We start from the raw sequence: 288,358 nt of genomic DNA, 5'->3' as shown, positions 1-288,358 counted from the left end.
GAACATAGATAATATGAATAATTTGGCAATCAAATTTGTTTGATAAATTTGCTCAATATTTGGAAAATACATAAACTCGGGAATTTTGTGAAATTTTTAAAGCATATCATCACTGAGACTTGAACTATTGAACTTGCAAATGGATGTGCTCAACGACCGATGAAGTGCAACTTTGAGGCATTTTACCACCATTTTAATTCATGACAAGATTGTCATTCGAAATTTTTCCCTGCCAAGCCAGTGTCTGTTTTCATATTTTCTAAAAATATATATTTCTCTCCCTTTTTACTCAGGTACATGTATCTATATTTGTAGTATTGGATTTTACATAGCAAAAATGGATATTTCCAACATCACAGATTTTTCAAGCAACGTTTTCAAGAAATCAGATGAGGGGATGATTGCAGCACATATGGAAATGAATGGTGACAAAAATTAGTACTGCGGTCCAGACGTGTCATTAAACAACTACTTTTTTCAGCTACTTCCACATGTTCTGATAAAAATATGGGAAGAATGTGCTTTTGATTGAACATGCGCCATATCACAAACTGTGTTTGCATAGATCTCTTGCAGAACAAGATAATCTAGTTGGTTTTGCATCTGTTTCAATACTAAACAATATATTCAAATTTTTAAATTGTATATGCTTTAAATATCTGGTATTCTTTCTGAAACACACAACACTATAAAGTTTAATTGTCTGCATGACATGAACGGAAGTTCATTTTATTTGTACATATACAGCATTTCTCGGTCTATGACGAAATCCTCTCTGGAATGTTGAACATAAATTTTCACCATTCAAAAGATGATACCCATGCAAGTGGAGTTGCTAATAACTTAACGCTATGAATAGTGTACCACCACCAACAACCGAAATTTGATACTGTAAACTTTTTTATCATAATTTTTCACAATTGAAATGATGATATCAATGAAGGTGGACTTGGTGATAACTTTTAGAAAACTGATAATTTGGTATCACCTATGAATATAGTTTGAGAAAATAGTAAACTATTGATTCTGCTTAAAATAATGTGTAAGAAGGCGATTCTAAGAAAATGTCAAATCATATAGCTTACTGAGTTAATTAATTCATGAACTACACTTTACTTTCTGTTAATTTGGAAGAAGAATGGAGTCTTCTTGGGGTAATTTGTTAACCTTTCTTATTTTAACATTTAATATTATGTTCCCTATGATTTGATTTATTACTGTCTAAATAATTGAGTAGTTATAATAAGTTGATGACCACTACAACACAGAGAGAACAGGTAAGTAAAAGTTATTAAACTGAAGACAGGTGAACTAATTAAAAATAAAACCAACAGCTTAAATAGAGATTTATTTATATCTGCAGTGACTATGTTATGTTAGGTATTTAAGGTATAAAATCTTTGAAAAAGTGGAAATCTTTTTTTATATTTGATGCTACAAGTATACCTGTTTTCATTTTTTCTTCCCATTCTTTTCTTTTTTCTTTGGTGTTTCGGGTACTATTTCAACATTGAATAGGTTTATAAAGTAATTATCATCTACAGCTTCCCGTAGTGGCAAAATGTATAAATTTTTCTCTCTCTCTATCTTTTCCAACATTTCCAGCCTTTCCTGCTCTGTTTGTTCTTCCTCTTCAGTCTTGTTTTTTTTCTTATCTGATGCCTTTTTCGTAACAACTTTCTTCTCAGGAACTGGCGGTGGCTTGTATGTTTTTGGCTGATTAAGCTCATATGGTATATTTATGTCCTGCACTGGTGGAGCATCGCAAAAAGTCTTCTTTATGATCTCATACTGAAATGGGTTAGCAAATCTATAAAAAAAATATTAGACAGAGAATCAGAATATTGTTTTTTCAACATTGAAAGAAAGTGTACTGCAATATATTTATATAAAAATAATGCTAACACTTTTTGATGCTTTGCAGATACCAAAGGATCAGAAAAGCAATTTTCTGTAAACATATGTTTTATGAGTTCAAACAGGGCTGATAGCAGAGGTAATTTTATCGACTGTTTAGCCCATATTTTACTCCTTTTCAATTTATTATTATAAGTTCAGGGCATGAATCTGTTTTATAACGGCTGATGTAAATTAGAGATATTTGATTATTGTAATTTATGTGCATAAAAATTGAGGTGTGCCTATGTATACAGTACATTTACTTTTACACCCCACTGCAAAGTATATGGCGGAAGGTTGTTGAATTGTATCATATATTAATGTTTGTTCCTATCACTGATGCAGTATGTGGAGACTCACGGTAGTAAGTTGTTTTGCGAGGTGTCACACACTAATTTTCTTTTTGTAGTCTCTATGGGAGCAGTAGGAAGGAGGCTGAAAAATATATGGAATTTTATAAGGTGGTTTCTGTGAAATTTGTCGTTTCTCTTCGTGTGTCTCCTAGATAAGCTGTTTTAGTATTTCTGTCACTTTTTCTTGGCAGTCAGGCAAGCCTCTGATCAATCACGCTGCCTTTCTTTATACAGGGTGTCCAAGGATGAAGTGTCAAGATTCAGGGATATGACAGAAACGATCATTCGAAGGGAAAAATTTAGTAAACGTGGGCTCTCAAATGCATATCTTAAGAGCTACGAGCATTTCTTCATCTTCGATGCTATGAAACAAATCTCTTCTATTGCAAGCTCTCTGCTTTCCATATTTTTGTGAGGAGGCAGAGTGGGGCAAAACAAGAAAAAAAGTCTAGTAAATATTGGTTCAAAAATGCGCACAGTAAGAACTATGAGATGTTCTTCATAGTAGCGAAGATGAACAAGTAATCTTAGCTCTTAAAGCATGCAATTTAGAGCCCATATTTACTAGACTGTTTTGCTTCGAATAATCTTTCCTGTCATATCCATGCTATTGACCATTCCTCCTGAAACATCCAAGATACACTTCCGTCTTAGACGAGCCTGATATTTTGGCAACATACTTGGGTAGTATCTATAGTATGACATGTACAAGTGTTTTATAGGTAATTTTTTACTAAAACCCATTGGAATTTCCAAATATTTTATGCTCGAAAGCACGATTCACACTAGACGTCACCTGAACAGATTTAGCTGGCAGGGAGCATCACCACCAAATGGTGTGTTTACCGAGAAGCAACACAACAACAAATCTAGCATCATAACATTTAAACACAACGACGTTTATTTGCTAGCGAAATTATACTCCTAAAAATACATCAAACAATATTTATAAGAATATATATAGAGCCTGTTTATCTTATTCACTGTCACATTCAGTTCTTGGTAGAACAATTTCGTATGCAAAGGTTGAAGAAGAGATTAAGTGTATTTTTGTTGTACTAAAATTTGTTTATTTTGAACCGGTTTTCGGCCTGATGTGCTATCGTTAGGAAATAATTGATTAGCGCCCACAAGAGACATTGGTGCCACAACTGACTTTACACAAGCCGGAATCATGAGAAGTGGTAAAGCCGGAAGTTGGCCTGCTACCGACACGGCACTTTGTTCAGGGATAGATAAACTGTTAATATTTTGACTTATAATGTTGCGAGACGTTCAGTGCTTGCTAAACTGTTCCGTTGACATCCAAAAACTGCTGATCTTTCTGTAACGGCGCGTTTTGTTGCTGATTTTATGTTTAAAGATAGCGTGAGAGTGTGAAGACATATAATAAACTTCCTAGACGTAACATATTAGTGAAAAGTGGCGTGTTGTTTATGGTAAAAATGTATTTTTCTTTCATATGCCAGACCAATCCTGTGTCCCAGGACGTGCAAGGAATCGTCGTTACAGTGGCGATAAGAGCTACACTCAGGCAGTCCGGTTCTCAACAGATATGGGGTCGTATGAATAAAACGGAGGATGTACTTTATTCTCGAAATTTCGGAGAATATTCCCAGGTTTGCATGAATAAAGTGAATCGAAGAACATGCTTCACCTGAGAACGTTCTCAGCTTGAGTAAAGCGTTGGGGACAGTTGCTCAACGCGAACATTCTTCAATTTCGTATTAATAAAACTAGAGAAGTTTCTCAGAAGAGTAGAATATTATCCGTTTGTTGAAGTGAGCTCTGTAACGTACTTCGAGATGACTAAGTACTACTAACGCTAAGCTTTACCGAGTTTTTTTTAGTAAAAATGGCAGAATTTATGTCGCTCGGAAGGCAAAAAAGATATACGTATCCCGAAGCAACACTGATGAGAGAAACTGAAGTTTCTACGCATAATAAGGAAAACATTATTTGGCTGTCAGATCGCTGGTTTTCCGAAAATCAAGTAAGAAGAAGGGATGCTCTTTCAAACGAAGCGGAAACGAAAAAAAATTTTGCGCTATTTTGCGGATCTGTGTTTTCAGACTGGTGTAGGCAAAGACTTAGGTATACACCAGACAATTGTGTCACTGACATTTCGGATGTTCTTAGTCATATTACTCAAACAGCATCTTTGTAGATCCGATATCCCGGAAACGTAGTAGAACTAGAAGCCAACAGCGTTGCCACAGTTTTAACAGCGGTTCCTGTCGGATTACCGAAGTTAAGCACTGCGCGTTTGGCCAGCTCTCAGTTGGGGCACCATTCGGGGCTACCGAGTGCTGTTGGCATGCGGGGTGCACTCAGCCCCATGTGAAGCCAATTGAGGAGCTACTTGATTGAGAAGTAGTGGCAGCAGTCACGAAAACTGACAACGGCTGGGAGAGTGGTGTACTCACCACACGTCTCTCTGTATCCGCATCTGGTGATGCCTAAGGGCTGAGGATGTCACGGCGACCGGTCGGTACCGATGGGCCTCCAAGGCCTGTTTTGCCGATGTTTGTTTCTTTTTGTAGGATAACTTAAGTGCGCGTCATTTACGACGGTGGCCGAGTTTAGGTTCGTTCTGCGCATCTAACGACACAAAACATAGTCAGCCAATGAACAGAGAACGACATTGCCAGAGCTCGACTGCAGTGCAGAGCATGGACGAGTGTCTTCAGTTTTAGAAACGTTCAGTCATAGATAAAGTAATTGAACAAAAGTAATGTCTTGATAGCAGACTTTCTTTTATAGAAAGTTTGGAAAAAGCATTCTTTAAACCAATTGCTTCATATTCTATTAATTAATTAAACCAAACAAGCAATAAGCCTCCTAATTCAGGCGATAGCAAGGAAAGGTGTTTGTATCATTCTCACTAACCGCTTTTTCGCAATAAAGAACAGCGGTAATTAATTCATAGTCATACCAACAGTGTTTGTCGGTATTTTGCGTGATATTTTAAAGTCCTCCGGGAAATGCATTGAACGATGAGTTGCGTTAGCGTAATGGTTAAAGTGTGTGGCTGCTAACCGAAGATTTTGAGTTCAAACCTTGTTCAGTGCTTAATATTTTCTTTATTTAAAAACAATATCGAAGTGTCTTACTTCAAGAATTTTATTCGTTTGAATCGTAATTTTCTGAAATTTCTAGTGGCAATTAAAATCGACCACATGGAAAGTATACGCTATGGACTTTTACCTCTGCAAACTCTTCAAAAATTTCGTGCAATGGTTTACTACATATAATGCTGCACAATAACTGTGTTGAACTTCGAAACAAAATTAAGTCATTTATGGGGGGAAGGTACCAGTCAAGAAGATGTGTAAAAATCAGATTTTTGGGCCAAATAGTTTTTATGAAATCGAATGATAAAGTATGTCAAAGCAGTCGAAACACCATGTATCTGTACAGGCGAGCAGTGCAATGATAAAAAATCGCGCACATCGCGGAATGCGGGGAGCACGTCTCTGTAGCAGCGAAAGGGTTAATGAGGGTCTGGTGGCTTTACTTCATAAACTGCGCGCTCCCCCCTAAACGCAAGTTTGCGAACTATACTATACTATGGCGCTGCTTCTCTTGGTGCGTACAACTGGCAAATCTCCCGCGTCTGGGCGGGCATGCGCGAACCGCCAAGATAAAAGAATTGAACTATAGAAACAGGGAAAGTTAAGTGGCAAGCAAGGCCTCAGTTTCCATGTGTTGTCGGGGGCCCTCGATTGCACGCATTCACCAATCATGAAATCTTCTGTTCATAGAGATGACTGTATTAACCCAAAGGGTTTTGCTAGTGTAAAGTGCAGGTGACATGTGACTACAGCGAAATGTTCACTAGGGTCGATCCTTTATGGGCAGGATCTGTACACGATGCTAGGATATCGAGAAACTCCGATGTACGACAGACATTAAGAGAGAACCAGGAGATGATGTGGCATTGGACCGTCGTTAATGACACCATTCTACGATTCACAAAAACCTAATGAAAGGGCCTACAACAGGCTTCAGCACGGCAGAATGAAGCTGTTTTGGAAAATTCAATGGAGGAGTTGATTATTTCAATAAATAACTACAGTGATATGACGCTTGAAGCGTCTGTCATAGCGGCGAGAGTTACGCCAGTGTAGTTTTTCGTTTATCACCGTAGAAATGAAGAACAGATGGTTTCAGCTGCATGTTTGGAGTGCGTAACTTAGAACTACAATTAGCTGCATGACAAAATTACATTGCGCAAATTGTGAAATTTTATCAAAAAAGCCTTATCAGCAACTAATTCCAAATACAGATCATCTCCGGAATTCGGTCTGTATTGCACAAAATAAATATCACTGTTTACAATATAACTGCTGTAATAGCGAGATACGGTTGTTTGTATCGCTTTTGGTCTTTCTCCCAATACAGGTTGATGTATTGAAGATATGTTTCCTCACAGCATAAATTTTTCATTTTTTGCTATGTTAGAAACAAGTAGCCGGATCAGAAAAATCAATAACAGGTTAATTACAAACCTAGCGATCTGTTTCTCGTAACGAAACAACACGGGTGACCATTTAGTACTTGCGTGAGAGGACCCTTGTGCGTCATATTTAACCAAAATTATCACGTGTTAGAAACTTCTGGCAGTGTTCTGGTTTGGAGTAGATGAAAATGTGATAGATTCGCAAGATATCTTTATCATAATGTGTTCGTCTAACTTTAATAACAAAAATGTTTCCCGCATGTCGAAAATTCGGTAACATCGTCAGAAGATGTATTATCATAAACTGTCCGTAAATCGTCTTAATAATGCGTTGCCGCTCATAAAGCTAAAATCTAAACATAGTGTAACTGTTCCTGAACGCATTGAGGCCAGTTGTATATTGGTATATCGAATAGTTTGCCTTTTTGCGCAAGTTGAATGAAATGTAAGATTACGCGTGTATTCTGTGCCGGACGTGGCAAACAACACACACCGAGATGTTTCTCAAGAAAGTGGGGAGGTAATGAGGTATTGAGAAAGAACTCCGTGGTCAGAGAATATGCTTCGCATTTTTTATCCATACAAAGTTGAGAGCTTTCTCATAGAATGTTATTTTGCTCTGTGAATCTTCTACGGAGAATGTTCTCTTTTTATGGTTGCGTACCTCAATCGGCAGAAACGGAACTCTTACTTTGTTGTCCATCTGTCTGTCTCTCCGACTGTTAAAAAGCATTTTTCTCAGGAATGGGTAGGCGTATCAAGTTGAAATTAATGCCCCATACAGAGGTCTACGGTCCCTTGGCAGGGTAAAAATTTGAAGCTTCTAAGCCAATGTAATGAAAAGATACAATTTATGTCACATATTTTGATACAAGCAAACTCACTCATAAAGACCTATAGGATACTTTCCGTCAGCCTGTAATCACGAGATGTCGCAAGAAGCACAGTTCCACACTACAAGCAAAGCAAAAAAATCCAAAAATTGTTTTTGTAGTTACACGAAAAAATATTTTTTGTCATTTGTTATCTGTCTGTTCGTCAGTCTGTTAAGACCAGTTTTCCTCAGGAATGGGTTGACGTATTAAATTGAAATTAATGTCCCATACTAAAGTCTGTAGTCCCTGGGTGGTGTAGTAAGTCAAGACTATCAAAAGGTAAGGTCATTTATGTCATATATTTTGATAGTACGAAGTTCACCTAACAAAACCTATAGGTTGACCTAGAATCATGAAATCTGGCAGGCAGCAAGCTTTCACAGTATAAGTAAAGGAAAAGCTCCGCCAATTGTTAGTCTGTATTTATATCACGAAAAGAACATTTCTTTGTCATATGTTATCACATTGTCGAACAGATCTGAGAAACAGCTGGATAATTTTCAAGCGATTCATGGCCCATTCGAAGCATTTTGTAGAGAACAATAGTGACGGAATATAGTTTTCAAAATTTGCAAGAAGATAAGTAGAGATGCCCACGAGCTCGAGCGAAATTTAGTATAGGTACAATTCCAGAATGTTTCCAATCTCTAGCACATTATTTAAACAAACTAACTAACTCTCAATCTGAGAAAGACCCAATAAAATCTTTACTGACGTGGGTGAAAATGTAGGTACAAATGTAGGCAGCTACAAATTGTGCTATACTGTAATAAACGATTTATGTTTCTACAGGTTATCAGTGGAAAGAATTCCAAAAATTGAAGGCAAAGTAAAGATTGTCAGTTACAAATTTATTGCTAACTTACTCAGTTAAAAGATAAATAAATATACCTATATGCAAATAATCTCATACTTTGTTCTCATAAATCTGATTCTAATTTTTACATATTGGTTTTTCTGGTTAAGGAACTGCGTGACAAGAGAGCATAATTTGAAGTATATACACCAGTTTCAAGAAAACATCACGCAAAACCATATCCGGCCATAAAACTATTAAAACAATTACTTAAGGGAAAGGTGTGTTCACATTGGGCGCTTTTTCTTGGGTCCCTGAATTTTTTATGTTTCCCATGTACCTTCCTCTAAGCAGCTTTTAATTACATTCTGATATGTGTGTGCTTCAAAAGAGTAACGGAAGTACTTTTACTGAAATTTATTCGAGAATGAAAGCTGCCCCGTTGTCTTCTACTACTTTCTGATACTAACCTTGAAACGGTACAGTAGTTTCCGCTCCATAAGCAGCAGGTTTTGCTGCTCGCTCGCACCGGGAAATACAAACAGAGGCGGCTCCACCTCCAGTTTCATTACACGACGCGGCCGGCCGCGGGTGCAACAGAACCCATGCGGGCGGATGGAGAGAAATGTGTCAGGCTTCATATTACGTATTTATATGTGTCGTGTATTATGCATTTCTTGTACGTGAATGTGAATCTGCACAAGAACTTTCCTAATCCTCCTCATACCTTTCCGTAAAGCGTGGCCAAATCTTAGTTCGGAAGTCGTTCTGTAGTATAGTAGTGCCAACCTTACTCCTGGGTAGGGGTTCAGAGAGACAGCACAGGCAGGTAAAAGTCAAAGACTTTCCAGTGTCACAATATTTGGGGTGGAGAGGTTGGTCACGGCCAAGTGGTTCGACCACCCCCTCCACCGGGGCCCAGGAAGACCTCCGGGTGCCCGCCATATTCTGGGAGTAGAGGTGGGCCAAACGGTTATTCTGGAGTAACCGTTATCACAGTTCCAGTTATTCTTTGATAACCGTTATCGTTAACGGTTATTAATAACTGCCAAGTTATTTTTCGCTAGCGAATACCGATAACTCCGACAATTAAATAACGACATAGTTGGAATCCATCAGTTTAGTTATCAGTATAATTGCGAGTAGTGTGAAATAGCAGGAATGTCGTATGAATCGTGTCATAACCTCAGCTTATTAACTCCGGGTACATTTTAGTCGATGTTAGAACGATTATTAGTGTTTCAAATTATATGTTTGTAGGTTATCGGTCGCTATTAGAAATATTATCTTCGCAGCTGCGACAGAAAGTACGCGGAACTTCGCCAAAGCACTGTTTAAGTAAAATGTTAACAACGTGCGTTTTTAAGTATGAAGTAATATGTAAACTGAGTACTGTAGGTTAAATTCGAAGCTTAATTTCTTGTGCTGCTCACATAATAGAATAAAGTGTACAGCCTTGTAATACAACAAAAAATATACGTAATGTGACAGATTCGTTTACTCCTGTGCTGTAAAAGCTAGTCCTATTGGGGAAAGTGTGAGTACGCTAATCCAAGTTTTATGTCAGATTTGCAAACTGCTCGATTTCTCCAGCGACAGCATGTTTATAACATATGAAGACATGCAGATCGAAAAGGTTGACAGTGTTACATTTCTGGGACTACAACTCGATAATAAATTCAGTTGGGAAGGGCATACCACATTTTTTCATTCTATTATTTCATAAGGGAACATATTCTGTGGTAACTCATCAAACGTAGCAAAAGTTTTTCGCATTTAAAAGCGTGTAATGAAAATCGTTTGTGGTATCAATTCAAGAACATCATGTAGGAACCTGTTCAAGGAACTTTGTATTCTAACCACTGCTTCCTAGTATATTTATTCCTTAATGAAATTTGTTACAAGTATTTCCAACCAATAGCTTAATACATAATATCAGTACTAGAAATGGGAACAGCAATCTACATAAAGACCTAAAATTACTTACCTTGGTCCAAAAGGGGTCCAATATTCAGGAACATGCATTTTCAATAAGCTGCCAGCAAGTCAGCAACCATTAAAAACTTGGTTTCAGATAAGGCACGGTTTACAGTGTGTTTGAATGACTATTTGATACATAAGTGTCTGATTCCACCCATCATCAATATGCCGGAAATGTCTATTTTAAGTGTGTCTATGACGTCACTACATACACATGGCAACAAACACGAAGATACATATAAATAATACAATAACATTTCCCACCAAAAATACAATCAAACCAATGGGACAACTGCGGGAAGTTGGGGGTTTTAGGGCGAGGACAAGCTAGTAAAAAAAACACACCATGATCCCAAAACACAAAATGAAGAACAAAAAGAAAAAAAAATACAGCATTCTGCTACACCAACAAAAATCTGCAGGAATCGGACACTTCCCTTGAACAATATAGGTCAACTATAGGTGACCATACCAAAACACCAATACCCACAACTAAAAGTACGAAAATTGGAATCAGACATTTCCCTTGACCTACATAGGTCAACCTCAGATGACGATACTAAAACAACACACACAATTATGAAAATGGGAATCGGTCATTATCCGGTGACCTATATAGGTCCACCACAGCTACTGATGCCAAAAAACCAACACCTACAACTACGAAAAATAAAACCACAATCCCAAAAGTCCACAAATCAATCATCCCTACATAAATTAAATCACATTCAATACTTCATAAATACACAAAACATCACAGCTAGAAAAAAAAAATTATTTACCACCAGCAAATTCCGGCACTGCAACCTAGATCGACAGCCCCCCCCCCCCCCCACACACACACAAAAACCAACTCATAAACACCGTGCCGTAATGACATTCACACACCACAACACCTTTACGTCGAAGCAGACGGGTGGAATCAGACGCTTCCAGTGACCCCTCCTTCTACTCTGTAGATGAATATCGTAACAGAGACTGATAGACCAGCTTAGGTAAAAATTCTGCTATATTTTAGTTTTGACAGCACTTGGTTGCAACAGTCAAGATCGGGTATTCTGTGTACGATAAATTTATTAAAAGTACGTAACTGTGTTTTATTCTGTCAGTGTACCAATTCTGTAAATATTAGCGGTTACTGTGATATATTCACGTATTTTGACAATCTCCTGACAAATGATGAGGATAATAATTATTATAGTCCACTATATTATGTTATACTTTCTGACATGTTATTTGTCATTCGTGATGGCCAGCGGCTATTTCCGTAGCAGTACGAAAATATTTGTTCGCTCCAGTTACTATCCTCTCTGGAAATATCACCTGGAACTACGACCTTTAACTGGAGTCACCGAGTCAGGAACGTCTAGACACACAGTTATTCCGTTACCAGCTTCCAGGTTATCTGTGGTGGTAGCCCGATAACTACCAGAGAACTAGAACTACGAGCCAATAACGATAACTGCCAGAGGAGAATACTGGTCTCTGACAGTTATTTCCATGTTGTTGTTGTTGTTGTGGTCTTCAGTCCTGAGACTGGTTTGATGCAGCTCTCCATGCTACTCTATCCTGTGCAAGCTTTTTCATCTCCCAGTACCAATTACAACCTACATCCTTCTGAATCTGCTTAGTGTATTCATCTCTTGGTCTCCCTCTACGATTTTTACCCTCCACGCTGCCCTCCAACACTAAATTGGTGATCCCTTGATGCCTCAGAACATGTCCTACCAACCGATCCCTTCTTCTGGTCAAGTTGTGCCACAAACTTCTCTTCTCCCCAATCCTATTCAATACTTCCTCATTAGTTATGTGATCTACCCATCTAATCTTCAGCATTCTTCTGTAGCACCACATTTCGAAAGCTTCTATTCTCTTCTTGTCCAAACTATTTATCGTCCATGTTTCACTTCCATACGTGGCTACACTCCATACAAATACTTTCAGAAATGACTTCCTGACACTTAAATCAATACTGGATGATAACAAATTTCTCTTCTTCAGAAACGCTTTCCTTGCCATTGCCAGCCTACATTTTATATCCTCTCTACTTCGACCATCATCAGTTATTTTGCTCCCCAAATAGCAAAACTCCTTTACTACTTTAAGTGCCTCATTTCCTAATCTAATTCCCTCAGCATCACCCGACTTAATTAGACTACATTCCATTATCCTTGTTTTGCTTTTGTTGATGTTCATCTTATATCCTCCTTTCAAGACACTGTCCATTCCATTCAACTGCTCTTCCAAGTCCTTTGCTGTCTCTGACAGAATTACAATGTCATCGGCGAACCTCAAAGTTTTTATTTCTTCTCCATGAATTTTAATACCTACCCCGAATTTTTCTTTTGTTTCCTTTACTGCTTGCTCAATATACAGATTGAACAACATCGGGGAGAGGCTACAACCCTGTCTTACTCCCTTCCCAACCACTGCTTCCCTTTCATGTCCCTCGACTCTTATAACTGCCATCTGGTTTCTGTACAAATTGTAAATAGCCTTTCGCTCCCTGTATTTTACCCCTGCCACCTTCAGAATTTGAAAGAGAGTATTCCAGTCAACATTGTCAAAAGCTTTCTCTAAGTCTACAAATGCTAGAAACGTAGGTTTGCCTTTCCTTAATCTTTCTTCTAAGATAAGTCGTAAGGTCAGTATTGCCTCACGTGTTCCAGTGTTTCTACGGAATCCAAACTGATCTTCCCCGAGGTTGGCTTCTACTAGTTTTTCCATTCGTCTGTAAAGAATTCGTGTTAGTATTTTGCAGCTGTGGCTTATTAAACTGATTGTTCGGTAATTTTCACATCTGTCAACACCTGCTTTCTTTGGGATTGGAATTATTATATTCTTCTTGAAGTCTGAGGGTATTTCGCCTGTTTCATACATCTTGCTCACCAGATGGTAGAGTTTTGTCAGGACTGGCTCTCCCACGGCCGTCAGTAGTTCCAATGGAATATTGTCTACTCCGGGGGCCTTGTTTCGACTCAGGTCTTTCAGTGCTCTGTCAAACTCTTCACGCAGTATCGTATCTCCCATTTCATCTTCATCTACATCCTCTTCCATTTCCATAATATTGTCCTCAAGTACATCGCCCTTGTTATTTCCATAGTCGCTCGAATTCCTTAGTAACTTTCCTTGTACTACCCGTCCAAGCTAAATTAACACGAAAGGCGGTGGCTTAAGGGAACGACCGTACTTGTTAATGCCTGTACTGCAGCTCTTATCAGCCACGGCTCGGACATTAACTTTATTTAATTGTTTATGCTAAAAGTAACGAAGGCCCACGAAATAGTACACAGTTCTTATCAACAGATGGCGCGCAGTCTCACAGTTATTCCCATGGTCTACAGAACGCCTTCCAAATGCGCAGTACGATCTTCGGTCAACAGATGGCGCGAGGCACTGTTGACACTAAACAGTTATTGAAATAACTGCCAGAATCAGAGGAACGGTTATCGCAGTAACCGTTACTTCTCAGTAACCGGTTATTTCTATCAGTTACGTTATTTTTTGCCACCTCTATCTGGGAGTGTTACAGAAGACGGGTAAGTGAGCAGGCGTGCCTTCAGTGCGTCTGTCTCAACGTTCACGCATGAAAGAGAGGTATTTGAATATTTGTACTAATTCTTTTATTTCCAGCTTTGGATTGTGTAGGGAAATGAATGTTCTGGTTTATGGGTTAAATGGCTCTGAGCACTATGCGACTTATCTTCTGAGGTCATCAGTCGCCTAGAACGTATTAAACCTAACTAACCTAAGGACATCACACACATCCATGGCCGAGGCAGGATTCGAACCTGCGACCTAGCGGTCACGTGGTTCCAGACTGAAGCGCCTCGGCCACACCGGCCGGCGTTCTGGTTTAATTCCGTAAATATGACCCCCTGTGTTAATGTATCTGTCCCCAGTTTGCCCATTATCCTTTCACATAGTGGATGTCCCATGTAAAATATTGTGAGACTTTGGTGGTATACATTTGGCCAACGCAATTCCATCTTACCTGTAGAAATGTGCGTGCAGATTAGTATATAATATACCCGAGCTACAAGTTGTAAAATTGTAATATCTGTAAGCTGAAACAATTGCTGCTATCGCTGTAAAGTCGAGTGATCGAGTGATAATGTTTAAAATAAATAGGTAATCAGTTGTCATCAATCTTTAACATACCTTAAAAATCACGAAGAAGTCAAGTTAAAGGAAATCATTTAAAATAAAAGATATAGAATGCAGGGACCCACACATCAGCGTGTGAGCCCTCCAGCCCCTCGCCTAGTATCATACGGAAAGGGCACGCTCTCTAGGTAGCGCTCTCAAGCTCCCCTCCCCAGTTATCCGTTGCGCAATTTTCACTCAGGACTTGACGACATCAACTTTCATCTGGGGTCTCTAGGCAAGGAGGTTGGACGGTAATCTTTCAACCTGTAGCTGTTGTCCGTTGCGTAACTTGAATAATTTTAATTCTTCATTTGGCTTAATCAATATTTTATTTTTAATGAGTTTTGCACTAGCGGTAAATGAGAGGTAGAACGTGAGTAAGCCAACGTCGTTCTGAAGACCTATAGCAATTCACGTTTAGCACCAAGATAGAATTTGACGAAAGACGTCGCAGGCATTAAGAGGTAATCGGAAGTATAATACGGAACACGTGCATTATATCTGGGTGACACAGCTCAAAATTAATGTGAAAAAATCTTCTTACAGAATTATTTTCGTAAAGACTTTATATGAAATGGAGTGACTATCTATGGAGGAAGAAGGAGACTGACTACGAATTAAATAGTATGACTTCATAAACAAAGCTCAATTTACAAAATTTTTTCTTAATTTGGCAAGATGCTCCTGGCATATGAAAAATATAATTTCAAAGGTTCTACACTGGCGGAAAAAATTGCAACACCGAGAAGGGGTTGTGCGACATAAACGAAAGTTGGTAGACGTGTTTCTACATGTCAAAGATGATGTCTATTCAGATTTCGTGCCGCTCGCAAAAGAGAGGCGCTAGTAGCGGCACTATGAGAATGTAACTCAAGTTTACTTTAAATTCACGCTGTAACGATCTTGAGCGTTAGTTACCTTTGAGGTTGGACGTGGTGAGCTATGTTGTATGTATTGTATTCTATGTTAACTGGGGATCTAGAAACGACGGAGAGGCTCCGTCCCCGCCGCAGCCGCAGTGGTCCACAACCCCACGACGACTACCGCAGTCCACTTCACTCCGCCGCCACCCCACACCGAAGCCAAGTTAATTTGCGGTTCAGTCCCCGTGGAACCCCCAGGGAACGTCTCACCCGAGACGAGTGCAACCCCTATGTTTGCGAGTTAGAGACTTGTTTGCGCAGCAATCGTCGACATAGTGTAACTGAGGCGGAATAGGGGGAACCAGCCAACACCGACTCAAAGGAAGGCCTCGGCGCTTGTTGGTGACGTCACGTCAGCTAGGCACGGCGAACGCCAGGTCTGTTGCAGGCAGAAACGCCTGGGCGTGCTTATCACTATAAATCTCTTATTTCTGGACAAAATGTTTTGTATTGTTTTGGATTCTGCACTTTTATTTAGATGAAAGATTTTCTTACTATCGTAAAGCTAAAAATAAAGATCATAGTTCTGTATTACTGAATCCTGTCGAAACAAACGTAGATCAATATGAGAAGATGCTTTGCCCCATTGCTAGCTTCGGAAATTTTACATTCAAGTAACTATATTTACTTGATCCATTTTGCTATCGAAACTTATCCCAACCCCCTTACAACGAACTCTTTTCTTTTATTTATTTTCGTTTGACATCGTCACTGGAAATGTGAACTAATTTACATGTGTAAATGTCCAACTGTTGCCAGTCATTAGATTACAGTCGTTTTCAACGAAAGGAATTCTAAATAGGAAACAAAATAGCTTCATACATCGAAAATACTGCTGAGCTTAAACTTTTTTAAACATGCACATTAGAAAAGATAAATATTTCCCTCTTGCAACTGAGAGGAGAAACTTTATAAGATAAAAAAATTTTATTTGATAAAACAAGTATCTCTCTTTTGCCTCTTCTTCTGTTCCCCACCCTCTCCCCCAACGTGTACAATCGCAAGATATTTCATTAACATTCAGTGCTCCTCACCCCATAGTCAACCAAGATACCTAAAGAAGAGCACCAATATGTTCGCAGTTTTTTGTAAAAACAACCCAGTACAAATGTAACTTCCTCTGATTTACAAATAAGGTAAAGAAGCACAAATTCTGTTGCTGCTTGGCCATGAAGTTGTTTTTGTATGTCAGTCCTTAAAACAGGTGGAAATTTAAGTTCAGGAGTACACTATTTGTTAAGAAGTGTAATGAATTGCACAATTAATTGATTGCAGAAGTCTCTCAGAACAATGCGTATTGGTCAACTACCGCCAACAGTTTCACATTTTCCTGTGTCAGAGAGGGAGACACCACCATTATGAGTATGGCTGCAACAGACCTGGCGTTCGCTGTGCCTAGCTGACGTGACGTCACGAACAATCACCGAGGCCTTCCTTTGAGTCGGTGTTGAACCAGCCCGCATTCGCCGAGGCAGATGGAAAACCGCCTAAAAACCATCCACAGACTGGCCGGTTCACCGGACCTCGACACAAATCCTCCCCGCCCGGAAAGCCGTGCGTTAGACCAGTGGGCTATGTTAGTCAAGAAAACATTTACGGCGGCAAAGACGGCATTATCAATACCTCACTAAGTTTGAACGAGGTCGTGTAATAGGACTACGAGAAATCGGATGTTTGTTCCGTGATGTTGCAGAAATACTTGACAGGAATGTATCCACTGTACATGAATGCTGGCAGCGGTGGTCACGAGAACGTACGGTCACAAGAAGACCGGGCTCCGGACGGCCACGTGGCTCTACCGAGAGGGAGGACCATCGTGTTTGGCATGTGGCTCTGGCGCATCGTACTGCATCTGCAGCAACTGGCATCACAGTGACACAACTAACTGTTACAAATCGGTTACTTCAAGGACAGCTCCGAGACAGACGCCCTGTAGAGTGCATTCCACTGACCCCAAACCACCTCCACTTGCGACTTCAGTGATGTCAAGTGAGAGCTCACTGGAGGGCAGGGTGGAGGTCTGTTGTGTTTTCTGGTGAAAGCTGGAGCTGCCTCGGTGCCAGTGATGGGTGCGTGTTGGTTAGAAGGAGGCCAGTTGAGGTCCTGCAACCAACCTGTCTGCGTGCTAGACACACTGAACCTACACCTCAAGTTATGGTCTGGGATGTGATTTCGTATCACAGCAGGAGCACTCTCGTGGTTATCCCGAGCAACCTGACTGCAAAGTTGTATGTCAGTCTGATGATTCGACCGATTGTGCTGCCACTCATAAACAGCATTCCAAGGTGTGTTTTCCAGCAGAAAACGCTCGCCCACATACCGCTGCTGTAACCCAGCATGCCCTCAGAATGTCGATCTGTTGCTTGGCCTGCCCAATCACCAGATCCGTCTCCAATCGAGCACATATGAGAAATCACCGGAAGCCAAATCCAGCGTCATCCACAAACAGTATCATGTGTTGGTCAACCGAGTGCAACTGGCATGGAACTCCAGCCCGCAAATTGACGTCTGCCATCTACATCTACATCTACATTTATACTCCGTAAGCCACTCAACAGTGTGTGGCGGAGGGCACTTTACGTGCCACTGTCATTACCTCCCTTTCCTGTTCCAGTCGCGTATGGTTCGCGGGAAGAACGACTGCCGGAAAGCCTCCGTGCGCACTCGAATCTCTCTAATTTTACATTCGTGATCTCCTCGGAAGGTATAAGTAGGGGGAAGCAGTATATTCGATACCTCATCCAGAAACGCACCCTCTCGAAACCCGGACAGCAAGCTACACGGCGATGCAGACCGCCTCTCTTGCAGAGTCTGCTACTTGAGTTTGCTAAACACCTCCGAACGCTATCACGCTTACCAGATAACCCTGTGACGAAACGCGCTGCTCTTCTTTGTATCTTCTCTATCTCCTCTGTCAACCCGACCTGGTACGGATCCCACACTGATGAGCAATACTCAAGTATAGGCCGAACGAGGGTTTTGTAAGCCACCACCTTTGTTGATGGACTACATTTTCTAAGGACTATCCCAATGAATCTCAACCTGGCACCCGTCTTACCAACAATTAATTTTATATGATCATTCCACTTCAAATCGTTCCGTACGCGTACTCCCAGATATTTTACAGAAGTAACTGCTACCAGTGTTTGTTCCGCTATCATATAATCATAAAATAAAGGATCCTTCTTTCTATGTATTCGCAACACATTACATTTGTCTATGTTAAGGGTCAGTTGCCACTCCCTGCACCAAGTGCCTATCCGTTGCACATCTTCCTGCATTTCGCTGCAATTTTCTAATGCTCGTGGTTATCCCGAGCAACCTGACTGCAAAGTTGTACGTCAGTCTGATGATTCAACCCAGTGAGCTACCATTCATAAATAGCATTCCTAGGTGTGTTTTCCAGCAGAAAACGCTCGCCCACATACCGCTGTTGTAACCCAGCATGCCCTCAGAATGTCGATCTGTTGCTTGGCCTGCCCAATCACCAGATCCGTCTCCAATCGAGCATATATGAGACATTACCGGAAGACAAATCCAGCGTCATCCACAATCAGTATTAACAGTCCTAATGTTGGTCAACCGAGTGCAACAGGCATGGAACTCCGTCCCACAAACTGATGACTGCCATCTGTGCAACATAATGCATTCACGTTTGCATGGTCGCATTCAACATCCCGGCAGTTACACCGGTTATTACACTCCTGGCCATTAAAATTGCTACACCACGAAGATGACGTGCTACAGACGCGAAATTTAACCGACAGGAAGAAGATGCTGCGATATGCAAATGATTAGCTTTTCAGAGCATTCACACAAGGTTGGCGCTGGTGGCGACACCTACAACGTGCTGACATGAGGAAAGTTTCCAACCGATTTCTCATACACAAACGGCAGTTGACCGGCGTTGCCTGGTGAAACGTTGTTGTGATGCCCCGTGTAAGGAGGAGAAATGCGTACCATCACGTACCCGACTTTGATAAAGGTCGGATTGTAGCCTATCGCGATTGCGGTTTATCGTATCGCGACATTGCTGCTCGTGTTGGTCGAGATCCAATGACTGTTAGCAGAATATGGAATCGGTGGGTTCAGGAGCGTAATACGGAAGGCTGTGCCGGATCCCAATGGTCTCGTATCACTAGCAGTCGAGATGACAGGCATCTTATCCGCATGGCTGTAACGGATCGTGCAGCCACGTCTCGATTCCTGAGTCAACAGATGTGGACGTTTGCAAGACAACAACCATCTGCACGAACAGTTCGACGACGTTTGTGGCAGCATCGACTATCAGCTCGGAGACCATGGCTGCGGTTACCGTTGACGCTGCATCACAGACAGGAGCGCCTGCGATGGTATACTCAACGACGAACCTGGCTGCACAAATGGCAAAACGTCATTTTTTCGGATGAATCCAGGTTCTGTTTACAGCATCGTGATGGTTGCATCCGTGTTTGGCGACATCGCGGTGAACGCACATTGGAAGCGTGTATTCGTCATCGCAGTACTGGCGTATCACCCGGCGTGATGGTATGAGGTGCCATTGGTTACACGTCTCGGTCACCTCTTGTTCGCACTGACGGCACTTTGAAAAGTGGACGTTACATTTCAGATGTGTTACGACCTGTGGCTCTACCCTTCATTCGATCCCTGCGAAACCCTACATTTCCGCAGAATAATGCACGACCGCATGTTGCAGGTCCTGTACGGACCTTTCTGGATACAGAAAATGTTCGACTGCTGCCCTGGCCAGCACACTCTCCAGACCTCTCACCAATTGAAAACGTCTGGTCAATGGTGGGCGAGCAACTGGCTCGTCACAATACGCCAGTCACTACTCTTGATGAACTGTGATATCGTGCTGAAGCTGCATGGGCAGCTGTACCTGTACATGCCATCCAAGCTCTGTTTGAATCAATATCCAGGCGTAACAAGGCCGTTATTACGGCCAGAGGTGGTTGTTCTGGGTACTGATTTCTCAGGATCTATGCACCCAAATTGCGTGAAAATGTAATCACATGTCAGTTCTAGTATAATATATTATCCAATGAATACCCATTTATCATCTGCATTTCTTCTTGGGGTAGCAATTTTAATGGCCAGTAGCGTAAATCACCAGTACTTCACTTTTGCAAAGGTTTCTCTTGCACTTACATTAATCTGTGATTTTACAGTGTTTATATAGACAAATGTATTCTCGAAGTTTCATTACTCTACATTAATTATTTTTTTGGTGTTGCGATTTTTTCCGTCAGTTTATAACTGTTAAATTACTACTTATTCCCATTAAGAATATTATTGTGATGACTGACTGCACCCCAAGACTCGAAGATGATTATACCGACTTATTTAAACGGAAAATGAGACAGCAAAAAATGTAGCAGGGAGACTCACATGTGCCACAATAAGCCAGCTATGCTGTACATTTCGGCCGACTGGTAGCTCCTCGTTGGTCTTGGTGCCATGGATATTCCACGTCTGGGAACCTCTGGCTCATCTTTTGCGGATCCCGCAGGCGACGGGACACCCAGTGCCGTGTATTGGGAATGGCCCTCAGCCGTCACAATTGTGAGGTGCACTTGTGCGTATATCTCGTCTCTTGACAGGTTTCTCTCTTAAACAATTAAAAATCAATTTATGCAGCTGAATGGCAGCTGTAAAATTTAAAGCAGGAGGCACACACAGGTTTATACAAATATTGGAAATTCATTGACCAGCTTTTTCTCTTCATTGTTGTTAGTTACACTTGCGCCATGTTGGTAGGAAGGAGGGGCGGGGGGGGGGGGGGGTGGGGAGAGGGGGCTGTCAACTGTACAAGGATCCATTTCTTTAGCCAGATGGATTTACTGTGGTGTGTGTACTGTAAGACCTTCGGTCCACACACCATCAGATTATTTGACTTGTTGCTCTAACAAAGTAGGCGAGTGTCAGCAATATGTCTCGTGCTCTGATCGTGGCGTGTTTATCTTCTGCCGTTATGTCAGATGATAGAAATGCCACTTGCGCGCTTAGAATAGTAGATTTATGGTGACCAACTTTAAACAGAACTTGATTAATTTTTACACACATTTATTAAAATAATAAAAATCATAGATATTACGTAACTTGATTCTGGATGCTGTTTACAATTGACAATCTGAAGTTCCTTTGGTCTTGGTACGTTAATCTTATTCTCATGTATCTCTGATACTTGACAAAGTGTCTATTCATTTATCTTCATGGCTATGTACAGGAATATGATAATCTTATTAGACGCAGACTGAAACTTGACTACAGACTAATGCAGACTGTCTAATCGGAGGTCTGTACACTCGTTATAATACCTCGCACGTTCATGTATCACTGCGCGAGTGTGATCCACGAGGAGAAAAGGTTCTATGTTAGCAGCGATCTTATTGGCTGCATTACATATTAATACGCGGATCGGCGGAAGCAGAATTTGGTCCATCTCTAAGACAGCGCCATCTCGTAGTGCAGAGACGGACGTGCGCTGCGCCTGCTCTGTTGTGCTTAGCGGGGCGCGCTCTAGTGGGAAAGTTGTGTACGCGCTGACTACGCGGAACTGCGTACTCAACATTTACAAACACAAAATGTATAAAACAATGTGTTTAAAAAGGTAAGATATACATGATGGTCCATTGATAGTGACCGGGCCAAATATCTCACGAAATAAGGGTCAAACGAAAAAACTACAAAGAACGAATCTCGTCTAGCATGAAGGGGGAATCCAGATGGCGCTGTGGTCGGCCCACTAGATGGCACTGCCATTAACAACTGCGTTTTTTGAAATAGGAACCCCCATTTTTTATTACATATTCGTGTAGTACGTAAAGAAATATGAATGTTTTAGTTGCACCACTTTTTTCACTTTGTGATAGATGGCGCTGTAATAGTCATAAACGTATAAGCGTTTGGTATCACGTAACATTTGAAAGTGTTGTTAATAAGAATTCTCTATTTAAACTAGACTGAACTGCATGTGACTGCTTTAGTCTTTAATAAAGCTTGCATCTGACTGCGTATTTAACTGAACTGAACTTTATCTGACTGCATGAAAATATTGTTGGAAAATTAATACTCAGAATACACATCTGACTGCATGAAAGTTAAGTGGTAAAAATAAATGAAAGCCACCAACCTGCATCTGTCTGCGTCTGTGGACTTAGCTCGTGCACTCCTTCCCGTTTAGCCGAAAATAAAACATATATTCAACTCAGCCGTAGTGCAATGGCATAAAATTGTCATTCTAGATAACTTTACTCATATTGGCCCTAATTGTTACTTAATAAAATTCTATCCTGATCTGAATAATTTGCCAACTGTGCAATGGCATATAGACTATTTTACTCTGATAAATGAAATTATTAGCTTTACTCATGGGAACTTTAATGTACCTCTTGGTTCAATGCAAGAACAGGATGCGGAGAACGACATAAGGTGTGAGATGAAACTCTAATTTTATCTAAAATATATTTATTGTTCAAACTTTTAAGGCACATGTGAAACACTAAAAAAAACTTCTATAGCATGGATTTACGAGAAAGCGTCACAAACCGCTTATTGCATCAACTATGGGATTTCTATGTAGCTGTTAGACATTATTTAACCAAAGAAAACCTGTTTTATTAATTATTCTTTCTAGTTTCCCCAGGTATGTGCCGAGTTTCGCTCAATATATAGCTTATTATGTGCGTAGCGCCAATTCTTACTTTGATGCTGTCACGACCCGGCTGCCTCCTCCGACTCGAACACGTCTGCTGTCTCTGCGCATCTCCTCACCACTACTCAAACTTTTACCGCGTGCACCTAGCTCTGTTAGCTGTCAAAGATCTTACTACTCGAAGATGTACTACTCGTCCAACCTTGCGGTTGGGAACTATCAACATTTTTCACTGGCTCTATCCTGATCGAATCTCAGCACATACCTTTCACATTCCGCCAGTGCGGACGGTATTTGCTTCGTGATACATTACCCGTGTTAAAATGGACCGTTTACCAATTGCGGAAAAGGTCGATATCGTTTTGATGTATGGCTATTGTGATCAAAATGCCAAACGGGCGTGTGCTATGCATGCTGCTCGGTATCCTGGACGACATCATCCAAGTGTCCGGACCGTTCGCCGGATAGTTACGTTGTTTACGGAAACAGGAAGTGTTCAGAAACATGTGAAACGTCAACCACGACCTGCAACAAATGATGATGCCCAAGTAGGTGTTTTAGCTGCTGTCGCGGCTAATCCGCACATCAGTAGCAGACAAACTGCACGAGAATCGGGAATCTCAAAAACGTCGGTGTTGAGAATGCTACATCAACATAGAATGCACCCGTACCATATTTCTATGCACCAGGAATTGCATGGCGACGACTTTGAACGTCGTGTACAGTTCTCCCACTGGGCACAAGAGAAATTACGGGACGATGACAGATTTTTTGCACGCGTTCCATTTAGCGACGAAGCGTCATTCACCAACAGTGGTAACGTAAACCGGCGTAATATGCACTATTGGGCAACGGAAAATCCACGATGGTTGCGACAAGTGGAACATCAGCGACGTTGGCGGGTTAATGTATGGTGCGGCATTATGGGAGGAAGGATAATTGGCCCCCATTTTATCGATGGCAATCTAAATGGTGCAATGTATGCTGATTTCCTATGTTATGTTCTACCGCTGTTACTACAAGATGTTTCACTGCACGACAGAATGGCGATGTACTCCCAATATGATGGATGTCCGGCACATAGCTCGCGTGCGGATGAAGCGGTATTGAATAGCATATTTCATGACAGGTGGATTGGTTGTCGAAGCACCACACCATGGCCCGCACGTTCACCGGATCTGACGTCCCCGGATTTCTTTCTGTGGGGAAAATTGAAGGATATTTGCTATCGTGATCCACCGACAACGTCTGACAACATGCGTCAGCGCATTGCCAATGAATGTGCGAACATTACGGAAGGCGAACTACTCGCTGTTGAGAGTATTGTCGTTACACGTATTGCCAAATGCATTGAGGTTGACGGACATCATTTTGAGCATTTATTGGATTAATGTGGTATTTACCGGTAATCACGCTGTAACAGCATGAGTTCTCAGAAATGATAAGTTCACAAAGGTGCATGTATCACATTGGAACAACCGAAATAAAATGTTCAAACGTACCTACATTCCGTATTTTAATTTAAAAAACCTACCTGTTACCGACTGTTCGTCTAAAATTCTGAGGCATATGTTTGTGACTATTACAGCGCCATCTATTACAAAGTGAAAAAAGTGGTCCAACTAAAACATTAATATTTCTTTATGTACTACACGAATATGTAATAAAAATGGGGGTTCCTATTTTTAAAAAACGCTGTTGATATCCGTTTGACCTATCGCAGCGCCATCCAGCGGGCCAACCATAGCGCCATCTGGTTTCCTCTTTCAACCTAGACTAGTTTCGCTCTTTGTAGTTTTTTCTTTTGACGCTTATTTCTTGAGATATTTGGCCCTGTCACGATCAATGGACCACCCTGTATATTCTTCATTTTTTTATATGGAATGTACGTGTAGGAATGGTCATTACTGAGGATGCGGCAGGAACAATTATTTGATGGAAAAAAGACCGCTGAACACGGGATCTAAAATGCATACCTTAAGGGCTATGACCTCTTGCTCAGTAGATGTGTTTCATAGTAGCGAGGTCGAAGAAGTGCTTGTAGCTCTTAAGGTATGCACCTTACAGCCAATATTTACTGGACATTTTTCTTTCGTTTTGGTCCATATTGACACATCTGTAAATATGGAAAGCAAAGATCTTGTAGTAGAAGAGATTTGTATCACAATGTCGAAAATGAAGAAGTGCTCATAGATATTACGTTATGTGTTTTATACCCGATGTTTACTAGTCTTTTTTCGTTTCGAATGATCGTTCCTGTCATACTGTTCCTCCTGGGAGACCCTGAGTACATGAATTTACAATGAAGCATATGTAGGTCAGTATATTTTCTGAACGAATAGGATGTATGGCTTTATATAGGCAGCATCCTGAATACAGAAAAGGGATTTCATTTCCAGAGGCAGATGTAAGCTGTGCAGACAATTTTCTTACGATGAACAGTCAGTGACTGTAATTGATTTTATAACTAAAATTTTATGAATTTTTTCCAGGCTTTTATAATAGTAGTATGTGAAAATTGCTGTACAAAGAGACATACATTGGTCGACAGAAAGTGGTGTATTTGCGATCACGTTTCCTTTTAGCGTTACTAAATAGAGTCAAATTGTTAAAGTACACAGAGATTTCGTATCGCATAGTAGTCAGAGCCCCAACAGACAAAAAGCGTCTGTGTGTTATAAAAAAAAATTAGTAACACTGTCTTATGCAACGCTGGAAAAAATCGGGCGATTTGAGTTCAGTGGAGTATTTGGAGCGCGTACAAGAAACAGTCAACACGAGGAGTAACTGCGTTAACGAAGTGTGTGCGCTCTAAATTCTGCAGCTAACAATCTACCACATTCTCTGCTCGTGGGTGTGATAACTAGGGCTCGGATTTTAATGACAAGTCATAATTTTTTCTGAACTATAAGGTGAATTTTAGAACAATTTATACACAAATCTAAGCATTTTAGTATCGAAAAATGTATTTTGATTGTGCATATAAAGTCATATTTCAACAAATCTTAGTAATAGGTCATATTGCGGCTAACTTTTAATATAATAGGTCATATTTCCATCAACTTTTGCCAAAATGCATATACCATTTTTCTCGTATCTTACGGGACACACGAATAAGAAAATGAATATGTTGCTCACGAGACAATATTTAACGTGTTATTATGAAAGATAAACAGATAAATTGGTACACAGCTTTGTTTCTCAGGGCTGTAGCAGAAAATCGGTGTACCACAACAGTCGTTTCGCGAACATAAAACACTGTTGCGCAGAGTCGACAATACGCTCTCAGAGCCAACAAAGGCGGCTTCTGCTGTAATAATCATCGCAGTCGCACAGGTGTTCCCAGTAACCAGTTTGAATACAGCCGTTGCCTTGTTCAACATGCCTATATCAAAGTGCTCCGACAGCGTGAAGTTGCGAGGCTATGTTCGAGAATTTGGAGAGAAGTTCTTTAGTACTGATGGGAAAATATTATTTTGTAAACTGTGTGAAGTTAAAGTTAGTGCAGAAAAGCGCTTTAATGTGCAACAACACTGTAATACCGCTAAACACAGCAGCTGTGTGAAACGAAGTGCTGAAAATAACAGCAGGCAAACGCTGTTATTTGAACAGACAGGTCAATCGTCAACCGTGCAATCATTCTGCAAGGATTTGTGTGAGATGATGGTGTCCTGCAACAGCCCATTGGAAAAGCTGAAGAATCCACGCTTCAGACGGCTCTTGGAGAAGTGCACAACACATCCAGTTACAGGTGAATCTGCACTGAGAAAGAACTATTTATCCATATGCTACAATGATGTGCTCAACAAAATACGAATTACTATTGCTGAGCAAAAGGTCTGGCTGTCGATAGATGAGACTACGGATATTAGTGGGCGATATATTGCAAATGTTGTTGTTGGTGTTCTAAAAGTTGATGGCCCTGGAGATCTGTTCCTACTAACGTGTGAAGCTCTCGACAGAGTAAACAATTCGACGATTGCTATTTTGTTTGACAACTCTCAGACGTTACTGTGGCCGGATGGTGTGAAAAGTGAGAACGTTTTGCTGCTTGTAGCAGACGGTGCTTCATATATGGCTAAAGCAGCCAAAGGGCTTCAGATTCTCTACCCCAGTATGGTGTACGCCATTTGCCTTGCACGTGCGTTGCACAGAGTTGCCGAAGAGGTGCGATCAAATTGCCCTGACGAGGACAAATTAATTTCCTGTGGTAAGAAAATCTATGTGAAGGCTCTGCTACGGGTGCAGAAACTCAAGGAACAAGCACCTTCAACGCCTCTCCCACCTAAACCTGTTCTTACAAGATGGGTTCTTGGGTTAATGCTGCTGAGTATTACTGCACCAACTACATCGAAATATAGACAATCTTCTGTGAGCTAGATAGCGATGAATCAAGTGCTATCAAAATTGTGAAAGAAGTTTTTACAGATACATTGTCTCGAAACTTGGCACACATCAATGCCAATTTTCAGTGATATCAAAAGCCATCAAACGACTGGAAGCTGTTGGCACTCAGCTATGTGAGGCCCTGAGTATTGTGCAACATGTGCAGTGTGAGTTGGGTCGAGCTCGTTGTCATGTGGCTGACAAAGTGAAAATCAAATTGCAAAGTGTTCTCCAACAGAATCCTGGATATTCTACACTGTGCAAAATTAGTGACTGTCTTTCAGGGAATGCCACAACATTAAAAGATACTGAAACAAAGTTGAACTCCAGTGACCTGGCTGCCTTCAAATACGCTCCAGTGACGTCTTGTGAAGTGGAGAGCAGCTTTTGCAGGTACAAAACTATCCTCCACGGACAGTAGATCTTTGACAATGGAAAACCTGAATATGCACCTTGTGATCCAGTGCAACTTTGCAGATACTGAATATTGACATACGGTATTAAATAATGCGAAACGCTTTAAATACTATGTGGAAATAAAAACATTGTTTTACTGTTTCGATAGATGATCTTTTCACTGTACTTTGTGTTTAGAAAATAAAACATTCAGACATTCAAAAAATTGTTGCAAATTAGGCACAAACCCTACAGAAAGAAATAACTATATTTACAATATTTGGAGAAGTGAATTGTGTATTAATTTATGGTGAATAAAAAATTAAATAAACAAACAAGAATGCTTTAAACAAACTTCTATTAAGTCATATTTTATTTTTTAAGGTCATATTTATGTAAGTTTTGGGTCATAAATGCTTGCACATTTCACTGTCTTTTAGGTAATTAAAATCCAGGCCCTAGTTGTAACATAAGAGTGGCATTCAAAAAGTAGCGCAATACATTTGTTTTTTCTTGAAGCAGGTTGGTTTTGTCCAGGATTCTAATACACCATTTTACTCCACACTCTTTTGGCTGCAAAACCCTATTTTTCTACTTAATCTCCTTGCACTGTGATGGCCTTACATCACTGTGGTGTGCATACTGTCAGACCATCAGTACACACACCATCAGATTATTTGACTTGCCACTCTAACAAAGTAGGCGAGTGTCAGCAATATGTCTCGTGGTCTTATCGTGGCGTGTTTATCTTCTGCCATTAGGTCAGACGATAGAAGTGACACTTGCGCACTTAGAGTAGCAGATTGACGGTAACCAACTTTAAACAGAACTTGATTAATTTTCACACACATTTATTAAAATAATAACAAGCATAAAAATTACTTAGCTTGGTTCTGGATGCTATTTACAATTGACAATCTGAAGTTCCTTTGGTATTGGTACGTTAATCTTATTCTCACATATATCTCTGATACTTGACAAAAGTGTCTATACATTTATCTTCATGGCTATGTACAGGAATATGGTAATCTTATTAGGCACAGACTGAAACTTGACTATCGACTGATACAGACAAATGTAGAACTCGTACAGACTGGTACAGACTAATGCAGACTGGTGCAGACAAATGCAGACTGACTAATCGGAGCTCTGTACACTCGTTATAATACCTCGCGCGTTCATGTATCACTGCGTAAGTGTGATCCGCAAAGAGAAAAGGTTCTACGTTAGCAGCAATCTCATTGGCTGCATTACATATTAATTCGCGGATTGGCGGAAGCAGAATTTGGTCCGTCTCTATGGCAGCACCATCTCGTAGTGCGGAGATGGACGAGCGCTGCACCTGCGCTGCTGTGCTTAGCGGGGCACGCTCTAGTGGGAAAGTTGTGCATGCGCTGACTACGCGGAACTATGTACACAACAATCACTTTACTGAGAGGGCCCATATGCTCGAATGGTACCACTCTACTGGTCGATGATGGAGCCAACCAACGTCTTCTTGCACCAATAACCTCCACAATCAGCCTCGTAATGCTCAAGCAATCTCACAGATGGTCCTTCATTGCTCTTTATGTTCTTCTGGTAGGCGGCTAGTAACCCAGTGGGCACACACCTTTGAGTACCGCAACTGGTGGACGAGTGTGTCAGCACTACCAACAGAGACGTCCAGTTGTGCAGCGAGGTGTTTGTGATCCGTCGATCACCTCGAATGAGAGTGTCCGTACGTTCCAATATTTCAGGTTTCACAGCTACGTGCGGCCGGCTGGCACGCGGAAGATCGGAAAGGTTTGCGCGACCTCGTTGCGATCGTGACAGGCGCGACGTTCAACGACTCGCCCGCTTTTTTCGACTGCAAGGTCTTCGTAGACATTCTGCAAGCGCCTATGAACATCTAGGATTTTCTGATTTTCCTCCAAATGGAACTCAATGGCGGCTCTCTGCTTGGAACGCACCACCGTTACAGACGCCATTTTGAAGGCCACGTATAGCGCTGCCACCTATCGGAACTTCTTGAAAGTATAGGGGCTAAAGCAGGAATACTCCACAATGTCCCACGACAAATTCCGAATTTTTTTAACCTAAAATGGTTAAGAAAAATATTGTGTTGGATTATTTATTCTGTCCCCTTGTAGTCTTTGCAGTTGTAGAGGACGTCGACTCCCCAAGATAATGAGCTTCGTTTTCACTTTCGCGCAGACTTCCACTCTCTGTAACTTTCGTCAGGTGTCTGATGAGACTCACCACGTCTCCTTCATTCCTTGCAGCTAAGTCTTTTGTAATGTTCTCTTGCACTTCTGTTCTGAAACTCAGTAGGAACTCAGGAAGGGAAATAAACACAGCAGACAATTATGGCTCTTAGCACTATGGGACTTAGCATCTGAGGTCATCAGTACAGCAGACAACTACACTACTGGCCATTAAAATTGCTACACCACGAAGATGACGTGCTACAGACGCGAAATTTAACCGACAGGAAGAAGATGCTGCGATATGCAAATGATTAGCTTTTCGGAGCATTCACACAAGGTTGGCGCCGGTGGCGACACCTACAACGTGCTGACACGAAGAAAGTTTCCAACCGATTTCTCATACAAAAACAGCAGTTGACCGGTGTTGCCTGGTGAAACGTTGTTGTGATGCCTCGTGTAAGGAAGAGAAATGCATACCATCACGTTTCCGACTTTGATAAATGTCGGATTGTGACCTATCGCGGTTGCGGTTTATCGTATCGCTACATTGCTGCTTGCGCTGGTCCAGATCCAATGACTGTTAGCACAATATGGAATCGGTGGGTTCAGTAGGGTAATACGGAACGCCGTGCTGGATCCCAACAGCCTCGTACACTAGCAGTCGAGATGACAGGCATCTTATTCGCATGGCTGTAACGGATCGTGCAGCCACGTCTCGATCCCTGAGTCAACAGATGGGGACGTTTACAAGACTACAACCATCTGCACGAACAGTTCGACGACGTTTGCAGCAGCATGGACTATCAGCTCGGAGATCACGGCTGCGGTTACCCTTGACGCTGCATCACAGACAGGAGCGCCTGCGATGGCGTACTCAACGACGAACCTGGGTGCACGAATGGCGAAACGTCATTTTTTCGGATGAATCCAGGTTCTGTTTACAGCATCATGATGGTCGCATTCGTGTTTGGCGACATCACGGTGAACGAACATTGGAAGCGGGTATTCGTCATCGCCACACTGGCGTATCACCCGGCGTGATGGTATGGGGTGCCATCGGTTACACATCTCGGTCACCTCTTGTCCGCACTGACGGCACTTTGAACAGTGGACGTTACATTTCAGATGTTTTAGAACCCGTGGCTCTACCCTTCATTCGATCCATGCGAAACCCTACATTTCAGCAGGATAATGCACGACCGCATGTTGCAGGTCCTGTACGGGCTTTTGTGGATACAGAAAATGTTTGACTGCTGTCATGGCCAGCACATTCTCTAGATCTCTCACCAACTGAAAACGTCTGGTAAATGGTGGCCGAGCAACTGGCTCGTCACAATACCCCAGTCACTACTCTTGATGAACTGTGATATCGTGTTGATGCTGCATGGGCAGCTGTATCTGTACATGCCATCCAAGCTCTGTTTGACTCAGTGCCCAGGCGTATCAAGGCCGCTGTTCTGGGTACTGATTTCTCAGGATCTATGCACCCAAACTGCGTGAAAATGTAATCACATGTCAGTTCTAGTATAATATATTTGTCCAATGAATACCCGTTATCATCTGCATTTGTTCTTGGTGTAGCAATTTTAATGGCCAGTAGTATACCAAAAAATGCAAAAAATCACATTCATTCACCGAATAGTTTCTGTGTAATTGCTTGACAAAGACTGCAGAGTTAACGGATCGCGCGTGACTTTCCACCCGTAAAGGCACTGCTGTGCCTTCACTAGTGGCTAACCAGCGGTCTCTGTGTATGAGCCCACAGGCGCGTGTAGCTGCACTCGACTGCGCAGCGAGTCGGCACGCAGACTAACACTTTTCTTTGTGTTCCAGCACTTACGTACGACTGAGCCTGTGTGATCATTCTGTTTCATATTCCCACAGATTATTATGCTAAGGTATTTGTAAGATTTGACCGATTCCAATTGTGACTCACTGATGTTTTTGTCATAGGGTGTACCATGTTTTTTCGCTCGACCACTTGCATAATTCTAACTGAATTTTGAACAATATAATATTAACTTAAAAACTAAAAACGTGTATTTGTCTAAACTATTTTACCGAATGCAATGAGTAGTTTCTACGTTTTTAGGAAGAACAGCAATTACTAACTGTTGGATGAATATATTTTGTTTCAACTTCGTGTAAGAGACGAATTAAACTATTAATCAACTGAATTTGCAAAATATCTTACATTATTTTATGAATTAAACGCCAACATTGTACCACCAAAGGTGACATGCACTTTTAAAAGGCACAGAAGTGCACTCTTATCGTCGTCCTTGATTGTTATGATGGATGAGATAATGACTACAGTGGCGAAGGAAAGATGAAAGCACAGTTTTTGACTATCGTTTAATAAGTTGAGGAAACAAGGAGGGGCAATGCAGGAGCAGTAGGATGTATGGTAACAAAAAAACCTGAATATAGGATGAAAATTAGCATAAGTAAGTGTGAAATGATGCTTTCAATCAGGAAGAAGGAGGGAGTCGCAACTGGAATAACAATTGGTGGGCAAAGGCTGAGGAAGGTGGACAGTTTCATGTATCTGGGAAGCTCAATTCAGGAGAATGTAAGATATGACTGAGGAATAAATGGGTATGGGAGGCAAGCAGAAGCATTCCGGAAGAGCGAAAGCTAATATCGAACAAGGACGCCGCTCAAAACAGCTAAGGGGTTATATATCTGGCATACTACTTTCACCTTGGCATATGTTGCTCAGGCACGGATAATTAAAAGATGTTAGAGAAGCAATATACAAGCTAGTGAGATGATAATTTTGAGCAATAGTATTGAAATGACAAAGACGGGCGAGTTACGGAATAAGAGGATCAGGAAATTAATGAAGGAGGGAACATTATGGTATCAGATAGAGGAACTAAGGCTTAGATTTTATGGACATGTTAAGCATGTAGCAGAGGATACCCAGAAAGGTATACGAGATGAAAGAGAAGGGAAAGAGAATAAAACGAAGGTCAAAAGCCAGAGGGGTGAAAGGAATGAAGGATGGCATCCGGAACAGAGCAGAAGATTGGGTCATGGCGGACGACAAACCAACTGACAAACCGTCGAATCTCCAGGTGCATCCTCCTGCATCTCGTCTCTTCACCTAAACTCTGTAAGTTAAAATGACAAGTAATGTCATACAATACAGCTACAGAAAATCTGTGCGAAGCTTAAATTATGTACAGTAATATTACACATACTGTGGTATAATGTTGTAAATGAGCTTTATCTATAACGTGTTTTTAAGATACATGAATAATGTGTCACAAATTATATGCAGGTAATTAATAGGCATCATACACAACAAAATGAAATGTATGTACATAGTTGCCACACAACACACAAACATACACACATACACCCACCCACCCACCTGCCCACCTACACACACACACACACACACACACACACACACACACACACACACACACACACAGTTGTAGTTTAATGCAGTCACCAATAATATCGAAAAGTTCTTGATCGATTTACTAAAAAATTTTCACGATACTCTATAATTATTGTTCAGACAGACATAGACTACACATCTTTTTAATGTACTAAAACACTGAAAAGCCAAAAAACTGATACACCTGCCTTATATCGTGTAGGGCCTCCACGAGCACGTAGCAGTGCCGCAGGACGACGTGGCATGGACTCGACTAATATCTGAAATGGTGCTGGAGAGAACTGACACTATGAATCCTGCAGGGCTGTCTTTAAATCCGTAAACGAGGTGCTGCAGATCACTTCTGAACAGCACGTTGCCGGACTTTCCAGATATGTTCAATAATGTTCATGTCTGGGGAGTTTGGTGGCCTGCGGAAACGTTTAAGCTCAGAAGAATGTTCCTGGAGCCACGCTGCAGCAATTCTGGACGTGTGGGGTGTCGCATTGTCCTACTGGAATTGCCCAAGTCCGTCGGAATGCACAATGGACGTGAATGGATGCCGGTGATCAGACATTAAGCTTACGTACGTGTCACCTGTCAGAGTCGTATCTAGTTGCATCAGGAGTCCCATATTGCCGACCGGAGTGGCCGAGTGGTTCTAGGCGCTACAGTCTGGAACCGCGCGACCGCTACGGTCGCAGGTTCGAATCCTGCCTCGGGCATGGATGTGTGTGATGTCCTTCGATTAGTTAGGTTTAAGTAGTTCTAAGTTCTAGGGGACTGACGACCACAGCAGTTAAGCCCCATGGTGCTCAGAGCCATATGAACGATTTGAAGTCCCATATCACTCCAAATGCACACATGAAAGAGCCTCCACCAGTCTGAACAGTTCCCTGCTAACAAGCAGGGTCCATGGATTCATGAGGTTGTCTCCATACCCGTACACGTCCATCCGCTCGATACAATTTGAAACCTCGTCCGACCAGGCAACATGTTTCCAGTCATCAACAGTCCAACATCGGTGTTGACGCGCCCAGGCGCTCGTAAAGCTTTATGTCGTGCAATCTTTAAGGGTATATGAGTGGGCTTCGGCTCCGAAAGCCCATATCGATGATGTTTCGTTGAATGGTTCGCACGCTGGCACTTTTTGATGGCCCAGCATTGAAATCTACAGCAATTTTCGGAAAGGTTGCACTTCCGTCACGTTGAACGATTCTCTTCATTTGTCGTTGGTCCCGTTCTTGCAGGATCTTTTTCCGGCAGCAGCGACGTCGGAGATCTGATGTTTTACTGGATTTCTGATATTCAGGGTATACACTCTTGAAATAATCTTACAGGAAAATGCCCTCTTCATCACTACTTCGGAGATGTAGTGTCCCACCGGTCGACTATAACATCACTAAAATTTCTATAACCTGCCATTGTAGCAAGAGTAACCGGTCTAACAACTGGGCCAAACAATTGTTGCCGAATCGACAAATGGAACTGTCGAGAGGCAGCACGGCTATACTAACTTTTTAAGTCATTTTTCGGCATTTGCGTGATCATGTGCCCTTACAGACAGACGAATATGCAGGGAGGCGGCGAATCGTGCGTTCACCAGATTAGGAGGATGGGGCTATACAGGATGATAGGACGAACCCTAGTACTAGCTTCAGGTGTTACATTACGCTTTACTAACATTCAAGGACATAAGCTATATATATATATATATATATATATATATATATATATATATATATATATATATATATAGGGTGTCCCAGGTATCTTGTCCACCCAAAATATCTCTGGAACAATAACAGCTATTGGAAAACGACTTTCACCGGTATCGATGTGGGGCTGGGGTCCATGAATGTACATATTTGTAAACATTCTAAAACGAAAGCATATGTGTTTTAACACAGGCTCAGGCGTGAACCCCATGCTGCCCGTAATCGCAGCAGGATGGCAGCAGACCGTATTATTCGTTTCGGACCTCTTGATAGGTGTGGAAGTGTGATTACGCATGTCAATTACATCGCGATTACGGGCAGCATGGGGTTCACGCCTGAGCCTCAGGACGTGCGCTAGCAGCGCATGTCGGGTGTTTCAAGCGTCATCTTCGCGCCTTAATATCTCGGGATGTAATGGGAATATTGCGATGCAATCAACGCCATTGTGTATGTGCTTTGTTATGCTATGAATTGCTGAAGAAAAAATACAGGAGGTCCATTTAAAAAAACATAAGTTTGTGTTAAAAAACACATATGCTTTCGTTTTAGAATGTTTCCAAATATGTACATTCATGGGCCCCAGCCCTACATTGATACCGGTAAAAGTCGTTTTCCAATAGCTGTTATTGTTCCAGAGATATTTTGGGTGGACAAGATAGCTGGGACACCCTATATATATATGAGGGTTGTAACTTAAATAGTGGCAACTATTTATTCACAACCGATAGGAAAGAGCTACATGTTTGTACCTGACACTGTCCTTCAAAACAGTCACCAGCTTTGTGTAAAACCCGTTGCCAATGATGTGGAAGGTGTAGTACACAGTTAGCAGAGACAGTTCTGTTAATGGTGTGAATGGGGCGGTCTACTGCCTGTCGAATCTCTGGAGCAGTTCTGAAGCGAATGCTAGGAAGTGGTTCCTTCATCTTCGGAATCTAGTCAAAGTCACAAGGACTTAAATCGGAAGAGTATGGTGGATGGTACATTACTTCCCATTCCCATCGACCGAACAGAGCAGCCACAGCTTGCGCTGTATGCGCCCGCGCATTGTCGTTCAAAAGAATGGGTGGGTTGCGCAGAAAGTGTCGCAGCTTCTTTCGCAAGGCTGGTCGCAAGTGATGCTCCAAAAACGAACAGTGATACTGTGCATTGATGGTTTGCCGAGGAGGAACATAGTGCGTTAGGATAACACCATCACAGTCGTACGCGAAAATCACCGTAAGTGATCATCAGAACAGGATCTGCTAACGGTATATTACGCCTTCCACATCGCTGGCAACGGGCTCTACAAAACGCTGGTGACTACTTCGAAGAACAATAACAGTTGCAAACATGTAACTCTTTTGTATCGGTTGTGAATAAATAGTTGCCATGATTTTAAGTTCCAACCCTCGTTTTTCAAAACAAAAATGCAATGAAGAAAATCCTGTGCTTTGAAAATATGCGGCTTTGTTTTCTTTCTCGCAGTCAGTTTTAACTTAGATATCAGGGCATTTAAACCATTAGACAAATTGTTTCTTCAATGTATATTCTTTTTCCTACACATAATTTTGAACAAAAATTATATGCCTTATAGTTGGCTACGTTGTCTTCTGCGCCACAGTCAGTTTTAAGAGGAGAGAGGAATGACATGTTTTAGGATTATCAAATTATGATCAGTGTGACAGTTCGATTCTAGCGCCAGCAGCCACCACTTTGAATTACCGCCGAGTGGCGCCTCCGGCGACTGCAATGACCGAGAGGGCGCTCCGGGATCTGTGCAGCGTGTGGGCAGAACCTTCTGGAGGGACATGACGAAAACTTCTCGCTGTGATGGAGACGGCTGAAGAAGAGTGGCTGCAGTCTTTGCCCTGGTGATCCGTTGGGATGGTCGAGACACATGGTCGGTCAACTGGAGGTTCCAAGCCTTTGTTGAACCGAGTGGGCGTGATAAGTTTTATGAAGGGGCCCGCAGGAATGCTGTGTACCGTCTTTCACCGAATTATGGACTCTGAGCGACGTTAAACAGCCACATAAAAAAAGATGATGTTGGTCTAGATGGCCGTTTGCAACTGTTAGCCTATGTGGGTTCGTGTGGCTGTCACAGCTTCTAAAGGCCCTTTTATACTCAGACGACTGAATGACTTGGTTGTAGTGAAGTACGTTAGCGGTGTGCATCATGTTTATTGTATTGAGTCCACGTGGTTTTGGATGCACGTGCTTGTCTTGAAAAAAGCTATATTTATTACATTATGTTGAGTGCTGTGTATCCTGTTATTGATTAGATTATTGTTGAAAAGTGTCGTGTTCATTTTGGAAGGAGGGCTGTATGATGTATGGGTAATGTCAGCATGTGAACTATTAGATCACTGTAGTGATGGATTTCTCTGTTGTGGCCGGCCGCGGTGGCCGTGCGGTTCTGGCGCTGCAGTCCGGAACCGCGAGGCTGCTACGGTCGCAGATTCGACTCCTGCCTCGGGCATGGATGTGTGTGATGTCCTTAGGTTGGTTAGGTTTAAGTAGTTCTAAGTTCTAGGGGACTTATGATGTTGAGTCCCATAGTGCTCAGAGCCATTTGAACCATTTTTTCTGTTGTGTAAGGTCAAGTACGGGTATGATATGGTGACACCAGAATTTGAACGGAGACAACTTCGTTGCTGTATGCATCCAACGCTTCAGACCAGGTCCAGCTGCCGTTCTTTCGACGGAATTCCTCGGATGTTGCTGAATAAATCCAGAAACTGTGACAATGTTTTCAAGAGTAACAATGATTGGCTCGAGGCTAAAATTCCTCGCTCTATCATCGGTCATGCTGCCTGTCGGTTCGAAATTGCCGAAGAGCTTGCGAATGGAACATTAAACCACGCTTGCAAACTGTGCCTTGTTTCCGTTCTACTGTGTCTAAGCTGCGGTATTAGAGTACCACAACACACGTTGTTGAATGGAACACATGATTTCAACCTCTTCCTTTGTTACGCTAATCTCCTTTTCCATGTCAGCGGTGGAAATGATCGCTATTTATAATATATATTTATACTATTATCTTTTGTTATTATTTATACATTGAAGAGCCAAAGAAACTGTACACCTGCCTAATACCGTGTAGGGCTCCAGCGAGCACGCAGAAGTGCCGCACCACGATGTGGCTTGGACTCGACTAACGTCTCAAGTAGTGCTGGAGGGCTGTCCATAGTTCCGCAAGAGTACGACAGGGTGGAGATCTCTCCTGAACACAACGTTGCAAAGCATCTCAGATATGCTCAATAATGTTCATGTCTGGTGACTTTGGTGGCCAGTGGGAGTGTTTAAATGCAGAAAAATGTTCCTGGAGCCATTCTGTAGCAATTCTGGACTGGTGGGGTGTCGCGTTGTCCTGCTGGAATTGCTCAGATCTGTCGGAATGCACAATGGACATGAATGGATGCAGGTGATCAGACAGAATGCTTACGTATGTGTCACCTGTCAGAGTCGTATCTAGACGTATCAGGGGTCACATGCGACTCCAGCTAACTGCACACGCCCCACACCATTACAGAGCCTTCATCAGACTGAACAGTCCGCTGCTGACATGCAGGATACATGGATTCATGAGGTTGTCTCCTACCCGTCACGTCTATCCGCTCGATGCAATTTGAAACGAGACTCGTCCGACCAGGCAACATGTTTCCAGTCGTCAACAGTCCAATGTTGGTGTTGACGGGCCCAGGCGAGGCGTAAAGCTTTGTGTCGTGCAGTCATCAAGGGTACAAGAGTGGGCCTTTGGCTCCAAAAGCCCATGTCGATGATGTTTCGTTGAATGGTTCGCACGCTTACAATTGCTGATGGCCCAGCAATGAAATCTGCAGCAATTTGCGGAAGGGTTGCACTTCAATCACGCTGAACGATTCTCTTCAGTCATCGTTGGTCCCGTTCTTGCAGGATCTTTTTACGACCGCAGCGAAGTCGGAGATTTGATGTTTTAGCGGTTTTCTGATATTCACGGTACACGGTACACGGTACACCCACTTCATCGCTACCTCCGAGATGCTGCGTCCCATTGCTCGTGCGGCGACTATAACACCACGTTCAAACTCACTTAAATCTTGATAACCTTCCATAGTAGCAGCGATAACCGATCTAACAACTGCATCAGACACTTCTCTTACATAGGCGTTACCGACCGCAGCACCGTATTCTGCCTGATTACATATCTCTATATTTGAACACGCATGCCTATACCGATTTCTTCGGCGCTTCATTGTAGTCTACAGTATGGCTGCACGTTGTTTCTCAGTATGGACGAGAAGCGCATATGTGACTGAACTGGACGCCCAGCTGACGGAGATAATGCGTATAATCTCTGGGATGCTCAAGACCACAAGATGTCCTGGCTCCCCGTCCTAATAAACGTAGAGCCACTTGCTAATACGCTATTACAGTTAGCTACAAGAGTGTACAGGAAAATCCTAGACAACTCTGAACTCCATGTACATCAAGACATGGTACCTACCAACAGACTTAAATCTAGGTAACGTTTATAGAAGGTAGGCGAAGAACTGAGGACTCTGATTCAAAAAATGGTTCAAATGGCTCTGAGCACTATGGGACTTAACATCTATGGTCATCAGTCCCATAAAAACTTAGAGCTACTTAAACATAACTAACCTAAGGACAGCACACAACACCCAGTCATCACGAGGCAGAGAAAATCCCTGACTCCGCCGGGAATCGAACCCGGGAACCCGCGCGTGGGAAGCGAGAACGCTACCACACGACCACGAGCTGTTGACTGACTCTGATTCAACAGACAGCTTGGAAAGGATCATGGGCTTAAGTGGACATAAGAAACGAAATCTGGTGGATGACCCCAACGAGAACATGGAAGGATTGAAGTTCCAGAGGATATTATGCACAACTTTGAATCGTATCAGAAAGATTGTTCGTAGATGTAAACAAGTGATGAACAAATGGAGCATATTCCACAGTCCTCAACGTGAGTGCCGGGATGTCCAATCAATAGGCCATTTACTGTGTGTGGAATGCATGGCTATGAAGACTTAACTGAAAGATATACGCTGACTCTGACTCTGTCATATAGAGTGCCTAGAAATGTTTTTAACATAGTATAGTATCATAAGAATATTGTACTATGCATTTAATGAGATGATTTCCTTTGTAAATGCCTAACGAGTAAATAAACAAATAAATAAACTATTTATACGGTAAATTTTATAGGCGCTACTTCTCGCGATTACAGCGCCACCACCCGTTAACAGCTTTAGTAATTACAAGTTCGAAACTTTTTTTATTTTCATGTTATTTAAATTGAAATGCAGGTAGTCATTTCTTCGACACCTTGTAGATGAAAGTTTCTGGCGTCTTTTGAATGCACCATCGGCGATGAGGTCACTGAAACAGTCCAGTGCGATTCAAGGTGAGCGACCCCTTAAACTTACCTGAGAGGATTCCAGGTGCCAGAGATTTATCAGAAGATTCCCAAACAAGCGTAATTCACTCGAGAAGGTTACTCTTTTTTCAGAGATACTCTTTTGTCCAGTTAAAGATTCTTTTACAGGGCTCTCAGCAAGTTATATCAACTATAGATATGACAAGTGTCCAGAGAAAAGATGCGTGATTCGTCAACATGTTTGTTCGTCAGCTTGAGAGTTACACAGAAATGATCAACAAGCATTAGCAGGAGACGCTATGAAGTTGGACGTTGCGGTAAATTGTACCGAAAGTGTACAGTGACTTGTGGAATACAAAAGTAATTTAAAAAGGTGATGAAACGTGAGTTGCGCACCAGAGACTGAGAATAAGCAACAGTCAACGGAGTAGTGCCACTCGTAAAAGAGAATATTGGAAAATTCAGCTTCAAGCCAAATAATTGAGTCAACTTTTCTGTGATAGAAATGGTCGTCTTCTCGCAGAATTTTTTCCTCAGTGACACACTACCAGTACTAATGATATTGTGAGATGCCATTAAATCAGGCACGTGCAGTCAAAACAATGGGCAAGGATTTCGGTGCTGGTGGTGGGAGGGAAGGAGGGAGGTTGTTTTCTGTACGAACACTGGACTCTACGCTTCGTCCACACAACCATTTGCAGTCCTTTGCATCAGTCCTTTGTATCGGTAGATTTGGTGCATCTTCTGAATCGTCCTGTTTCGCATTTCACTTTGGAAACAAACGGTAGTCACCCTTGTTTCCATTTTGAAGGTATATTTGCAATGAGAGGTTTTCCAAATGACTATCAGGCTCAAGAAACGGTGATAAAAATGGGTGTGACAGGTGGAGTGCTTCGCAATGTTGTATTCAAAAACTGTTCGACGTCTCTAGAAAATGCAGAGATTTATTCATTTAAGGGCGTAGCAAAGTGGAATTACTGTGAGGTTGCTAGTGATGCAATTACAAGGAAAACGGTGCTGCCTTTCGAGAAATTATGTGCATGTTTTAACAATATCTAATGAAGTTAATAAAGAACAATGTAGTTACAGAACTAGCTTCTCTGACTTTGTGGTAATGAAATGCATTACTTTTTGTCAGTACTCTATGGATAAATTAAGTACATGAATAAAAGTTTGTAAGAATGTTCAGTTTTTCGTTACCTTTAATAGCGCGAAGTATGTTAACAAACCAAGCCACCATACGTTTTTGACCTGACATTGAAAGTTGTAGCTCATCTTGAGCTATTCGAATTGCTTCACCGAGAATGTCAACAAACCAGAAACTGAGCATGTTGTATTGGTAATCGTCGACTCCAAGTGCACTGGCAAGGATTCTGCAAAGAATAATACCGTTAACTTAATTTTGTACACAGCTGTTATCTTTTGTATTGTCTCCAACTTAGTATTCTGTGTTCTACTTTTTTTAATCGAAAGACATGAATCTTAAAAAAAATCCAGTAACATTCTTTACAACTTCTTTTTCTGTCAAATGTCTATTGCATTTGTGGTAACACTTACATCATCCCTGAAACAACGAATTCTGCAAATCATCAACTTAACGAAACGTACTTTACATATACAAGAAACAAAAGTAACTATAGCGTTGAATCTCCTGAAACTGAATAACGATGTCTCCTCCGAAAAAAATCCCCCCTTATGTTCGTTATTACGTTATTTACGAGGGCGTGCTGAAAAGTAATGGCTCCGATTTTTTTGTTCTGATCTCAATATCGGTTGAGGTATTATCTGTCGTGCATATCACTCGGTTGACTTCCTCACGTCACTGACGCAAATTGCAACCCTGTGCTGCTAAAGGACTCCTCATTGTAGCGTATGACATTGCGGTGTATAATATATCGGTGCGTGCTGTAATTGAGTTTTTAACAGCAGAAGAGTTCGTCCACACACGGAGCACCATCTCTCGTTCAGCATGACAATGTCAGACCACACACGAGAACTGCGACATTTGCAACAATCCGACGCGTCGCATTCACTCTCGTCGATCATCCTCCATACAGCCCCATCTGATTTTCATCTTGAAGAACAACTTCGAGAATTTCCCTTTGATAGTGATGAAGCGGTATAAGCAGAGGTGAGGTTGTGGGTCTGTCAACAAAGTCAAACAATCTACAGAGATGGTTTCAACACGCTGCTCTCATTGGGAGAAATGTGTTCGTCGCCAGGGTGACCATGTTGAGAAACCAGTAAGTAGACATGAAGAAGCAATATATTCGATACCTCATCCAGAAACGCATCCTCTCGAAACCCGGACAGCAAGCTACATCGCGATGCAGAGCGCCTCTCTTGCAGAGTCTGCCACTTGAGTTTGCTAAACATCTCTGTAACGCTATCACGCTGACCAAATAACCCTGTGACAAAACGCGCCTCTCTTCTTTGGATCTTCTCTATCTCCTCTGTCAACCCGACCTGGATCCCACACTGATGAGCAATATAGGTCGAACGAGTGTTTTGTAAGCCACCTCCTTTGTTGATGGACTACATTTTCTAAGGACTCTCCCAATGAATCTCAACCTGACACCCGCCTTACCAACAATTAATTTTATATGATCATTCAAATGGTTCAAATGGCTCTGAGCACTATGGGATTAACTTATGAGGTCATCAGTCCCCTAGAACTTAGAACTACTTAAACCTAACTAACCTAGGGACATCACACACATCCATGCCCAAGGCAGGATTCGAACCTGCGACCGTAGCGGTCTCACGGCTCCAGACTGTAGCGCCTAGAACCACTCGGCCACTCAGGCCGGCATGATCATTCCACTTCAAATCGTTCCGTACGCATACTCCCGGATATTTTACAGAAGTAACTGCTACCAGTGTTTGATCCGCTATCATATAATCATACAATAAAGGATCCTTCTTTCTATGTATTCGCAATACATTACATTTGTCTATGTTAAGGGTCAGTTGCCACTCCCTGCACCAAGTGCCTATCTGCTGCAGATCTTCCTGCATTTCGCTGCAATTTTCTAATGCTGCAACTCCTCTGTATACTACAGCATCATCCGCGAAAACCCGCATGGAACTTCCGACACTATCTACTAGGTCATTTATATATATTGTGAAAAGCAATGGTCCCATAACACTCCCCTGTGGCACGCCAGAGGTTACTTTAACGTCTGTAGGCGTCTCTACATTGAGAACAACATGCTGTGTTCTGTTTGCTAAAAACTTTTCAATCTAGCCACATAGCTGGTCTGATATTCCGTAGGCTCTTTCTTTGTTTATCGGGCGACAGTGCGGAACTGTATCGAACGACTTCCGGAAGTCAAGGAAAATGGCGTCTACCTGGGAGCCTGTATCTAATGTTTTCTGGGTCTCATGAACAAATAAAGCGAGTTGGGTCTCACACAATCGCTGTTTCCGGAATCATGGTGATTCCTAGAGAGTAGATTCTGGGTGTCCAGGAATGATATGATACGCGAGCAAAAAACATGTTCTAAAATTATAGGCCTATAGTTTTGCGCATCTGCTCGACGACCCTTCTTGAAAACTGGAACTACCTGTACTCTTTTCCAATCATTTGGAACCTTCCGTTCCTCTAGACTCTTGCGGTACAAGGCTGTTAGAAGGGGGGCAAGTTCTTTGGCGTACTCTGTGTAGAATCGAATTGGTCAGGTCCAGTGGACTTTCCTCTGTTGAGTGATTTCAGTTGCTTTTCTATTCCTTGGACACTTATTTCGATGTCAGCCATTTTTTCGTTTGTGCGAGGATTTAGAGAAGGAACTGCAGTGCGGTCTTCCTCTGTGAAACAGCTTTGGAAAAAGGTGTTTAGTATTTCAGCTTTACGCGTGTCATCCTCTGTTTCAATGGCATTATCATCCCAGAGTGTCTGGATATGCTGTTTCGATCCACTTACTGATTTAACGTAAGACCAGAACTTCCTAGGATTTTCTGTCAGGTCGGTACACAGAATTTTACTTTCGAATTCACTGAACGCTTCACGCATAGCCCTCTTTACGCTAAATTTCACATCGTTTAGCTTCTGTTTATGTGAGAGGTTTTGGCTGCATTTAAATTTGCAGTGAAGCTCTTCTTGCTTTCGCAGTAGTTTCCTAACTTTGTTGTTGAACCACGGAGGGTTTTTCCCATCGCTGACAGTTTTCCTCGGCACGTACCTGTCTAAAACGCATTTTACGATTGCCTGTGAGATTGCGTTATCAGCACCTGACGAGAGTTTGAAAGGGGCTTGATTGTGTGTCTCCATCTGGATGGCTGCTCGAATCGTGCAGTATCTAGATTTGTGAGGCATTTGGATGTGACAGTGGCCTGGAGTTGGACTGCATGGGAATGTGTGGGCAGCCATTCATGTGTCATGGTTCTGGTCAATTAGATCCAATGACTACGAGGAAGGATTGCTGTATTGTACACTAGGCACATCATAATCCCTTCACAACTGTGACTTCATTCTGAGAACAAGTAATGGGCTCCCTGAACGTACTGTCTCTTCCTGCATGATTGGTTACAGACTAGCAGCAGCCAACTAGGGTATTGCCATCTCATGTGTAGGCTCCTGCTAACACTAGAACAGAAATGGCTGCCTTTGGAGTGGTGCCATGAGAGAAGGATTACTGCTGATTGGTATCGCTTTGTTTTCAGCAATGATTCGCAATTTTACACCTGCCGGATGACGATCGTTTGTGAGTATGGCGGCGACCTGGACAGCAGTCGAAATCTTCCAATGATTTTGGGAGGCACTGCAGTGTCACTACTGGAGTCATAATGTGGGATGCCATTGGGTATGACTTCACGTCATGACAGGTAATGATTCAGGGAACTCTGACTGTAGAACAGCATATCACGAACATCATGCGTCGTCACGCATTACCTCTCACGCAACAGTATCGTGGTGCCATTTTGCAACAGGATAATAACCGTCTGCACAAAGCACATGTTCATAAGAATGTCTCCATGAAATTGAGGTACTCCCATGGTGTGCAAGATCCCTGGATCCGTGCCTAATAGAACATGTATGGAAACAGCTGACAATAAACTCTGCTGCAGCACCAGTACCCAGGATATGAAAGACCAGTTACAATAGTTGTAGTTTGCCCCAAAAGAGGATACAAAGGCTTTATGACACCCTTCACAGCCGAGTTCATGCTTGCATTTAGACTAGAGGGGGTGCAACATCATACTGGCAAATAGTCTCTTACTGCCGTGTTCTTTGAACATTTGAGTTTATTTTGTAATAACTAATACACCATCAAATACTCTTACAACCCACGAAGCTACATTTTGTATCGCACTCACTTCTCGAGTAATTCACTCTTTTTTCCTTTTTCAGTGCAATTTCTTTCATCACAGATCATACTGGAATTGCTGAGGTTCTAGATACTGCGAAAGCCCATCAATACGTAGAAATCACTGTACTGGCGAGCCAAACAGATGAAATGTGAAAGAATGAAATTTTCACTCTACAGCGGAGTGTGCGCGGATATGAAACTTCCTGGCAGATTAAAACTGTGTGCCGGACCGAGACTCGAACTCGGGACCTTTGCCTTTCGCGGGCAAGCGCTCTGCCGACTGAGCTACCCAAGCACGACTCACGCACCGTCCTCACAACTTTAATTCTGTCAGTACCTCGTCTCCGCAATATCCTTTCTTCCAGGAGTGCTAGTTATGCAAGGTTCGCAGGAGAGCTTCTGTGAAGTTTGGAAGGTAGGAGACGAGGAATTAAAGGTGTGAGGACAGGGCGTGATTTGTGCTTGGGTAGCTCAGTCGGTAGAGCGCTTGCCCGCAAAAGGCAAAGGTTCCGAGTTCGAGTCTCGGTCCTGCACACAGTTTTAATCTGCCAGGAAGTTTCAGATGAAATGTGGTTTATAGTGAAAACTAATTGTAATATATTGACCTGCTATGCGCCGACTTTGACCTTGAATTAAGGAAGTAGACAGTCTAGAAATGTATATAAACTTTGCAGTTGGGGGGGGGGGGAGCTTGTAAAACTGTTCGCGCCTGTAATAGAATGCTGCACATGCCCACAGGGAGAAAGCAGGCTACTTGTGCAGGAGGGCTCAACACGAGCCGACTTGACCCGGCGCGGAAAATATTCACTTGTTACCTAGCGAGGCAGCACGCAATGCCAGCAGGATGATGGCGGCGACTGAAGCGGTGGCGTAGCTGCCGGTGAGACAGAATGAACAGGACATCCTTTGCCCACTTTCGGCGTGTTGGTTGGCGATGCACTGCACTAAAAGAATCGAGGCGCGCTCTCTGCAGTTTTTCTCAAACGATTTTACAGAAACCATTCGGTAAAAAAATGATTTTCATGTTACTTATAGATTTATGTGTCAGCTTCATGGTGCAATGCCCATTATCTCCTTAATGGTCATATGTGTTGTGACATTGGCATTTACGTAAGATGCTGTGCGAAATTCAAAAAGTGTGCAATGAAAAATAGGGGTTTCAATGATTTTGCATTTGGTGCAAAATGCACTATCTACATCTACATCCATACTCCGCAAGCCACCTGGCGGTGTGTGGCGGGGGGTACTTTGAGTACCTCTATCGGTTCTCCCTTCTATTCCAGTCTCGTATTGTTCGTGGAAAGAAAGATTGTCGGTATGTCTCTGTGTGGGCTCTGATCTCTCTGATTTTATCCTCATGGTCTCTTCGCGAGAGCCGGCCTAGGTGGCCGAGTGGTTCTAGGCGCTACAGTCAGGAACCACGCGACCGCTACGGCGCAGGTCCGAATCCTGCCTCGGGCATGGATGTGTGTGTTGTCCTTAGGTTAGTTAGGTTTAAGTAGTTCTAAGTTCTAGGGGACTGATGACCTCAGAAGTTAAGTCCCATAGTGCTCAGAGACGTTTCTTCGCGAGATATACGTAGGATGGAGCAATATACTGCTTGACTCCTCGGTGAAGGTATGTTCTCGAAACTTCAACAAAAGCCCGTACCGAGCTACTGAGCGTCTCTCTTGCAGTCTTCCACTGGAGTTTATCTATCATCTCCGTAACGCTTTCGCGATTACTAAATAATCCTGTAACGAAGCGCGCTGCTCGCCATTGGATCTTCTCTATCTCTTCTACAGGCCCCATCAGGTACGGATCCCACATTGGTGAGCAGTATTCAAGCAGTGTGCGAACAAGTGTACTGTAACCTACTTCCTTTGTTTTCGGATTGCATTTGCTTAGGACTCTTCCAATGAATCTCAGTCTGGCATCTGCTTTACCGACGATTAATTGTATATGGTCATTCCATTTTAAATCACTCCTAATGCCTACTCCCAGATAATTTATGGAATTAACTGCTTCCAGTTGCTGACCTGCTATATTGTAGCTAAATGATAAAGGATCTTTCTTTCTATGTATTCGCAGTACATTACACGTCTACATTGAGATTCAATTGACATTCCCTGCGCCATGCGTCAATTCGTTGCAGATCCTCCTGCATTTCAGTACAATTTTTCCATTGTTACATCCTCTCGATGTACTACAGTATCATCCGCAAAAAGCCTCATTGAACTTCCGATATTATCAACAAGGTCATTTATGTATATTGTGAATAGCAACGGTCCTACGACACTCCCCTGCGGCACACCTGAAACCACTCTTTCTTCGGAAGACTTCTCCCCATTGAGAATGACATGCTGCGTTCTGTTATCTAGGAACTCTTCAATCCAATCACACAATTGGTCTGATAGTCCATATGCTCTTACTTTGTTCATTAAACGACTGTGGGGAAATGTATCGAACGCCTTTCGGAAGTCAAGAAACACGGCATCTACCTGGGAACCCGTGTCTATGGCCCTCTGAGTCTCGTGGACGAATAGCGCGAGCTGGGTTTCACACGATCGTCTTTTTCGAAACCCATGCTGATTCCTACAGAGTAGACTATATGTTGCTGGGATTGAAAGTCAGCTAAGATTTTAAATTTTTCTTTAGACTTGGGGGTTGGTCTCCTTTAGACATACAAAAACAAAATTTTGGCAAATGATAGAATGCAAAGAGGAGAGTATTTTGTCATATGGTTAACATACATCTAGTATCCCGGTCCGACAATTTGGACGGCCCGCCGGAAGGCATGGACGTAGACGAGAGTCAGTAGGCGGTGCATGTATAACCTGGAAGCTCTGCTGTCGTCGCCATAGCGCAGTGCGTAGGCCTGCCCGCCGCACCAGTCTATCGGCAATCACGGGGGCCCTATAAAGCGGGCAGCAAGGGACTCAGGAGCCAGTCATATTCCGACTGCGCTCATCATGCGTCGTACCCATCGTTGTTCCGTTCCCGATCTTGCTACGTCTAGGCTCTCGATTTGGTTCACTCTTCTGACTTGCCATTCTGTCATATCAGTCCATAGCAGTTAATGTCGTCTCCGTTGTTGTCCATAGCTGTTGTCTCTCTGTGGTTATGGCGACTCACTGTCGACACTCTCGGCCGGCATGCCTGCATCTCCGGGTCGTGTCGGATACCGGTTACTAAAGGGGAGCCGGAGGTGCCTATGCTGCCCATGTTAAGATCACTAAGTTTGAGGAACATTTATGAATAAACTACCAAATAGAAAAATTTGAATTTTTTTTTGCATATAAAGTGGTTTAGTATTGCAGTTATGACAGAGGTATTTTGGAGTATCTTTTCTAGTTTCCTTCCAATTATTTTTTTTCTTAATGACCCAAATTTTTTTTACAAATAATTGCTTTATAATTAAACTAAAATGAAACTACTGAACATATTGCCAAATGGCTGTGTTACAATGTACGTTTGACCACTAGGAGTGCTGTATAAAAATTTCATCTCTCTAGCTTGAGTGGATTTTGAGAAAATGTTCCTTATATTCGAAAAATTCTAATTTACGAGAAATGGCTGTCAAAGTTTCTCACTACATTCCTGCACTATAGGATGGATTATCAGGGTTTTCTTCTTCATCCTCCAAAAGCTTCCTCTTCTGTCTTCTTTTCTGGCCTGTTGTTCTATCATACTTCATATGCCTTTCTCTTCTTTCTGCTCCTCTTATCCTTACTCTGTCAATATTTCTTAGTGCTCTTACAGTGTTCACCCCAGCTGTAAATCCTAATGCCTTCAGAACATCGCACTTCACACTGTTCCCTTGGTTGTAGGTTGCTATTGCATCATAAATGCCGAAGTGCAGTATTTTTAAGCTTACAAACACCCTTTTAGGAATCACTTCCCAAATCAAATTGTTTACGCTCACATTAGGATTCTGCGTCTTTCCGTGTAGACATTTGTGTAACAATTCTGGCTGTGCCAAGTCATGAAAAATTGGTTTTATTGTTCCCTCCTGATTCTTGTACATACTGCATATTACCCGCTTTACACAAGAAGTATAATACTACCAACAACAGGCGCAACACTGAACTAATCCGAAACGGTAAACAGCAAAGAGAAGATGTTCGGCGCTCTCATTCATTGTAGTATCGCAACTTGGTATTAGTGTTAATTTTCTTTACCCTACGTTCGTCCTCTTCTTATATACAGGTTACTAAAACGTGGCATCGTAACCAGAACAAAAGTGTACGACAATATTAAATGGAGCAAGATGTTCGAAATTCTGAGGAAAATAGGAGTAAGCTGTAAGGAAATACGGGTAATATTTGTCACAGAAAACAATGTAGCCAACCCTTGCACACTCGCTGTATGCGTAACATAAGGCGCTGTATGCGTAACAGGCCGAGAAAATCCCAAGCAGTTCGCCAGGAAGTCACGAGAGGGTGTTAGATGCATTCAGCAGCCGCCCATTTCCTCTGCGGGCGTGGGGGAAAATGGTAATAACTCCACTTCTAGGGCGAGTAGAACAATAATTCAAAGTTTACATTAAAGAGGAATGTTCCAATTAATTTTCGGTAGCAAAAAAAAAATCGTAATTTTTTTGATTTGACCACCTCCGGCTCCCCTAAAGTGCGCGTCATTTACGACGGCGGCCGAGTTTAGGTTCGTTCTGCGCATCTGACGTCACAAAAAACAGTCTGCCAATGAACAGAGAACGACGTTGCCAGAGCTCGACTGCAGTGTAGAGCACGGACGAGTGTCTTCAGTTTTAGAAATGTTCAGTGATAAATAAAGTAACTGAACAAAAGCAATGACTTGATAGCAGACTTTCTATAAAAGAAAGTTCGGAAAAAGCATTCTTTACACCAACTGCTTCATATTCTATTAATTAATTAAGCCAAACAAGCAATAAGCCTCGTAATTCAGGCAATAGCAAGGAAATTCATTCTCACCAACCGCTTTTTTGCAATAAAGAACAGCGGTAATTGTTTATTTCCTATTGTACTTCGATGAAACGTGAGTAATTCATAGTGATACCAACAGTGTTTGCCGGTATTTTGCGTGACTTTTTAAAGTACTTTAGGATTCCTCTGGAACACTGAGCTGCGTTAGCGTAACAGTTAAAGTGTTTGGCTGCTAAGCAAAAGGTTTCGAGTTCAAATTTTGTTTGGTGCTTAATATTTTCTTTATTTAAAAACAATATCGAAGTGTCTTACTTCATGAATTTTATTCGTTTGAATCGTAATTTTCTGAAATTTCTAGTGGCAATTAAAATCGACTGTATGGAAAGTATACGCTATGGACTTTTACCTCTGCAAACTCTTCAAAATTTCGTGCAATGGTTTACTACATTTAATGCTGCACAATAACTGCGTTGCACATCGAAACAAAATTAAGTAATTTATGGGGGGAAGGTACCAGTCAAGAAGATGCGTAAAAATCAAATTTTTGGGCCAAATAGTTTTTATGAAATCGAATGATAAAGTATGTCAAAGCAGTCGAAACACCATGTGTCTCCACAGGCGAGCAGTGCAGTGATGACAAAATCGCGCACAGCGCGGAATGCGGGGAGCACGTCTCTGAAGCAGCGAAAGGGTTAATGCGGCCGTGGTGGCTTTACTTCATAAACTGCGCGCTCCCTCCTAAACGTAAGTTTGCGAACTATACTATACTATGGCGCTGCTTCTCTTGGCGCGTGCAACTGGCAACGCAGCAATATCCCGCGTCTGGGCGGGCATGCGCGAGCCGCCAAGATAAAAGAATTGAACTATAGAATTGGCGACGAGGTAAAAGGTTCACAATGCATTATGGACGCGAAACTTGTACAGCTCATGGAACAGCAACATCAACAGCTGCTCCTGCAGCGGCAATTGCAACAGCAGTTCCATCAGTAGTTTCAGTAGCAAAGGGATCTTTTGTGTCAGGAAATTCAGCTGCTGTCAGACTGGCTACAGGTACACGGTTCACCACCCATCCCGACTGTGGTCCCCTTCGCGACAGAGTCCCACTCATCCGCATTTCTGCCCTTTTAACGATACCATGGAGGATTGGGACGCGTACTTGCAGCAGCTGAAACAGCACTTCGCTGCTCTTCAGGCTTCTGGTGTCGCACTCCAACGGTTTTCTTGGGCTTCCCTGGAGACATTTCTCTTACTTAAGAAGTTGGCTCCCCTCTTAAACCCAGTTCCACTCACTTTCAAGGAAATGTGTTCATTGCTGTCGACCTATTATTCACAATGGTTCCAAGTGGTCGCATCGTGTCTGAAGTCCCACCAGTACCACAAGCAAACAGGCCAGTCTTATCGCTCGTGGGTGACACGTTTGCAAGGTCTGAGTCGTTATTGTGATTTTAACTGTGCCACACCATGTTGCAAAACCACATATGCTGACTCCCTGATCCGTGATGTAGTTGTCCAATTGGCTCCCGATCCAGAAGTTAGCACTGCAGCCCTTAAGCTCCACAATCCTTCTTTGGACGTCATACTGAAAACTTCATACTCTTTCGAGATCGCACAGACAGCAAATGAACATCCTATGGCTGCCCCCAGATCGCTGTGGTTCAAACATCACCATAGGGATGGAATTCTCGCAAGCCTTCTGCCAAATTCCGGCGACAGTCCAGACGCGTCGATGCAAACAGTGGCGTCTGCCTTTCTGTTCTGACTGTTTCGTGACGCACCAATGGGCAGGCTGCCCTGATCGTTGGGCACACTGCAGCCGTTGTGGCAAGGATGGACGTCTCCGAACTGTCTGCTGTCAGCCATCAGGTCAGCCTAGCCCCACTCCTAACATGCCTCACTTGACAGTGTGTGAACTTCAGGCCATTGTTCTCTATGGAAATCCTGGCGCCTCCATGTTGATTACTGATCTCACGATTGCTCATCAGCACGTTCGTTTCCAGGCTTACATGGAAGCAACGGTTTCCTTAGTCAATCTCGCGACATACGCTTCTCTGGGTTACTCGGCGTTCCTCCCGTCCTCTCACAAGTTGGTTGCATACGGGGATGCAGCGCCTCATTTTAAAACTAGTGCTTGTACCACACCACCAGTCGTGGTCTAGAAGCCAAACGGTTCCCTCTGGCTTTGTGAAGATCTTAAGTCGACGATCAGTGCCCAAGCTCTGGTGGAAACCTACCCCATACCATGTCAAGAGAACCTCTTCTCCAAGCTTGTTAGAAGTGAATGTTTTTCTAAGATAGATCTTGCTGATGCTTACTTACAGATCCCACTAGATGAGGAATCGCAATGCATGGTTCTCAGCCGGCCGCGGTGGTCTAGTGGTTAAGGCGCTCAGTCCGGAACCACGCGACTGCTACGGTTGCAGGTTCGAATCCTGCCTCGGGCATGGATGTGTGTGATGTCCTTAGGTTAGTTAGGTTTAAGTAGTTCTAAGTTCTAGGGGACTGATGACCACAGATGTTAAGTCCCATAGTGCTCAGAGCCATTTGAACCATGGTTCTCATCAATACGCCTTTTGGCTCATATAAATACAAGAGTTTGCCTTTTGGGATCTCTTTTGCTCCAGTGATATTCCAGAAATACCTGGAACGCTTAACCATGTCTGTCTCAGCTTGTACCAATTATGTTGATGACTTAACTGATACGGATACTACGCGCCAAAAGCATCTGCATAGCCCACATACCTTGTTTATTACACTGCGTGTTGCAGGGCTGAATTGCCGTCTGCACAAATGCCAGTTTTTCCAGGTACAAGAGGACTACCTTAACCACGTGCTTACCAAAGACGGGATCCAGTCCACTGACCATAATATTTCTGCTACTGATTCTCTCCTATGTCCCCAAAACCTCCAGGAGTTGCGGGTTTTATCAGGGAAATTGAATTATTATTCTAAGTTCCTTCAGCAGGAAGCACACATTATGCATCTCCTCAACCATTTGTGGAAGAAAGACATTTCTTTTCAGTGGTCAGCAGCCTATGAGCAGGCCTTCACACATTTGAAGCGGATGTTATGTCCTGCGCCCTGCCTTACCCCCTTTTTCCCATCATGTACCATATGTTAGGCTGAGGATGCCTCTCTATGGCATTGGTGCAGTGCTGGAACACTGTAATGACGACGGTACAGAGCAACCCATCGACTGTGTCTCAAAAACACTGACGTATGCCCAAAGACAATTACTCCCAGATCTGAGAATGAGGCGTTGGCGATCATCTTTGCCATGAAGAAATTCCATGTTTACCTGTTGGGGACCCGGTTTACCTTCGTTGCACACCATAAACCGTTGGTACACTCTGTGGGCCACCGTCTCGACTTCCAGAGTGGACAGCCCAAAGACTCCAGCATTGGTCTCTTTTTCTTAGCTCCTACAATTACACCATCAAGTACAAGCCTACTGTACAACGTGTAAATGCGGATACCCTCTCACGTTTACCCTCAGGAATAGATCCGTCATTTGACCAACTGGAGCTCTCGTGTTTTCACATTGATGAAAAATGACAACACACATTGTGTGGGTTTCCCATTACCACCACTCATGTTGAGGCAGACACACGCTACGACCTTATCTTACAGCGTGTCGTACACTATGTACTCCACGGGGGGGGGGGGGGGGGGGGGGGCAAATACTTTTCGAAGTCGGCTGCTCCCAAGCTCCATGCCTGGGCTCGCCACTCTCATAGTTCGTCTGTTATCTCCAATGAGCTCCTGCTGGATGCAGGGATGGGTGCCCACCATATATCATCCAACTACCTTACACAAACACGTCTTGGGACTTCTCCATTGTGGGCACTGGCGTATGTAAAGGATGAAAGCCCTTGCCAGGCGTCATATCTACCGGCCAGGACTGAACTAGGACTTGGAAACTATAGTGCGCCATTGTTCTGCCATCAGACTCCTCCACCTGAGTTTTTCGCCCCCTGGCCTACTCACTGTCACCCTTGGGGTCACATTCATCTAGATTCTGCTGGCCTGTTGCTTGGCTCAGTGTGGATTATTGTCGTGGACGTTTATTCAAACTATCCCTCTGTAGTCAGCATGGCATCCACCACCACAGTTGACAGGCTTGATGCCCTTCTACAGATTCCTGCCATCAAAGGGATTCTCCTCACCATCATAAATGACAATGGGACCCAGTTCACAGCTACAGCCTTCAAACGGCGTTGCACCACTAATTGCATCAAACACCTATGTAGCCCTCTATTTTACGCTTCCTCCAATGGCGAAGCAGAGCAGATTGTGTACAAATTTAAGCAACAAATGTTGAATGCCATTGGTGCATCTACCATGACAGTGGCACTCATGATGTTCCGAGCACCTAAAGGTCCACCTCTGTTCATGACTGCAACCCAGCACAACCCCTTCATGGTCGACAGCCACGTACCCTCCTCTATCTCCTGGCATCCCAACCCAAGGAACCCCAGACCCGACATGCTGGATGGTACCCTCCTCGATCACCTGTCTGGATACGTTCCTATGGGGCAGAACCCTCATGGATGTCAGCTACAGTAGTGGCCACTCATGGGCGGCGCCTTATGACAGTTGACACCTCGAAAGCTTTCAACCAACTCCATCCCCACCCCCAGCCTTGCCCTCCAGCAGTGGACTGCTCTGAGGTAGCGTCCTCGCTCTCAGACGCCCCTCTGCCTCACGAGGACCATTTGAACTCTAGGGCACCATCGGCAGCTCCCATAGGCATGGGTATGAAGGTCGAGACATCACCACAGCCTCCTTCTGCTCCGCAATCATCACCCTCTCTGCAATTCCCGAGTACAGTGCCTGAAGTCCCACATTCCTTCTCCCAGCTGGTGTTCTCCACTGATGGCACACCACCTGTTCACTTCCCAGAACATCGTCCAGGGCGCTTCTTTCCCTATGCACCTATTTCAGAGAGGGAGGGATCTGGTATCTCGGTCCGATAATTTGGGCCACCCGTCAGAAGGCATGGACGAATTTCGCACAGTGTCTTAAGTAAATGCAAATATCACTATATTAAGGAGATGATGGGCATTTCACCAAGAAGATGACACATAAATCTACACTCCTGGAAATGGAAAAAAGAACACATTGACACCGGTGTGTCAGACCCACCATACTTGCTCCGGACACTGCGAGAGGGCTGTACAAGCAATGATCACACGCACGGCACAGCGGACACACCAGGAACCGCGGTGTTGGCCGTCGAATGGCGCTAGCTGCGCAGCATTTGTGCACCGCCGCCGTCAGTGTCAGCCAGTTTGCCGTGGCATACGGAGCTCCATCGCAGTGTTTAACACTGGTAGCATGCCGCGACAGCGTGGACATGAACCGTATGTGCAGTTGACGGACTTTGAGCGAGGGCGTATAGTGGGCATGCGAGAGGCCGGGTGGACGTACCGCCGAATTGCTCAACACGTGGGGCGTGAGGTCTCCACAGTACATCGATGTTGTCGCCAGTGGTCGGCGGAAGGTGCACGTGCCCGTCGACCTGGGACCGGACCGCAGCGACGCACGGATGCACGCCAAGACCGTAGGATCCTGCGCAGTGCCGTAGGGGACCGCACCGCCACTTCCCAGCAAATTAGGGACACTGTTGCTCCTGGGGTATCGGCGAGGACCATTCGCAACCGTCTCCATGAAGCTGGGCTACGGTCCCGCACACCGTTAGGCCGTCTTCCGCTCACGCCCCAACATCGTGCAGCCCGCCTCCACTGGTGTTGCGACAGGCGTGAATGGAGGGACGAATGGAGACGTGTCGTCTTCAGCGATGAGAGTCGCTTCTGCCTTGGTGCCAATGATGGTCGTATGCGTGTTTGGCGCCGTGCAGGTGAGCGCCACAATCAGGACTGCATACGACCGAGGCACACAGGGCCAACACCCGGCATCATGGTGTGGGGAGCGATCTCCTACACTGGCCGTACACCACTGGTGATCGTCGAGGGGACACTGAATAGTGCACGATACATCCAAACCGTCATCGAACCCATCGTTCTACCATTCCTAGACCGGCAAGGGAACTTGCTGTTCCAACAGGACAATGCACGTCCGCATGTATCCCGTGCCACACAACGTGCTCTACAAGGTGTAAGTCAACTACCCTGGCCAGCAAGATCTCCGGATCTGTCCCCCATTGAGCATGTTTGGGACTGGATGAAGCGTCGTCTCACGCGGTCTGCACGTCCAGCTCGAACGCTGGTCCAACTGAGGCGCCAGGTGGAAATGGCATGGCAAGCCATTCCACAGGACTACATCCAGCATCTCTACGATCGTCTCCATGGGAGAATAGCAGCCTGCATTGCTGCGAAAGGTGGATATACACTGTACTAGTGCCGACATTGTGCATGCTCTGTTGCCTGTGTCTATGTGCCTGTGGTTCTGTCAGTGTGATCATGTGATGTATCTGACCCCAGGAATGTGTCAATAAAGTTTCCCCTTCCTGGGACAATGAATTCACGGTGTTCTTATTTCAATTTCCAGGAGTGTATAAGTAACATGAAATCATTTTTTTACCGATCAGTGTCAGTAAAATCGTTTGAGAAAGATTTCAGGGAGCGCGCGCCGATTCTGTCAGTGCCGACGCGCCGAAAGTGGGCAAAGGATGTCTCGTTCATACCGTATCGCTGGCAGCCGTGTAACCACGCCAGTCGCCGTCGTCACCCTGCGGGCATTATGCGCTGTCTCGTTCGACAACAAGTGGATATTTTCCACGATGTCCCCCGCACAGATAGCCAGCTTTCTTTCTGTGCATTGCTTCTAACGAATACATTGCGATGCTGACCTTTTAAACGAAGGTTTTCCTGGAAGCCAAATATCAGTGTATGCCAGATAAATATGGAAGGCATAAGCCGTAGTAACAGTGAACATCTTGAAAGTTCTAGCAGATGACAAAACTGATATTACAATCCAGGAGACACACACATCAGGCTAGCAGCAAATACATTCCAAAGGCAAAATACCATAATACAAACTTGTCACCTCAATGAAGCCCCCACAATATGGAATCGCTACATGTACTAGAGCTAAAGTGGTAAATGCACTCCCTCTCAGCCCAAGGCATTTTATATTAGTCTGTGAACGTGAAAGAAGTAATATCGGCAATATATACAAGCCTCCGAACAGCAGATGAGCTAAAGACATGCTTCCCACTTTCCCGAACCCCTGTATTTAACTGGAGACTGTAAGTCCCATCATCTGTTTTGGTGTTTCAACGAAAGCGATGAAGGCATAACGTTCAGGCGCCTCTATTGCGCAAAACAAGAGCCCATCTTCCACTCTGCTAGATGAAATGTGGGGTACAACCGGGATCTTACTTTCATATCCGTCACCTCCAGCAGAAACGTCGCTCATAGAGAAGTCCTTCACGAATTACCTTCATCACAGCATAGACCAATATCACATAATAGATACAACTATCCCTTTAACCCACACATTTCCTCCTTTCAGATAGAATTTTAGGAAAGCCAGATGGCAACAATTCGAAACACAATTAGAACATGATATCGGGCATACAGAACCAGAAGTCAATAACTATTCCAGGTTCGCTGCACTAATTATCGGCACAGCAAAGAAATCACATACTCTGTGGTGTTAGAAAATCATACATACCATGTTGGAGAGAAGAATGCAAGGAACTGTACGCCGAATATGAAAGAACAGCAGAACCAGATACTGGCGAACAACTTTTTACTGTGCAACAAAGAACATCCAGATAAAAGGAAACACTTGAGAATTTGATTTTCACACACAGCAACCGATCGGCTTGAAGGTTACTGAGCTGAGAATTTATTCCGAAGGCATCACCCTAATACACAGACCGTATCTTAAATATCTAGAAGCGACGTTAGATCGAAGTTTGTCCTACAAATACCTTCTAGAAAATGTCTCAACTAAAGTAAAAATCAGACCAACCATAATCCAAAAATTAGCAAATTCGTACTGGGGAATCGATGCCAAAAATCTTGAGAACCAGCAGCTTCTCTTTGGTTTACTCTGTTGCTGAGTACTGTGCCCCCTGTTAGGATCAACAGCCACCAGACAAATCTTGTTGACGCCCAGCTCTATCAAGGCATCAGAACAATTCCCACTCAGTGGCTCTCCGTTCTGAGTAACATAGCGACCCCCCAGACCGGGGATCTTGCTGCTCTAAAATGTCAGCTTCATAACTCCTCTAATAAGCCTTCACTGCATACTTACGCTGATTCTGTCCAACTTACCAACGAACATATGGAATTAAGACAGAAATCAAGAAATTCTCCAGTGAGCACAGCGACACAACTTCGAAACTTCACAGTAGACGAGCAGTGGCAAGCAAAATAGAGACAATAAGTCAGAAACTGTATTCTCAAAAAAGAACCGACAGTCAAAGTTGTTAGTTTTGGCCATAGTAGAAGGGTACGGTGCAACTCCAACAGAATCCGCACACCGGACATGAAATATGCAGCAAATCGCTGTTTCAGTGGGGAATGGCCGAAAATCCTTCATGTGGGAAGTGTGAAGCCAAAGAGCAAACAATCTTCCACGTAGCCTAGTGCCAATATACTCGATTTGGAGGGTCGCTGCAAGAAATCCACTGTTTTACGCTTGCAGCCCTGGATTGTCTGAAGAACTGTAGCCAGTGTTTGCGATGTATTTGTATTCGCATTTTACATTGTCTCTACACTTCCTGTTCGTTTATATGGCTGAAAAACTCTAACCCGTGTGTGTGATACATTTGTATTCATTTTCAAATTTTAAACTTTTCTTTATATCCACGTTTTACCATATTCGTACAATTGCTGTTTGTCTATATGTTACCCATGAAGTTATGCTCAATGTTCATACGAAAATAATAATAATAATAATAATAATTGTTATTATTATGGAGCAATCCAGCCCGGCAACCTGCCAAAAATAACTTGATTTCCCAGACGAAAATTGTACATTTGACTGCGTACCGATGAAGCATGATGTTTTTGAAAGAGTGCACGCGGATATGTGTGTTTGTAAATGCGTTGAGGTTGAAAGGCAGCCCCGTAGTAACCTTTTCACTCCTCCTGTATTTGCAGTACGCGACGAGTATCAGCTTGGAATTGAATATGCGTAGTGTTACATAAAAGCTTGTTCATTGACGAGGCCGCCGCCCATAGTTTCGGTAAAGTGAATCGGCGTAATATTCGGATATGGGGTGAGCAGAAACCACATTACGTAATCGAACATGTATGGAGTCGCCTAAGGACAATGTCTTTTGCGTTGTAAGATGTAACAAGATCGCGATCCTTTCTTTTTTGGTGAGTCAATTCAGTCTGGAACCGCGCGACCGCTACGGTTGCAGGTTCGAATCCTGCCTCGGGCATGGATGTGTGTGATGTCCTTAGGTTAGTTAGGTTTAAGTAGTTCTAAGTTCAAGTGGACTGATGAACTCAGACGTTAAGTCCCATAGTGCCCAGAGCCATTTGAACCATTTTGGTGAGTCAACTGTAACTGATATATCGATCCTAACATGCTTGAACATTATCTAATTGGTCTATATATTCTAGTAGAATCTGTACACATCGGGGTGCCAGCTTATCTGCTTGTCTACAGCATGCTGAACCGCATAACTGGTACACATTAGATTTTTAAACATATACTCTTGTACGTAGTGCTATCTCTCTTGTTAAACAGATTAACTATTTGCAGAAAGTTGTCTATGGAGACTATATGATCACCTCGCATCACTGATGGGTACTGAACATTTCTGTGGAACAGGACAGCAATTAGCATTGAAGTCTCACATATGCGAATCCACTCATTCAGGGATAATATCATTTTTTACCACTATGTCAACCTACTACAAAAAGAATTCTCTAAAGCCCAATTCCTCCAAAACTCAAGTGAGTGCATTCCATCTGAACTCGAGGCAGGCAAAGTACAGGCTCAATGTTACCTGGGATGGGACATTACTAGAACACACAGATACTCCCACCTACCTTGGCGTCGTGCTGGACAGAACATTGACATACAAATATCATTGCGAAGAAACACGCAAAAACGTAGAAGCACGAAATTCCCTAATAAGAAAGCTGTCCAATAGCAAATGGCGTGCCAAACCTACCGTCGTCAGAACTTCAGCCCAAGCTTTGTGCTTCTCAACTGCCGAATATGCCTGCCCGGTATGGTGCAGATCCGCCCACGAAAAAAAGTTAGATATTAGCTTGAATGAAACATGCAGGATAGTGACAGGCTGCATGAAACCAACCCCTATAGAAAATCTTCACAGGGCCGCAGGTTTCACAAACCCTGACTCACGTAGGAAAGCCAATGAACACACCGAGAAGCTAAAACAAACCTTTGATGCCCGTCGCTCAATATTTGACCTAGAGAGTGGCCCCAGCAGACTCAAATCCATACGCCGTTTCCTAAGTTGCGTATAGATGAGCCCCCCATTCACTATCCACTAAGAGAGGACCCGCCAAGCGGCGTTTGTGGTGATTGGAAAACCTGGAGAATGCTTAACCGCATCAGAACTGTGGTGGCTCCCGTGAAATCTAATCTCATCAAATGGGGTTTGTTGGACGAAAATGACGACAAATGCGACTGCGGCACTCGACAGGACATGGAACATCTTCTACAATGCCCTGCCTGCCCCCACAGATGCACCCTCGACGATCTATGGCTGGCTAAAGAAGAAGCATTGGACATTGCTCAATGCTGGGCAAACAAATTGTAGTTTCTGGACACGAAAAAGTAAAATAAGTTTACCACTATATCGAGTATTTTTGAAAACAATCAGTTTGCATAGCTCATAATCCGAAACAATATTCCTACAATTAGGCCTTTACTGATGCTACTGTTCAAACTACACTGTCTAGTCCCAGTACTGTGACAACCTGTCAAAAGCCTGAATAATCACCTTTTGCAGTACTGCTCACAGTAAGGCATGCAAGAAGAGAGTCAATGAGGTTCTGTAAGGTACCGACAGAGATGTAGAGTGATACTAACTCCTGTACCATGGCCAACTCCACTATATTTCTCAGATGAGACTCCATATGCGAGCAGCCCAATCGAGATGGTTTAAATCCATGGAATTTGCTAGCCAGAGGGGTATGGTTAACTCAACCTGGTGCTCTTTGAACAATGCTTGTACATTGCAGACGGTGTGATACTTTGCATTGTCCTGCTGGTAGATGCCATTGTGCTCAAGAAAAACAAACTGCATTCAGAAGTGGACATGGTTCCAAAGGTACATATACGCTTGTGCTGATATATTGTGCCTGTTACAATGACCGGATCACCCAGGGATTGTCATGAAAACGTTCTCCAGATCATAATGCTATCTTCTTAAGGAGGGGCGAATGTTGCAGGGTATTTGCTTTCAGTCCAATGGACCATAAAGCGTGATTTGTGGGAAAAGGCCACCTATTGCCACTCAGTGAGCGCCGGTTCCGATACTGGGGTGCAAATTCCAGCGTTAGTCGCCGATGAACAGTTGTCAGCATAGGTGCATGGACCAGGCATCCGCTGCAGAGGCCCATATGCAGCTACATAAACTGAAAAGTCTTTGAGTAGATACTGTTGGTAGGCCATTGGTTCATCTGGATGGTCAGTTGCTCAACAGTCGCATGTTTATTCACCTGCACTCATCTCTGCAACCATCATTCATCGGTCATAGTAGACCCGTGGTGCACCTCATCAGTCTCAGTGCCACTTAGGATAGTGCCATTTTGCCATGCACAGTATACTTCAGCCACAGTGGCATGCAAACAGTTTACATACTTAGCCATTTTGTAAATGCTTGTTTCCTCATCAAGAAAACTAACGATCATGCCCTTTTGGACGCCAGTAAATCGATCCATTTCCGCATCACAACAACAACTGCACTGTTTTTCACGACCCCCATCACACTTTATGCACTCTCTACCGCTGGTGCTGCCACCTGACGTCTGTGGGTGGCTACTACATGTTGACGTCAAACATATCCAGTGGTCATATTAACGTGATTGGACCATGTATGTGTAGAATGAAACAGCATAATTTTCATATCAGGCAAAAAAAGTTTATGATTTACAGATTTTTAAAAAAATTATATTCTTATTTATCATCGTCACTAATACTTATATGACAGCTGTCTTGAGGCGCGGAATGATGCTGCATGGTTTGATTTGTTGACCCTTTGAGAGTTCTTACATAACTGGGTTTTAAATTTGTCAGGCAATGTAAATGTATTATATTAGCAGAGACTTTAAAACACATGTGTATCATATATCTTCTTTTCTTTCTATATAAAAGATAAGTACACTAAAACATGTGCAGTCACTGTGGCTTAGCAAGTTGGTGGGAGGATGGTAATAACTCGATTTTTCTATAAACCTCTGTTTTAGAAACAAATACCTTACTGATTGAACTACAGTGATTGCACATCTTTATAAAGTCTTAGCTTACACTGAATGAAAGGTGGGGTTGGGAAAAATAAAAGCAATTTTGTAGAGAATATTATTATTTATTATGTATTATATACTTTTTGACATTTTAATAATCGTATGTTGGGTGCAGTAAATCATCATCTTTAAAATAATTCACTGATTCTGTTGTTTAACTACATCAACAGTGGTGCAGTATTTTGTGAATAACTGTTTTGTATCCCTTAAATTTGGCTTGTATCCTATCCAAAGTGATAGGGACAGTAAGATACATTAGTAATCGTACATTGGGTGTAGTAAATCACCCTCTTTAAAACAATTCACTGATGACACTGTTTCACTACATCAACAGCGGTGCGAATAATTGTTTCTTGTTTGCCTTAAACTTGGTTTGTATCATATTCAAAGCTGTAGGGGCAGTGACATGTCTAGTTATTCCATCCATAAATTCTGCTTTTATGGATTTAATGAGTTGGGCTGTAGAAGACTTGGGCACTGCATGGATGCTTGAATTCTAAATCGTTCTCATCCACACAGATCGTGCAGACGACTTACACTGAATAGCTAAAGACATACAAGTGCCACCAAGACAGTTTGGCTGCGACAAAACATAATGCACTTTACACTCAAATGATGTAATTAAGCAGACGAGTCTCTAGATGTTACATCAGGTGCCACATCCCCACACATGTCAATGAAGATAGCTTCTTGCCAAAGAAGCATATGTTGACAGGAGTATGGGATGGGTTATATCTACTTGTCATATCAACATCAGTGTATTCCTTCATACTGCATTGATGTTGTTGTTGTTGTGGTCTTCAGTCCTGAGACTGGTTTGATGCAGCTCTCCATGCTACTCTATCCTGTGCAAGCTTTTTCATCTCCCATTACCTACTGCAACCTACATCCTTCTGAATCTGCTTAGTGTATTCATCTCTTGGTCTCCCTCTACGATTTTTACCCTCCACGCTGCCCTCCAATACTAAATTGGTGATCCCTTGATGCCTCAGAACATGTCCTACCAACCGATCCCTTCTTCTGGTCAAGTTGTGCCACAAACTTCTCCTCTCCCCAATCCTATTCAATACTTCCTCATTAGTTATGTGATCTACCCATCTAATCTTCAGCATTCTTCTGTAGCACCACATTTCGAAAGCTTCTATTCTCTTCTTGTCCGAACTATTTATCGTCCATGTTTCACTTCCATACATGGCTACACTCCATACGAATACTTTCAGAAACGACTTCCTGACACTTAAATCAATACTGGATGTTAACAAATCTCTCTTCTTCAGAAACGCCTTCCTTGCCATTACCAGCCTACATTTTATATCCTCTCTACTTCGACCATCATCAGTTATTTTGTTCCCCAAATAGCAAAACTCCTTTACTACTTTAAGTGCCCCATTTCCTAATCTAATTCCCTCAGCATCACCCGACTTAATTAGACTACATTCCATTATCCTTGTTTTGCTTTTGTTGATGTTCATCTTATATCCTCCTTTCAAGACACTGTCCATTCCATTCAACTGCTCTTCCAAGTCCTTTGCTGTCTCTGACAGAATTACAATGTCATCGGCGAACCTCAAAGTTTTTATTCCTTCTCCATGAATTTTAATACCTACCCCGAATTTTTCTTTTGTTTCCTTTACTGCTTGCTCAATATACAGATTGAACAACATCGGGGAGAGGCTACAACCCTGTCTTACTCCCTTCCCAACCACTGCTTCGCTTTCATGTCCCTCGACTCTTATAACTGCCATCTGGTTTCTGTACAAATTGTAAATAGCCTTTCGCTCCCTGTATTTTACCCCTGCCACCTTTAGAATTTGAAAGAGAGTATTCCAGTCAACATTGTCAAAAGCTTTCTCTAAGTCTACAAATGCTAGAAACGTAGGTTTTCCTTTCCTTAATCTTTCTTCTAAGATAAGTCGTAAGGTCAGTATTGCCTCACGTGTTCCAGTGTTTCTACGGAATCCAAACTGATCTTCCCCGAGGTTGGCTTCTACTAGTTTTTCCATTCGTCTGTAAAGAATTCGTGTTAGTATTTTGCAGCTGTGACTTATTAAGCTGATAGTTCGGTAATTTTCACATCTGTCAACACCTGCTTTCTTTGGGATTGGAATTATTATATTCTTCTTGAAATCTGAGGGTATTTCGCCTGTTTCATACATCTTGCTCACCAGATGGTAGAGTTTTGTCAGGACTGGCTCTCCCACGGCCGTCAGTAGTTCCAATGGAATATTGTCTACTCCGGGGGCCTTGTTTCGACTCAGGTCTTTCAGTGCTCTGTCAAACTCTTCACGCAGTATCGTATCTCCCATTTCATCTTCATCTACGTCCTCTTCCATTTCCATAATATTGTCCTCAAGTACATCGCCCTTGTATAGACCCTCTATATACTCCTTCCACCTTTCTGCTTTCCCTTCTTTGCTTAGAACTGGGTTTCCATCTGAGCTCTTGATATTCATACAAGTCGTTCTCTTATCTCCAAAGGTCTCTTTAATTTTCCAGTAGGCGGTATCTATCTTACCCCTAGTGAGATAGGCCTCTACATCCTTACATTTGTCCTCTAGCCATCCCTGCTTAGCCATTTTGCACTTCCTGTCGATCTCATTTTTGAGACGTTTGTATTCCTTTTTGCCTGTTTCACTTACTGCATTTTTATATTTTCTCCTTTCATCAATTAAATTCAATATTTCTTCTGTTACCCAAGGATTTCTACTAGCCCTCGTCTTTTTACCTACTTGATCCTCTGCTGCCTTCACTACTTCATCCCTCAAAGCTACCCATTCTTCTTCTTCTGTATTTATTTCCCCCATTCCTGTCAATTGCTCCCTTATGCTCTCCCTGAATCTCTGTACAACCTCTGGTTCTTTTAGTTTATCCAGGTCCCATCTCCTTAAATTCCCACCTTTTTGCAGTTTCTTCAGTTTTAATCTATAGGTCATAACCAATAGATTGTGGTCAGAGTCCACATCTGCCCCTGGAAATGTCTTACAATTTAAAACCTGGTTCCTAAATCTCTGTCTTATCATTATATAACCTATCTGATACCTTTTAGTATCTCCAGGGTTCTTCCATGTATACAACCTTCTTTCATGATTCTTAAACCAAGTGTTAGTTATGATTATGTTGTGCTCTGTGCAAAATTCTACCAGGCGGCTTCCTCTTTCATTTCTGTCCCCCAATCCATATTCACCTACTATGTTTCCTTCTCTCCCTTTTCCTAAACTCGAATTCCAGTCACCCATGACTATTAAATTTTCGTCTCCCTTCACAATCTGAATAATTTCTTTTATTTCATCATACATTTCTTCAATTTCTTCGTCATCTGCAGAGCTAGTTGGCATATAAACTTGTACTACTGTAGTAGGTGTGGGCTTCGTGTCTATCTTGGCCACAATAATGCGTTCACTATGCTATTTGTAGTAGCTTACCCGCATTCCTATTTTCCTATTCATTATTAAACCTACTCCTGCATTACCCCTATTTGATTTTGTGCTTATAACCCTGTAGTCACCTGACCAGAAGTCTTGTTCCTCCTGCCACCGAACTTCACTAATTCCCACTATATCTATCTTCAACCTATCCATTTTCCTTTTTAAATTTTCTAACCTACCTGCCCGATTAAGGGATCTGACATTCCACGCTCCGATCCGTAGAACGCCAGTTTTCTTTCTCCTGATAACGACATCCTCTTGAGTAGTCCCCGCCCGGAGATCCGAATGGGGGACTATTTTACCTCCGGAATATTTTACCCAAGAGGACGCCATCATCATGTAATCATACAGTAAAGCTGCATGCCCTCGGGAAAAATTACGGCTGTAGTTTCCCCTTGCTTTCAGGCGTTCGCAGTACCAGCACAGCAAGGCCGTTTTGGTTATTGTTACAAGGCCAGATCAGTCAATCATCCAGACTGTTGCCCTTGCAACTACTGAAAAGGCTGCTGCCCCTCTTCAGGAACCACACGTTTGTCTGGCCTCTCAACAGATACCCCTCCGTTGTGGTTGCACCTACGGTACGGCTATCTGTATCGCTGAGGCACGCAAGCCTCCCCACCAACGGCAAGGTCCATGGTTCATGGTTCATGGTTCATACACATCAGTGTATTCCTTCATACTGCATTGATATCCCACTCAAATCATGTATACTGTACTTTAACACAGTGGTTAGCATTCTCGGTTTCTCTGACGACACAGCAATTTCTGTCTGGTTCTACACCTATTTTTATATATTTAGATCCATTGGTAGTCAAATTATATGTAATGGCGAACAGCAGCACACTGGGACTCCTTAGCTGTGGAACAGTGGGTTGAGGAAGCTTGAATGGCTGCATTTCCTGATCTCATATTTCAGGAAAGCCTGCTGTGGGACGTTGTGCAGAGGCTGCAAACTCGAATAGTAGATCCAAATAATCAGGTAGCCCATCTGTTTCCTACTGTGGCTTGACAAGTGGCGCTGCATTTTCCTGCTCAAACATATCTCGTCAGAGGGTCATTGTGCTGTTGAGAAAGGAAATCGTAAACATTCATGAAATTAGACACACATACACAGTAAGAAAGAGAGAGAGAGAGAGAGAGAGAGAGAGAGAGAGAGAGAAGTGGGTTAGTACTTACAGACGGTCTCCTTATTCTGCCTGAGTGTGGTGGTGTCGGTTTTCTGTCGACACCTTATGATGCTGAACCTTCCACTGTGGCAGAGACAACACAAGTGACCTCATGAAACTGGTGCAGCGAGAAAGAGAAGGGGAAGCAGAAGATAAATCTAGCTGCCATCACTCCACCAGCCAAAAGGAGAAAATTCCCATTATTTTTCGGCAACACAGTTCGTCTAGAAATGTGAGGGACGATAAATCTTGGTGGCCTCAGACCTCCCAAATCGAGAAGACAATTCAGCACCTACTTGTTTTGTTTTTCCCACCTTTTTTTAAGCTTCACAACTGGCCTTAACTGGTTCAGCTGGCAACCATGCAAACTGTCTTCGTATCCCCAGCCAATAGAAAGCCAATTTTTCAATTTCCCACAATTTTTAAAGATTTCCCCCACTTTTAAGTAATACATTGGCCTAGAGGCCTCAACACATGCAAGTTTAAGATGACCATGATTTTCCCCTCATTCTGAAGTCGTACAATTACCCTAGAAGCAATGGGCTTGATACATGTCTTATTGGTGACCTTGAGCTGTCACTTTCAAGGTCAAAGATATCACACATCAATGTGCCCATATGGCGCCTGATCCACTATTAACGATTGTACGCAAATGTCGTGTTTAAAATTTGTGCAGGTTTCGAATATGTAAAATGACACCAAAAGTACAATATATCTTGTTGTCAGGTCTTAGATACACAAGGTGTGACTATTGTGGCATACAGATGAAACAAGGCAAAAGTACAATACAACAGTGGAACATCTGAAATATATAGCGATTTCTGAGATCATGGTTAGGTTATGGTAGAGCTAAGTGTACCAACATTGCAAAATATATCATATCCCACAGAATTATGTTTTATTATTTCGCCGTCTATCTAATAACCGTTTCTAGTACAACTCAGATTTATTTTAGTGTTATCAAACAGGTGAATTCGTGATACCGTTCGTCAAACCCAATCCTCTCTTATAATTATTTTTGTTATTGTCATCTTCTTGTAAATATGGTCTGTCTACACAACCAAATAAAACGCTGTTTGTACAAGTATGCCATATGCGTTTCGCTTCCTCTCATTTCAGAAGCACACTCAGTGGTCTGTAATACAACTTTATTGTATGCATATAACAAATGCGTTTTCAGATATATTACTACCTCACAGTTTTTTCTTCATTCTCTTATTGTTAGACAAGCAATAACTTTTTGAAACGAAAATTCGTTGGGTTAAATTTCATTTTCGTTCGACTTACAATTTTTTGGATTTTTTTACATGTATGTTTCCCTGGAACAGTACTTTCTTGGCCCACATACACAAGGATGCCCAATTTCAGGCACTTGAGACCACATTTCACCTTGACACTCACATTCACTATGTGCAGTTTTTTTTAAAAAAAGCGTTAGTAATGTGCGTTTACTGTTTATAGTGTTATCAATTGTGGCTGTGTGTTTTTAGATCATCTTTTGTTTGTGTACTGGTGTCCGCGTATGGTCTGATATTGGTTTGCTTCTTACGTAGCTGCATATGATACAGTGTGTGTTAGGAGAATGTGTTTATAACTATAACCCCCATACTTCTCAGTGTACGCTGCGTCAATTCCCTTTATTCTAAACCCATTCGTTTGGGGATGCCTTGGACAAAGGGGGGAAATGTGAGCAGATAAAATCGCATCGCTTTTTAATGTCAGTGGTGGAAAGATTGAGCAAGTTATTACTTCTTCTGGTTACGTTCTACATCTGTTTTTGTATTAGTGGCTAACATAATCAGTGAATTCTTGCTTATGTTGATTAGCTCGTTTATTACATTCTTGTTTATTGCAAGAGACCTTTGTATGTGGAAATCATCTTGTAAAGTGAAGAATTTTCAGCTGCGACTATGCATTCTGATAATTTTCGTATCCTGTTCCATGTTAAATGGATATTACCCACGTTTAATCAGATGCTGGACAAAGGTAAAATGGCTCATTTCATACTTCCAGCTTCTTGTGTAATTTTTGTATCTTGTTATGAAACTTCTACTTGCCAACCCCAGGAACACTGGTTTGCAATTTTGACATTCTATCTGGTAAATACTGGCTCCTTAGTATTTGGGTTTACCTTTGGTGTGTTTTTTGTTCTGTATACTATGTGTTGTCCTTGTTTCTTCAGTACATTTGCAATGCTGTGTGTTGATTTGTATATGTGTGTTAATGTGTAACATTTATTTTTGTTTGTCGTTGCATTACTGTTTTTGTTCTGTGTGCACTGTGGTGTCAGTATTGGTTGTGAAGCTTTGTGGTGCACGCGTCTTCTGCTAGTCTTCATTTTTCCATGATAGTGTTTTATTTTTTTTACTGAGTTGTGTATTGTATAGTTCTTCTGTCCATTGTTTTTGGCTATGAGCTGTGTAACAACAACAACAACAATAATGATAATAATAATAATAATAATAATAAAGAATGACCTAAGGAATGACCAGATAAAATTGACGAATTCTCTCATTAGTTCCGTCATCTTATGTAATCAGTCAGTATCATCCGTCGTGACCTACTATCCCGTATTTCTTTATTAATTTTCTCAAAAAACCATTCCCGTTGTAAGTTCTGTAGGTTCAAAGCGGTGTACTTCTTGACTACATTTTTGGTTTCAGAAATGCTCATAGATCGTTTACCGTATGAAATGTTGTTGTTGTTGTTGTGGTCTTCAGTCCTGAGACTGGTTTGATGCAGCTCTCCATGCTACTCTATCCTGTGCAAGCTTTTTCATCTCCCAGTACCTACTGCAACCTACATCCTTCTGAATCTGCTTAGTGTATTCATCTCTTGGTCTCCCTCTACGATTTTTACCCTCCACGCTGCCCTCCAATACTAAATTGGTGATCCCTTGATGCCTCAGAACATGTCCTACCAACCGATCCCTTCTTCTGGTCAAGTTGTGCCACAAACTTCTCTTCTCCCCAATCCTATTCAATACTTCCTCGTTAGTTATGTGATCTACCCATCTAATCTTCAGCATTCTTCTGTAGCACCACATTTCGAAAGCTTCTATTCCCTTCTTGTCCAAACTATTTATCGTCCATGTTTCACTTCCATACATGGCTACACTCCATACAAATACTTTCAGAAATGACTTCCTGTCACTTAAATCTACACTCGATGTTAACAAATTTCTCTTCTTCAGAAACGCTTTCCTTGCCATTGTCAGTCTACATTTTATATCCTCTCTACTTCGACCATCATCAGTTATTTTGCTCCCCAAATAGCAAAACTCCTTTACTACTTTAAGTATCTCATTTCCTAATCTAATTCCCTCAGCATCACCCGACTTAATTTGACTACATTCCATTATCCTTGTTTTGCTCTTGTTGATGTTCATCTTATATCCTCCTTTCAAGACACTGTCCATTCCATTCAACTGCTCTTCCAAGTCCTTTGCTGTCTCTGACAGAATTACAATGTCATCGGCGAACCTCAAAGTTTTTATTTCTTCTCCATGAATTTTAATACCTACTCCGAAAATTTCTTTTGTTTCCTTTACTGCTTGCTCAATATACAGATTGAACAACATCGGGGAGAGGCTACAACCCTGTCTTACTCCCTTCCCAACCACTGCTTCGCTTTCATGTCCCTCGACTCTTATAACTGCCATCTGGTTTCTGTATACATTGTAAAGAGCCTTTCGCTCCCTGTATTTTACCCCTGTCGCCTTTAGAATTTGAAAGAGAGTATTCCAGTCAACATTGTCAAAAGCTTTCTCTAAGTCTACAAATGCTAGAAACGTAGGTTTTCCTTTCCTTAATCTTTCTTCTAAGATAAGTCGTAAGGTCAGTATTGCCTCACATGTTCCAGTGTTTCTACGGAATCCAAACTGATCTTCCCCGAGGTTGGCTTCTACTAGTTTTTCCATTCGTCTGTAAAGAATTCGTGTTAGTATTTTGCAGCTGTGACTTATTAAATTGATAGTTCGGTAATATTCACATCTGTCAACACCTCCTTTCTTTGGGATTGGAATTATTATATTCTTCTTGAAGTCTGAGGGTATTTCGCCTGTTTCATACATCTTGCTCACCAGATGGTAGAGTTTTGTCAGGACTGGCTCTCCCAAGGCCGTCAGTAGTTCCAATGGAATGTTGTCTACTCCGGGGGCCTTGTTTCGACTCAGGTCTTTCAGTGCTCTGTCAAACTCTTCACGCAGTATCATATCTCCCATTTCATCTTCATCTACGTCCTCTTCCATTTCCACAATATTGTCCTCAAGTACATCGCCCTTGTATGGACCCTCTATATACTCCTTCCACCTTTCTGCTTTCCCTTCTTTGCTTAGAACTGGGTTTCCATCTGAGCTCTTGATATTCATACAAGTTGTTCTCTTACCTCCAAAGGTCTCTTTAATTTTCCTGTAGGCAGTATCTATCTTACCCCTAGTGAGATAGGCCTTTACATCCTTACATTTGTCCTCTAGCCATCCCTGCTTAGCCATTTTGCACTTCCTGTCGATCTCATTTTTGAGACGTTTGTATTCCTTTTTGCCTGCCTCATTTACTGCATTTTTATATTTTCTCCTTTCATCAATTAAATTCAATATTTCTTCTGTTACCCAAGGATTTCTACTAGCCCTCGTCTTTTTACCTACTTGATCCTCTGCTGCCTTCGCTACTTCATCCCTCAAAGCTACCCATTCTTCTTCTACTGTATTTCTTTCCCCCATTCCTGTCAATTGTTCCCTTATGCTCTCCCTGAAACTCTGTACAACCTCTGGTTCTTTCAGTTTATCCAGGTCCTATCTCCTTAAATTCCCGCCTTTTTGCAGTTTCTTCAGTTTTAATCTACAGGTCATAACCAATAGATTGTGGTCAGAGTCCACATCTGCCCCTGGAAATGTCTTACAATTTAAAACCTGGTTCCTAAATCTCTGTCTTATCATTATATAACCTATCTGATACCTTTTAGTATCTCCAGGGTTCTTCCATGTATACAACCTTCTTTCATGATTCTTAAACCAAGTGTTAGCTATGATTATGTTGTGCTCTGTGCAAAATTCTACCAGGCGGCCTCCTCTTTCATTTCTTAGCCCCAATCCATATTCACCTACTATGTTTCCTTCTCTCCCTTTTCCTACACTCGAATTCCAGTCACCCATGACTATTAAATTTTCGTCTCCCTTCACAATCTGAATAATTTCTTTTATTTCATCATACATTTCTTCAATTTCTTCGTCATCTGCAGAGCTAGTTGGCATATAAACTTGTACTACTGTAGTAGGTGTGGGCTTCGTATCTATCTTGGCCACAATAATGCGTTCACTATGCTGTTTTTAGTAGCTTACCCGCATTCCTATTTTCCTATTCATTATTAAACCTACTCCTGCATTACCCCTATTTGATTTTGTGCTTATAACCCTGTAGTCACCTGACCAGAAGTCTTGTTCCTCCTGCCACCGAACTTCACTAATTCCCACTATATCTATCTTCAACCTATCCATTTCCCTTTTTAAATTTTCTAACCTACCTGCCCGATTAAGGGATCTGACATTCCACGCTCCGATCCGTAGAACGCCAGTTTTCTTTCTCCTGATAACGACATCCTCTTGAGTAGTCCCCGCCCAGAGATCCGAATGGGGGACTATTTTACCTCCGGAATATTTTACCCAAGAGGACGCCATCATCATGTAATCATACAGTAAAGCTGCATGCCCTCGGGAAAAATTACGGCTGTAGTTTCCCCTTGCTTTCAGCCGTTCGCAGTACCAGCACAGCAAGGCCGTTTTGGTTATTGTTACAAGGCCAGATCAGTCAATCATCCAGACTGTTGCCCTTGCAACTACTGAAAAGGCTGCTGCCCCTCTTCAGGAACCACACGTTTGTCTGGCCTCTCAACAGATACCCCTCCGTTGTGGTTGCACCTACGGTACGGCTATCTGTATCGCTGAGGCACGCAAGCCTCCGCACCAACGGCAAGGCCCATGGTTCATGGGGGGACCGTACGAAATAAGTAAACAGTATTCCAAAATCTAGAAAGTAATACACTGAAAAATTTGGTACAGCAAAAATGCGTTTCTGTAGGCACAGTAACGATATATTTATTGCTGTTAGGAAGTTATCTTTTACTTTTTCCCTGCATTGAGTTCCTTTGCCATAGTAACTGGCCTATAAACTCTGGCACCTTTATTGCCTCAATGGTCAAATCATCAAAATTTGATCGAAAACGCAAACTAAGCTCTTGATATTATGTCCCCCGCAATTCGTAAGACACGCTAAAGTTCTCACATTGACAATAACATACCACATAGTTCAAAGGAGGTGCTACGTTTGCACCGCTGTCTGAGGACGGATAATATTACTACAAGACATTTTGAACACAAAGTACTGACAATACTTACGGATATATGTTAGGAAGAGAAAGATCGCTGATCGCTGGCAATTGGTCGCTCGAAGCAGCCCACTTCTGCAAATATTCTGGCAGTATTTGGAAGGATGTGAGGTTCTCATCTGTAGCCGTTGAAACCGACGTCGCTGGTCGCAGTATCCCCTCTGTTAAGAACGCCCTGTAGTCGTCCCCTTTCTCCTTAGGTTGTTCTTTACCTTTGGATTTCGATTTGACACTCATACTGCCGTTACTGCTCACTGGTTTTTCAGTTGTGCTTGTTCTGTTTCAGTTTTTTTTCCTTAAGAAAAGGACATACTACAGCATTATACAAAGACTTTTTCTGACAAATTTGCACATTAGCGAACTATTACTTGTTCTCACTGAATACTTGGGTGAGCTGATTTACTGATTGCTTCACATGGCCCCGTACAGTAAAAACATCTCTGGACTGAACATTCAAATTGCAGAATTACATTGCGTAGAACAGTCACGTGACTGTGAAACTTATCTATGGACATAGACTGTTTTTCTCTTCACCAATTTCGATTTGCATCCGTATCAGCTACAATTATTTACCACTGCTAGTACTAATAATTAAATGCTTAAGAACATGTCGTGTATCATGTTACAGTTTCCATCTTAGAGCGTAATGTGTCATTTACCGTTTGGTGTTGGCAACATGCGCAGTACGCTATTCTCATTCCATAGATTTTTCTACTCTGCCCATGTTCTGCAATTTTCCTGAATGAAAGCACGTGTTTTTTGTTTAAAAAATCGGAACAGTAGTTGTTCAAGTACAGTACTGTTATCTAGTGCTATGCCTGAGCACGATTCGATCGGCCCGCTCACAGTTTAAGAAATCTCGGGTTGTGTTCGACCTTCCAACCGCATAGCGCTCTTAACGACTTCTATTGTCGCTGATGTCTCCACGACGCATCTTAGCATTATTAATGTACTTTGGATTTTAGCAATAAAAATAATTGGAAACACGCACTACAATATCTTTTACGGTTAATTACAGCAACTAAGAAACAAATAAAATACCGCAATCACGTTTCAGTCCTATTCTCTAGCTTTCTCTCGTCCCCTTATCTAGTGACAACTGTTAGTACTACCGTACGACGTGTATTGCCACCGTAATCTATTTTCGCCATAGAATTTACAATTAAATTAATATTATTTAGTTTTCCCTAAGTCATTTCATTCTTGGTTGACTTTCTTCCTTGTGTCATCTGAATAAAGGTTACTATTTTGTTTTCAAGCTGATTAAAATGTAGTAACTTTTTTAAGCGTAATTCTAATATGTGAACAAGGATCGAAATGTTCGTTAGAAACCCACTCGACAAATGATTAAGTTCCATAGCATCCAAATAAATATTGTAATGAGTTCAGAGTCAAGAAATATTTTTTTAAAGGATAACATTTTCGCCATTGACTGTTATCTTAACAATCAGCAACAACGGTTACACGTCCTTACGTACTCCATGGCAACTATTATTGTGCATCTGTTCAAATACGGTAGTAGTTAATGCCATGGTATGATTTAATGCTATTTCTTCTTGTTATTTACGAACTGGCCAAATTTTAAGCCGAGCTATGGTTTGTTTGTATGGCCAGCTCTTAGTTTCTTGCCTATCACTTAAAACTCGCGCAGCTGAAATCAAATGACACATGATTGTTCGAGCAGGATCGATACTGTATCGACCGCTGAGGCGTATAGAGAAACCTCGAGTATTTTCGAACGCGAGTATCGTCTGTCCAGTGCTGTTGTTGACTTCTAACAAATGAGGGTAACCGATAAAACGCTGTCTCTTGAGTCTGAGCTCTGAATATGAACCAAGTAAGACTGAGGTTTGGTGTAATCTATTCGATTATCACAAAGTTATAAAAATATCAAGACAGGCTGCAGGAAAGATATTTGAAATGTCCAAGGGCGTACTCAGCAGGGCAGTAACTACGCTGGGTCATTGTCCAGGGCCCCAGAGAATAAGGGCCCCGTGCACCCGACGCAACTAAACGGGAGAAAAATACGAAATTAAAAGCGAAAAAATTTGATAAAATCGATCAGTCAGTCGAAGTCTCATTTCCCTATGTTAAAATCATCAAATTTGATTTCAGAAACCCTTCAGAGATAAAAATATGCAGATCATTTACCCTCTTCATCTAGGTTGAAGATCAGTCTGAATAATTAGAACTCGAATATCGGTTAATTACACAACGAAAGGGACGAGACAAAGGCAAATATTGCGGTCAAGGCTATGGCGCTATAGATTTAAAGATGTATTTACGAAATAAAGATTGAAAACATCTACACACTTTGCGTGAATGAAAAATGTAGAGTGTTTCAAAATGAACGTACTAATTTTAAAGCTTCCCAGCATTTATTACAGTCAGTTTACTATTATAAATAATACGTCAAACGAAAGAGTAGCTCAAACGGTTTATTGTTACAAGTGTTCCATGTGAACACCATTCGTTGCGTGGCACACATCTAGTCGATAGGCGAGTTCTTCTCAAGGCTTGATGAGTGTCATATAAACTATTCGATCCCCCAATTCTGAGGTGTAGATTAAACTTTTAAATAACCAGTTTTTTGAATGAAACAAGGAAGTACTCACATACGCTATTTATAACATAGCAACCTTGAACATTGCCCTGTAGCGACTCCCCACCATTCACATCCAATATACCGTCATCTGGTGAAAGCGATAGTGAAAATTTAAAAATCTTTTTTAAAAATTTCCTCGCTCCTCACTTAATGCGCAGACCGATCTGAGGCACAAGGGTCTTTTATAAAATTTTGATTAAACAGGTAGCCTTACCCCTATAGCTTACTTGTTAGTAGGTTCTGTCCAATATATTTTTAGGCGTAGTACGGGCCTTACGCATTCAGAACCACATTTATTATTCTTATAGTGTTAACCAACAGCCCATTTTTTATATTGGCCACCTAGTATGGTATTAGACTTTTTTTAAAAATAGACATAAGGAATTGTTTATCAAATGTTCAGCACCCCCATTCTTCACACCTTGTACACGTCATCCGGCCTCTGGCGATTCTCGCGCCACTGCGTGAACGCTTTCCGCGTTTCGGCCAGTCAGTCAGACCGTGTCTGCTACAGCCCGACTCCTCTCTACTTACACGGTAGGTTCTGATATGTTTACATGGCCCTAATTCCGCTGTTTGTTCGTGCTAATGTTCCGCTCATCATCGTTCGTGTTTAGGGAAGTTTTATCAGCATCGTATTTTATTTTTATTTTCTAGGTCATTGCCGCTTCCATCATTTAAAAAAATTTTAAAAACGATTTTTAAATTTTAACTACCGCTTTCACCGGATGACGGTATATTGGACGTGAATGGTGGGGAGTGGCTACAGGGCAATGTTCAACATTACTATGTTATAAATAGCGTATGTGAGTACTTTCTTGTTTCATTAAAAAAACTGGATATTTAAAAGTTTAATTTACACCTCAGAATTAGGGGATCGAATAGTTTATATGAGCTCTTATTATATTATTTTTTGTACAGATTGCTGAGGATGCACCGATAAGTGGTGCGGAACCGGTCGCAGATTTAATAAAAATTATTCGTACAGCTAGTGCGGAATTTTCTTTGAAAAAATGTCGAGGTTTGGCTGTGGTTGCCCGCCCTGCAAAACAACTTGATGAGTGTGTCTGGAGCAATTGGAGGATATGCTTGAATCCTGTTTCTTAAGTCGTGTAGATCAGCCGGCAGAGGAGCCAGGTAGACATGATCCTTTATGAACCACCAGAGGTAAAACTCGCATGGCGACAGATAGGGTGAAGATGGAAGCCATGTGATGCAAGCTATGTTATCCGGCCCCCTGCGGCCAGTCCAGCCGCCGGGTACAACGTCGTTTAACCTATAGCTTACTGAGTTATGGCAGTGAGGTGGCGCGACCATCTTGCGGCCAAATGAAGTTCCGTGGTTCAGCTTCTTTCAGTTGAGGAAAGGACCAGGAAAAGTTGCTTCACTGAAAAAGAAAGAGTCATCTACTTTCCTCCGGGATATGCCTCAAAAAACATTCAATTAAGAGGGATCTCGTTGCAAGTGTACCATGTCGTGGAGATTTGCTGACCTCCAGATGCGCGCACTCCTGCTAATGCGAAATATCGATTCATCACTAAAGACGACACGATTCAGAAAGTCCTCGTCGTCATGCTGCAACATTTTGTTTTCAAAGCTGGCACATAAACGTGGTCTGTAGACTTTAGAGCTTGTAAAAACTGCAAACGATAAGGGCGTTGTTGTAAGCATCTTCTTGAAAGACTCCACACTGGCGTCACTGGAATTGTTAATTCACGTCTTCCGAATTGATTGCTTGGGGCTGCGCTTGAAATGCTCGCTCACTTGTTCGACACGTCCTTGAATAACTCTTCGTCGTTCCATATTCTTCCCTTTCTGCACTGGTACACAGACAAAACTGCTTGAATTGCTCTTTCATTTGACGTGTTTTTTATAATTGCAAGCCAAATGTAATATATTCTACAAAGCCTTAAAAACTGTATATACATTATTAAACACCCTTTATAGTGTATTCTGGCAACGGCCTTGCCGCAGTGGATACACCGGTTCCCGTGAGATCCCCGAAGTTAAGCGCTGTCGGGAGTAGCCGCCACTTGGATGGGTGACCATCCAGTCACCATGCGCCGTAGCCATTTTTCGGGGTGCACTCAGCCTCGTGATGCCAATTGAGGAGCTGCACGACCGAATAGTAGCGGCTCCGGTCAAAGGAAACCGTCATAACGACCGGGAAAGCGGTGTGCCGACCACACTTGCAGCCTGAAGACGGAGTGCTTCTTATAGTGTATTCTGTAACAAAGACACTGAAAAGAGTTTTCTTGAAGAATTAACCCGAGTAAGCAGATTAAATGCTCCCAAACTCCGATTTACAAGTAGAATCACATCATCTCCCAGAATAAACATGATAATAACACGGTTAAATCACATTTTCGCAGGGTCGGCATGGTTATGGTCGGATTTGGCATGGATAATTTGAGGGGTTACCGGATGCCCTTCCTGTCGCCACCCCGGTGGATGAGATGAGATGATGATGATGATGATGATGAAGACAACACAAACACCCAGTGCCGGAGAGGAGAAAATCTCCGACCCCTCCCGGAATCGAATCCGGGCCCCTTTGCACGGCATTCCGTCGCGCTGAGCACTCATATATGGCATGTGTGAAATTCTGTTCTCTTTGTGTTGTTGTAGTAAAGTGGGCGATTAGCGCGCTGCTTTCGTAATTTGTAAGCCACACGGTGAACCTTAATAACCCGACTTTGACTGATGTGCAGTGTCGATGGGCTTACTACAGAGAAGCAGACTACAATATTTTTATTTCTTTTAATCATTTTGCCGATTGTAAAATCAGGTTGTTGTTCCTTTGACTTTTTAACTGACGAAATTTTTTAACCACATTAAATGTCCTTGAAGACTACTTTCGTAACAGTATTAAGTTTAACTGAAGATTGTTTTTCTTAATTGTATAAAGTATCCGCGAAGAACGCGTTTCTCATTTGCGCTAACCTTGGTTGAAAATTATTTCTCTTAATCTGCGTTAAATTTGCTTGAAAATTGTCTTTTTAAATTGTGCCAAATTTTCTTCGTCTATAACTTTGGTAATAAAAGAAATTTTGATAGCATTTTATATTTTGTGGCCTGGTGCACCCGCTGCCTGCTCGATGCATTGTTAACAGCTTGCCACTTTCAATAAGTTTTCTTTTTAAGTAGTAGATAATTTGATTCTGAACACATCCTTACTGGACATATTTAAGTTCCCAAGAAAAACATTCCAAAACTAGCTTCATGAAACTTTGACACATTGAGTTGGAAATATTGGTTGAAGTCGCTTAGTAAATTCCTCATGTATGGCAGGAACGAAGAGAATGACCGAAGGCAGTCGATATCACGAACACGACTGCTAGCGATACATGCGTGGTGACCTTAATTAACTCTTCGTTGGCAGAAGTATTTAATGTGTCCGATCAAGAGGAACACAGTAGAATAGAGGTCACATACAAATGATATTCACTGCTATAAATTACTTAGCACCTAAATGGAAGACAGCATTAAGCAGTGATGACTATAGTGTCTCGCCAATTGTTCACAGAATCGTTTCATCGCCGAAGTTGGCAGCGGGAGGAATCAAAATATTACAGCGCCCTCTTCCGATTCAGTACTGGGGAGATGACACGTCAACGAAATGTGGGAGCGCCGTAACGGGACAGAATACGATCTGCATTAACACAAATCCGATAAAACTGACCGATCTTACTTGATCGTACGTAAGCAAAATGATTTCAAATAAAGTGTCATGCAGTTAGTAGGATGCCTATACCATAAACGGGAATTTAATTTTCTGGCCAAAATACGGCATAATTCATGAAAGCCGTTTATAATATGATAAAAATAAAATATATAATTTCTTAAAATACGTGCATGGAAAATGTGTGTTCCAAGGCACCGGCTTGTTGGATATTATCTACACGACCGAATACGATCTGCATTAACACAAATCCGATAAAACTGACCGATCTTACTTGATCGTACGTAAGCACAATGATTTCAAATAAAGTGTCATGCAGTTAGTAGGATGCCTATACTATAAACGGGAATTTAATTTTCTGGCCAAAATACGGCATAATTCATGAAAGCCGTTTATAATATGATAAAAATAAAATATATAATTTCTTAAAATACGTGCATGGAAAATGTGTGTTCCAAGGCACCGGCTTGTTGGATATTATCTACACGACCGAATACGATCTGCATTAACACAAATCCGATAAAACTGACCGATCTTACTTGATCGTACGTAAGCACAATGATTTCAAATAAAGTGTCATGCAGTTGCAACATTCAAGCTTTTCCAGCACAGATTGCCTCAGGCAGATCGTGATAAACAATGCGGATAACTGTTTTGGAAATTCAAATTACACTGAAGATCTACATCTACACCGCCGTACAGCCATCGCACGGTGCATGGCGGAGGGAACCAAGTACCACTACTAGTCATTTCCTTTCCTGTTCCACACGCTAATCTCCATTTTAACTAAACGCAGATGCCTGTCCACAGAAAAATGCAGCAGAATTGACTCCTGGTTTTCTGCGCCATAGATTGGCAGAACTCAGATGTTTGTTGATGACTTACCTTCTGACTCAAGATTCTGTAGCATGGTGGCGGAAACGTTGATGATGCTCCCATTGACTCGTCCCGAACTGATGCTAAGCAACGGCGTAGACCAGCACAGGGACTCTTGCATTGTTGAGAACTGCGTCACATCGTGATTTATTTGTTTACTCTAAGAGGATACGTGTAAATTAATCAGGGCACAATAAAGGAAACTACGCACCGGCAATAGCACAGGTGTCACTTTTCTGAAGCAGACAGGGATTTTCGCCCGAGGATAAAATTCGCCTATCACCCGAAGGAAAGAAGGAAAAATTAAAACGAGCAGAGAAACGTGGAAAAAAGTAAAATAAATTTTATCAGTCAAGAGGAGTTGTTCGTTATTTTAAAATTATCAGTGCTGGCCTTAGAAATCATACTTAGATAAAGATATGCGAATCATCTGCCTTATTTAGCCAGAAGCTTTGGCGTAACTAGCCAAGGGCAACGCGGCCAATGTCCCAGTGCCCTGAGTATAAAGAGCCCTCATACGCCCAAAAGAAAGAAAGAAAAGGAAACGTAAAGAAAAATAAGCGGAAAAGAAAAGTGAAAAAATAAAAAATTGAGTCACCGATGCATGCTCACGAATGTACATTTTGATGTTCAATAGCTGTATTCCGGAACTAGTCTTCTGAATGCCAGAGAAGTTGATTTCGATCTGTTCGGATTGTGCCAATAGTTTATAAACAGCTGACACGCGTGACCTAGCCCAGTACACAACCCCAGGCAAGAAACAAGCACACCGCTTAGCTTTAGGAAAAGGGCCTCGAAATGAACAGAAGCTGACTGTCTTATACAGATAAACATGGCTACTTTAAATGTCAGCTTTATTCGTTGTTTCCTGAAAAGAGTGCTGCAAGATCTAAGAGCACACCTAGCTATGAGGCAATAATAGACCAGAAAAATTTACCCTAAATAATTCTTATGCACCATCATTAACAGTGTCATGGGAATTCCCGAATTCCTGCATTACGTGTGGGCAAAGCAAAATACACTGTAGCGCCAAAGAAACTGGTACAGACATGCGTATTCAAATACAGAGATAGGTAAACAGGCAGAAGACGATACTGTGATCGGCAACGCATGTATAAGACAACAAGTGTCTCGCGCAGTTGTTAGATCAGTTACTGCTGCTACAATGGCAGGTTATCAAGATTTAAGTGAGTTTGAACGTGGTGTTACACCCGGCGCACGAGGGATGGGACACAGCATCTCCGACGTAGCGATGAAGTAAGGGTTTTCCCGTACGACCATTTCAAGGGTGTGCCGTGATTGTTAGGAATCCGATAAAACATCAAATCTCCGACATCGATACGGCCGGAAAAAGATCCTGCAAGAACGGGTCCATCGACGACTGAAGAGAATCGATCAACGTGACAGAGGTGCAACCCTCCCGCAAATTGCTGCAGACTTCAATGCTGGGGATCAACAAGCGTCAGCGTGCGAACCATTCAACGAAACGTCATCGATATAGGCTACCGATATTGGACTGTTGATGACTGGAAACATGTTGCCTGGTCGGACGAGTCTCGTTTCTAATTGTATCGAGCGGATCGACGTGTACAGATATGGAGACAACCTCATGAATCCATGGACCCTGCATGTCAGCAGGGGACTGTTCAAGCTGGTGGAGTCTCTGCAATGGTGTGGGGCTTGTGCAGTTAGAGTGATATGGGACCACTGATACGTCTAGATACGACTGACAGGCGACACGCACGTAACCATCCTGCCTGGTCACCTGCAGCCATTCATGGCCGTTGTGCATTCCGACGGACTTGGACAATTCCAGCAGAACAATGCAACATCCCACACATGCAGAATTGCTACAGAGTGGTCCCAGGAACACTGTTCTGAGTTTAAAGCCCTCCGCTGGCCACCAGACTCCCCAGGCATGAACATTATTGAGCATATCCGGGATACCTTTGCAACGTGCTGTTCAGATGAGATCTAGAGCTGCACCCCCCCCCCCCCCCCCGCCCCCCGCCAAGCACTACTTCAGACATTAGTCGAGTCCATGACACGTCGTGTTACGGCAATTCTGCGTGCTGGCGAGGATCCTGCACGATATTAGGCACGTGTACCAGATTCTTTGCCTCTTCAGTGTATATGTAGCAGCTGTGAGTAATAGTTGAAAAAGAATAATTTAAGCCTCATTGAGGTTAGCAGCATGCAGTTGCTCCTTCCCTGTAAGAAGCAGCAGTATTACGGACTAAGCAGGATAATTTTCTTTCCGTAATTGAAGTCTCTGGTAATTGTGAATCAGTACTGAAAGAACTACCGTAGTAGCTATATGCTCTGTAAAGTAGTTAAGTCCCCCTACTCAGAAAGAAATTATTTGTTTGACAGCAAGAGAAATCGCACAGAGGAATACTAGGAATTCTAATTGTATAATATTTTTTCTTCTCCCTGTGATACGACAGGTCGTTAGTAAAACTGATCAGTCAAGTGAAGTCTTGGATTGGGCTAAAATAATCAAAGATGATGTGGAAAATTCTTCGGATGTGAAAACAAGGAAGCCATTTACTAAATTTACCTAGGTCGAAGAGAAATGTAGTAAGACTCGACCGTCATATAACTGATTCTATAGAATGAGAGGGACAAGATCTGAGCAAACGTCGCCGCCAAGGTTTATGACGCAGCATCCGCCATCGGTGTCGTGTACAGTGACACACAAAACGGAATCAGCAAATTAGCACAGCATGCCTATTTCGCCACAAATTAAATTTAGTCCTTAAAGGCAACTCAGGCAACAGCCCTGTTTTTCGAAGCAATCGATAACATTAAAAAAAAAAATGCCATGGGCGGTTCCAAGGTTGTCTTAAGCATGTCGCCCGCATCTCGTGGTCGTGCGGTAGCGTTCTCGCTTCCCACGCCCGGGATCCCGGGTTCGATTCCCGGCGGGGTCAGGGATTTTCTCTGCCTCGTGATGGCTGGGAGTTGTGTGATGTCCTTAGGTTAGTTAGGTTTAAGTAGTTCTAAGTTCTAGGGGACTGATGACCATGGATGTTAAGTCCCATAGTGCTCAGAGCCATTTGAACCATTAAGCATGTCACTAGATGGTACAGCTTTACTAGCCTTTTAGTCTTTTAATCCAAAGTCGTAAGAAAAACAGCACAGCATAAAACTCTTGCAATTAGAGACTAATTTTGTTGCAGCTGCATATGACTTCTTACAATTGACATTGTTAGAAGTAGCATGAATGTATCATTCTACAAACTGAATGACGAAACCTGAGCATATTTGAAAATTGGGCATAGAGTATAAATCCTTCATAATATAAAAAAAAGTAAATAACTACTTCGCCGAGCTTTGTGAGGTCGAGAAGCTGATAGAGATAGTAACCAGGATTGGTGTAACCCCTTTTTTCCAAGTGATTGACACCTTTTTATTCGATTTAAATTGAAGGAAGAGGCGAGAGAAAAGAACGTAAAGGGAGAGGATTATTGACGGCAGCTGCATCAGCTTTGTATTCGCAACTAAATATGCAGTTTCAAGGAATGAGAGCAGTTATAGACTCATACAGAGCAATACATCCTTAGTTCATGTCCTGCGCAGCTGATGAAGAACTTATAATTGTGATGACATTTCTGGATGATGTTTCTCCTCTGTTTCCAGAACAGCTGATGTTGACAAGAATTTCATTTCAGAGACAAAATGGCGAAACAGTATACTGTAAAAGACACAGCAGAACTGTTATTAGTCAAACATATCTCTCTGGTATCAAGTTATACTGGCGAATACACAGCCGTCCTGATGTATCTAACAGTATCTATGAATGCAGCAAAAGCCGAGCGTTCTTTCCCCTACAATTAATTAAAATTAATACTTTGTTTTACAATGAGTCAAGAACAGTTGTTTGGATTGGTAATATGATCAACAGAAAATGAAGGTGCAAATAATATTAATTTTTCTAAAATTAGAGACTATTTTGCAGAAACAAAAAGGAGGAAAATTTCATTTAAATATGTCAGAGATTTAGGTCACTAATCACATATAATTCATAAACAATTTATGTTTTAAGTATTCTTTCAGCTTAATTCTTTTGGTCTTGACATTTTTACTATACATTATTCGGCTTTTTTGTGGTATACAGATTTTTTTATAGATTAACGGTTTTTGTATTTAATTAAACTTTACCTCGGATGGAGTACAGTGTTTGTTATGTGTAATGATCTGTCGACGAATAGCTGTTTCAAATATTGATATATCCGGGGAAATGCTATTAAGATTATATTTCATTTTACTACGATACAGAAAATAACCTCTTTGTAGAATAAGTTTTTATTACGTAGTGTAAAGCAAGCAAAGTTGACGTAGGTGGGAGCAAAGACGCATTTTCCACTTTTACACTTGTTTCTATGTGGCACCAAGTCTTAGTAGCAAGTTAGTAGTTGTAGGGGGAAGGTGTGCTGCAAATTCTGTAGAAATTGTAAGCATCTTCTCAAGTTTTAGAAGGGAATTTTCTCACCGACTGGGCGAGCAAAGGATCTGATATTTCATTAACATAGTATAATATTGTTATACAACGGGCATCAAAGGAATTACAGGAAAACCGAATGATACTAGCGATAGATGGGTTAATGATAACGAGGTGTGGAATGTTTAATGCTAGTCAGACATTTTTACACCGGAGAGGAAAGGTGCATCTTCTTCACTACTGCTTTAGGACAGTTGACTAATGAAAGTGGTAGGACAGAAAAGGCAAACCTGAAACGGTTATCAATGTACTGTGCGACAGTTTCGCGCTTACAGTGTGGTATGGTTTGTCTAAATCAGTTGTGTTGTGCTTGCAGGTCAAATACATCATGCCGAATACCTGTAATCAGGTAACGAATCGAGCTTCTGGGAATGAAGATGATTTGTGAAATGCGGCCAACGCTGTAATGGCTCAGAGGAATTCAATTAAGTGTAGAATGTCTGGAACTTTACACCGAAATTCGATCTAAATCTGACTGGTTGCAATGTGTAATGTCGAAACGGTGGTTGCATGAAGATTGTTCAGTTTATAACAGTATGTTTGACCTTTGTGGAAGAAATGAAAAGAAAAAGCAGCAAAAATTATCGTTATGCAGAAGTAGAGTAATAGGGTAAGGTGGGGTAAATCCGACCTAGTAAATTCTTGTGACTATAAAACGCTTATCCGAGGTCGGATCTTAACGTTATATACGTTAAATTATAAGTAATATAATGGAGCAACTGTTTGCAAAATATTTTTGGTATACCATCAATAGTTTTTGAGATATCCGTGTTTTAACAAACGTCCATTTTTGCTATTTCCAAAAACGGTGGGGTAAATCCGATCCCCTATTTGGTTGGCTGATTTTGCACAGAAATAGTTCTAAATGAACGGTTTTTGGGAAATAATTATAAGCAATTATGTTTTTTACATAAATGAACAAAATGTATTTAAAAAATAACAATGTTTAGAGTCCTAAATGTACTGAAAGTTAAATGAATGTATATTTTAACTGAAAAAGATGATTTTATTGCACGGCGGTGCAACAGCAATGTCGATCTCGGAATGATAAAATCACGAACGACAGCTCGTAACGACATTCCCATTGGTATTGCAGCAACTGATCGGCAATATCGTTTTGATTGCGTTTTGTCGTTTTTCGTTTGTAATTTCGTACCATTTTCTTCAAATTAACAAAAGTTCACTTTGTTTCCATAAATAAATAATTCCTTACACAAAAACCATAAAAAATATGCGGTCGGACTTATCCCACCATGCCATTTTTCATTTAACACACATAGAAACAATTTACACGAAATTTCCAACAAAAACGATACATACGCTGAATAGGTCACTAAATGCATTACAGACTCACTCACCGCTTGTTTTGCGATCGTTTTATTTAATAAGGTAAATCTAATGATGCAATTTGCACAAAAATTAAATTGAAACAATCGAAAACACAGTAGTTGTCTTTTGAGTGTCTGAATGTCAAATGGGCAAAGCTGTCAAGGTGACATTTTCGTTATTTCGAATGCTCTATATGGTAACACTACTGCGAAATCGCTCCGCTTTGCCGTTTCTGACAAATAGAGGGCGGTCGGGTTTACCCACCCGGTCGGATTTACCCCACCTTACCATACTTCCAATCTTGTAATTTCTTTGTTTAGTTGCCTTTTTATGAATAATTTAGTCAATTTTTTTCGTTTTTATCAACTACGACATGCGTTTACAATAGTTCAGTGTTATTCTGTCTCCTTCATTGTTCCCATTGGCTTGGAATTGTAATAAAATCTTCTTAAGCTAGCTGGAAACCAGAAGTCTTTGTCTTCATAATTAAACGAACTAGTTCCAAAGTATCATCATGAGGCATCTCTCCTACCATGGTGCGCTATCCTACCTAGGGTAGGTTGGCAGAATACAGTCTTTTTATATAATGTTTAAAATTTGAATTTCGTTGACATATTTACAGAAGTGATTTTTTTTTCTCAAAGATACGAAATGTTTGCCCAACATTTGGCAAACATTTGTACTTTTACATATGCGCCTTCACGGTATCTAGACAATGTTTGCGAAATATGTCATCTCTCCTCGCTATACCCCATGTTACTCTTTGACTGTAGGTGAGAGGGGGAGGTCGGCCGAGGTGATGGGTGTGAATGTGTTAAACAAGGTCTGGGAAAAGTTTTAATGAGTTGAGGAAGGAGGAGAGACAGACGTAGAGAAGAAGGAGGGGAGGAGGGGTACTTTAGATTCTAGCCCCAGAACCCCCATGCCTGTAGTTGCAACCCTGGTACTCAACGATGTATGGGGCAGCTGTCACACACACAAACTAAAACAGACATATGAGCGTGCGCGCACGTGGCCAAGCGCGGCATTCACAAACCGAACCCGCAGCATGCTCCGCCACATAGATCTACATCTACATCTGCATTTTCATCTATATGATTCCTCTGCAAGACACATTTAAGTGCCTGGCACAGGGTTCATCGAACCACCTTCAGACTATTTCTCAACCTTTTCACTCTCGAATAGGGTACGGGAAAATGGAACGCTTAAATCTTTTCATAAAAGCCCTGATTTCTCTTATTCTATGGTGGTGACCTTTTTTTCCTACGTAGGTTGGCGTCCATAAGATATTTTCGCATTCAGAGACGAAAGTTAGTGATATAACTGTCCTAAAAAGATCTCGCCGCAACGCCAAACGCTTTTGTATTAATGATTGCCATCCTAATTCGCTTATCCTATCCGTAACACTCTGTCCCCTGTTTCGTGATACTACAAAACGAGCTGTATTTCTTAGGACTTTTTCGATACCTCCGTCATTCCTTTCTGGTAAGGATCCCGCACCGCACAGCAGTACTCTAGAAGAGGACGGGCAAGTGTAGTGTAAGTAGCCCCTTTAGCTGGCCTGTTACAGGTTCTAAGCGTTATGTCAATCAAACATATTCTTTGGTTTGCTTTCCCCTAGAACATTATCTGTTGAATCGTTTCATTTTAAAGTGTACATAATTGTAATTTGTAGATATTTAATTGAATTGACAGTCTTTAGAGTTGTGTGGTTTACGGTGTAACAGAAATTTAACGGATGCCGTTTAGTTCTAATGTGGATGACCTCACACTTTTCCTTATTGAGGGGCAATTGCCACTTTTCACATAATACATACATCGTTTCTAAGTCATTTTGCATTTGGTTTCGATCTTGTAACGGCTTTACCAGACGATAAATGATAGTATCATCCGCAAACAATGTAAAAGGGCTGCTCAGATCGTCTGCTAAATCGTTTATATAGATTAGGAACACCAGAGGACCACTTCCTTGGGGTACGTCAGATCGTTACTTCTGTTTTACGTAGTATCGGAATTAAGAAAGCGAGAATATGTATAGGATTGTGGCTAGAAGCAAATGTACCCAGAGCAGTGTGTCGTGAAAAAATGAAAACATTTTCGCCTTCTCCTCTCTTCTCTTTGTGACAAAAAACGCCAAATGGCTTTGGGTTCTAAAAGTTTTCTGCAGCCCCTGTACCTTCATCTCACAAAGTCTTTCTCGTGTTAGCAAAAACTACCACAAATGTTATTACGGAGAGTATTTGTATATTTCTTAACATTATCTTCCTGAAATCAAAATAATGTGTACAAATGCATTACGTACCTGCCAGTAAACCCACGATTCTTATCTACAAAAATTGTTCAAATGTCCGATTACTTTACAAATGCGGACTCTACCATGACCAAAATGCGTCCTGTGCATGTGGTGCTGAACAGAAGAGCGATTTCCTACATTGTTCCGTTTACACCATCTCCTCAGACATCGTGACGCAAGAACATCTGGTATCAGCAAACTCAACAGCGGTAGGCGCTACACTGCATTTAACGGTCGTCATCGACATGCTAAGAAGAAGAAAATGAGTTAAATATTTCACGTTAAGCATGTAAGCGAGAAAATGTTTAGAAAAGATTTGAAATTGTGTTCAACATCTGTTGGAAGTCGCTAAGTGCTCTCAATATCAAATAATATCTTCAATTTGCGTTCTCTTTTAAGCAAAAGCTAGTTTTTCACGCATCTCAGTGTTTATGATGTCATATCTCTTGAACTATGTGTCGTACAATTATATAATTTTGCAGGTACATTCAGTGGTGCATGTGGATCCTGTCTACAAAATGTGTTGCAAGCGGGGTTAGCACCAAATACGTAATACATTAAAACGTCATGCAGAAGTTTTACCGCATGAACAGCGAGAAGGTAGTAAGAGATAAACTCAGACCCCCACAACCGCACGAGTGGTCGACTGTGAAGAGCGGACAAATTGAATAGCTGGGAGGCGGCCATTAGAGTGGTAAACTGACACGCGGAGTTCGAATGTTTATACATCGCCTTTGGTTATAAAATGCCTTCCCTTGAGTTAGGTCGCAAACATAATGCCTCATTTAAATACGTTACTACAATATACTTTTTAATTTATGAACAAACGGCAACTAGTCACTGTTTATGAATTTATCTTACGTACTACATGGAATCTGCCGTAGCTAAAAGTTATGTACTGGACCTCTAGCATTTTTCGTAGTTCATTTATGATAGATGTACGCAAAATGCATCAAAATACTCGAAGATTTGCCCACTATATTAATAGATATTTTCTGACTCTACCTTGCTTTAGATTTTATGACGAGAAGTGCGTTATATATGGCATAGTGCTTTGGCAACTCACGACCAAATTATCAAGTTTCAACCTAATCTAGACCATGAGAACACTACCGATCAGCCACATTTCTTCACAATGATCAGAACATATAAAATGGTATTCTGTCGGTCGGAAATCTTGCCTCCTGACAGCGTGTAACCATTTTTGTAACAGCTGTGGTTTTGAGAAAGGAAACCTGCAAATAGATGCACAGACATTATGCTAATACCGTGTTACAAAAATATTTCTTAAGCAAGTGCACTGACATACAAAACAACTTAAAATATTCACATATCTGTGAAATGTTATATTCGTTCCTTTCTCGAATTTATTTGTACAATTAATCGCTGCACAACTCTTCACCATTGTACTTCTTTTGATTGGAACGTACAGGCAGTAGAATTACGAGTAACAAATACTGTATGTACGCCCCAACAAATATACAACGTTGAATCAGGGTCTTCATAAAAAAACAATACTACACAACACATCAGACTACAACCACTATAATGGCGTCCAGCCGGAGGTTCAAATTATCCCGCGACTGCAGCGCCATCGGTGGGTCTAGCTATTTTTTACAAGGTCTTTGAGATAAACCATTTTGATTTCATCATTTTGTGGGGGGTGTCAGCGAGAAAAAGTTTCGATAAGGTTTGAAATTATATGTGTTGTTTGTAGGAAGACACAAAGTGCTCTTTCTCAACTAATGTATAATTATACCGGATGTTCAAAATGAATATCGGGATTTAAGGTTTTGTAGTATTTATTACGTTCAACTTTATTATTAATGATACATGAAGAAGCAACTCAAACTGTTTTGTTTGTATACGTGTGAATGTGCATGCCTTCTTTTCTGCGTCTGCCGTTAGAAAGCGCTAGTAGCAAAGATGGCGGCTACTGATCAGAAAGCTTTTTACGTAGGCTGCGTATATGTGTGGCGTCTGTTCTCAGTCCCGGATCTAGAGGGGATCGGGGAAGGAGGGAGGGGGAGGGGCAAACTGGGGTATCTGCCCCAGGCGGCAATTTCAGAGGGAGCCAAATTCATATTTAATTTAAGAAAATTGTTAGTTATTTTATGCCTTGTAAAATCACAAAATTATGATGGAATTTTTATTTTTCTTGTTTGACGATAGTTACCTTTTAAAATACATTCAGTAATGAGTCAAAACAAATAATTATTACGGTAGAAAGCAGATTAGATTAGATTAGATTAGTACTTGTTCCATAGATCATGAATACGACACTTCGTAATGATGTGGAACGTGTCAGGTTAATAAAAGGTGTCTATACAAGATATTACATTACACAAAATATTACATGACAATTTCTTTTTTTTTGGGGAGGGGGGGGGGGGGAAGGGGAAATTACCCACTTACTATATCCAAAAATTCATCTAATGAGTAGAAGGAGTTGCCATTAAGAAATTCTTTTAATTTCATTTTAAATGCTATATGGCTGTCAGACTTTTGATGCTATTAGGTAAGTGACCAAAGACTTTTGTGGCAGCATAATTTACCCCCTTCAGAGCCGAAGTTAGGTTTAACCTTGAGTGATGAAGATCATCCTTTCTCTTAGGGTTATAGCCGGGTACACTGCTATTACTTTTGAATTCGTTCGGACTGTTAATAACAAATTTCATACGTGAATATATATATTGTGAGGCTACAGTTAAGATCTCTAGCTCTTTAAATAAGTGTCTGCAGGATGATGTTGAATGAGCTCCAGCAATTATTCTGATTACACGCTTTTGTGCAATGAACACTCTTTTACTCAATGATGAGTTACCCCAGAATATGATGCCATACGAAAGCAGAGAATGAAAATAGGAGTGGTAAGCTAGTTTACTCAGATGTATATCGCCAAAATTTGCAATGACACTAATAGCATAAGAAGCTGAACTCAAACGTTTCAGCAGGTCCTCAGTGTGTTTTTTTCCAGTTCAACCCCTCATCAATGCATACATCTAGAAATTTTGAACATTCTACCTTAGCTACCGATTTCTGATCGAAATCTATATTTATTAATGGTGTCATTCCATTTACTGTGTGGAACTGTATATACCGTGCAGGTTAACTGAAAACGAGTGGTGTGAATCATGATAGTGTTACGGTGCTGTGGGCACACTTTACAATTTGTCCCAGTGCGCGAACCTTCAGGTAAAGTCTGGTGCCGGCGGGCCAGAGCTGCGGCGACATCAAAAGGACTGGAGCAGAAGCACCTGGAACCCTCCGCCTCGCGTCGCCTTGACGCTTCGAGACGTTACGCCACGGCAATACGAGGTGCGTTCAAGTTCTAAGGCCTCCGATTTTTTTTCTAATTAACTACTCACCCGAAATCGATGAAACTGGCGTTACTTCTCGACGTAATCGCCCTGCAGATGTACACATTTTTCACAACGCTGACGCCATGATTCCATGGCAGCGGCAAAGGCTTCTTTAGGAGTCTGTTTTGACCACTGGAAAATCGCTGAGGCAATAGCAGCACGGCTGGTGAATGTGCGGCCAGGGAGAGTGTCTTTCATTGTTGGAAAAAGCCAAAAGTCACTAGGAGTCAGGTCAGGTGAGTAGGGAGCATGAGGAATCATTTCAAAGTTGTTATCACAAAGAAACTGTTGCGTAAAGTTAGCTCGATGTGCGGGTGCATTGTCTTGGTGAAACGGCACACGCGCAGCCCTTCCCGGACGTTTTTGTTGCAGTGCAGGAAGGAATTTGTTCTTCAAAACATTTTCGTGGGATGCACCTGTTATCGTAGTGCCCTTTGGAACGCAATGGGTAAGGATTACGCCCTCGCTGTCCCAGAACATGGACACCATCATTTTTTCAGCACTGGCGGTTACCCAAAATTTTTTTGGTGGCGGTGAATCTGTGTGCTTCCATTGAGCTGACTGGCGCTTTGTTTCTGGATTGAAAAATGGCATCCACGTCTCATCCATTGTCACAACCGACGAAAAGAAAGTCCCATCCATGCTGTCGTTGTGCGTCAACATTGCTTGGCAACATGCCACACGGGCAGCCATGTGGTCGTCCGCCAGCATTCGTGGCACCCACCTGGATGACACTTTTCGCATTTTCAGGTCGTCATGCAGGATTGTGTGCACAGAACTCACAGAAATGCCAACTCTGGAGGCGATCTGTTCAACAGTCATTTGGCGATCCCCCAAAACAATTCTCTCCACTTTCTCGATCATGTCGTCAGACCGGCTTGTGCGAGCCCGAGGTTGTTTCGGTTTGTTGTCACACGATGTTGTGCCTTCATTAAACTGTCGCACCCACGAACGCACTTTCGACACATCCATAACTCCATCACTACTGTCGATGAATTTCAATTGGTTTCACACCACGCAAATTCAGAAAACGAATGATTGCACGCTGTTCAAGTAAGGAAAACGTCGCCATTTTAAGTATTTAAAACAGTTCTCATTCTCGCCGCTGGCGGTAAAATTCCATCTGCCGTACGGTGCTGCCATCTCTGGGACGTATTGACAATGAACGCAGCCTCATTTTAAAACAATGCGCATGTTTCTATCTCTTTCCAGTCCGGAGAAAAAAAATCGGAGGCCTTAGAACTTGAATGCACCTCGTAAAGCCAGCCATGCTGTCGCAGTCATTCAGTGTGGATAGTTTTGTTCAGTGCATGCTGCAGACGTGTTTAGTGTCCTGAGTGTAGTGTCTAGTGGACTGTTTTATATGACTATATTTTATTCGTTTACTTTAGTCTCTTCGTGTATTGTGAATTAAGTTTTCAGCAGATAAATTTGGAACCAAAAAGGCACGTTGGAAAGTTGATGATACTGCAAGTCAACCTCCAACAATTATTCTACTGTCAATTGCTTCGTCGTCTTCAGGCGAGAACCGTTTACCGCCGAAACCTGGACAACCGATAAGGGAAGATCATTTCAGAAGTCTTGGTTGATCAAATATACATGGCTAGAATAAGAAGCATCTACCGAAAAAGTTTTTTGCAAAACCTACAAACAAAGTGGCAGATGCTAAAAACCTATTAGTTTTCTTTAAAAAAAATGCATTTACTTCCGTAGGGTTTTCTAACTGGAAAAAGGCTTTGGAAAAATTCCGTCTTCATAAAAATACGTTTACGCATAAAGAAAGTGTTCTGAAACTAAATTCTGTCACTAACCGAATGAATGAACAGTTAGACAATGATATGAATGGCTCTGAGCACTATGGGACTCAACTGCTGTGGTCATAAGTCCCCTAGAACTTAGAACTACTTAAACCTAACTAACCTAAGGACATCACACACATCCATGCCCGAGGCAGGATTCGAACCTGCGTCCGTAGCGGTCGCGCGGTTCCAGACTGTCGCGCCTTTAACCGCGCGGCCACTCCGACCGGCCAGTGATATGAAGAAAGGCCGTTTAGCTCTTGAGACAATTTTTATTACCGTACAATTTCTATGCCGACAAGGACTAGCAATTAGAGGGCACGAAGATGTAAACTCTTTTTTTTTATTGTTGGCACTGTGATAAAGAATGACATACTGACATACCTGAGTTTAGAGACTGATTAGGGCGCTCAGGGTACAAGTGGACGTCCCACGATATTAAAAACGAGACCACTGACCTACTAGGAAAGTCTGTGTTCGGAAAGGTATTGGCTTCAATCAAGATGACTGAACATTTTTCTATTATGGTTGACGAAACAAGTGATTCTTCGAGTCACGAACAAGTGTCATTTTGTATTCGTACTGTTGATCCCTTAATCATCGGCAAAGACTTTATTGGCTTATACGAGACCCCCAACACTGAATCACAAACTCTGTTTAGTATTTTAAAAGACACTTTTGCTCGTCTTGATTGGTCAATGGATAACTTAAGAGGACAGTACTATGATGGTGCCTCGAATATGAGAGGTAATTTCAAAGGACTAAAAAAGTTAGTTTTGGATAAACAACCAAAAGTACGTTATGTGCACTGTACTGCTCACAGTTTAGACTTGGCAGTTGTAGACAGTCTCCGCCATCTTACGTCTATGAGGGATATTATGGCTTTAGCCAAGGACTTAATAAACACCGTAAGGGAATCCAACAAAATGATGGGACTTTTCAGAAGCATACGCTGTGAGAGCGCTTACGACCCCTTTGGCTGACTCGGTGGACTATGCGAGCTTCTAATATCTTGAGAATATTGAAAAACTTTGAAGAACTTCCAGAGTTTTTTTGAACCATTTTCTGCAGAGGACAAAATAGAGGCAGGTCACAAATGTGCAGGCTACCTTGAGTCAACGTTACAATTCAAGACTTATTTCTTTTTACCACTTTATTACCATGCAATGAACTGAGAAGAGGATGTCAATGAAAAAATTCAATGCCCTCATCTAAGTGTTGCTGATATGGAAAAAATATATGAGGGGTTGATTTGTATATTGAATGGAAGGCGTGACAGTTTTGAACACTTTTGGGAATTGTGTTTAAAAGAAAAACCTTCACAAGTTGATGATCCTTCGCTTCCTCGGAATCGAAGTATACCAAAGAAGTATGAAAACAACGAAGCCAGCTCACCACACTTTCAAAACCCCAAAGGAATACTACAAAGCTATTTACATTGAAGTTTGTGAAACGGTGCAATCTTGCATTACTGAGCAGTTTGCTTCAACTGAACTCACACAGTTCATCGCAATTGAACAAGAGTGCTTGCTTTTAGTAAACAGAGGTGAAACACATTTGGAAAAGTCAATTGAGTTTTTCAAAAATGACCTAGACATTGAGAGACTGCGCTTACACTTGAATGTGTTAGCCGATATCGCTAATAAAAAAAAACAAATGGTCTTAAAAAACATGCGTGATGTAAGAAAGTACATTACACAAGAGCCTGCAATTGGAGAAATGTGATGTGAAGTAGTGAAGTGCATTAAGCTTCTCCAAGTGCTTCCAATCACGACAGCAACAACAGAACGTTCATTTAGCGCCCTTAAACGTATGGTCATATCTCGGATTAACAGTGGGACAGAAGCGATTGAACGACTTGGCTGTTCCTCATGCCCAACGAGAAGTTTTGGATGAATCGGATATCCGACCAGTCATCAACGACTTCATATTCTGTAATCCAGTCAGACGGTCGACATTTGCACCTTTCTAAAGACACTCTAGCCCTAATAATGGCATTTAGAGCAATATCAAAAATCTTCATAAAATAGAGACTTAAATGCATACATAAAGTTAAATTTTCAGTCTCGAAATATTAGTACTATAGTTTAGACTGTATTACTATATTACTATAGTACTACATTAGTTATTTTTAAATACTTACATCTTTTTAGGGTGTAAGACCCAATTAAAGCCCGCTATTTACATACTTTTTGACTGAAAGTATTAGGCATACTGTATTAACATTATCAACTGTATTAAAGCATTAACTTTGAGATATTGTTTTATTTAATGAACTCTGAGCCTTATTCAAAGTAAGCTTAAATTAGCTATTTCACTTATTAATCAAAGTGCTATTTCTGTGTGATATCAATATCTTATGTTTTATTCTTTTAATAATAGCTTAGGCTTTATTTAGTTTCAGTCTTCTCAGAGATATATATTCACTGCTCTGTAATAGTCTATAAGCATGATAATTACTGTAAATTAAATTAGCTTTTTACGAAAATACCGAGCGTATTTATGTTTTGTTTCTTTTTTCAAAGCCAAAAAATGTCAGGTTTGTCGAGTTTCCCGGAGTGTCGAGTTACCTGGAGTCCATTTTTCGGGGTTCTAATGTTGATCATATGACTAAAATGCTTAAAAAACTTTAAAATTCACTATTTTTCATTTATAATTTAGACGAAGAAAGATGGCTTGCAAACGAAGAAAGAGCTACCAACAATAATCCGCAAGATGAAGGAGGGAAAAATAGACGAGGCAACAACAGCTCTGGACGACATAATCATGCACAACACCACTAAAGTAACTAGATTCAAACCCACTGTGAAGTCATAGTTCGACAAATAATGTTATCTCTTGAGACAGAAGACACTACGGCCTCTCCACATTGCCAGGGAACACGGAAATGATGCGATAACAGTGCATGCCGAAGAACGTCGGAAATACAAATGCCACTGAAAAAAATGAAGATAACATACGATATCCTCGCAGAAGAGAAATTAATTTCCGAGACAGAAACGAAACCATACAAAATTCCAAAGTCCTGAAACAAGCTGGAATCAAACTCCCTCAGTATAAATGGAGAAATGGGGGCTACACTTCAATAGCCTCCTTGGAGAGGGGAACGCAATATCAGACTGCTTCACACCGTACATGCCAAAATCGCAAGTCGTGTAGCTAATTACAACTGATGAAGTCACCCATCTTATAACGAGTGCAAACAATAACAAGGTAGCCAGGCTGGTTGGAACATATGTGGAACACCTCAAGGATACAATCCAAGACCTGGCAGAACCTAGCATACCTTTTCAACGAATACCTCAACAACGACTCCATCCCACAGCGGTGGATGGAGACACTTATAATCGCGTGTGGATATCAGCGCAAGCGATATTGCTGACCAGATAGTTTCCACGATAGTGTGGAGTATCTGACACCAGCATTAGTAAGACGGTTCGGTCTGGAACCTGGTGTAATGTGGTTGTGTTGTATTGTCCTCTGTGTTAATAAACGGGAGTTACGCTATATTGTGTTGTCTACATTTATGGTATGCATCTGTAAACTGGTTTGGGAAATCTGCACATTGGTGACCCATGACTATCACGACAACCTCGCCAGCAGCACTTTTCCATCCATTCCAAGTCCATACGCACTAACAACGCAGCCATTTTAAACTATGCCTGTTATACCAACTGCTTCATGTGACCACGTATCATAGATGTGCATTGCCAGTATTAACAGTGCTTTAATCGACAAACAGTGATGAAATCTGAACCATGGATTATTATGCATGCTTCCATGCACAAAATCTTATCTCCAGACATGCCGCAACATTGGCTGCCATCAAGCGACCTGCTATTTGGCTTGGTGCAAGATTCAGATCCACATATTTCAATTTCGGATTCCAGTGCTCTGCTTGCATACATTATGGCCATTTCTTTGACAACCGCAATACCCATACCAGGCACATCACCACTGCCATTCGACATGACGACCGTGCATGATGCAATACACCAGTCTATGCACTACCTGGACGTCATTATGGAATCTACGCCGTGCCGTGAGTGCTTCACGAGACTTTCTACAACATACTACTTTGCATTTCTTCGGTGGTATAACCTCACTCAAACTGCACATTGCTTCAAGGGACTGCTCCTTAAACCAAGCTGTCAGAACAAACTACCTGTGGTTTGCGACAGTTGAATATGTATTTTCATCACAGGTATTCTCGATGACAACTCGAGTTTCATGACCTTGATCTACCACCTGGCTGAACGTGCTGACGTCAGTGGGATCATACTCACACCCCTGTGCACCACAAATATACAATTGCCAAATTAGCCTCCCTTCAGTGCTATCTCGCCCCACAGAACAACAACTTTGACTATCTATCTGCCGGCCGGAGTGGCCGAGCAGTTCTAGGCGCTTTAGTCTGGAACCGCACGACCACTACAGTTGCAGGTTCGAATCCTACCTCGGGCATGGATGTGTGTGATGTCCTTAGATTAGTTAGGTTTAAGTAGTTCTAAGTTCTAGGGGACTGATGACCTCAAAGTCCCATAGTGCTCAGAGCCATTTGAACCATTATTATTATTTTTTTTTTTTTTGACTAACTATCTACTACGATGACCAACTCGCCAAGAAGTCTCCACCTCAGTTGCGGTGCCAGCCAAGAACGTCACTCGAGATGAATCTAATTACAGATACCACATAATGAATGTTTTGGATTGTCCAACTTCTGCCTCAGCTACAGCTTGCTATGGTTACACATGAAGCAGAACTGCTCACAGATAGGATGTTTACTGTGCTGAACAGAACCAACGACAACCGACAATGACTTCATCTCCAGCATGGGCACCAACCTGAAGTCTGCACACACCACCACTCTGGCAACTGGCAGCAATAAACTGACCACCACTGTTGCCTCGTCATCACACCTCTGATGGTACCAAGTCCTGTCTAGTGACACCGCATGCAACAGCTCGTCTCCATGTAGTAAATTTCAAATACAGGACACCATAGGCCTATCAGCGCATGTTGTCACATCAAGTCACCTTAACCTGGGCCTTGTGTGACGCATGTTCTCCATGCTGGCCAACCTGATGGACGGAAGACTGTTTTCGACCAATATTCATGCATGTACTTCCTTACAGACTCTAGATGTTAGCACAGTACCGAAGGACATGTTTACACTGCTCACTGAGGCAACTGGGTTACTGCTCCATGCTACCAGCAATTCTCCAATGTCTGTGTATGAAAGTGTACATCATGTTTTAAAACTCACAGTCAGCATGGATCCCCAGCGCCCATGAACCTTCACTGATGTCAGTGAACTGGTGTTGGGAATTGACTTTCTCTAATCTGTTCACCTCTTCCTGGACCTGAATCATACAGCACTTTTACACAACACAACCTGTCTTATTCTGGGGATTTTTGCTCCGACTCCACCTCCCTGACATACACTACTTCATGTTCCACTGGGGCACATAGTCACAATGATGATGATGATGCACACTCTGTCATGAAAGAATGTGTTATGGTCATGGATGCTATCCATGGCACTTATACACGCATGCTAGTTGTACGAGTGGCTCTTGACTACCCCTATGATTTGTCACCCCCACATATGACCAACACACCATGTCTCCACCTCAGACAACTATGTCACCGACATTCTTGACCATACCACATTACATCACTCATAGGTTAAAACAGCATCTACTGCACTGGTTCGCACGGCGTTGCCCTGTGTACCACCTACCACACATGAGCAAACATTCAGCAGTGTGCCATCCAAAACAGTACAATGAACTGTATTCTCGTGACTCCCAGATATCCATTTCACCACAAATCACGCCGCCTGGCTCTGACTCGTCTACAGGCAGGAAAAGCGGCAGTCTAACTGCTACAGATAGGTATAGTGCACCCTTTGGACAACTTCCAGGTCTCACCTGTCAAACTAGTTCCAGAAGAGGAAAGTTCTGTTAGTCTGTGCAGATTAGAGATGCGCAACAGTTACCCTGTCCCTAACACTCAAAACTTTACATGTTCTCTCACAGATGCGACAGTATGTAACGTCATTAATTTCAGAAAGGCCTACCGTCAAATACCTATGCATCCTGACGACATTTCTAAGATGGCTATCATACACCTTTTTCGGCCTCCGATTTTCTTTTCATGCCCTATGGATTGAAGTGTGATGTCTGTGTCTGTGAAAGACATCTACCACCCATGCTTTCATTGATGCACTGGTTGTACAGAATCCTCTCAGTTTAATCCACTGTGCCACTGCTGCAGCATTATCTGCCATCATGCAATTGCATATGACCCACAGAATAATGGGCTCATAGAGAGTTGTGGAGAACTGAGGTGATTTCTCAGGAACATCCTTAACACAAATGCATCGAGTCCATGTCCAAACAAACAGACCATATCTGACAGTTATCACTTCCACAGACTTATCATGGTGTATTAAATTTTCTAGGCATCGTTGACTTTTGCTGATGTCACTTGCTGCAGTGGCTGTTCATGCTCTCCACTGAAGGATGTCAACCCACAACACTTTTGCTACCTTGATCTAATCATGTAACATGACAATGAACGTCTATCATTTACACGGAGCCAACAAGACCATCACCGAATACCTGTCGCACATCAGTGTACTTTCACTTCATCTTGACCACACCGAGCTGATGGATGAACAAGACCATGAGCATCCATCATAGACTTACTCAACCATGACACCCCTAATTTATGCATCAAACAATGAGAGATTCTCATCACGGATCCCTGCATTTCTGCAACGTCTCCCAGAACAGAATATGACATCTCATCCCACCCATCCATGCACCACCTGATCATTGACCAGCTTGACAACCTGGCTCATCCAGATGTTCAACCAAAGGTATGGCTCATAGCTGAATGCTGCTTTCGACCGAATGTCCAATGCAAGTGCTGCACCTGGTCGCAAGCTTTCTCGGCTTGCCAGTGTAGCATGGTTGGCTGCCATGCACAGCCTCCCCTATTCTGTTTCTATATAACATGAACTCAATTCCACCACATTCACCTTGACCTCATTGGCTCCTTTCTGGCATCTAAAGGCTACAAATGTTTACTGTTGACAACTGATCAATTCACACTAGGTTGAATTTGTGTCTGTGAAAGACATCACAGTGGTAATCTACAAAAGCTTTCATTGATGCGCGGATATGTTGCTTCAGCTGTACAGAAACTGTTACCACAGACCAAGAGAGGCAATTTAAATCCTCCCTGATCTGCTCTTCCAGCTCTGTGTCATTATCTGTAACTGTACAATTGCGTACAATCCACAGAATAATGGGCACACAGAGCATTGGCATCGCACTTTCCTGCTCAATGGGAAAATGACAGTGTCCTCGCATAGGCTCAAACTGTCATGGATTCTTTGTGACCCTGGTGCTACATGCAGCATAAATCCAGATGCCCCACAAGATGACCACTCTTCTGTCAAAACCCTGCCACTCTATCACAATCTGATGACCAAGCAGTCATCACACTCGTATGTCCATGACTTCTAGCCTAAAGATGTCAGCATTAAACTACAAAACAAACTCTTAGTGGATGCATCCTGCAACATCGCCACCTCCCCCCCTCCCCCAACACATGCACTGGATAAGCCACCAGCCACCTCACCCATGTCTACAGACTACTGGCACATGTTGACTGTGCAGCTATTGACCCATGTGTCAGTGACGGTGTGCTTACCATCACTGCACTGGTATTGGTTTTCCACCAACTGTTACCTTGTACAACACTATTGGCTCTGCCTTAAACACTGCCCAAGGCACTATCCCACCTGTCACACCCACAGTGACCACTTAGGTCAAGCATGTCCCACTTCAGTACCCCAGCAACCAACCACTCACTTGGTACTGTATCATCTACACACCACCACTTCCAGGCACCAGATGCTGAGAAACAGTCCAGCAAACAAGAACCTTGTCAAAAATAGAGGGAGGTGTGAAAGGAATTCATGTGAACAGAAGTGATGAATCTGGATACCTGTAAAAGACCAAACTTCAAACTCCACCTGTTTCACACGTTTTACTGCCCACATTTTACACAGGAAGATATTCCAGAAGGGATCACATCATGACCATATCGATGACTGCACCTTTGAGCTATGCAATAAGCCATGTCCCCCAAATACTATTTTGTGAAATGTGAAAGCAGAACTCAACCACTAACTACAACAAAAAGAGACAATTTAAAGCATAGCTGAATTTAACTACATGCAAACATTGTGTTTGATAAAGTTATCAGATAAAATAATTTTTATGGATTTGTTTACATACAATAATGGCATTTTTATCACTTTTACAACTACCTCACTTGTACCTTGTGTTTGATAAAGTTATCAGATAAAATAATTTTTCTGGATTTGTTTACATACAATAATGGCATTTTTATCACTTTTACAACTACCTCACTTGTACCTTAAAGAAAAAGCAGGATATTTTTCCTAAACACATATAAAAGAAAGTCGTATCTTTTTAAGTAGGCTGTAATTTATTTTATACATAAATTTCATTAATCGTTTTGTGTACCAGATGGACCTATAGCCACACTATTCTTATAAATTTAACACTTCGTTGTGTTCATTGATGTGAGAATAGTGAATACTTCTTGTTTTTGTTTTTGCAATATGTAAATCATGACCATGGACGTTTTCCTACCCACTATGTCAAGTAATGGTTGCTATTCGTCTTTGTAGCACTCATTTTTGCATTTCCATCAACAAGGCTGTTCTTCCTACAGTTCATTAAGCTGTAAAATTACTAACAACCACTTTTTAAACATGTTCATCAACTGTGAAATATATACAGTAAATTTATTAGCACAAAAATTGAAACATTTCAATTGTGCTTTAAAATTCAGCCTTAAATGGCAGTTGAAGGACATTAACTGACGCTGGGAGAAGCGAAGTGATATTACAAAGTTAAAGTGACTAATTTCTGTGGCATGGCTAAAAGTGGTGTCACTAAAGGAAATTGGGTGTTTCCACATACAACTTTGGTGATGCCACTTGAGTGGCTGCCAAATGGTGTCAGTTTGTTGCATGTGGAAAAACTACTTAAAGCAGATCCTACCCTGCAAGGAAAACTAAGAAACATGGATAACTAAGTACACAAGCTCTTGCCAGAAACTGATATTTACTGCTTTTACAAAATATTTTGTGTGTCACATTTGAAAGATGGCTGAATTACTTGCACATTACTCCAGAGAAAGTAACTTATTTACAAAATTACACTGAAAATGGCGTATTTGATGTTTGCTTTTCAGTTCACTTTCAGGAAATAAGCTTAATTTTTTTTTTTGTTTCTGTTTTTGACTCACCTTTTTCCTGATGTAGGCTGTTTTTTTTCCGGAAATTCAAAATACTGATATAGTCCATGCATTTTCTTTCCTCGTTGTGCATGGTAACGGGGTCTTCAATCACCTCATCTTCACTTTCTTTTATGAATACACTGTTCGCCAAATACCTACTCAAATCCTGATTTATAGGCATCGTTATTTAACCACTCACAGAGGTTCTCGCCATCAGCATCTTCACAACCAGAAATTTGTTTTGCAAATGAAAATATTCATTCTAACAACAACAACAATATTCAGGTTTCATGTTTTTACTTTTTCAAATATCACTGAATTATACATGGATAATCCACATCTGAATAACAGAGCTTGCTGTGTATACAAAGAACTCGCCGCTTGCATAATTTGTTAAGCCATGCATTGAGCACCATTTCATACAGTGGCAGAGTTGGTTGTTAAGCCCAGATTGGTAGAAAATGTGTATAGTGAACAATTATCAGACACTGAAGAGACAAATTAAGGCTTCCGTCATGGAGGGCAGACATTGCTTTTCAGGAGGAACCATTGGAAAGGTGGGTGACTATAACAACGATGTGGATATATTAAGTGCACTGCAAATGCTAACTGTCAAATAGCCTTGCTGCAGTGGTGACACCAGTTCCTGTCAGATTACTGAAGTTGAATGATGTTAGGGTGGGCTAGCACTTGGACATGTGACCGTATGGATCTGTCAAGTGCTATTGGCAAGCAGGATACACTCAGCCCTTGTGAGGCCAATTGTGGAGCTCCTTGAGTGAGAAGTAGGAGCTCCAGTCATGAAAACTAACAATGCCCAGGAGAGTGGTGAGCTGCCCCTCCACATCCACAGCCAGTTATGCCTATCAGCTGACAATGACATGGCAGTTGGTTGGGAGCATTGGGCCTTCTGAGGCCTGTTCAGATGGAGTCAAATGCTAGCTGATGGATAGACAAAAAATTGAGTCAGGAAGTTGTGGTAAGGAGAAAATGATCAGCTTATGACAACCAATCCATATGAAGTGATATAAGTATAGTTATTGTTGCAATTTTAGCTCAGTCGCACAAGTAAATCAAATCTCCTAAAAAAATAATTACATAATTTATTTACTTATTTGGTCTTTAATAATTTTGTTCTTTGCTCATTTCTTCAGAGCCTGTGAGTGGTATAAGGCTAATGTACAATGAATACTTTGGAGGAAACAAGTGAGGAAGATACTCCTGTATGGTGTATTTTGGGTTTATTTAGAAGACTCTACAGGGGTGGCAGGTGATCTGTATGACAGTGTGTTGTGAAACAGGTCCTGGAGAATAATTCAAAATCTCTCAGCATCCTTATATTAATGCATCTCAAGTTTATTGCAATAGGCTTAAAACAAACTATCAGTACTCAAATGGCAAATGTTTTGGTACAGTCAAAGTCATAACGATATGGATGTTTATATTGGAACTTTAAACAAAGTAAAGTCCAGGTTGGAATATCAACAACTGACAACCACTTGTGGGAAATGGTGTAAGTGCCAGTATAACCCAAATTCAGATTTCGTATCAAAATTATTCTATGTATTGCTGCTAATGGTCTAGGAAACAATACGAGTGCCAGACCATTTTCATTTTAGTTCAAATGCTTGATGAAGGGTGGTATAGTAGCTTCATTAGACTTTCCATGAAGACCTATTAAGTGCCATCCACACAGACTGTTAGTGTAGAGGTCTTCTGTACATTCTGTTCTCTGTACTTTATGCAGGAACAATTGCATGGTTCAGTTCAACAAACAGCTTCTAGGAAGAACTTCAGAGTTCATGGAAATGCTTACACTACATCAGCAGGGATAAATGAATCGGCAGAAAGTCCATTATGGTAAGTACATACCATCTTTATAACCTCAATACATGTTTCTTGAACTGTATTGCTTCATACTGCTGTTATAAATTAAACCTGCAAATGTCATAATAGTGAGAAATGTATGACTTATTTTATGTAGTATTTTTATACAGGGTGTACATGAACTTCAGGAAGACTTATTGCACATGAACCAAACTGTGTGTGTGTGCGCGCGTGTGCGTGCGCGTGTGCGTGTGCGTGTGCGTGTGCGGCGCGCAAGCGAGTGTATACCCATCCTTTTTTCCCCCTAAGGTAAGTCTTTCCGCTCCCGGGATTGGAATGACTCCTTACCCTCTCCTTTAAAACCCACATACTTTTGTCTTTCCCTCTCCTTCCCTCTTTCCTGACGAAGCAACCGTCGGTTGCGAAAGCTAGAATTTTGTGTGTATATTTGTGTTTGTTTGTGTGTCTATCGTTGTGTCTTTCGTTTGGTAAGTCACATCATCTTTGTTTTTAGATATAAGCATTGTACAGATATACATATGTCATTTTGAATAGAAACCATGAAAGTTTTTTTTTTTTTCATCCATACTGCCACAGCATAGATTAGTAATTTGCCGATAGTCAGCACTAGTCGCAAACGTGGCGAGTTCAGGTGTGGAGCAAGCTTTGTGTGTGTTTGAGTTCGACAAAAACAAGTGTGTTCCAGCTTTTCAATGGATGTTTAGAACCAAATATGGTAGGAAGCGACCAACGAGGAAGGCCATTTACCAGTGGCACAACAAATTCGTTATGACAGGTTGCTTGTGCCCGGCAAAGAGAAGTGGACGTCCCGGAGCACGTATGAGAGACATTTGAAAGGAGTTGACTATGGGCAAATTGCCCAGCTACGCTGTGGCGGTACACACGGAAAAAAAAAAAAAAAAAAAAAATCAAATCTTTCAGGGTCTCTCTTCAAAATGACATATGTATAATCTGTAAAATGTTTAGTTCTTGTGCAATAAGTAATTTAAAGTGTTCTCAGACTTTACATACACCCCGTATTTTTTACTGCAGGTAACATACAAATATAAGTACAAACATAAGGAGAATGAATAAAAAGAGGTTATTTCTAGACTTTTTGATGTGGGTGCTCTAGCAGATCTGCACACCAGTACATGCAAATTCAAGTTGACCCCACTCTTGAATTACAGTGAGCATTCCAACGAAATTCTGGTCAATAAAACCTTCAGTGAAATTGAGGAATGGAATGCTTACTGTATCTTCAAGAAATGGTATACAATGCAAAATGTGACCTGTGTGGAGGATTTTCCTCAGTTAAATCCATCACCTAAACCAACTGCCAAAAAAGAAAGATCTTTTATCTATGCTTCTTTATATGGATACGAAATACCATATTTTAACAGAAACATATGTTGGTGAGCCACTTTAAAAAGACAGTTGTAATTAAATTTTAATACATTTAACTTTTTCTTTTTCTGTATTTAATTTGAAAGTTTTCTTTTCCAGTACTAGTTACATTTGTATTTATGGTCAAATAAAACTGTTATTAGTGGGGAAACAAACATTACATAATATTTGAGATTTTTTCATTTCCTGAAAAAAATACCTGCTTGGTATTTTGATGTTGCTAGTAATGTAATCAATCTGAATACTGCAACAAAATATTCCGCACATGATAAACTGGGGAAAAGTACCATTACCATGTTGTCCAGGGGAGCTGACAAACATCTCAGTGTGTTTTGGGTTATGTGAGCAGTATGCATGTGCAATGTTCTGCTGGAAGTGGTGTCATCCTCATTTCTGTCTTGACAAATCAGAAATATTTACTTAGTCAGTATGGTGCTGAAAACCTGACTATTCCTTTAGCAAGTCAAAACAGTTAATTTCCATTACTGTGATGACGCTCGTTTGGCTCTCTTCCATTCATGTAACACAACTTCTTGTCATACATTTGTCACAGTCTTCCTATTCTTATTTACAGCTAATTTCCCATTTTGCATTCATTCTATTTCCACTTCTTTCTTCTTCTCTACCACCCACAGTTATGGCCTATTACAAAACTGAATGGCACAATGCAACTACCCTCCGAACCCCTGAATTTGAAACACTATTTCACCCCGGGATGTTTAGCTGTAGTGACCACAAGGCCAAGTGTTCACATATTTGTGTGTTTGCATGTGAGAGGGAGTGTACTTACACTAGAAAGAGTGTAAAAACTTGAAGGATAAAGCTACACTCTAATATTACTTGTGTCTATGCACTGCAGCTGCAAATGATGTGTTACATTTCCCCATTTTGGTACCGGTTTTCACCGAAGATGATACATTATTCTTATGTAAAAGTGGTGGGGGAAATTCTGGCATAATGTAAATAATTTTGGAGTAAAGGAGATTACTCATTGACTACCACTAGTGCTGAGTCATTGACATACACACAAAACAGGAATGAAAACCACCAGTCACTCACAGTGATATAAAGGGCACATGAGAGGGAGAGGAAGCAGTGGGAGATTGGAGGTGGTGGGGGGGGGGGTGTGTGAGAGAGAGAGAGAGAGAGAGAGAGAGAGAGAGAGAGAGAGAGAGAGAGAGAGAGAGAGAGAGAGAGAGAGAGAGAGAGAGATTGATTATACAGAATGCTGACATTTTTATACAAGGTACTTAACTGAGTTAAAGTAGAATTGAGTATTTTTCACCCAAACAATACATTTCTTAACTCTGGATTCACACAATGTGTATACTTACTTTGTTAGAAAGGTTCAGACTGTCAGCAGTCAGTTAAGAAGCTATTTCTTAACTAAGAGAGAAGTTTTGTATTATATCTTGGCTTGAAATAAACACTTTTTCACAGGGGAAAGCATTGCTAATAAAAGTGTATACCTTTACTTGAAAATATTTTATTTACATTACAGTTCAAGTATAAAATAGTGAACTATTTGCTTATTTCCATCATTTGCTGAGAGTCGTATCACATATTACTGTACAGCATTTAAGTGCACTATGGTCACTTTGAAAAGCATTTTGTTCTTGTCTAATTGTTTTCTCTTATGGTGTTACATGTACACTGCAAGCAACTCAGTCAGTCACATAATACTATTTAAATAAATACTGAGTATTTACACTGAGATAAATATTAGCAGAAATAAGGCACTGAAATTACAGACATCTTGAAGTTCTTAACTTGTACTTACAGATACTTTGTCACACAATTTTGTAACACATTTAAAAAACTACTGAAGATTTTCAAAAGAAGTGTGTATACATCTGTGCAGGATACATTTAATTAGTACCTTTGTCAATTTGTCTAATGTCTACAGCATACTGCTTCATCACTGCTAATATTTTATTGTATGTACATTATGGAGCAGGAGTAATTTACAAATGATGATGATGATGCACAGTGCAGTCTTTTTGTGCAAGTTCTGAAGCTTTGTTCAAAAACTGCAGTTGTTACCCTGCTCCTCAAACAGGTCTCCAAGAGCAGACAGCCCTTTGCCAGTCAGGAGCCTCTCCAAATGGTTTTGACCCATCAGGGGCCACATAAGTGTTTACCTGATAGTCGAGTAGGACTTTGTAATCATACACATCAGTTCCAAGTTGCTGAAACAATAAGGTTCATTATTTAGATTTCACAGCTACAAATGAGCCAAAATTTGTAATTACATTCATATGGCATCCAACCATATGCTATCACCAATAATAATAGTTCAAATGCCCATTTAAAACTCAGAAGATGCAGAGCATTGAGAGTGATGGCTTCAAAAAGTTCTCCAAATGATGAGAACATTATCACATTATACACAAAATCAAAAAACAGTGAGAGATCATTTGTCCTTTCAGGTGAAAGTAATATAATGTGTACACAATTGAGAAAGAAAAATTGCTTGGAATTCAGCTTGTAAGTGTAGATAAAGTGCTGGAATATGGAATTCAGTAGGAAACAATGAGATGCTTTAAATATATTCAAAATATAGACCAACAAATAAACTGGAATCAGTGAGTCAGGTGCCATGCAAGGAAGAAAATGTTAACAGAAGTCAGAGTAAACCACGATAGATCAAGGGAGAAAGTTAAATGACATAAAATGAAATGGCAAACTGTAAATTAACAAATCATTTAAAACAGGAAGTTATATAGAATGAAAACAGGAAAAACCAACTTAAAGTATGTATTATTAACGAGTAGAGTTTAAAAATTTGCATTTTGGGACAAATGTGAATATAGAAGGAAAGATGGATAATCACTTAATAAATGCTATTTTATAGCAGATGAACTATTTTATCAGACATAGTACATTAAATACCAAAATTTCCCCCCCCCCCCCCCCCCAGTTTTTCGTAACTCTTATTGCACATCATCTATTAAAGCTCAATTGGAAAGAATGTGCATAGGAAACTGTTTGAAAATAAAAAATGTGTGAATGAAAAGATGTATCAGTGTGCTTGACTCCTTGGTGCCATACCAGTTATGGCCAGTTTAATAGCCTGTACAATATACACACGGCTAATGAAGTGCGAGATCCAACCCTGGCACCTAGCATCTTAGAACAAAGAAATACTTATGTCTGCTAGCTGAAGTTCTTAATATGACAGTTTTGGATGGAGGGTGTTTCAAGCTGTGATTTGGTCAAATACCAGTAGACGTTTGTTTGAACTACCTCATTAATGAAACTGCCAACCTGAGCAAGCAATTGCATAGTAGCAATTACAGAATAATTTTTGCTGCATGTCACTCGTTTTTCCTTTCTTATGTTGAAATGAGTGGAGAGACCAGTCCTGGTCCATCACAGTTTGATAAGGATCCTCACATCAGTAGAAAGGCTTGGTGATCCATGAGACCATGCGTCTGTTCTGCTTTGACAGAAAAAGAAAACTTGAGTGTACGGTGGCTGTAGTGCAAGAGGGAAGTGGGGTTTGTTTCCCCACACTGCTCCTCTGCCCATGTAGTTCGATTCCAGTTTGTTTACAGCCATGGCAACCTGCCAGTTTATAGTGCCCACATTCTGCACTCTAGTTACTGGAATACAAAAACTGTCAACATATTTCGACTACATGAAAGTATTTCTCCAAGGTGCGATTAGAATTACTTTTGGTTATGCTTTTACTGTGTATAACCTGTTGGTGCTGTCTGTATCATTGCCAAGAATGGGTCAAGTGACTATGATGTCCAACAAAAGATCAAAAATCAATATTGTGTAGCTTTTGTAACTATTGAATGGTGGGAAAAGAAAAGTAATGTTGTGATACATCTTAAATCAGAGGTGAGGAAAATACTGCTGCTTCTCACCAGAAACATTCTGCTGTTTAAAGCTTTAAAGAGCCAAAATAAGATCACAAGCAATCAGGTTCCTATTAACAAGCAGTAACTGTAAATGTCAATAAAGAGGAAACTTCAAACAAGACATTTGCTTAAGACAAGAGAGTTTAGCATGGAAGGGATGCCATGGTCACTGGGGAATAACTGATGAGGCTCACACCAAAGTAAATTTTTTTTTGTTCTGTCACTTCCTACAGCTTTTGTGTTATATGTCAAGGCTTGCTATATAATACAAGCATTTAAATTTGTGCATATCTATTCTCGTTTCACTATCTTCAGAAAAAGGAGATTTCTCAAAGCTCAATAACTTACAAATGCATTTTATGCGAAGAGAAATACCATTATATATACAGGCAAAATTTACATCTGAAGTATATTACAAATCACATGAGTACTCTGGCTTTGATTTTGAATCAGGTATGGGTCTAACATCTATCAAGCTGTGTTCTCTTTTTGCCGTTACTTTCTGTACTAAAATAATGGCAGATATAGAGACACAGGCATAGTCGAATGTTTGCAATCATTTAGTGGAACATCTGATTTCACTGGTTTGAAACTAGAATGAAAGTTGTGTCAGATATCAGTTGACATTCTTATTACAGGTTAAATATTATGAAACTGTGTTCTAGACCCAAACTTCACTGAGACCTCATTTCAATAGGTATTACTTTTAGCAGATCAGCCATCTAACAATTTCACAGATACTGCTTGACACTAACTCTTCTCCACTACTTAGAAATTCCACTAAAATCCTTTCATGATGCTGTGGGGCCAGTACTTGTTATAGAATGAATTTTAATGGAAATTATGATCCACCAACAGGATTAGGATAGTTAATGAGACAGAGCTGTTTTAGTCTTTACGGAGTGTATGCTGGGCTAATGGAACATGGCTGGTCAAAGATTACTCTGAACAAACAGTGAAAGATTGCCACCTCAGTTGCTTGTTACTAATGTCTCCACAATTACACACAATTTAAAATTTGTTTTGTAACACTATTCAGGACAGCTGTCATTTCAGTTCACATATTTCTTTCTCCAACTTCTGGTACATTTATCTGTTGCAATTAAGACAGTTTCCCTACCCTTCAGAGAGGTTTAGAAAATATTTGGAATGAACTTTTATTTGCTTCACCCAGTTTGTCTTTCCAGTTCATTCGACCTTGTCGCTTCCTCCAAATTAATGCATAAAGCTTACAGTTTTTATGTGCTGTTTGAAGCTTTTCTGACATAGTAACTGCCTGAATGGTTGACGTTTATTGCCTATGTCGGTGATTTGTAAACTGCATAATATTTCCATGTGACAGCTGTCCATTATCATAAGGTGCAATGTTTGCTGCTGTGGCTCACCAAGTTGTGCACTGGTTTGCCAGAAAAGGCAGGGATATAATCGAGCCATTTGCTGGAGAAACAGACCACAGACTACACATACATAGTACAAGACACCTGAGACACCAGCTGAGGACCCCGAAACATGTGCGAGTGAGGTGTTTGTGACCAGCTTTACAGTCCTGGCTTCGATGCATCGTCTGTCAACTCATTACTTTCAATTGTCTGGTGCAAAAGCCAACTTTCTGTCACAATGCTGGTTCCCGCATGTTGCCGAGTTTAAATCCCATGTCTCTGTTACGTCTTTAGCAATATGTATTTCAACTGCTTCTTGGATCAGCCAGAAAAAAATATCTTTTTGCTGCTGAATACTGTCTTGATATGAGTCATGTCATGAAGTACGAAGAGACCAAGATCCTCTCATTTGCCTCTACATTCTACACTTCCAGCATTTAAGAAGCATCGGCCGGAGTGGCCCTGCAGTTCTAGGCGCTACAGTCTGGAACCGAGCGACCGCAACGGTCACACATTCGAATCCTGCCTCAGGCATGGATGTGTGTGATGTCCTTAGGTTAGTTAGGTTTAATTAGTTCTAAGTTCTAGGCGACTGATGACCTCAGAAGTTAAGTCACATAATGCTCAGAGCCATTTGAACCATTTAAGAAGCAGTCAGTTTAGATATATATATAATGACTTATCAAACAGGGACATGAAATTTCAACTCAGCAGTGCATGGGAACTGACACTAACAACACTAAGGCATCAATGGCCTCAGACAAATGAGTGCAACAAGTTAACACAGTTGGGGAATTGAAGCCAGGATAGGTAAGAAAGACACCAACACCTTGCCATGCATGTCTGTTGAGGTCCACAGCTAGTATCTAGGTATTTCTGAGTTGCACATGCAGGTAATAGGCAGTTACCTTGGGGAAATACTGTGCCATTTACACAACATCATTCAACACAATGCCTGTAAATCAATGAAGCACATTAGGCTATTCCTTCAACATATGTGCTGACTTTTCTACTGACTTTCAATTTAACTGTCACAGTCTAGACAACATAGCATATTTATTAATGGTGACCCATTTTGATTATCACATGATCATCTTCAGATTCCATTGTTTCTGGGCGTACATGTTCATTTTAGCCTCTTTCTCATTTTTGTACAATTATATGCTAATCTTTCCAGTTTTCCTTTTCTATTTTTGCATATGAACATTTCACACAACTCTCTTGTCTACATAAACTACACTGATATGCTAAATTACAACAGTTGTTGCCAAAATCTAGATAAGCAGATCTGCAGCTGTTGCCTTAATCATCTTATTTAGTTTGTCTGGATTTATTTAGTTGCTTAAATGCAGTATTTAGCATGTTATGTAGGTTCCTATAAAGTAAGATTTTGTACCTCAAGTTATATATGTAACATGTGCCAATGCTATCTTAACTGTTACTACATAAGAACAGCTTTTTGTTACCTGTGTTAGTGGACTTGTGTTGGTTGTAAATACTCCAGCAAATCCTCTGTTCCTGGCTAGTCTCATAACTTCCTCTTCCATAAATTGTATGACTTCAACATTTTGTTGATAGCTCAAGGAATGATTTGTGGCCATCATGAAACTGTGCAGTACTTGACCCTTACCTTGTGGTAGTTGTCGATCCCTAGGTAGAGAAAAAATTATTATTTTATTTGCAAAGAGATATGTATGATTGAACTAAATGAAAACTAAATGTGTTGGTCACTTGGTGACATAAGATTTTTTTATTTTGTATTTTGGAAATTACTTTAATGAATTTATGACAAATATTGTTCATAATTTTCATTCTTACCTCAGTGGCCCTTCCAAATATTCCAGAAAATCAAATACAATAATGAGGTCACTATGTATTTCAACAGGTGGTTCGTCATGTGCATCAAAGTTAAATGCTACTCCAACTGGTTCACCGTTTTCATTTTCAACAATGAAACTGCAACATAATTTTGGTACTGTCATGATTTAAACTTTAAATTTGCTTTGAAAATGAAATATGTTTCAAATTTTAATGTGAGTAAACATATTTTAGTACTAAAAGGAAAGTTCAGTTGATAAAACTATAGTATTACAAGGAGATAGTCAACCATCCTAACACTTACCTTCAGGAATTAAAATTCTGGGTACTGCTGACAGACACAAATGAAAGTTAGAAAAAGCTATCATATGCCCCAGCAGAACTTATTTTCTTACTCAGGAGGGAAAGAGGTATAGTTTGGAGAAGCTTAGAAAGGAGGAGGAGGGGGCAGATTCTTTGTCGCCATGTTGTCTATTGCTGTAATGCTTAATTACTAGAATAATAGTATTAAATTCCCTCCAAGTCTTGGGTCAGAGTGACCTATCTATTCTCTCTAACCTTCTCCAGTCTGTTCCTCTTTCTTCTCTGAACAAAGGACAGTTTTCTATTTTCATATGTGACTACCAGCAGTATTTAGAATTTCGTATCCTGAAGCTAAGTACTTGCTAGTTACTTAGTACATGTTGTAGGTACCATATATTCTTTTCAGCAATACCGTTAGCATAGATGTTAAAAATTGGCATTTTGCTCTTGTTATCATACTTTTCATTACTTATAAAGATGTTTGAAATTTATTAACTGTATCTTACATGTTGACAAGGCCAATGTCTTAATGTATTGAATGGCTTATAATGAACATTCCAAACAAAATGAAACTTGCCAGATACAGGGTATAGTGATGCTGTTCACTGGTTAGGGATAGAATGGTGACATGAGGAAAAACCCTGAAAGTGGGTGATGTGAAGTAGCATGTGAAAAGCAGAAGTGCCAAAAAATGAAATGGGAGTGATGGAGATAAGGAACTAACTGTGTAGTTACAACCAAGGAAGAAAAAAATGAAAAATGGGAGGAATAAGGAGAAGTTATTAGTTATATCATATGAATAAAGAGCAGTATAGTTAAACTTGTATGCCTCAATACAGTAAAGTATGTTAAAATGGTTTATGATGCATGTGAATATTAGAAATGCATTCAGATATCATGCTTTTAAGTTCTTTCAGTGCCAGCTAATTAGTAATTTGTGTTGTTGATGAAACTAGAGAATATTATTTGCTGCTGGAACAAATTAGTCCATCATATAGCCATAGGAACACTGACATAGTGAGACGATATGTATGTGCATTTCACATTTATTACACGTATAATTTAAACTATTTTTCAGAAAACAATTTTTATACAATGTAACCCATGCAGATAAATTATTACTTAATCATTATTTAGAAAATTATTGAGAAATGTTAAGTCAAAGTTACAGCAAATTTTAAAGCAAAAGGAAAACTTTTTCATCATAGCATCTGGTAGATATAAATTTTAAATGTGGCAATTGAGAAGAATAACCTATGTAGATACACACAACGCCTTGCACAAAGGCTGCATGAGACTGCACGAGACAAGAATGACAAAATTTGACAGATTTTGTGTTCCACAGGCTTTAACTATGAAACGTGTTCCTGCGTCTGTTCCACAGACAGCACTATGTATGTTCAACCCATAGATCAGGAATATGATTTGTGGAATCCTTCATTACTCATTGTGATCCCACTATATTCCCACCCCCACAAAAAAAAAAAAATTGTTCTAAATTTAACTATTGTGTTGTTTAGATGGATAATACAATTTAATTGTAAGAAAAATGGAAAAAAAGACAGATTAACAAAGGCTGAGGATATCACCTCTCATAACGGTGAGTGGCACAGGCATAGCTGCTACTATCAGAGGATTGTCAATCGGTGTATGTAATTGTTGAGTGGGGTTGCACTTAATTGGTGTATGTGTGGTAGAAAAGTGGGAGAAAAGTGGGAGAAAAAGTACGTGAAGCTGCTCAGGAGGCAATCTGTCGACAACGTAAATAGATGTGAATCCCAGTTTGTTGACATTTGTCTTTTACACCCAAAATTTTACAGATTCTCTCAAAATTTTGGCTCTCAAACCAACCTAATTCTCCGTATGGTAAAGGCAGCACTGCTCTTTTCTCATATTAATGTTTTTAAGTCCCTGTTTACTGGAGAAACAGGGACAATAGCCACATAAACAATCATCCTTATATTTTGTTTGCCACATTACGTTCTCTCTGTTTCTTCCTTATTAACTCATCTGTTAAGTTGAGCTGAAATTCAATGCCATGTTGGGGCACTAGATATGCTGGAGAAGTATTTGAGGAGAAATTGCTCATAAGCTTATCAAAGAAACAATTACTAGATTCACACGAATTATTTTGTACGCAACAGAAAATCTATACAACTTGACAGGGTACCAATCCATTTCTCCTGACTGTGATTTCAGTTCTTTGAATACTGCCATATTTCTCAATAATGAGAATGATTTCTATGACATTTATCATAATGAATTATGCAGTCTGAGCAGAGTCTATGGTGTTGGCAATAGTGGTAGTTTTAATAGTTTTAGGTGGTTGTGTTGGGAGTAGTAACTGAAGCACCAACAACAGCAGCTCCTGCGTAGTGCTGTCAACATTCACATGTCCTTTAACTACGAATTATTTTTCACAAGAACAATTTTTGAAACTTCACAGTGTACTATGTACACTTGTTTTGGTCTTAGTTATTTTATGACTTTGGATTTCTCATAAAGTAACAACATATGTGAAAAAATCCTATAAATGCCCATACTTTTGTATAAGTTTTCTATTATGTTAGTGGATTCATTTCATGAGGAACAAAAGATTAGAATTTAGACACTATTGATAATGAGATTAATAGAAACTGAATCAGCTTTGACTGAAACATGGTGAGAAAGGAAATTGTCCAATTATCAAATAAACCATTTTGGCTTTCACTATAAGTGATTTAAAGGACACCAAGTCCAACATAAATCTCAACTGGCAGATGGGGGCTTTGAATGTTGCTTCTCCTGAATGGTAGTCCAGTGTGTTAGCTACTAAGTATCTGTTTTGATCATAATGGATAGTTTAGTATGCACTGTATAAAATAAAATGTTCTAATCTGTCGTCCCAAAGGAGAAAAAATGAATTTGTGAAAGTATAATGTACTTGGATAGATAAAAGTCTACTCATTAAGTGGCAGCAGGGGAATGTATATAAAAGGTATTATGTAAGCAAGCTTTCAGAGCCAGTGGCAGCTCCTGATAGAAGGGTTGAAGGGGCAGGAGGAGAGGTGAAGGAAAAGGATTTGAGAGATTTAGGAAAAGGGGTCCAGTTTGGAAAGGTCACCTGGTGTCCCTAGTCGGGGGAGACATACCGGACATTATAAGAAGGAACCCTCTCCTTGCACACTTAATACGTTTTATACGTGTACCCCTGCCCGTACTCAGTGAGTAGATTTTTTTATCTCTCAAATTACATTATACTTTCTAGAGGTGAAAGAAATAACTTATTGAATCTAATGAAACACATACCTGTAGTTCTTTTCTACAAGTGGTTGCCACAAAGCGTCAACTAGATTCTCATAATCACTTCTGGGAATGCGTGGTACTAGCCACTGCTCCAAGTCAGCTTTTTCATAGAAACTGTCAGTGACCATCCTAAAATGGAAAGCAGACATGAAGAATCTTTCACACCATAAATAATACAATATAGAAAAAATGGTAAAATACAAATTATTTCAAATCCATGGATAACAAAAGCTTACCAAATTACAAATGAGAAAGTATAAATTGCTCATTAAGTTGGAAACATTAGGTATGGCATAATTTATGAAAACAGAAAAATGTCTGACAAAAGGGGAAAAAAGGAAATTACGTGCAATCAGCACACACTAGTAGGATCAGGAACTTAAATTTTGAATGAGAATTTTTTCATTGTCTTAATGGTAAGAAGAACAGTACGATTACGAGAAAAAGTGTTGAGAAAGATCTGAGCAGTTTCAAAATTGATTCTTGTGTGTGCAAATATCACATTTTGCTTCAGGGTGCATTATGGAGTATGTAACACAGACCATGGAAAATATGTTAATAATATGGCTAATATAGTTGCTGAGGTACTTTTTAGAAGCTTATTGTCTACCATAAAATCTAAACTCTATAGTATGGGAAAAAGTTTCTTACAGGAATGTTCTTTTATAACCCATTCATTCATTGTTTTCCTCTTCCTCTCTTTGATATGCATTAAGTTATAAACCTAACACTCATGCTTCACTCACTCTTGTTTCCAGTCATTTTATAAAAATTTAAAAGAAATAATGAACTGGTTTCTCAAGTTTGGGGTTCAAGTTTTACATAGAAAAATTATCCAGGCCTGTCAATACTATGATGATTATGCATCATTCAATTTTAATATTCCTTTCATCTCTTACAAATGCTCCACTAACCTGGCAACATCGGCTTTGTATGGATTTGCAAGCATTCTTGATCTGTATCTTGACAGTGCAGTGGACTTAGTAGCCAAAGTAGTCGAGTTAGTGCTTTCATCCTCTGGAGACATACGGTCTAGCACTTCTGCAAAGCTCTTGGCAGAAATGAAGTCAGATATACCTTCAGAAATAAAGGATTTTTAGTATCACTTATTGTGTAGTAGAGAGAGAGAGAGAGAGAGAGAGAGAGAGAGAGAGAGAGAGAGAGAGAGAGAGAGAGAGAGAGAGAGAGAGATATCTAAATAAACACACACAAAAAAGAAGTTTTAACAGATTTATTTCTTATTATGCTATAATAGTGAGTGGAATGGCAGAAACAGGATTTTATTATGACTCACTCCACTGCCTCACTATGCAAATGTAACCTCACTGAGAAAGATGAATTGTTTTATTTTAACTTTTATCGTCAAAACAGTCCAACATGAATGACACACAGTATAGTTCTATGAGCTCTCCATAGCAATGTTTAACTGTATTACTGAAGAAATATTTTGGAACTTGATTAATAGTATCACTCGTTTATAGGAAATACACCTGAATTTTCACTTACCAATAATGTATCCTCGATCTCTCAGCCTGGTTACAAGGTACACAGAATTCAAAGAGTTTCCACCCACTTCATAAAAATTTGATTCAAGACTCAGCTTTGCATTTACAGGATTGCCAAGAACAGCTGCAACAGTTTCAAAAAGCACTACTGCTGCATTCATTTGTTTCTCTGGTACTCCTGAGTAATCAATTTCAGATGTGACAGTTTGGGAACCTGGGAATGAAAAAGAAAATTGTTTCAAAAGTTATCTTGCTGTTGAATGTACTGACACAAATGACAAAAGTCAGTTTGCTGTTTTGCTAAGCAAGTGGGACTTTGCTTCAGCAGCATTATAGTGATAAAATGTGAATGTTATAATTACCAAAATTTGATCCAAATTAGTTTTATCATGTTTACAACTAACATCTGAATCAAGCTTTCATTTTAGAAGCCAGATATCTGTTTACATTGCATGTAATTCGGAATACGGTATTTCTTGCGTAAAAAAAAGTGTCCTGAAGTGTCAGGCGAATTTATCAACTTTTTGCAATATATCTTTAATTATTAGGAAAATAAGACTGCTTTTACATTCTTATCTACATTTCTGTGGTCAGATTGAAGCCTCTATCACTTTCTGAAATTTAATTTTAAGTTTTATTTTTTAAAGTAAGCACACTAAGACAGAGGTTGCCTGCATTTTCCTTAGCTCGAGATCAAAATTATAATGTTGTTCAATAAATGTATGTGTTACTTGTTATAAACATATAACAATGAAGACAATCAATTATTGATGAAATTATTTAATGGGATAGATAAAAGATCTACTTTCCATGCGGCAGCTGAACACACACATGAAACACTGTTGTGATTGGCACGTTTTTGGAGCCATGGCTCCTTCAGGCAGAATGGTTTAAGGGGAAGGAAGAAGACTGAAGGAAAAGGACTAGATTTTGGGAAAATCTACCAGACTCCAGGTCAGGGGAGACATACCGTACAGGATGAGAAGGAAAGACGGATTGTTGGGGTTTTCAAATCTCACCTGATGCAGTCCCCAACAATTAGTATTTCTCTCTCATCCCATGTGCTAAGTCTTCCCTGCCCTGCTGATCTAGGAGACTTTCCCTAAATCTACCCTTTCTCCTAGACCTCTCCAGTCAATTTCTTTCACCATTCCTCCTGCTCCTCCCCCTTCAACCCTTCTGCCTGACGAAGGAACCACTGGCTTCAAAAGCCTGCCAATCACAACAGTCTTGTGTGTGTGTGTGTGTGTGTGTGTGTGTGTGTGTGTGTGTGTGTGTGTGTGTGTGTGTGTGTGTGTGTGTGTGTAGATGGTTGTTTTGTGCATGTGTAATAACTGAGGAAACTGGAGGTGGCTAATATTAACCATCTTAAGTTCGTAGAAATTTACTTCATCTCTCAAGTTTCTAATTTCCTGAAATTTATGTTAATTTTTTTGGTACAATGTGTGTTTCTATTTACCCATAACATCCCAGAAATGCCATAACAATATCAATACATTTGATTTTATTGTGTATTACCATTGACACAGATTTCCTCATAATCACGTAGCAGCTGTTGCCTGTCTGTCTTGCCATTCACAAGTAATGGGATGCTGTCAATGACTAAAACCTGTGAAAATAACAGTTGCATCTTAAAAAATATGCAAAAAGAAACACTAATAAGAAAATTGTAATCATTAACAATAAAACTGCTTTGGAGAATTTGCTGCAAATTACTAAAAGTAGAATCAAAATGAAAGTACATAAGTGAAGCTTGCTTTTACCTCTGGCATCATATATGGAGCAAGATAACCATTTAGTGTGTCCTTAATTTCACTTGCAGTCAATGGATTTTCTTCACTAACTGTTACAAATGCTAGAAGGGCCTGGAACAAGGAGACACTAAATTACTTATAGTTTTCTAATTCATTATTAAATTAACACAGATTTACATTTTAGGATACCTTCAATTTTCCATTAAAATTTATTTATCCAAGTTGTGTATCATTTACTGCCAAAGGAAAGACCCTTTACTGTGACAAACAATATTGCTTGCCTCATTGAATATTATACAGTAAACAGACTTTTCACCGGTTTCAGTTGTTTGTAACAGATAGTGAGAAGAGGCAACTAGTAACTTCTCCCTGTGAAATTTTCTCAGTCTATTCTGAGATAAGACCTGTCTTAGCCTTTCCAGTGGATTGAAACTTCATCCATACTAAAAATGGAAGCCGATTGCGAGTGCTCTCATGCATATACCTTCCACGTACATTTATGGGACAACTGCGAAATACTTCTGCCCAAATACGGACTAACGGCAGTCAGAAAGAAGCATTATAATATAGCATGAAGTTTAGTTAATACATTTACATGTAGAAGGTGAGACAATATAAAGAGCCAAGTTAGAGAGAGAGAGAGAGAGAGAGAGAGAGAGAGAGAGAGAGAGAGAGAGAGAAAGAGAGAGAGAGAAGACTGGTTGTTTTAGTAAGGAGGATTCTTTTGTTACCTACCTGATTAAGTTCTCCAGGTTTATAACATAATACAACGCCTTTATCTACCCCTGGGACAGAATTGACTGCTTTCTCAACCTCAGAAATATCGACTCTGTGTCCTCTGACTTTTATTTGGGAATCTGTTCTTCCTTCATAGATGAGCACACCTTTAATGACTCTGGCATAGTCTCCAGTTCGATAGAGACGAGAATAATCTAAACAATGGAAAACTATTATTAGTGTCATCAAGTGTGCAAACATTGCAACATTTACATTATACATCAGCATAATTTTAAAATATTAAATTGTTGTACGACTACCTTATGCCATCCAAATGATAAGAAATTTTGTCATTTATTGAGACAGTGAAGTATGGGGCATCTGCATAGGGTGCATAGTGGAAAATTCAGAGCATATAACAAACAACAGGTTAATGTTTTGTAATGTGGTGTAGTATAAAAATAAGTATTAATTACGTTCATTCAGTTTTTATGAGTGTTCAAATTAGATCTTCATAGTAATCCTCTTTTTTTGGCATTGACTCCAGTCTCTTTTCCTTTGTTGAATGATTATCTTCTTTGATGTACCTCATATCTGTCATTTTGGCATTTGAATGATGGAAAGGAAGATCCATAGTACAATCTAGTGCAATGAAACAAGTTCAGACTTTGCTTTGTCATTTCCTCTCTTTGTCTAAGTATGATCACTGAGTGAGTGGGTAGGTGGATTACTTGTCCATTTACTAACTTAACCAACCTCCAAAGATTTTTTGTCAATTTAGTTTGACAAAGTTTGCCATTTTGGCTTTGTTCAAGTTTTTCATTGATGATGTTGCTCTAACTTGTAAAAAGTCAATACACCAACCACAATATAACCCAAATCATTGTCACTGCCACTCGTTTAAATCACGTGACTCTCCCCATGTACCACTGGTAAACTGGTACATTCCAGTTTTATGATGGAAAGATCGAAGATACAGAGAAAGTACAGGCTAATGGAATATGGAGAGGGTGTATTTGTCACAAAATACAAGAAATTCAAATCCACTGAGACAGAAATCGAAGCTGCATGTGAGACTGTTCGAGCAAGTCTATCATTGGTGACATAAAATTACGACTGGATACTTCCATCAAGCACCTGTCTCATTGCCTGATGTGACCAAAAACTTTAGAAAAAACATCAATTCTCTGGCACATAATTCCTCAATAATACCCATGCTGTAATCATCAGAGGAGACTTCAGTTATTGAACAATCAACTGAGATTATGGTAATTAGTTTCGTTAGTCGTAGGTGCGACACAGCATCCTGCGAAACATTACTAAATGCCTTTTCTGGAAACTACCTTGATCAGACAGTTTGGAACCCCATTCATGATGGAGTTATATTGCATCCAATGACAAATAGACCTGACCTTTGAGGATGTCGACAATGAAGCCACCATCAGCGAGAATGAAGCAGTTGGAGCAACAACGAAGGATAAGTAAAAGGATATGAATTTCGTATGATCAGTAAACTAGATAAAGAGGCAGTAGTGTCACATGTCCGTGAGGGAACTTTTAGCTCAGGGCAGGGACATGTAATGGGACCATGATTTAAGTCTGAAAGAAATTTTAACCATGTACTGGATAGATATTTAGTAGAAAAGTTCACGGTGTGATGGGTTTTCCATGTTGTACAGTCACTGTAAAGAAACAAACTACTGCAAAATGGATGTAAAACAAAACGTGTAGCTACAAATTGAGAGATGCCGAATGGAACACATTTGGCTGTTTGCTGTCACGAGGGAGTGCATGAAGCTTTCGATGACTACTGTAGCAGTATATTATTGAATAACTAAACAGAAAGAAAATCTGGTTGTATGTAAAGGCTGTTAATGCCACCAACGACAGTGTCCAGACACTCATGGATTAGACAGGAACTGAAATTGAGGACATCAAAGAGAAAATAGAACTGCTTAACATTATTTTGATGTGTTCCTTTACAATGGAAATCTCTTAAGTATTGCCTCGTTTTAAGATGAGTGACAAGTGACAGTTCTGCAGCATTGAGAAACAGCTCGAATCTTAAAACTGACCAAAACTCCAGCGTCTGATGGACAGAATTCCAGTCAGATTCCATACTGACTGAGTGGCTGAATTAACCATACTGTAATATGTCAAAGATCCCTTTAACAAAAAAAAATGTGCCTAGTGGCTAGGAGAAAGCACAGATCACACCGATCTACAGAAAGGGCAGCAGAAATGTTCTTCGAAACTACCTTCCAATATTCTTGGCATCCATTTGTCGTAAAATCTTAGAACTTTAGCTGTGGCTATAATGTAATGAGTAGAGACCGGATTACATGCATCATAAAAACCTTAAAATATGCACGAAAAATGCTTAACAACGCATGAAATGTATCGAAATATGCAAGATCAAATAAAAAACGTGGTAGTTACTGCATGCATTATATCTTAAGGTCGAACCTGTGCATATCAGTTACGAGGAAGAGCGCCGGCCAAGCGAAAATTTAGAACGCTGATATTTTCTGAATACTTTCTGGTACAGGTTTGGAAGGGGGCATTTCTGGGATTATTTTCTAGAAATTTGCAAAAGGGGGACGCATACCTTGCTTCAAAAATGTTTCTTCTATGCTATTGTTATCGGTAGCAAGCGGATACGATGCGCGTGTCGCAGCGAAACAATCGATACGTACAGCACTAACTTCGAGATATATTGGGCGCAGAGGGGCACGCTCAAAAACTCCATAACATTTTATTTTAAAAAAACATACAATCAGGAATTTTTTAAACTGCATTAACGTGTAATTAATACTATTGGACCAAACCATCGTTTACAATTTTACAGTTTTCTACCGTTGCAAACAAACGACCAAGTACTGTTCCAAATCTTCGGTATTATGACTGGGTCTTAGATCACTCAAAACATTTTTATAAATAGAAAAGGACCGTTCTACATCAACTGAGGTAACTGGGCAGTATTTGAAAATATGTGCTATGTTGGCACTTACTGTTTCTGATAATAGTTCACCCATCCCATTAATAAAACTTTCAATTTGGCACAAGGGCTCAAAGCCTGAGTTATTGTTTCAGATGTTTTCAAACTTTTAAGTTTTCTTGGGAATACCTCCGGCAATGACGAGTTCATAAGAATAACTTTATTCATTAACTTAATAGACTCATTCAATGCCAAACCTTGAATTTCAAGCTTGTCGATACTTGCAGTTATATGCGAAAAATGAGTGCTAATCACAGCAGTGTCTTTAATTCTGGAGTAATTACAAGCTTCCTTGCAGTGGCAAATTGCCAAAGCCCCGGCAGTATCGGAGTCATTTACTTTCCCCCAATGGCCTCGAAATGTTCATTTTAACACAACATAGCTTCGACCCAACGTACCCCAACGAGTTACGGTACCACTGGTTCGGGAAGAAAAGGCACATTTGGTAGTTTCTCTTTGTAGGTCTTGATGCGAGTATGAGCGTTTAGAAACACTTTCTTTGTGGATGAAATCAGTTTATTTACACGCACGAACGTGGAACTTACTTCTTAAGCAAGGCGATGTAATCCATGAGCAAAGCACGTCACTTAAATTGGGATAAAATACTCTGGGGTCTTTTTCTGCTTTGATCACATAGGAGGCAGCATCTGAAATAAACACGAACACCCTTTCATCTACTAAAGATTTTGGAAATATTTTTTCTAATACCCTCATCCACAAAACTGGCGAACGTAGAATGATTTACTTTTAAGTTCTTTGCAGGCCGCTAAATAGGAAGAAGGCACTTTTAAAGCACCAACACTTAAATTTGCAATGTAACGGCTACAAGCGTCTAATTGCGTCAACTGAAATCCAGATAATGCTCCCCTCGAGTTCATCGCGAATTTCTTCCAGAACATTTAGGTAAATTGTCAGTACGTAATTTTTACGCGACGTTGATTCATCTGGTATATTTTGATATAAGCAATAGTTGTGCAGGAAGCCTCTGAAGATAGGGTTTGTAAGTTTTTGAAGAGGAATATTGCTTGCAATGAATGCTTCAAATAGCTCCATGTTACACCGACTTTTTCTGGTTACATTTAGACTAACCCCTGCTTACTGGAACTTACTGTAGTCAGAACTTTTCGTGGTCTTTCCTTCTGCATTCTTCCGATATGAAAACCTGTCTTGACATGCTGGTGTATCTGAAACCTTTTTTGCACGAAACGTTTTTCTCGCAAACTCGACAGTATAAAACAATTCCGTCATATGTAAATGTTCCAGGATGGTCAGCTATCCACGAAACTACGTTTCTTTTTTTTGGGCAGCATAGCGTACAACACGTTACACACTACACGTTCAACTGTGTACATTGTACAAGTAAATAGAAAGCTAAACAATGGACATGCTACTAAAAGCTTGGTAAGTTTAGTTTAATTGTTGCCGAGGCGTACGCCATGACGGGGGAGGGGATTAACCAGACCCCGGGTGCTCCTGCTCCTCTTTAATAATTTTGTTAGGCAGTGGCCAGTCGGTTAGCGATTGCACGCAGTTCTTGGTTGCTATCAATCTGTGACATCCAAACTAGGTCGAGCTAGAAACCACCCATCTGAATTTTTAAAATACTGTAAACTTAGAACGAAAATATGTATCGTCACTGGTTTTTGGTTAAAATATGCAATAACCGGTGAAATATGCAAATGCATATAATCCGATCTCTAGTAATGAGGTATTGTGAACAGAATGACCTCAATACCGACCAGCATGGATTCTAGAAACATCAATCGTGTGAAACCCAACTCTCTTTTCTCACATGAGATCCAGAAAGCCATGAATGAATGCATTGTTTGTCTTCTTAAAGGTATTTCACTAAGTATCACATTTATGCTTATAAAAAGTACGCTCTTACGTGATATCGAGCGGATTTGTTACTGGATTGCTTTCTTGGTTAGGAAGAAACAGGATTTTATATTTGAGAGAAACAGGTCTAGAAGTAACTTCAAGCTCTGGACCAGCGAAGTGTGTTTGGCCCCTTGCTGTTCAAGTTCATTAATGAACTTGCAGAAAACACTACCAACATAAAACTTTTCGTAGATGATGGAACTATCTCTAATGAAATAGCATCTGAGGAAACTGAAGTAAATATTCAGTCGAATTCTAATACTATTTTGGCATAGCGCAAAGATCGGCAACTTGCTTTAAGTTTTAAGAAGTGCTGATGTTTTACTTCACAAGACGAAAAATCGTATTTTTCTATGACTACAATATAAATGAGTTACAGTTGGAATCTGTCAACTCATACAAAAGCCAGTGTGTAACAGTTTGTAGGGACATGAGATTGCTCAGTCATAGGTAAAACAGGTGGCAGACTTAGGTTCACTTGTGAAACAGTAGGAAAACTATCAGTCTGTAAAGTAGATTGCGTGCAAAATACTTGTACGACCCATTCTAGAATATCGTTCAAATTTGTGGGACTCATATTGAACAGGACTAATGGGGATTTGAACGTATACGAAGGAGGGGTAGCAAGAATGGGCGCAGGTTTGCTTAACCGGAGGTAGACGCAGATGCTGAGAGAACTGAACAGGCATGATCGTTAAGACAGACGCGAACTACGCCACGGAAACCTACTCAGAAAGTTTCTAGAACTAACTATACGCGATTAATCTAGGAAAATACTACAAACCCCTACATATTGCTCCCACAGGGATTACGAAGACAATATTACACGTATCACAGCAAGCACAGAAGCATTTAAGCAACCACTCTGCTGGTACTCCATACGGGGATGAAATGGAAAAAATGTAATAACAGGTGCAGTGGAAAGTACCCTCCGCCATGCACTTCAGTGGTTTGCAGGGTATAGGTGTAGATCTAGCACGATCAGTCCATACAAATGCGATTTTTTTCCAAGTTTCCTTAAAGCGTTCCGCTACTACGGCTTTTAGGGCATGTTAGTCTATGAAAGTGAACGGTTGCCACTTTTGAGTCTTACTTACACCCAGATTATTTCTCATTCAGAATCTGTAACGAATACAATAGATACTGTCGAGCTCTTTACGGCAACAAATAACTTTCAACGTATATTTTCCAGTTCGAATTTAAGATGTATCTGCTACTCGCAACCAGTTTCAGCAAGCTTTCTGTTCTCATTACCACGTAGGCATTTTTGTCACTGATAAGCGAAACTAATTCGCGGACTTTACGACACTTCTGCAGTTAACTAACACCATAATCTTTCTTTCTGGACTGCAACGGTGGTACAGTTTGAATTTTAACTGCAGTCGCAAAATCGTCCACACGGTTTGCTGCGGTATTTCCAAGTTCGTAGCTTGCGCGGACCGTTGCTTCTTTTTTGGTCCCTTAGGCTGTGGTCACAGCGGCACCGAAATCGGTAGATTCCACCGGCGGCCGACATCATCCGCAGACGGCCGATCTTTTCAAAACAGTTTGCCACTACATGCGCAGTCGAAATGTAGCAGATCTCATCGCCAGAACATACAACTTTCGGATGACAGTGAGTGAAATTCAAATCAGTTTTTCGGTCATAATGGCCGACACGACACGAGACATGTACTGTGAGAAACTGAAAAGTTTAGTTGAAAGAGTAGTTTGTGGCGTTCTGAGGACGAAAACTATCATAATCGGCATATACTTCGTATATCGACGCGCAGGTCGCCGAAGTGGCGTCAAATCGAAAGACCTGCACCAGGCGAACGGTCTACCCGACGGGAGGCCCTAGCCACACGACATTTCCATTTATCGACAGAATGAAATCACATGTTTATTGGAAAGCAGAGGTAGGCAAAATCTTAATCACAAAATTTTAGGTGTGATTATAACCTCGGAAAGCAATTTATTCAAGTGACAAGGATCGTGTAGCTTATGATTGAAGTTCCTGTAGTGGATATTTTTGGGGTGTTGTAGATGGACATTACCTGTCTACAAATCGTTACTGCTTACTGGCGTTTTATAGCAAGTAGGCAGGTTATTCTGTTGCATGAGGTGGTTTGCAAATGTGTACGTACGTGTTGCCACTTAACAGTGCTTTAGGTGTTCACAGTATCTTATTCCAGACCGTGTCCTTCACACGTACACCGAATGACAGCCGTTCAACGTTAATTGATATATGTTTGCACAACATCATATAAATTCAGCAAAACAGATTTCACGTGCTTACCCAGAGGTGAGAGATTATATTAAAGATGCAATTCTGGCTCAAATGAAACTAGAAGTGACACTTCGATATTTGACAACTGACGATTATATCTTTCCCATGACAAGCCTATTCCGCGTTCTGAAAAATACAGTTTCAAGTTTGAATATTTTCACTCTTGCACTCTAAATACTACGAAATTTTTACATTATTCTATACTGAATGTTGGAGCAAGTGCCCTAAGGCGCACTGTAATATAGTTTATTTTCATTATTAAACGCTACACTGTATCTGAAATACTACTGCCACCAAAAATCTTACATCTCTCATATCCAATGGGCAAATGTTCCAAGAGCAATGAAGTTCCTAGTGGTAGAATCTTTCTGAATGTACCTACTGTCAGTATTACATTAGTGTTAGCAGTTTTTAGAACAAAGTGAGCTCCTGTGAAACCACAAATCTACTTTCCATTCATTAAATGATATATGTATACTCTCACAAAGTGTTATCCAATCGCCATGTAATAGAAACATCTACTTTCACCAGGTAAATTTACCATTATGTGGCCGCGCGGGGTACCACGTGGCCTAGGGCACCCTGCACGGTTCGCGTTGCTCCCCCCCTCTGAGGTTAGAGTCCTCCCTTGGGCATGGGTGTGTGTTGTCCTTAGCGTAAGTCGAATTAAGTAGTGTTTAAGCCTAGGGACCGATGAAGAAATGTTCAAATGTGTGTAAAAAATCTTATGGGACTTAACTGCTAAGGTCATCAGCCCCTAAGCTTACACACTACTTAACCTAAATTATCCTAAGGACAATCACACACATCCATGCCCGAGGGAGGACTCTAACCTCCGCCGGGACCAGCCGCACAGTCCATGACTGCAGCGCCCAAGACCGCTCGACTAATCCCGCGCGGCTAGGGACTTCAGCAGTTCGGTCCCATAGAAACTTAGCAGCACCAGCACCAATTATGTGCTCATAACCTCATTGGCAAAACCTTTACACACCGAAGTTGCCACTGTAGCGTAATAAACAATACTCTGAACAACGTGTTTTGCAGAGATCCTTAGTGCTGTGTATAATTGACATTACGTATTTCCGGAACACTTAGTAAAATACTTGTCTGGTAACTCCAGTAACAAAGTGTTTACAGTACTTGAAACAATCTCTACGAGACAGATATAGCTCATTTGGCGCATCTCTTCAATAGCAAACGCCGCATTGCTGCGCTCTTCTCCAAGAACAGACGTGTCTGTGTCCACCCCACACTTGGAGGTTTAAATCTAATCTGCTTTATACATGGACTAGAGTCTTACCTAACCTAATCTGCTTGGCCCTGCCAGAAAATGACGAATGGCATGACCAAGCTGCCGCCGATGTTATCAGGCTACCTCTGGCGACTGCTTCTGACGAGCGTTGTCGGTGCCATTGCGAACGCAATCTTACCTTCGCCGCGGTTACACCTGGCACACTTTGTCAGCTGGTACTTACACGTTTCGTTCGTGTAAACGCCCCAAGAATAGAATAAGACAATAATGGAGCTCATGGGAAGCTTACAGAGTCATTTTCTCTGTGCTCCATTCGCAAGTGACGGAGAGGGAATAGACACATAACGGTGGCAAGTACCCTCCGCCACGCGCTGCACAGTGACGTATGGAATCAAATGAACAACGCGGTTATCAACATAGTATTCCAGAACACAATATAAAATAAAAACGTATGACTAAACTAAACTCCTCCCGAACAGACCATGAAGGCCCAACGGTACTGACCGGCCGCCGTGTCATCCTCAGCCACATGCGTCATTGGCGGGGCATGTAGTCAGCACACCGTTCTCCCGGCCGTATGTCAGTTTCCGAGACCGGAGCCGCTAATTTTCAAACTAGTAGCTCCTCAGTTTATCTCACCCCGCTTGCCAACAGCGCGCGGCAGACCGGATGGTCACCCATCCAAGTGCAAACCCAGACAGACAGCGCGTAACTTCGGTGATCTGACGGGAACCGGTGTTAACCACTGCGGCAAGGCCGTTGACTAAGTAGGGCGTATCCAGCTTGGGGAGCAAGGGTTCAGCTGTTCCTCCTCCCCTCCACTACCCTCTCTCGCGCCCAGGAAGAAAAATACCTTCATAAAGCGAAGACGTAGCCTGCTCCGCCAAAATGACAGATATATCAGTTCAGTAAGAGACTGAAGAAAGCCAGAACCTGTAATTGGTACTGTCTACTAGCACGTGAGCCAACAACCATATGCATGCATGATATCTCAAAACTGTTTCACCATTCACCGTGAAACTGACACGAACTAGCTCAGATGTCGAGTACGAAAAAAATGGCTCTGAGCACTATGGGACTTAACATCTTTGGTCAGCAGCCCCCTAGAACTTAGAACTACTTAAATCTAACCAACCTAAGGCCAGCACACAACACCCAGTCATCACGAGGCAGAGAAAATCCCTGACCCCGCCGGGAATCGAACCCGGGAACCCGGGCGTGGGAAGCGAGAACGCTACCGCACGACCAAAAGTGTCGTGTACGTGCTTGTGGTTAAAGATCCAAGCGACAAAAGCCGCCGCTTGGAGGCGCAAAGTTGAAAGGGAGCCAGACGCGCCACAGTTCTTCAGATTTCTGTACGGGACGTATCACAATAATATTAGTGGCGGCTTGGAGCGTCAAGTCGAAAGAAGGCGCCAAGGGCGTCCAAATGCAAGATTTGTGTACAGTGCGTTTCACAATTAGTAGTGAAAAACAGAGAGAGAGAGAGAGAGAGAGAGAGAGAGAGAGGTTAGGAGCACCTAATAATATGTCGCTTGTGTGCAAAAATGTTGTCCAACCGGCGCTGTCTGGTACACGGCAATTCTGCTAACGTGTTACCAGGTCAAGGAACTAAGACGACAATGATGCTAGAGATGGGAATGAGTATTCGTCGGCTTTCACCTCGCGCAAAGCATAGGTTGCGTAGCTGTAAGAGTATTGCGCTATCCCTGTGTGATGCAATATGTACAAGAGCTCCTCATAAGGGAAACACCCGTCCGTCGGCTTTACATCCTTAGTTTGTTGACACTCAGCATCTACATGTACAGGATTTTTTTAATGTATTTGAGGTACAAACGAAGGGGGGCGAATAGAGAACAATGAATCGAACAAATGATCCTAATAAATGTAAATCCGGAACCCAATGGTTTCCTCGATACGCCGCACACACAGGCGCAGTCATGCCAATATTAGAACACTTACCGTGTAACGATGTTTGTTTCGGAGCAACGCAAGTGAGACGGAAATTACACACCGATAAACTCCCCTCGTTTGATTTTATCATCTGGTAAATGGTTTCGATGGTAAGTGTATCGGTCATGGCTTGCCAATACCATGCCCTCCCAAATCCTCCTAACTGAGCCCGCAAAATTTTTTTATGTTGTTGGAATATTTAAAAGGTTTTGTGTTTTCATAAAGCCCTTCTGAGAGTATTGATGAACTTCGGGAACGAATTGTGGATGGTTGTCAATGCATTCGGAACGCACCTGGGAGTTTTGGGTGTGTACGAGCATCCATGAGGAGACATTTGGGCTGGCTCACATGTTGCCAACGGTGTTTTGAGTACGCTGCAAAAGTTTCGCTTGGGAAGCCCTGTACACATCCTCCACAGTCCGGTCTCTTTACAGGCGATTTCCATATTTTTGAAGCCCTGAAGAGCGACATTCTTGGTCGTCTATTTGCTTTGAACTAAGATGTGCACGCTTGGGTACAACCCTAGTTCCGCAGGCAATCTAAAATATTTTTCCATGAAGGCACTGATCGTATTCTCTGGGATTTCGGGCCGGTCGTCTGTGCTTTATGATCACTGCCAATGTTAAAGATCTAAGAACAATAATGCTGGGCGTAACGTAGCAGTAAGCATTACCATAGGTAGTTAAAGTCTTGTTGTATTTACAAATTGGTGATTAAGTAATTCCATGCCCACTAAAGAGGCTACCCACAACTCCATTTCTGAGGACACACACACACACACACACACACACACACACACACACACACACACACACACACACACACCATCTATCTATATACACTACTGGCCATTAAAATTGCTACACCACGAAGATGACTTAATACAGACGCGAAAATTAACCGACAGAAAGAAGATGCTGTGATATGCAAATTAGTAGCTTTTCAGAGCATTCACACATCGTTGGCGCCGGTGGCGACACCTACAACGTGCTGACTTGAGGGAAGTTTCCAACCGATTTCTCATACACAAACAGCAGTTGACCGGCGTTGCCTGGTGAAACATTGTTATGATTCCTCGTGTAAGGAGAAATGCGTACCATCACGTTTCCGACTTTGATAAAGGTCTGATTGTAGCCTATCACGATTGCGGTTTATCGTATCGCGACATTGCTGCTCGCGTTGGCCGAGATCCAATGACTGTTAGCAGAATATGGAATCGGTGGGTTCAGGAGGGTAATACGGAACGCCGTGCTGAATCCCAATGGTCTCGTATCACCAGCAGTCGAGATGACAGGCATCTTATCCGCATGGCTGTAACGGATTGTGCAGCCACGTCTCGATCCCTGAGTCAACAGATGGGGACGTTTGCAACACAACCATCTGCACGAACAGTTCGATGACGTTTGCAGCAGCATGGACTATTAGCTCGGAGACCATTGCTGCGGTTACCCTTGACGCTACATCACAGACAGGAGCGCCTACGATGGTGGCACGAATGACAAAATGTCATTTTTTCGGATGAAAAATGTAGTGTCGGCAGACTTGCCAACACTACGCACACTAATTGAAAGAGGCGGCCAAGATGCACGCGCTAACTCACGAAGGATGGAGTGAGATCTGAAACAGGATACGTAATGAATGCTATAAAGAAAAGTACGTAGCTTCTGGAGTACTTAACTTTAATCCATCCTTTGTATACATCGTTCTTGATGAGACATGCTTCATACGATACAAGTGAGACTATAGTTTCAGACAATATACTGCTAATGGCGCCTTGCTAGGTCGTAGCCATTGACTTAGCTGAAGGCTATTCTAACTATCTGCTCTGCAAATGAGCGAGGCTTCGTCAGTGTGTATCGCTAGCTACGTCGTCAGTACAACTGTGGCGAGTGCTAGTACGTCTCTCTAGACCTGCCGTGTGGTGGCGCTCGGTCTGCTATCACTGAAAGTGGCGACACGCGGGTCCGACATGCACTAATGGACAGCGGCCAATTTAAAACTACCACCTAGCAAGTGTGGTGTCTGGCGGTGACACCACAAATCCAGGTTCTGTTTACAACATCCTGATGGTCGCATCCGTATTTGGCGACATTGTGGTGGACGCACATTGGAAGCGCGTATTCGTCATCGCCATACTGGCGTATCACCCGGCGTGATGGTATGGGGTGCCATTGGTTACACGTCTCTGTCACCTATTGTTCGCATTGACGGCACTTTGAACAGTGGACGTTACATTTCAGATGTGTTACGACCCGTAGCTCTACTCTTCATTAGATCCCTGCGAAACCCTACATTTCAGCAGGATAATGCACGACCGCATGTTGCTGGTCCTGAAGGGGCCTTTCTGGATACAGAGAATGTTCGACTGCTGCCCTGGTCAGCATATTCTCGAGATCTCTCACCAACTGAAAATGTCTGGTCAATGGTGGCCGAGTAACTGGCTCGTCACAATACGCCAGTCACTACTCTTGATGAACTGTGGTATCGTGTTGAAGCTTCATGGGCAGCTGTACCTGTACACGCCGTCCAAGCTCTGTTTGACTCAATGCCCAGGCGTATCAAGACCATTATTACGGACAGAGGTGGTTGTTCTGGGTACCGATTTCTCAGAATCTATGCACCCAAACTGGGTGAAAACGTAATCTCATGTAGTTCTAGTATAATATATTTGTCCAATGAATAGCCGTTTATCATCTGCATTTCTTCTTGGTGTAGCAATTTTAATGGCCAGTAGTGTATCTTCGTCAATGGCACCGAGCTGGAAAGGTTAAAGCTCCATCAGAGTAGCGTAATGTACTCACCCCTGTCGACAGCAAGTGGGTTTGCGACGAAGCGGTGTGGGTCTCTGCCTCCCACATAGCCAGCGGCCAGATTGCGCCCAGCCACGAGCACCTCCCCCGCATCACCAGCCAGCACCGGCCGGAACTGAGTGTCCACCACGTACACCAAAGTGTTGTCCACTGGAACTCCTGCAGATCAGATACCGCCGCTATGTAAACACCACACCACACAAGCTGTTTTGTTGACTCATATTTCATCCACACTTCAATCTTCATCTTGTGATTCCTAGTCAGTTTCTATGCTTTATGATCTGACGTCACCGAGACAGGAAGAGTTAAGGATTTTAGATGAGTGCAGAGGCGAATCTAGGGGGGTGGGGCGCGCTGTGATTGAGTGAGGCTGCAGCGCGCAACCACCCCCCCCCCCCCCCCCCCCCCCGGTCTACCACCAGAACTTCGTCTGTTTCTTCTTAATATAAAAGACATGAATTGTTTGCAGAATGGTTTGCAGACTTAACAGTCTCGAAAATATTAACACATTCGGATAACGACTTGCTTTACTCTAGATAGTTTGGAGATGGCACTATGAAAAAACGTTCTACGAACTCTGCCCCCTTCCCCTCACACCAAAATCCTAAATTCCATCCTGGGTGAGTGTGATCGGTGACAGCGTTACCGCTTTGGATGTACCAGCCGACGTATACTTAGAGGAGCCTGTATTACCTATGGGGACCTTGTCGAAGAGCTGCAGGTCCATCTCCGAGCGCAGCAGGTGGTAGGTGACGTCACCCATGACCTCGGTGCTGCCGTAGAAGTTGGCCAGCGTGTGCCCGGGGAAGCGGCGGAAGAAGAGCCGCGCCAGCTCGGCGGGCAGGCTCTCGCCACTGCATACCCACAGCCGCAGCTGCGACAGTAGCGCCCCTCGCGGCTGCAGCTCCAAGTACAGCAGCAGCGCGCGCAGCAGCGATGGCACCAGTACCAAGCGGCCCACCTGCGCATGCGTCGTAGTCCAAAAGTAAGCTACATTTTTTTTATGAATCCATGATGGAATCAGGACTTACGAAAGATCTAGATACGTACATCTTGGGAAAATAGGCTTAAGTTATAGGAATAGATCAGTAGTATAATATACCGTTAAATCCACAATCCCACTGAGTGCAGAGTATAAAACCTCTTCAAACGTCTCATTACTGTACATGCTTGAATGTTAAATATCTGAAGTTGATAATGTAAGACCTTCGTGGTTGAACGCAAAACCCTACTTCCATCCAGGTTTCACTAGTTTTTGATTATTCAACCACACAAATATAAAAGCAAAACGAAAACTAGTAAACGAGAAAAGTTGTACCTTTTATATGCTCGTGTAAGACCTTATTGCGAACAGTGCATAGTTTCTCACAGATATCTACGACTATGAGGTCAGATCTCCTAAACTATAGGACTATGTCGTACAATGATGTAATTCTGCAGGTACATTCTGGGGTGTATTTGGATACTGTATGAAAACTGTTGTGAATGGACGTAGTAATAAAGAAGCAATAACTTAAAATGTCAGGCCTGAAACAAGTTGAACTGCCTAAATAGCAAAAATGTAGGAAGCAATAAAGTTTCATTATTTGTCAGCCAGGGAAAGTTTTGTAAACGTTTGAAACTGTGTGTAAAGTTAGTTGGAAATCGCTACGTGCTCTCACTCTCAAATTCTGCACGAAAAGTTACGCTTCCTCAAGACATATGCACAGTTTCTAAATTTGCCGTGTTGTGGCTGGTTCAAATGGCTCTGAGCACTATGGGACTTAAATTCTGAGGTCGTCAGTCCTCTAGAACTTAGAACTACTTAAACTTAACTAACGTAAGGACATCACACACATCCATGCCCGAGGCAGGATTCGAACCTGCGACCTTAGCGGTTGCGCGGTTCCAGACTGAAGCGCCTAGAACCGCTCGGCCACCCCGGCCGGCGCCGTGTTGTGTTAAACCTTTAACGCAAATTTATTGCGAAAGCGTGTATCACTAGTGGGTCCTGGGATTCTAATCATACGGAGGTATTTTAAAGCACTATAGATTGTTTTTGAAAGAAGTTTCTCCCATTTGACTGTAGATCTGTATTCATTTATTCCACATAATGATTCCGGCCTTATAGCCATTCTCAAGTACAATTTGTAATATAAATAAGTGTCCGACCTGTCTAAATGACAAGTCACCGTGGAGATGATATTTAGGCGGTCTTTTATAGACCAGTCGTTGTATTAAAGGCTGTGAATACATAAATACATAAAATGCGACAAATGGTGCATAGCAAATAAACATTAACTGCATTGTGCATTTGACAGCCTATACATTTGTTTAAACTGCATCCATCACGTCTATATCTTACTACGTGTCTGATATGCACTCTTCTCTTACTGGTTTATAAGACCTGATAATTATTATTCCAATTATGAAATATTTAGTCAAGGCGTACATTTTTTTTTAGACCACAAATTGCTCTTGAGAATGGCTATAAAGCAGAAATCATGTTTGTGTGGAATGAATGAATACAAATCAAGCATCAAATGGCAGAAATTTCTTTCAAAAGTTCTGTATGACTGGTCCAACGAAGGAAAAAATCGTGAACTATAGTTTGTCTTTATTAGCGCTAGTTTATTTTCAACTGTTGTGATCGGACAGTGCGCTGCGACGCCAAGAAAATTCAGGACACAGTGTAAGACTTATCGTCCTAAACGCCACGCGATTAACGACGCATTCGACCTGCGAAGCTCCCCACACTTAGCGTCAACTTGGGGCAAGACTCCCTTAACGAATAGTGGACGCGGCATTGCGGTGACCAGCTGTGCACACCTTCGCTGCCAGACAGGGTGGGACGTTATTCATAGTCGCTGATCGAGCCTCGAGGCTGGTTCGAATAGGTGACCATAGTACGATGGCAGTATCAGTTTGACAGCACTTGTCAGCCACCATTTGTACACTGAGGCTGGCGACAGCCGAACCGCGGGGACCTACATCGCCAGCCACCGTGTCTGCACTGCCGAGTTGTCATGAACGCCGTCTGTCTTGCTGCAGCCAGCCATGGGCGTACCCAGCGAGGGGCAAGGGGGGGAGGGGCAGCTGCCCCCCCCCAGAAGATATTCGCAGTTTTTTACTAGTTTCCTGTTTTATTTGATAAGAAATGCTGTATGTTTTCTCGGATTTACAAGTGCATTCTTGTATTTAAAATGTTTATTAAAAGCAGTTTTTGACTGGTTTACTGTTTTATTTAATAAGAAGTGCTGTATGTTGTCTCGAGTCCTTTTTTCCTGAGACTAATAGAACCCAGTATGTTAAATTGGACAGCAAACTTTCTACAGAAACTGAACTAAAATCGGGGATTCCCCATGGAAGCGTAATAGGATCTCTCTATACATAACGAATCATCAGATAGCAGATAGGATTAGCAGCAGTATGGGACTATTCGGTGTCTATGCTATTGTTTGGATTGAAGTATCGTCGCTGGACGATCGTAAAGAAACCCAGAAACACTAATAAAATTTACGCTTTGACAGGTCTTTAAACGTAGAAAGAAAAACTGATATTACATTTCATTCGTAGATTGTTGGGGAACAGGACTACAATTGAGTATAGAAACCCCATAGGGCCATTACTTAAGCTGCACCAGTACATTTGCAATCTCGTGATTTGACTGTCACGTATCTATTGCTTGTACAGCGAATATCAGACAGATCTTTATCAGAGATACAGGAGTGAGATACAGGAGGGGGAGGATCGGACGAGGAGAGGGGGAGGATCGGACGAGGAGAGGGGGAGGATCGGACGAGGAGAGGGGGAGGATCGGACGAGGAGAGGGGGAGGATCGGACGAGGAGAGGGGGAGGATCGGACGAGGAGAGGGGGAGGATCGGACGAGGAGAGGGGGAGGATCGGACGAGGAGAGGGGGAGGATCGGACGAGGAGAGGGGGAGGATCGGACGAGGAGAGGGGGAGGATCGGACGAGGAGAGGGGGAGGATCGGACGAGGAGAGGGGGAGAAGAGGAGGTGAGGAAGTGTGTGCCTGTGCCTTGCCTGGTGGTCGTGTAGCAGGAGCGCGAGCCGCTGGGGGTCCTTGGTGACGGGTGCGGGCACGACGACGAGAGGCCGTCCCTGCAGCAGCGGCGCCCACAGCTCGGCCACGTGGTCCACGAAGCTGAGCGCCGTCTTGAAGGCGCACGTCTCGCCCTCTGAGAACGGGAACGTCCGCCACTGCCATCGCAGGCGGTTCAGCACCGTGGCGTGCGTCAGGCGCACTCCTACAAGGAAACAGAGACCGCGCACCTCACATTCTGTTCTCCACTCATCGCTCACACCTCTGCAGTACCAGATGACAACTTATTTCAGGGCTCTCGTAAAATAAGATGCAATAATTTCCTCTTGTCTGTGTTTCTGGAAGTCTAACAACGTACCTACTCTTTGCTTTTAAGGAATAATCAGTAAGTTTTAATTGTGACCTCAGAAAAATAGAGTTACACAATTAACTTATTATAGGTACTTGTCTACAACTCCGTTAGACACTGAAATCTCTCCGCAGCAGTATCGTAACACGCCGCTAGAGTAGTCGAAAACAGAATGCGCAGTCCACAGATAAAAAAATGCGCAGTTTTTTTGGCACCTAGCGGCGTCTTATGACACTGTGGTGTAGATATTTCAGTGTGTACCACGATTATAGAAAAGTACCTACAAACAATTACTTAACTATTTTTTTCGTGGTGGTAATTAAAACTTTTTGACTACCCTCTTACAGAGGAAAATAGCCGTAATGAGCTCCAATTAGCGGGTAACTGATCCATTATAAGGTACAGTTTCAACAAAAGCTGCAGCTATGTCCTCTCTTTAAGACTTTAATCATTATTGAGCTGAAATTACACCTCGTACTCCTTACGATTACTAAAAATAGTTGTCGGTTTAACAAATTACTACGATTGACAATGTTGAAAAGTTTTAAGGAATTGCTTATCCAAACAAAAGTTTGCATTTAATTTTTTAATATTTTACAATACACTCACATGATATTTAACAATCTCTCATACTTTTTTGACCAGCCAGTGGTCATTTTCGGACTGTGTACATAAAAAGAGGCGAAGAAGAATCAGTAGAGAATATGTCAATTGTATAACGGCTCTGTCATCTCTTATCTACTGAGTCTGTAGATGACTAGTGGCTGGTCGAAACCGGCTACGACATTGTGCAGTACGCATATGATTGTGCCGCAAAAATGTAGAACATAAATGAGCAGACTCAATCTCCATGATAAGAATGTAATTTTTGCCGTGTTTGTCGTCAGTTGCGTGGTAATTACAGGGTAATCAGTTTCGATCTACACTACTATCTTTGGATCTATGGACATCATAAATTAGAATGTAAAAGAGTAGTTCAGCCCAGGACACTGACTGAACAAGATCATGACTGTCTGGCTTAAGTGTACTATCGACTCAACACCGCAGCGATACGAAAGAACAAGAACATTCATCTTATGAACATAGTGCTGAAGATGGCTGAGCTACTGTGGAACTCCAGTGAACTTTCTCTGGATACCAGAACCTATGCATCCAACAGCATAAGTACGCCTAATAGACCTACATGCAAAGGTCGCACCGTACCTAACGGCCACTTAGTCAGGATTTCAATAGTCTGGCCTTATCCCTGAACTTAAAGCTAGGACATATACCGCATAGGAAGAGTAGACAGAAGATACGGTGGCACAGAGGTCACCAGAATATCGTGTTTTACATACTGGACATGCAGTAGACAGCACAGAACGTTCGTCATAAGAAAGCGCTTCCTTCACAAGTAATATGCGTAGGACGGGCGTCGGAGACTCAACTGCTGATGATATAAATGACACTTTTCGTATGTTATGACTTACTGTGTGCAACAGATTAAGCAAAAAAAAAAATTTTCCCCTAGTTTCACAGCTATGCTCGCATCAGAAAAGACAAGTTTACGAAGTCGCCACGGATCTTGAAATTTTAAGCCGCAGATATAATTGAGTATATTCCCACAGTGCGCTTTAGAATTATCCCGTAGACTGAGGCAATGTTACTATACCTACATAGCACTTTATCTCATGGAAGCCGTAGTATAGGCAGAAGTTCTTATCGACATACGAACTGAAAAGAAACCGTTTCGCTTGCTCTTTATTTTCATGTATTTTGTGAGACTAGTCTTTATCATAATATTTTCTGTAACTTTCACTTTTCCTAGATCCGCTGTAATCTATTTCCAATATTATACTGACACACAGATCTCGACATCGCCTTTTCTGAGCTGGACCGTGTACCTGCTAGAACAGCTTGATGGGACATTTTCTAACGTCTGTAAAGACTTAGAACATCTTGGATGGTTCCCAACCAATTTCGGCCATTCAACCCAGTCTCTGACACATCGGCACTCTAATCCTAACTTCTTCACCGACTTCCCACAAGAAGTCTGTTGCTGTGATGCCTTATTTTCACTCCTGTGTCATTGAGCCCAACTCCTGCAGGTGCAATCCGAAACCTTCACAGATGGTGGGTGAAACGCTACCACACTATATAACCCTAATGGGGCTGCAGTTTTAGGTTGCTGAGTTATAGTATCCTGCACAAAAACCACGCTTATAGAATAAATTAGTGTTTCTGTACCGTTTTTTTTTTGCCTTTTGTCACCAATGCTCTAAAAGAACTGGATTCGTTGCTCCTTACCACGATGTACTGTTATGATTTATTTTCAGCTACCCTGTGCTCTGTATGTTTCAAATTTGTTTTACTCGCAGATGTAGCACTTTGATGTTATTTATGGTGCTGGCTATTTGGTATGCACAGCAAGCATCGTTTCAGTGCTATATTTACAATGTCTGGACTACTACCAGTGTGAGCTCCCAGTTGCTGCTGCGAGTTTTACTCTCTGCACGTCGTGTGGTCAGCTGGTCTGGCTGCGATGTACAAATCAAGTGATCAGCTGTACCTTACAGCCAATGCTGTGTTTACCGTGAATGTCATTAACAGCTGCTACGCCATTTATTGATACCTCGTTACGCAGTTTTTCTTCTCATGGACTGCACTCCGACTGTTTTCTTACTTTCCTGATACGGAAACTTGTGCTACGGAATGGTTTTCGCTGGGATGTTGCTCCACCAGAGTTCATTTAGCCTAGGATCATTATACTGGTCTGTGGTGATCTCTTATCTGCTGCTCCGGAGCGTCTATTGCATAGTTTAAAAAAATTGGTGTGTCTGCGAAGACAGATTTTTTGTGTTTATGAGTGAATAGATGTCCTGACTCTCAGTCTGGTACAAGCCTTTCTATTTGACTCCACTTTGGTAGCCTGCGTGTCAATTTCGTTACATTAGAACTTCCCCTTTCAGCTGGAGGCAGGCTGGTGGTTGTAGGATACTGGTAACCTACTCCCATCCCATATTCAGTAAAGAATCGAACTCCCACCTATAAAATACCTCCAAAACGTCTGATTACTTTACAGATGAGTTCGTTTGACGTTGCAAAGTGCTTTCATTACAAAACAGTGGACGCGTATAGTCTGGGTAATTTGCAATCTGATGTAAGAAAAGCTAGTTTTTCACACATCTCAATATTTATTATGTCATATCGCCTAAAGTGTGTCGTACAATGATAATTTTGCAGGTGCATTCAGTGGGATAGGTGGATAATGTCTGATAAATGTGTTGCGAAAGAGTTAGAAGTGAAGTAGTAACTAATTAAACTGTCATGCACGATACTGAAGTTTTACAGTGTGAACAGCGAAATCTAGCAATCGATAAAGGTTTCTCGTTTCATCATTTTATGAGGGGATGTCGACGCGGGAAAGATTCTATGAGATTTGAAAGCATCTGCAAAGTTAGGTCGACGTAGCTAAGTGCTCTCATTACAGGGCTATTACAAATGATTGAAGCGATTTCATAAATTCACTGTAGCTCCATTCATTGACATACGGTCACGACACACTACAGATACGTAGAAAAACTCATAAAGTTTTTTTCTTCTGAAGCAGCACTTCAGATTTCTGGCGCCAGAGCGCTCGAGAGCGCAGTGAGACATAATGGCGACAGGAGCCGAGAAAGCGTATGTCGTGCTTGAAATGCACTCACATCAGTCAGTCATAACAGTGCAACGACACTTCAGGACGAAGTTCAACAAATATCCACCAACTGCTAACTCCATTCGGCGATGGTATGCGCAGTTTAAAGCTTCTGGATGCCTCTGTAAGGGGAAATCAACGGGTCGGCCTGCAGTGAGCGAAGAAACGGTTGAACGCGTGCGGGCAAGTTTCACGCGTAGCCCGCGGAAGTCGACGAATAAAGCAAGCAGGGAGCTAAACGTACCACAGCCGACGGTTTGGAAAATCTTACGGAAAAGGCTAAAGCAGAAGCCTTACCGTTTACAATTGCTAAAAGCCCTGACACCCGATGACAAAGTCAAACGCTTTGAATTTTCGGCGCGGTTGCATGAGCTCATGGAAGAGGATGCGTTCAGTGCGAAACTTCTTTTCAGTGATGAAGTAACATATTTTCTTAATGGTGAAATGAACAGACACAATGTGCGAATCTGGGCGGTAGAGAATCCTCACGCATTCGTGCAGCTAATTCGCAATTCACCAAAAGTTAACGTGTTTTGTGCAATCTCGCAGTTTAAAGTTTACGGCCCCTTTTTCCTTCTGCGAAGAAAACGTTACAGGACACGTGTATCTGGACATGCTGGAAAATTGGCTCATGCTACAACTGGAGACCGACAGCGCCGACTTCATCTTTCAACAGGGTGGTGCTCCACCAGCCTTCCATCATGATGTTCGGCATTTCTTAAACAGGAGATTGGAAAACCGATGGATCGGTCGTGGTGGAGATCATGATCAGCAATTCATGTCATGGCCTCCACGCTCTCCCGACTTAACGCCATGCGATTTCTTTCTGTGGGGTTATGTGAAAGATTCAGTGTTTAAACCTCCTCTACCAAGAAACGTGCCAGAACTGTGAGCTCGCATCAACTATGCTTTCGAACTCATTGATGGGGACGTGCTGCGCCGAGTGTGGGAGGAACTTTATGTCTGCCGAATCACTAAAGGGGCACATATCGAACATTTGTGAATGCCTAAAAAAACTTTTTGAGTTTTTGTATGTGTGTGCAAAGCATTGTGAAAATATCTCAAATAATAAAGTTATTGTAGAGCTGTGAAATCGCTTCAATCATTTGTAATAACCCTGTAGATAAATGAAGTGTGTTAGTTTGCGCGTCGCGATTTCCGATGTCGGAAATCATATACAAACTTCTTAATTTTAAAACATATAGTGTTAAACTCTGAAAGTAAGATTATACATGTTAATGAGTGGATTATGACAGCATTTTAAACTTTTAAATTCGGTCGATAAATTTACCAAGAACTGAACACCTAATTTTTGTTGGAAACCTTAGGTGTGCAACTGAAACAGCAGCTTAGCACAGTTTTAGCCGTACAGAAATATAAATTAGGAAAGTATTAAAATTTGGCTCAATCACCGTTTGCAGTAAGGTGACTAGTCAGTCGACGCTTTCAAGAGCAGGCTCTTATCTTCAAATAAAGCGTAGAATGAACTTTTAAAAAAATTGGTCAGGTGCGAGTACGACCCCTACAAATTTAGTTACATATACATTTTTTCATCCATTCCTCAAGTCGAAAATATTACTTTTTTGTCTAGTATCAACATTGACACTGACAAGATATCGGTCCCAGGGGATTTAAAGACATTTTCGAATGTTTTAATTACAAATCTGACAATTCAGGTAGTCATAAATTAAAAGGAAATTTTTGTTTTCGTGGGATATGATTGTAGATTATCAATTGTCGGATTGATCCTTTACTTTTGCTGTTAAATCTATGTCAAATTTCATGATTCTAGACCGACGGAAAGTACCCTACAGCTTTTGATGAGCGAGTTTGAGAGTATCAAAATATGTGACAAATGGCAGCATCTTTGGTTGCATTGTCTTAGAAGTTTGAACTTTTTACACCGCCAGGGGCCTGTAGATCTTAGTGTGTGACATGAATTTGAACTTCATACGCCGACCTGTTCTTGAGGAGAAGGTTTCCAACGGTCGGACAGACTTACACACAGCTAAGTGATCGTATAATGACTGCGCTTTTATTATCTGAGGACGGAACCCTAGAAATATTGTTAATATTCTGAAGTTTTATTGTTTTTTCACATTGTTGAAGTATTAACCTTTGTTAAAAGTTTGCTGTAGCGCTTATTGAAGATCGCTGCCCTTGAATGTTGTTTTATGACGTGTGACCTTACCACAAATCTTCTGTTGAGCGGAACTTTTATATTTTACCAACCAACTGCAGCTACACATTTATCCCTAATAACGCTAACCACGAGGTCACGGAGGCCGCAAAGATTTATTGCGGGAAACAAAGTACTTCATGAAGCGGAAATGAGAATCTTGCCTTTAAATGTTTGTCAGTATCATGATCTGATTATTTCTTACGAGACAAGTTTTAAGATTTTGCCACACCCCTGCCCACGTTTATTAAATTTTTGTTGCCATGTTTTAACGCATAGTATAGGAAAAATTTGTTACGGGAGGCTAGCGAGTAGTAGGTTCAGGAGTAAGACTCATCCAACGACGCGCCAGATGCCCACATAGCGTGAGGACGGCCTGGAGAGCAAGTGTCGTATCTTATGGGAGCAGAGAGGGAGTCAGTGGGGATTCACCTACAATTCTGGGCGCCGAGAAGGTAATCTGTATCATTTAGATTTATTGTTTGAATATTGATACATGGCTCTAACCCTGCTGAAGACGTTACTTACACTGAGATCTTGTTAATAATAATTACAATATCACTCAATTCATCAGGAAACGATAATTACAAATTTTAGTTACCGTCGTTCCTTATTGATTGAAAGGATAGAGCAATCAAGATCGCCCTGAGGGGGCAGGTGCCAAACTGCTAAAATAGCTCCCTACTATTCTACAATAGTCTACAACAGTCAAGGAGGTAATACATGAATCCGTGAATAAGATCTGATCTCGCGTAAAGACGGAACAGTTTGTCGAAAAATTGCCTGGGGTTACGTACTTGGGCGAAGTGTTAATGTAAATTCTCAAGCAGCCAACTAGTGTGTGAAGTGCAAATCCGCGTAAAGACGGAAGTAATTGTTTAATTTTCCTCGGGAAACATTTGTGCGATCTCGTGTTGATTCTAAGACCGTGTGTAACATTTTGTGACTGCGGTGCTTGGAAACTAATGGTTCAAAAATGGTTCTGAGCACTATGGGACTTAACTTCTGAGGTCATCAGTCCCCTAGAACGTAGAACTACTTAAACCTAACTAACCTAAAGACATCACACACATCCATGCCCGAGGCAGGATTCGAACCTGCGACCGGAGGGGTCGCGCGGTTCCAGACTGTAGCGCCTAGAACCGCTCGGCCACACTGGCCGGCAACTAATGGTTATCGTCCAGGAATCTTATTACGAATATTAACGATATATTTTCACAAGCTGCGACACAGTGACCAGTATATGTAATAAGTTTCATTTAATTTACATCTATGGTCAAAAACTGTTTGATAACGGATTACCGGTTTCGGTCTTTAATGGCCATCGTCAGATATGTTTCATAAAAACAAAGTCCTAATGTACTGCAGCCATAGTGGCATCGTCAAATGTTAAATGCGGAATCAGCACCACCATCGTCAAATACATATAGATAACATCTGAAAGGTGGCTACACTGAGTCACAGCGCCAGAGATTGCGCCATAGAGTATTATTGCGCCGCCTCCACTGCAACAGTAGTAGTAGAGAGGTTGCCGTGGGCAGTGCTTATTGAGAGGATGTCGAGAGTAGTACTATTTGAGACCATGTCGTGTGCAGTTATTGTTCTGTTGGGCGAGAGAGTAGATGCTGTTCGGTTGGTGTAATTTATATATGGAAGATGTTGCAATGATCACAGTGTATTTTTCGTCAATATATATGGAGGTAACAAATTTTTTATTTTAAATCTCCTTAATAATAATGCCTCATGGTCACAGGTTCAGTCAACAAAGCATCTGGTTCGTGTTCATGTATTAGACTTTTAATTCTGGTTTCTATGTGCAATTATAGTATTTGTGGTTTTTCAATTAGTTCATTGTAAATGGTGTTTAAAATTTCTTGTCGTATGGAGGAAGAACCGTGCCAGATGTACGTTGAACCACACTACCATACACAGAACAGTTACACTTGTGCTTTGTTGTTTCGTAGCTTTTATAGTTGCAGGGGACTTAATTAATCAATTGTGTTAACGGAAATTTCCTTTTATTCTTTATTATTTTTTGCAGTCAGATTGCGTACTAATACTAGTCAGGGCCAACCGGTTACGAGACTTCGTAACTGGACACACAGCTACTTAAATTACTTTTTTGTATTTTTTTATTAATTAAGCCCCCATGCACATCACATGCACCATATCTGTATGTCAAATACATGTAGATAACATCACATGCACTATAACTATATGTATTTGACGATGCTGGTGCTGATTTCGCATTTAACATTTGACGATGCCACTATGGCTGCAGTACATTAGGACTTTGTTTTTATGAAATAGATCTGATGATGTTCATTAAAGACCGAAACCGGTAATCTGTCATCAAAAAGTTTGTGACCATAGACGTAAATTAAAAAAGTTATAACGATATATTGGCCCTAGAAATCGTTTAACTAATTCTGCAATTGGATAAATAAAAGTAGTTGGCATCCTAAACATCTTACGATTCTTATTACGCTTAGCATTTAAATTTAACAACTTGCCACATTATTATCCACTCTTTCTATCAAAAGCGATAGGGCTCGCGACCGACGGAGAACAACCCAGATGGGGCAACACCTACGAGAAGCAAGTTGGCTACAGTTCGTTTGTGAGGAGTCGGGGATGGACACACTGTACTCTGATCGGTAAATCAGACATAGTATCACTATTCGTTCCCGTGTACGTATTGCGGCGGAAGATTTTTCGAACATTCATTCCCCTATTTGCTGTGATAAGTGTTATGAACTGCTTAATTAGTCGAGCTAGTACAATCGAATCCGAATGCCTTCTAAGGTGACCATTTGTATCATGTGATTACGTGGATCAAGCTTTTGTCTCCTCGTCTGGTTGTCATTTTAGTGGACCCGAAGACAAGGCGCAGGAAAGTCACGAGTTTGGTGTAAACGTAGAGGGCGACGTACCTTTGGGGACGCCGGTGCTGCCGGACGTGTAGAGCACCAGCGCCAGAGGCGACTCGTGTCGGCGCTCCTTGTTCTGCAGGGTCTCTGCGTCACTGAGGGGATCCCCAGACAGCTCGGCCGCCTCGCGCTCCAACTCGCTGAAACTCACCGCGCTGTAGCCGCCCAGCACTTCCGTGTCCACTGCAACAACACACAGAGGCTATCGTCACAACAGCGACGGAAGAGGGCAACAAACTTGCGCATTGTTGAGGAAAAACTGCAACATCCTCAAGGGTTTTTCAGTGGTACCAGGGTGAAACATGTTCATATTCAGAGGCTGTAATGTTAGTGATTCATCTGTAAAATGTAAACTTTCGCAGTCGGAAACGTCGCCATTAATAAAATGTTTTGGGCTATTAGGCTGTGCTCGAATGGACTTCACATTTAAACGCAACGTTTCGTCCACAATATACCTCATCCACGAAGGAAGTACCTTCTAAGGCGCTTGTTCGACCTATTCTTGAGTGTTATTCATCAACATAGGATACTTATCAGGTACGACTGACGGAAGAGAGAAAGACGTTTCGTCACGGAATCGCTTAGTCAGCGCGAGATGCTCAACAAACTCCATTATCAATACTTACAGGAGAGGCGTTGTGCATTACAGAGAGGTTCAATACTGAAATATCGAGAGTCTGCCAGCATACTACTTCTTCCCACGTACATCTCGTGCAATGACCAAGGCCAGAAAATTCCAGAAACTGGAGCCAATACAGAGGTCTATCGACAATATTTCTTCCGACGCGCCATTTACGAATGGAACAGCGCAGGGAGGATTAGTTAGTGGTACTAGAAATACGCTTCGCCACTCACCATTAGGTTTGTTGCGGAGTATGACGTAGATGTACACTATGTGATCGAAAGTATCCAGACACCCCCAAAACATACGTTTTTTTGTATTATGTGCATTGTGCTGCCACCTGCTGCCAGGTACTCCATATTAACGACCTCAATAGTCAGACATAGTGAGAGTGCAGAATGGGGCGCTCCGCGGAACTCATGGACTTATAACGTTGTCAGGTGATTGGGTGTCACTTATGCCACACCTCTGTACGGGAGATTTCCACACTGCTAAACATCCCTAGCTACACTGCTTCCGATGTGATAGTGAAGTGGAAACGTGAAGGGACACGTACGGCACAAAAGCGTACAGGCCGACCTCGTCTGTTGATTGACAGACCGCCGACAACTGAAGAGAGTCGTAATGTCTAATAGGCAGACATCTATCCAGATCATCATACAGGAATTCCAAACTGCATCAGGACCCACTGCAAGTACTATGACAGTTAGGCGGGACGTGAGAAAACTTTGATTTCATGGTCGAGCGGCTGCTCACAAGCGACACATCACGCCGGTAAATGCCAAATGACACCTCGCTTGGTGAGAGGAGCGTGAACATTGGACGATTGAACAGTGTAAAAAACGTGTTGAGTGAGAATCACTGTACACAATGTGGCGATCCCATGGCAGGGTGTGGGTATGGCGAATGCCCGGTGAACGTCATATGCCAGGGCGTCTAGTGCCAACAGTAAAACGCGGATGCGGTGGTGTTCTGGTGTGGTCGCGTTTTTCATGGATGGGGCTTGCACCCCTTGTTTTGCATGGCACCATCACAGCACAGGTCTACATTGATGTTTCAAACACCTTCTCGCTTCCCACTGTTTAAGAGCAATTCGGGGATGGCTATTGCATCTTTCAACACGATCGAGCACCTGTCCATAACACACGGCCTGTGGCGGAATGGTTACACAACAATAACATCCCTGTAATGGACTGGCCCACACAGAGCCCTGACCTGAATGCTATAGAACACCTTTGGAATGTTTTGGTACGCCAACTTCGTGCCAGGCCTCACCGACCGACATCGATACCTCTCCTCAATGCAGCACTCCGTGAAGAATGGGCTGCCATTCCCAAGAAACCTTCCAGCACCTGATTGAACATATGTCTGCGAGTGTGGAAGCTGTAATCAAGGCTAGGGGTGGGCCAACACCATATTGAATCCCAACATTACCGATGCAGGGCGCCATGAACTTTTAAGTCATGTTCAGCCATGTGTCCGGATACTTCTGATCACAGTGTAGAACTGTCGATGACTTCCGGGCACTTGTTACGCCCGGTATGTCATCAGAAACTCTTTGGAAACGTCTGCTTGTGACAGGATTAAAATCAGGTGTGCCTCTGCCCATGCTACCGCGGACATGACACCGGCAAGAACGGCTACTGTCGTCTCGTTGAAGAGTTCACTGGAGAGTAGAATGGTGCTCTTTTGTCTTCAGTGACGAGAGTAGGTTTCGTCTGTATGTGGGTGATAGACATACACGTGTATGCTGTAGACCTGCTGAGCTACCTATGCCGGAGTGCATTCACTCACGACACATAGGTGCCATTCCAGGTTTCATGCTGTTAGGGAACATCAGTTACAGCTCATGGTCACACTGGTGTTTCTACAGGGCAAAATAATCAGTGTGATACATTGCACAAGCTCTTACTCCCGTGCTACTGCCATTTCTTCGGGAGAAAGGTGATGTGATTTTTCAGCAGGACAATGCACGTCCACATACGGCTGGTGCAACGCAACGTGCTATTCGTGGTGTACACAACTGCTCTGGCCAGAAAGCTGACCAGATCTGTCACCAGTTCAACATACATGGGGTATGATGAAGTGAGAACTTAGTCGTTTTCCAAGGCCTGCAAGATCCACTGACGAATCGCAACAAAAAGCACGAGATGTTTGGGACAATCTATCGCAGGATGCCTTTCGACAACTACACTCCTGGAAATTGAAATAAGAACACCGTGAATTCATTGTCCCAGGAAGGGGAAACTTTATTGACACATTCCTGGGGTCAGATACATCACATGATCACACTGACAGACCCACAGGCACATAGACACAGGCAACAGAGCATGCACAATGTCGGCACTAGTACAGTGTATATCCACCTTTCGCAGCAATGCAGGCTGCTATTCTCCCATGGAGACGATCGTAGAGATGCTGGATGTAGTCCTGTGGAACGGCTTGCCATGCCATTTCCACCTGGCGCCTCAGTTGGACCAGCGTTCGTGCTGGACGTGCAGACCGCGTGAGACGACGCTTCATCCAGTCCCAAACATGCTCAATGGGGGACAGATCCGGAGATCTTGCTGGCCAGGGTAGTTGACTTACACCTTCTAGAGCACGTTGGGTGGCACGGGATACATGCGGACGTGCATTGTCCTGTTGGAACAGCAAGTTCCCTTGCCGGTCTAGGAATGGTAGAACGATGGGTTCGATGACGGTTTGGATGTACCGTGCACTATTCAGTGTCCCCTCGACGATCACCAGTGGTGTACGGCCAGTGTAGGAGATCGCTCCCCACACCATGATGCCGGGTGTTGGCCCTGTGTGCCTCGGTCGTATGCAGTCCTGATTGTGGCGCTCGCCTGCACGGCGCCAAACACGCATACGACCATCATTGGCACCAAGGCAGAAGCGACTCTCATCGCTGAAGACGACACGTCTCCATTCGTCCCTCCATTCACGCCTGTCGCGACACCACTGGAGGCGGGCTGCACGATGTTGGGGCGTGAGCGGAAGACGGCCTAACGGTGTGCGGGACCGTAGCCCAGCTTCATGGAGACGGTTGCGAATGGTCCTCGCCGATACCCCAGGAGCAACAGTGTCCCTAATTTGCTGGGAAGTGGCGGTGCGGTCCCCTACGGCACTGCGTAGGATCCTACGGTCTTGGCGTGCATCCGTGCGTCGCTGCGGTCCGGTCCCAGGTCGACGGGCACGTGCACCTTCCGCCGACCACTGGCGACAACATCGATGTACTGTGGAGACCTCACGCCCCACGTGTTGAGCAATTCGGCGGTACGTCCACCCGGCCTCCCGCATGCCCACTATACGCCCTCGCTCAAAGTCCGTCACCTGCACATACGGTTCACGTCCACGCTGTCGCGGCATGCTACCAGTGTTAAAGACTGCGATGGAGCTCCGTATGCCACGGCAAACTGGCTGACACTGACGGCGGCGGTGCACAAATGCTGCGCAGCTAGCGCCATTCGACGGCCAACACCGCGGTTCCTGGTGTGTCCGCTGTGCCGTGCGTGTGATCATTGCTTGTACAGCCCTCTCGCAGTGTCCGGAGCAAGTATGGTGGGTCTGACACACCGGTGTCAATGTGTTCTTTTTTCCACTTCCAGGAGTGTATATGACCGTTTATATGCGAGAATACACGCCTGCGTTATCGCCAGAGTTACGTACGCTGTGCTGATGCGACTGTGCGGACACCTTTTACTGTGATTTTCAAGTGGACTGAAATTGTTATCATATGCTCTTATAATGGCTAACTACGTATCACTTCACTTGAAAATAAAATGATTGTGTCTTTGAGGGTCTTCTTTTTTCCGGCAGTGTAATGCGTCAATCAACACAGACCGAAGTATTTTACACAAGCTTCGTGAAGCAGGACCTCAGCTATGAACTCAAGATGAACACACAATAGGTTAAAGAAGAAAGGGAAGGCCGCGCAATGCATTATAGTATAATTCAGTTGTATTAAAGAAGTCTGACAGAGACCGTAAGTACTTATCTGTACTTATCTGCAAACTATTTTGCTTGTCGAGATTGGATAGTCAGAGAAGTCCATACGGTTCGAAACGTTCCTTCCTTCCTTCCTTCCTTAATTCGGAGCTGTCGTAGCGTCGCGCGAAATCTACCTTGTCGTGGCGGCCAGAACTGACGCACTGTGGCACTGTGGGCGTGCGAGACAAACTACGGGACGTGCTACTCTGCACGTTAATCGGAAACATTTATTGACGGATCCAGATTAATTTGTTACACTGCTACACTAAACTAAGTTTAGGTCGGCAGCCTCACTCTGACCCGTGAGACACGGTTGAACCTTTCGGTTATGTGTCCCGCAGATCATTTGAACGATAATTAATCCATGATGGTTATGTAGTCCGGAGTAATGGATTAAAATTTGTACCAGTCTACATCACTATCGCGGATAAAGCTGAGACTCAAAATGTCTCAGGAACATAGACATTATTTGATTTTTTTATGGAAAGGATGTGGTGTATTTGATTAGTGTTAACAATAACCAACATATGAAGAAACAAATTCCAATCTTAGCCGGAATTGGGAATTTAAATAAATTCAACGGCGACAAGTGAAAATTTGTGCCGGACCAGGACTCAAATCCTGATTTCCAGCTTTACGTGAGCAGTCGCTTAAGCCGTTCGGCTATGCGAGGACGCTTCACGTGTATCCCAAATTCCCAACTTGTCGCACGCAACATACGTAGCATCTCCTGTCCATTACCGTCTTCGTTCGCAGCATCAAGCTGTTTCCCGCTAGAGTTCGGGCGAAGAGGGCGTCTGCACTGAATGGTCATTAAACGCCGTCAAGGCGCTTATATTTGTGTGTGTCGTGTCTTGTTTTCAGGCAGGCAGATTTCGATGACGACGTTGTCTACACAAGACCAACAGTCGGCTGTGCTGTGCAGAATTTTCGTATTTTTGTATTTAATTTTGTAGTTGGTTTCTAGGCAATTTCCAGCAACTGCCGATTTTGTAGACTGCTGGAGATCTGTGTGCCTTTTGTATTTCGTGCGCCTTTCTTCAACTGTGCGAATGGTCATCCGACATACGTATTTCCGCACTCGCTTGATATGTAATATGCCTCAGATTTCCGGAGCCCCAAATCGTCTTTTGCTGTCTTGAAAGAGCAATTGCTCTTCGGCCAGTGGGCGTTAGACACATTAGACATTTTGTAGTATTGAAATTGCACCGATTTTTCTAGGCAAGTTGCCCGCGTATGGAATGTAGATTATCTTTTTAGCTTGGTCTTCATCGGGAATCGGCAGTGGTGTGATCGTTTGCTCGAAGGCGTGACAAATCCGGCGGTCGCTACAGTTGCTTTTCTGCAACACGTTCCTGATGTGGTCCAGTTCCCATTTTAGGCTTTGTCGGAGGTCACACGACCTCTGCGAAGCAAAGTGTTTAGCACTCCTTCCATTTGTGACGAGTGATGAGAGCTAGAGCCGTGAGGGTACTGGTCCGTGTGGGTTTTCTCCGTACCAGAAAATCCACGAATGGTAGCTGAAAATCGATTTCAATTTACAAGGAGAGCTGTCCAGCGGTGAGAACGACTTTTTGAAGCAAGTCTGTAGGGCGACTTAGGTTAAGGTCTCATTTTTGAGTAATGTACGAAAAAATATTCCGTGATTTTTTGTCGATTACTCGCGAACGTGGGCCCACCATGGCGAATGGCTGCAGGGTGTGATTCCAAGGACCTTAAATTACATCACCGTATAAAGTGTTTCCCAACGCTGGGGACTTAACCTTGTTAGGAGAGCGCGGGCTCCGACACTGAAATTTCTCCAGACGCAGCAGAAACGGAACTACGCACACGGCGAAGGCGGGCGGCAGACCGAGGGCAACCACTGTACTCCCGAGTGCGAGCTACCCTCAAGGCAATTTTCAACAATTACCTATTTTATTAACTGTACAACACCGGGAACTGCGACTGAAATGAACACACTAGCATTGGTACTGGACGTTGGCAAAGTAGCAGAGCATTCCACGGTCTAATGAATCCTGATACTTTCTTCATCATGCTTATGGGAGGGGGTCAATCCGTCGTCTTCCTTGACGCCTGTACTGTGTGACAGACTAGCTGGCGGTAGCTGCATTGTGCCCTGGGAAACATTCTTGTCGGCATCCATGTGTCTTGTGGAGATCGTGCAGGGCACCATGACGGCCAAGGAGTTTCAGACCACGCACCGCACTTCATGACGATCATGTTTCCCGACAGCAGTGACTCGGCTCTGAGCACTATGGGACTTAACTTCTGAGGTCATCAGTCCCATAGAACTTAGAACTACTTAAACCTAGCTAACCTAAGGACATCACACACACCCTTGCCCGAGGCAGGTTTCGAACCTGCGAACGTAGGGGTCGCGCGGGTCCAGACTAGCGCCTAGAACAGCTCGGCCACCTCGGCCGGCGACAGCGGTGACTTTTTCAGCAAGATAATGACCCGTACCACAAGGTGGTGAAGTGGTTCAAGGAACACAGTGGCGAGTCCCAGTTGGTGTGCGTCAGTATGAGACTCACCGGCGTCGGCTATGACTATGGCGGGCCGCGCCTCACGCAGGATGTGGTGGACTCGCGCGGCGGGGAAGCCGGGCCCCAGCGGCAGGTAGGCGGCGCCCGCCTTCCAGGCGGCCAGCAGCGCCACGACGAGTCCAGCACGAGGCCGCATGTCCACCGCCACCAGCCAGTCGCCGTCGCCGTTGGGCCCCGCGACAGTGGCTCCCTGCACCCGCCGCACCAGCGCGCGCGCCACGCGGGACGCCGCCTCGTCCAGAGCGCGCAGCGCCACCGCCGCACTGCCCGCCTCACCATCCTCTACCGAGCCGGGACACACCAGCGCCACCTGACAACAATGATGCATAATGTTATAAAAATTTATTCATATATGAATGCATTCATGCACGTACGCATATGGAAAGTACACACACACACACAATATATATATATATATATATATACAGGGTGATTAAAAAAAATACCACAACTTTAGGAATTTAAAACTCTGCAACGACAAAAGGCAGAGCTAAGCACTATCTGTCGGCGAATTAAGGGAGCTATAAAGTTTCATTTAGTTGTACATTTGTTCGCTTGAGGCGCTGTTGACTAGGCGTCAGCGTCAGTTGATGCTAAGATGGCGACCGCTCAACAGAAAGCTTTTTGTGTTATTGAGTACGGCAGAAGTGAATCGACGACAGTTGTTCAGCGTACATTTCGAACGAAGTATGGTGTTAAACCTCCTGATAGGTGGTGTATTAAACGTTGGTATAAACAGTTTACAGAGAATGGGTGTTTGTGCAAAGGGAAAAGTTCTGGACAGCCGAGAACGAGTGATGAAAATGTAGCACGCATCCAGCAAGCATTTGTTCGCAGCCCAGGAAAATCGACTCGCAGAGCTAGCAGAGAGCTGCAAATTCCACAATCAACTGTATGGAGAGTCCTACGAAAAAGGTTAGTTATGAAACCTTATCGTCTGAAATTGGTTCAAGCACTGTCTGCAGCTGATAAGATGAAAAGAATCGATTTCTGTGATTTTATCCTTGCTCAAATGGAAACACATGAATCTTTCGTTTCGAAGATTGTGTTTAGTGATGAAGCAACTTTCCACACCAACGGGAAAGTCAACCGTCACAATGTCTGTATATGGGGCACTGAGAATCCGCGGGAAACAATTCAGTATGAACGTGACTCGCCTAAGGTGAACGTTTTCTGTGCCATTTCAGCCAATAAAGTTTTTGGTCACTTTTTCTTCGAAGGTGCTACTGCAACTGGATTACAGTATCTGGAGATGTTAGAGAATTGGCTGTTCCCTCAGCTCGAACAAGAAGCACAACAATTCATATTTCAGCAGGATGGAGCGCCATCACATTGGCACTTATCTGTCCATAACTACCTGAACGTCAACTACCCGAGGCGATGGATCGGCCGCCAGGCAGCCCGTGACAGAGCACTTCATCACTGGCCTCCAAGAAGCCCTGATCTTACCCCCTGCGATTTTTTCTTATGGGGGTATGTTAAGGATATGGTGTTTCGGCCACCTCTCCCAGCCACCATTGATGATTTGAAACGAGAAATAACAGCAGCTATCCAAACAGTTACGCCTGATGTGCTACAGAGAGTGTGGAACGAGTTGGAGTATCGGGTTGATATTGCTCGAGTATCTGGAGGGGGCCATATTGAACATCTCTGAACTTGTTTTTGAGTGAAAAAAACCTTTTTAAATACTCTTTGTAATGATGTATAACAGAAGGTTATATTATGTTTCTTTCATTAAATACACATTTTTAAAGTTGTGGTATTCTTTTTGAATCACCCTATATATATATAACGTACGTATATAGAACGTATGTATGCATGTATGTACATATACAGGGTATTACAAAAAGGTACCGTCAAACTTTCAGGAAACATTCCTCACACACAAAGAAAGAAAATGTTATGTGGACATGTGTCCGGAAACGCTTACTTTCCATGTTAGAACTCATTTTATTACTTCTCTTCAAATCACATTAATCATGGAATGGAAACACACAGCAACAGAACGTACCAGCGTGACTTCAAACACTTCGTTACAGGAAATGTTCAAAATGTCCTCCGTTAGCGAGTATACATGCATCCACCCTCCCTGATGCGCTGATGCAGCCCTGGAGAATAGCGTATTGTATCACAGCTTCGAACGTCTTCCTGTTGGGACACCTTCGTTCTGGAAATCTCTCTCGATACAAACGTACCGCGCCACGGTTATTGCCCCGTGCTAATCCATACATCAAATGGGCATTTGCCAACTCCGCATTTGTAAACTTTGCACCGACTGCAAAACCACATTCGTGATGAACACTAACCTGTTGATGCTACATACTGATGTGCTTGATGCTAGTACTGTAGAGCAATGACTCGCATGTCAACACAAGCACGGAAGTCAACATTACCTTCCTTCAATTGGGCCAACTGGCGGTGAATCGAGGAAGTACAGTACATACTGACGAAACTAAAATGAGCTCTAACATGGAAATTAAGCGTTTCCGGACACATGTCCACATAACATGTTTTCTTTATTTGTGTGTGAGGAACGTTTCCTGAAAGTTTGGCCGTACCTTTTTGTAACACCCTGTATACAGGGTGGTCCATTGATCGTGACTGGGCCAAATATATCACGAAATAAGCATCAAACGAAAAAACTACAAAGAACGAAACTTGTCTAGCTTGAAGGGGCAGCCGGCCGGAGTGGCCGAGCGGTTCTTGGCGCTACAGTCTGGAACCGCGCGACCGCTAAGGTCGCAGGTTCGAATCCTGCCTCGGGCATGGATGTGTGTGATGTCCTTAGGTTAGTTAGGTTTAAGTAGTTCTAAGGTCTAGGGGACTGATGACCTCAGAAGTTAAGTCCCATAGTGCTCAGAGCCATTTGAACCATTTTGAACTTAGGCTTTTCACTTATGTGGCAGTCATGGGTTAGAGATATGCACATATACAAATGCCTGCAGTATCGCGTACTGAATGTATAAAAGGGCACTGTACTGGCGGAGCTGTCATTTGTACTCGGGTGATTCATGTGAAAAGGTTTGACTATTATGGGGGCACGATGAGAATTAACAGACTTTGAACACACAAGGTAGCTGGAGCTAGATACCTGGGGGTAGGCACGAATGTGTATGAAATATATGTGAATTACATGTGGCACATGCATATCCAGGTGAAGGCTCAGATAAACGACTCCAATCTCTTGATCGATTTCAACCTAATTTCTTACAGATACTACTTCGCAGTGTAAGAAGCAGCAACATCCTATTAAAATGAGAGAGAGAGAGAGAGAGAGAGAGAGAGAGAGAGAGAGAGAGAGAGAGAGAGAGAGAGAGAGAAGTTTGACAGAGGGAGAAGGAACAAATCGATGGGGGAGCAGCAGATGGATTAATAGAATTTGGATAAAAATTCCAGACTATGCTGGTGCGATTGTCACCAGCGATCTGTGTTTAACAAATGAAAGTGATAGTTAAACAGGTGTCTAGCTGTGTAGTTCGTCATCCGTGTTGGATGGCAAATTCGCTGCGAAGTTATTTACTGTCCTGCAGGATTTTTTTTTTTGGTGGGGTTTAAGGGCGCCCAACTACTGAGGTCATTAGCGCCCAGTCACAGTTTTTAGAGCACATGGAATCTAGTAAAGCTCAAGGGGAGGGGGGACACCAGAAAGTCCTGACAAAGATGCAGATAAAATAAGTAAAAAAGTTAGATGTCTTTGGACAAGGCAGTCAAAGTTATAAAACGCAGAACACGAGCAGCTGCTCGAGTGTCATCAGCTAAAATATCCGGTAAAGTAGATGGCAGGGACAGGACAACACGAGATTGACTGAAGCGGGGACACGACAATGAAACATGGCGCACTGTTAGTGCTTCACCACAAGGGCACTGCGGGGCTCGGTCACCGGAGAGCAGGTAGCGGTGGCTAAACCGGCAATGCCCAATCCGCAACCTGTTCAGAAGGACCTCTTCTCGCCGAGATGGTTGGGAGGAGGTTGTCCAAGCAGTTGGGAGCGGTTTTACTGCCCGGAGCTTGTTTCCTTGGAGGGATGAGCAAGCATCCCACCACAACGACAAGCCTCTTACAAACAACCCCACGAGCGACAGATGACGGGACACAATGGGAGGCTGGCAGAGGTAGGAGGACTGCAGCCTTGGCTGCAGCATCTGCAGCCTCATTTCCAGGCACTCCTACATGTCCGGGAACCCACAGAAAGCTGACAGGAGAACCATTATCAGCGAAAGAATGGAGGGACTGCTGGATCTGTTGAACCAAGGGATGGACCGGATAGGGAGCTCCAAGGCTCTGAAGAGCACCGAGTGGGTCAGAGCAGAGTACATACGATGAATGGCGGTGGCGGCGGGTATACTGAACGGCCTGATGGAGAGCAAAAAGCTCGGCCGTAAAGCTCGAACATTGGTCGAAGAGCCGGTATTTAAAGGTGGCGGCCCCGACGACAAAGGCACAGCCGACACCGTCAGTTTTGGAGCCATCGGTGTAAATAAAGGTGTGACGGGCAAGTCGAGCATGAAGTTCGACAAACCGTGAGCAATACACTGCAGCCGGAGTACCCTCCTTCGGGAGTGAGCTGAGGTCGAGATAAATATGAACCGGAGCCTGGAGCCAAGGTGGTGTCGGACTCTCACCCTCTCTGAAGGTGGTAGGGAGGGCAAAATCCAATTGTCGAAGCAGGCGACGGAAGCGGACTCCAGGGGGCAGCAGGGCAGACACATACAACCCATACTGACGGTCGAGAGAATCGGCGAAGAAGGACTGATAAGAGGGGTGGTCGGGCATTGACAACAGCTGGCAGGCATACCGACACAGCAGTACGTCGCGCCGGTAGGTCAATGGTAATTCGGCAGCTTCAGCATAAAGACTCTCGACAGGACTAGTGTAGAAGGCTCCGGTCGCAAGACGTAACCCCCGATGGTGGATGGAGTTGAGACGGCGTAAGAGGGATGGCCGAGCAGACGAGTAGACGAAGCTCCCATAATGCAGCTTCGATCGGACTATGGACTGATACAAGCGAAGCAGGACAGTGCGATCCGCTCCCCAAGATGAACCACTAAGAACTCTGAGGACATTAAGGGAACGTGAACAACGGCCCGCCAAATAAGAGACATGCAGAGACCAACAAAGTTTCCTGTCCAATGTGAGCCCTAGAAACTTAGTTGTTTCCACGAATGGGAGAACAATGGGACCGAGACGTAAGGATGGCGGAAGGAACGCTTTATATCGCCAAAAGTTGATACAAACCGTCTTCTCTTCAGAGAACCGGAAGCCATTTGCCACGCTCCATGAGTATAGGCTGTCTAGACAACGCTGAAGGCAGCGCTCCAGGAGGCATGTTCTCTGGGCACTGCAGTAGATCGCGAAGTCATCGACAAAGAGAGAGCCTGAGACATTAGGTGGAATGCAATCCATAATTGGATTGATCACGATGGCAAAAAGGGCTACGCTCAAGACGGAGCCCTGAGGCACTGCATTCGCCTGGAGGAAGACGTCTGACAATACGGAACCCACACGTACCCTAAACTTTCGATCCGTTAAAAGGAATCAATAAAAAGGGGCAGGCGACCGCGTAGGCCCCACCTGTGCATAGTGCGGAGGATACCTCCTCTCCAACAGGTATCATAAGCCTTCTCCAAATCGAAGAACACGGCTACCGTTTGGCGCCTTCGCAAAACGTTGTTCATGATGAATGTCGACAAGGTCACAAGGTGGTCAACAGCGGAGCGGCGGCGACGAAAGCCGCATTGGACATTAGTAAGTAGCTGTCGAGATTCAAGAATCCAGATTAACGGAGCATTAACCATGCGCTCCATCACCTTACAGACACAGCTTGTAAGAGAAATGGGGCGGTAACTAGAAGGAAGGTGTCTATCCTTCCCGGGTTTGGGTTTAGGAACAACGACGGCGTCACGCCAACGCATGGGGACCTGACCTTCGGTACGAAGAAGGAAGCTTTTGCCCGCTGGAGAAAGGTGTGCCAACATCTGAACGTGAATGGCATCCGGCCCCAGAGCAGAGGACCGGGACAGTGCAAGCGCACGTTCGAGTTCCCGCATAGTAAAGGGGGCATTATAAGTTTCCAGATTCAGCGAGTGGAAGGAAGGTCGCCGAGCCTCTTCTGCCTCTTTCCTGGGAAGGAAGGCAGGGTGGTAATGGGCGGAGCTTGAAACCTCCGCAAGAAACCGGCCGAAGGCGTTGGAGACAGCCACAGGATCAACAAGGACCTCATTACCTGAGGTCAGGCCAGGTACCGAGGAGTGGGCCTTAATGCCAGAAAGCCGGCGCAGGCTACCCCAAACGACAGAAGAGGGAGTAAAACTGTTAAAGGAGCTGGTGAAAGAGGCCCAACAAGCTTTTTTGCTGTCTTTGATCACTCTACGGCATTGCGCTTGGAGTCTTTTGTATCCAATACAATTCGCCAACGTAGGATGGCGGCGAAAGGTGCGTAAAGCACGTCGTCGAGCACGGATAGCGTCTCTACAAGCCTCATTCCACCAGGGGACGGAAACGTGACGTGAAGAAGAGGTAATACGAGGAATGGAACGTTCGGCAGCATTGATGATAACAGCCGTGAGGTATTCGACCTGACTGTCACAACTGAGAAAATCGTGGTCCGGAAAGGTCGCCAGTGAGGAGTAAAGTCCCCAATCAGCTTTCGGTATGTTCCAGCTCGAAGGACGTGGGGATGGGGTGTGGTGCAGGAGACGAACGACACAGGGGAAGTGGTCGCTCAAATAGGTGTCAAAGGACATACCACTCGAACCGACAGTCAAGAGTGGTAGAACAGCTCGAGAGGTCCAAGTGGGAGTAGGTATGAGTAGAGTCCGAGAGGAAAGTCGGGGCGCCAGTATTGAGACAGACAAGATTGAGATGGTTGAAGACATCTGCCAAGAGGGAGCCTCTTTGACAGGATGCAGGAGAGCCCCAAAGGGGATGATGGGCATTGAAGTCGCCAAACAATAAAAACGGCGGAGGAAGCTGAACAAGTAGGTACATCATGTCAGCCCGACTAACTGCGGATGACGATGGAGTGTAGATGGTACAAACTGAAAAAGTAAAAGCAGAAAGAGTAATACGGACAGATATTGCTTGGAGTGGGGTGGTCAATGGGATGGGATGGTAATAGACATCGTCCCGAACGAGCAACATGACCCCACCATGAGCTGGGATACCGTCCACAGGGGTGAGGTCATACCGCTCCGAGGTATAGTGGGTAAAGGCAATACGGTCAGTCGGGCGCAACTTGGTTTCCTGGAGACCAAGGACGAGCGGACAGTGCAGGCGGAGGAGCAGTTGTAATTCATCCCGATTAGATCGAATACCTCTTATGTTCCCATGTAACAAGGCCATTGCTAGTAAAAAAAAGAGGGGGAACGAGACTGGGGAAGAGTTGGTCACCTCGACGGCCGCGGAGGGCCAGGTTTCGAGGGAACAACGCTACACCCGGCGGGAGGCGGATCCTGTTCCATCGAGTCGTCGCCAGCTGTGGCCACTGTCCCGGCTTGTGTAAGAGGGGCAGCATCATTTGCCGACGAGAGGCCAGCTGAGCGCCTGGCAGCAGAGCGTCCCAGCGAAACTGAGGACAGCCGGGAGCAGCGACTCACGGATGGAGCGTCAGACGAAACGCGCCGGGGTGGAGAGGGGGATAGAGACTACTTCTTGGAGGCCTTCTTGGAAGCCCGAGGAGGCACAGGGATGGTGGGCTGGACCCGAAGAAGGTCCTCACGCGTGGGGTCCGTTTTGGAACGCCGGACCTCGGAAGCTGGGGTCCTGAACGTTTCCCCGTTGGACGCCTGAGAAGAGGATCGCTTCTCGGGCGGCGGGGGGGGGGGGAGGAGGAAGGGTGGCCCCTGGGGCAGAGGGGGCGGGGGCCGTGGAGGGGGGGGGGAGGCGGAGGCAGAGACCTCGGATGGGGGGAGGAGGTGGAGGGGAGACAGGATAGGGGTGAGGATACAGTGGAAGGAGTGGACATGACTGAGGTAAGCGAAGTGGTCAACGGCACGGGATGGAGGCGGTCATACTTCTTCCTGGCCTCAGAATAAGAGAGACGATCCAAAGTTTTGAGTTCTTGAATCTTCTTCTCCTTCTGATACGCGGGGCAGTCTAAGGATCTAGGCGAGTGGATGCCAGGACAATTAACACACCGAGGTGGTGGGGTGCATGTATGTTCCTCACGAAGAGGACGTCCACAATCGCCACAAAGGGGCTCAGCCTCACACCGTGACGACATGTGCCCCAAGCACAAACACCGAAAACAGCACACAGGAGGCGGGATGTAAGGTCGCACGTCGCACCGGTAGCACATCACCTTTACCTTCTCTGGGAGAACGTCCCCCTCGAAGGCGAGGATAAAGACCCCGGTGTCAATGCGACGGTCTTTGGGGTCGCGCTGGACTCGCCGGACGAAATGCACACCTCGGCGCTCCAGGTTGGCCCTGAGCTCCTTATCAGATTGCAGCAGGAGGTCCCGATGAAAAATAACCCCCTGCGTCCTAATCAGTGCCAGATGCAGGACAATGGACAGTGGGATGTCCCCTAGTCGGTCGCAAGCTTGGAGCGCCGCCGACTGTGCGGCGGAGGTGGTCTTTATAAGAACGGACCCCGAACGCATCTTACTGAGAGCCTCAATTTCCCCGAAGATGTCCTCGATGTGCTGAACAAAGAACATGGGCTTGGAGGTGGCGAACGTCCCCCCATCGGTTCGAGAACAGACCAAATAGTGGGGGAAGTACTTCGCCCCAAGCCGGCGGGCCTGTCCCTCCTCCCAGGGAGTGGCCAAGGGGGAAAGGGCAGGAGAACCAGAACCAGAGACAGTATCTTTCCTTTTGAAAGACTCGGCCGCAGAGCGACCTGATACGTGTTGACGTTTCATCTGTGAAACGTCCGCCCCGATACCACCCACTCCGACCAGGGGCTCTCCCCACACGCGCCACCCAGCCTCAGCAAGGGCCACCTGGCAGGATGACCGTTGCCGGGAGTCCTGATGCCCCAAGGAGATGAGCATCTACTCCTTGGCCGACGTGGGGAGGGTGCAGCTCAGGTATCGGCAGTACGATCCCTGTGTTGTCAGGGGGCTACAACCTAGAGGGTACATGACGACCCCACCACAACGGGCTGGCTACCGTGCTGGATTTCGGGTGCCATGGGAAGTCCATCATGATCGTAGGTGCAGATGGGGACGCACTATGGGCGTAACTTTGACAACCCATCAGGCGTTTAGGCCCAATTTGAGGAATAGTGGGTATGGTTACAACGCTGTTACAATGCTGAGTGCCAAGGTCTTAGTGCACGGAGGACCAGTGATACACCACATATGGTGTCCTTCCCCAAAAGGCTCGTACTTCTTTAGAATTTTGCAAAATGGAGGTCAAACCCCAAGGGGGACCATTACATGGAAGGCCGAAATGGTTGAAACTCCTTTTAGTCGCCTCTTACGACAGGCAGGAATACCTCGGGCCTATTCTTACCCCGAACCCGCAGGGGGAGTCCCGCAGGATGTTGGAGGTGCTTTGCCCTCTACGATTCCTGCTCGTGTACGTGATCTTGCAAGGGCAGTGGGGCACATTAACGTCACTGCAACCAAGAGTGATAAAATGGGTGCAGTAGAACTACAGATATGGTACGATCATTGGTTTTGGGCAGTAGCTGGTCAAAATAAGTTGCTTGTGCTTGGTTCCTGGACGGTATGTAAAAATCTTGCTCCTTTATAGCAAACTATACGTCCTGTAAAGTGTGTGACATTGCAGTTCATACCACCTGGAACCATTGCACCAGTTTATCCTCTGGATGTTTGTTTTTCCATGCCTATAAAATATTATCGCACTATCTACAGCTATGTCTTAAAGGGTATCTAGTTTCACGATAAGCTCCACGACGAACTGTTCCTCATTCACTGCATTCCACGACATTCCATCAGTTCTCTTCACCCCGTTACCCCAACAGGATTCTATATGTATTCTTTAAGAGTGGATACCTAACTCAACATCTTGCATGTTTTGTAACTCCCGAAGAGTTCACCATCGATCTTGATGGTGCGAACATTTGTGATCACTGAGGCGGTTGATTCGGCGTTAAAAGTGCAAGGTAATGGTTTGTTTTGAACATTTCTTGAACGTGACGAAATCTGTTTTGTGAAGTGTAATAGGTCCATCCTATAGAAGTTGATATGTGAACCTCGCAGACAATCCTTTTCTGCTGCTCTCCTGATAGACATGGGGAGTCGTTAGCAGATATATTTTTCCTGTAATAAATGTTAACACAAGACTCAAATGAGCTTTACTAAAGAATGAACTTGTGACCTCGCGCGCAAGTGTTTCCTCAGTGTCCTGTCAAACTCTTCAGTAGCATTACCAGATTCCAAGTTTTGTGTTTCCAAATAAGTTCACTGGACGAAGTGTTATGTACCCGCCCCCCCCCTCCTCCTCCTCCTCCTCCACACACACACCCCTTTAACAGTACAGTGACCGCTTTGGGCACTTTATAGGGAAGAGCCTGCCGGTCATATGATCCTGCACGTCACTAAAATGAAAAGTGTGTACCAATAGGTTGCATAGAACCACCGCAGTAAGATGGGTACACGTGGATACGTACGAATTGCAGAAAGTGTATAGGATCGGTTATTCTGGCCGTGGTAATTTACTTCGTAAGTCAAACCCGTGATCAGCTTACTTGGATATGTCGGATAAAGAGACAGATGACAGTGCAGGTACGAGACAAAAATGGGGACAATTCTATGTTTAATCATCGTGAAAAGTATGTTCTACAAAGCACGATATGTATTGCTAGGCACCACTGTCAGTCTTAGGACCAGCAACTGGCCAGTGCAGTATAGCCGACGACTGGATGAGAATGCAGCAGACGAAGAGCGCAATTGCGACAGCCGTAGGTGGAACTTTCACAAAATATTAAAAAATCAGTACTGTGTTGGTACTAATGTACAGGGATATCCAAGAAGAAGGAATAAATTTCGAACATTTATTGCTTCCGAACTAAAATATAGAAACAGTTCCTAAATACCTGGAAAGAGAAAAGTTGTAATTTTTATGCATTCAATGTGAGCACCATGTGTGTTACACGACAAATATCAAAACTATGGCTCATTTCCTGTCCCCACACAAAGCAGCTGGTTTCTCATTATCGAATTCACACCTTCAACAGTGCGATGTTGCAGGATTTCAAGAGTGTCAGGCAGAGGGGGGTAAAAACGCGGTCTTTTACGTAAACCCACAGTTCATCTTCTGCTCCTGCTCTCCCAATGTAACATCCTGGAATGATGTCATTCAGGTAACGTCAGACGTGCTTGGAGAATTTCTTTAATTTTCCCTCTTTCCAGGAACGCTGGAATTTTTTTTATGTTTTGTAGTTTAGAAGCAATAAATGTTTGAAATCTGTTCGTTTCTTTTGAATAGCCCTGTGTATAGCGCCAAGCGAATTGTGAAACGTTGATACGGGATTGAGAGCAGTTGGTAGTGAGATTACTCACTTTCGTGAATTTTCCGCTTGCTGTCATAGTTACGAATTTTTTCCCTCTACTACTTCTGATAAGTCAGATTTCAGTGAGGTTAGTCACGGTTTATTAAAGATTAGTATAATCGTAATTACGGGAATTTCTATTAAAAACACGTTTTGTGTGGCTTCCCCTGAGTCAGTAACTACATCTCTAAGTACACAGACTTCCTCAGGTCAGTCAGTTGATCGTACCACTGAACCCGACGAACTTTAGAGCGTGTAGTATAGTTGAACAGCCACAAAAGGAGCTATAGTGATCGGACGTAGCCGTGACCACACCACCAATAAAACTGCCCTATTTGCTGGTGTATCAACGCGGGCAGTCCAACGTGCCTACAAGGAATGGTATATCACTCGCAGCTATGTAACACGGCTTAAGAACAGTAGTCAAAGATCCTGCCAACAGGGACCATGCTTTGTAAATTATAATCTGTTTTTAACCCGGCAGCATGTGCCGTTGTCAGAGAATGCACGACCTCGAAGAGTCTCCGACTGAACATCCCGAAAGGAACTGCGTTCAGTTGGAGTGGTCTCGTTATTTCCTGATATTGCCAAACCATCTGCGAAGACAAGGCACGCAGTTTTGTTATGTTTCTACCGCCCTGAACAGACGACAATTCTATGGGACGCCAGGTCGATGAGGTAGGATTGAAATGTTTCACCCGTGAATTTCACTTTGTGACTTGTTTTGGTGAGCGTTTGTGGAATTAAATTTAGAGTTTTAAGGTCATCGTCGTCCTTTCAAGGATTAAGCTATTGCGTGTCTCAAACTCACAGTCAAAATATACTATATGTAACTTTGCCAGTAATTTTTAAAATCCCCAGCTAGGCTACGAGCGCTGCAAGTCACGTGATTGCTCTGCAACCTCTTAGATATCGTGACCTGCCTGATTTGTTGGGGCTTCAACACACCCCCAGAGGCCCCCCACCCCCCTGCCGTATGTTAAACGACAATGTCTGGCTCCTCTGTCCGTATTGCTTAGCTTAGGGAACACTACAGGTAGCTACACTACCGTCGACACAGTTCTCAGCTTCATCGCAACACGCAAATCCTCCTTCCCGGCAATGAAGGTCAGTTTTCGGATTAAACTATTCTTCGAGGATGGGAAGGAGAGATTGTGAAGTATGAGCCACACGCCCGACAGTACTGCAATCCCTCTGACACTCTTGTTATGCGTGCGGCCTAAAGAGGTAGGCGTTTCGTCAGCCATCACGTACTCTGATCTGACTAGGCCAGCAGGCGGCAGTCAAGCATGGCTAGAGGCCACCAACCTCTTGGGCCCGTTTGCTTCTGCAGGCCACATGATCGCAAGCAGTTCCTATGGTGTCTATGTGGTTGGGTATTTAGGGCTGTGCAATGCCACTTCGTCGATCTCTGGTTCACGCACCGGTTGCACCCACAATGCTTCAGCCTGAGTCTCATTCGAAACCTTCGCTATGTGCGATACCATACAGCTCGCAGCCATCGCCAACCGAGGGTGCAACCAGTGTGTGCCCGCACCATCACCAGCAGGTGGTCTCTGCATCGAGACTACCACAAAATTTGCATCGACCGTCTAGGGGGCTATGGGACTAAACCGCGAGGTCATCGGTCCCGCGTTTCAAAATTTAACTGAAAGTGGGCGGATCCAGTCAGAGGGGTCAAACAATAATGCGAGGAAACTAACAACAGAAGGATAAGCGAGTGGTCTTTGTGAGGAGTAGTGGTCATTGGTCCCAGGCGCAGGAAACGAGAAGGGAGGCCCCAACCACAACCATCCTGCTACCAGAAGTAAAGCAAAACCTTGTAACTTGAAATAAATGTCACTTTCACGTAGGAAATTGAGAACCAGTTACTCTATCCGTGAATCGTCTGCTAAAATTAAAGACAAGTAATGTCGAAGGCTACACTTAGTACAAAGGGCAAAAAGAAGCGGACATCCCAAAAATATATGGGATACAGTCAGTCTGGTTCCACAGTCACATTGTAGGGGTGGCTCGTTACACAAGAGAAAACGATGGGTGAACCTAGTATGACTGATGTGCAGACGGCTCAAGACAGTGGAGCTGAAGGAAGACCTCCAAACTGCAGTAGTGTCCTTGACTGAGCGAAGTTTATTACTGAGAGCAGCAGCGCGCCAGAAGTCATTCCACTTTCGGGGAAAGAGATTGTGTGTGTATCCGTATATCTACACCTGGAATCATGAAAGGAAATTCACAATGGTACAAATAGCTCAGAGCACTATGGCACTTAACATTTGAGGTCCTCCGTCCTCTAGAACTTAGAACTACTTAAACCGAACTAGAACATTCTTATCTTATTCTAGGGCAACGGCCTTGCCGCAGTGGATACACCGGTTCCCGTCAGATCACTGAAGTTAAGCGCTGTCGGGCGTGGCCGGCACTTGGATGGGTGACCATCCGGGCAGCCACGTGCTGTTGCCATTTTTCGGGGTGCACTCAGCCTCGTGATGCCAATTGAGGAGCTACTCGACCGAATAGTAGCGGCTCCGGTCAAAGACAACAGTGGTAACGACCGGGAGAACAGTGTGCTGACCACACGCCCCTCCTATCCGCATCCTCAGCGGAGGATGACACGGCGGTCGGATGGCCCCGATGGGCCACTTGTGGCCTGAAGACGGAGTGGTTTTTATCTTATTCTGGTGCCAGATACAAGTGCGCCCAGTATGCTTCTTTTAACTGTTCTGCACGTTAACAACGAAATGTGGTTTCGTCTTAGCAAACAATTTTTCTCGTTTTGCTACCCACATGTTTCAGAGAAGTTACTCCATCGTCAATGGGTAGCAAAACAAGAGAATTTATTTTGTACTCAAGGCAGAACCACATTTTCTTATGACACATTAGGAAGCAAACGCGGGCGAGGAAAGAGCTTCGACTACGTAATGGTTATCTGTTCTCGCACATTGTTTATATTTGCCGTATTCTCATGTGCCTGGAAGGGCAAAGACGTATCAGACTGTCGATTGAATCTTATGCTTTTTTGTAAATTTTATTAGTGTTTTAGGTTGAATATTTGTTCTCCTCCTCCCCCCCCCCCCCCACCACACACACACACACACACACACACACACACACACACACACACACACACACACACACACACACACAGTTTTGTGCTCTCGCATACCTTGTTCATGTGGCTTTTGTGTTTGACTTTCTTGCTGTGGGGTGTTTGTCAGTTCTTGGGAAGGCAATAACACATGGAGACGTGAGACAGTGTGGTGCACTGACCTGGTTAGCGTCTGCCCTGGCCGCCGCCTCCTCCAGTATGCGGTGCAGAAGCGCGCCGGCCGACGCGTCGTCTTCCCGCACCTCACCGCGCAGCACCGACAGCTGCGGCACCGACCCCATCGCGTGACCGTGGAACCTGTGGGCACACCCAGCAAGTCGACTGCTCACTCACGTTTGTAGAGCGAACTCGGTACTGGTCGCTGCCAGTACGATTGAAAGTCGTGAGACACGTAACTATATGAGATGGAAGACTTTTTTGAAAATTAGTCGCTGTTAAGGCACTTTGAAGCTAGCCAAACAAAAATTGGTATTTTGTGTCTATCAGAAATAAAGAAATTGTGTTTCAGCGTTTTTCGAAATCTACCTGCTATGAGTGTGAAATAGTGGATGAAACGTTTTTTGTAATATAAATCATTATGAAAGCAGTACTAAAATATTTTTAAAGCTATATGTATGAAAACTGGTTCTTGATTTCTGGGTTATAAATAAAAAATACGTGTTTCAGCGTTTTTTCGAAATTTACTATGATATTTCTCAGTCGATACTAGTACTATCGAAGGTGAAAAGACGACATATTAAAAAATGACGAAGTTCCTCCAGCTGTATTAAGGTGTTGGTTTTATTGGCAGCTAGTTTCGATGTTGTTACAACATCTTCAGGTCCACACTTGTTGACAGTAACCGTATGTGTGTAACACTAGTAGTCAGTGGTGAGATAGGCGTTTTCCATACGGAAGGCAGGTAGTAACTCCTTCTGCATGGAACACGCCTATCTCACCACTGACTACTGGTGTTACACACATACGATTGCTGTCAACAAGTGTGGACCTGAAGATGATGTAACAACATCGAAACTAGCTGCCAATAAAACCAACACCTTAATACAGCTGGAGGAATTTCGTCATTTTTTAACATATACTAGCTGACGTCCCAAGTCGTCCGTTTCAATTATGGATATACGAAGACATAAGAAAAGTTTGTATCCCGTACTTCAGTCGACCTGTGTAGATCAACTGAAGAATAGGACACCAGTGCTAGCAAAGACGAAGAAAGCGACATATGTAACAATGGCATCCTGTACCTTAGTTGAACTATGTAACGTAGTATCATGCTCTTCAGTTGACATATGGGACACAAATTTTACTGCCTTTAGTTTTTTCGCAGTCGCTAGTACTACTATGATAATTTTCAGTCTATGCTATTAATATCGAAGGCGAAAAACAATTTGTATCCCATACTTCAGTTGACGAGCTACAAATTTTATGTATGTCGCTTTTTTTCCGCCTTCACGTTGTTCATCTGAGGTACAAGATGCGTCGATATTTTTGTCTTCGTTTGCATCATCATATTCTTCAGATGATGCATATATGTGGACTGAAGTATGGGATACAAATTTTACTCATGTCGGTATTTCCACCTACGCCAGTACTCTTATCAACTGAACAATAGAATGCAAGTAGTAGCGGAGGCGAAAAAAGCAACACCTGTGAAATTTGTATCCAGTATTTTGCTCCTAAATATTCATAAAAATCGATAACTAAATAAAAATTGTGGAGTTTTTATATATTGCAGTAAATTCAACAAAAAGTAAAACTTAACACGTTGAAAACATTACGTAGAAACACTTTAGTACAGAGAGAAAACACAGTTGAAAATACTCATTTTCCCCGAAACGCAACGTGTAAAATATTAGTAAAAGAAAATCTTGATTTTTAGCAGAAAATTTATTTGTAAACAAAGATGTTTTCACAGTCGCAGCCTTTCAAAAAACCATTTGTAATGGAGAAAAATCAGACCCGGAACGCATATACAAAGAACGGTCTTCCACGTTTCACAAACCGTACCGAAGTAGGGAAGTCCTAGTTTCTTGCTGTCAAAATTTTATGCATCCTGAGCAGCAAAAGGAAGTAATCCGTCATAGGCGGCTGTCGGGCAGCTTGCCGCAGGCTGCATTTACGCCTGGTTGTCGAAGGCTCGCCCGGTGCCAGTCGGTCTGTGGAACTTGCCGAACTGGTGGCTAAGAGCCGTTCTTGACTGCTTCAAGATGTCGCCTTGACCGCCTGGAAAACTACCGCGCCATTTTTCCTCGTCTACGTACTCTGAGGAACGACACTCCGGTTTCCATTCACTGCAATCCTTTTAACTGTTTTTCTCTCTCTCTCTCTCTCTCTCTCTCTCTCTCTCTCTCTCTCTCTCTCTCTACCCCCCCTCCCTGTTGACCTCTAGATCCTCGCCCTCTTAGCGCTGCCTCAGGAATAACGTCACAATTTAATCTACTCACGCTTCACGCTTAGCTGTCACCACTTTAAATGACTGAGAAGGTCAAGTAGCCGAGCTACCATGAGTCGTTAAACGTAGGATGAATAAAAAACTCGGACCAACGACGAAACATTGTTGGGACACTGAATCCATATTTGCACAGTTTTGTCACAGAATGACAAAGTTATAAAATAGAAAAATCGGAAAAACACCCGTAATTTGAATGAAAAGTGATTTAATGTTGTAAGTAGGCTGTTTATGTTTTCTCTATGTAAGTAGGCTGTTTATGTTTTCTTATTGGCAACGTTACGTAGCGCTCAATATGAAAATCACTGGCTGTGCTGTGTGCAGTCTGTGGCTAGTTTGCATTGTTGTAATACTCGTCATTGTAGTGTTAGGCAGCTGGATGTGAACAGCGCGTAGCGTTGCGCAGTTGGAGGTGAGCCGCCAGCAGTGGTGGATGTGGGGAGAGAGATGGCGGAGTTTTGAAATTTGTCATGAACTGCTATATTTATATATGATGATATCAAGGTAAATACATTGTTTGTTCTCTATTAATGTCTTTCATTTGCTAACTATCCCTATCAGTAGTTAGTGCCTTCAGTAGTTTGAATCTTTTATTTAGCTGGCAGTAGTGGCGCTCGCTGTATTGCAGTAGCTTGAGTAGCGAAGATTTTTGTGAGGTAAGTGATTTGTGAAAGGTATGGTTTACTGTTAGTCAGGGCCCATTCTTTCGTAGGGATTTTTTGAAAGTCAGATTGCGTTGCGCTAAAAATATTGTGTGTTAGGTTAAGCACAGTCATTTGTAATTGTTCAAAGGGGACGTTTCATAATGTTTCAATATGAACGCAAGTTTTGTAGAAGTTTAAAGATGAACATCTTTATTACATCTCTGTTCATCGCCTCCTCTTTCCTTCCTCTATCCATTCCCCCTTCCCCCTCCCTCCCTAACTGTGTACATCACTTCCTTCCTCATATCTGTGGCAGTGTCCTATTTTCCCCTCTTCTACTAGCCATCTTTCTCTACGTTACCACCCCTCCCCAATGGGAGATTGTTGGTACTTACACCCACAGTATTTCTTTCCAGATTGTAATGTGCGTACAGTGTTTGGCTGAAATCTATACAGAGATTAGGAGTTTTTTTTACTCGCGGCTTTGCCAGAGTACGCACATGTAACGTATTTCACATATATTTAACATCTTTCGCACATATTTGTACACTTATTTCACGTGTAACTAGCGAATTTCGTCCTTGCAGTTTTGTTTTCACGCAGCTAAATGTTTATGACGTCGTAATTTTGCTAGTACGTTCAGGGGTACATGCGAATATTGTCTGCAAAATGTGTCGTGAATGCAGTTAGTAGTAGTAAAGAAGCAATAAATTAAAACGTCTAATCTGATGCGGCAGTTTTATAACATGAACAGCAAAAGTGTAAGCGGTAAACTTCTTTCCTCATTTTTTTCTGTGCTTTGTCAGCGAGAAAAAGTTTCGTAAACGTTAGAAATTATTGCGTCAAGTTTGTCGCGAGTTACTAAGTGCTCTCGTGAGCTACACTACTTTTTCAGCCTCACCCCCGCCCCTTTTACAGGTAACTGATCCTTACCCCATAGCGATTCTCCACAGGCAGTGTGAAGCCCAATTCGCTTTATTTGTTCATGAGACCCAGAAAATATTAGATCCAGGCTTCCAGGTAGATGCCATTTTCCTTGACTTCCGGATGGCGTTCGATAAAGTTCCGCACTGTTGCCTGATAAAGTAAGAGCCTACGGAATATCAGACCAGCTGCGTGGCTGGATTGAAGAGTTTTTAACAAACAACACAGCATGTTGTTCTCAATGGAGAGACGTCTACAGACGTTAAAGTAACCTCTGGCGTGCCACAGGGGAGTGTTATGGGACCATTCCTTTTCAGAATATATATAAATGACCTAGTAGATAGTGTTTGAAGTTACATGCGGTTTTTCGCGGATGATGCTGTAGTATACAGAGAAGTTGAAGCATTAGAAAATTGCAGCGAAATGCAGGAAAATCTGCAGCGGATAGGCACTTGGTGCAGGGAGTGTCAACTGACCCTTAACATAGACAAATGTAATGTATTGCTAATACATAGAAAGAAGGATCCTTTATTGTATGATTATATGATAGCGGAACAAACACAAGTGGCAGTTACTTCTGTAAAATATCTGGGAGTATGCGTGCGGAACGATTTGAAGTGGAATGATCATATAAAATTGTTGGTAAGGCGGTTGCCAGGTTGAGATTCATTGAGAGAGTACATAGAAAATGTAGTCCATCAACAAAGGAGGTGGCTTACAAAACACTCGTTTGACCTATACTTGAGTATTGCTCATCAGTGTGGGATCCGTACCAGGTGGGGTTGACAGAGGAGATAGAGAAGAACCAAAGAAGAGCGCCGCGTTTCGTCACAGGTTTATTTGGTAACCGTGATAGCGTTACGGAGATTTTTAGCAAACTCAAGTGGCAGACTCTGCAAGAGAGGCGCTCTGCATCGCGGTGTAGCTTGCTGTCCAGGTTTCGAGAGGGTGCGTTTCTGGATGAGGTATCGAATATATTGCTTCTCCCTACTTATACCTCCCGAGGAGATCACGAGAATGTAGATGTACCAAGTTTGGTTGAAATTGGTCCAGTTGTTGAGGAGAAGATGGGATGGATACATATATACATTTGCTTTTACAATATGTATGAGTATACATATACTGACTGTAAAAATGCTCTGTGCTGACAACGTACCCCTGCTAGACTACCCCAGCCGTGGCGTGCGAGGGAATGAATTAACAATAAAGAAAGACAAATATCCGAGAGCTTTTGTTGTCGGAAAAGTGACTGGCACTGAAGGAGAACTGGACAAACAATCCCGTCGTAAGATGTACTCCCGAGAGAAGGCCGACCATCAAGTGGCACTAACAGAGCTTACGCGGCCGGTTGCGTGAGCGACTGGTACCCGGCCGCCTTCACCTCAATCAGCAGCGCAAAGTAAACTAACTGCATGCCGAACGCTGCCGAGCTGGGTTTGCAGCGTTGGCGGACGCTGATGTGGCCGCGTTTACACGGCGGTGCTGACAAAACATCAGCTCATGTGACGGGCAGACAGAGCCGTCGATGTAGGCTGGTGCCACAACAAAGCTCCGAGCGCAGTACTTGGCATACGACGACTGCGGAAAACCAACAGCTCCCTCTACTCTATCAACAGCCGCGATTTCAGACAGCGAAACCGTTTATAGGGGAATTCTTCACACGGTTCCAATAGAATCTGAAGCTCTTTATTCACATGAAGTGCTGAGTGCTATTGACAAGGGATTTCAGATCGATTCCGTATTCCTGGATTCCGGGAAGGCTTTTGACACTGTACCACACAAGCGGCTCGTAGTGAAACTGCGTGCTTATGGAAGGAATATCGTCTCAGTTATGTGACTGGATATGAGATTTCCTGTCAGAGTGGTCATTTCGTAGTAACTGACGCAAAGTCATCGAGTAAAACAGAAGTGATTTCTGGCGTTCCCCAAGGTAGTGTTATAGGCCCTTTGCTGTTCCTCACCTATATAAAGGATTTGGGAGACAATCTGAGCAGCCGTCTTCGGTTTTTTGCAGATGACGCTGTCGTTTATCGACGAATAAAGTCATCAGAAGGCAAAAAGAAACTGCAAAACGGTTTAGAAAAGATATCTGAATGGTGCGAAAGTGGCACTTGACCCTCAATAACGAGAAGTGTGAGGTCATCCTCATGAGTGCTAAAAGGACAAACTTCGGTTACACGATAAATAATTCAATCTAAAGGCCGTAAATTCAGCTAAATACCTAGGAATTACAATTACGAACAATTTCAATTGGAGGAAACACGCAGAAAATGTTGTGGGGAAGGCTAACCAAAGACTTCGTTTTATTGGCAGGACACTCAGAAAATGCAACAGATCTAAGGAGACTGCCTACACTACGCTTGTCTGTCCTCTTTTAGAATCCTGCTGCGCGGTGTGGGATCTTTGCCAGATAGGATTGACGCAGTGCATCGATGAAGTTGACAGAAGGGCAGCACGTTTTGTACTATCGCGAAATGTGGGAAAGATGTCACAGGAGTGATCAGGATTTGGGCTGGACAACATTAAAATGGACAACATTAAAACAAAGGCGTTTTTCGTTGCGACGGAATCTTCTCACGAAATTCCAATCACCAACTTTCTCCTCCGAATACGAAAATATTTTGTTGACACCGACCTACATAGGGAGAAAACGATCACCACGATAAAATAAGGGAAATCAGAGCTCGCACGGAAAGTTATAGGTGTTCATTCTTTCCGCGCGCTATACGAGATTGAAATGGAGAATTGTGAAGGTGGTTCGATGAACCCTTTGCCAGGCAGTTAAATGTGATTTGCAGAGCATCCATGTAGGTGTAGATAAATTTTATAAGGTAAAACCGCTCAGGATTTTAGGGATTTACAATTTGATATTCTCGTTCCCTCTGGAAAAGTCTAAGATTTGCTTAACCACAAACTTTTCTGGCGGAGACTCCTGTATGTCAGTCCGGCGCAAACCGGACGCTTCTTTTACAGACGGTTGAAGATACTGAAGCAACCATTTCGAGAGACGATGATACAGAGAAAGCGGACTATTGAACTGTATGCTTAATGCTCTTAAGTTGTTCATGCAACGAAACGTTGAAGCATCTGTAATTTTCTTTTAAATGAACGACGTACACGCCTCTTTAAAAGGTTTAGGTGATAGCCTGAACATCGTAGTGGCAGTTGATGGTTCTCCATCGTGGATACAAATGGCTCCGTGCACTATGCAACTTCTGAGGTCATCAGTCGCCTAGAACTTAGAACTAATTAAACCTAACTAACCTAAGGGCATCACAACACACATCCAACCCGAGGCAGGACTAACCCGCGACCGTAGCGGTCGCCCGGTTCCAGACTGTAGCGGCTAGAACCGCTCGGCCACTCCAGCCGGCTGTCTTGAGCAGACAAGCTATTCTTGTTTAACATCCATACAGGTTTCCGCGAAGTTTAATGATCTTCAGTGGGTTGATTTATTTTATTAGTATCACATACTGACGTTTATGTGGCTGCCTGAAATTTGCAGTACAAATACAATAGAATAAAAATGTTTCTGAAATCTCTTAGCTATTTTTGAAGCTTTTTTATTTACACAGTCACAACATGTTTCGGGCGCAGCCAATCGTCTGGTGACCTGTCAGTAATTAAAAATCTGATTACGAACTCTTCCCATGTACAACTGCAAAGTTCAAAAACGTAAGAGAATAATAAAAAACGAGCATGCGAAAACCGGCAAAAAAAATGTACATACCATGTGCAGTTACGTAAGCTTAAGAGGCAGTTGTAAATGCTGTATATCGAGACATGCGTATGGTGTATCAGGTGCAAATAACTTTTCACTCGCAAAGACAGAAGCCAAATGTACCGGAGCCAGAGCGCCAGGTAACACGCTGCATGGCCAATAGAGGGTACCTTGCGCTAGCACAGTGCTGTGTGGCGGAATCTCTAGTATCTTAGGGATATTTAATGAAAGTTGTATATCAGGATAGCTAACAAAACTAAAGCGTAAGGATAAGGTCGTGCAAAATATGACTATTACAAATGTGAAAATTGCAGCATATTAAAAAATTAACTTTAAATTGTTGCAAACGTCACCCAGAAAGAAAATATGACTCGTATGGGGACATAAAAACACACTTTCAGCCTCCTCTCAATTTGTGAATAGAATAATGCAGGGAGTGTCTAAAAGTGGCCGCAAAGGAAACACGATTTTTACTTCCAAGATCAACTGAAGAAATTATCAAAAATATGAAAAAAAACATCTTGTTCCAGTGATCTCGGTAAGTACTCGGTCATGGAAGCGCCATCTCTGTACGAAAATTTGTAGGTCCTCCAAAATATCCATATAAAAACCTTTATCGTCATAATGATGAATCTGTAAATTGTTTTCGATACCACGAAGCTGACGATTGCACAAACGTAAATGAGCTCCTAGTGAACAACCACAGCTAGGATAACCGCATTCCCTATATCTCGTTCTGAACTCCTTGCCTGTCTGCCGATATAAAACGTGCCACCCTTCATCTAACAGAGCCCCCATTGCAAAACCTATAAACAGGTTGCTATGTACTATGTCGGAGGCGCGTCCGCAATTTGTTAGTAGCATTAAAAACCATCACATTATGCTTTTTGAACTCGTTACTTATCTTCAGAGAGGGTGCATCTACATACATAATAGCAGTATATCTATCTACTTCGTTGTTTACTCCACTCCCTTCGTGAGCCTGTGACAAATTTTTCATGCATTTTCCTAATATCACTGTATCTAAACCCATTTGTAATCAACTGTACTGCAAATATCAGCCAGCCATATAAGCATCAGTGTGTTATACACATATGAACCCAATGACGACGGTAAAACTTCGCCAAATCACGCTCGGGCGTCAAACAAGAAGTTGTGACTGCTCACGGCAAAAGTGTACTTCCATAATTACAAAAATTTGAGCGTTTGAATCAATGATGTGACAACAGTGTCGTAGTTCTTAGTCATTTTCATCGCTTAAATTCTACCTGCACTTCTCACTAAGAGTTTCAGGCCACCACGCTTCTGCGTCGAAGCTGAATCGAGCTCGCCGGATGGTAAGGTATGCGAGTGCAATTAAATCACATAACCAACCAACCGCATTTGGGTCGCGCGTCGCACACGGCAATTTAATGGCAAGTTACACTCCTTCCGCATACGATGTAAATGGAGGTATCAACATCTTGTGTGAGCCGATGGTTCAGTGAACAAGAGAATGACACTTCTGGAACCCAAGCAGGATTGCTCCGAAGTCTTGGTTCTCGCTACCGTTGCAGGGCATTTATTGGAATATTAGAGTTATAAATTTATAAGGTTGCTTATAACATAATAACCTGTTTGGCAGCATGATGCACCGCAGAACTTATTGATGGCACCGTGTTTACAGCACGTTTTCACACTACACTGTGCTGTGCTGCACTGGCGGTGCTGCCCTCAAGCTGCGTGGAGAAGAACTACGGCAGCTCCCCACAAGGAGGGTGCAGCCCTTTTTCTGGGAGCCCCGACAGATGTGTGGGTCTCCAGCCGTTAAGATGATGCGGCGGGGAGGGGGCGGGCGGGTGGGGGGGGGGGGGGGGAAGGAAGAGGGCGTGGGGAGCAGCTCTCGTGTATATAGATGTTGCTCCTCTGTCCCGATGTTGCTCCTCTGTCCCATTAGAGAAATCCCAGCTTAGTATCAGCTGGTCCATTAAGATAAAATGAACGGCCAAATAATTCCGTCCAACTAACCGTTATTTAGACAGCGGAAACAACCATCTAAAACGAAACAAAACAGATGCGTCTGTCAATCGCACAACGCAGATAATTGTCTTTATTTGGACTTATAACCGCGCATATGACAACTTCTTACTCTTTGTTTATCGGGAAGTTACGCGACAGATTCTGAACACACATGGGACGGACACAGTGCATACGGTGGTTAAAATTTTTTATTTTATAGTTGTAAATTCTTTTATGTGGGAACTGTGGCAGCATGCTTGAATACTGGTGTGTTTTTATAGTGGCTTTGATCTCAGTGTATTTGGTTTTTCGTGAATATAAAATTCTCATTCTACTTCTGCTACATACTATGCTATCTATTGCACAGTGCATTGTTCTGCACCGACATTACACACTTCCTGCATTATTCTATTCACAAATTGAGAGACAAAGTGTGTTTTTATGTCCCCATAAGCGTCCTACTAGTTTTAACCGCGAAATAGGATGGGAGCCCTGTAGGGGTTAAGTAGAATTATAGCACTGACCGCGATGTATGACTATTTTACAAATCTTAAAACCGTTTCGCGAGTGCATATCGCTTTCTCTTAAACTCAAACTGGTTTTTCTTGCTGTGATATAGACCTCGGGGAAGATCAGTTGGGTGCCTGAGAAACGCAGGAACACGTGGGGCCGTCCTGAACCTAGGACTTTTCTTAGAAGATTGCCTTTCTTCAGTCTAACATATTTATAGCATTTGCAGATTTGGAGAAAGCTTCAGACAATGCTTAGTGAAATGCACATTCTAAAATTCTGATGATAGCCGGGCTAAAACACTGGTAGCGGAAAGTTATTTGCAACTTGTATGGGAATCAGACTGCAGTTGTAAGTTTGTTTTATTTAAAAAGTTTTGACAAATTCGGACGTTTTCCTTACCAGCACGCCCTCGTAGACAGGAAATGAAGCGCTAAAAGCACTAGATAAGTTTTAGTGTTTAGGCAGCAGACTAGCTGATGGCTGAAGTAGAGACGATACAGAGCGCCGACTAAGATTAGCGATAAAAGCAGGTCTCAAAAATAGCAGTTTGTTAACATCGAATAGAAATGTAATCATTGAGAAATATTTTCTGGAAGCATTTGTGTTGAGTGCAGCTTTCTACAGAAGTGAAACGTAATCGATAAGCAGTTCATACGGTAAGAGAATAAAACTTTTGGATGTGGTGCTACAAAAAGAGCTGATTAAAGAACAACTCAGGGGGTACTTAACCGAATCAGATAGAATTGAAAGTTGCGCCAGAATTTAACTAAAGTTAGGGATCAGTTGCTAGGATGCATCCTTATGTATCAAGGAGCCATGAACATTGTATTGGAAGGAAATGTATGACTAAAAAATGTAGAGGTAGATCGAATGTTGAACGCAATATGCAGGTTCAAATGGACGTACGAGGTGTGTAGGAAAGTAACGAACCTAATTTTTTGTCTACCAATGTTTTCATTTTTTTCCAAACAATATTGTCCCCTTCAAGATAGTTCCCTTTGGCGACTATACACCGGGGCAGCCGCCGTTTCCAGTTTAGTTAACAGCGCTGAAAGGCGTTAACTGGTAGGACCTTTAACATGTCGGTCAAATTTTTTTGAATGTTATCCAGAGTTCGAAATTACGTCCTTTTAAGAAACTTTCAGTTTCGGGAAGAAAGTCTCAAGGTGAATAGGGGGCTGTGGAACAACGAGGACGCCTTTTGAGGTGAACAATTCCAAGACGGAAATGGCCGTTTGATATGAGGCGTTGTTACAATGCCGCATCCACTTATCTGCCATGTCCGGTCTCACTCGATTAATCATTTTCCTGAGCGTTTCAAGGACCTCACTGAAAATAATTGGTTGACAGTTTGTCCTTAAGGAACAAATTCGTTATCACGACACCCTTGATGCCAAAAAAGCAAATCAGTGTTCTTTAAAACTTTGATTTGCGTGGAGATATCTTAGTGTGGCACTCCTCACTTTGCTGCTTTGTCTCAGAATCGAACTCAAAAACCCAGAAATCACCACCTGTGGAACACACTACTGAACCATTCGTGATCATTGGCAATCACGACAGGAAGATCAACGTACATGTTTATTGATTGTCCTGCTGCGTAATTGTGAGGTTTTACAAAAACATTTTGGCGCAGACCTTTCGCAAATGCAAAACTTCAGTCAAAATTTCATGTACAGTGAAAATGTTTAGGGGGTGGGGATTTAATGGACTTTGGTTCACAAAATCGGTTTTTCGAAAATATTTTCTTGATCTACACAGTTTAATCTATGTTGTGTATGAATTCTATCGTGATATCAGCTTTAGAAATGTCTTTAAATTGTTAAACTGATTAACTCTGCACTAGCAGCCACTCCCACCTCTTCCGACATTTGGGAATCTGCTTGCTTCAGCGGAATTTTTGTCAGTGTGAAGGCTATTTTCTTTCGATATCTTTGGCTTACATCTATATCTCCGGCTTACATCTGAATCTTTGCCTGAGAACGTTCTTGTATGTGGTTTATGATAATACCTAGTAGGTGGAAGGTTGAATCTTACACCTTTACGTGGCAGTCAAGATTTATGCATAATGGCCGGTGGAAAAACTGTTTTTAGGAAACAAAGATTTCATGGAAATCGGATTACCAGCAAAAAAGAGGAAGCAGCTTGAAGTGAAGAACATAAGCTTTCAGCTATAGGATCGACACTTTGGACAGGAAAATTGTACAGGTGCGTGAATGATTAAAAATTTTAGATTTCTACATTAATAAATATGGCTGTAATGACTTTTTAAAATAAATGTTTACATTTTCCGTTACATCCCTCCCCCCCTTAAGTATAACAGGTCACTCATCATCCTTATTGTTAAATATTGGCCTGTTCTCGCAAGGGCACGCACACGTTCGACGTTTTCGTCGGTTTCAGTTGATCTCACTGAGCGAGGTTTTCGGCCTTGCGAAAGTGATTTGATAGGGAATGGACCCACATAGGTCTGTTTCAACTTTTGAAAGGTCACCCGCGGGCTCCCCAAGTTTAATAGAACGTTTAAGGCATGACGCTGCTCTAAATTCCGCTGTTCAATTTTGGTAACCCAACAAAAACACAACTTCAGTGATGGTATTCTCAAAAAGTACGTGACGGCTGTACGGAGCTGGAACTGACTGAGCATCTGTAGGGGATGAACACACCTGTCAACAAGTAGAACACAGCGTCGCCATATAGCTCGCAATGTTGTAAGCTCACACACGTCGTAGGTAGTAGTAGTAATCAGGCAGAGATGGAGAGAGTAGCACAGATAGCGTGTAGAAGTGCACCAAACGTCTTCGGACTGAAAACCCCAACAACATATAATACCGGGTGATCAAAAAGTCGGTATAAATTTGAAAACTGAGTAAATCACGTAATAATGTAGATAGAGAGGTACAAATTGACACACATGCTTGGAATGAGATGGGGTTTTATTAGAACCAAAAAATGCAAGCATTCAAAAAATGTCCGACAGACGGCGCTTCATCAGAACAGCAATAATTAGCATAACAAAGTAAGACAAAGCAAAGATGACGGATGTTCTTTACAGGAAATGCTCAATATGTCCATCATTCTTCGACAATAGCTGTAGTCGAGAAATAATGTTGTGAACAGCACTGTAAAGCATGTCCGGAGTTATGGTGAGGCATTGGCGTCGGATGTTGTCTTTTCAGCATCCTTAGAGATGTCGGTCGATCACGATACACTTGCGACTTCAGGTAACCCCAAAGCCAATAATCGCACGGACTGATGTCTGGGGACCTGGGAGGCCAAGCATGACGAAAGTGGCGGCTGAGCACACGATCATCACCAAACGAAGCGCGCCAGAGATCTTTCACGCGTCTAGCAATATGGGGTGAAGCGCCATCCTGCATAAACATCGTACGTCCAGCAGGTGTTTATCAGCCAGGCTGGGGATGATGCGATTCTGTAATATATCGGCGTACCTCTCACCCGTCACGGTAGGAGTTTTGCTGTCCAGCGCCATCTGTCGGACATTTTGTGAACTTAGTTTTTTTGTTCTAATAAAACCCCATGTCATTCCAAGCATGTGTGTCAATTTTTACCTCTCTATCTACATTATTCCGTGGTTTATTAAGTTTTCAAATTTATACTGACTTTTTGATCACCCTGTATTTACTTTCAAGATGCGTTTCACATTTTGTATTAAAGTATCTTCACTGATTTTTTTATTGCTTGTCTGTCCTGCCAAAATCTGCTTTTCGTCTCATCTGGTCATATGGTAGAGAACGCACTTCCACTTCAGTTATGAAAACTCTACATATGTATTCAATAGCTTATGGTTTTCTTGTTTTCACAGTATTTTGCTTTGACTAAATGATAGAAATTTTTCACTGCCGGTGTGTTTTCTACGGGAACTGCGGCGCTATTTGTTGTTAAGAAATGTTTATTTTCTTGACAATAAACACTGAAGAAACAGTTCTTGCAACAAAAAATAGTCAAAATATGAATGCCATCTAAGTTCTGCACATGGACGCAAGAATAGCGGCAAACGAGGAAAATACCGAAGTTCATATAATGGTATAAATACTGGAAAGAGAATAATATGTCTTCGAAATGGATTAAAATTGATGTAACTTTATAGAAATATAATTTCCTTCTCGTAAAGTAAGATGGGAGAAAATGTAGTGGTGCACAAGGAACTCAGCACATTTAGAGGTGAACGATGGTTCATGGCTCTGAGCACTACGGGACTTAACATCTGAGGTCATCAGTCCCCTAGAACTTAGAACTACTAAAACGTAACTAACCTAAGGACATCACATACATCCATGCCCGAGGCAGGATTCGCACCTGCGACCGTAGCGGTCGTGCGGTTCCAGACTGTAGCGCCTAGAACCGGTCGGCCACTCCAGCCGGCTAGAGGTGAACGATAGCGACACAAAACGTATCGTTGAAAATTCTTGACAACATTCCGACACGATTAAGTAATAGCGGTGCTACGCGAAAAAGTGACTTCCTTGCGTGGCGACAGGTGGATTTAGCAAGGTCTGCATTCCAAGGCAAGCATTGCAGTACTTTCGAAGTTGTTCTGTTTTTGTATCTAAGCGACAGCGAACGGTTTTGACAATTACTGCTCCTGAAACATGTACATTGTTTGCAGCGAAGACAGTAAAAGACGCGACGACAATTTCGGTGGGAAGGTAGAAACATTCCCAGGCTTCCAAGTTCCATTGCTAAGGCTGGCGGGAATTTAACAATAAATTTGATCTGCGCAATGGTTTTGTTTGAACGGTTTTTGTCTAGGTAGTAGAATTTGATATTTTTGGTTCCTATGGATAAATATGAATACACTCAATTTTTTCTTGGCATGTTTATGGCCAACGGCAATTCTCTGAAAACCGGTAAAGATTCTGCGAAGTCTGCACTTGTTGATAGCCCGTTTTCCTTTGTCACTTTCTCCTAAAGCTTGCAACAGTTCCAATTTTTAGGGATTGAGTGACTGGCGTTTCCTTAATCCTTTCCACACTAACGCAATGCATACGCAATCTTAAGGTGGCACGTTTCATTGATTTACCTGGGCTATCTGCTCACATAGCTTGGACTCAGTATTACAGATTCTCCACTCTTATTCCGTTAACTAATTTCCTGGCAGAGTTATTTATAAAATAATCATTTTTATAAAGATGGTTGTAATTTTTAAGGACCGTGTTTCATAATTCACAATGCAGTTTTTGAATGCTAATCTCATCTACATAATTCAGTAAGTTCAGTCTCTACCATCGTCTCAGGAAAATTTAATTTTGTGATTGTGTGTCGCCGCTATGGAATTAGCTCAACACACGCAAAATAAGCATCCTGTTCATAGCATTGCTGTTTGTCCTTGCGTTCCACTTCAGCAAGGCTTCGTTTTCTGCTGCGCTGTATTTGGGATGAAAATTTGTTAGGGTCGCTTTAACAAAAGTCAGGACACACTAGAATCACCCACAGTTAAGACTGTCTTTCAGAATTATCATTGGGGGTCAGATTAGGTAAAGTTCAGTAAGATATAGGCGGTCCTATTCTTACAGTACAGTGTGTTAGACATTCTCCTGTGCATCATTTAATATTTGGCACTATATCTAGCCAGTTTGCATACGTAAAATTACAAGGCATTTTAGTAAAAGCATTTTGGAGATTTATGTTTCAAAAATTTTATTTGTGCATCTACGTAGGATTTTTATTGTTAGTTGTGTGTGTTGTCACAGACAAGCACTGTGACGTCACGCATTGTAGCACTGTTCATTGTACTACAAAATACAGTTAATTTCTTATACAGTTTTACGTTTTCTAATTATTTTTGGTGAAAGTTCACTGCAATGCAGTTTACTGATTCCGATGGATTTGGTGGCTATCAGATAGCTTTTTCGTAAGCATGCCACTTTTATTGTTCAGGTTCACGTACAACACAGACACACACGAAAAGAAGGAATAAGAGACCAGGTCTGAAACACAAAGAATGAAACAATTATACTCTCAGAGGAATGTAATTCTGTTTGAATGGGTTACTACTAGGAGACAGGAAATAAATGAGTTAAAAATTGAAAAAAAAAGACTTTGGAGAGAGGGGGAAGAGGTAGCAGCAAACCCCCACTTGGTGACCACTGGATGGCCGCTGGAGGCACGTCACAAACCCGGCTGCACTGCGCCATATGTGCGGACAGGTGACCACTCATCTGACCAAGGCTGCAGCCTCCGTGACGTAAGACACCCAATCAACATATCTCAGATCTCTTCCGCGTTACGAGCAATTTCGTCCAAAATTTAGCATACAAATCTATGTTACCGCAGACTGGGCACGCACGATAGCCATTTGAACCCTTGTCAGAACGTAGTTCTTCGAATTCTCTGTCGCTCCCCTAGAAGAATAAAAACTGTAATAACGAAATGGAATCTTACACGAAAACAAGGTGCGATTTTAGAGAGATGCCACTCCCCTTAGAACTAATGTTGCTTAAGCACGCACTTGCGTTCAGGGTCGGCCTAAAGGCAATCCGTTCTAATCGCAGAGTAGAAAAAGTTTTCGTCGCAAGTATTTAGTCATCATTGGTAGGACAGATTACAACGTAAATTGCATGGGCACAAACTTGCATTCCAACATTCAAAGTTAAATCCAAACTCTGTGCGTAACCTCAGAAAATTAAGTAACAATATGTTTCCAGAATGAGATTTTCACTCTGCAGCGGAGTGTGCGCTGATATGAAATTTCCTGGCAGATTAAAACTGTGCCAGACAGACTCGAACTCGGGACCTTTGCCTTTCGCAGGCCAGTGCTCTACCATCTGAGCTACCCAAGCATGACTCACGCCCCATTCTCACAGTTTTACTTCTGCCAGTACCTCTTCTCCTACCTTCCAAACTTCTCATTTTGGAAACATCCCCTGACTGTGGCTACGCCATGTCTCCGCAACATCCTTTCTTTCAAGAGTGCTAGTTCTGCAAGATTCGTAGGAGAGCTTCTGTAAAGTATGGAAGGTAGGAGATGAGGTACTGGCAGAAGTAAAGCTGTGAGGACTGGGCGTGAGTCGTTCTTGCGTAGCTCAGCTGGTAGAGCACTTGCCAGCGAAAGGCAAAGGTCCCGAGTTCGAGTCTCGGTCCGGTACACAGTTTTAATCTGCCAGGAAGTTTCAACAATAATGTTGCTATTGTTGGTGATGCGTCCATCGGATGGGGAAGTTAGGCTCGGCGGATCTCTCAGTGATATCTGAGAGTAAGCTATGTTCGTCTTTCTTATGGTCATCAACGATTAAAACAGAAATTACAATCTTCACACAAGCATTGTCATATATACATAATAGTTACACCCAAGAAAGAAATATACATCGAAATGGAAAGGTGCGAAGAAGGTGTTTGTACTCAATCAAGGAGGCTGTGCCCCTTGGGAGCTTCCAAGTCAAGAAGGTATCAGATACGTAGATTTTCAGTGACTTCTTTCTTTATACGCTTAGCTATTTACCTCTGTCGTCTTAATGCCGATATTGTTTCAGAACGAAAGGAAGTAAGTTGACAAGAAGTGAAAGAAAATTAATATCCTTGAGCGCATTGCTTGAGAAAAATATCTGGGAACTATATAAGAAAGTCTTTCCCTCCCTCCCTCCCCCCCCCCCCCATACTGACATTCTGTACATTTTACGTTATAATTTATTCAGTTTGTCACAGAAGGAATGGTCATTATTCAGGGGTATGACAGGAACGTTTATTCGAAACTAAGTGTAGTAAAAATGCATAGGTAAAGAGCTATGGGCAATTCATCTTCTATACTGTGAAACAAATCTCTTCCATAGATGTTATATAACTAAATTTTTCTTGAGACACGAGTCACTATCGCAAATATCTTTTATTGCAAGCTCTTTCGTTCCCCCATTTTGAGAGTTAGTAGTACGCACCAAAACAAGAAAAAATTCCAGTAAAGATGGACACTAAAGCGCATACCTTTCATCTCTTCTACTGAAGAAGTGCTCGCAGTTCTTAAGGTATTCATTTTGGAGCCCATGTTTACTAGACAATGTCTTCTTGTTTTGGTACACGCCTTCTCCCAAAATATGGAAAGTAAATATCTTGCTGTAAAACAATCTTGTTTCACAGTGTTCAAGATTAAGAACTGCTCGAAGCTCTTAAGGTATGCGTTTTACACCCCATGTTACTGGACTGTCTTATACCTGAATATTGACCAATTCTCCTAGGACACCCAGTACAATACTCTTGGACGTTATCAGTTTTAATTTGTGATCCTTTCTAACATACAGTATCACGCCACTGCTTATGCTTAACTGTGCAGTTCTAATAATTTGCGTGACCTGTAAAAAATGCTCACGTATTCGTAGCACAAACTCCCCTAATAGTTTAAGAACGGTCGCCATACAACACTTTAAAGGACAGTAGCAGACTACTAGCACAACTTATTTCACGCAGCTGGTATCAGAAGAAGTAGCAATGCTGTGAAGACCGCTTACCACCGGTGCAGTGCTGTGTTCAGGGAAATACGAATTGTGAACGTTTCGACTTCCATTATGAGATTTGTTAAGTCTGAGACGCTGTACGCCCGTAGTCCAAACACCACTGACCTGTCTGTGAAGGCGATTTATTATTGTACAAACTGTATTTAAAGACAGATACGCTCTGAATGGAAACTTAAGTCTTTCAGACATCAACAAACTATTACATGTACAAATTCATCTACACCTAAGATAGTAAAAAATAGAAATATGAAGGGTATTTCTTCAGAGGAAAGATCAATATTTTTATTTACATGTTACTTAAAGAAACTGAGGGAAATTTGTTTTAAAATCAACAACCAGGAATTCGTGGGAAACATATAGGCATTCATTTTAACGAATTTACGGAGTCCAGTGCCACCTCATTCGATGTTCATATTTCACGATCGAATGTGAAACAAGGTGCTGGGTGGTGGTGGTGGTGGTGGTGGTGGTGGTGGTGGTGGTGGTGGTGGTGCCTAGCCTCCCAACACCTGCAAAAAGTGATTCGCGATGTACAACACACAAGTGTGATAGAGGGCGAGGTAAAAAATATGCCTAATGATGATGCTGCAGCAGGTACAGAAGCAAGGCACTGATACATCATGGACAGAGGTGAAACAGGTTGCTAGACGATAGGTCGCACCACCCAATCCCTGGCAAATGCGCTTAACGATGTGCAAGACACGCTGAAAGGTAGTCACTGTGACACGAGCTCCTTTCATACATCGCGCACTGTGTGTATGAAAGCCTCCCATTCACAGCCTGGCCAGTCCACTGACTCGCTCGCCAGCTCATCCCACTGCTTGGCGGATCCTACCCAGAGGAGGAGGAGGAGGAGGAGGAGGAAATTAGTGTTGAACGTCCCATCGACAACAAGGTCATTAGAGAGAGTACAAGCTAGGGTCGAGAGGGCAGGGTCGAGAGGGAAGGGTCGAGAGGGAAGGGTCGAGAGGGAAGGGTCGAGAGGGAAGGGTCGAGAGGGAAGGGTCGAGAGGGAAGGGTCGAGAGGGAAGGGTCGAGAGGGAAGGGTCGAGAGGGAAGGGTCGAGAGGGAAGGGTCGAGAGGGAAGGGTCGAGAAGGGCAGCGGCCATGCCCTTTTGAAGGTACCCTCGCCGCATTTGCCCTAAGCGATTTAGGGGAATGACGGAAAACCTAAATCAGGATAGCCAGATGACAGTTTGAACCATCGTCCTCCCGAAGTCCAGGGTACTAACCACTGCTCTGTCTCGCTCAGTCAGACCTGACCTGCCTACAGTGACGGCGTATGGCTGGCAGATTAGAGTCAGGGATGGCTGGTTGAGGTTCGCTGGTCTAAATGACGCATCTGGATCACGGACACGACTTCGAACCCATTGCTCACACCTAGGCAAACGGGTCGGGGCAGAGTAGCTAAATGAACAAGTTTGTCGAGTTGTTCACATGTGTATGGGTGCCTTAGGTCACTTGACTCAGTCAACAGTCACTACTGTCCTAGAGCGATATATCTTTGCGAACAGGAAAGAGCTGGTATCTGTAGCACTGCTAGGTCTTTGGTGCAGCCCAGTGAGAACGCTGGGTAGGCATAGTTTGGTTGTTCGTCTCATGTTGTTGGAAGTACAAAAGCCCTTTCCTTTCGTCTCTCGACCCAGGCAGCATACCCAGGCAGAAAGTTTCAGACTGTCTTGTGTGATACGGGTAACACGCATTTCTGAAGACTTTCAGCAATTGTGACGTCATGCTCAACATCGACTACTGCAGTATTGCTATTGACTTTCGTTAGTGTTAGATATGGGTCTCTCACCAGCCTTCATGTCCAAGTATCTGAGATTTATGAGAACTCTTCGTTCTTGGTAAGATTTATTACAATTACTGTTATAATCAAACGTCATAATGATTTATCAACGGTTACGGCTTTCATATGAGAGTGCTCTCAGGAGGGAGTTGTTATCGTTAATAAGTTACAAATTAAGCATGAAACACGCTTGCATTATAGCTTGCAATACACTGTTTCAAGGTGACGGCGCATTGAAAATTTATGACAAACATTATTATTATTTCTTTACTTTCTCAGACGTTAAGTCTGGTTAAAAATGGGACGTGACGCGGACCTTGATCAAGCGTCACTTCCTTTTAACTGTACGGTATATGTGATATTGCATTTAGGAACTTTCGGGTAATAGAACATGTATCAATAATTACGGATTTCTGTAATTGTATATACAAGTTTGGATGTAGCTGTATTGTATTTATGTACTGGTGGATATTGTGTGGTATGACTCCTGTAGTTGATAGTATAATTGGTATAATGTCAACTTTATTCTGATGCCACATGTCCTTGACTTCCTCAGCCAGTTGGATGTATTTTTCAATTTTTTCTCCTGTTTTCTTTTGTATATTTGTTGTATTGGGTATGGATATTTCGATTAGTTGTGTTAATTTCTTCTTTTTATTGGTGAGTATGATGTCAGGTTTGTTATGTGGTGTTGTTTTATCTGTTGTAATGGTTCTGTTCCAGTATAATTTGTATTCATCATTCTCCAGTACATTTTGTGGTGCATACTTGTATGTGGGAACGTGTTGCTTTATAAGTTTATGTTGTAAGGCAAGCTGTTGATGTATTATTTTTGCTACATTGTCATGTCTTCTGGGGTATTCTGTATTTGCTAGTATTGTACATCCAGTTGTGATGTGATCTACTGTTTCTATTTGTTGTTTGCAAAGTCTGCATTTATCTGTTGTGGTATTGGGATCTTTAATAATATGCTTGCTGTAATATCTGATGTTTATTGTTTGATCCTGTACTGCAATCATGAATCCTTCCGTCTCACTGTATATATTGCCTTTTCTTAGCCATGTGTTGGATGCGTCTTGATCGATGTGTGGCTGTGTTAGATGATACGGGTGCTTGCCATGTAGTGTTTTCTTTTTCCAATTTACTTTCTTCGTATCTGTTGATGTTACGTGATCTAAAGGGTTGTAAAGGTGGTTATGAAATTGCAGTGGTGTAGCCGATGTATTTATATGAGTGATTGCTTTATGTATTTTGCTAGTTTCTGCTCGTTCTAGAAAGAATTTTCTTAAATTGTCTACCTGTCCATAATGTAGGTTTTTTATGTCGATGAATCCCCTTCCTCCTTCCTTTCTGCTTAATGTGAATCTTTCGGTTGCTGAATGTATGTGATGTATTCTATATTTGTGGCATTGTGAACGTGTAAGTGTATTGAGTGCTTCTAGGTCTGTGTTACTCCATTTCACTACTCCAAATGAGTAGGTCAATATAGGTATAGCATAAGTATTTATAGCTTTTGTCTTGTTTCTTGCTGTCAATTCTGTTTTCAGTATTTTTGTTAGCCTTTGTCTATATTTTTCTTTTAGTTCTTTAATATTTGTATTATCTATTCCTATTTTTTGTCTGTATCCTAGATATTTATAGGCATCTGTTTTTTCCATCGCTGGAAAACACGATAAAAGACAGACTGATTGGCAGAGGATTAAAAAACAGCATAATCAAATGTCCTTAGAGAGGACACGAGCAGCTGCTCGTGGGTCATCGGCTAAAATAGCTTCTAAAGTACATGGCAGGTTAAGATCGAGACGCAGTGTGTTGAAATCTGTACAGGAAATTAAAATGTGGCGGACCGTCAGCAATTGCCCACATGGGCAGAACGGCGCCGGCGCAGCCGTCAGCAGATGGCGATGGCTGAACCGGCAGTGTCCGATGCGTAACCGGGCCAAAACGACCTCCTCCCGCCGAGAAGGGCGGGAGGAGGACGTCCAAGCCGTGGGAAGAGGTTTCAAGGCCCGAAGCTTGTTGTCTGTAAGTGCAGCCCAATCAGCATGCCACAGCGATAAAATGCACCAACAAATTACCCTGCTACAATCCGAGGAAGGGACACAACAAGAAGCTGTCCGAGGTTGGAGGACCGCAGCCTTGGCCGCGGCATCTGCAGCTTCGTTCCCAGGGATACCGACATGGCCAGGGACCCACATAAAGCTAACCGGAGAACCGACGTCCACCAGCTGCTGAAGAGAGCGTTGGATCCGGTGCACGAAAGGGTGAACCGGATACGGATCACTGAGGCTCTGGATGGCGCTCAGGGAATCGGAGCAGATGACATAAGCAGAATGTCGGTGGCGGCAGATGTAAAGAACAGCCTGGTAGAGGGCAAAGAGCTCAGCTGTGAAGACCGAACAATGGCCATGGAGCCGGTATTTGAAACTTTGTGCCCCGACAATAAAGGAACACCCGACCCCGTCATTGGTCTTTGAGCCATCTGTATAAATGAAGGTCCTATTGATGAACTTTGAACGAAGTTCAACAAAACGGGAGTGGTAGACTGAACTGGGGGTAACCTCTTTTGGGAGCGAGCTGAGGTCAAGGTGAACGCGGACCTGAGCCTGGAGCCAAGGTGGTGTGTGGCTCTCGCCCACTCGAAAGGTTGCAGGGAGTGAAAAATTAAGGTGGTGAAGGAGGCGACGAAAGCGAACTCCAGGGAGTAGCAGGGCAGAGACATACAACCCGTATTGACGGTCAAGAGAGTCGTCAAAAAAGGAGCGATAAGACGGGTGGTCGGGCATTGACAGTAGCCGGCAGGCATACCGACAAAGCAGTATATCGCGCCAGTAGGTGAGTGGCAGTTCGCCAGCGTCAGCGTGAAGACTCTCTACGGGACTAGTATAAAATGCTCCAATCGCAAGTCGTAAACCCCGATGTTGTATGGAGTTGAGGCGGCGTAAGATGGATGGCCGTGCAGAGGAGTATACGAAGCTCCCATAATCCAGCTTGGAGCGGACGATCGACCGATATAGACGAAGCAGGACGGTTCGATCTGCTCCCCACGACATACCACTGAGAACACGGAGGACATTTAAAGAACGGGTACAACGGGCAGCCAAATATGACATGTGGAGACCAGCTAAGTTTCCTGTCAAATGTAAGACCTAAAAATTTTGTTGTCTCCACGATTGGGAGAGCAACGGGACCGAGTCGTAAGGACGGTGGGAGAAACTCTTTGTAGCGCCAGAAGTTAATACAGACCGTCTTCTCGGCAGAAAAACGGAAGCCATTGGCGACACTCCAGGAGTAAAGACAGTCAAGAGAACGCTGAAGACAGCGCTCCAGGACACGTGTACACTGCGTGCTGCAATAGATGGTAAAATCGTCCACGAAGAGGGAGCCTGATACATCAGCTGGGAGGCAATCCATTATTGGATTGATCGCGATGGCGAAGAGAGCGACGCTCAAAACTGAGCCCTGTGGCACCCCATTCTCCTGGCGAAAGGTGTCTGACAGGACAGAACCCACACGTACCCTGAACCGTCGATCCATTAAAAAAGAACGAATAAAATGAGGGAGGCGACCGCGAAGGCCCCATGTATGCATGGTGCGGAGAATGCCCGCCCTCCAACAGGTGTCGTAAGCCTTCTCCAAATCAAAGAACACAGCCGCGGTCGGGCGCTTCCGCAAGAAGTTATTCATAATGAAGGTCGACAAGGTAACCAGATGGTCAACAGCAGAGCGGCGCCTACGAAATCCACATTGTACATTGGTAAGTAGGCGTCGAGACTCGAGCAACCAAACCAATCGAGAGTTAACCATTCGCTCCATCACTTTACAGACACAGCTGGTAAGCGAGATGGGTCGATAACTGGAAGGCAAGTGCTTGTCCTTCCCCGGCTTAGGAATCGGGACAACAATAGACTCGCGCCAGCATGCGGGAACATGTCCCTCAATCCAGATGCGATTATAAGTACGAAGAAGAAAACCTTTACCCGCAGGAGAAAGGTTCTTCAGCATCTGAATATGAATAGAATCAGGCCCTGGAGCGGAGGACCGTGATCGGCCAAGTGCGTTTTCGAGTTCCCGCATGGTGAATGGGGCATTATAACTTTCACGATTCGAGGAGCGGAAGTTAGGTGGCCTAGCCTCCTCTGCCTGTTTGCGCGGGAGGAAGGCAGGGTGGTAATGAGCGGAGCTCGAAACCTCGGCGAAAAAGCGGCCGAAGGCATTGGAGACATCCTCAGGGGCCACAAGGACGTCATTCGCGACCGTCAAGCCAGAAACTGGTGAGTGGACCTTAGTGCCAGATAGCCGGCGCAGGCCACCCCAGACAACAGAAGGAGGAGTAAAACTGTTGAAGGTGCTTGTGAAAGCAGTCCAGCTGGCTTTCTTGCTTTCTTTAATAATACGACGACACTGAGCACGTAATCTTTTATAATTGATACAATTCGCCACTGTAGGGTGGCGTTTAAAGGTGCGTAAAGCACGTCGACGAGCACGTAAAGCGTCTCTACATGCTGCTGCAGTCCACCAGGGGACCGGTACGCGACGTGGAGAAGAAGTAGGGTGAGGGATGGAATATTCAGCAGCAGCGAGAATGACTTCCGTGAGGTGTGCGACCTGACGATCGCAGCTTGTGAAGGTTTGATCCTGAAAGGCCGCCCTGGAAGAGAAGAGCCCCCAGTCTGCCTTGGAGATCGTCCAACTAGAGGAGCATGGAGAGGGGGTATGCTGCAGGAGATGGATAACACACGGGAAGTGGTCGCTCGAATATGTATCAGAAAGTACATACCACTCAAACCGGCGTGCAAGTTGGGGAGTACATATAGAGAGGTCTAAATGGGAATAGGTGTGAGTAGAAAAGTAGGGGCGCCAGTATTGAGGCAGACAAGGTTGAGCTGGTTGAAAAGGTCTGCTAACAGGGAGCCCCTCGGGCAGGATGCTGGAGAGCCCCAAAGGGGATGGTGGGCATTGAAGTCTCCAGTTAACAAAAATGGGGCAGGTAGCTGAGCAATAAGTTGCATCATATCTGCCCTGGTAACGGCAGATGACGATGGAATGTAAACGGTACAAATGGAAAATGTAAAAGTGGGGAGAGTAATGCGGATGGCAACTGCCTGCAGGCCGGTGTGCAACGTGATGGGATCATAGTAAATATCATCCCGGACCAGCAACATAACCCCTCCATGAGCCGGGATTCCTACCACAGGGGGTAGGTCAAAACGCACAGAGGTGTAGTGTGCCAAGGCAATTTGATCGCATGGGCGTAGCTTCGTTTCCTGGAGGGCTACAACGAGCGGACGGTGCAAGCGGAGCAGCAACTTCAAGTCCTCTCGATGGGAGCGAATGCTGCGAATATTCCAGTGAATAAGTGCCATCGTAAGAAAGGGAAGATAAAAGAAGGGGTCACCTCGAAGGCCGCGGAGGGCCTGGCTTCGAGCGAGCACTGCCGCCGCTATCAGTAGGCGGACAGTCTTCGTCCATTGGGTCTATAGGTTCATCGGCCATCTTGGGAAGATGGCCGGGAGGGGGAGCTTCCTCCGCCGGTGAACGGCCAGATGTTCGGCTACCAGCGGTGCGGCCAGGCGAAACGGATGACGGCCTGGGCCGGCAACCGCTGGGTGGCGCAGGAGAAGAAATGCGCCGTGGCGGAGAAGGAGAACTGTGCTTCCTAGGAGCCTTCTTGGAAGTACGTTTGGTGGAAGTACCGGTCGAAGGCTGGGAGGTCGAGGTACGTAGGAAGTCTGCACGGGACGGTTCCTTCTTAAAGGCCCGTGCATCTGACTTCTGGGTCTTCGTCTTGGCAGAAGCTGATGAAGGTGCTTGTGTCTGAGGGGTGACGGGAGGAAGAGGAGACGTCGACCGGGCGATCTTAGCACTGGCCGAACGGACGACCGTGGTGCTGAAGGTCAGATCGCATGTCTGGGTTGCCACCTCCCTGGTAGTCCGAGGAGAGGCGAGGACAGTACTGTATTTCCCCGCTGGGAGCAGCGTGGGCTTCCTACTAGCAAATAGCTTGCGAGCAGCCGAGGTGGACACTTTCTCTTTGACCCGAATTTCTTGGATACAGCGTTCTTCCTTATAGACGGGACAGTCACGGGAGGATGCTGCATGGTCACCCTGACAGTTCACACAACGAGGAGACGGAGGTGGACAGTCACCCTCATGGGCATCCCTGCCCCTAGTGACACATTTAGCCGCATTGGAACAAGACTGTCGAGTGTGATCGAAACGCTGACACTGGTAACAGCGCGTAGGTGTCGGGACATAGGGGCGAACAGAAGTAACCTCATAGCCCGCCTTGATGCGCGATGGCAGCTTAACACTATCGAAGGTCAAGAAAAGTGTCCAGGTCGGTACAAGGTCACTGTTGACCTTTTTCATGACCCTATGGACAGCCGTCACGCCCTGCTCAGCGAGGAAAGATTGAATCTCCTCGTCAGTCAGTCCGTTGAGGGAGCTAGTATAGACCACACCACGAGACGAATTCAAAGTGCGGTGAGCCTCCACCCGCACAGGGAACGTGTACAGTAGTGTGGCCCGAAGCAGTTTTTGTGCCTGAAAGGCGCTCTCAGTTTCTAGTAATAAGGTACCGTTACGCAACCTGGTACAAGATTTGACAGATCCAGCTATGGCATCTACACCCTTCTGGATAACGAAAGGGTTGACAGAAGAAAAATCCTTTCCGTCCTCAGATCGAGAAACGACGAGGAACTGTGGGGCAGGCGGTAGTACTTTAGTCACTGATGGCTGGTCACGTTTCCGTTTTTGGGCAGAAGTCGAGACAGATGGAGTGAAATCCATTGCGGAGGAATCCCCCATGATTGCCAGCGTCTCCGATGGCGCGCTCCTTCCTTGTGGGGACCCTCTCAGAGGGCACTCCCGCCTTAGGTGAATGTTTACACCTCAGGTCACACCTCCCGAGAACCAGACGGAGGGACCAATTGGCATGGTCAGAAGGTATCAGCTCAGGCAATCACCCCTCCCCGGGCCTGGCCTTTACCAGGGGGTACGCGCGTGCCTTACATGTCTACCCAGGGCGGGGAATTACGCGTTACCCCGTCACCGGCTACGCGTGCGAACGCGTGGGTCGGCCTTCAGGCACGCACAGGGAGGAAGGAAGAAGAGGAAAAGGAGGAGAGAGAGGGAGAGAGAGGACAGACTGTCTCAAACGCCGAGGCGGAGACCAGAGAAGGCAAGGAGAAGAAGGTAATGAGAAGGCAAGGAGAAGAAGGTAATGAGAAGGCAAGGAGAAGAAGGCAATGAGAAGGCAAGGAGAAGAAGGCAATGAGAAGGCAAAGAGAAGAAGGCAATGAGAAGGCAAGGAGAAGAAGGCACGGAAACAGTAAGGAAGACAGTGAGGTGGAAAAGAGCAAAGAAAGGAACCAACCAAAGGAAGGAAGAAACGAGAAGGGAAAAAGCAAAATGACCGCAAATACAGGTCGTGGAACCGTCCGTCTCCGGACGCAGGCGCTAACGACCCCCTTGAGGGGGTGGGACTCCTTTTAGTCGCCTCTTACGACAGGCAGGAATACCTCGGGCCTATTCTAATCCCCGGACCCACAGGGGGGTCTTGTTTAGTGTTTTCCCTTGACTATGCTATTTTTCTTACATTTGTCTGTTCCAAAAGCCATATTTATATCATTGCTGAATACTTCTGTTATCTTTAGTAATTGGTTGAGTTGTTGATTGGTTGCTGCCAGTAGTTTTAGATCATCCATGTATAGCAAATGTGTGATTTTGTGTGGGTATGTTCCAGTAATATTATATCCATAATTTGTATTATTTAGCATGTTGGATAGTGGGTTCAGAGCAAGACAGAACCAGAAAGGACTTAATGAGTCTCCTTGGTATATTCCACGCTTAATCTGTATTGGCTGTGATGTGATGTTATCTGAATTTGTTTGAATATTAAGTGTGGTTTTCCAGTTTTTCATTACTATGTTTAGAAACTGTATCAATTTAGGATCTACTTTGTATATTTCCAATATCTGTAGTAACCATGAGTGGGGTACACTATCAAAGGCTTTTTGGTAATCAATGTATGCGTAGTGTAGCGACCTTTGTTTAGTTTTAGCTTGATATGTCACCTCTGTATCTATTATCAGTTGCTCTTTACATCCTCGTGCTCCTGTGCAGCAGCCTTTTTGTTCTTCATTTATAATTTTGTTCTGTGTTGTATGTGTCATTAATTTCTGTGTAATGACTGAAGTTAATATTTTGTAGATTGTTGGTAGGCATGTTATGGGGCGATATTTAGCTGGATTTGTTGTGTCTGCTTGATCTTTAGGTTTCAGATAGGTTATTCCATGTTCAAGTGTATCAGGGAATGTGTATGGGTCTGCAATGTAACTGTTAAATAATTTAGTTAGATGTGAATGTGTTGAGGTGAACTTCTTTAGCCAGTAATTTGCTATTTTATCATTTCCAGGGGCTTTCCAATTGTGTGTAGAATTAGTTGCTCGGGTGACTTCATGTTGCAAAATTATCACTTCAGGCATTTGTGGTATCATCTTGTATGTGTCTGTTTCTGCTTGTATCCACCGTGCATGCCTGTTATGTTGTACCGGGTTTGACCATATGTTGCTCCAGAAGTGTTCCATGTCTGTTATGTTTGGTGGATTGTCTATTTTAATGTGTGTGTTATCTATTGTTTGGTAAAATCTCTTTTGGTTTGTGTTGAATGTTTGGTTTTGTTTCCTTCTATTTTCACTTTTTTTGTATCTTCTAAGTCGTTTGGCCAATGCTTGTAATTTCTGCTTCTTTTCATCTAATTGCTCTATTGCTTCTTGTTGTGAGATTTTACCTAACCTTTTTCGTTTTTTGTCTGATATTTCATTTCTTATAAATTGTGTTAGCTGTCCGATGTCTTTTCTCAGTTTTTCTATTCTGATCTGTAGCCTGTGTTGCCATGCTGGTTTTGTGGGTTTCTTCTGTGTGTTGGTTTGTTCTGATCTGTGCCTAGTGTGTATATTTAGTGTAGTGAGTGCTCCTATATATACCAGTAGTTGTAACTCTTCCATAGTTGTGTTTTCATTTATTTTGTTGTGTATGATTGTGTTGATAGTTTTTATTGTTGTTTCGACTTGTGGGTTATTTGGTGGTCTATGTAAGAATGGTCTAATGTATGTATTTGTGTCTTTGTATTCTATATATGTTAGCTGAAATTTTTCTTCTATATCTAATATCTGTGTCACTTTGTGTTCTATTTGTGCTTGTTCTGGTGGCTGCCTTAAGATTTCGTTTTCCTCTGATTGTTTAATTGGTGCGTGTTGTTCTTTGTTTGTTTGCTCTGGGATGTTTGAGTCCATTACTGTATTTTTTTCTTCTTCTTCTTCTTCTTCTTCTTCTTCTTCTTCTTCTTCTTCTGATTGCACATTATTTTGTTCCAGTATTTGTTGTACTTTTTGTTTGATGTTATCTAATTCTGACTGGGGTATCCTGTTATTTTTTATTATTACACGGATCTGATCAGCTAGTCGTTGTTCTGTTAAAAATTTTAATTCTGGGTATCTGGTAATAAATGTTGTGTATACTTGTGATCTGTATCCAGCTGTGTTGGTTCCTAGGTTTGTTGCTTGGTAATAACAGAACATGAGGTGTCGATTATCTTCATCTGACCATCTCATCCTCTGTCTTTGTTTTCCTTCTAGGGTGGTTGCAGGAAGCATATCCTGCAAAACACCTCTATTTGGATTCAAATCATTTTCCAGTTGGCTAGCAGTGTCGTTACCATTGTGGGCGGGCATAGGGTTCAAGCGTCGTCCCCGACCATGACGGCGCTTGTCCGAGGCTTCATTAGTTCTGTCCTGAACCAACTAATCACACTAAAAGGGGGGTTAGCCCTATTAGTGGTTTGTTCTTTTCGTCGCCTTTTACGACTGGCAGAACATACCAGAGGCCTGTTCTTTTCCCGGGCCTCCACGGGATTTATTATTATTATTATTATTATTATTATTATTATTATTATTATTAAAATTCAGTTCATAACACAAAAGTATAATCCTTGACGAGAAAGTATGATAACCAAAATAGGAGAATAATACCGCATGAAGTGCTAGCGTAATGAGGAGTCTAGTGCTGTAGGTCCGCATTCTGCCCAATAGTAATTTTTTTTATCTTTGCGTTATCACATCTGCGACTCTCATGAATGTAATACAAGTATGTTATGCAATATTCGATGTTTGTTACATTTCTGTCTGATCAGACAACGAAGGATGAAATAAGTAGTTTAGGCTGGAACTTGAGGACAGCTTAAATAGCTGCGAGTGAAACGAGCAGCAATAACATTCATATTCTTCCTCGTCACAAAGTCGATAGCTATTCCTGCTGTTATCTATACTGCGTGTGACGTCAAAATGTCAAGTTTGCAGACAGTTTCGTAAAATGAGTGTTACCCATGAGCGCATTCGACCAGTAACTTTCAACAGAAGGTTGGGTTGCAGCAAGCTGCTATTATTCGGGCTGCATTCATATGACTGAAAACTGCGACGGTGTTGAAGTTTTCTATCGTGTTGCCTTTTGCATGTGAAATTGGTGTGCATACTGCTGTGTATTTTTCGAGGAATACAATTGCTTCACAGTACATGGTGATGTGTATCTGTCTCCGAGTTAACCATCTGTAAATTCAAGTGACATAGATTTACCTACTCGCAACGCAAACTGTAGAGAGTTTTTAAAATTATTTTTACCTAATTCTGCACCATTGTGTTCGTCAGGTTTACTTTGTATATCACATATAAAGGCAAAAAAGTAAGTTTCCGCTTTCTGGTCCGACCGACCGCCGTGTCATCCTCTGCCATTGGAGTCACCAGATACGGTATGGAGATGCCGGTGGTCGGCACCCCGCTCACCAGTCGTCCCGGCAAGGAAAAATTCCTGATAATATCAGGAATGGAACCCGGTCCGGCACATAGCAGTCAACCGCGTCGACCACACATCGACGGAGACTATATCGGATACGTCCACGTTATCACCCAGGATTTTTCATATATATGGACTTCGTGAATTCACTGTCTTAAATCTTTCATTTGTTCACAAATTCTACCATGTGGAACTTACCGCCGTATTGGAATGTTTGATACCTGTTTCATATAACATGTACTCCATTCACCTTTATTGCAGTTTCTTCAGCGGTTACGATACGCTTACTTGCAGTGCTTACTTTTATTTTCCGTAAGAAATTTTAAGCAATCCACGTAAGGCGTTTTCGGCAATCCAAGTGAGGTGACGTTGGCGCAGTACTTCGAGCTATACGGTGGTTAAGATGGCGCCATCGTCAGTTATTACTTTTATCACTCGAGCTCTCAAATTTCAGGTTATTAGGTAGTGTGGGCAACAGATGGTAAACACATTGCAATGGTTTGCTTCAGGAACCCGTCAACTGACTTTCACAAAATGGTGTTTTTACAGTATCGATAATTCATACTGTAAATACACATTTTAATGCAGAAATCAGTCAGCTGTCATTACATTTAATGGGTGATTATACAAACATGATATTGAGTTTAGCGCAGAAACCCATGAATTAATGTCAGATAGCGTCTTTCTGCAGTCAAGTTTCACGTCTGTTGTCAACACTGCACTGTTAGCGACTTTGGTTGTTTGTTTCCCCAGTTGGGCCACCTATGCCTTTTGCCGTCATTTCTTAGCTATCACTGAATTGTGTGCCGCTTAAACTAGAGCTGTTATTGTAACTAGCGCAGTTCCAATTTTATGCTGTTCCACAATTTGTTTACATTGTCTAATAGGAACTGTGAGTATGAATTTCAATCCAAAAGGTAGAGGATGAATTAATGGAAGCAATTACAAACGAAATGCAGAGGTAAAAATGGTGCCAACGAAATTTCTTCCTGGTGCAGTTATCTGCCACAGAACCCGTAAATTTAGGTTATCAAATGATCATGAAGCAAAAAACAAGATTTTGAATTATTTTTTGGGTTAGTTACTAAAAAGTCAATATACATTTGCGAAGATTAATGTAAGCAGAGGAAGTACATTGTAGGGTTAAAACGAACAAAGGCCAAAGTCAGTTTGATGATTTGCAACTGAAACTTCACACTAAATAAAAGAACCTCTAAGGATAGTTTCTAATTTGCTGTTATATAGAAATACAGCACCAAAATTAGTCATTTAGAGCTCAAAACATTTGTTCGGAAAAATTTTTGTTGCAAAAACCATTTAACTGAATTGTATACACATATTTTTTTAAAAAATTATGTTATTATAATTTATTTATAGGCAATATCTACTTCGAAAGCCTCTTGACGGATTTTTGAAACTAAACAATTATCAACAATAGAACGTTTCCTTTGGTCCCCGAAAGTTTCACGAAGTGCAGTTGGCGAGTTTGTGAAACGAACGATTCGTTTGTCGTGCACTAACCTGTCTTACAAGGCGCGATTTTAAAGCACACCGAGGGCGTGTAGTATAAGAGATCTGTAGTTAACATTCTAGATTAAAACTAAATCTTGTTACTTCCGAGTGACCTATTTGTTGCGCTTTGCATAATCCTGGCCGTGTCCGAACTCCACCTTCGAAGCCAGGTTCCGTTATTGAAGGGCCATATTCAGTGGGTCTACGGTTATTTCAGAGCGTAAGCAGGGTTTATAACCTTGTATGAACAGAACGCAAGCATTTTATAATGGGAAAGGTAAGAATTGTGCCTTATAATTACGCTGTAACAGGGACAGCAGCAAGGAACACACCTGTTTTGACGAATATAATTGCCCGAGAAGGACGGGTACTACACACGAACTGTACAGCAATCCCGTTGCAAGATTTACTGCCTGCAGAAGGTCGCGCTGATAAAATCAACGAGGACTGACATTTATGTGTCGGCTTGCGTGAGCCGCTCTGTTGCCCCAGGCAGAGTAAACTCAATATGGCCATCCAGAACAGTACAGTCGCTGCCTCGAGTGCTTCTATCATCCACTCTAGACTGGCGGGAACAGCAAACGGACAGCTGCTTGGTTCACAGATTTTGTTTGAGTCCGAAGTTCAGTACACGTCGAAAAGCGACAAGGCCTACGAAAAATACTAGCACAACCGTAGCTTTGAGAAACAACTCTCTACAGGTAACTAAATAAACGATAAACTCTACGAGTGGGACAAGCTTTGTATGAATATCTCGATACTTCTTTGATTTCAGCGTCATATGAGCAATGTTGCTGAATCTGTTCTGGAATATCTGATACCGCTTGTATTTGGGGCACAAAAGGCGGACTTTCCAGACGTACTACATAAATAATTATATGTTGCTTTCTTTAAGTATGATAACGTGTTTATAATTTTTCACTATGCTATTACAGCGAATACAACAAACAGCTTTGCTATGTCACTACATCTATTACCTGTCATTTGATTTTTGTTTCATCCGAATCGCAAGAACAATGATATAAAAAAGTGAAACAAAAGAAGTGCACTGAATAGTACGCCCTACGTAGGGTTCGAACTGGTGATATCCCGAGCGAATGAATCTATTTTTAATTAGCTAGCTGAAAGCAATCTTGCTACATTGGAAATTACTGCGTGAACGCAAAATGAGGCAAGGGTCATAGTTGCAGTTAGATAATTCTATTTTTTGTTGACACATTTCCTGAAACTTTTCGGCCACTGACCATTTTCAAAAAGACATGAAGTAGATTGACACGAAGTATTTCGTCAATGTTATCCCTAAAAAAAGTGTTTAAATTTTTACAACAGTTGGTAACGTTGTTACACAGTGGCTGCATGTTTATTATAGAGCTATCTACAGTCACATATCGGACTCCGTTGACCTTGAAATCACTCGGATATTTGTGTAAGTCTTTGCGTGAAAACAATCGCTAGACAAAGAGGTTACCACTTGCGCTCACTCTTTACCGATACGACGAAGAACAATATTCGTGTCAAAGGAAACAGTAAAAAATACATCAGCATCATCTACAAATTACAACTCACTGGGAAAGTGTTAAGTTTTATAAATTTACAGCTCAATTCTGAATGTGTACAGCCACCGCAGAAGTATCTGAAAAATCTGATGGAGGTCCCTCTACGGTCTGATGCCTCGCTGGCTTTGAGAAGTCGCAATTTTGGTTGCTTGCTCGAAATTCCTCGTTTGTGAGCATGCTTAGCAGTGAAATGCTGCTATGTAGTACCCTCATTTGCGAATCGACTTTACAAACTTAAGATTTTAATATTTCGTCATTGTCTGTTCTCAGTTTCAAAATCAAACTAATCCACTGGAGACTGGATACTGGTTATTGGTTTTGGAGCCGTCCATTTCCGGGAATTTTCTGAGCGCTCTTTCGCCTAGTTCTTATTGCGGATGTTCCGTTCAGTTTCACACATAGCCTGTTCTTACGGATGCACAACTTTCCATTAGGTTTCCATTTATCAGTGTCCCTAAATCCTCTTTTCCAGCTAGAGTATAACAGTTTGTTTTCCCAACATTCTCTGAATAATAGAATTAAGCCATAGAGAGTCCTTGCCGTCTTTTAATACATTACTTGGAACGTATTTCTCGAAGATACATTTTAGCTTGAACCACAACTCTTGTGCGTTTTCTGGATTTGAACTAATTACTCTTATGTCGCACTTTAAAAAAGATTGTTATTAATTTGAAATGGCGACATCGTCACTTGTACAGGGTGTTCAAAAAGTCTCTCCGCAGTGCCGTATGATTGTTCGCCCGCCTGGGTTACTTCCCTTCTAGTGGACTCTCCCAACATTCTACTGTTTCGTTTACCTCAGTAAAAATGAATATTCAGTAAATTAGTAACTTGTATTTCACAGAGTTTCATTTCGATATATTCACTGCGGCAAACGGCATGCGCGGCTAAATCATGCGGCACTGCGGAGGGACTTTTTGAGCACCCCGTATTCAGCGATCGCAGTATTATTTGTAATACTACAAATTTTTGTGTCGGTGGCATAGTATTTTTTTTTTAACGTATGGTAGATTTTAAAACCATATGCTGCCGCTTTCGATGCTGCAGTTCACAATGACATGCTGTTCGTAGCGAGGTACACTAAAAAAACGACCACGAAGGAATTGTCCGAAAGGTGCGGAAACCGGTAGATGTGATGGAAAAGTACACATAAACGAATGATTAAGTTTCGTGGAAAATTGGATGATTTATTCAGGAGAGCAAGTTAATAACGCTTTGGTCCATCTCTGGTCCCTGTGAAAGCAGTCATTCGGCTTGGCATTGATTACTTGATTTGTTCGATGTCCTCCTGAGGAAAGTAGTTGTTGTTGTTGTTGTTGTTGTCTTCAGTCCTGAGACTGGTTTGATGCAGCTCTCATGCTACTCTATCCTGTGCAAGCTTCTTGATCTCCCAGTACCTACTGCACCCTACATCCCTCTGAATCTGCTTAGTCTATTCATCTCTCGGTCTGCCTCTACGATTTTTACCCTCCAATACTAAATTGGTGATACCTTGGTGCCTCAGAACATGCCCAACCAACCGATCCCTTCTTCTAGTCAAGTTGACGAATATCGTGCTAAATTCTGCCCAATTGGCAGGTCTGATCGTCAAAATCCGGAAATGGTTGGAAAGCCCTGCCCATAGCGCACCGAACGTTCTCAACCGGGCAGAGACCCAGCGCTCTTGCCGACCAAGGTAGGATTTGGCAACCACGAAGACAAGCATTACAACATCTCACCGTGGGCAGGCGGTCATTGTCTTGCTGAAATGTAAGCCCTGGATTTCTTGCCATGAAAGGCAAGATAACAGGGCGTCGACACTGCGCTGTAGTGTGCCGTAGATGGTAACCAGAGAGGTCCTCGTATGAAATCAAATGGCACCCCAAAGAATCACTCCTGGTTGTCAGGCCATATGGTGGGAGAAAGTCAGGGCGTTATCCCACCACTACCCTGGGCATCCCCAGACACGCCTTCGATGGTTATCGGGCCTCAACTCTAAGTGGGACTGATCGCCGCAGACAATTCTACTCCAGCCAATGATACTACAGGCCGAAGACCTGTATGAAGACGCCCCGGACAGCAGTGGAATAGGAACCCGACTGTCGCCGACCATACGACCCGACAACTAAGAGTACTAATCTGGGGTCCCGTTTCTTTCTTGGTTGTCATCCAAGGCACCCTTACAGCAAGCGGTTCATCGACGATATTCTACGTGCCCTTTTGTTGCCCTTGATGGCAAGCCATCCTGGGCTCACATTTCAGTAAGGTAAAGACCGCCTCTATACGGCGAGAGTTTATACTGCGAGTCTTCGTATTTGCCAAACCCTACCTTGGCCAGCAAGATCGCTGCATCTCTTCTCACAGGAGAACGTTTAGAGCATTATGAGCAGGGCCCTCTGACCAGCTCGGTATTTTGACGATCTGACGCGTCACTTCGACGGAATTCAGTAAGATATCTTTCATGAGGACATTTACTATCAGCCGGCCGCTGTGGCCGACCGGATCTAGGTGCTTCAGTCCGCATCCGCGCGACTGATACGGTCGCAGATTCGAATCCTGCCTCGGGCATGGGTGTGTGTGATGTCCTTACGTTAGTCAGGTTTAAGTCGTTCTACGTTCTAGGCAACCGATGACCTCAGATGTTAAGTCACATAGTGCTCAGAGCCATTTTGAACTCACTATCAATCAATGCCAAGCCGAGTACCTGCTTGCATAAGGACCAGCGGCAGACTAACGCGCTGTTTGCTGTACATAGACATCACATCTACTGATTTCCGTCCCATTCGGATAATTATCTTGTGGTGCGTCTTTTTTGTCCTAGAGCGCATTATGATTTTTTTTTAAAGAAGTTTTGCCGCGCAGGTGCCGAACTGCACAGCAGACAGCTCTCAACAGGCGCAATTTTTGGCTCTGAGATGTAAACGAAAACTACCCATTTTAACAGGCGAGACTCAGTGTACATATACCGAACGCCAGAGGCGCTGCATTAGGCTCAGTTGCCCCGAGTAGTCGAAGAAGAAAGTCGCTCGTCTCAAAGGGGCTTAATGGAGTATTCATTGCTAATCCTTACCTATCTGGTGACACTAGGAACATCGAATGTAAATTAATGCAAATGAATAGGAAAAAGAATCCCGTAATGTTTGAATACTCCATTAGTAGGGTAGCGCTTGACACAGTCACGTCGATTAAATATTTGGGTGTAACATTGCACAGCGATATGAAGTGGGACAAGCATGTAACGGCAGTTGTGGGGAAGGCGGATAGTCGTCTTCGGTTCATTGGTAGAATTTTGGGAAGATGTGGTTCATCTGTGAAGGAGACCGCTTATAAAACATTAATACGACCTATTCTTGAGTACTGCTCGAGCGTTTGGGATCCCTATCAGGTCGGATTGAGGGAAGACATAGAAGCAATCCAGAGGCGGGCTGCTAGATTTGTTACTGGTAGGTTTGATCATCACGCAAGTGTTACGGAAATGCTTCAGGAACTCGGGTGGGAGTCTCTAGAGGAAAGGAGGCGTTTTTTTCGTGAATCGCTACTGAGGAAATTTAGAGAACCAGCATTTGAGGCTCACTGCAGTACAATTTTACTGCCGCCAACTTATATTTCGCGGAAAGACCACAAAGATAAGATAAGAGAGATTAGGGCTCGTACAGAGGCATATAGGCAGTCATTTTTCCTTCGTTCTGTTTGGGAGTGGAACAGGGAAAGAAGATGCTAGTTGTGGTACGAGGACCCTCCGCCATGCAATGTATTGTGGATTGCGGATTAGTAGATGTAGATGTAGAGTCTACCGCTAGCGACCGCTTCCGTAGCCGAATGGAGTGTAAGAACTCTGTTCGATTCCTGGTATCTCTTCTGATATTTTCTGAGGTGGGGTGGTCTGGTACAGGATCCTATCAGACTAGATAAGTTGTTCGAGTAAAAAGACTAGCAGCATCATCTAACTGGCACTAACCGGGATTGGCGACATAGTGATCAAGTGTCCCACGATCACAGTTCGCTTCTCGTACTGCTTCGTAGGCAGCAGTCCGTCAGTCGAGGTCTATCCAACATTGGTGTTTACTTCACTGTTGGTAACGAACAGGTATAACACTTTTTCCCCCCTTGGCGGGCTGTAGGACCATTTGTCCACTGTCTTTGTGCTGGTGTACGTAGGAGCCTTGAGACGAGACCATCGAATATTCCAGCAAGTGTGGGCCACTAAAGCAGTAGGCCGTTAAGCGCGGCAGTTGGGGCGACGGCGGCCGGGCTCGGCGTGACGTGACTTCTGCCGGTGCGGCTGTTCTGGTCTGGCGGCGGCTCCAGCTGACCACCGGTCGACCTTGCAGCCAGGCGGCGGCTCCGCCCGCTGCGGCTGTAGCAGGTGACTCGAGAGGGCGAGGCCGTTGGCTCCGAGTGGGGACAGCGGAAGCGCGCTGCGCCGATCCGGCCGCTGCGTCCCGCAGGGTCACCCGTATTTGCATTTGGCGGCGTCACTGGCCTTCGGTCTGCATCAGCGCGGCCAGCATTTCGACTACTTGCTAGCCTTGCAGGACATGCCAGGAGCAACGGCAGCCGACATTCAAAGGCCCCAACGTTCTTTTCGTTAAGGCCTCCTACCAGAGAAGTAAAAACACCTACGTGTTGTATGAACTGGGGCTTCAGGCATAGCACACCACCAACAACCTAACGTAGCCTCTTGCAGACGTCTCGATATATCACGATCTTCAGCTACACGCATCCATGACCGGGAGAAAGAGGAAAATAGTAAACTAAGATGGCGCACATCGTGTGATCTCGTTTTGCCCGACGTAGTGCAGTAACTCGACGTGATATGGACTCAAGTCGTTGGAAGCTCCTGCCTGAACGCTGAGCCATGCTGCCTCCTCCATAACTGTCCATAATTCCGAAAGTGTCGCCAGTGGAGGATGACTTGCACGACCTCTCGAAAGCGTCCCATAAATATTCGATGGCATTTATGTCGGGCCATCTACGTGGCCGTAACATTCGTTCGAACTGTCCAAAGTGTTCTTCTAACCAATCACGAATAATTGTGACTGTGACCCGATGACATGCTGCATTGTCATCCCTTAAGGGGGGGGGGGTTGTTGTTGTTGTGGTCTTCAGTCCTGAGACTGGTTTGATGCAGCTCTCCATGCTACTCTATCCTGTGCAAGCTTTTTCATCTCCCAGTACCTACTGCAACCTACATCCTTCTGAATCTGCTTAGTGTATTCATCTCTTGGTCTCCCTCTACGATTTTTACCCTCCACGCTGCCCTCCAATACTAAATTGGTGATCCCTTGATGCCTCAGAACATGTCCTACCAACCGATCCCTTCTTCTGGTCAAGTTGTGCCACAAACATCTCTTCTCCCCGATCCTATTCAATACTTCCTCATTAGTTATGTGATCTACCCATCTAATCTTCAGCATTCTTCTGTAGCACCACATTTCAAAAGCTTCTATTCTCTTCTTGTCCAAACTATTTATCGTCCATGTTTCACTTCCATACATGGCTACACTCCATACGAATACTTTCAGAAACGACTTCCTGACACTTAAATCAATACTGGATGTTAACAAATTTCTCTTCTTCAGAAACGCTTTCCTTGCCATTGCCAGCCTACATTTTATATCCTCTCTACTTCGACCATCATCAGTTATTTTGCTCCCCAAATAGCAAAACTCCTTTACTACTTTAAGTGCCTCATTTCCTAATCTAATTCCCTCAGCATCACCCGACTTAATTAGACTACATTCCATTATCCTTGTTTTGCTTTTGTTGATGTTCATCTTATATCCTCCTTTCAAGACACTGTCCATTCCATTCAACTGCTCTTGCAAGTCCTTTGCTGTCTCTGACAGAATTACAATGTCATCGGCGAACCTCAAAGTTTTTATTTCTTCTCCATGAATTTTAATACCTACTCCGAATTTTTCTTTTGTTTCCTTTACTGCTTGCTCAATATACAGATTGAACAACATCGGGGAGAGGCTACAACCCTGTCTTACTCCCTTCCCAACCACTGCTTCCCTTTCATGTCCCTCGACTCTTATAACTGCCATCTGGTTTCTGTACAAATTGTAAATAGCCTTTCGCTCCCTGTATTTTACCCCTGCCACCTTCAGAATTTGAAAGAGAGTATTCCAGTCAACACTGTCAAAAGCTTTCTCTAAGTCTACAAATGCTAGAAACGTAGGTTTGCCTTTCCTTAATCTAACTTCTAAGATAAGTCGTAAGGTCAGTATTGCCTCACGTGTTCCAGTGTTTCTACGGAATCCAAACTGATCTTCCCCGAGGTTGGCTTCTACTAGTTTTTCCATTCGTCTGTAAAGAATTCGTGTTAGTATTTTGCAGCTGTGACTTATTAAGCTGATAGTTCGGTAATTTTCACATCTGTCAACATCTGCTTTCTTTGGGATTGGAATTATTATATTCTTCTTGAAGTCTGAGGGTATTTCGCCTGTTTCATACATCTTGCTCACCAGATGGTAGAGTTTTGTCAGGACTGGCTCTCCCACGGCTGTCAGTAGTTCCAATGGAATATTGTCTACTCCGGGGGCCTTGTTTCGACTCAGGTCTTTCAGTGCTCTGTCAAACTCTTCACGCAGTATCATATCTCCCATTGCATCTTCATCTACATCCTCTTCCATTTCCATAATATTGTCCTCAAGTACATCGCCCTTGTATAGACCCTCTATATACTCCTTCCACCTTTCTGCTTTCCCTTCTTTGCTTAGAACTGGGCTTCCATCTGAGCTCTTGATATTCATACAAGTTGTTCTCTTATCTCCAAAGGTCTCTTTAATTTTCCTGTAGGCGGTATCTATCTTACCCCTAGTGAGATAGGCCTCTACATCCTTACATTTGTCCTCTAGCCATCCTTGCTTAGCCATTTTGCACTTCCTGTCGATCTCATTTTTGAGACGTTTGTATTCCTTTTTGCCTGTTTCACTTACTGCATTTTTATATTTTCTCCTTTCATCAATTAAATTCAATATTTCTTCTGTTACCCAAGGATTTCTACTAGCCCTCGTCTTTTTACCTACTTGATCCTCTGCTGCCTTCACTACTTCATCCCTCAAAGCTACCCATTCTCCTTCTACAGTATTTATTTCCCCCATTCCTGTCAATTGCTCCCTTATGCTCTCCCTGAATCTCTGTACAACCTCTGGTTCTTTTAGTTTATCCAGGTCCCATCTCCTTAAATTCCCACCTTTTTGCAGTTTCTTCAGTTTTAATCTACAGGTCATAACCAATAGATTGTGGTCAGAGTCCACATCTGCCCCTGGAAATGTCTTACAATTTAAAACCTGGTTCCTAAATCTCTGTCTTACCATTATATAATCTATCTGATACCTTTTAGTATCTCCAGGGTTCTTCCACGTATACAACCTTCTTTCATGATTCTTAAACCAAGTGTTAGTTACGATGAGGTTATGCTCTGTGCAAAATTCGACCAGGCGTCTTCCTCTTTCATTTCTGTCCCCCAATCCATATTCACCTACTATGTTTCCTTCTCTCCCTTTTCCTACACTCGAATTCCAGTCACCCATGACTATTAAATTTTCGTCTCCCTTCACAATCTGAATAATTTCTTTTATTTCATCATACATTTCTTCAATTTCTTCGTCATCTGCAGAGCTAGTTGGCATATAAACTTGTACTACTGTAGTAGGCGTGGGCTTCGTATCTATCTTGGCCACAATAATGCGTTCACTATGCTGTTTGTAGTAGCTTACCCGCATTCCTATTTTCCTATTCATTATTAAACCTACTCCTGCATTACCCCTATTTGATTTTGTGTTTATAACCCTGTAGTCACCTGACCAGAAGTCTTGTTCCTCCTGCCACCGAACTTCACTAATTCCCACTATATCTAATTTCAACCTATCCATTTCCCTTTTTAAATTTTCTAACCTACCTGCCCGATTAAGGGATCTGACATTCCACGCTCCGATCCGTAGAACGCCAGTTTTCTTTCTCCTGATAACGACATCCTTTTGAGTAGTCCCCGCCCGGAGATCCGAATGGGGGACTATTTTACCTCCGGAATATTTTACCCAAGAGGACGCCATCATCATGTAATCATACAGTAAAGCTGCATGCCCTCGGGAAAAATTACGGCTGTAGTTTCCCCTTGCTTTCAGCCGTTCGCAGTACCAGCACAGCAAGGCCGTTTTGGTTATTGTTACAAGGCCAGATCAGTCAATCATCCAGACTGTTGCCCTTGCAACTACTGAAAAGGCTGCTGCCCCTCTTCAGGAACCACACGTTTGTCTGGCCTCTCAACAGATACCCCTCCGTTGTGGTTGCACCTACGGTACGGCTATCTGTATCGCTGAGGCACGCAAGCCTCCCCACCAACGGCAAGGTCCATGGTTCATGGGGGGGGAAGGACGTCAAACGGGCCGACTGTGAGCAGGAGAGGCACCACAGGACATTTTAATTTCCACTGTCTATACTTTTACAAATAAATTCATAAAACTTCGTCAGCATGACCAGGAAGGATTCAGAATTCACACTCATAGCAGTAGAAGTTCGGAAACTTAAGTAATTTTTTTTTACCTGTGAAATTTCATCATTTTTTTCACTTACTAATGGCAGCATTTGTTGCTATAGGTACACTTTTCTTCATAAGTACGAGATGGTTCGATGAATTTTGCACAGCATACAAACCATACTTAAACGTGTATGAAACTCTAGAATTTTCCAAATCTATTACAAACTGTGGTAAAAATTGAGGGAATTAACTACAAAATTTGTGTTTTTTGTAAACATGAAGTTTAAAATACAACATATCATTCGTTTTTTCATAAAATAAATAAATTCTAGAGTTTCATACATCTGTAAGTATGGTATGTATGCTGTGCAAAATTTATCGAAGAATCTCTCTAACTTATGAAGAAAAGTGCACCTATAGCAACAAATGCAGCCATCACTAAGTGGAAAAAATAATGAAATTTCACACGTAAAAAAAATTATTTTGTTATGTTTTCGAACTTCCACTGCAACGAGTGTGAATCCTGAATCCTTCCTGGTGATGCTGACAAAGTTTTATGAATTTATTTGAAAAGTATAGACACTGCAAATTAAAATGTCCTGTGATGCCTCTGCTGCTCCAAGTAGGCACGTTTGACGTCCTACCCCCCTTAAAATTTCCATCGTTCTATGGTAACACTAAGTCCATGAACGGCTGCAAATGGTGTCCAAGTAGCCGAGCGTAACCATGTCCAGTCAATGATCTATTCTGTTGGACCAAGGATCCTGTCCATTCCAAGCAAACACAGCCTACACCATTATGGAGCCACCACCAGCTTGCACCATGCCTGGCCTGGTTGACAACTTGGATCCATGGCTTTGTGGAGTCTGCGTCATACTCCAACCCTACCAACAGCTCTTACCAACTGAAATCTGGACACACTGGCCAGACCACGGTTTTCCAGTCATCTAGGGTCCAACCCATGTGGCCAAGAGCGTAGGAGAGGCGCTGCAGCCAATGTCGTGCTGTTAGCAAAGACACTGCGGTCGATGGCTTGCTGCTGTAGCTTTAACTTTATATTTCGCTACACTATCCTAACGGATATGTTCGTCGTACGTCCCAAACTGATTTCTGCGGTTATTTCCTGCAGTGTTGCGTGCCTGTTAGCACTGAAAACTCTACACAAACACCGCTCCTCTCTCGTTTTGAAAGCCATCGGTCACTGCGTTGTCCGTAGTGAGAGGTAATGCCTGACTTTATCATCTGCACGCTCTTTACAAAATGGTTCAAATGGCTCTGAGCACTATGCGACTTAACATCTGTGGTCATCAGTCCCCTAGAACTTAGAACTACTTAAGCCTAACTAACCTAAGGACATCACACACATCCATGCCCGAGGCAGGATTCGAACCTGCGACCGTAGCAGTCGCGCAGTTCCGGACTGCGCGCCTGGAACCGCTAGACCACCGCGACGGCCACGCTCTTTACACTGTGAATATCAGAATACTGAATTCCATAATGATTTCCCAAATGGAATGTCCCATGCGTCTAGTTCGAACTACCATTCCACGTTCAAAGTCTGGTAGTTCGCGTCGTGCAGCCATCATCACGTCAGAAACTTTGACACGTATCACCAGAGTAAAAATGACAGCTCTTCCAATCCACTGCCCTTTTACACCTTGTGTACCCGGTACTACCGCCACCTGTATATTTGCATATCGCTATCCCGTGACACCTTGCTATGGAACACTAGACCTGCATTTTGTAGTACTGCAGTTGAATTCCCCATCAAGCCATTCATATTTAGGTTATTTCACGCATTCCATAAATCGCTTGAGGCAAATGTGAAGGTTCCTATTAAAAGGACATGGGCTGTTTCATTCCTTCATTCTTCCCCTATCCGAACGTTGTGCTCTGTCTATAGTGACCCTGTCGTCAGCATTACGTTAGGCTCTTTTCTTCCTCCCTCCTTTCGCTGATGGGTACTGAGGATAGCTGAGTCGAAAGAGCTCTGTATTGCAGTTAATGGTGGTGAACTGTGGCGTCACGGTCGACAAGCTGCAGAAACTGGATATGGTGTAGTACTGTTAAGGCATTGGTCTCTTATTTGGGAGTCCGCCCCGATAGCTGAATGGTGCCGGCACGGTAGCTCAGCGTGTTCGGTCAGAGGGTTAGCAGCCCTCTGTAATAAAAAAACTGAGTTAATCGATCAACAACGAACTTAAACGGATGTCTTACGACGTCCGCCCCGAGCAGATCCAACGAACAAAAAGCGGACAAAATGAGATAAAAAAATAAATAATGGTCAGCGTGACAGACTGCCGTTCAAAGGGGGCGCGGGTTCCATTCCCGGCGGGGTCGGGGATTTTCTCCGCTCAGGGACTCGATGTTGTGTTGTCTTCATCATCATTTCATCCCCATACGACGCGCAGGTCGCCCAATGTGGCGTCGAATGTAATAAGACCTGCACCAAGGCGGCCGGACCTGCCCCGCAAGGGGTCTCCTGGCCAATGACGCCAAACGCTCATTTCCATTTCTTATTTGGGACACGAGGGCTTCAAATCTCCGATTGTCCATCCAGGTTTAGACATTTCACGGATTCACTACATCGAAAGTCGGGAAGTAGCTTTGCAAAGGACTTTATCGATTTTCTGCCGCATTCTGGTCCAATGCAAGCTTGTGACAGTCTTTAGCGGTACAGGGCGCTAAACCCCAATCCGTTTTCAAAGCTCACATTTACTAGAATAGAGGTTCAGTCCAGATTTCGGCTTTCTGTGGTTTCTCTTAATCGCTGAAGGTAAATACCAGAGTGTTTCGATTACAAAAGGACGTGTCCGAAGTCATTCCTTACGCTACCCCTAACTGAGCCCGTGTTCGGTTTGTAATGACTTCGTCATAGACAACATTAAATCCTAATCTCGCGCCGGCCTGGGTGGTCGAGCGGTTCTAGGCGCTACAGTCTGGAACCGCGCGACCGCTACGGTCGCAGGTTCGAATCCTGCCTCGGGCATGGATGTGTGTGATGTCCTTAGGTTAGTTAGGTTTAAGTAGTTCTAAATTCTAGGGGACTGATGACCTCAGATATTAAGTCCCATAGTGCTCAGAGCCATTTGAACCATTTTGAACCTAATTTCGATTCCTTTCCTTTTGAACCTTTACATTATTTTTCCTCCTCGTTTTCTGTTTTCCTAGCGAAATACGCAATGATAATTTCTCGTAGCAAGTTAAAATTTTTAACCTGCGAATACCTCTGGGTGCTTCGCCAAATACATTAATTTACAGCATTTAAGAACTCACACGCACCTGTGGCGGATTAAGGCACTCGTCGGGACGAGCTAGGTCCAAATCCAATTCGAGACATCCAAATTTAAAACTTCTCTCGTTTCTCAGAAGTAGAAGCCAGACAGTTGCCTCAAGGCCACAGTTGATTTCCTACACTGACATTATCCAAGTGAGGTAGTGCTCCACTGACATTGTCGACAATATATTGAACTGTCGTCATTTGTCCAACAACTCATTTTCGTATATATGTACCCACCTGAACTCTAGAAGGCACATCCATTGGTAAGGTAATACGTACCCTGGTAGAAAAGCGTTTACAGTGTGTTTATTAACGCACGAACTCTTCTCAGCAATCTATGACGTTTGTGTTAGGGAGAGCATTGCAGTAGGGTTTCCATGCAGATGCATTAGCTATAATGCTGTGGTGGTGTAAGATGACCTGAGTTCAAGTCCCAGTCATGGCACACATTTTAATTCATTTCTCCAGCATCGATCATTATCGCCAATTTAGTGGAAGTTTAATTCGCAACCTCAGTTTAATCACCCACCGTCTTTTAAAGAATATCGTGAAACAGTATCTTTCTCTTGCCGCAGAACCCTTTGGACATACACTATGTGGTCAAAAGTATCCGGACACTGGCTGAAAATGACTTATAAGTTCGTGGCGCCCTCCATCGGTAATGTTGGGATTCACTATGGTGTTGGCCCACTCTTACCCTTGATGACAGCCCAAAGGTGTTTTGTAGGATTCAGGCCAGGACTCTTTGCAGGCCAATCCATTACAGGGATGTTATTGTCGTGGAACCACTCTGCCACAGGCTGTGCATTATGAGCAGGTCCTCCATCGTGTTGAAAGATGCAATCGCCATCTCCGAATTGCTCTACATCGGTGGAAAGCAAGTGTAGGCCCATGCCGTGATAGTGTCAAAACAAGGGGTGCAAGCTCTCTCCATGAAAACCACGACCACGCCGTAACACCACCGCCTCCGAAATTTACTGTTGGCACTACACACGCTGGCGGATGACGTTCACCGAGCATTTGCCATACCCACACCCTGACATCGGATCGCCACATTGCGTAGCGTGATTCGTCACTCACACGTTTTTACACTGTTCAATCGTCTAATGTCTACGCTCCTTACACCAACTGAGGCGTCGTTTGGCATTTACCGGTGTGATGTGTGGCTTATGATCAGCCACTCAATCATGAAATCTAAGTTTTCTCGCCTCCCGCTAAACTGTCTTAGTACCTGAAGTGGATCCTGAAGCAGTTTGGAATTCCTGTATGATGGTCTGGATTGATGTCTGCCTATTACATCTTACGACCGTCTTCAACTGTCGGTGGTCTCTGTTAGTCAACATACGAGGTCAACCCGTTCGCTTTTGTGCTGTACGTGTCCCTTCAATTTCCACTTCAGTATCACATCGGAAACAGTGGATCTAGGGATGTTTAGGAGTGTGGAAATCTCGCGTACAGATGCATGACAACTGATACCTAATCAGCTGACCACGTTCGAATTCCTTGAGTTTTGCGGAGCGCACCATTCTGGTCTCACACGGTGTCTAATGACTAAGGATGCTGATATGGCGTACCTGGCAGAACAATGCACCTAATATGAAAAACTTTTTTTCGGGTGTCCGGATACTTTTGATCACAGTGTTTTTACAAAACGTGAGAATTATTTAGCTTGGCAACGACAAGTAGACAAGGAATTTTTCACACCCGTCTGTCTATTGCAGTGACGTACATGCATGAAGCTGCTGGTAGCGGCCATTGACATACATTTGTTTCAGAGCTGTTGGAGAACATTTACCAGGGGAAAAATAATCTTCTGCAGTATGTTTGCAAGCTGCAGTCCTGTAAGTATGCCGTCGGTGCAAGCAAGCAAATGTAGTGCGAGACTATGTATGGTGAACAAGTCTTTTGTACGGCAGCTGCAATATGTCATCCGCATGTAGGGTTGCGAGGTCCAAAATGGTTCAAATGGCTCTGTGCACTATAGGACTTAACATCTAAGGTCATCAGTCCCCTAGAACTTAGAACTACTTAAATCTAACTAACCTAAGGACATCACACACATCCATGCCCGAGGCAGCATTCGAACATGCGACCGTAGCGGTCTCGCGGTTCCAGACTGTAGCGCCTAGAACCGCTCGGCTACCACGGCCGGCCTGCGAGGTCCAAAAATTGAAAACCTTAACATTTTGCCCTAAAAGCCGAACAACCCATTTTAAGTAGAAATAAAGTCGACTAGGTAATTTCAATCGTTCAATAATAATAATCAATTACAGTATTATTATTATTATTATTATTATTTTTATTTAGAGATCAGCTGTGAAAGTGATTAAACTGAAAGGAAGTAAACAGCCATATAATTTGGCAGTTAAGATAGTAATTACTTTCTCGCCGGTCGCGGTGGCCGAGCGGTCCTGGGCACTTCAGTCCGGAACCGCGCGACTGCTACGGTCGCAGGTTCGAATCCTGCCTCGGACATGGATGTGTGTGATGTCCTTAGGTTAGTTAGGTTTCAGTAGTTGTAAGTGACTGATGACCTCCGACGTTAAGTCCTATTGTGCTCAGAGCCATTTGAACCATTTTTGTTAATCGCTCACTCTTCTTAGATAATCTCTGTCAAAACAAACTAAAAAGTGTTCATTAAACAAAAACAGTTATCTATTTTTCTGGGGCGGAAAACTAAAAGATTCAATAACTTTTGATCATTTCAGTTAGGCTTATTAAAAAATAACTGATTCTGCCATTAAGTATTAGTGTTTCTCATTTGAGCCCCACTATCGAGAACGCAATAGAATTCTTGGTAGCATAATTTTAAATTTAACTCTGACAACACCATCGTTGCGGTTTTGTCAGTTTGCAATTTATTGCTTACCTTTGTACATTGGGCGTTTATGAAGGAACATTTTCAGCGCAGGCATTACGGCCCGGAATTTTGAAGCAGCATTATGCCAATTTCAATAATTCCGCACAAAATTATTCATTCATCCTTACGCACATTTCTCGCGCTCCCGTCATTAGCTTGGAAGGGGTCGTAATTGTACGTTCTCGACTTCATTACTATGAATGCCAACAAAAGCCGCACAGGCCGGACTTTCATATACTTGGTGATACACGATCATAAAAAAAAAAAAACAGACATGTCCGACTAAAGCTGGACGGCGGTCTGCCACGCGGCGTGGCGTGGATAACTGTCGACATCGTTACGAGCGTGGATGGAGCGGGAAGACCTGTTATGTCACTGCTGAAGAAGTGTGTTAACTGGTAGAGGAACTGCTGTATGCGTGCACTGTTGAGGTCGTGTATGATGTACAAGAGACAGATACGACCAGTACACTTCCCAGTAAGGGGGCACGCCTGGTACTTGTTTGACGTCTCCTGATCAGCTGCAGAACTGTTTCACGATAACTGTACACACTGCCACTGTGTTCGGAAGCCCGTGCCGTACCTACCATCGAATTACTCCCCCCACTTTTCCAGGCGTGTTGAACATTGTTACGGGGTAGGGAGTGAGATTACGCGGGAGTGCAGACTTTTTCCAGTAATTTCATTGATCAAATCTTTTCTGTGTATCACCGAGTCATGGTGTCGTATGGTCACAGCGTTTCAAATTCAGTATTGTGCAAATTAATTGGGATAAGAAATCAAAGTTCAACTGTGCACATGTATTACTGTGTATATAATATAGTCAGTAGCTCACTGAATAAACTATGAGTAAGTGTCGTGTCCTTTTGCTTTAAAGAGCTTCTGTTCAATTTGTGTCATGGATTCGACCAAGTTAGAGCAAATGTTTCGTAGTTGGCCGTCATGAAACTACACTTCTACCACATTTTCTAACATGCGTTCTTTTGTCGAACAGTCCATTTTACCAAGACGCCTTTTCACAATACTCCACAAATTGTCGATGGTATTTAAGACTGATGAATTGCCGGGCCACTGATGCTTTTTTCCTCCATGAACGTCTTGACTGCTTTAGAAGTGTGACACAGTCTCTAAGAATGGCAAAATCCTGTGCCTAGGGGCTCCTATGTATTTGGTTGAATTCACCACCATAAGCTGTAACCAGTGCCCCTACTACTTCCAGTGGAGAAACCCAGAAACATTTTTTGGGAGTGTATTTTACAGTCTGTTGAGAACGCTCAGCTCTTACTACCTTATGGGCGCTTCATCCGACAACCCTTGGTCTGTATCCTTGACCAACAGAATGTGTCAGCACTGAAACTTACACATTTCCAGTCATTGAAGTTTAAAATTTATATATTTTTGGCCCATATTAACAGTTTTTCTTCATGGCAGGTATTAACAACTACTACTATATTGGCGTTCGCCTACGATCAATAAGCCTATGCCGTATCGCTGAAGAGTCAATTTCAACCCCAATCGTCAATAAACCTCTCTGTAGGTCCTTGTTTGTCTTATGAGGATAAACACTGTTTCTAAGTAGAGTTTTGTACGTTCTAGGGGGTCATTTTCCGTTTTTACCCACATCTGCCTTTTCTCTTTGGAGATAACACGGCCGTATCACTATGTACTCTAATAACTCTTGAAACGCTAGATTTTCCCAAACCAACAACAGAGGCAATGTCTCAGTCACAGATGTGTGTTCATGAAGAACAACTACTTTTGCCCAGTTCTTACGTGAAATGTCCATTTTAACACAAAGCTTTCCTGTCGAGAACAGAAGTAACACACGCTGTTACACATACAAGCACTCAACTGAACTGGCAGGGGCCAACAAATGCTCACAGTTAAGGCAACAACAGTCTACCAACAGCCCAACAACTGGGTGGATAAAACTTGTTACAGTTAACCAACTCCAATTCCTTGTAAAATATCTATCACAATTTGCACACTGGTTTCCTACTCGTTGGCTTCAAGCGAGCTGTCCGATTAAACATACACGACATGATTAGGTTCACCGTGGCGGTGGTCGAAAACAGGTGCCTGCCGTTCCTAGACATTCTGATAAACAGCTCTGATGGCACGCTGGGACACTGTCTAGAAGAAGAACACAACGACGCACACGCACTTGTACGTAAACAGCTGCCACCATCCAGGTCTGTACTCAGTACCTCTGTACGCAGAGCGCGAGCTGTATGCGAAAAGGAAAGTCTTCATACCGAGTTGCAGCATATGCACGAAATATTTCGCAAGAGCGACTTCTCGGTGTCACAAATAAGCTGCTGGCCGAGTGAGAAGACAGAAACCAACCCAGCACAAGAAACCAAGCACTTGGCTTTCGTACCGCCTGAAACTAAGACTACCAGGGTAGTTGAGAAGCAAAACAAACATTTGCCGCTCAACAGTTAAAAATCAAGAAAGTGCGTGACTCAGCAAACAACTGCCAGAGGTTACAGATACCTGGTGCCTACAGCATCAGTTGCCGTTTTGTTTTGTTGTGCAAAAAGAACTAAGGTCATAGGCGTCCATGTCAATCTTAGAACACTAATACGTAAAAGAAGTTAAAAGCGAGTACACGTTAAGTCCAATCGACGCATGGAAAGAGCTAAGAATAAGAACTACTACTTGGAAGATGGTCCACAAAATAAGCCGCGGAGACAATGGAGGTCCCGAACTAAAGATTAAATGTCTTTCGCCATATTGCTCCAACGGTTAGGAAGTACAACGCCATAGACAGCCCGCGCATAGCTCGCTTTAAATGCCGCTATTTCAACGGCGAACATGCGCTAGAACGTATGTGGTTAAAAAACGGGGCATTCGGTCAGGAAATGGTGAACCGTCAAAGATTGACGACAATGAGCACCAAGTGTTGGGGGATCACCGCCTAACAAATGGCGATGGCTAGAAGACCATGCCCAACAAGCAAACTAGCTAAAATGATCTCCTTGCAGCGAGAGGAGCTCGTTCAAGCCGCTGGGAGAGCTTTAAGTCTCCGGAGCTTGTTCTCATGAAGAAAAGACCAGTGGTGTTGCCAAAGTCACCACCTGCCGACAGACAACGAAGATTATCCAAAGAAATGGCAAAGCTAGCGGGTAGAGGTAGGAGGACTGCAGCCTTGGAAGCAGCGTCGGCAGCCTTATTTCCCATCAGACTGGCGTGACCAGGACCCACATCAACATCACAGCGGCTCCCTCAACAGCGAGCAAGTGGAAGCTTTCTTGGACCCGTAGCACCAAGGGATGGACTGTGTACAGTACACAGAGGCTCTGAAGGGCACAGAGAGAATCGGAACATATGAAAATTAAGAAGCCTGTGTCGCCAGATGTACTGGGTGGCCTGATAGAGGGAGAAGAGCTCTACTGTAAATACTGAGCATTGTTCCGGAAGTCGATACCGAAAATGGTCGGTGCCAATGACGAAGGCACGCGAAGATCGAGAAACCTAACAGCGATAGATCGAATCCAGAGTAGTTTCCTTAGGAAGCTAGTGACGTCCGAGATTAACACAGGCCGCTGCACGAAGCCAAAGTAGTGAAGGATTCACACACATCGGGAACGTGGCAGGTAGCGTGAAGTCAAGCTCCCGGAGCAACAACCGAAAGCTAACTCAGAGGTAACAAGACGGGGAAGTTCCTTAACTGGCCATCAAGGGAGTCTTCGAAAAAGGAGGCAATGGATGGGTGCGCAGGCGTGGCAGAAAACGGTATGCGTATCTGCTGAGAACATCACGCCGGTATGACAGCGCTAGTTCGGTTGCTTCTGCATAGAAGCTCTCAAACTAGTGCTAAAGGCGCTAGTGGCCAAAACGTTTCAATTATGGTGGAGTGTATTTAGAAGGCATAAGATGGACGGACGGGCAGAGGAGTAAACTAGATACCCATGGTCTAGTTTCGCACAGACAAGCGATTAGTACAAACGCAGGAGGGTGGTCCGTCCGTTACGTAGGAAGTGCCGTTTAGAACACACAGGACACTGAGGGACTGTGTGCAGCGTGCGGCCGGCCGCTGTGGCCTAGCGGTTCTAGGCGCTACAGTCTGGAACCGCAGGAACGTTACGGTCGCAGGTTCGAAGCCTGCCTCGGGCATAGATGTGTGTGACGTCCTTAGGTTAGTTAGGTTTAAGTAGTTCAAAGTCTAGGGGACTGATGACCTCAGCAGTTAAGTCCCATAGTGCTCAGAGCCATTTGAACCAATTTTTTTGCAGCGTGCGGCCAGGTAAAAGATATGGGAGGACCAATAAAATTTTCTATCAAGCATGAGTCCCAGGAATTTTGTAATTTCAACGAACGGAAGAGCGGCAGGTCGAAGATGTAAAGAATGTGAGCCCAATGCTCCGCCAGAAATTCATACTAACGGTTTTGTCGGTGGAAAAGCGAAAACTATCGTCGATACTTCACGCGTAAAAACAATCGAGATATTGCTGAAGACGCCGCTCAAGGAGACAAGTCCCTGGAGAACTGCAATAGATCGCAAAATCTTCTACAAAAAGGGAGCCGGAGGTGCCCTACGGGAGCGGCTGTAGCAAAGAGGACGACGCTTAGGACGGAGCCTTGAGGCACTCTGTTCTCCAGCATAAAGATGTCCGAAAAGGTCGAATCCACACTACCTTGAAAACTGTCTAAAAACTCCTGAAGGAAACGGGGCAGGCGGCCTCGGAAGCCCCACGTGTAGAGTGTACGGAGGATACCAGTCCTCCAACTGATGTGGTAGGCCTTCTCCAAATTAAAACGCACGACCAGTGTGGCATTTCCACATAAAACCGTTCGTGACATGGGCAGACAAAGTGAAGAGATGGTCAACTGCAGAATGACGCGCTCGAAATCCACATGTGCAGTGGTCAGCAGATGGCGAGATTCGAACCACCATACCAACTGGTCATGGATCGCACATTCCAGCACTTTGCAAACAGAACATCAGTTGCTAATGTGGCATCCGCTACATCGGCCAGACGCAGCGCTGTTCAGAACGTGTGAGGAGCGTTCACCTCAGACCAAGTGGCAGATCGCTGAACCGTGGTCGGCTTGGATCAGTCGCATTGTATCAAAGTAATCGATCTTGTATGAAGGCTCTTTGGGTAGCGCGCCTCGCTAGCTTTCTGTCTGAGCACAGGAGGGCGCTCCGGCCGAGCCTACGAGGGAAGTGTGAGTCTTGCCAGGAGGCGGCTCTGACAGAGGTTCCCAACACGGCTGGACACAGCAACCTGTGACTGTTGGTAGCGGGGCTGTACATGGATGTTCAGTCTTCAGAAGAAATTTTGTTTTCTGTTATACAAGCCCGTGATCATTTTGAAGTTCATTCGTTGCCGGCCTAAGGACCATGTTAAACGTCAGGACAAGCGCATCAGAGCGACTGTACGCGGTCGTTGTTACTGGTGAAAAAATTGAGCAGTGTCCCCAGACATCCAGTTGGCTCCTAGTCGGCCTCCGATTATAGCCACACATCACTTGCGCTTACAGCTAATTAAACTGCTCCTTCTCTGTGAGCTGTTGTTATTGTTTATACTGAAAAACACAAGCTATGCTTATGTATTATGTTTAGTGGTCATGATCTGTTGTCCACTGAAATTTGGTAGGAAAGGGACACCATATTGTACCCAGTCAGTTGGTGGTAAAATGTAAGCAAGAACTAGGGAGTGGAAAGGTCTGGCAGCCCAGGAAACAAATTTAAGGTTGTTCTAAGCTATGTTTTAGTCCAGAGACATGTTGCAAAGAAATTTGACATATTACAACAGCCAAATATTGGAACTCACAAAATTAGGGCCCATATGCCTTTTGCAAAATTAAAAAAAAAGGATGATGGTAAGTTTACTTTTATTTGCACCAAATCTATAGAACAATAAACCTTGAAAGAAAAATGAATTTCTTGTAACGTAAATGGAATCTTACCTGAATCAGAATTTGTAACAACTGTATTAAAATGCAAAAAAAAAAGCCCTTTCAATGTAAAGAGTCATGTAATGAGGATATAAAAACATTTTTGACCAAGTATTACAGTTAATAAACTAACATCTCACAAATATAAATACGTATTTTAAAGCATGGAAATCCTGTGATTGATGTATCTCTGAAAATCAAAATAATTTTAGACAAATCACTCGTCAGATCGGATGCAAACAGATTCTTGCGCCACCAACAGAGACGGCAAAGTACAGTACAGGAAATAGAATGACGCTTCCGAACAATAGTGAGAACCTTTCTTGATCCCAGAAAATATGAATTACGGCAGTAAAATAGAGTTATGTTCGTGACATAGCAATTGAGAACAATTAGTAATAACTTCAGCTGGATCACTGCAGTTAGTCGAATTCCGTGAAGACTAGAGTGAAACTTTCAAAAATTACTTCAACGGATAACTGATCATGACCAGAAAACATAACTGAGCGTAGCTTACGTTTTTGGACAAAGGTGCTGTGCCGCGCCAACGTGTTCTGGGAAAGTATTATCAAAGACGCAATGGAAATAAAAGTAGACGACGATTTTGTCACCAGGGCAGCGGTTTCCAATTTAGCTCCGCATGAGATCTGGCGTTAGCGAAAGTACGTCAGAAACGCTCTGAAGTAAAAGTTCCGTGCTGGTTGCGATTCGACAAGACGCCGTCGACCTGCGAGGCACAAGTAAACACCAACTCAAGTGAGGGACACTAGCACTCGCCCTATAGTCTTGATCTCTCCCCATGCGATTATCACGCCTTCGGTCCCTTAAAGGCCTTGAAGGGTCTAAGATTCCTGTAGGGAGAGGATGTGCAGCAAGCAGTTACGGAATTCTTTACCTAGCAGGAACATTGGTTTAATAAACGGCTGTCTTCAACTTGGTGCGTCGGTCGGATTATTGCCTCAATGCTCACGACGATTTTGCCCGACTAGCATACAGATTCTGAGCTGTACGGCTTTCGAATGGAAACTTTTTTGATTGATCCATTCGGGTCTTGCGAATCGTATAGGCAAAGGGAATAATGGAATGCCGTTCACTCCTAGCGTTGGGTTCTGATATGAAGACGATTCCACGTACGTACTTCGAAATTCCTATGACCTCATAGTGGGGTGGTTCATATCGCATCTCTGCTGACTTTCACGTACGTTAGCTAAGGGGCCACGTAAAATGAACAGGTAGTTCTTTCTTAGACAACTACCGCTTACAAAATAGGCTCCTCAACTTTATCACAGGTTAAAACGCTTGACTGGTTGGTTGATTAAAGGGTTCAAACTACTACGTCATCAGTATTTCTTCGAACAGACGGATCGAGATGACTGTAGATCAGAGATAGGAAGAAAACCCCAAGGCCTGCGAAAGCTCAACGAAGGCGAAATAAGGGACAAAAAAGAAGAAAAGGAGACAGAGGAAGAAAGACAGGCAAGGAAGTAGGAAGCACCCGAGAGCAATGAGGAGACATACCCCCGCCCCCACTACACCCTTCCCTCCCTCCTCCCCCTCCCCACCCCCCCACCATATCCTTCCATCCCCATCCCCACGTTTCAGGATACTCCACTCGGAAGTTGCCTAGGAAAAGCTAGCACCATGGACAGGGCAAGAGAAACAGAGAGAGAAATGATGAACACGTCTAAAAAGCCACACGCGAGGGGGGAAGAAGATTAAAAGAGCAGGTAGGGGGAGGACCAGGCTGGACCACCAAGCCCAGGCAGCTGCAGCTCGGTCTGGGCAGAGGAAGCAACGGAATTTTCTGGGAGCCCATCAGTGGGTCGATAAGGTTAAGTTGCCCACCATCAAAGAGAGTGGTAAAAGCCCCATTCGTTTATAAAACGTAAAACTAAGCCAGCCGCTGAGGCATCTCCTAACACCATGGGTAGCGGGTCAGAAAGTAAAGAGTCCGCCGGAGGGAACTAGGTTGGGACAGTTCAGCAAAAATGTTGACAACGATCGCCCAGGAACCACAGGACAGTGGTGTCGGTCCTCACGACGGAGGAGATGACCATGAGTCAGCCAATTATGGCTGATGCGGAGCCGCCGAAGCACGGTAGAGTCCCTGCGAGAGGCCTGCAAAAAGAACCTCCACAGATTCGTAGTATGCTTTATCATCCGTAGTTAATTTGATGAAGGCAGAGTGACCTATTCTGCATTCCAAATCCCTAAAACTTGACGGCGTAATAACGATCGGAAGTCTGTTTCCGGAATACCGAACTCAAGAACCGGTTTACTGGTAGCCAGTTTGGCCAGGCTATCAACGAATTCATTCCCCAGCATCCCGACGTGGACCGGGGACCAGACGAAGGCATATGTCGCACTTTTATACGAACTTTTTACATTTCATGGCCCATGCCGTAACCAACGGAACTATCCAAATGCACGTCACTACCATCCCCACAACGATACCTGCCTGTACCTATTTTTCCGTGAGCTCTTCTGTGGACCTTCCCGAACTAGCATTCGTAGGAAATGTCGCGGAGAAAATGCGCAGCAACAATTAAGAGTTTTCCAGAATGACTTTTCTACTCTGGTACGGGATATGAGCTACGGAAATTCGCGTACGTCGCTGGAGAGCGAAATCTTAATATTCGACCTGCTCGTTGTGTTGTACGTAAGGACAGCTGCACTGAGTCAGCATGTACGTAGAGCGGGAGCAGAATACGACTATTTCGAAAGAACAAACAGGAAGAGCAAGCCTCTCGTCGAAATCGCTTTCACTATCTACAGAGACTCACTCAACAAAACCAACATTACTCTCCCCAAAAGAGGTCACGTAAAACTACACCGCTGTTGCGTCTGTTACATTATTTCATCTTATCCGATAAGTGGTTACTACTGAAACATGCTCTGCCGTGGGAGCGGTTGAGGTACTGGCTTCAGAACCGCGAGGGAGCGGTGTTACGATTCTCGTACAGCCAACCCGACTTTTTTTTTGGCATCTTTACTGAAGTTCGCCTCCGACGAGAGCCTGTATGATGACGTCACCAAGGTCGTAGTCGAATCCTGGTTTGTCCTTTTCCGATTGAGCTAATGTCCACCTGTTACAAACTGCCCCTTCCGAGGTAACATCTGTTGAAATAGGCGACCACTCCCAACGAGTATCATATCTTCAAGATATGTGCTTTCTACAGTTATAACTTCACCGAACGAGATGGCCCACCGCTGACGTCGACAAACACGTAACATTATCATGCAGCAGGTGTACGTTCGTGACAATTTTTTTCGTCCGAGTAGAGACTCATTTTCCAACATCAGCTGCAGTCATACTGCCATCACGTGGTACCAGTATCAAATGCTATATTTAATCATTTATAGGTTTGTGAGCAAAATATCTAGGAACGCTACGTTCGGGATCCATGTAACTTTCCTGATGGCTACATGTTTGCTGTTTATTTATGATAGAATAGGCTATATTGTCCTTTTGGAAATAGTGATAGGTATAAACCATTTGTACCTATCCGCTTACTACAATTGCTGTCTTCTGACTAGTGTCACGCTATCCCCATCTCAGAGTAGAACAGACAACCAAATTCTTGAATTGTTTCTTGTATATATTCTAATTACTATCTTCCCCTACAGTTTTTGACCTCTACGGCTAACTATGTTAGTTACTCGCTGATGTCTTCGCACAGGTCACAGTATGCAATCACTTCTTCCAGTTACTTTCCACGTGTGCCTCCTCTTGCTGATTTGGCGAAGAGCCTCCCTATTTATCACTTCAACTGTACATTTAATCATGAGCATCCTTTCATAACACTACAGCTAACATTCCTCGAAGAGCTTTTTGTTTTCCCACAGTACACGTGTCACTACTATGCAACGCTGTGATCCACACATACATTGTAAGACGTTTCTTTTTCAATTTAAGTCCTATGTTTAATATCAGAAGACATCTTTTGGCGAGAAATGCCCCCTTTGCTAGCGCAAGTGTGGTTTTTATCTCCTCCTTGCTTCGTCCGTCATTAATCACCTTGCCTCCAAATGGCTCTGAGCACTATGGGACAACATCTATGGTCATCAGTCCCCTAGAACTTAGAATTACTTAAACCTAACTAACCTAAGGACAGCACACAACACCCAGCCTTGCCTCCAAATATGCCTTGCAACAATAGCCACGTGGTGTGCATCAGAGTGAAGAGACGCTGAAAAAAAGCTACTGGCCAACTTCATAAACAGCTCCCCACGAGTCAAAGAACGGGAGTTTACAGGCGAGCATTTGTGAGCGGAATGTCTTTTTTTGGAGCTCTGACGTCAGTGCCTCATGAGGAATGCCGCCGCATCTGATGCGGCTGTTGTTTACGCCGTCGTGTCGGTCGTTAAAGTGTTTTGAGTGGAGACTTATCAAATTTTAACGATTCTGTCCATCCCCGAACGTTCTCCCGTTAGTTTCTGAGTGACGGTTTCACCAGACATACAAGTATAAATAGAACGGTCACTTGATTATAGTACTACACGTTTCAATGATTCATACCATAATAGTAGAGTTGAGAATTAGGCATTTACGTTCTTACTATTAGCGCCATTTCACAGCAGCAGGCCAGCTAAGAAACATGATTTCTATTTTGAGGTAAAGAAGAAACAATATATGACGCAAACTGCTACTTTCTTGTATGTGCTCTTCACTGTGCACGACGTGTTTTTGACTATTTCTTTACTCAGTCAAGAGAACTCCCTGTGACGAGTATGTCCACTTTTGATAAATTAATGTTTTATCCAAATGGCTCTGAGCACTATGGGACTTGACATCTGAGGTCATGAGTCCCCTAGAACTTAGAGCTACTTAAACCTACCTAACCTAAGGACATCACACACATCCATGCCCGAGGCAGGATTCCAACCTGCGACCGTAGCGTTCGCGCGGTTCCAGACTGAAGCGCCTAGAACCGCTCGGCCACAACGGCCGGCTTTTATCCAATTGACGAGTGAAGTATAGAAAGTTAGAAACATTGGTGGGCATTCCCGAATTCGCGGCCGTGCTACTTTATTGAATACTGCGTACCCGTCTTTCTTAAACTGCGCTCTTTTTTTCAAGTCATCGCGTGCTTGCAGTTTGCTGCTATCCATTTCGCTCTACAGCAGAAGCTTTTAACTCCAACAAAAGAAGCTCTATGCCGGTTGTCCGCTAAATCTCCACTCGAATCGGCGCGCACTGCAACCGAAATGCGCTGGCTAATCATAGCACTGAGTACATTCTCAGCTGCACAAAGGTAACTAGTTTGTCAATGCTCTGTCTTTTACACAGTTCCCTCTACGAATCCCCATAGGACCAGGAACGTTGTAACAACGCTTAAACAAAAATAACCAGTCAGTAAGTGATAAGGGGCTCTTATCTCGGCTCAGTAACAAAGGACAGTAATTCACGTAACGTCCAGGTGTCTCCAAGTGATTGGTGTCGCATGAGTCAAAGACTACAGCAGACAGGAACTGGAATGAAGTTAATTTCCAGATAATACTTTCTGGTGCGGCGAAGCATCGATGTCCCTACACTTCGCTTTCTGGAAGTAGAACCACATCATCAGGTTATTCAAATCGAAGAATACTTTGCGCTTCTACGGAAAAAGCTGTATAGGTAGCATCAATGTCAGCAAGATAATACAGATCGAAGCGTTCGAACGAGGGTGCAACGCTAATGTATTAGGTGGTGATGAACCCGATACATTGAGTGAAGCAAGGGTAAGCTACTTCTTTTAGCAAATTTCTAAAATGTGGAGAGATTTAGACAGATCCACAATCTTTGTATGTACAAGACTCAGCGACTCGTATGAGGTAAACAGCTTTCATATTTTTATCTTCAAGCTATTCTAAATATGAAACACTGGCGTTCTTCGATGAAAAAAAGTTCAGACGATGAAAATTCATCATGTACTCGCACGTAGAAAGTTTTTCAAAAGACTAGTGAGGAGGAATTTTACATTAAAATTTTTCCAAATGGTGTCTTGAAATGAGTTCATCCTCAGTGAAAATGAAAAGCTTAGCTCGTGATTTTTAGTTGGTGCATAAACTTTATATCCGAATAATTTTTGTAAGAGACATTTTATGAACCCGACTGCAAACCAATTTCCCTTAAAATTAAGCGAGACGACACTTACTTTCGAAAACTTTTCTATGATCTTGAGTTCTGTTCTCGTTATTAAGAATTATTTATTTAGTGAAAAGATACCACTAGCACTTGTACGTATCAACTTCAAATCAGTTTTTTCTTTACTTTTCACTCTAAACGAAACTTCAGAATTTAATATTTTATTTAGCGAGTTGGTATATAGGCACTTATCTTAACCGTAAGGGATGGCACATAAAATGTGGAATGGACAATACTCTAAATTTAACTAACTTTGCTACTGTAAAATTACTTTAAGCACAATAAATGCGCAGGAAACAATCCCGGTTGTGTGTGATTAACTCAAATCTATGCAAATGCACACTTATTTCAGCACTACTACACAACAAAATAATGTTAAAGGCGGTTCGTATTTCTGGATGCTACGGTCTGCGTTCAGTTTCGGCTGGAACTAGTTACTTGCACAAAATGACTGTGTGAACTACTTTTGTCACATTTGACGAGTATTTCGCGACTGCAGTCTGAGACAATGGGAAATTGCAATATCTACAAAGCTGGAGTGCGCTGTGCAACAGAAAAACGGTAACTCTACTCAAGTTCCGTTACGAAATAGTGAAGAACAGCCATTTACACCACTTCATTCTCACATTCAAAAAAATTGAGCCTTCGACTTTGTTGCGTTAGACAGCCAACGTTCTCACTTAACTGATGTTCTCTGATACTGTTTTTTTACAATCCAGTCTTTGGAAAGAAGCGCCGTCTGCTACGAAAGAACCGAAATGTGTAATCGGTTTTTGCTGAGTTTATGTCACTGTGGTGACAGCTGTAAGGAGGCTCGTAGCTTTCAGTTTCGCAATGTACTGATGAACTTTATAATTAGTTAATTTTATACCATTTTTGGAGTTGCAGCTGCGTAAAAGCTCTAAAAATGACATGTTTTTCTCATACGAAGAATGTAACGCAGTTTTCAAAACAAACATAATCCGCTATTTAAAACGGAAAACTGCCCTAATAAATGAGTCTAAGTAAACAAGAAATTCACGTATAAAACAGCTGACCGCAATATTTTGTTACCTTTCAAAGAAGCAATAGAAACTTTGTATTCCAATTTCTTTTTGTCGGTGGTGAAGGGCTCAAAGAATTACGTGGACATGAAATTGCCGTCACGGACTAAAGTGTAGGATTCAGTAATGTAACTTCTTTTGTCTGAGAGACCGCCCCCACAAGCTGCGTTCCCTTTTGTTTGCTAAAGCGGAACGTTGCTTCACCTGTATATAGCGTAAAGGAAAAGGCGTAGCGAGCGGAGTGCGGAACATCGCTGATGCAACGCGGTGCAGAGAAATCTGACAGCGTCCAGAAACTTTCAAATTGCGCCAAGTTCCCGACAAACACGGTGTTCGCGCCGCTGTTTCTAATAGTCCGTTGTAGCGCCACAAGATTTTCGTTCTGCGAATTATACTTTCATTTCCAGCGTTTCATATTCTCTTAGAAAGGAGCCGTCAAGGAGATAGTTAACGCTCGAGTAACTACCTTGCAGACGGTAACTCATTCAAGCTGGCGCGAGTGTTGGCCGTTCACGCGAGATGGAGCTTGTGGTATGTTTTTGTACTAATGCCCGAGAACGCAGAACAATTACCCGACATTTTAATTAACACTATGCAGTCCTGATAGTAAGCTGTTGCCGGTTAAAGGACAGGAAAGAGTAAAAAAAGTACGCTTGCTTGTGAGACCACAATAAGAACCCTGTTATAAATATGGGGCGGCCGCTGTGGCCGATCGGTTGTAGGCGCTTCAGTCCGGAACCGCGCTGCTGCTACGGTCGCAGGTTCGAATCCTGCCTCGGGCATGGATGTGTGTGATGTCCTTAGGTTAGTAAGTAGTTTTAAGCCTAGGGGACTGATGACCTCAGATGTTACGTCCCATAGTGCTTAGAGCCATTTGTACCATTTTTTGTAATAAATATGCATTTAGAGCACACTTCATTCCTGTTTTTAAGAAACAGGTTATATATAGTCTATTCGTTCTCTCTCTGTCTGTCTGTCTGTCTGATGAAAAACTAAATGTGAAAAAAAATCACGACGGGAACATTTTCCGACTTTATGGTGAGGTGGACGTGCTCCCTCTAAGGGAGTAAATTTTGGCGGTACAGAAAAGACGCGTCTGTATCTTATACAAATCTGTTTGGTTCTTAATTATACGCAAATTCTGATGCACTGAGTCACCAACTGCTTCTTTAAGCATTTTACCAGTAACTAACGCATTTTATCTTTTCTACACTTATAACGAAAAAACGTTAGTAGACATTTACAGTTATCCATAACATGCAGGTACAGCATAATCACAAAATATTGTTTAGCGTTGCCATCAGGCACAAATTTCGATCTCTGGTCCCTTCTTTCAAAACTAGGCACCGTAATTCGTAAATTCGCTAAACTGTAGCTACACATCTCGCAAGCCACCGTGTGGTGCATGGCGGAGGGTAACCTGTACCACTATCAGTTATCTTTTCTGTTCCACTTGCAGACAGGTCCCTCTGTAGCTAGCTAGACACGCTGCTTCACTGGTCAGACGAAGGCAAGTGCGTACTGTCTCCAAGAGGACTATGCCTCGTCAATTAGTCTGGTATCCAAAAGAAACTTTTTCGTTCGACCAGGAATAGTTATAAAGTTCTTGCAAAAAAAAAAAGAAAAACTGAAGGATACAAACCTGTGTTAATTTGAACCTTTATGTGTACTGGCGAAGCGTGCTTAGAGCACTATGCAGAAAAGCCAAGGATCCGGGTTCCACTCTAGTCGAACATATATTTTAACTTTGCACATATATTGAATGGAGCATATTCTCTGAACAGTGTCCAAGAAAACTGATCAGAAATTCTTTTCTATGACAAGAAATATCGGAGACTCAAAAATTGACAATCACAAAAATGTATACCTTCATTAGCTCTTGACGAAACTTACGATCGTCGTTTGCGGTTCGTTGCATCCGGTTACCAGTTGTAGGAATTTTGAAACACACATTACTCGCTTCTCTTGAGGTAACGTATGGTGAACCTCAAGTTAACCTTTCTATTGCTATCGTTCTGTTCTCTGGCACCTTATCCATGGCGAAACCGAGAAAGTGGTTATCTGGAGATGATGATTTACCAACAAATTCTGCGACCAATTTTGTTGAACAGCATCCATCCGTTCACCCGCCTACCGACACCAAAAGACAGCTGAAGAAAATACTAGCAGAGGGATCTAAACATCGGTTTGTTGAACTACATGTGGGATGAGGAATATCTTCCCTGACTTGTGTTAGTCCCGGAAATATTTTGTGAATGAAGTCGCATAGATCGCTTAATACTTTATTTATATCGTCGTTTCAGCTACATCTAGCACATCAGAAACTATAACCTGTAAAATAATGCATAGTGTCAGAACGTGTGCCTTGACGGTTTTACAAGTTCTAATCTGATGATTGCAGCACCCGAAACGACGTTATAAACACACGTGTTAAGCGAGCTACACGGCTTTATACACAAAACATTCACAATGGTCGCAGAAATTTCATTTATTACTCCTGCAAATTTCGAAGTCTTAATAGCGCAACGCCTTACTTATAGCACCTCCTTATGGTTAGTTGAGCATTTCTGTGTCTCTTTGGCACTGGCCCAACAATAGCGTGCTGAATCACGCTCTACTTCGAGTATTCTGTCTCACGTTAATACAACTTATTGTGCTAGATCGACGATTACAGTTTTATAAGCTGTCGCGTTCGTGGATTAATTACACTGCCATGCCGTACAGGGTTAATGAGGAGGAAAGATACATGCTTTGAGAAGTGACTGATTCTGACAAGAAACTTCGTATGGACATTTGCCCTATTCCGAATGGTTTCAGAGACAGAACACATTTAATATTACTTTTGTACATTTTTCTTTAATAACTAAAGCCGCACCTTCCAACGGAAACGTGCAATAGTACAAAATTAAAACACATTAAATTTCCTACAAAAAAAGATCCTATTCCTTTTTTTTCTCCAAGACTTAGTTTGCGATAAGAGAACGAGGGACTATCGAAAATTTTATTTTTGTAGATTTTGTAGGGCAGTTTGAAGCAGTTGTCCGTACTGATAACCCACAAGGTTTATGTGTCAAATTGTTCGTCTCAACTGTCTACACTACTGTGGTACTTGTAAACAATGACAGTGTTTGAATACCGAAAATAGGGAACAATGTACATTAAATTTGTTCTATCTGAAACCATCGGAATAGGGCATTTGTCCGTATGAAGCTTTTGTTCAGAATCGCTAATAGTATCACCTGGCAAAGCATGTGTCTTTCCTCCTGATTCATCCTGTATTTGGAGTATTCACGCCAAGTGTTTACCAACTGCATGGCTTCCCGGTTTTCCTCTAAACAATCAGGTCAAAACAAAGCGCGAAAGTACACCTACAAAACATAAAAATTTCAGTATTTAGGAAAAGATGAGTAGGATAAGCTGTTCATATATGTATATACCTTCTTCGTGAATCATCTGTTGTATTATTGAAAACTGTATCAAAATCTCCTTAGTAGTTCTGTAAGGTAAAGTGAACTTACAGACAGAAAAACACGGCTGGTGATTAATTTAGTAACATGTACAGAACAGACTTACATCTGACTCGCGTTAAGTGGGAAGTGTGGTTTTTAAATTTGCAGTTACTGTGTAGATTCTACAAATACCACAGAACATAATTCAGTATCAGCTTTGGCTTCAAACTTCATTTGCTGTATCCACTAAGTACATCACAATGTACTTGTCAAATGTTTGACATTACCTGCAATTTTCGATTTCTGTTAAATTGGTGCCGTGCAAAGGCTACTTTTATATGTATAAATGGCACACGGGTAAATCCGAAGTTCTCCGAGGCTGTTCGCATGTGATTTTGTCGTATATAGAGTGCTCAGGAGATAAGTGAATTTAAGCGTTACAACCTGTAAAGGATCTGAACTCTTGAGGGTGCGGCGTTCGACTCTCAGTATAAACAACTGATTTCGCATGAATAGGCTGAAAGCCACATTGTTTGATTACAAGGTTGTCGAATAATCAGTGGAAACAGACACAACCACTAAATATCTGGGAGTATGTTTAAGGAGCGATGTAAAATTGAATGACCGGATAAAATAAACCGTAAGAAAAAGCAGTAGCCAGACAAACTCATTGGAAGAATCCTTAGGAACGGTAACCCTAACACGAAGAGGGTTCTGAATGGGGGGCCCCATATGGTTCCCAAGTTGTGCAGCGACCGTAGACCATAAAATTACCAAATAAGCAGCAACCAGTCGCAAGATCATGTTTTCTTTGTTTAGTTTTGCATATCGATTTCGACTGATTAACAGCCATCCCCAGTGCTACAAATACAAGAATAAAAAGAAAAATGTTTTGACGTATCTTACTAATGCATCGTTTATTAAATACGATGTGTTGGCAGGTAGTCGCCAGCTTTATTTTTAATGTCTTGTATTCATGAAATATTGCACATGCCTGCCAACACATCGTATTTAATAAACGATGCATCAGCAACAAAGTTACTCCAAGATACGTCAAAACATTTTTATTTTTATTCCTGTATTTGTAGCACTGATGATAGCTGTTAATCAGTCGAAATCGATATGCAAAATTAAATAAAGAAAACGATCTTGCGACTGGTTGCTGCTTATTTGGTAATTTTACGAAGAAGGTTGCTTGTAACACCCTAGTTCGACCGACACTTTAAAATTGGTCCTCAGTGTCTTACCCTTATATAGTAGAGAGGGAAAAAAGAATACGAGAAGACAAGCGGCGTGTTTCGTAGCAAGACGCGTTTAGTAAGCCCAAAAGCGTCAAGTGATGCTTATCCGACTTCAGTGACAGACGTAACACGAGACCGAGCGAGGTGGCGCAGTGGTTAGCACACTGGACTCGCATTCGGGAGGACGACGGTTCAATCCCGTCTCCGGCCATCCTGATTTAGGTTTTCCGTGATTTCCCTAAATCGCTTCAGGCACATGCCGGGATGGTTCCTTTGAAAGGGCACGGCCGATTTCCTTCCCCATCCTTCCCTCACCCGAGCTTGCGCTCCGTCTCTAATGACCTCGTTGTCGACGGGACGTTAAACACTAATATCCTCCCCCCCATAGCACGAGACGCGCTGTGCGTAGCTGTTTACTTTTAAAATTCCGAGACCATACATTGCTCGTCCATGCATCTCGCAGAACGACCACGAAGATAAAATTAGAGATACGAACTCCCACAGAGACTTCCCAACAGTTCTACCCGCGCACCATTCATGAGCGGAAAAGAAAAAGCAGGAAGTACGCCAAGTATCTTCCATCAGACACTTTAAGGAGACGTTCAAATAATAGATGGAATTCAAATATAGATGTGAGACCACTTTTTCAAAATAGTGTCCTTCGCAGACATATTTCTTCGAATTAAACTGTTTTGGGAATGATAATGAACATTCGCCAGCTTATAAATACTAGTCTCTTTCAACCCTCTCGCTGTCACTGGACCGTTTATGCCTCACGGTAGATTATCAGACAACCAGTGGGAATTCGCTGCACGTTACTGTTATGTAGCTTGTGTCAAATGGCTTTGTTCCAAAACTGTTTCACATCGTATATCACACACAGGAGGATCGAGGTGACTGTCACATTAGACTCAAATTTATACCTAATGATAAAGAGCTTGCCATTTCGCATGAACTACCGAAATGTCAAATATTTGTAATCATAAATATGATGGGAATGCTTTTTCGAAATTATACATCATAAATGAAAATTTGATTATCACTGGAGTATACAGGTTCCACGTCAAAGTACCTGGGGGACGCATGTATCCTCTCCTCCCCGCGCTGGAAAACAAAATGGGGAGAATTATTTTTTTCATAGTGTTTACTTCTGTCGACGAATTTAATTAAAATAATCATACGGTAATATCTTTCACCCAGAAATTGTAGTGAAAAAGATTAGTTGCCTTCTGAGATCTGGGATCCAAAGTTTAACACGATGTCTCAATTACTACTGTCTACAGGCAGCCACCACTGTGCTTCCGCTCTCAGCGATAACAAACGCGCATTAACTTCTCTGTCCTCTAAATAAAAATAAAATGAAGAAAATGACATAAAAATTGAAAATTCACGTATGGTAGAGAAGTCTATAGCGTCTTTAAGTATGTCAAGAGTCTGCTCTTAATTTTAATTACGGCTGGAGTTTCGGTTTTCTTGAACTAGGCGAAAATTGAGGGTCCGTAAGTGTCCTGGTTGAAAACAAGCAGACAATGCTGTTGCACAGTGGAAGTAACAACACAGTTGGAGCGGCGAAAGCTACGTTCACACTGGTGTATTTGTGGCGGCAGCAATTTAGCCAGATAGCAGTGAAATGCCAACTACTTCACACCGGACTGTAAGCAGCTCTGAGGTTCGGACTCACGGCTCTGGCTCCTCGGTGTAGGAACGCCACTGCAGCTGCGGCAGGAAATAGAGTTCGGCACGGGCCATGACGCCGGGAGACGCTTCGCTTGCAGACTGCGGCGGTCCGCGAATAAATCGCCTCTTCGCAGCGCGGCGAGCCCGCCCCTCAAAGCTGGGATCCTGGCGGAGGCTGCAGTGCTGCCGCCAACCGGCAGATTTCTGTGACGCCGATGGCGCTGTGGTGTATCGTCTTCGATGTCACGCACGACACTTGCAGACAATAGATGAACTGCTAGTACAGTTGCTCTCTATCGAAACTATGGCGCTGTAGATTTGGTGCAATAGATGTAAGACGTAGTAAATGCTAGGACTACCGATAGTATTGGTAGTATTAGTATGGAATATAATTGAATGTGTGAGAGAGAACCTGAGAGCCGACGACTTTTCTTTGTTTTTGTTTGTTTGTTTCTTTGTCTTGAACATATTTAGAACCGCTTATCGTCCGTTGTTGTTCCATTGTGTATTTTACATCCTTTCAAAACATAAACTGCATTTTATAAGCAGTAGTTTATCATGTAACCAAAGCAATTACTTTTGATGGTTGGATTGGTTGTTTCGGGGGAAGGAGACCAGACAGCGAGGTCATCGGTCGCATCGGATTAGGGAAGGACGGGGAAGGAAGTCGGCCGTGCCCTTTGAAAGGAACTACCCCGGCATTTGCCTGGAGCGATTTAGGGAAATCACGGAAAACCTAAATCAGGATGGCCGGACGCGGGATTGAACCGTCGTCCTCCCGATTACTTTTGAGGCAAGCAGTTTACATGCAACAGCAAAACCTGTATAATTATTGTTGTTATTACATTATGTACTCAATAGAACGTTCTTCTTCATGGTGAAAGGAAGAGTTTCGTGTTATTACTGATAAGTGTGAAAGTTGTTTATGAATAATAGAAACATGTTTCATATAGACGAAATATTGGAGCGATGTTTCGGTTTTTATTCTGAGTTTTTTCTAAATTTTACCTTTTTTCAAGAAATTGCATTTTCTGGAACTATATGATAAATTTGAATTGTTTTCATTTTTACAACATCCCTCTGTCTCAACTTACAATTGAAAAATTTTCGAATAAAATCTGAATTACACACTGACAATTTTAGTTTCACTATGAATACTGGTTGTTTGTAACAGACTGGGGGATAACTATGAAGACCAAAAATGCCCCGTAGATTACGCGGCCATTTATGTAGTCTCACTCAGTCTCTAGACGGTTCACCGCTTCCCGTATGTAGGAGAATCTGGTAACACACTGACTGCATACGCAAAGAAAGCGATAGAAATGAAGTAATGGCCTACATATATGAAACACACTTAACGTACGGATGATGCGGCTACGATGTTAACTAATGCCACTAGGCATACTATAGTAGTTTACTCTTACTTACGATGGGCTACAACAGCCTACGATAGGTTTACAACTCAAACTGGTAGATTTCGTCTTCCTAGATTTCAAAGGCATTCGAAAATGTGCCACATCGTCGACTACTACCAAAGATATGATCGAAAGGAGCATTTTTGCATATGAGATTGGTTAGAGGAATTTGAAAAGTAGAACTTTACAGGAAGGACAGGCGATTAATTTTGAGTATGTACAAAAGTCAAAGTACTGAACTGGAAGTTTATGGTACCAAGAAAGGAACAGAAAGGGAGTGAGATAATGATTCTCCCTATCACCATACTTATTTAATATGTTCATCGAGGACGCAATGACAACAGTAATAATAATGAAAGAAAAGACGAGTGGAATCAAAATAAATGATATACATATTCATTCCATGAGAATGGCCGAAGGTATTGCTATAGTGGCATGCTCAGAGAAGGAAGTAAATAAAACGCTTAAGGCCTTAAATCAAGAAAGAAACAAAACTAAAATCAGAAATACGTACCAAGAAGACGGAAGTCACGGTTATAGGCCAAAAAGAGGTGGGCAGTGAGAAGCTCTAGAAAGTAACCAAATTTGACTGTTTCGGCAATACTGTGGAGGAAAAGAATAGATATCTCAAGCAAATCAAAAGAAGTATAGCACTTTCCAAGAGCGCCTTCCAGAATGAGAAGGAACTTCTGGCACCCATACTGAGAAATGATTTATAAAAACCTGTGTATTATTAAGTGTCCTGAGATACGTACGTGAAACCTGGACGTTAGCAAAACAGGAGAAAGCTCACGTCGAAGCTGCGGAAATGTGTTTCTGCAGAATTACAAGAACTAGCTGGACTGACAGAAAAACAAATGAGATGGTTCTGCAAGGAATAGGAAACAAAAAAGAACTACTGATACTTATATGCCAGCACAAATCAAAACTCATTGGACACGTATCCGGACATCATATTCTTTTACAAAACATGAAGTTGGAGAGGACTGCTGAAGAGAAAAAGTTGTGGTTGCAGCCTTTTGAAAGAAGAAGAAGAAGAAGAAGATACCAGTATGTCATCCTGAATAACGAATGTTCCATAAAAACAAGTAACACCAGGTGTCCGTCAGTAATGACGCCTAGTTGTTCAAATGACTCTAAGCACTATGGGACTTAATCTCTGAGGTCATCAGTCCCCTAGACTTAGAACTACTTAAACGTAACTAACCTAAGGACATCACACACATCCATGCCCGAGGCAGGATTCGAACCTGCGACCGTAGCGGTCTCGCGGTTCCGGACTGCAGCGCTAGAACCGCACGGCCACCGCGGCCGGACACGACGTTTGAATTTATTGTTTATTTAGTGCTAGCTCTACAGTGTCCACATATACCACTAAATGTACCTGCAAAATTACATCTTCGCACGACGCACAGTTTTGGAGGAGGGGGAGGAGATTAATATTTAACGTCCCATCGACAACGAGGTCATTAGAGACGGAGAACAAGCTCGGATCAGGGAAGGATGGGGAAGGAAATCGGCCGTGCCCTTTCGAAGGAACCATCCCGGCATTTGCCTTAATCGATGTAGGGAAATCACGGAAACCCTAAATCAGGAAGGCCGGACGCGGGTTTGAACCGTCGTCCACCCGAAAGCGAGTCCGGTGTGCTAACCACCGCGATACCCTGTTCGGTGCAGTTTTGGAGGTCTGACCTTTTATACATAGTAGTTCGATTATTTAAAGAATCGGGGAATGAGGTTTTACTGGTTTAAGTCTAAACCTCTTATTAGAATCCAGTGATGCTAGTGCACAGATGAGATGTGGTGTCACATGAAGTGTCATCTTAGTGTCCAAACTTTTCTTTTGCACATTAATGACTTTTCCTCAACATCAGCAGATGTCAACCACCGAAAAGTGCACGGCAGAGGATACGGAGCATCATAACACGTTAGGGTTTCTTTTCATTTGGTTTGATGTTTGGTTTCTGGGGCACTCAACTCCAATTTTTTACACAGTCCAGATTTCTTTTTACACAGTCCAATTTAGTCACTGTCACGAATGATGATGAGGACAACACAAACACTCAGTCGCCGGGCAGAGAAAAATTCCCAACCCGGCCGGGAATCGTTCCCGGGACCCCATGATCAACAGGCAGCAACGCTAACCTCTAGACCACGAGCTGCGGACCTTCTTTCCGTTCAATTCGTGTAACGGAGTGTGGGAAGAAAGACAGCATAAAATGTGTCTGCGCGCATTGTAAGCTAATCTTGTCTTCGCGTTGCTGAACTATCTTCTCGTCAAACGTCATACATTTCTCCATATCGGCTCACAAGCAGCTGTTAATATAAATTAAGTATGTGTTCCGTATACTCAGCTAGAGGTTCTGCGTGCATTGTGTCATCAGTTATGTGCGCCTGAGCTAAGTTTTCCACTGTTGCGGTTAATGAAACGAATAAGTCAGTGCGTTGTTTAATGATGTTATATTGTGTGATGGCCAATGTCCACGCAATAAACACAAGGTTGAATGGTCGCAAGCATCATAAACGAGTACCACAACTTAAAAAGAAAAGGAAAAAACGCTGTTACACGTGCCGCGCTTGATAAGTATTTTCAATAAGGCGGTGACCTTAGCCATTGCACTACGGACGCCAAACTGTTTCCTTTCTGTGAGGTTACATTTACTGTTGCGCGCTGCTTTTCCTCTCCAGAAGAACACGAGTTGCGAATCAGTGTTTAGAATGAGTCGTGCCTCGTTGGAGAGAACATGGCGTCCTTGAGGCACGGTCCACTGGTCGTATTCGCCACGCATCTTGACAGGCTCTCCTTTCCGCGCATTAGACACACACATTACCAGTGGCCCGGCGTAATCGGCCAGTTGTAAGCACCTAGTGGGAGAAAAAGCGTGGTTGCTGCAAGACCCGACACCATTTGCTCGGCAAACATTGGCCGATTATGTCTCGTCCCTAATGAACAGTATTGAAGAGGAGAAGTGATCCTTGGCCAACCTGATATGGGTTGACGTGGCGTATCTTCGTTGCTTTGGAGCGACCAGGTGACCTTTATCTATAATCGAGCTATGGCTAATCGCCCAGATGTCCTAGCCATCACCACTGGCTCCTAAATATATTCTTGGCGACAGTGGCTTTGTGGTGATTGTGGTCTAAGAAGTTTCTCTCTGCTTAATTTTTCATCTCCGATTACAGGGCGCATCCTAGGGAATTCAAAAGACGAAGTTACCTTTCAAACATAAACTTGTTTAGTTGAAACTGCGGGAGTGTTTATCGGTAACCACGCAACGGTCGGATTTTGACGTCATCCGACTGCTACCACGGATTACGGAGTCGCGCCGACGTGGGTTACGGAGCTATAGTAGAAGAATTGGCACTGTTGCTTTATGTAGCACTATGACGGACAAATTATCTACTTTTTTCTTTCTACTTATGTGTTGAAGTATTTTGTGTGTTTTTAAATTTCTATGCCATCTCTATACATCATTATCGATAAGTCTGTCATCTGCACGAGCTTTGAGGTTATTATTAACATTGTCTGCCGGGTTATTAATATATAACATCAACAGAGAATGTCCCAAGAAACTTGCCTGCGGCACCCCAGAGATTATTTCTACATTTGTCGCTGAATTTTCATCCAAGATAGCATGGTGCGGTCTACTTACGATGATTGATGAAACCAGTCTCAACTTTCTTTTGATAACGCATATGATCTTACTTTCGTTAAAAAGCGTTGGTGCGGCACTGAATTGGTGTCTACCACTCATTAAGAATCACACTGGGAGTGGGATTTACCACAATACAGCACAATATCGTCTAAAGGGCGCACGATCCCCATTCTAGTGAAAGTTGATGTAACTTGCTAGTAAATGCAACAAATTGTCAACCCACACGTTTCTGGCCTTTCTGTGCACCACTGTGCCAGGGAATGGTTTACTGCAACTACCAGACATTTTGAAAGTCTCACAAGTGTATCAGCTTTCTTGTTTACTTCCTAATGTCCGCGCAGTTAAGCCCATCAAAAAGAGCTTTGTTCTTCGTCTTGCGTCACGTCTTCCTCATACTAAGGACCTTCTTGTCGCCTTAATGTGGTACCAAATCGCCGAAAGTTGATAAATCAACAGATAACCCGCGTCTTTCGTATTACGACTCAGTAAGTTTCCGGACGCTTAAGTCAGTTTGTTTATATTTACATTCTGTACCCTGCAGCTGCACACGGGTAGTTATTTACAGACAATCAAAAATTGACATCAAATGATTTGATACCTTCGAATGACACAGATTCACATCAAAAGCCATTAGAGCTAAGCTGCATATTCGTCTTGTCTTCTCGATCAGTACAAACAGGAGGTGCAGACAGATGAAGATTTTAGGCAGTCATACTCCCAACAGTGATACATGCCTTTCATTGAATCACCTCATCAAATGCATCACTTACAAGACCGACGCATAAAATACTGTTAGAGAATTTTTGGACGTTGTGATACCAGATCAACTGCTAATTGACAATAGCTTGTCACTACCTTCTTCAAACTGATTTAAGAATCAACGTCACTCGATTTTAATACACTTCCACGAGAAGCAGTTTAATTTGATCGTCGTTTGTCGTCGCGATTTTGGGTTCTATCCCGTTTGCCCGTGAAATTGCCTTTGGCGATCATATGTATTTCCAAAGTACGGTGAAATCTTACATCATTTACGGGACCAGAACTTAATCAGAAACACTAAAAAGGCAAAAATTTCTGCAAAAAAATGAGAACTTGACGTGAAAATATTTGTTCAAGCTAAAAAAAAAAAAAAACCTGGCAAGTCGAACGATGTAATAAAAATATCCGAAATTACTGTCAAATTTTCCTCACGAATATTTTGCATGTCACTGCCCTCAATATACTGAAATGCTTGTTAATGAAGTGTAGGGAAAGAGCTTTGCAACACGAGTCATTCGACAACACAGAGTTCATCCTCATTTCTGATGTAAGTGCTAAACTCTCAAAGTACTTTCGACTTCTTAACGTATGCTATAACTGCCCTCATAAACGTCAGCAGATATCCATAATGGAAGACGTTATTGCAGAAACTATGTCGGCATTCCGCTGATATGATCGGTGACATGAAGGAGAAAGTTGTTGTGTTCATTCCAAAGACAGGTTCGATGCAGCTCTTCATGCTGTTATATCCGGTGGGAACCTCTTCATCACTGCATAACTACCGCAACTTACATCCATTTGAAGCTGCTTACTGCATTCAAGCTTTGGTTTTTCTTTGCAAAAAATGGTTCAAATGGCTCTGAGCACTATGCGACTTAACTTCTGAGGTCATCAGTCGCCTAGAACTTAGAACTAATTGAACCTAACTAACCTAAGGACATCACATACTTCCATGCCCGAGGCAGGATTCGAACTTGCGACCGTAGCGGGTGCTCGGCTCCAGACTGTAGCGCCTAGAACCGCACGGCCACTCCGGCCGGCTTTTTCTTTGCAATTATAGCCTCTCCCCCCCCCCCGCCCCCCATCCCCCCCCCCCCCCACGCACACTCATACACGTCCTTCCATTCAAGTGGTTCAAATGGCTCTGAGCACTATGGGACTTAACATCTGAGGTCATCAGTCCCCTAGACTTAGAACTACTTAAACCTAACTAACCTAAGGACATCACACACATCCATGTCCGAGGCAGGATTCGAACCTGTGACAGCAGCAGCAGCGCGGTTCCGGACTGAAGCACCTAGAACCGCTCGGCCACAGCGGCCTTCCTTCCATTACCAGATTGACAATTCCTTGACGCCTCACGATCTGTCATATCAACCAACCGCATCTTTTACTTAAGTTGTGCCATAAATTTCTGTTTTCCCCAATTCGATCCAGTAACTCCTCATTTGCCGCACGTGGTAGCCGTGCTGTTTGAGGCGCCTTGTCACGGTCCGCGCGGCTCCCCCCCCCCCCACCCCCCCGCGTCGGAGGTCCAACCCCTCCCTCGGGCATAGGTGTGTGTGTGTGTTGTCCTTAGGGTAACTTAGTTTAAGTTAGATTAAGTAGTGCGTAAGCTTCGGACCGATGACTTCAGCAGTTTAGTCCCATAGTCCTTACCATTTTTTTTCCAAAACTCCTCATTTGCTATCTGATCTATCCATCCAATCACCAGAATTCTTTTGTAGCACCACTTCTCAAAAGCTCCTGTATTCTTCTTGTGCGAGTTGTCTATCTTCCACGTTTCCCTATTAGTCTTCTAAGATAAGCCGTTGGGTGGTATTGCCTCGTGCATTCCTGCATTCTTCCGGAACACAAACTCATTCCCCCCAAGATCGACCTCTACCAGTTTTTCATTCTTCCGTTAATAATTCGCGTCATTGTTTTGCAGCCAAGACCTACACCGAGGTGAGAAAAGTGATGGGATAGCGATATCCACACATGCAGATGGCAGTAGTATCGGATACACAAGGTATAAAAGGGCAGTGCGTTGGCGGAGCTGTCATTTGTACTCTCGTGGTTCAAGTAAAAATGTCCGTCTTGATTATAGCCGCGCGAAGGACTTAACACACTCTGAACGCGGAATGGTAGTTGAATCTAGACGCATGGGACATTCCATTTCGGAAATCGTTAGGGAATTTAATATTCTGAGATCCACAGAGTCAGGCATTACCTCTCACACGGACAAAGCTGTGACCGACAGCCTTGACTTAACGAACGAGAGCTGCGGTATTTCTATAGAGTTGTCAGTGCCACAAACAAGGAACACTGTCTGAAATAACCGCAGAAGTCAATGTGGGACGTACAGCGAACGTATTCGTTAGGACAGTGCGTCGAAATCTGGCGTTAATGGGCTGTGGCAGCAGACGACCGATGCGAGTGGTTTTGCTAGCAGCACGACATCGCCTGCAGCGCCTCTCCTGGACTCTTGACCATATCGGTTGGACCCCAGACGACTGGAAGACCGTGGCCTGGTCAGATGAGCCCCGATTTCAGTTGGTAAGAGCTGATGGTATGGTTCGATTGTGGTGCAGACCCCATGAAGCCATGGACGCACCTAGCGGTTCTAGGCGCTTCAGTCTGGAACCGCGCGACTGCTACGGTCGCAGGTTCGAAACCTGTCTCGGGCATGGATGTGTGTGATGTCCTTAGGTTAGTTAGGTTTAAGTAGTTCTAAGTTCTAGGGGACTGATGACCTCAGAAGTTAAGTCCCATGGTACTCAGAGCCATTTTAACCATGGAAGCAGGTTGTCAGCAAGACACTGTGCAAGCTTGTGGTGGCTCCGTAATGATATCGGCTGTTCAAAATGGTTCAGATGGCTCTGAGCACTATGGGACTTAACATCTGTGGTCATCAGTCCCCTAGAACTTAGAACTACTTAAACCTAACTAACCTAAGGACATCACACACATCCATGCCCGAGGCAGGAGTCGAACCTGCGACCGTAGCAGTCGCGCGGTTCCAGACTGAAGCGCCTAGAACCGGGAGACCACCGCGGCCGACGATATCGGCTGTGTTTGCATGGAACGAACAGGGTCCTTTGGTCCAACTGAAGCGATCATTGACTGTAAATACTTATGTTCGGCAACCTGGAGACCATTTGCAGCCATTCACGGACTTCATGTTCCCGAATAGTGTTCTCATGTCACCTGGCCACAGTTGTTGGCAATGGGTTTGAAGAATTCGAATGAATGATTTGGCCAGCCAGAACGCCCGACATGTATTACATCCAACACTTGTGCGATGTAGTCGAGAGGTCAGTTAGTGCACAAAACACTGCACTGGCGACACTTTCGCATTTATGGACAGCCGGCCGGGTTCTAGGCGCGGTTCTAGGCGCTACAGTCTGGAACCGCGCGACCGCTACGGTCGCAAGTTCGAATCCTGCCTCGGGCATGGATGTGTGTGATGTCCTTAGGTTAGTTAGGTTTAAGTAGTCCTCAGTTCTAGGGGACTGATGACCTCAGAAGTTAGGTCCCATAGTGCTCAGAGCCATTTGAACCATTTATGGATAGCTGTAGATACGGCGTGGCTCAGTATTTCTGCAGGGGACTTCCAAAGATTTATTATGTCCATGCCACGTAGAGTTGCTGTACTATGAGGGGAAAAACGAAGTCCGACACGATATTAGGGGGTGTACCCTGACTTTTGTCACATCAGTGTATTAAACTGATGATTCAGTAGTATTCCCATCTGTCAGCAGCTGTCCTCTTTGGAACTGGAATTACTACATTCTTCCCGAAGACTGAGTGGATTTCGGTTGTCTCATATATCTTGTACGCCAGTAATTCTCCGGGACTGTCGTCTACTCCAGGGGCGTCGTTTCCACTTAGATCGATCACTGCTCTGTCGATTCCTTCTTGCAGTATCGTATCTCCCATCTCATCTACACCTAGTCGTCTAGTTTGTTTCCCTTAAATACACCATCTATTTATTTATTCCATCTTTCACCTTTCACTTCTTTGCTTGGTACTGGCTTGCCATCTCAACTTTTGATATTCATACAGTTGCTTCTATTTCCTCCAAAGGCCTGTTTAAAAACTTGAAGAAGAATAACCAGTTTTTTAAACCTGTATACCAGTTTTCGTACCAAAAGCTTCAAATGTTCAAATGGCCCTGAGCACTATGGGACTTAACATCTGTGGTTATCACTCCCCTAGACTTAGAACTACTTAAACCCAACAAACCTAAGGACATCACACACATCCATGCCCGAGGCAGGATTCGAACCTGCGACCGTAGCAGCAGCGCAGTTCCGGACTGGAGCGCATAGAACCTCTCGGCCACAATGGTCGGCCCAAAAGCTTCGTTTATCCCGATTTTTATAGTGCAAGATCGTTCTTTCAAGGTGCAATCCACGATTAGATGCCATGGTTGTGTACTCATATTGGTAACTGTGTTGAATTTGGACGTTATACAACTTGTACTCATTGTCTTGCACGTTTCAGTTCACTCGAAAACGTCTCTATAACCGCCAGACCTTTCACTAAAACCCAGTCTCAACTGACATACAGTCTCGACTGATATGATATCATGCTTTATTAAATAAGAGTGAAACCTGAAACATCTTTTTCTACTGCAAGTCCAGAATCTTAAACACTGCACAGTTAGTCTGATAAATTTCTGAATATAATAATCTGAACATGCACGAAATTACTTACTCGATGTTGAGCAGCGGTCTCCTATTCAAGAAAACACATCTGTAGAATATACCACTTTTGTTACTGCGCTATCTATTCTGCGTCGTATCTACGAGTGCTGGAACGATTGCTGTCAGTGTCTCGCTCCCAGCTGCATCCCCCGTAGCGCTTAGTAAGCTAAACACACGCTTGTAGAATCTGTTACCGGGCATCCGTCAGGTTTCTCGTGAAGACGGAACCCAGTACACCATTCCCGTAGGGTGGACATCAAAAGGGAAAGCACCGTCTGGCGAACCGCTAGACAGTACGACGGAAACGTCGCTACGTATGTTGCTCACAAGGAAACCTCCCCATCGCACCCCCCCTCAGATATAGTTATAAGTTGGAACAGTGGATAGGCCTTGAAACACTGAACACAGATCAATCGAGAAAACAGGAAGAAGTTGTGTGGAACTATGAAAAAAATAAGCAAAATATACAAATTGAGTAATCCATGCGTAGGATATGCAACATCAAGGACAAGGTGAGCACAGGAGCGCAGTGGTCCCGTGGTTAGCGTGAGCAGTTGCGGAACGAAAGGTCCGTGGTTCAAGTCTTCCCTCGAGTGAAAAGTTTAACTTTCTATTTTCGCAAAGTTATGATCTGTCCGTTCGTTCATTGACGTCTCTGTTCACTGTAATAAGTTTAGTGTCTGTGCTTTGCGAAAGCACCGCAAAACCGTGCGATTAGTAGACGAAAGGACGGGCCTCTCCAATGGGAACCGAAAACATTTAATCGCAAGGTCTTACGATTCCTCCACAGCAAAACTCGTCTGATATATTCTATAAGACACTGGTGACGGCATGTGCGTCACATGACGGGAATATGTTGTCGACCCACCTAACTTGTACACTTGGTGAATGGGTAAAAAGATTCTTCTACCTTGCCCGATTTAGGTTTTCTTGTGGATGTGATAATCACTCCAAAAAAAGTGATGAAAACATAAGAGTTTGTCACATAAACTGCAACAAATGACTGCAACAGTTTCACAGTCACACAGTTTTCACTGTGCTCTGTCAAAACATTTGTTTTTAACGTTTTCAAATTTTTCCGTGAGTAGACCGTCAAATCCTGCATATGTCCAAGCAAATCGTTGTCGACCCGCCTAACTTGGACACTTGGCGAATGGGTAATAAGATTCTTCTACCTTGCCCGATTTAGGTTTTCTTGTGGATGTGCACTCCCAAAAAGTGATGAAAACGTAAGAGTTTGTCACATAAACTGCAACAAATGAATGCAACAGTTTCACAGTCACACAGTTTTCACTGTGCTCTGTCAAAACATATGTTTTTAACGTTTTCAAATTTTTCCGTGTGTAGACCGCCAAATCCTGCATATGTCCAAGCAAATCTGAACATGTCCTGGAATTTTGGAGAGCGAAGTTGATTATGTGTAAGTGCCTGAACTTTCATAATTGTCTGAAAATAAAAAATTAAAATTTTCACTCGAAGGAAGACTTAAACCAAGGACCTTTCGTTCATCAACTGCTCACGCTAACCACGGGACCATTGCGCTCCTGTGCTCACGTTCTCCTTGATGTTGCATATCCTACGCATGGACTACTCAGTTTGTATATTTTGCTTATTTTTTTCATAGTTCCACACAACTTCCTGTTTTCTCGATTGATCTGTGTTCAGTGTTTCAAGGCCTGTCCACTGTGCCAACTTATAACTATATCTGAGGGGGGTGCGATGGGGAGGTTCCCTTGTCAGCAGAAAACATTGAAATGAATCTCGAATTCTTCACGGAGAACGCGGGTATATGCGAAGAGGAAGCACCGGGAGAAAATTTCGACGAAATTGAAGTCCTGCATGTTTTCAGCATTTACTGCTATTAATTACAAGTATAAGCAAACGTAATGTCGTGTACGTTGATTATCCAAATAACACGTTTGTCCAGCCATACGCAATATTTCATTAGATTAGCCAAAATTCCAAATATTCAGGCTATGCAGTCAGCAAAGACTTAAACAGAAATGAGGACGTAAATTGTCTAATTGTGAGTAAGGAAAATGTTGGGCTACACATCATCGTTTGGTTTTATATGATAACTTGGAAGACAGCCCTGCAGAAACTAACTTTAAAGAGAATAACCACGTAGATCATAAATGTTTTGGGCCTAATTTTCATTCAATAATTATTATATATAACATGTATTTTCCAGAACTGAATAAAACGTGATCCACTGTTTGATTGCATAAATTTGCCGAAACATGTTTGGCCAATTATTTCCCTTAATAGGAGGAACACAATTCCTACCATAATGTTAGCCCAATCTTCTTTTTTTTCTTTTTTTTAGAAAACGCAGCGAAGGAATGCTTACATGACGCACTGTTCTTGAGTATTCTTCCTCCTAGTGATTATGAAGTCTTTACGAAACAAGATGTACAACAGGCACTGTTCAAATTTACAGGATTGTTAGGCATAGAGTGGCATAGATACCCTCGACAATTGCCGGAAGGAGAACTGAAGCCTGAAACAGTGAAACCATTTCTGAGGCTCATCAATGATTATGTTACTGCTTTCCACACACATATGACGCAAAGTCAAATAAATATGGTACCATACAGACAAGTATAGACAGGAAGGAGGGAGATGAAGACTGGAACGTAACGTCCCGTCAACGTCAAGGTCATGCTAGGCGGTGCAGGGAAATCGGCCATGTCCTTTTTTAAAGGAACCATATCGCGATTCTTATTGTTTCCATAGCCCTGGAAAATAGGAATGTAAGCTGTTCAATATTTTGTTATAGAATTTCCCTACACTGATATTTGTTTATTTTTATTTATTTATTTGCTACCGATTTGGAAGCTACTACAGCTTCATCTTCAAGCACTTGGCGCTGTGATCGATGTGATACATCAAGTACATCCCGTTAACGCACTTCAGCATCTACATCTACATTTATACTTTGCAAAACACTGTAAAGAAGTGCTTTCCATTTTACCATTAACTAGAGCTTCATACCATCCAATTCCCCAATGTCTGCTTAAACACCTATGTGTGCGCTGTAAATGTTCTATTCTTTGCCTCGTGATTTGTAGTGGAGCGATAAAACGAAGAATGATTAGTATTTAACGTCTCTTCGACAACGAGATTGTTACAGTCGGGCGAGTGATACGAAGGGGGTGTAAGCGATGACTGTTTACGCCGTACCACAGTGGTGTAGGGGAAGCCGAGACGAACAATTTGATATGAGACACCTGCGGTCTATCAAGCCAGAAAACAACCTCGGATTGGCCTACAAGAACCAAGTAAGCTACAGCGCATGCGCGCTGCGTGAGATTTAGAATATTCTCCCGCCCACTTACGCCACTGGCCTACCGTTTGAAATTCTTTTCTGGCTACAATCGTCGTTGAACATTGAACACATTTCGTTCTTACACTTACAAACTGTAAAATTGCCGCTTGTGTCAATTTTGCTCAAAAGCTTCTGAATTTTAAGAGTGTAATATTAACGATTAAATCATTTTATTTCTCTGGGCTTCTTATCACGAGACCACTATGCTTGCAAAGTTTAAATTTGGCTGCAAAACTTATTTAGATTCTACAGAACGTTTACAGATGTCTTTTTTCTTTAAATACCTCAAGGGAAAATTTAAATTTAATTAAATGAAAATTTTCAAAAATCTGACTGACTAGGCGGTTTTCGTATCGACTCCCCTTTCACCACCGTGGCACGTAAACAGTTGTTCTTTGCAACTTGTATTCGAGAGTTGCTGCTCACTTAATAGCGGTTCCTGAAACTTCGTAAACAGACTTCTTCGGCAGTTTGTGCCTATATTCAAGCGTCTGTCAGCCCAGATTTTTCAGCATCTACGCTCTGGCTTGGGTCAACAAGTCTGTGAAGTCTGTGACCATTCGTCCTACCGCACTTTCAATACGTTCAGTATCCCCTCCCCCCCCCCCCCCCTCTAGCATTGCTTTTTCATCAACAGTAGTTGTCGATACCAGTATTATTTTTCGAGTTTTGGATAGATCAATATTATCTCAGCTGCTTTTCTGAAAACTTTCATATAATTTTATACATAATATGTTACATTTCAAGCTAAAATTTATGAAAAGGAATTACTTTATTTTCTATGTTACAGTCGATAAGTACTAGCTCTGAATGTACAGTTAATTTTTTTTTAGAAATATTAGAAATTTCGAATTATTTGGCACACTTGAAATTTCTATTATTAATTACTCAATCTAGTACTGTTCATTATGTTTATTTCTGGGTTCATTTATGAAATAATAATCGAAACTAATAGAAATTCATTTGTCAAGAAAAATTATGAACCTTTTGGAATACTGTTATTTCCGCTAAGTGAGGCAGTAGTAAGCATGCCTCTCACGTGATCGGACGTATTTTTGTATTTTGGGTGAACAATGCAATTTCGGCTCTGTTATAAGAAATTCAAAAGACTGCGCGCTATACTAAAATGTGACAAAATATATTAACGTAACAACAAAAATTTTGCAATAACAATCTTCAAATTTATTTAGATCAATTCAACCACGAGGACCTAAAATTTGAGAATTTCAGCTTTAAGAATCAGACGGCTGGACAAGAAGAACTGGAGCCAACTCTACACGAAAAGCTAAGTAAACTAGAAAGTTTATTGTAATTTTGGCTCCTCTCAAATTTTTCATAAAATACTTTGCTTATTGTGAACAATAATTGTAATTAGGAAGGAGGGGGGAGATTAAGCCCCTCAGTTGTAGTACCTATATATCTGATAGCTGTAATTATTGTTTACCGGTTCCCTTCAGATCACCGAAGTTAAGCGCTGCCGGGCTGGGCTAGCACCTGGATGGGTGACCATACGGTCTGCCGAGCGCTGTTGGTAAGCGGGGTGCCTTGTGAGGCAAACTGAGGAGCTACTTGACTGAGAAGTAGCGGCTCCGGTTTTGGAAACCGACGTACGGTCGGGAGAGCGGTGTGCTGACCACATGCCCCACCATATCCGCATCCAGTGACGCCTATGGGCTGAGGATGACTCGGTGGTCGGTCGGTACCGTTGGGCCTCCATGGCCTGCTCGGGAGCAGTTTACCATAGTTTATAATTGTTATATGTATGTCATATAGCTACTACATCAGATAACGCTGGAGTACATTAACAAGATATACTTGTCGTACTATATCACATCACTACAGCGCCAACGTCCTGAAATTGCAACTGTAGCTGATTCGATATCGATTAAAAAAGTTAAAAAATAACTGTGAAGTAAAACTAGAAAGAGAGTAGCCTTTATTCTCCAAAACAAAATTTCGGAATTCGTCTTAAACGACTAGGTGTGACTGCAGAAAGGTTTAATATGATTGGCCTCCCAACTGCAAGTCAAATGCCGCACCGTCTGCTGCACCTCGCGCACCAACAATGAGTTGAACAGGAGAGAGAGAGAGGGAAACAAATGATCCAGCACACGACGAACCATCCGCTGAACACAGTACAGTAGTATGCGGACTTCAAACGCACTTTTTCGGGGTACAAAGTTTCTGTCACTTGAACTGATTGTCGTCGCGTCTTCTTCGCGCCACCGCGCATCGTTGACCCAGCTCCTGACGTAACGAGTGTAATGCTGTGGGGTTCACGTACACTGCACAAAGACGGCGGTGCCTTACCTGCGTGTAGGACAGTAGAAAGTTGCGGTCTGTGCTCACTGCTCGGCCACCACCGCGAAGCGCTCTGTCTGTCAGTCGTCACCGGCGCCGCTGTCCGCTGCTGTTGCCCTCTCCACGCGGCGAGGCAGAATGCAAAGCATTCGCGCGCACGCGGCCGTCGCGTTATATACGGCGCGCAGCTGACATACGCTTGGGGAGAAAGGCGCGCCAGGGGCAGGACGAGCGCCGAGAGACAACACAGTGCAGCTAGATGAGGGGAGGGGGGACAGCGGTGGGGGGGGGGGGGGCAGACTGTCCGTCCTTCCCCGTCCCCACCGCCGCGCGCTGCGTCAGCGGCCGGGCCGGCGCGTGCGAATCCAGGGACCGCTACGCACCTGTAGTGAGCTCTACGTCACTCTCAAGCAGGGGCGGATCCAGGATCTCTCGAACGGGGGGGGGGGGGGGGGGGGGGCAAATTTTTTGGTACCTGCCTTCCTAAAAATTAATTCCAAATAAAAGCATTAATACTCTATATACGCACACACACACACACACATATATATATATATATATATATATATATATATATATATATATATATATATATATTACCTAAAAAATATTCTTCAAATACGACACGTGCACTTGAAAAACTCCGTGTTTGTATGCTAATGTAAAATAATCTATAAAAATGCTAATGTTCGTTTCCATCCTTAAATCTTCGGAATTAGTTCACCAATTGCTTTCATATGACAGAATGTTGCCATCGAATTCGCGCATGTGTTTATACGCAGCAATGACGATACGACTGCGAACAGTTATAATAGGGTATTTGACTGTGTTCAGGAAATCATCTTATATTGTTAATTACGTCAGTATCTGTTTGAATCTGCTCACCGTAATATTCCTACTGAATGAATCCACAGACGTTATTTTCGTGTACGTTATTACATTTAGCTCATTAATGTTTGTTCACTTTCGGCATCAAAAGCGAGAAGAAAGCCAAAATGGGGGAGAAGCGTTCATCCAGATCGAAAACGTGCAATTGCAGAATAAAGGGGACTGTCGTATGGTTCTCACTATTTGGAACTAATGAGAATATTTTCAAGTATTCCTTCGGTGTTCATCGCTTAATTATCAACACCATCTCTTTGCAAATTGCCACTAGAAACAAAATCTTACATACGCACTGCAGGGAAAGTGCCAAAAAAAAGAGACACAGATCGCTCATGCCTCAGCGAATATTATCATTTTATTCGTAAGTATAGTTGTTTCTTCTGTAGTTTGCCGGCCGGAGTGGCCGTGCGGTTAAAGGCGCTTCAGTCTGGAACCGCGTGACCGCTACGCTCGCAGGTTCGAATCCTGCCTCGGGCATGGATGTGTGTGATGTCATTAGGTTAGTTAGGGTTAATTAGTTCTAAGTTCCAGGTGACTGATGACCTCAGAAGTTAGGTCACATAGTGTTCAGAGCCATTTTTTTTTCTGTAGTTTATGCACTAAATGGAAGAGGCTTCAAGGTCTCTTTTTAAATTGTTACATCAAACTGCGTGCCATTGTTTACATCTTCGACATCAAGTAAAACATACTAGATAGGCCGACGTAATCAGCCCCTAAAGCAGTCGGAAAAAAAAAGATCGGTCACGCACCAGGGGGGGGGGGGGGGCAATTGCCTCCATTGCCCCCCACCCCCTTGATTCGCCCCTCCTCTCAAGGGACACGAAAATTTCGTTTGAAAGGATGTTACACGAAGACCCGCCACGAACGAAACGGGCCTACCGCGGCTGTTATTTGGCAGTAGTGCGGGTGGAACTATAAGAGGATTAGCGGACACATTACCTCCGCGCGGAAATTTTGTTACCAAGCTCCTCTGAACCTGCGCATCCGCAATAGACAGAAACAACGGGCGGATGCGCAGAAGTAGGTCCTAGCGAGGTGCTTTCTGTTTCTGGTACATTGTTTAATTGTCATGTACCCTGCGGCTGACTTCAGGTTTTCAGTATTAGAGCTTTTGCACATTTTTCAGCTAGTATTATACACTACTGGCCACTAAAATTGCTTCACCGAGAAGAAATGCAGATGATAAACGGGTATTCATTGGACAAATGTCCGCCCCAGTAGCTGAGTGGTCAGCGTGACGGATTGCCGTCCTCTGGGCCCGGGTTCGATTCCCGGCTGGGTCGGAGATTTTCTCCGCTCAGGGACTGGGTGTTGTGTTGTGTTCATCATCATTTCATCCCCATCCGGCGTGCAGGTCGCCCAATGTGGCGCCGAATGTAATAAGACCTGCGATATGGCGGCCGGACCTGCCCCGCGAGGGGCCTCCCGGCCAATGACGCCAAACGCTCATTTCCATTTCCATTGGACAAATGTATTATACTAGAACTGACATGTGATTACATTTTCACGCAATTTGGGTGCATGGGTCCTGAGAAATCAGTACCCAGAACAACTACCTCTGGCCGAAATAACGGCCTTGATACGCCTGGGCATTGAGTCAAACAGAGCTTGGATGGCGTGTACAGATACAGCTGCTCATGCAGCTTCAACACGATACCACACTTCATCAAGAGTAGTGACTGGCGTATTGTGACGAGCCAGTTGCTCAGCCACCATTGACCAGACCATTTCAGTTGCTGAGAGATCTGGAGAATGTGCTGGCCGGGGCAGCAGTCCAACATTTTCTGTATCCACAAAGGCCCGTACAGGACATGCAGCATGGGATCGTGCATTATTCTGCTGAAATGTAGGGTTTCGCAGGGATCGAATGAAGGGTAGAGCCACGGGTCGTAACACGTCTGAAATGTAACGTCCACTGTTCAAAGTGCCGTCAATGCGAACAAGAGGTGACCGAGACGTGTAACCAATGGCACCCCATACCATCACGCCGGGTGATACGCCAGTATGACGATGACGAATACACGCTTCGAATGTGCGTTCACCGCGATGTCGCCAAACGCGGATGCGAACATCATGATGCTGTAAACAGAACCTGGATTCATCAGAAAAAATAACGTTTTGCCATTCGTGCACCCAGGTTCGTCGTTGAGTACACCATCGCAGGCGCTCCTTTCTGTGGTGCGGCGTCAAGGGTAACCGCAACCATGCTGATAGTCCATGCTGCTGCAAACATTGTCGAACTGTTCGTGCAGATGGTTGTTGTCTTGCAAACGTCCCCATTTGGATAAGATGAGTGTCATCCCGACTGCTAGTGATACGAGGCCGTTGGGATCCAGCACGGCGTTCCGTATTACCCTCCTGAACCCACCGGTTCCACATTCTTCTGACAGTCATTGGATCTCGACCAACGCGAGCAGCAATGTCGCGATACGATAATTCGCAATCGCGATAGGCTACAATCCGACCTTTACCAAAGTCGGAAACGTGGTGGTACGCATTTCTCCTCCTTACACGAGGCATCACAACAACGTTTCACCAGGCAACGCCGGTCAACTGCTGTTTCTGTATGAGAAATCTGTTGGAAACTTTCCTCATGTCAGCACGTTGTAGGTGGCGCCACCGGCGCCAACCTTGTGTGAATGCTCTGAGAAGCTAACCATTTGTATATCACAGCATCTTCTTCCTGTCGGTTAAATTTCGCGTCTATAGCACGTCATCTTCGTGGTGTAGCAATTTTAATGGCCAGCAGTGTAGATTCAAGTGTCAGTCAGTCTTTTCTGAAAGTATATGTACCGGGTGTAACCATGTATGGATGTGAAACATGGGCGATAAACAATTTAGACAAGAAGAGATTAGAAGCTTTTGAATTGTGGTGCTACAGAAGAATGCTGAAGTTTAGATGGGTAGATCACGTAATTAATGAGGAGGTACTGAACAGAATTGGGGAGAAGAGGAATTTGTGGCACAGCTTGACTAGAAGAAGGGATCAGTCGGTAGGACACGTTCTGAGGCACTGCCACACTGCAGGGAAGCGTGGAGGGTAAAAATCGCTGAGGGAGATCAAGAGATGAATACACTAAGCAGATTTTTAAGAATGTAGGTTGCAGCAGTTACTCGGCGATGAAGAGGCTTGCACAGGATAGAGTAGCATGTAGAGCTGCATCAAACCAGTCTTTGGACTGAAGACCACAGGAACAATAACAAATATTCATAAATGCGGTAATAATTTTCACCAGCAGGCTTTCTTTTTCTGTATATTGCTGTTCCGAAAATCATTATTTGTACTTAGTGATGATTTTCTGGAAAAAAGTTAAGTTGTTCTTTGAGCGACGTGTCGCTAATGTCAAACGACTACAAATTATTGTTGTAAGAAATTATAACACACTTTTAACGCATACCTTAAAGTAAGGAAATAGCTCTGATTTACACGTGGGATGCTTATTGACGTTTAAAAACCGCCTCAGTGACGTAGATGAGGCTGCGACAAGTAATTTAATATGAGACACATGAGGCGGCAAATGTCGGGAAATACCCCAAAAGTGGATGACAGATATTGAACACGTGACGTCAGCAGATGACGTATCTCGCCGCACGTGCAGCGCCTGAGCCTCTGTCGCAGCTTATCATCCCAAACCATGTCAAGTATTCACATCGGTGTAGCCCCGGGCCCACGTGTGCAACTTGAGTGCGTGGGTCTCAGGGTTCCTGCATTGAGTGTGGCACGCACTATTTTTTGCGTTGCGTTAGACAATTGTGTGTTTATACTGATGTAAGATTTACTACTTTACCTACCCGTTTCCACTGGTTTACTGCACAGAACACTACAACAAAAACCTAGCTTATCGCATCACAAAAATGAGTACAAGCTCCCAAATTTCGTCGCTGCCAGTAAATGACTCATGTTTTATTTACTAAATAAAGTCCGTAAAAAAAGGAAGGGACAAAAGGAAAGAAACACAAAAGAAGAAAAGGTTTTGATGGTTACGGCGAGGACAATAATTTTGTAACTTCTTCGTTTATAAGAAATTACATTTACAAAAGATGTTCGAAAAGAGAGTAGTGTAGCGGAGCTATATGCACCACTGCCTCTTATCGGCGAAGGTAGGGTCGACAAGCCCAACAGCTACACTTGTGGCTACGAAGGATATCTGGTAACGTCTCACGTTCGACATTTGTTGTCCACTTTTGCGGTATTTCCCTACAGCTGCCCCCCCGTGTGTCTTACACTAAATTACTTGTCTCAGCGTTATCTACGTCGGTTCAGCATAAGAATAACTCTGAACATAATATCTAGAATTAAGGTTCAAAGAGATACATTGCAGAGGAACCTGGTTGTTTATCTTATTTCTCCTGTTTCCGATCCTTGCTTTTGCTCTCTGTAGCCGGGAGTCTTCCCCTATAGGAACCAACTTCACATACAGCTGGGTTGAACAGATGAAAAGGGGGTACTGTTAGTTTGATGATTATCAAGTTGGCAACAGTGTTCAGGTGCAGTGACACTCTTAATGGATTTAAAACTAGGTTCGTTTGTGAAAATCTCCTCTCGCATTGACCGGTGGACAATGGTATGTTGTTAATAGTGTTTATCAGAGGCAGAAGAGAAGCTGGACATATTTTTTTCTTTTAGGAACACTCTGAAACTCCCGATTTCAGGAAATCTGAATCTTTGGCATTATTTTTTTCTTGCTTAAAGTTACTGCAGGATTGTCACGTCAGTAGGAAGAAACCAATACTTTATTTGATGGAGAAATGTCACATTCACCATTTAAAAGTCTATCCTCCATTCGGGTGCATAGTTTTTCATAACATTATGTTGGGTCACTGGAACTATGTCTAACAGTACACTTGTTCTCATTTACTTCCTGAAGAGAGTTTCCCTTGAACTGGAATTGTTCCTTTGCTTTGAGAGCTTCATTATAATGTGGACCTCTATTTACCTTCCTCTCTTCAAACAGTCTGAGGAGTGGTTTTATTTTTTTGGTAGCAGCATGAAGAGTGATATCATGAGCCTGCTGTTCTAAACGAAAGTCAGACGTCTGTAGCACATCCTACCCAGATCCAAAATGAAGCCAATACTGGTGAGTTTCTTTAGAAGACCTTTAAACGTTTTCCGATCAGTGTTGTCTCTGGTCAAATCACTCTCAGTAAAATGTGAAACTAGCGCCTCATAATTTCTCCAAACTGCTAAAACGCTTTCTAAAGCTAGAGGCAACCCACTGTGTACCGAAACTTCTGTCACTTTTAGAAATTTGGATTTCAAGTTCTTTTGCATCTCTTTTTAGTTCTCTGCCATTTTTGGCCGACTGCTGGCAGAGAGTGTACAGATTATCCAGGAAAGATAAAAAATTATCGATTTCTGATGAAAAATCTTTTCTTGCCACATCACCAATAGATAGCTTCAGTTACTGACTGGCACAATGCTAAATTAAAATTAGTGGGAAAGTTTGTTTCAACAAGGCAACGGCACCTTTCTACTTCTCCAGTATAACTGGCGTGCCATCAGTGGCAACATAAATAAGATTTTCATTCAAAAACTCTTAGTGAAAGCCTGAAGTCCTTAAATAATTCATTACAGCACAGAATATACCTTTAACTCTCATGCATTGTATCTCAGTTAAATCTAGGAAAATATTAGTTGGTTCCGTCATATCATGTACCACTGTTCGAATACAAATGCTCAGTGAAGACAATTGGCTGATTGTTGAACTTTCATAAACTATTAGGGAAACTTTACTATGCTATTCAGTCATATTTTTGATGACTCTGCCTTTCGTTTCTGCAACAATATGCGACGGTATCGAACGGTTACCGCTGCTGACTTGCTCTTCGAAACAGCAGCCCATACGAGCAAACCAGCTGCGTCTTTACCTATGGTTACTCGTACTTGGCTATTCACGGCTCTGTTTAAAAAGAATAGCTCTATGTAGTCATAGGGTCGAGCTGTGCACATCTGCTTTCATGTTCCACAAATAAATCGCTGCAAATAATAAACTGTAGCTGTAATCCTGCAGTAAATAGTCTATGCATTGACTAGAATTGTGAGTTAATAACATATACAGAAATACAAAATAAATGTTAAATGAATAGTTTGATAACAAGGGCTTTATTCTAACAACTGTAATTGATGTAAACGACAGAGGATTATTTCGGATAATGTTTATTCAAGAAAGGATACGTCAAATAAACGGGAAGTGGCCCTACGATATTCTGTTGAAATGCAGATAGCAAATACCCTTATCAAATGCAGCAAAATTATGCTGAGAGCTTTACGAGGATGGTAGTAAAATCCCCAAATTAAATAGACATTGAATATGCGTGAAAACTAGGTACATTTCGTAATCACAATACACCGAATATTCACCAGCTCAAAACAGTTCAGAATTCAACATGATGATTTACAAATTATGACCTGTGATACAAAGAATAACAACTCATATTCTGTCTGTTCTCAGTTCTATACTACAAGCGATAAAAAAAATTAGAGTTCTACCCTGTGGCACATTTTGATATCTCGTGAGTTAGAGTCCCTTCAAAAGTTCCAGCACTGCAGGGATCGTTTACCATCCAGGGCCTGTCACCTATCCAACTGAATCATGCACGTCACCATAGCCAGGTCTGCCTTTTCCCAGCACTTGACACAAAGTGTCAGAGTCGCTCCCTTGAGCTCTTCACTCTAAAAGTCCTGGACACTCATAGTATTCTGATACTCTCTGCTTTTCCGTTGGCTGAGAGCCATCCCCATCAGAAATACGTCGTTCTTAATCTCTACAGACGTGATTTGACTCAACATGACCGCTTCCCAGATTAAACTAATATATTACAACAATATTTAAATAACGAAATGTCATAAACATTCGGTTACACTCACATAACTTACAGTAATGGTAAGTAATAGTTGGTTCATAAGCCGGTATTCTTGCGGAAGTGTGCTCATGATAAATGACAAGAGACCATTACGTATTGCTTAAACAATTATTTATGCCTTCTTGATGGAAACGTCTTTTGGTTGTCTTTTCCACTGTAGTGTCCACTAACACATGTGATTGACCACTTTTAAATCAGCACTGTTTTTAATAGCACCTGCAATCAACATTTAAATAAAATTACTGGCATAATAGTAAACTGTGCATTAAATAAAAACACAAGTATGACAAAAAAATGAGGTCATGATGATGTGTTTATTAGCTGTGTAAATGTGGAGAAACATTTGCACAACGGAAAGTTATAAAAAACGTAATAAATCAAGAAATAAAATAGATATAGATAAGCAGTTTTCAGAGATGATAGCTATAGTGCAATGGTGTCATCTGAGGTATCGTATGTTGAAATTGCATGAAGTGTTCAAGTGTTGTTAATTCAGAGGTTCATTGTGAAAATGTTTACTAGCTGTGAAATATTAACTTCTGTAGTTTTAAGGAAATTTAAATATTGTTATGTTATTGTACGCACCAAATTTATTTGAGGTAGCGGATGTATTCAGATATGCTTTATTATTTGACTAAATTGTTGTTGATGCTCAAAGTGCTGTAAGAACCCATCTTTCAATAATTTTATCTTGGAACTCTTCCATTTGGCGTAATGTTCTTGATCATAAACAAAGTGCGGAAGTTCTGTTTTTATATGTATAGAATCAGCTACATACCATCTAACGAACTTGCAGGTGACATGATGTTCGCTGAGTAAAAACGGCAAAAAAAAGGTACAGAAAATATGTCGCAAACAGCGACAATAATTCTCAAAAACATGCTGTAACATACAATAAATAAGATTAAAAAACCCACTGATGATGTCGATATTTGTCGCCGAAACTGGTTTGGGAAAATAAAGAAATAAACGAAGGACAAGGTGTTTTGCATCAAAGCGGACTCAATTTCTGATATTGTTGTTTAGCCATCTTTCAGCTTGTCTGACACTCCGCAATTTCTTGGAACATTGTCTGTCCTCTTAAGCGTCAAAATTCCCCGTACTGGGATTTTCCCCCATTCCGGCCAAGCCTTTGTGTCCGCACCTGGGTTCGCCAGCAGTGGTCGCTGCCTCTGGAATGGCCGCGGCGCTCACCCGTACAGCCAATTCACCTTACCTCGTACCAGTACGGGGCGAAGAATAAAGAATTCGACCCACGTCCACTCCATTTAATTTCTGAACATCAGTTCCCGACTCAGAACCATCTAACGGTTGATTCCTTTTGGCAACTGTGCAGGCAGTTTTGGCAATGTCAACTATTACTGGCCTCTCATTCTCTTTTCTCGCTCAGGAACTGTGTGTTTCCCTAATCATTTCACCTCATTTTCATCACAAAGACGCGGAAGTCACGAAAATGGTATCGAATAGAAAGACTTGCAGCAGACGGGGTCTCCCAATCAATAATGCCACACGACGCGGATCTTCACCGGGAATATCGGCTAGATACCCTCTTGCAGGTATTCCAAAAACTCTCCACACGACTGTACAGAAACACGAGACATTCGCATAACCCGTTTATTCTTTCTCTGGGGAACTACGACCACAATCACAGATGAAAACAAAATAGACCAAAGACACTATTAGCAAGGAATTAAACATCTATGGTCCATAGCACGCTAACACAACCATATTGGCGAGCCCCTGCAACACAGCTGCTACTGGCAATCCCAGATGCTCGAGCCGCCGAAAAACAGGCAACCGCAGGGAAGCCGTATTGTACACAACGCGCAAACCAGCCACACAGACCCCCTACACTGTGAGTTGATCTGTGGCCGATCGCCCACTGAGGTATGACAACCTCGGACTGTTACAAGGACGGAGCCGCTGCAGCAGGCCCAAGAGAATTCACAGGAGCCCAGCTGCAGCGCCCGGACTGACCCATATACAACGAGCACCCGCAGCGACAAAGGTAACGATGCACGATACCTCGCACTAACATAACCTCACCTTGCATTCATTGTCGCAGCTAGCAAGCCGCTACTGCGCTTACTACCCGTCCTATTGCCGCAGTGGTTTTTTTTTCCCTTTGGCGCTTGCCTTGGCACTTTCTTCCCTCCGCCCTTACAAACCACTACCCCTTGATCGCTTTCGTCGACTCTCTGTCTCCTGATGGACTTTGTTAATGAGTAATCCTACCCAGACGCATGGACAACATCACAGCCCGCATGCCGTGACTCCTGATTCGAAAACTAACATGTTATACGGAGGTGACAGTAGAACTTTTGGTTTGGTCACCATGTCGGCGTGAGAGTGGAGGGGCCCCATCCTATACATACCGGTTTCGTGGCGTTAAAAGGCACATCTTCAGGTGAATATCTGTATAACAATTCCAGAAGGGATAACAACCCTGAAACATACACTCGTATGGTAAATGTGAAATGATCATATGCCGGCCGGAGTGGCCGTGCGGTTCTAGGCGCTACAGTCTGGAACCGAGCGACCGCTACGGTCACAGGTTCGAATCCTGCCTCGGGCATGGATGTGTGTGATGTCCTTGGGTTGGTTAGGTTTAAGTAGTTCTAAGTTCTAGGCGACTGATGACCTCAGAAGTTAAGTCGCATAGTGCTCAGAGCCATTTGAACCAGCCAAATGATCGTATGGCATTGTTGGCCGGGAGGCCCCATTCGGAGGAGTTCGGCCGCCGTATTGCAATTCCTCTTTAGTTGACAACACATCGGCGACTTGCGAGTCAATGACGATGGAAATGATGATGAAGGACACACAACACCCCGTCCCCTGCCGGGAATCGAACCCGGGTCCCCTGCGTGGTACGCGGTAACGCTACCGCTACGCTACGGAGGCGGACGTATGATAAATTATTTTAAGATTTAAAACAAATATATTAAAAATATTAAAAACTTCTACTTGGGAGTATGAAAATGTTATTACCCACATCATTAAAACATTAAAGTGGAGAAGCTCGGAATCTTTTTTCCCAACATTCGTTGTCCGTCAAAACAAAACACCGCTAAAAGCGGTATGTCATACATCAAAAAAACCTGCCAGATTCCAATATAGTGCATGGGTCCAAAACAAATCGTACCGTAGTTATCTATTGGTAAGGAGAAAATAAATGAAAACAAGTAATACCTAATTTTCGGACAGAATGAAAGAAAAACAAGAAGTGGTTGCCGCCACACTATGGAGGAATGCTCTAACTATATAAAATCGTCAAGTAAATAGCTATTGGCAGAAAAGCAGAACCTGAAAAGCGCACTTAACCGCTTCTCCCATCTACATGGAAACGCACACAGGGGAAACGGCCGCGTTCTCGCTATCATACTGACGGCAGTTTGTTTTATTGGTCATTTGTAGTCCCCTAGAGTAATTTTCGGTCCAGCCGTAGTGATCCAGTAATAAAAGACCAAATGCAGCTGAAGCGGTTATGATTACCCAAGATGTACACTCCTGGAAATGGAAAAAAGAACACATTGACACCGGTGTGTCAGACCCACCATACTTGCTCCGGACACTGCGAGAGGGCTGTACAAGCAATGATCACACGCACGGCACAGCGGACACACCAGGAACCGCGGTGTTGGCCGTCGAATGGCGCTAGCTGCGCAGCATTTGTGCACCGCCGCCGTCAGTGTCAGCCAGTTTGCCGTGGCATACGGAGCTCCATCGCAGTCTTTAACACTGGTAGCATGCCGCGACAGCGTGGACGTGAACCGTATGTGCAGTTGACGGACTTTGAGTGAGGGCGTATAGTGGGCATGCGGGAGGCCGAGTGGACGTACCGCCGAATTGCTCAACACGTGGGGCGTGAGGTCTCCACAGTACATCGATGTTGTCGCCAGTGGTCGGCGGAAGGTGCACGTGCCCGTCGACCTGGGACAGGACCGCAGCGACGCACGGATGCACGCCAAGACCGTAGGATCCTACGCAGTGCCGTAGGGGACCGCACCGCCACTTCCCAGCAAATTAGGGACACTGTTGCTCCTGGGGTATCGGCGAGGACCATTCGCAACCGTCTCCATGAAGCTGGGCTACGGTCCCGCACACCGTTAGGCCGTCTTCCGCTCACGCCCCAACATCGAGCAGCCCGCCTCCAGTGGTGTCGCGACAGGCGTGAATGGAGGGGCGAATGGAGCCGTGTCGTCTTCAGCGATGAGAGTCGCTTCTGCCTTGGTGCCAATGATGGTCGTATGCGTGTTTGGCGCCGTGCAGGTGAGCGCCACAATCAGGACTGCATACGACCGAGGCACACAGGGCCAACACCCGGCATCATGGTGTGGGGAGCGATCTCCTACACTGGCCGTACACCACTGGTGATTGTCGAGGGGACACTGAATAGTGCACGGTACATCCAAACCGTCATCGAACCCATCTTTCTACCATTCCTAGACCGGCAAGGGAACTTGCTGTTCCAACAGGACAATGCACGTCCGCATGTATCCCGTGCCACCCAACGTGCTGTAGAAGGTGTAAGTCAACTACCCTGGCCAGCAAGATCTCCGGATCTGTCCCCCATTGAGCATGTTTGGGACTGGATGAAGCGTCGTCTCACGCGGTCTGCACGTCCAGCACGAACGCTGGTCCAACTGAGGCGCCAGGTGGAAATGGCATGGCAAGCCGTTCCACAGGACTACATCCAGCATCTCTACGATCGTCTCCATGGGAGAATAGCAGCCTGCATTGCTGCGAAAGGTGGATATACACTGTACTAGTGCCGACATTGTGCATGCTCTGTTGCCTGTGTCTATGTGCCTGTGGTTCTGTCAGCGTGATCATGTGATGTATCTGACCCCAGGAATGTGTCAATAAAGTTTCCCCTTCCTGGGACAATGAATTAACGGTGTTCTTATTTCAATTTCCAGGAGTGTATATGAAAAAAATAGACTAGGAACAGATTACACACTTTATTCAATGTCTAAACGTCACTATAGATATTCGGTTTAGATTATGACATGCTCGATATGCCCGCCATCATTGGTGATGATGTGGCGTGGACGAATAGCGAAATCCTGCATGATCCGCTGAAGTGTCGGTACATCAGTGGTGTCGATGACCTCCTGAGTGGCTGTATTCGGCTCAGTAATGGTTTTGGGATTATTGCTGTACACCTTGTCTTTAATATAGCCCAACAAAAGGCAGTCGCATGTGTTCAGATCCGAAGAATATTTCGGCCAATCGAGGCCCACGCCACTGGCCTCTAGATACCGCAGTACCAGAATGCGGTCCACGAAGTGCTCCTTTAAGACATCAAACACTCTTCTGCTTCGACGGGGTCGAGCTCCGTCTTGCATGAACCTCATTTTGTCGAAATCAGGGTCACTTTGGATAATGAGGATGAAATAATCTTTCAAAACTTTCTCGTACCGTCCGGTAGACACTCTGCCATCAAGGAATATCGCACCGATTATTCCGTGAGTGGACATTGCGCACCGCACAGTCACCCGTTGAGGGTGAAGAGACTTCTCGATCGCAAAATGCCGATTCTCAGTCCCCCAAATGCGCCAATTTTGCTTATTGACGAACCCATACAAATGGAAATGTCGTGTGGCTAGGGGATTCCGTCGGGTAGACCGTTCGCCTGGTGCCTGTATTTCGAGTTGACGCTACTTCGGCGACTTGCATGTCGATGGGGATTAAATGATGATAATGATAAGGACAACGCAGCACCCAGTCCCTGAGCGGAGAAAATCCCAGACCCAGCCGGGAATCGATCCGGGGCCGTTAGGTATGACGTTCCGGCGCGCTGACCACTCAGCTACCAGGGGCGGAACCCATCCAAATGAAGGTGGGCTTCGCATGCGCAAACTAATTCCCGTCATGCCCCGCGGCCAGCCGCGCAGTTTGAACGTGCTAAACCAAACCGTTCAGAAGTTATGACGATTTTATTTCATATAGTCCAATAATTGTCACCCTGTACCAAGACTTCTGTGCAAAATTTGTTGCCCGTGTAGAATTTTGCGCATTTACGACTGTCTCCTCCAGTTCGCCGTTGAGTCGACAGACTCGGTACTGGCGATACGATTAGATTCAGCAACTGCTCTTTCCGTCGTATTAATCATATTCCGTAATCCACATTCGATCTCATCATACGGGTCTGTGTTCTTAATCCCGAGGCCAGACGTAAGTGACCTTTTTCATAACTTCAAAACTTTCAGTGATGCATTCAAAACATGACATCTGCAAGAATCTAGAAAACTATCATAGATCTAGGAAGTCTGAAATTGACAGCAGTAGAAAAATGGTGGGTCATACTAGTTAATCGAATGCGCATAGTCTATAACGAATGACCCAACTACAATTTCTGAAACTCAATAGACCGAGACTGCGTCATCAATTGGTTAACCGTACCGAAACACGTATTGACTCTGACTGAAACACATAAACGGTTTAAGGAAGCAAAGATAAACAGAGCAAGTTGACCAGACTTGGGTTTGAATCCCGCGCCTCTCGACTGCGTCTCCTCTTTCCATATTAATGGGACAGGTAATGACTGTAAACCAAGCTTAAATATCTTCATATCGGAGTCCTTATTCCGTCAAAGATGCAGATTTCATTTATGGTAGTCCATACTGTTGTGCACCGCATTCAGAAACGACTAAATCTGTATCAGGTTCTTAAGCTGGAGGTGATTCACCATGAAAGTACACTGACAAACAGTTCGCGTCTCATCTTGGTTCTAGCTAAACTCTTTGATAGTGAACATTTCAGGCAGACCGAAGAATTGAATGAGCAAAGCGTTGGAACCACATGTTTGTAAAATGGTAATAATAATAATGATAATAATAATAATAATAATACACCAAGGTGACAATGTCATGGGATAGCGATATGCACATCTACAGGTGGTGGTAGAACCGCTTACACAAGGTATAAAAGGGCACTGCATTGGCGGAGCCGTCATTTGTTCTCAGATGGTTCATATGAAAAGGTGCCCGCCGTTATTGGGTTCGCACAACAGGAATTAACAGACTCTGAACGTGGAGTTAGACGTATGGGACCATCCATCTTGGAAATCGTTAGAGAATTCAATATTCCGAAGTCCACAGTGTGAAGAATGAGCCGAGAACACCAGATTTCAGGCATTACCTCTCACCACGCAAAACGCAGTGACCGATGGCCTTCACTTAACGACCGACGGCAGTGGCTTTGCGTAGAGTTGTCAAGGCTAACAGACAAGTAACACTGCGTGAAATAGCCGGAGAAATCAATGTGGGACGTGTGGCGAACGTACTCCTTAGGGCAGTGCGGCGAAATTTGGCGTTCATGAGCTAGGGCAGTAGAGGACACGCGAGTGTCTTCGCTAACAGCACGACATCGCATGTAGCGCCCCTCCTGTGCTCGTGACCATATCGTTGGGACCCAAGACGACTGGAAAACCGTGGCCTGGTCCGTACTTCAATTGCTAAGAGCTGGTGGTTGGTTCGAGTGTCGCGCAGACCGCACGAAGCCATGGACCCAAACTGTCAGCAAGGCATTGTGCAAGCTGATGGTGGCCGTGTAAGGGTGTGGGCTATGTTTACATGGAATAGACCGGGACCTTTGGTCCAGCTGAACCAATTATTGACTATTTGCTGCCATTCATGGACTTCGTGGTACCAACAACGGTGGAATTTTTATGGATGACAATGCACCATGTCACAGGGACACAGTTGTTCGCGACTGGTTTGAAGAACACTCAGGACAATTCGATTGAATGCTTTCTCCACACATATCGCTCGACATAAATCCCGTAGAACGTTTATGGGACATAATCGAGAGGTCAGTTCGTGCACAAAATCCTGCACCGGCAACACCTTCGCAGTTATGGACGGCTGTATAGGCAGCATGGCTCAATATTTCAGAGGGGATTTCCAACGACTTGTTGAGTCCATGCCTCGTCGAGTTGGTGCACTACGCCGGGCAAAAAGATGTCATAGACGATGTTAGGAGGTGACTTTTATCATCTCAGTGTAACAATAATAATTTCATATAGCTTAATGGATGGATGTAAGTCTCGCAATTGGACGCCACTTTGGGGACTTTCATGTCCCTAATCAAACCCAGCGACCCAACTGGGAAAAGGAGTCCTACAGTTTATCGTGGAATCCGAACCAGTTGTGGTTCCTGCCGATTCCTCGCAGCGTTGAGAGCTGAAGACTAAAGACAGCCTGGAACTTTCTGTGGTCCGTTTGTGCGATGTCTCGCTTTCTAGACACCAGGCCCGGCGGTGAACCGCTTACGTTTCATATTAAACAACTGCTTACTTCGTCATCGTTGGTACAGCTGCTGTGAGAAACAATACACAATCATGTATGATTTGTCTGCATTGGAGCCTATCACTGTTTACGTTTCATAAGTGATTATTTTTCGGCACAAATAATATTAACAATTCTTGCCTGTAAGGCGTTTGATTGAGAGGGGGAAGGGGGATGCAGAGCGTTGCTACTTCTCCTTTGCCAGAGTGGGGAGCCCCTGTTCGAATGCTTTGATCACCTCTCCCGAGTTTAGACGACTGCTGGGTTATGATTTCGTACGAGTGGAAGGTAACAACCACGAGCTTACAGCATGCCTGATAGAGCTGTGTGACTGGAAACCTCGACGTGATCAACAGAGGCCCATCGTTTACTACGTTTCTAGGTTAATTTTGATACTCAAGAAAAGTGATGTAAGCTCTATTTTCATGTACAGTAGTTTCCGATAGTCGATATGTTATGCCACAGGGGCTGGGAGTACAAGCACTGTGCTCTTTCTTTGTTTGTAGCACTGTCGTTGCAGTAGACTTTCCAAGAGCAATTAGAGAGTGAGATGGTGGCTGTGCTAATGTGCAAATGAAAATAGCTCGCAGATCACAGAGATAAAGATACGGAGAAGGATGAATTGTGAATTATGATTTTGTAAAGATTAATTGGACAAGTGAAGGTTTCTTTGATGTTAAGTGTTGCTGCATTGCTTGCTTGCATAATTATAACGGAAAGTTTTAGTGGAATCTCTCTTTATTGATTTGGGCAAGTCAGTTTCATTGTTCAGACGTGAGTAAGTAAGTAAAGCTGTCAGTCCATCTGGCTTACACTCAGGAACTACAGATTTATCACTCCTTTATCATTTCAGTAAGCCAGAGTAGCATTTGTCATAAAGGATAAATTTTGTGAAGTTGATGGTTGTAGTCAGACAATGCGTTTGTTTTGCAACACAGTTTTTTAAAAGTCAGTTTTCTTTCAATCATTTAACAGGTTCAAATTCCAGCACCGCCTCCTCACAAAAGAACTTCATTTTCTGATTATGTGTGTCGCAGCGTTGCACTCTGCGGAACACAGTGGCTAAAAGCAACGTATGATCTGTTTAGAATAGTTCCATGTCGTTGCAAATGCACTGCGCAACGCTTCCTCTCATATTTAGCTTCTTGCTGCTGCACCTTATATTTTACGTTTATAAAATCGAGCAGTACCGAGTTTCCGCTGCCACAGGCAAGCCATACGAAACTTATTAGGGCTAGTTTTACAGTACGTTAGATTACAATTAGATCATTCAGTTAGGATTTTTTTCAAGATTCAGTTTAGGTGAAGTTTATTTCAGATTCCGTTTCATATCTAGGCAGTTTTTTCTCACAGTCCAATGTTACATTCGCGTGTATATTACTCGGTGTTTGGAATTTTGTTCAGTCAGATTACGTACGTAAATTCACAGGTGATATTATAGAAAGAGTTTGGTGATTCATTCTTTAAAAATTCAGTTAGTAATTTTGTGTAACGTTTTCATTCTGTTAGCTTTGTGTGTTGGAATCGCAAGTCACGTATTGTGATGTCACTCACTGTAGCACTGCAATAGATTTTCACTGAACAGCTTATTTAATATACAGTTAAGTTTTCCTTTCACCTTGCCAAAGGTAACAAAAATACAGTTAGTTTTGGCTACTCATTTTTTTTATCACACAGCGTTTTCGTAATCACACCACTTGCGTTATTTAGTACAACACAGATACAAGAGTATAAAGAATAACTGGTCAGACGTTTTTGGACGTCTTGGTTACTAGGAAAGTGGATGGGTTATTAGGGCATTACGTCTACCATAAGCCCACACATACGGACCATTACCTGAAAGTGTCGAGTTGCCATCACCCTTCACAACCTACCGGCGTCCTTAGAACGTTGATGCATCAGGCTCATGTTGTTTGTGATGACAGCCTTACAAAGGAGCTAGAACGTCTACAGTCGGTGTTCGGAGGTAATAGTTGCTCTCCACGTCAGATTAACACAGCGCTAAGAAGGAAGAAACGTGACCACACACAACATCGAGAAGATAAGGAGCTGTTCATGTCCAGGGCGTTCCTTCCATACATCGGCAACCCTTCGTCTAAAGAAGGCACGATCCTAAGAAAACATCAAGTTAAAGTATTCTTCCGGCCACCGGCGAAGATTAGTGCCCTTCTCGGTTCGGTAAAAGACGATCTGGGTCTGCGGAAGGCCGTGATCTACAAAATTCCTTGCCAGTGTGGCAAAGCTTACATCGGTCAGACGACACGCACAGTACATGAAAGGTGCGTTGAACATGAGCGCCACACTCGCCATTTGCAGCCCAGTAAGTCGGCTATAACTGAACATTGAACTTTTTTTTCCTTTATTGAGATTCGATTCCCCCCGAAGGTGGCTGGCTGAGAGCAGCTTAGTACGACGCTCTTCAGCCTGCAGATAAAATCGGTGACTTAAATGGTAAAATGGCGGAAAATTGTGGAACTTAAACCATAAAACAAAGGGTTGGCGATGCTAATAAAATACCCAGGAAGCAGACAGGTAAAACAATCACACCCAGCGACAGCATGATTTCTGTTCGCAACACTTTGGAAAAGACGCACAACACTGAACACTCACTTGAACACTGCACTAAAAAGTTGGCACAAATATGACACATCACAGCCGAGGGCAAATGGGGGGAACCTGGACAGATGATGGGAAAGAAAAGGGGGAAGGAGAGGAAAAGAGAATTGGGGGTGGGGCAGAAAGGAGCCGACGGAGGACGCCATGGATTTTTCTGCCACGAAAATCCTCGCCCCACCGATAACTTTTTGGGATTCAGTAATTAAAGAATCTGTGTAAATACGCCTAGCACAAAATCTTGTAAATTGTGACGGCGGTTTTCAACTGGACGAAGCTTGGGAGCCGGTGATCTCTCTAATTTCTTCTGAAAGAAGACAGTTTATTCACAATTACACGTCTGGCTTTTAGTGACACGCGCGCGCATTCCGACAGAGCGCGGACATGTAGTTTTCACCCTTACGCATGTGCCTGCGCGCTACGGATAGAACATTATTTCCACAGGGAGCGGATTTCGATAGAAGACGCTCTTGTGACGGCCGCCAATGCGCATGCTTTTCTGCGCTAATTTTTGCTATAAACGGGAACTTGCAGTCTCTAGTGACACCCACTCACCTGAAGATGGCTGGACAAGTGCCAGCCGAAATATCGTAGCAAGTAGTCAACATGATACGGCTGCAATCCCGAAACCTCATCGTACACCGGGAAAACTTCAAGAATGACAGTAACAGGTCAGTTTATTCCAGTTTCAGTTCACTAAAAATAAACAGTAGTAAAGTTACAGGTTTAAACAAAGTAAGAGCTGCCTTTAGCGGCTCCAGCCGAGTGAGCCAGCCACGTACAGAGGGTGGATAAGCATACAGAAACGCCAGTCACAACTCATTACCATGCCTAATACGATGTAGGAAATCCGACGGCACTCAAAACAGCTTCCAGTCGTCTGAGAGGGATAAGTACAGGTCCTCTGTGGTTTTCTAGGGAATCATACCATTTTCCCCGTAAACGAGTGGGAAGTTCAGGTAACGATGACGCAAGTCGAAGGCGATGATGCACACTTGGCTCCAGAGTAGACTACAGAGGCTCAAAAATATTGAGATCTGGTGACTGTGATGTCCAGGGGAGACGCGACAATTCATCCTCGTGCTCACAAAACGAGTCTTGGACGAAGCGTGCTGTGTGAATAAGGACTCTGTCGTCTTGGAACACAGGATCACCACTGAGGAACGAACATTGAACCGTGGCATCAGCAAAATGGTCACATAATCCTTGACAGTAATGCGACCATGCTACGTACGAGGGTCATTCAATAATTAAAGAGACAAATTGGCCTGGAGAAAAAAGCTTTTTTTTTTTTTTTTTTTTTTTTTTTTTTTTTTTTTTTTTTTTTTTTTTTTTTTTTTACAAAACAATACTTTTCCTTCTTTTCAACATAATGCCCTTGAACATTTATGCACTTGTTCCAACGGACTACAAGCTTTTTTATTCCGGCTGCAAAGAACTCTTTATCTTGATGTCTGAACCAGTTTCCCAAACATTTTTTCATGTCCTCGTTGTCCCGGAACGTCTTCCCACGTAATGCATCCTTCAGTCCACCAAACAAATGGAAATCACTACATGCCACATCGAGACAGTAAGGGGGATGAGGCAGTACTTCCCAGCCCATTTTGTCGATGATTTCACTGGTTAGTTGAGCAATATGAGGACGTGCGTTGTCTTGCTGGAGAATCACACTTCTCCTCTGAGGTGCACGACGTCTCTTTCTCATGGCTGGCTTCACCTTGTTTAAAAGCAAATCCGAATAGTATTAGCTCTTCATTGTACGTTGATCTTCGAGATAATCACAAAAAACTAGCATCCTAAAGCATCGTCATCTTGACTTTTCCTGCTGATGCTTGAGTTTTGAATTTTTCTTGATAGGTGAGTTGGTGTGGTTCCACTTCATGCTTTATCTTTTTGATTCTGGCTCATAATAGTGAACCCAAGTTCGATCACAAGTTAAAATTTTGTTGAGGAAGTGATCACCTTCTCTTTCATAACGTTCCTTTACCTCTGTACACACGCTCAGCCTTGTTTCATTGTGTAGCCGCATTAACTCCTTTGGGACCCATCTTGCACATGTTTTGCGGTACTTCAGCTTGTTACAGACAATGTTATGAACTGTACGAGTACTAACTTGAACCTTGTCAACTATCATTTCCATAGTCACAATAATGTCATCAATTCGACTTAGTGAGGGAGTTGAAACTCCAACTGGTGGGCCAGAACGATGTTCGTCAGTCACTGAGTCGCGAACTGCTCTACCAACTTGTAAAAATTTGCACGATTCATACAACCTTCACCATAAACTTTAGACATTCTACTGTGTATATTCACTGGTTTCTCGCCTTCAGCAAGTAAAAAACGAATAACAGAACGTTGTTCAACTAATTTGGACGTTTCAAGCAGGACTCGCCATCTTGAAATGTATAGTAGAGGTTATAAACCAAACAATGTTGACACATCAGCTGATCAGGGCTCATCCCAGTGATGTCAACGTAAAGCCACAAAAGTACCAAACTTTCCCTGCTACCTGTTTTCCCTCAGACCAATTTGTCTCTTTAATTATTGAATGACCCTCGTAATTATGTGGTCTATGGGATACCACGGTATGGTTGCGCAAATCATCACCCAACCCCCGCCATGTTTCACTCTTGGTACTCAAACTTGGCCAGAAGTTGATAATGTGCCGAGAGTGCGGCATTCAGTTCCGCAGTGACATTCGCAGCTGCCGTCCTCTTATTTTTCGTCGCGATATTCTTAAATACCCGTCTATCATTATCACTCAACATACACTTCCATCCACGTTATGGCTCAGCGAATGATGCTTTTCTCGCTTTCCCTGTATGCGGTATAAGTCTTCGATACGGTGCCTCTTGAAACACCAAGCACTACGGCTGCACTGGTTACAGAACCAGTCACCACACGAGCTCCAACAAATTGCCCACGTTCGAATTCACTTAGCTCCGACACAGTACAGTCACAACCACACAGAACACTGTTCTCACCACGACGGACACTTGCAACGTATTGGGGGCATTGCACAGGTGTTGTTCGTGGTCAAATACAGTAGCGCAACCTACAGACTTGGCTAGAATTTGCTTTTGTGTTCAAGCAAGCATTTCTCGTGGTGTTTCAATACTTTTGTCCAATTCCTGCACTTACTTGGACGGAACTGTATTAGGACGGACCCACAGCAAGAACATTTGCGTTTCTATCGTTTATTCATCGATATCAGTTCGCGCTTCTGGTTTCAGCTCTCGGTCACTCACACATTAATAATGGCGGCTGTTGTTTCAGCTTACAACAATTAATCATCACAGGAACGTACGAACATTCGATTAATGTACAGGGCAGTAGATGTAATGCCTGGAAAGTGGAACGAAGGTGGAGAGACAAGTGTCGAAAAAGGCGTCATCTTAATAGGAAAGTATTTATGGTCGCAGATGGACTTCTATTAGAAACTAGGCCGTTCAAACCGCGGAGAGCTGCCTAGTTAAATGTAATAGTTCGTGTAGTAGAATTTTAGAAGATGGTGTTGGGTCTTGTGGGAGAAGATTCCTTGGTAAGCACCCGTCAACTTGTCTTGGAAACACACGGTTCGAAGAACACAGTGTGGTGAGCATCTCTGGAACACAGTTACACCTATGTAATAAACAACATATTGTAAATAGGTTTCTAGCATGCACAAATACACACGCTGAGACAATTCAACGACTATTTCACCGTCTTACAAAGAAGGGGATACGATATACGTAAATAATTTAAAATCCAACCATATCACATGTTATAAATTAAACAATGGAAAATCCAGGGTGGAATGTAACTACACTACTGGCCATTAAAATTGCTACACCAAGAATAAATGCAGATGATAAACGGATATTCATTGAACAAATATATTATACTAGAATTGACATGTGATTACATTTTCACGCAATTTGGGTGCATACATCCTGAGAAATCAGTACCCAGAACAACCACTTCTGGCCCTAATAACGGCCTTGATACGCCTGGGCATTGAGTCAAACAGAGCTTGGATGGCATGTACAGGTACCGCTGCCCATGCAGCTTCAACACGATACCACAGTTCATCAAGAGTAGTGACTGGCGTATTGTCACGAGCTAGTTGCTCGACCACCATTGACCAGACGTTTACAATTGGTGAGAGGTCTGGAGAATGTGCTGGCCAGGGCAGCAGTCAAACATTTTCTGTATCCAGAAAGACCCATACAGAATCTGCAACATGCGGTCGTGCATTATCCTGCTGAAATGTAGGCTTTCGCAGGGATCGAATGAAGGGTAGAGCCACGGGTCGTAACACATCTGCAATGTAACGTCCACTGTTCAAAGTGCCGTCAATGCGAACAAGAGGTGACCGAGACGTGTAACCAATGGCACCCCATACCATCACGCTGGGTGATACGTCAATACGGCGATGACGAATATACGCTTCCAATGTGCGTTCACCGCGATGTCGCCAAACACGGATGCGACCTTCATGATGCTGTAAACAGAACCTGGATTTATCCGAAAAAATGACGTTTTGCCATTCGTGCACACAGGTTCGTCGTTGAGTACACCATCGCAGGCGCTCCTGTCTGTGATGCAGCGTCAAGGGTAACCGTAGCAATGGTCTCCGAACTGATAGCCCATGCTGCTGCAAACGTCGTCGAACTGTTCGTGCAGATGGTTGTTGTCTTGCAAACGTTCCCATCTGTTGACTCAGGGATCGAGACGTGTCTGCACGATCCGTTACAGACATGCGGATAAGATGCCTGTCAACTCGACTGCTAGTGATACGAGGCCGTTGAGATTCAGCACGGCGTTCCGTATAATCCTCCTGAATCCCCCGATTCCATATTCTGCTAACAGTCATTGGATCTCCACCAATGCGAGCAACAATGTCGCGATACGACAAACCGCAACCGCGATAAGCGACAATCCGACCTTTATCAAAGTCGGAAACGTGATGATACGCATTTCTCCTCCTTACACGAGGCATCACAACAACGTGTCACCGGGCAACGCCGGTCAACTGCTGTTTGTGTATGAGAAATCGGTTGGAAACTTTCCTCATGTCAGCACGTTGTAGGTGTCACCACCGGCGCCAACCTTGTGTGAATGCTCTGAAAAGCTAATCATTTGCATATCACAGCATCTTCTTCCCGTCGGTTAAATTTCGCGTCTGTAGCACGTCATCTTCGTGGTGTAGCCATTTTAATAGCCAGTAGTGTATTATGAGAAGGAAAGTTGCCACTCGCCATATAGCGGAGACGCTGAGTCGCAGACAGGCACAACAAAAGGACTCTCACAATTAAAGCCTTCGGCTATTGGCCTTCGTCAACAAGACACACATACTCCCTCTCTCTCTCTCTCTCTCTCTCTCTCTCTCACACACACACACACACACACACAATCACGCAAACGCAACTCACACACATATGTCTGTGAGTTCCGTCTTCATGATTGTGTGTGTGTGTGTCTATTGTTATACAATTAAGTAATCTTAATGCCTCAGTACATCTGACATATTACGATCTACAATGATATTTCGTTATCTGAAGATTATTGATTTCAAAATCGAAGCCGGTCATATCATTTCATAAACTCGGGAGCTAGACAAATAAAAGATGTTATTCTCCCCAGGATTTGAGAGGTCTGGGTCTTTGTGTCCCCAACAAGAGTAGTTACGGTGTACAAGTAATGACGCGAGATGATTTTGAAGAGGGAACATGTCCGTCAGTGGATTATCTAGCACAGTACTGCGGTGCCGAACTCTCTGCAATATATACAGATTCTCTGAGCTGAAGCCTTTGCTATAAAGTTGAAGTCGTTGTGGTCAATAAAAATCAAAATATTCATTTCATTTCCTTGTCTCAACGTACTCAGATTAAGGTCCTCAGATACCTATGTACTTTTGACCCTACGGTTTTGGGACACTTTATGTACCAAGGGGGAGCTTCTTAATAAGCTTCTTTTGAGGTCGTGTTTGTACTCTAGGAAAGACGTGAGAGTGGCGGGCGGACTTTCCATGTGTGGAGTCATTGGGAAGCCGTTTAGTAAATGCATCGCACGGCACCAACTCGCGGTTCAGTGACACGCGCTCTATCTGTATCATTGGAGGACTTGGCGCCGTATACAACAACAAGGAAAAGAAGAGAGAAGTTACACAGCTGTGTTGGATGACTCACAGCTACTGTGTGGCCCGGACGTCCAGCGTGATAAAACAACAGATGACGCAACAGAACGTTCTCATGTACTACAGAGCGCTACTCATCTCTGAGACATCGATGCTGAGTACAGATTCTCTGTTCGCGTCTTCTAGCACAAACTGAACACAAACTAGGTAACAAGAACTGCAGCATGTTCACTGTGGCATACGTCATTATGCACATGTGTCGGGCAGAAATGTCGATGTTGTTCCTACGGCTACCCACGATCCTCAAGCTCTGACTTTCAAAGGCGCTTTCATACAGATGAAAGGAGCAGTCCCTAAATCACTTGAAGGATTACTGGGTAGTTTCTATGAAATTCCATAACCGCTTCTCCCCCCACCCTCGTCCCTGTTGTCTTTCAACTAATACTTGCGTCTCTATTGACCTCGACATCTACGGAACAAATTCTAATGTCTCTCTTCCTTTTCGAACACAAACAGTAACGTGTAGGACGGAAACAGGACGATAATTTGGAACAGTTTCCTTTACTTCGTAAAATGAACGAAGGTAAATTGTTTAATGACGTACCGACGACATCATTCTAGACCGAGCATGAGTTCGGACTGGAGAAGGATTTAGAACCAAACCGGTCGCGTTCTCTTCAAAGGAACGATTCCGACGATAACCCAGAGAGAGCCTAGATTTGGATGTCTGGTTGGGAATTTAGACCCAGAACCACCAGGATAGGAGTTAACTCTCCACACTATTTCACCGCCTCCGCAGTGGAGTGGCGAGGACCACGGAAGTGTTTGCATACTATACTAAACTCGAAATAACAGGTGGAGCAGACCTAGTTTTGTGCTCTGAAATGCTAGTGAGTGACATTTAGACAGCCATCTGATCGAAGATCACCCAGGAATAGTTCACCAAGGCTGTCTTCAAGCGACAGTACTTATAATACCCGACGAAGACGGCAATCTCTTTGCGCATTAGTTAATACGCATGATTTTTATTCGCTAGCAGCTGCTTGGGAACGATTCAGGACCTGCTTTGACGTATTCTGTTTTGACACTGTCTCTCTCATACTTTCCAAACTGCTGAAAAGTTCTCCTTGCGCAGAACACTGCAGTAGCACTTTTGCGTAGGTCAGTCAGCGAGATCATTGTCCAGGAAATACGAAGGTACAGGTTCAATATGCTGTCCGGCACACAGATACAAGCGCCGGCCGCTGTGGCCGAGCGGTTCTAGGCACTTCAGTCCGGAAACGCGCTGCTGCTGCGCTCGCAGGTTCGAATCCTGCCTCGGGCATGGATGTGTGTGAGGTCCTTAGGTTAGTTAGGTTTAAGTAGTTCTAAGTCTAGGGGACTGATGACCTCACATTTTAAGTCCCATAGTGCTTAGAGCCATTTGAACAGATACAATCTGTCGTTAAGGTTCATAAGGTGCACACAATTCTGCAAAACAAATGAGCTATTTTGAATTTTACAACTACTGTAGTGTTATGCCCCATGGTAGTATCCCTACTGGGCATTACAATTTTCTCCATATTCTGTCTTGGGAACTCTAGAAGGAGAACTGCCTGTATCAGCAGACTGCCAGCTAGCGTGAAATGCTGAACGAGTTGCGGGAAACACAGAAGCTATCGCAACATGGAGGAAAGACCGAGCGCCCAAGTCTGCAAGCGAAGCATAATGACGTCATGGAAGCCGAGACATACTGTCATGCTAGTGACAAAGCAGAATCTCGTAAGGAAGGCTAGGTACAGCGCAAATTTCAGTATTCTGCTGTCAAGCTAGTAGAGAAGAGCCTCTGAAGGTCGAAGCTGCAAAAGTCTGAAGTCACTAGGTGAGGTGACAGCGAGGAAAAATCAGGACACATGATGTCATAGCCATCCCCACTGCCGCAGAGCACATGGAAAGCACAAACATAAATATCTCACGCTTCTTAACAAATCTCTGATTACTGAGTGCTGATTTCCTGCTGCCCAGTGCATAGTCTCAGCCCTTATGTCAGTTCCAGCTATCCAGTGAGAGGGGAAGCTGTGGAGGTCGATCCTCAGGACACCTGTTTGTCTCCGATTGGCTATGGATCCACGAGTGTGGCTAGAAGGACTTTGCTGCTGCCACCTGCTATGCCAACTTCCGAGGCCACACTGATGGGGCACAGAGGTCACCATCACCCTGCAGGTCTGCTGAAGGTTTGACCTGCGTGACCTGGATGCTGTCCGTCATCTGCCCACTAGTGGTTGGGCACCGCTGGTGCTCATCTTGTCCCTGTGGCAGACAATGATGCTGTTGGTTCCTGTTTCCTAAAGCGGTGCTGAGAACTGACCTCTGCAAGGCAGCGAGCACATCAGGTGGACCTGGGGAGAGATTCCTGAGTGCGAATCTTCAACGTCCATGAGATCACTTTGGAGATCGGTGCCCAGGGCAGGAGGCTGCCAGATTCCGCGATCAATGGCCGCCCGTGACTTACTTAGCGGTTGCCACCCGATGCTTCGCTCTGCTGACTGTAATGCAAAACCAGCAGAAGCCGACCTTCTGCCGCTGACGAGGCACTACTCCAAAGCGCTGTGACACATTACTTTGGAAGATTATCCTGTATTTCTGCGTAATAGAAGCGTTATTATCAGTGATGTTTTCTCGGTGCTCTCGAGCGTAACTAGGATTTCACTACCACATTCTGCCTGGCTCTCTCTTGACGACTGTAGGAGTCTGGCACCGGACTCCTACAGTATTCATCTTACAACGATAAAAAAGAAATGAATAACTAGAGAATGAATTGAAGAGATTCTCGAATGCTTAAGACAAGAGCACAACCGTAATAAAAAGGAGTGATATCATCTTGAAATGTTATCAGGAGAAGTTTGTTTGACACAGGGAGGTGCAATAAAGAAAGTTTTAATGGCGGACATTTGAGAACCTTGCCTGTAGCAGATATGGCGAGATGTCAAGAATAGATGAATTACTGTATCAAACGCATGGGATGACGTATAAAGTAGGAACAGGGCAAAAAATTATTTTCGTGATAAATTTTGTTTCAGCTAAAATGTGGTTACCAGCTGGGATAAAGTTTCACATATCGTCTAACATATAAAAAAATATAGTTAGTTCATAATCATTTAAATCCCCCCTGGGATATGTCCATCTACAACAATAACTGTGATTCAATAATGTGCGTCCAAGATAACGAATAATATCGGTTTCGAAAGACTATTTTTGTTACTAAGTTTTCAATTTAATTTTACCCATATTTTGCAGCTTCAAACGTGACTGTACTCAATACACTCGAGGTATGAATTAAAAAACGCCTTCAGTCACAATTTTTCGTGTTTTATTCAGTACACGATGCATTCCGGACCCTATGGGTCCATCTTCAGGTGTAATTCGTCTTAATACATGATTTATTTGTTCTCTTGAATGAGATGAAAAGCATATTCCTGTCACGAAAAGGTTTGATGTTAGGTTACGAACTTCGTAAGTCAGACGCGGAAAATAAGTGTGAAACAGTGGAAAAGATGAATAGTGAAAAGATGAATAGTGTAAACTTACCAAATAAGTAAGTTTAAACTATTCATCTTTTCCACTATTTCACACATATTTTCCGCGTCTGACTTACGAAGTTCATAACCTAACATCAAACCTTTTAGTGACAGGAATATGCGTTTGATTTCATTCAAGAGAACAAATAAATCACGTATTAAGACGAATTACACCTGAAGATGGACCCACAGGGTCAGAAATGCATCGCGTGCTGAATAAAACATGAAAAATTGTGACTGAAGGCGTTCTTTAATTCATACCTCGAGTGTACTAAGTTTTCATGCTAATGAAAGGGTCTACAGATCCCTGTCATTTTAAACAGAAAACTGTGCTCCCGCAAAAGGTCAGGGACATTTATATGATATGCAAATATCTTTAACTTTTGTCTACCGATGACTTTTCTCACAGAATAAAATTCTGATGTATAGGAAAATATGAACAACGTGTGCCTTAACACCTGCAATATATCAACCCTCCCTATATCAATTGTACTCCGCCAGCCACAACACGGCGCAGGATACATGCTGTACTAGAAAGATGCTGCACCCTCCCCCTTCCTTTCCCACACGTGGATATGATGCGAGAAGAAAGGTAATTGGTATCCATTTACATCTGCCAAATTCTTCTAATTTGACCCTTGAGATTATTACGCGAGATATAAATTAGAAGATGTGGTTCTCGATTGGTGTTTAAAATTTGAGAATAGGGCTCTCCGTGAATCACAGTGCCTTTCTTGTAACATCCCCCAATAGCGACTGTTTAGAACTATTGCGAAGATTTCGCGTTAACTAAAAAAAGCCCTGATGTAGTGCACAGCACTTATTTAAACCTTCTCCATCCTTTCAGTTAATCAAACTTGCCAATTGTCTCAGACCTACGAAAAATACCCAAGAATTTGTCGGCATAGGGAGAATAACCGTCAATTGTATCTACCGCTGCTGATAGTTCTGCTTCTAAGCAGTCGACACTTTTCGGCTTCATTGATTCATTAAAGCAGGAGAAAGCATGACCTGAAACCCAGCAATTTAGTACCACATTGTCTTGTGTACGAATGGCTCCACGTAAACAATGAATCCTTGGCGTTTCAGAAGCTGAAGACAATGCAGCCAAAGAAGCAATTATTTTGCTACGTGTTCAATACTCTTAATATTTTGGTCTAAAATTGTGTTGAACAAGTATGGTTTCTAACAAATGGAACGATGTCTCTTTAACAGCATTCTTAAATCTTGGCCAGACGACTACAGTACACCTGTCGTTTGTTGACATTTGCAGTGTAGCTTTATACGGGAATGGTCCGGAATGTGCTCGATATGAGCGGTAAGGCAGACGCTAGACAAGTATGCTTTGCCCCCCTACGTCATGCAAACCACTCTTGACAAGGCCTTGATCTTCGGACACATTCCGCCTTATTTTTACGAAGAGTACAGAGTTCTCGATTTTAAGAGCTCTACAACTACATTAAAAGTTTCAGTAGTCCAGATACGAAGAACTGTAAATCTTGTTTGATTATTCCGACAGTTTATGAATCACACACAGCAAATAAAATTTTACATATCTCGGTTCCCAGAACTCCTGGTGATAGACGTTTACTGTGGGTATTGTATCACAGACACAGTCCCTGTGACTGTTCAGAGATGTCACTAAACTCACCGAAAGATGTAAACAACCATGCATGAGCAGCGCCTATTAGACGGAGAGGGTCCGACAGCCGATCAGTTCCAGTCATTCCACCAGGCAGGAGGTACACGGCTCGTGTTGTCTGTAGTTCAACCATGCCTAGACGGTCAATACCGCGGTTCGATCGCGTCCGCATTGTTACTTTGAGCCAGGAGAGGCCCTCAACAAGGGAAGAGTCCAGGCGTCTCGGAGTGAACCAAAGCGATGTTGTTCGGTCATGGAGGAGATACAGAGAGACAGGAACTGTCGATGACATGCCTCGCTCAGACCGCCCAAGAGCTACTACTGCAGTGGATGACCGCTACCTACGGATAATGGGTCGGAAGAACCCTGACAGAAACGCCACCATGTTGAATAATACTTTTCGTGCAGCCACAGGACGTCGTGTTACGACTCAAACTGTGCGCAATAGGCTTCATGATGCGCAACTTCACTCCTGACGTCCATAGCGAGGTCCGTCTTTGCAACCACGACACCGTGCAGCGAGGTACAGATGGGCCCAACAACATGCCGAATGGGCCGCTCAGGATTGGCATCACGTTCTCTTCACCGATGAGTGTCGCATATGCCTTCAACCAGGGGATCGTCGGAGACGTTTTTGGAGGCAACCCGGTCAGGCGGAACGCCTTAGACACACTGTCCAGCTAGTGAAGCCAGCGGGAGGTTCTCTGCTGCTTTGGGGTGGTATTATGTGGGGCCGACGTACGCCGCTGGTGCCGTAATGGCTGTACGATACGTGAATGCAATCATATCGGCAGCGTATTGGCGAGGCATTCGTCCTCATGGACTACAATTTGCTCCCGCATCGTGCACATTTGTGAATGACTTTTTCAGGATAACGAAATCGCTCAGCTATAGTGGCCAGCATGTTCTCCAGACATGTTCTCCAGGCATGTTCGATAGCTCGAACATGCCTGGGACAGATTGAAAAGGGCTCTTTATAGACGATGTGACCCACCAGCCATTCTGAGAAATCTACGCCGAATCGCCGTTGAGGAGTGGGACAATCTGGACCAACAGCGCCTTGATGAACTTGTGGATAGTATGCCACGACGAATGCAGGCATGCGTCATTGCAAGAGGACGTGCTACTAGGTATTAGAGGTACCGGTGTGTACAGCAGTCTGGACCATCATCTCTGAAGGTCTCGCTGTATGGTGGTACAACATGCAATGTGTGGTTTTCATGAGCAATAAAAAGGGCGGAAATGATGTTTATGTTGATCTCTATTCCAGTTTCCTGTACGGGTTCCGGAACTCTCGGAACCGAGGTGATGCAAAACTTTTTTTGATGTGTGTACAAGGAATGTCCACGTTATGTGGATGTCTTGTATAGGAGGGGCATTCGAAGGGAACTCTGTTTCCTAGAGGAATTTTAGGGACAGAATCCTTCTTCAGATGTAAAGAAGTGACTTAGAGGCTTTCTAGACAAACATGCAGGCAGTTTTGATTAAATATACACATAAAATTAGCTACTCATGCCCCTTTCTTCCACTAACTCTGAGACCAGTGAGTACATCATCCAAGCTGGAGCGCCTAGGGAAATAATTCATTAGGACAGGTTGTAGGCTTGCTGTGCATGTTTTGTGTGTGCTTTTTCAAAGAGCTAAGCGTTCTAATCGTACGGTTATATTCGATAACGAACCCCGCCATACATGCTAAATCACAGGTTTAAAAGGACACAGCTACAACACCAGAAGAAAAAAAAGACGAACTTCATTACTCAGTACCGAAATTCTCTGTGCTCCAGAAGCTGTACAGCATGAAGCCGCAAAAATCTGTAATCACTTGCACACAAACACAGATCGCCTGTTAAATGACCATGCAGTCGATTAAGCTGCAGAACTGCTTCTACTCTATAAACTAGTCTTCAATTGAAATCTAGTAGTATGCCCATAAGGTATGAAAGGCTGTCAAATGTAAACCAAACACCCATTGTGGGACCATGAAATGGTTTCATTCAAAAGTAATCACCACACATTTTAAGACATTGATCCCACTGGGAGCCGAGAAGATCAGTTACTGTTTCGTAGAATGCGGTCGGCCGCTGACGGATTCACAACCGCACCCATTCTTGCACTTCCTTGTCACCTCAAACCGACGTCCACGCATGTATTTTTTCAGATCGCCAAAGATGCGAAAGTAACACGGTGAAAGATCCAAGCTGTATAGAGGATGTTGCAGTGTTTCTCATCCAAATCGCTGAAGCGTACCCTTCGTCCAACTGCCAGTATTGCGGCGGGTGTTATCGTGCATTAGGATGACTCTGGCCAGCAGTATTCTGACAAGCCAAGGACAAGCAGCAAAGACAGTTGTGGAAACATACCACACATCAACCGACGAAGAAATCCAGAGCTGTTCACGCAAGTTCCAGTAAGGTCATGATGACGTTCTTCATCGACTGCAGTGTCCCTGTGGTCGTCGAATTCCTTGAGTGTGGAACCACAATCAATCAACACGCAGCAATATGAAGAGACTTTGCAGAAACTACGACGCGCCATAAAGTCAGAACACAGGAATGCTGTCGGGTGGAATAATCTTGTTGCGCGATAATGCCCTCACCGCCACTCAGACGAAGGCTAACTTCAGCGATTTGGTTGGGAAACGCTGCAACATCCTCTATACAGCTTGTATTTTCCACCTTGTGACTTTTACATCTTTCGCTAGCCGAAGAACGACATGCATGGTCTTCGGTTTCAGTCGGACGAGGAAGTGTAAGAGTGGTTGCGGCTGTGGATCTTTCAGCGGCCGACCGCGTTCTACGAAACAGAAACCGATTGTGGGATAAATGTCTTAAGGCCTGTGGTGATTGCTTTTGAATGGAACAACCTTGTACTTGTAGATTTACTGTGAAGGCTACCATTTTCGGCATTTCATTATACCATGTTCAGGGCCCATACGCAACTATCCAAATAAAATGGGTTCAAATGGCTCTAAGCACTATGGGACTTAACATCTGAGGTCATCAGTCCCCTAGACTTAGAACTACTTAAACCTAACTAACCTAAGGACATCACACACATCCATGCCCGAGGCAGGATTCGAACCTGCGACCGTAGCAGCAACGTGGTGCCGGACTGAAGCGCCTAGAACCGCACGTCCACAGCGGCCGGCTATCCAAATAAACGAACTTGTCGTACAGCGCCATAAATCGCTGGGTATCGTGAATTCAGTTGTTATAAAATTGCTTCATCTGAAGACGTGATAGCAGAATCCAGTGATTTATGGCACTATACGACAAGTTAATTTATTTGGATAGATACGTATGGGGCCTGAAGAAACTGGAAGCTTCACAGTAAAATAAAATAATATCTTCAAGTACACGACTATTGGTGAATTTTATTGACACTGACAATTACTTAATCAGCAGATGTCCCCTGCCCACGATGGACCAACAGAGATTCCATGGTCCTGTTGTGGCGAGTGTTCGGTTTTCAGGTGACTGTCCCCTATAGAAGGGAGAAATTTTTCCTTTAGTTGTTACTTTTACAATTTTGCAGTGTCAAAGGTCAATATGTTGGATTTTAGTAAATTTTTGCCACTATGCTGTTTAATAATCTGCAAGCAGACAACACGATGCCACATACACGAACAGTTCATTTACATGGAGGCCGTAAACTGTCTAGTTGTACAGCATTTAGATATAAATCGTGTAATTGATGTATGGAATATGAACCAGCTTTCACAACCGCCTCTGTAGCGTCATGAAGATGCAGTCACACCCCATGGAATGATTCCAGCTTTCCAAAATCCAAAGATGGTGTTTGAGCACATTTTCGTCAATCTAAATAATCGGCACAAAAGTGCAAATGTCGGCGGTAACGCAGTGTGAGTTGTTTGGATATAAACTGGTTCTTCAAATGGTTCAAATGGCT

The 288,358-nt window shown here is 43.1% G+C and overlaps 1 protein-coding gene and 1 pseudogene across 2 annotated transcripts; one reads left to right on the top strand and one right to left on the bottom strand.

Moving 5' to 3' along the window:
* Positions 1–108,630: 108,630 nt before the first annotated feature.
* LOC126473321 (mycosubtilin synthase subunit C) lies at positions 108,631–254,642 on the bottom strand. Of its 2 annotated transcripts, none has more exons than XM_050100306.1 (16): positions 254,489–254,642; positions 170,025–170,160; positions 155,282–155,603; positions 148,136–148,315; positions 138,980–139,203; positions 135,647–135,914; positions 134,945–135,112; positions 121,809–122,005; positions 121,083–121,184; positions 120,838–120,928; positions 119,321–119,533; positions 118,729–118,891; positions 117,818–117,943; positions 114,227–114,364; positions 113,875–114,058; positions 108,631–109,349 (listed from the first exon to the last, which is right to left on the bottom strand). In XM_050100306.1, the coding sequence occupies exons 2-16, from the start codon at positions 170,142–170,144 to the stop codon at positions 109,212–109,214; spliced, it is 2,634 nt and encodes an 877-aa protein (XP_049956263.1). In that variant the 5' UTR covers positions 170,145–170,160; positions 254,489–254,642; the 3' UTR covers positions 108,631–109,211. The 2 variants fall into 2 exon arrangements, with proteins under 2 accessions (XP_049956263.1, XP_049956262.1); XM_050100305.1 differs by lacking the exon at positions 254,489–254,642 and adding an exon at positions 238,334–238,453.
* On the top strand, positions 169,100–169,217 carry LOC126475846 (5S ribosomal RNA; annotated as a pseudogene).
* Positions 254,643–288,358: the final 33,716 nt, after the last annotated feature.

The sequence above is a fragment of the Schistocerca serialis genome, chromosome 4 (assembly GCF_023864345.2).
Source record: "Schistocerca serialis cubense isolate TAMUIC-IGC-003099 chromosome 4, iqSchSeri2.2, whole genome shotgun sequence".
Classification (NCBI taxonomy): domain Eukaryota; kingdom Metazoa; phylum Arthropoda; class Insecta; order Orthoptera; family Acrididae; genus Schistocerca; species Schistocerca serialis.
Note: the sequence above shows the minus strand (reverse complement) of the source record. Positions and strands in the feature narration are given on the sequence as shown.

Bases quoted from the DNA above. Each gene is read 5' to 3' on its own strand.
- LOC126473321 (XM_050100305.1), bottom strand. From the start codon at position 238,401: ATGGCCCGTGCCGAACTCTATTTCCTGCCGCAGCTGCAGTGGCGTTCC. The intron at 135,113-135,646 runs GTAATACAGGCT...TCTGATCTGCAG, and splicing joins CTTCGACAAGGTCCCCATAG to GAGTTCCAGTGGACAACACT. The intron at 118,892-119,320 runs GTAAGTGAAAAT...TTATTTCTGAAG, and splicing joins AGATCGAGGATACATTATTG to GTATATCTGACTTCATTTCT.